General features: G+C 39.7%; 9 protein-coding genes, 1 long non-coding RNA gene and 1 other non-coding gene across 34 annotated transcripts in view; 4 read left to right on the top strand and 7 right to left on the bottom strand.

Annotated features, from left to right (window-relative positions):
- Positions 1-8,879: 8,879 nt before the first annotated feature.
- On the bottom strand, positions 8,880-79,924 carry PARG (poly(ADP-ribose) glycohydrolase). Of its 3 annotated transcripts, XM_074830467.1 has the most exons (19): positions 79,481-79,737; positions 78,274-78,358; positions 76,277-76,343; positions 72,821-73,804; positions 70,265-70,448; positions 68,990-69,112; positions 67,590-67,673; positions 66,429-66,503; positions 49,573-49,665; positions 47,572-47,729; positions 34,960-35,039; positions 32,591-32,651; positions 31,843-31,918; positions 29,388-29,535; positions 23,833-23,911; positions 22,952-23,060; positions 18,610-18,715; positions 13,172-13,300; positions 8,880-12,400 (listed from the first exon to the last, which is right to left on the bottom strand). In XM_074830467.1, the coding sequence occupies exons 4-19, from the start codon at positions 73,759-73,761 to the stop codon at positions 12,234-12,236; spliced, it is 2,613 nt and encodes an 870-aa protein (XP_074686568.1). In that variant the 5' UTR covers positions 73,762-73,804; positions 76,277-76,343; positions 78,274-78,358; positions 79,481-79,737; the 3' UTR covers positions 8,880-12,233. The 3 variants fall into 3 exon arrangements, with proteins under 3 accessions (XP_074686568.1, XP_074686570.1, XP_074686569.1); XM_074830469.1 differs by lacking the exon at positions 78,274-78,358 and having other exon boundaries at positions 79,481-79,924; XM_074830468.1 differs by lacking the exons at positions 76,277-76,343; positions 78,274-78,358 and having other exon boundaries at positions 79,481-79,614.
- Positions 79,925-80,014: 90 nt separating this feature from the next.
- On the top strand, positions 80,015-98,138 carry LOC141925813 (mitochondrial import inner membrane translocase subunit Tim23). The gene is made up of 7 exons (XM_074830477.1): positions 80,015-80,189; positions 80,779-80,837; positions 83,367-83,460; positions 83,680-83,764; positions 86,097-86,155; positions 88,737-88,847; positions 97,474-98,138. Exons 1-7 carry the CDS (start codon positions 80,093-80,095, stop codon positions 97,587-97,589), a joined length of 621 nt encoding a protein of 206 aa, XP_074686578.1. The 5' UTR covers positions 80,015-80,092; the 3' UTR covers positions 97,590-98,138.
- On the top strand, positions 85,297-85,499 carry LOC141926226 (small nucleolar RNA SNORA74). The gene has a single exon (XR_012624072.1). It is a non-coding gene; the product is annotated as a small nucleolar RNA SNORA74 (small nucleolar RNA).
- Positions 98,139-102,036: 3,898 nt separating the features above from the next.
- Positions 102,037-116,020, bottom strand: NCOA4 (nuclear receptor coactivator 4). Of its 6 annotated transcripts, none has more exons than XM_074830472.1 (11): positions 115,937-115,982; positions 111,218-111,452; positions 109,012-109,165; positions 108,430-108,570; positions 108,216-108,304; positions 107,588-107,696; positions 106,915-106,986; positions 106,088-106,234; positions 104,855-105,865; positions 104,401-104,490; positions 102,037-103,835 (listed from the first exon to the last, which is right to left on the bottom strand). In XM_074830472.1, exons 2-11 carry the CDS (start codon positions 111,274-111,276, stop codon positions 103,830-103,832), a joined length of 1,878 nt encoding a protein of 625 aa, XP_074686573.1. In that variant the 5' UTR covers positions 111,277-111,452; positions 115,937-115,982; the 3' UTR covers positions 102,037-103,829. The 6 variants fall into 6 exon arrangements, with proteins under 6 accessions (XP_074686573.1, XP_074686572.1, XP_074686574.1 ...); XM_074830471.1 differs by lacking the exon at positions 115,937-115,982 and adding an exon at positions 111,774-111,992; XM_074830473.1 differs by lacking the exon at positions 115,937-115,982 and adding an exon at positions 111,774-111,992 and having other exon boundaries at positions 106,088-106,231.
- Positions 116,021-129,015: 12,995 nt separating this feature from the next.
- On the bottom strand, positions 129,016-157,991 carry GPRIN2 (G protein regulated inducer of neurite outgrowth 2). 6 transcript variants are annotated; one of them, XM_074830019.1, is made up of 3 exons: positions 157,921-157,991; positions 142,503-142,593; positions 129,016-131,676 (listed from the first exon to the last, which is right to left on the bottom strand). In XM_074830019.1, the coding sequence occupies exon 3, from the start codon at positions 131,658-131,660 to the stop codon at positions 129,864-129,866; it is 1,797 nt and encodes a 598-aa protein (XP_074686120.1). In that variant the 5' UTR covers positions 131,661-131,676; positions 142,503-142,593; positions 157,921-157,991; the 3' UTR covers positions 129,016-129,863. The 6 variants fall into 6 exon arrangements, with proteins under 6 accessions (XP_074686120.1, XP_074686118.1, XP_074686119.1 ...); XM_074830017.1 differs by lacking the exon at positions 157,921-157,991 and adding an exon at positions 148,816-148,988; XM_074830018.1 differs by lacking the exon at positions 157,921-157,991 and adding an exon at positions 148,669-148,713.
- Positions 157,992-164,065: 6,074 nt separating this feature from the next.
- LOC141925810 (synaptotagmin-15-like) lies at positions 164,066-174,406 on the top strand. 3 transcript variants are annotated; one of them, XM_074830465.1, is made up of 8 exons: positions 164,066-164,153; positions 167,391-167,589; positions 168,287-168,429; positions 168,981-169,276; positions 170,090-170,260; positions 170,772-170,892; positions 172,772-172,951; positions 174,235-174,406. In XM_074830465.1, exons 1-8 carry the CDS (start codon positions 164,147-164,149, stop codon positions 174,369-174,371), a joined length of 1,254 nt encoding a protein of 417 aa, XP_074686566.1. In that variant the 5' UTR covers positions 164,066-164,146; the 3' UTR covers positions 174,372-174,406. The 3 variants fall into 3 exon arrangements, with proteins under 3 accessions (XP_074686566.1, XP_074686567.1, XP_074686565.1); XM_074830464.1 differs by lacking the exon at positions 164,066-164,153 and adding an exon at positions 164,808-164,822; XM_074830466.1 differs by lacking the exons at positions 167,391-167,589; positions 168,287-168,429 and having other exon boundaries at positions 164,123-164,153.
- Positions 174,407-178,547: 4,141 nt separating this feature from the next.
- Positions 178,548-221,294, bottom strand: SHLD2 (shieldin complex subunit 2). Of its 10 annotated transcripts, none has more exons than XM_074830456.1 (12): positions 220,849-221,184; positions 219,143-219,236; positions 218,931-219,004; positions 198,360-198,471; positions 194,242-196,742; positions 192,869-192,976; positions 191,845-192,039; positions 189,290-189,424; positions 186,264-186,470; positions 185,132-185,366; positions 180,673-180,788; positions 178,548-180,054 (listed from the first exon to the last, which is right to left on the bottom strand). In XM_074830456.1, the coding sequence occupies exons 5-12, from the start codon at positions 195,761-195,763 to the stop codon at positions 179,882-179,884; spliced, it is 2,691 nt and encodes an 896-aa protein (XP_074686557.1). In that variant the 5' UTR covers positions 195,764-196,742; positions 198,360-198,471; positions 218,931-219,004; positions 219,143-219,236; positions 220,849-221,184; the 3' UTR covers positions 178,548-179,881. The 10 variants fall into 10 exon arrangements, 8 of the variants coding, with proteins under 8 accessions (XP_074686557.1, XP_074686561.1, XP_074686558.1 ...); XM_074830460.1 differs by lacking the exon at positions 219,143-219,236 and adding an exon at positions 199,365-199,491; XR_012623937.1 differs by lacking the exon at positions 219,143-219,236 and adding an exon at positions 183,148-183,247 and having other exon boundaries at positions 180,036-180,054; positions 180,677-180,788; positions 220,849-221,186.
- A 224-nt stretch (positions 221,295-221,518) lies between these two features.
- On the top strand, positions 221,519-252,041 carry GLUD1 (glutamate dehydrogenase 1). Its single transcript, XM_074830454.1, has 13 exons — positions 221,519-222,063; positions 233,935-234,015; positions 234,826-234,881; positions 235,759-235,822; positions 237,459-237,553; positions 242,018-242,197; positions 243,962-244,099; positions 245,166-245,303; positions 245,429-245,509; positions 246,361-246,484; positions 247,666-247,757; positions 250,024-250,086; positions 250,691-252,041. Exons 1-13 carry the CDS (start codon positions 221,631-221,633, stop codon positions 250,808-250,810), a joined length of 1,665 nt encoding a protein of 554 aa, XP_074686555.1. The 5' UTR covers positions 221,519-221,630; the 3' UTR covers positions 250,811-252,041.
- A 2,969-nt stretch (positions 252,042-255,010) lies between these two features.
- LOC141925808 (uncharacterized) lies at positions 255,011-258,449 on the bottom strand. Its single transcript, XR_012623935.1, has 3 exons — positions 258,299-258,449; positions 255,347-255,409; positions 255,011-255,192 (listed from the first exon to the last, which is right to left on the bottom strand). It is a non-coding gene; the product is annotated as an uncharacterized LOC141925808 (long non-coding RNA).
- Positions 258,450-268,602: 10,153 nt separating this feature from the next.
- Positions 268,603-271,784, bottom strand: ADIRF (adipogenesis regulatory factor). Its single transcript, XM_074830016.1, has 3 exons — positions 271,717-271,784; positions 270,015-270,077; positions 268,603-269,171 (listed from the first exon to the last, which is right to left on the bottom strand). Exons 1-3 carry the CDS (start codon positions 271,778-271,780, stop codon positions 269,065-269,067), a joined length of 234 nt encoding a protein of 77 aa, XP_074686117.1. The 5' UTR covers positions 271,781-271,784; the 3' UTR covers positions 268,603-269,064.
- A 7,935-nt stretch (positions 271,785-279,719) lies between these two features.
- The window catches only part of SNCG (synuclein gamma), a 16,522-nt gene continuing 7,883 nt past the window's right edge, over positions 279,720-288,358 (bottom strand). Inside the window, exons 4-5 of the mRNA XM_074830015.1 lie at positions 281,294-281,380; positions 279,720-280,096 (exon numbers count right to left, since the gene is read on the bottom strand). Of these exons, the coding sequence (XP_074686116.1) occupies positions 280,085-280,096; positions 281,294-281,380 (99 nt within the window). The 3' untranslated portion in view covers positions 279,720-280,084. The remainder of the gene's footprint in view (positions 280,097-281,293; positions 281,381-288,358) is intronic.

Genomic DNA, 288,358 nt, shown 5'->3' with positions numbered 1-288,358 from the left:
AAAAGCAACTGTTGCTGTAATTATTTCTCTGATATCTCACTGTATTATTATTACAATCTCAGAGTAAACAAAGAACTACAGCGTATACAAAGCAGTGAGTCAATAAGAGGTAGTTTAGGGCGGAATCCTGACATACAACATTTATTATAGCTGCCAAATAATGAATTTATGTTGAAATTTTCAAGAGCACTAAACAATTTTTGCTAGTATTTTAATGGAAAGTTAGTACATTGGCAGGAGAAACAGCAAGAAGTTTTCCCACTAACTGTGGAAGTAGATCACCACTGGCACTGCAAAAAAACCTGCCAGCATTTGGCATGTTGATCAATGAAGCACTGCCAATTGCCCTTTCCTTAACCAAGAAAGAACTGAAAATATTTTTTCTATTATTTTACCAGTGGATTAGGAGAAAAATGCTAGAAAATTGTTTTCAGTATTTGCAGGTGTTTCGTAAGAGAATCCTAACAAAAATAGAAAAGAAATCTTTTGTAGCTTTTTCAGCTACATCTAAAACACACTGCACTTTTTTAGACTGTCCCTTTTAGGTGAAAATAAAACATCAAGGTACCCTGACTTCATCATACTCAACTAGAAAATTATCCTCATCTCTTATTCTATACCACTGGCTGGGTTTTCTTCAGGAGGATCTATTTTGATTTTTTAATGCTATTTATCCTGATGAGGGAACATGTAATTATCTTCCCACTTCTTTCATTTGTAAGAAATAAATAAGGCAAGACAGTTCTCCATCAGTTAAAACTTCTGGGGTGTCTGAGATTTGTAGCTTTCACTGGGCGTAGGGTTTGCTAATGAAGCTTTTGAAGCCACAGTGGTGGTGTCTGATTGTAATTGCTGAAAGGTGACTCTCGAAGAGGTTTATTTGCACTAATCAACACCATGTTGTGCCTCAAAGCTAAAGTTCCCTTAGATGCACTGTCCCTACCGAGTTATTCTGCAATAACTAAACAGGCTTTTCTGTTTACTTCTCTTCTGGCACCATACCTGTTCTTTACTGAGATCCTTTGAAGCTGCTCTCCAAACCTGTTGTACAGTTAAAACTTCATAATTTATTTCTAACACTTTCCTCTTGCAGCCCCCAACCCCTTCTCCTCTGGTGCCTGAGCCAAAGGGACCTTCTGCAAAAGTGTTAATGTAAAATATCCAAGGGCTCATGGGTGGGCTGTAAATATCAAATCTATTACATGCAGAGTAACAATCATTTCTTATTTTCCTGATGGTGGCCATTTGGCAACATTACATTCACAGTGCTGGACGCAGCTGGACAATATGAGAGAGCAATTCTTGCTCACAGCTGAAACAGCTCTATGCTTCCCTTAATTTTTGTTGCTGGTACTTTACTGTGCAGTTGTTCTCCAGTAAAGTAGAAAATAGTCTGGGCATCTCAGTTACCACAGTGAGCTTCCCGTTCATACTTCACACACACTGTCGATCCGTTGGCAGCCACCATATCACTGAAGAGATTTTCAGAAAAATAATGTTGCTGTTATGGGAAAAATGCAATAGCTCACCCCAAACTTACCCCCAGCATGTTGTTTTGTGCTTGTTTTATCAACTTGGAATAAATTGTTCTAACTTTGCTCTAAAGTCCTTTCAGACTAGATTGCTGTGCTGTTCAGGCTGTCACATTACACAGGTCCTCCTATTTTACAAAGTCTTCACCCATCGATGCTGAGCTCATTCAGCCATTTTAATGCTTATTAACACGAGGCAGTGGTGGTGCTCAGGCCACAGCACCATAACAGTGTCTAGCTCTCTAGTCTTCTCTGCAGGCCCATTACCAATGGATGCCTGGATGGTACTTGTTTCACTAACGTGAAAGTCGTATTGCTACAGCTCCATTTTAAGGCATTTTGAGATGCATGAAATCCTAATCTGATTAATCATAATATCACCTTCAATGTACAGTACACTACATAAAGAATAACATCATTAAGTGAAAGGCAGAACCCACAGGGAGATGAGTTTTGGGTTGTAATGATGCTACGTTTGGATTTTTAGTTCTATTGCTGCGGCAGCCTAAGGCAATTACAGACGTTGCCATAACTGCATAGGCCCATTCCCCTGGATGTACACAGTGCCTGTGGAAGGCTGTCACTTGAAGCCAATTAAAGAAAAAAATTGAAAATTCTGTAAAGGTGTTTGGAAAGTGAGAAATAAATCCTACCTGTCATTTCTCACTCAATCCAGCTAGCAAATCATGATCCTCACTCATTACCACCCTTGCACATTGTAGCAAGCGAAGGATCTAGCTCTGAAGAGCAAGGATTGCACGTCACTTTGGGGACTGTGATTAGCCCAAGTCTTAAGTAAATGAGTTTGAAGCTGACAGTTCACTCAATACTCTAAAGCCACTAAGCGTAGCTGGCACACACTGTCACCGCGGGCGCTCTGCGGGCAATAGAGGCTTAGCGGGAGCGAGCCGGGAGGCTGAATTACGATTCCTCTTGCAGACAGGGTGAACCTTTTGGGCCGAGGCTGAGATCATCGGCTAGACACCACTGAGGAGCTGAGTGGCAGTGAGGCCATCAGACCAGAACAGAGATATAAAGCAAGCACATCAGTAAACAAAAAGGCTTTTGCAGAGAATTAACACCTTCTCAAGCGTGTGACAACACACACAGGGGTTTCACCCACCAGGTCTGGATTTGTGGCACTTCTGTGTTTTACCTCTGTAAAGAAAAGGTGCTGCCTGTGTTTGCTGGACACTGACTGAGCAGGGGACCCGCATGAGTCCCTCACCTCATCCTGGCTCATTTTTTTTCTCAGCCCACTTCAGAGTGTTTCCTCCACCTGGGGATGTTCCAAATACTCATTTTTGGAAATGCTTTAAGATACAAACTACTAAATACAACATTAGGATACTTTGGCCACTAGTTGCTGCTTGCGTTATGTCTCAGACTTAGAGAAATATTAAGGTGTCAGAGAATACCTGGTGTTCTTGTTGTTATCCATACATTCCAGTGCACACCAGTCAAGAAACCATTGGCCAAGTATTGCTAGAGGTCAGAATCGGACGTTGGATTTAACTCCCTTAAATCATAGCTCTGTCAGGTCATCCCTACATGAATTTTCAGAATAGCAAAGTCTTCCCCTGTTCATTTAAGTATATAAATGTGTTATTCTGATCATAGATTAAACATTTTTCATGAGTACTATTTTACACGGATCTGTCAGGAGCTTTTACTGGACTGTAGCAGAAACCAATCTCAAAATAATTTATTAACATTTTGAGGCTATCTGAAGGTCACATCAAGATTTGAGGCAAAAAGAGGGGGATGCTTGTTTAAAGCAAAGAGGAATTTGATTAGCCTTGAAATCTTTCAAACTACTGGGGCCAAAAGCTTTCCTAGCAGGCAAAGGAGGTTCCTGCTGCCAGTCAGGGTAACAAAACCCTTCCAAAGCTGACATGCGGAAAGTGCAGGTTCATCTGAGTGTTTCCAGCTCTCATGCCAATGACCGATAAACAATTTTAGGACTTAAAAAACTTTTTTTTTTTTTTTTTAAAAACTCAGTCAAAAGATTTAAAACCTCAGATGCTGAAGTCAGATGACTTCAGGAGATATTTAGTTGTCATTAAAAACATCTAGTCCTCATGATTGCCCACAATCAAACAGTCAAGTTTTAGATCGGGGGGAAAAAAGCTCCAGATCTGTTGCATTTTAAATTTAATCTGCTGGGTTTGGCTGCTAGCTTTTGTGTACATGGAGCTGGCGGAATGAGGGAGGGGTGGACTCAATCAATCAGTAGGTCTGTTTTTTCATCATGAATTGTCATCACCAACAGTAAAGTCTAAATGCCACTTAGCTGAGATTTACAACGTGGAAGAATTAGAAGCCTCCTCTTCTCAGAGTTACGGTGTGTTCAATCCTTGTACAGAAGACACTGATTTCTTTTTTTTGCCTTTCTCCTCAAAATGCAAAAGTTTTGATTTTCCACAGAACGTAAAATCAAACATCCCTTCATTCCTGACCCACATTTGCCACGGGTCAAGTAATTATGAATGAAAATACCACTTTGTTTATATGAGTTCCATTTATGACAGAGATTAAGTTATGAAATTTGTACTCCTGGCATCTTATTAATGCTTCTCTGCTGTAAAATTCCTCAGGCAACAGGCAAAATAATGACTTAAAACTGCAACAAGATAATTACCTTACAATGCAGGCATTTTGAAGATAGAGTTAGCTCTGGATTTGAAAATACAATTTTTTAGGACCTTATCCTTTATATAAAAGGGTGCAGAACACTTACAATTACTTTAATTTATTTCCATGACATTTTGGTTTAGATCCAATCAATTCCTAGCACATTAAGGAAAATCTTGTCATTATTCAATAACGGGATTTAGCTATTCAAAGCAATTTTCTTAACCTTTAATTTTGAAAAGGTAAGTCTTCAAATTTTAGCAAAATTAACTTCGTGCCAAGGTGAAACACTTTGATCTATACAGTATCTTTATTGCATCTGGTGTGCCAAGATGCTTTGATGAATGAAAGAAATTAGCAAATTCAGCACTTCCCTTCAACTTCCATCTGAAAGCACAGTGTGCAGAGGAGTGATGTCCTTGCTGATATTAAGCCATGGAGGAAGGTTCTTCTGAAGCATCTCTAAAGCAGGTGACATAAAGTACATCTAAATCTTAAGTGGATGCTCTTCAAAATTAATTGATTTGATTTAGCTTCCTCTGCTTTCAAATGGAAGTAAACAAAGCTTCTTTCTGCTTTGTGGTAATCCATACTAACATCATAGTTCAAGACCATGAACTTGCCCAAGTGTCCCTTTGTAGGTAACACCTAATGTGAAAATCGCACAACAGATTAATTCAACAAATGAATTTCCTTTATAAGTGGAGCAGGTCAAACTCCTGCAATGGGAAGAGATCTTTATAGTGCATTTCATCCTTGTCAGCCCTGCAAAGCCAATACAAGCCAGAGGGGACACCCTGCCTTCTCTACACATGGATACCGTTTCTCACTTGCCCAGTTATAGATTACAAAAGGGCACGGCAGCTACTCACGACCATTAACATGGGAACATAGTTACTGAGGAAGATGCACAAGCCCATGGAAATATTTCACTGAAAACCTACTTTCTGGTGTTCCACCTGCACAGAGCAAACCAGCTTGACCTAAGGAGGCAGCCTGGAGAAAATTTTCTGTGAATTTCTTATTCCCAATTCTAAAGTTGCAACATTCTGACTGTATAGGGTGTTTAGGCTTGTAATCCACCCACTAAGCTCCAAAATGAATGTGACTTACCTGGACACAGTCAGAGCTCACATTGCTGTTTTCAGAAAAACATCACCTTTGGTTTTTCCCCCCGCAAGCAAAGCAAGACTACTATTGGCATCCAGTCAGGACAGTCTTTTGCAAATGAAAAACATTAATCAAACAGGCACCTAAGGAAACCCATACAGGTATTTCTTCTTGGACATCAACATACGGGAGATGGCAACACAGCAAATGGGAAAACAGAAACAAAAATTAATTGCCTCCCTAAAGTGTTTTCTGCTCTCTTTGCAAAGACCTACAAACTTGGAAAGTAAAGGCTAATTGAAAAAAAACCCTCCCCTATGATAATGATTGCTGAGAGAACCTAAGCATTATATTTGGAGAGCACGACTATAGCAGATTCCTGTAATAAATCTGAAAATGTTGAAGTTTACCCCTGATTCTGTCTTTGTTTTCCTGGTTTGTTTTTAACAGGTACTACTAGCAATTTCTGAGAATAAACGTAACTGTTCCCCAACAATCAAAATAATTTTCTATCTATTTCTATAAAGGGACTGTAAAAGAAAGGTGAAAACACTGTCTTTGAACAAGGCGACTGCAGCTTTCCCCTTTTGCCTCTTAACACACTCCACCACCCTTAAAAGCAGATGTCAGATGCTGAATAGCCATTACCGAGCACATCCAGCCAGGGTTTAGAAGTTTAATTTCTCACACACTCCAGACAGTGTTCCTAACGTAAATGACAGTTTACACAAAAGCTAGCAAACATTGTACTTCAGGCAAAAGTATCAGTAAAGCCTTAACCTTTAGCTAAGGTCAGACATATTAAAAAAGTGAAAACATAAGGATACATTAAAACAAACAGTTTGTAATTTGTCATAACTGCCTTGCTACAAAAATAACCTTTGGAACTGAAGTTCAACATTTGTGTATAGACAGTGATTAAATGATAGTACATGCAAGTACATCTCACATCCAAACTGGTAGCATCTTGTGTGGCACTACATTCTGTTTCTTGGTAAATTTAAAAATGGATTTTAAAAACAGACCTGCTCCACTGGTTTTTTGATTCCTTCTTATTTAGCGAATGCAGTTTTTATCTGTGCAGAATCTCACTTTGATAATATTAAAAAAATTGCAAAAGGAAGAAGCTATAGTAGGTATAAGAATTCCAAGCAGTTGTAGAAGGCAACTTGTTTAAAGAGAAAAAAAAAAAATCTGTTATTGAACTGGGCCTTCCAAGTGAATATAACTGAGAATAGGGTAGACAAACTGCCTGTGGAAAGTTCTGTACAGGGTAGGAAGGTAGTTATGAGTGCTACGTGAACTCTCCAAGAGGAGATTTATACAAACCAACATTTACCACTTGAGCAGAAAGATGAGTTAGGGCTTTTCAGTAATCTTTACCTGATCATCAGACATGCTTTTACACCCGATGAAGAAATCCCCTTGCTGTATTCCATTGCTCTGAAAACTTGAACATCAAAGTCACCCTCTTAGATACTCAAAAAGGAAAAAGAAATGGGCAACAAATCTCCCATTTTTAATATCACCTGTTAATTTACCATTTAAAAAACCCCATCAAAACACAAAAACCTGTCTTTTCCTTGTTGTGGTTAGGAAGATAAGCTTTGGAGGGGATTTTCGGTGCAATCCGTTTTCCATTTGATCTAGAGAAGAACTGACTGTAAAGACTGAGGTGAATGAGCTGTGGATACCAGCCAGTCAGATTGTAAAGGCAGTGCAATCTCTCTCTACTCTGCACAAGTTCCACCGTCCTCTGGTTGCTAGATTTACATCTGATTGACTACATATTAATGACCCGCACCACCTGTAGGTTGTGACAGCTTCTTTAAGCTTCCGCAATATGTGTATCAACTAGCCAGCAAGCATAGCACAGTGTATGCACATCCTCAAATATTGTTACAGCATTCCACAGTATTAGCAAGAGCACTCGGAACACACCAGCACCCCCTTTAACTGTGTACCAAGTGCCACTTACCAGAACCATGTAATGTAACCCGGGCTGACAGCTCAGTTAAGCAGAAATTGATGGTACTGCTGTAATGGAGTTATCAGTGACAGATACCTCCTACGCAGCTTCCAGGTCACACTCACTTAAGCAATGATAAACGAGCATGAAACACTGTGAGCACAAAACAAGATCATAAATACTCAATTCTTAGTTAAAAAAACCCCAACAACTTCAAGCAGCTGTAACATCTTGCAGTTTCCATGATTTTATGGATGTTCTCACTCTTGTAAAAAATGTACCACAAAATAGTGAAAGGAGAACTGAAAAAGCCCCGCCATCCATCCAGAGCAAATGTTGCATCACCCTACATTGGCTAATACACAAATACATCAGTGAACCTTACAGAGTTTGTAACAGCTTTTGGTATCCCAAGGCCTGACATCCATCTGCCCATCCTTCTGCCATAGAAAGCTGCTGAGGCTGAGAGGATGCAGACTGGAATGTAAATGTCACAAGTTGTCAGATTCAGATGTCTGGGAGTCCTCTATCCAAGTACTGACATAAGTGGGAAACCAATGGTTTGCAATGAAGAAAATGGGAAAAGTCTATGGGGAAGCAGCCCTTGCAATCATGCTTTAACCCTAAGGAGTTATTTCCACAGGCTCCAGTTGCTTTTAAGAATTAATAAAGCATATTCCTGAGGGTGTTTGTTGATTACAGTTAGAACAGTGACAGCTTGGGACAGGAGAGACTGGCAGAGGCTTCGCCACTGCCGCAGCAGCGTGTGAGCATCTTCGCCTGCTTCCCCCGCACCTGGGATTTACAAGGTACAACACAAAGGGCATCAACCCTTTACCCAGTCATCCCGCTACCAGAAGTCTGTCATCCCCAGATTATCCAACACTCTGCTCAATGCCTCTCACAGAGAACGACACCATTTTGGCCATTTACATGAGAAGAATTAAATCCAAAGCCAGGAAGGACAAACCACGCTTGAGGATGAACTGAGGCCTAGCATGCAGCGGCCAGCACAGGGCACCCCTGTTAGCATTAACACTGCCACTTTAATAAGCTTAGCTATATCTAAAACCTTAGAAGCAATCAGAAATTATATTCCATCCTCATTTTCTGTAATACTAAAAATTTGAGTTCCTTACTGGCTTAAAATAACATTTTTGAAACACAGTTCTAAATCTTTTCATTTAGGAGGATGTCAGTCCCACTTCTACAAACCATGCAAACATTTATGCAACGTGTTCATTATTTGTATTTTCTTAGGGTTTTATTTGCTTTTGTTCAGTTGTATTTCCTTCATGAAGTTCAAGGAATAATCACTTACTTGCTTACCAAAAGCAAACTGGGAATTAACATTGAAATGTCTGCACACGGCCACATACACATATGAAATCTCTCACTCTTGCTAACACCCTTCCAGTTTACAGTAGTTACCTTCCTTTTTACATTGCTATGCAGACAGGAGCAACCATTACAATATTGTACAGTAAGAATAAATTACTTCACCATATTTTATGTGTCAAAATACTGGAATTATTAAATTTACTGCTAGAACTCTGTAGTATTGTGCCAAGTACATCCAAATGTGCTTGAATTTGTGTGTCCTGGAAAGTGTAAGACAAAGCACACAATATTGCTTCAGTCAGAATTTTTTAATTGTATTCCTACAAAATCATGTAAACATTAGCATACAGATCCAGAAAAGTCAATATAATATAATGGTGCATAAACTGTAAGTTTAGAGTAATGTCAGGAACACTTCAACAGTTTATAAATTAATATATACAGTAATGGGTACTCATCATTATATAAGAACACCTCAAAACTGAGGAATTTGGGTACAAGAGCTGTAAAACTACAGAAGTGCTCTGACACCAAACTTGACTATGAGGCAACATTGCAATCTACATGACTGCCTGTTGTTGTTTCATATTAAGCATTCAATTTAGCTGCTAAAAAGTATAAAACAAAAGTTTTGGTAGGAAGTTTATTTTTATTTGAAATCATATAGCAAACATCTCTAAAGTAATAAAAACCCCAAAAAAAGGGAATACTCCATAAACAGGTTTCTAGAAGAGTGAAACTGAAGCTTACTAGGCTGCACAAAGAGATCATTGGCATCTCCGTTCCATGCTACTTCAGAGCACCAAAAGGCATGTCTAGCTAAAGAAAACGTTTCGGGTAGTTCATAAACGGACAGTGGCAGGTGGAGGGAAGAAAGAAAGAAAGATGCAGAGCACCTAGTGGGCTGATGCAAAATTCCTGCTTCCACATGCAGCATTCTGGGCAGTTTAGCTCTTTATTGAATTAGGAAGTCATGGGAATGTAACACCGTTGTTAATTTGCTAACTCTGGGCTATCTTGCTTAAAAAAAAAAAACCAACCCCAAAAACTAGGAAAAACATAGTCTTCAGCCTGTCTGTGATCAAAGTAATATTCAAAGTATTCTTACAGCACCGCCCTTTGTGAGATCAGGTACACACAGTAGAATACAGGATATACCACTCTTACTCAGATGACACATTAAACAGAAAATGAGTCATTTTCCTTTTCTCCTGTCCATACAACTGTATTTCATAGTGGCAAAAAAAAAAAAAAAATTATGGTAAACATATCCTAAAGAATGATCTCAAATAAAAGGAATTCTTCCCCATATTAGAAAATTCTTAGATACCAGTGAAGATACAGACTGTGTAAAATGACTAGGATTATCCTAGAAACTTGATACTGCAAAAATTCTTGACCGGACACCCTATAATAGGGTCTTCAGAGGATCTTTCCAGAGTTAAATATATTTTTCTGTTTCTAGAGTTGAAGTACAATTTTATGCCATCTTATTTTCATACATTTTTCACACCTGACCAATCACCTCCCCTCACAATGAAAATTAATATTGCACTAAAAGACATGTTTATTTACAACAAATGAGAGGTCTTACCTAGCCACCTAAAGTTTTTTTGCTATATTTTCTTCCAGTTGTTTAGGAACAACTTCTGTTCACCTTTTCTATAGGAAATCCTGAGTAGTAAGGTGAAGAGGTTTGGCAGATAGCACCGATTTTCTATCACTTGTCTTAATTAATGGAGTACATTTATCATCAGCAACGCATCTAGAAGCGCTATCATAGTTGAACCTAAATGCCCAAGTAAAAGCTTATTATAAAACTGTTATTCCTATTGCCAGAATCTGAGCCAACACTGAAACACCAGAAGCAGGAGAAAAGATTTCTGCTAACTCTGAGGATACAACTTGCAAACACAGAAGTAGTCCTGAAATTCTAGCCCAAATCTTTTCCTTGTAATGGATGGGGGTGAAGAAAACTACAGCTGGTGGGAAGAATAGGAAGAAACCCTTAAACTGCTGTGTCTGTCACCTTCCAAGCAACACGCTTCCAAGCTGCCCCCTTAGCATTAATGCAAAGGTGCAGCACTCTGAAGGTGTTTATAAATGATCCAAGCATTTTTCTATTGCTTCCACCAGAGCAGCTCAAGCAATGAGTGCTTTATTGTAAGCCAGACTGCCAAGAGCTTCTAGCATTTAACTACTATGTTGCATTTCAGGCTTGGAGAGGTTTTATCTGACATTAGCCAAAAGGATTCGTTGGTACTAGAGCCTCGGCTCACTACATTTCCTGCCGTGGTTTTTCACTTGTGTTGTTAAACTGGTAAAAGCAACCTTAACAGACCAAAAAAATCTAAGACAGAGGAGCAACTTGGGCTTAAACTTAAACCGGGTTTAAACTACTAACAGACAAACGTTCCATTGGATTGGCCCTGTATATAGACATGGAAAAGTTTTATTACAGATGTATCTGCAGTTTTGTGTAAACTATTAATGTACTACAGCAACACTGATTTGGTATTCACAGAGATAGTAATAGCACAGTTTTTACGCATCTTTTGCCCTCTCTTCATTGTTATCATTCCCATGCCTAAAAAGACACAGGCACAAACTCCTAACAAGACCTCATGCTCCTATCTGTAACCTGCAGACTTTCCTCCCAGTGGTGATTTCCATTTCCTCACTCATGTTATCCCATGGGGATCTAATACTCACATATATGCATACTGTGATAAAGAAGAACTGATATGACAATATAAACACAACTAGCAGACCTTAACTCAAACGATATTGCCAATAACAGTGAACCTTGGAGAAACTTCAGATATACTAAGATGTCTCAAGACCTTGTTCAATGTTATAACAGATAGCACCAACAATATGGTATTGAAGAGTTTCATGTGAAAATGTTTCCCTCCACTTCTAACTTTGGTCACACTTCTCATTTTCCCCACCCTCCCATAATTCATTTTTTCCTCTACTTCTTCATGCTAACTCTGATTCAATAAAGACAATGCAGTTGTGAAATGCAAGTTGTGAAATTCTCCTCCAGAATCTTTCAATTTTTAGCCATTTATTTAAAAAAAGAGGTTTAAACCAGGACATTTTAAATTAAATGAATGAAAAAGTTGGTAAGAACAATGAAGGTACCATGGCAGTCTTAAGGGGTAATCAAATTATGACAGTTTTCAGTAAGAATGATCAGTACAATGCTTCTCTCTAAAATCACCCCAGGAGTTACATGGCTGCCTGTACTCCAGCACTAAGCTGATATGAGAAGTCTAGGTAAGATCTCTGAAAAATAGGCAAAGGAGTACAGAGAAATCTGAAGTCTTTCAGCAATCTCTTGTCTAAAATACAAATGTATACCAAAAGTCTCCTGCTTAACAAGGTATAATGCAAACCAGATTTACCAAAGAAACATTTTCTGTACACACATGAACAAGGTTTTCATGTATGAAACCATCAAACAAAAAAAAAATTTTGTGTCTCCAAGATGATGTGTGTGGTTTTTTTTTTTGTTTGGGTGTTATACATAACTACCAATGCAGTCAATATATATTAAGTTAAGCCAATCCATACATTATACCCAGCAATTCACACAATATACCAGTGGAAGATGAACAATATTCTGATCAAATACATTTATTTTAATCCTCAAAGCACAACCCTTTTTCTTCATCATCATCATCAGTAGAATCTGCATAGGACTCGATGGTGTTGTATATGAAAGAGTACAGCTTAACATCTGGTCCTGAAGTAGAACAGCTTCTGCATTCTTCATTGTAGTATCTCAGTAACAGCCTATAAATGTCCCCTTAAAAATAAAGAGAAATCATTAAAAAGCAGGTAAGATCATGCCATATGCAGAACGTATGATTGCAAGCAAAGACTAGAAATGCACACTCACACTGATAGTGGCTAGGAACATCTCTTTAAATGAGCAGTGGAAGAGGAGGTAGACAACTGCTTAGGCGAACATGACTGTTTCCAGGTTTGTTCAGAACATAGGGTGGGCTCCCTCGACTTTCTGCTGAGCTTTCTGCACGAGCTATCCGAATGATAGGCTTGCATATGTATTACTTACAAATGTATTGCCAATTACCTAGCTTTGAGCCTCTGTCCCAGAAATGAAAGACATTTAACAATTACAGTGGGGCAATGGAGACACCGCTTTTCTTGTATTGCTACTGCATAACACATCTGACCACATCTTGCAGGATAAAGCCAGAACCACTATAACACAAATCTGTATTAAAAATGTGTAAGCAGATTTTCCTGTTTTAAAGCATTTTGAGATACAGTAAAAACTTCTGCAAGCCTTCTGGTCTACCACATATATCTGTATTTTCCAAGTTCTGGAGCATAGCTCTTAAGTGAATCAGAAAAGTATTCTAGAAGTCTTCTAGCAGATTAACACTGCATAGTGGACCCTGAATCAGAAGAGTTCCCCACTCTGGAAACAGGTACAAATAAACTGAGACCCATCTGTGTTCAGGGCTTGGTGTCAGTAATTCCTATTGGACAATTTCCACTTATAGGCATGGCTAAGTCTCTTTGCTGCATGAAAAGACTTCTTTATGCTCACCAATAGTTTGGCCTTTCTCACAGAGAAAAGTGTGCATGCTGTAAATATCCCGCATCAGCTCCACATCTCCAAAGGTAAAGTAAACAACATCACGTCCAGCCTCAGCAGCTGCCAATATCTGTATTAAGGCTGAAACAACAAAAAAAAGATTACACACATGAATAAAACAATTTGCTGAAGGGAAAAACACAGCCTAAGTTTACAGCAAATAATCATACCACACATCTCCAGGTGAACGCTGCAAAGCAATCTGAACAATAGGTAGGTAAGTATTGCTTCCACTATTAAAACAAAGTAAAGAATACTGGGCACTGCAGCTCAGAGCGTTGAAGTATTCTGCTAGAGTCACTAGTGACAACCACCCTTACTTTCCGATAAACAATGTACTTAAAAATCAAAGGGGTTTTTTTGGTCTGTGTCCACCACCAAGCAGCACGCAGCCATTAATTATCCAGTAAACGTGCGCGACAGCATAAGACAGCAGAGCACCATCTTACATCCTGGTTTAAGCTGCTTGCGTCAAGTCACAAACAGTGGGGTAAAAAGCATCCATTAGCACATCACAATTCCCATCCTACACCATCCTTTAGAAGGAATGGAGCCAACCCTTTCACTAGGTAAGCTCCACAAAGCAGGAGCTGACACAACTTTTAGCTCCCAAGAGATCGATGATTCTGCAGCCTCTTACTGTGCAATTTAAGGTGTCCATCTTACCTATAACAGAAGTAAGCAGCAGGAATTATGATGGCTCATCCTGATCTATAAAAAAACAGTGAGTGGCAATGCCAGGAATGCAATTCAGGTTACTTAACTTCCAGCTATACGTCAAACTTGCTGGACCAAGCTGCATGCCAAGTTCTGTCAATGGCTAATGTTACAAAATAAGACAGACTTTGTTTTTCTATATGGGAAAAAAAAAAGAAAAGAAGAATGTTTCCTATCTTGGAAACAGATTTTTGAAGATTCATTTTGAGACATCATCTGGAGTACTGATCAATGGTCCAACTGAGCCAAGCTAATGACACACTACAACTGGAGAAAGTGGCTCTGCTCCAGCTACATTTTCTTCCCTTCTCACCCACCTCCTGACTTTTCTGCAGCTCTCAGGTGCTCATCAGACACCTCAGCCAATTCCATTCACCAACCTGGCAGAAAAGTTACACAACAGAAGAATAAAAGCTAATTGTTTTCTGCTAGATTAGCAGCTGAATTGGCTGAGTAAAGGGTTTGCTAAGAGCCAGAGCTGATGCAAGGGAGGGCACTGGACCATACAGCCAAGAACAGAGAATAAGAGAAGAAAAACCAGGACCCTTTTAGGTAGCACCAAACTATTACAAGAATGCAGCTGTTTCACCAGGCCAGTACTGTGAGGCTGGAGCATCCCAGATGCATGCAATCAATCACACATTCATTTCAGGTAATGTTAAAACAGTCCAAATAATGGACCTCAGCAACTACTTAATCTATTGCGGCTTGTCTTATTTCAGAGCCTATGGGTGCAGTTCTGATATTAATCCTTTCCTTTTCTACCCAGTAGAGTTAATTAAAATGTGATTAATATTGTCTTTTTAAAGATTAATTTTAAATAAAATAGCGTATGTACTGCATTACCACCTGCTAGCGGCAACTAAATAGAAAGCTGTTCATAGCTCAGCTCATTTTTAAACAGAGACCTAATAAAATACTGCACTCTAATAAAAAAACCCCTCTTGTAAACCCATAGCTAAAATCATAATTTATATGATTCACATGTAAAATTAATCTCAATCTGGGAATGATATTTTAATTAAACTACTAAACCAGCTGTGGATTTGGTAAAGCTTCAGTCGTTCAGCTTTTAAAGGGTCTAATTAACTAGCTTGCATAGGGGAACAGAACCTAATGAATCTTATTATTCATTCCAAACAATGGATGCAGTTACACTTTACAGAAGATATTAAAAATGTCCTACTGTTTATTTTGATTTGCTATAAATCTTATGAAATGAGGGTCAAAATTTCTGTCAAGAATCAGGCTTCCCAGTCTTCTGGGCATTAATGATGCACAATAGCATGTGAAATTTCCATGTTACTGATACAGAAAGGAGCATCACAGAAAGAGCAATAGAGCCCATGGTACAGGGGTCTGGAGGAATTTGGGGTCTCTTGCACCTTACACCCAGCTGATGTGATCCCAACCTAACTTGTGGACTCGCACCTGAAGGAATGGCTGTGCTGACATACCTTCTACCACCCAGTGAGGGTGACAGAAGCATAATGCAAATCCCTCTGGGGACACAACTATCCTCACGGGCCCTACACCTTCAGTCCCCGTTATCCATAGGAAAGGACGTTATCACCAGGGACTCCCCTACTGTGGAACCGTTGCGGCAGCGCAGTCAAACTCCAGTGATGGGTGCGAGGGAAGTAGCACCAGAGACATGACAGGGGCAAGCAGAGTGGAACTCCTCTACTGCAGGCACAGCAACACCACACTGGGCAAAACACCCCATACTATTTGGGTCATTGCCTGTTGTGTAAGTTCAGAACTGCAGTGCTATCAGGTAGTACCTCAATGTTGCACACTTTTACATGAGGCAAGATGCATGCTTTTCTCTCCTTCCACTATTCCTGCAAGGGTCTTTTTAAAGCTGATGGCAGTCTTCCTATTGAACTTTATTTTCTCAGATAAATAAGAACATCAATTCAGATAAAGAGTACTTTTACACAATCATTAGAAGTTAAATTGATGTATTTATGAGATGCCTCATCAGATCATCTCCTTCGCATTTTCAATAAAACAACACTTTTCCAATCTTTAGACAGTTGCACAGAGCCCCTGCAGCTAGTAATTGTTAAATTATCCTCTGGTTTGAGAGGCCAGACAAGGTCTTCCAAATTCTCCCAATTACATACTTTTTTCAGCATTGAAAATTCTTAAGTTTATACTAAAATTTTGTTGAAATATCCCTAAACTTAGATGGAATCTGTCTTGTTTATGTAGGAGGTCTTTAATTTATAAAGCCAGATTATTTTTTCCTCCCTTAAGACAACATCTGTAACCTTGAGTGAACATTTTATACACAATCATATTGCTTTAATTTGTGACTAAAAAAATAATGATAAAATATCATAATGCATTATGTCACTTATCCAGTTATATCCAACTACATCAAATAGTTTGGTGGTTCTGAAGTCTCTGTTACAGATGCAGATACTACTTCTGAAAGGACAAGGGTGCATATTTAAGAACGTTAAATGAAAAAGCAAGTTTTTAAACTATGAAAACAATTTTATCATTGCAATACACTGTCAAGCCTGCGTAGCGAACAAAAGATATTTATTTGGGTTCAGTGAAACCGTGATACTGGTAATCTCTGAGTTTTCTAAAACACGTTCTGAAATGAAGAATTTATGATTTCTTATGAAGTGTAAAAGATTGTCCTCCAGTGTAAGAAATTTGCTTATAATGAACTGAAACCATTGAGAGAATTTTCAGTTCAGAATAACCCTATACAGCATTTTAGAACAAAAGGGAGAAACACCTTTAGCACTTATGACTCTGCAGGGAGTATCTGTGAACTAGAAAAGACTTCATTTGGTTATCACACATCAAAGGCAACTCTATTCTGACAAACACACACATGACAAATTACTGTACTCTTCATAGTCCATAGTTTATGAAAAGAAAGTATGAAGCCATTTTGTTTCTAGTCAGTATCAGCTCAGAGAAAAATGTCACATACTAAACAACTAGCTTCATATGCCATTGTACATCACTGTCATTTAATTCTCTTTAAGTATTGATTTTTACAAAAAGAGTAACTTAAGCGCAAGTTAAGCCAATGTCTGTCTTCGTAAGATATGCCAAAAGAACAGAAGACTTGAGAGTACACACATAGATTTAGATTAATTTCTGTAAAGGCAGCAGTGCTGTAACTTGCTGTTAAGTGTTAATTCCACACTCTTTGGGAAAAAAAGACCCAAGGTTGATCCAGAACCAGAGAAAAAGTTACATAAATGAAAGTTCAAACTAAAATATTAAGTTAAAACAAAACTGAGAGAATGTTCAAATCTTCACATGTTCTTGTTCTGCCCAGAGTTCATACCCAAGTTAAAGCACCACATTTCCTGGCTTATTTTCTTTGCCTACATCAAAGACTTTTCTTATGGGTTACCTCACCAAACGGGCTCACAGCTCCGGTGGTCTTTGTCAGTATGCTTCAGTTTTGAGCTCTGACCAATGGGGAGAGTAAGTGAAGCATGGCAGTAAGCAATCCCTATTCTAGAAGTCACATCCAGTGTTGAACAAATAATGGCTTAGATCAGATGAGCCATATTTTTATCAGAAACCCATACATTAAAGAAAATATACATGGGGTATTACAGTTCAGATCCAAGAGGAGGCCTTATGCAAATCAAAGCATTTATTAAATCTTCTTAACATAATCATAATCAAGTATGATCAGATCCTGCAGTAAATACTACTTCTGATATTGATGATCTGCACTTGGCAGCCCATTTTATCTAATGGAAATCAAAAAAACAACTGTCAGGAAATCAATAACCATTAAGAAAAATGGATGCTCAATGAATAAAACACATTAAGGAAGAAAAACTAATGAAGCTGGTAGCCTGACAATTGTTTGTCTCTATATAAATACCTAAAGCTGTTCCAAAAAACAAATTTTAAATACTCTCCAAATGTTTCAAAACAAAACAAAACTAAATTTTTACTTATAACTATATGAATCAGGATATCAGTTTAAATGTCAGGATCCACCAGTTCTTGATTTGATGGGAAGAAGTCTTAAATGGATGTAGGCATGCGATATTTGCTGCATTATAAATACTCTTAATTTAAGATAAAAGAATATGAGGAAGTGAGTGATGTAGCAGGCAAGTCAGGAAGCCTGAGTGACTGGAAACTTCTCTGGCACACAGCAATATATTAAGAAGCAAAACTAAACATTAAGCATTGCCAGCAAGTGTGTGAAGCCTTGCAAATTACCGGGCACTTTAAACAGCTTTGCAGAGATACAAATTTTAGGTATAATCTAAGAAGACTGCTCCAGAAAGGTCAACTGATTTATATGTCTGAGAACTGCAAACAAGCATGTTCTTTTGTGAACTAATACGGCGTGTCCATGTTTTTGAAGGTTTCAGTGCTACAGGTCCTTTTAAACCTGGTGTTTCACCATACTTACCTCAAACTTCAAACTAGAAAGAGCATATAAAAGCAGTGTATATTTTTATTGTTTAAGGCCACATTACTCAAGGCCTAAAGATCAAAGCTAATGAAGCAGTCCTATGGACAGTTTAACTATTATTCCAATTCTTGGCTAAAATGTATTCATTCAAACAAAACCAAAAAAATGCACTTGAACAAAAACAAATAAGGCCAAGAATCAAAATCTGTTATTTGATTCATTTGGACATTAGTGAATTGCTACAATTTACCTTTTAATCGGGAGTCCCCTCCAAAGGCACCACATCCCCAGTTTCCTGTGGCTATTGCAGAGAGATGTTGAGGTGGAACATTGGGTCGAGAGAAGCCACAGTAGGCCTGCAGGCAGACAAGAGTCAAAGATGAAACTGACAGGCAATCTAGTATGATATTTTCAAACAATAAGATGATAACAACAATCAGTATTGTCTTCTAGCACCACCAAATTCAAACTGCTTCAATACACTATTAGTCTTCCTTTAAATTTAAGCTCAATCACTAAATTTAATGCAAGAAGAATTTTGCCCTATTTGGATCCAAGTTAAAAATTATATACAGGTGCTGACTCCTAGGGATTCTGTCACAGCTACAGGAAACTTTTCAGGATAGCCAGAGCAGAGAATAACTTTAACAGCAGATTGTATCATGTTTGTTGCTTTTTGGCCTATTTAGCATACATGACAGCTGAACTGCTGTGTCCAGTATTACTGAAATTCCTCAAAACCAAAACTGAAAATAAAATACAAAATAGCATCTTAGAATACATGTCTAATGCAATAAATGAGGGTAGGAGGAAAGAGTGTGATATTCACTAAGAAATCTTGAGTAAAGGCAGGTGCTTCCATGTATAGAAGAAAGGGTAAGTCTCTCTGGGATTTTTTTCAACAGTATGAAAATTTATTGAATTGGTACAATTTTCTGGTACACACTGAAGTACTCACAGTTTCACTCCGATCTGATCTAAGCTGCAAATTCAGACTTCTGTTAGTTATAATTTAGCAGGGTACCATGATTCAGACTTTGCATAAGGAGCACTTACACGTTATCAGATGCACGTAGCTTCTTGAGCTCTTCCAAGTCAGAGCTATTAGTGTGCTTAATGTCTAAAGCACATTTTTATGAAACCAGTGGGCCAAGCAAACTAGTACTCTGGCTGTGTGGACAATATTTCTTCCAACTCCATCGTCCCAGTGAGGGAAATGGATTTATGTTGCAACGGGATGCCACTTTAGTTTCAACTTTTACTTAATGGGCATGTATTTCTCAACTCACCAAGACATGGAAACAGAAACTGTCTTGTCAGACACAGTAAGAAAGTCAGTAAACAGTTGGAAGGACTTCAGCAGCAATGAAGAAAAATATTTAAGTAAGTGCTCCCCTACGATTTTTCATAGGAAATAAAGGATAAAGATAAAACTAATCACTTTTTAAGAAAATAGACAATGCACCAAATGTTTTAAATAGGCTTCACCTAGGAATACAGGAATATGAAAGCTTTCTGTGCAGTTTTAAAGCAGTTGCTTAAATATGGGAAGCAGAAGAACTGTTCCTTTTGAACTACATAAATGAATCTGGTTTTAAGTTGTACACAACTTCAAATATCTGGTATCCCATATTATTTAGAAGTTCTGCAATGTTAACAATTGGTTTGTTTTCATATAAAACTGTTACATATAGTTCTCAGTTAACACTGTTTGAAATGAAGTTGTAGCTTTTTTAAAAATCAGTAACTATCAAAATAGGCTTAATGACATTTATGAGTGGGATCACAAGCCCAATTATAAGACGGTTGTTCCTTAGGATTTGGAAAGTGGAACTTGTAACTAGAAAAATTACTGCTAGTGAGAGCCTTTATTAGGCAATCATCTCAAGGGGCTAGCAAGGATGAAACGGTGACATCTCTTACACATATATCTGCAAATCTTAATGCTGAAATCAGATACAATGATTTTTCTTCTTATTCTGAAGAGATGACTTGAGACAACATTAATCTTGTTTTCTGAGTATGGGTTAAACCACAAACAAGGGTCAGCCTCAGGCAGCCACCTTTTGAGAAAACTAACCGAGAGTGAACATCTGCTTCTTTAAGACAAATGGATCTTATAAAGGAGAAATCAGATAGGCTTGTAAGAAAATACAAGTTGTAAGAAGAATCACTTTAAGTTGTTTCAATAATTTCCTAATGTCTAACAAAATAACAGACAAAAGAACCTCTGGGTGCTGAGCTGTGTCTACTAATATATAATACACTTGTATTTCAAAGCCTGTGTGCATATACTGTGCTTACTGAGTCCTGATTTATTAAATCATAATAGAAGTAGTTGCAGCTTATTCCATCAACTTGTTTTCACCCACAGAAAAATCTTAAGGTTAATATTAATGTTAAATCAAATTGAAAAAAACCCACAGTACATTAAAAAAATATTTTATTTCTTAAAATATTATAGAACCTCCAATAAACTTAACTGAATTTTTACTGTAGTAAACAGAGAATAAACTCAGGTTTAAAATTTTCTTTAAATACCAATCAGTACTCAAACAACAACAGCCAAACCGACACACTGTATAAGAGTTGCATGGATCTACTATAATTTATTTAAAAAATCCATACCCAATCAATAATATTGAAAATTGTAGGCAGATCATAAATTCACTAGAGTAGGTAATTTGAATTCTGTACTAAGATATCACTGAAGTTTACACAAAATTTATTTACTGTCTTTTTCAGGGGTAATTTCATTACCAACCATGAAGAAACAAGCTGATGAATGTTACTTCAGTCAAGATGCTAAGGTTTTATGACTAAATTAAATTAGTCCTTCAGCACTGTACATAATTTCTGGGAGGATAAAAAAAAGACTATGAGCTTTCAGGTATATTCCCTTTCCATTTCCAGCTGAGAATTAGAAACACACTGCCTTATGTTAGAATTTATGTAAAATGCGTACTCTATTATTCTATACCCTTCTATACTATAGAAAGCTGGAGACTAACAACAGTAGTATTCTGCCCTTATACTGAACACCCTAGCTAAAGCAGAGGTCCACTGCATTTATAAATGTAGAAGCACACTAAGCAGGCTTTATTGTTAACGAGTTTTGAACCCAAATAAAAGCACATTAATACAGTATAACTGTATAAACATTCTTGTACTCAACTGCCCAGTAAAAATAGCATTGCCATTGCTATAAGAGGCCACAGACCTTTCACCACCTATGCCTTATACTAGCCATGCAAGGCCTTCATTCTGGGTCATTAGCCTTCTTATTGATTTATGAGAATTTGCTACGTGAACTAGAGATTAATACCAGGCATCTCTTGTTAGGAGATAAAATTTATGTGTGGGATAACAGCAAAGGCCTTGAAAACATTGGCACAGGTTGAAAGCTAAGGTCTCAGAACTATAAACAGCTCACTAATGGCAATTACTAGTCATTGAAAAAGTACAACCTCAGGAGCCAGGAAAAGACTGCTTCAGTTTCAAGAAAAGAAGCAGCAGCAAAGCAAGAAGAAAAACAAATAACATGAAAGTCTCAGCCATGCAACATGGTAAAGCACCTTCCATGGCTTGGGAGAGTAACCCCATCTTCCCAAACATTATGCAACACATAGTCCAGGGCAGAGACCAAGGGCTGGGAACCATGTAGAAACTCAAATATTTTATTTAAGAACAAGATCTCAAATTAGGGAGGGCAGGGGAGAGAAGAAAGATGCCCACCACAGTTCCAGCTTCCCTTGTCAAAGAGCTGTTCAGCCTGGCAACTGTGATGACTGTAAAGGACCACAGCGACTGGAGCAGTGCAGTTCTGTATACACACAGCTAACATAGGGTGACCGACTGCTCTGAATACATAGCAATAGTGATTAATAATGTGTAAGAACTATTAGTAGGAAGTGTGCTGTTTCTGAATGTCAGTCTAAACGTGTTGTTTAAAGATTAAAACTGGCCTGATGTATCAGTCTTCTGAACATCCCCATCACTGTAAGCTTTAACTGGCATGTATATACACATGTTCGGTTGCAACAGCCCTTACAACTATTGTGCAAATAAAGATAGGAGACTTATGAATAGCTGGATCTGATCTCAAGAAGACATCAATACATGAAAAAATAAACTCCCAGGTTAACATGGCAATACCCCAAGAGCAAACAAGAAAGGTGGAAGAAAAACAAGTGGCACCGCATTTATGAACTGTCACCATGTTAAAACATGAGGTAACCTCTTCTCCACCTTGACTGCAGGGCTGAGTAGGATTCAGCAGAGCCAATCGTGGGAAGAGAACTTACAATCATAATTTAGAAGCAGGACAGGGAAGAGTTAACAAAATGTATACCCAAATTTCATTTATATTTTTGAAAGTCAAATAAAATACACCTTTGAATAGTGTATCAAAGGATAAGAGTCATCCTATTTGACAAGCTTCTGCTTTAACATTGGACAGCAAAACCCTGAAGTACACCTTTTATAAGAGACACAACTAAGCAAGAACTTCCTTAGCTCAAGATAATAATACAAAAATATTTGAAAAGGTACTATAAACATTAGACTGCAGGCTGTTGTAAGAAGTTACTGGCCTTGTTGAGCTCTCTTCTAATTTTCTCCGGACCAAACTGATCAAGGAAACGTCTGAAGTGAAATGCATCTATAGCAACAATTTCAGTGTAGCGTCGCTGCCATTCATCCCTAAAATTGGAAGGAGGAGAAAAGCAGGTGACATTAGTTGTTTAATACTGGCCATATAATTATGATCCAAACTGAGCAATTCCCTGCAGAGCTTCTCTGTTAGAAGCAGCTAGAAAGGTGAACTCCTAAGAGACAATGGAGCACTTTTTTTCTTTGTGGGTCAGGAATGAAAGGAGTATCAGAAATAAGACAGGTCTCCCTATAAATTCAGAAATACTCTGGCTAGACTTTGGGCATGAATGTGAAACAAATCTAATTACACAGCACTATTTATTAAGTATGTAAAAACATCACAAGGTCAAAGAAAATCACTTTGGCTCTCTGTCTTCCTCCAACATTTAAATGGGAGCACATTGTGTATGTTTCCATACCAGATGAATAATTTTGTGTATACACTATGATAACATTGTTGGAGAAATAAATTCAAGAGCTCAGAGCTTTTTATTCATGATATTAAATTTTGTTTCGCCACACATCATCTGCACTGTGGCACCTGAGGTATCATTGTCAAACTTGCGACATTATAATCCACAGTTCAGTCAGTACCTTAAAAATTTGGATCACATACATATAACTAAAAATGGTGGTTTAAGAACTGACATCTTGACAGGTACCATTTATTAGCATTATTAATATGAGATAACTTGCTTAGCTTGTTGGCTCTACTGAAGAGAGCAGAATCAAACAGTCAAACTCTCTATTAAGGCAAATGCTAGGAAATACTTAAAGCACCAAGTCTTCAAATTTATAACATATTTATGTGCAACTTCACCTTGGGGTCTTGTCTTCGTGGCTTCTAGCCCACCGGTAAGTTTCTGCATAGCCTGTATACTCACTGTACTGCTCAGTACCTGAAAGAAATTATTTTCCATATTACATACAATATGTACATATTTTTTTCACTTGACAAATCTTTCATAGGAATCACTGCTTCTTCAAATGAACACACAGCTCTAGGAAGTAATAGAAAATAAGAGATTCATATCTGCACCAAAAATACAAGATCTTCTTGTAACCAGTAGAAGCTTCTTTTCCACAGATGATGTGTAGCAACTACCATAAAACATTACAAGTCCAGATCTCTGTACGCTTCTATAACAAGAAGGTAGTTTTCAACTTTGCCACTCTCAAGTTTAATAGCTTCTCAATAAACTGCCTGTCATCTTTCAAGTTTTACTGGTCAACAAAAACTGTGAGCCTTCATGCCACCAGTGTTTTGCTTTTCTTGTTTGAGGCTACTACCTGTAAACACAATGATAAAATAGTCATTCCACTATTGAAAATGTGGCAACTCTACTTCATCACAATTTAGTAAACATATGGGCTTACAATTTAGGGAACACAAGAAGAAAAATATAAAGAGATTCAAAGTGTATGTATTGAAATCCATAAAGCCAAAGAAAACGCTGATGGTCACAAAACAAGCAGATTTCCAATACGCTCATGTTACCCAGTTTGCTGCCTTCCAGTCTTGAGGGCAACCTTACAGAAGGATAGGTAGGACCATTAAGCTTCCTAGTCTCATTGCCCAATACACCTCCTTCCCTTGTTATCATTTTGGTTTACATCTATTTATGATGATTTCTGCACTATGGTTCCTGACACAAATTTTCAGATATCACAGCAAATAATGGCACTGAATGGACCGAAAGGGCACTGCTCTCAGCTACGGCAGTCAGTACCAAGAAGTTATTTCTGTAAAAGCTTGAGGACCCACAAAACCATGGTCTGGAACATACTTGGCTACTCTGTGAAAAAGTCAAGCAGGGTATCTTGGCAAGCATTAAGAGCTGTAGAAAGTAGCTCATTAAGACCTCCAGTAATTTTAGCTATTATGCTCTGCTATGCCCACTCCTTTTCAAAGGTTTATCCAAAGACTGAGAGCATTTTAACTGAGGGTAAGGATCACAACCTATCTAAAAGGCTGCCTTTCACCTCATTTCACTGAACTTCAGGACCCTGCTTCAAAACGTTGGGATGCAGAAATCCTTCAAGGAAATGCACCTAAAGTAATGCCACAGCAAAATCACAACTCTTCCCCATTTTGAGCTTGCAACAGCTGAATTTCAAAACTAGGGGACTGAAAAGAATACCTTGTTTGGAAAATTTCAGCTCATACAGGTACAGTTTAGCACAAGTTATAAACAGTAACAGTGAGAAGAGAACTGTTAAGCAACTCCTTAAGTACGAACAGTGACACCGGCCATACCTATATATGTAACAGCAAAATAGGTCTTAGAAAGATGTATAAGCTGACAGCACAAAACATCTGGTTACTAAGAGAAGAGCAATGCCTAATTACTGCACAGATCTGTGATACTCTGAGAATACAAATGTTTCAATGTTTAAATTTAATCTCAAATAAAAACAAATGAAAGGTTGAACATCCAGAAACATACAACTATTCACTTTTAGCCTCATCTGACAAGGGAACTTGAATGCTTGCTTTCAGTTGTCTCAAGCATAGCAAACACAAGCTGTTAAAAACTGTTTAAAATGACGCATATACTTCAAGACGTTTTCCCCATTCACCCAAATTCATTTTAACTGAAAAGACTTATCAGCACTTCTTTAACTCATCTGCCCTATTATCCACTCATTATTTATTTAGATTTGTCTAGACGATTAACCATACTGAGGGCACTCAAATTCCACTCAAGGCTACTTTGAAAAGTTTCTATGCAAAACGAGTGAGATGGTAAAAAGATTCCTCACCAAGAATTCACTTCATGTTACAAAATCATGTTACAAAGTCCCAAAATTGTGATGGCAGAATATGCCTATATATCCAAATATATCCATGCCCTTGTACAAAGGACAATTATGAACAGCTTAAATATTCAGAAGTCAGTCTTCTAATCGAATTGTAGGCTATCAACCTTCAGTAAGACTCTTCCTGACAGAGGTAAAATTCAGTTTTACTGATATGCTTGGAAAGAGTGTTTGAGCAAATATAAGAAAAGACAGACAAGGGAAGTATATGACTTTTCTGAGAGCTCTCTTTAGGGGACAACATAGCAAAACTTCTGACTTGGAAATGGAAGCATTTCCTTTGGTGGAAAGAAAAGACTAGGTTATCAAGATATTGTAACAGGATAAATTAAATGACAGTCAAAGTATTAAGCTGACTTTTTCAAGGTTCATTGTTTTCATCAACTTTTATGGAAGGGCACATCTGATGACCAAAGCACCAGGAAACAAACAAGCAAATACACATACACATAAAAATCAGTAACAGAGAAACTCAAAGAAATCACATGAACTCTAAACTTGTGTCCCAGAAACTCAATGAAAATCAATGGATTTTCATAAGTGAAGCTCTGGAAATTTGTCAAGACAAAAATGGTTATTCAATTGGCTTGTAAACTACCAGGATACAAACTGCTGTTGCTGGGAGAACAGAAGCAGTACAGGATAAAATGGATATGCTAATGTTGCTGGTGAGTCTTTTTAATTCCCATAAAAAAAATAGAGGGGTAGAAAAACCTAACCACAAATACAGCATAATAGCACAGTTCCGTCAGAACTTTAAAAACAAGCTAGAAAAACTAGAAAAGCCTAAAGTCAAAAGAAAGTATATACAAATATCACTCAAAAATACATTCTTTGTGAAACTTATAATAGTTACAGCATCAGACTAACAGTGAAACTGCCAAGTGTTAGTGCTTTTGGGACCTCATCCATCTAGGAGTTGCAATTATTACTAAAAATAAATATATCTCAGACTCCACAGTCTAGCTTTTCATTTGCATATGATCTCTATGGCATTCTAAAGTTCCCAGGGATTGAGAAAAACCCCACCATACTGTCTCTCCAGTATGAGCTAGAAATTATACCTCTGAGGAGGCAGTACCACTAGCACTGAGTGAGAAGGAGCACATGTGAAAAGCACAAGAGTACAGTTTTGTAATCACCAATATAAATGTACATTCACTGCCAAAAGTGAGGGGAAGGCCCTTCTCTCCCTTTCAATCAGTTCTTCTGATCTTTATCTTATGCCACCACTAGACTTCTGGCTCTCCAGACAGTGGCACAATCAGCCTGCTAAATCCAGCTGAAAAACAATTTTTTCCCTCTGAGTAAATTTTCAGCTGAACCAATTATCTGATCTCATTTACTGCATGGGTAATGTGCTTAGGAGTCTCTGAAAATGCATCGCTAAGATGCAGTCAGGACTGGCCGTTGTTCAATCTGTAGATTTAAAGCAAACACGGAACACAGTTTCATCTGCTCTTAATGCTGCCCGAGTACACGTGAACTCAAATAGGAGAAAAAGGAAAATCCAAAGAAATAAACCCTCAATGGAAAACACTGACACTTATTCACAGCTCTACCAGAAATGCAGCTGTGGAATCTTTGGCATTGCCACTGACATTTCTGTAGGTGGATATCTGTGCTGAAGAACTTGACTGTTTGCATGACCGGTTCCATATCCATTACAGCAGTGATCTTAACCAGATACTGTGCAATCACAACAAATTTAATTTCTCTCCAATTTCTCAGACTCTTCTGCAAATTTAAGCTACACAGTTATACCCATTAGGCTGCTGAGTCAAGATGCATCGCAAAGAATGTAATTTATCAAGAGGATCGTGACACGCATTGGAGACTTGGCTAAAAAATGAGGTGGAAGGGCCAGGGATGAAATGAAAATGATGGAATGGCCATTTCCATTAGAAGAGAACACCCTAGCATGAATACTAATTGAAAAACACTATAAAGTACTCAAGAAAACTAAAACAATATTGCTGCAGTGAAAAAACATCCTCACCTTTATTTGTTCATGCCAAATCACTATTTTTTGCAGGGGAATGGAAGGTCTTTCAAAACATTCATTTAGTGTTTTCCCCCAATCAGTTATTACACAGACTGATAGCCATGCTCTGTTCTCACCCTCTCCAGAAGAGCCTCACCCAGAGGACAGTACTTCAATATGTTAATCCTGTTATAATATTGTATCCAAAATACACAACAGAAATCAGCAATGGCCAAGAATTTTCTGACTCATTTTTTAAGAGGTAATCACAAAAACCAAAAATCAAAAAAGTTTTCTTTGAAAAGGCATTAATTTTGGCAGGGTGGAAAAAACAAAATAAAATGCTGTCTTAAAAAGATTATTAAGTATAAGACTGAAAACAAAAGATGCTCTGCCCAGTACAATCAATAGCTCAGGATGGAGTAAGATTTGCAAGCTCTAAGCTCAAATTTCTACTGTGCATGCATGGGAGAAAGAAGTGCTTTGGAAGGACTTTTCCAAGAACTGTGTTTTAATACCTGTACAAATTCCTGATTGTTGAGGCAGCTCAGGTAACTAAACCCAACATTTTTAGTACAGCAGACTGAAAAATATAAAGTGTACACAATCTATTACAATATTTGTCTAGAGGATCTCTCCAATTGATTTTTTTTCTTTATAGCTGTTCTTTAGAGTAAATAAAAAAATATTACACCATCATTTTATTTTTCAGTCATGAAAAATGTTCACTGTGTTCCTGTGTATAGAATTGAGACACACACAACATGACCCAGGCCTCTCCATTTCTTAATAGTGACATTTGGTGTTTTGATGCTAGCTGGTTTGATCCAATGGATAATAAAACATTCCAAGTTCTATGACAGAGGTGGAAACAAAAGGAAAAACACTTTCAGCAAAGCACTGGACGAACAGTGGATCTCCATACACAGCCCCTCAACAACATCCTGGAGAAGCAGTTGGGTTTTGTTGTTGTAATTGGGAACCCATAACTAACTAACAAAGTAACACAAACACATGTTCGTAACTTACAAGATCAAAATCCTTAAGAGACATTCCCAACTTTCTACCCTTTTTAATGCATGCTGATTTTTTCCTCTTCCACTTCCTCCCCTTCCAATAACCAAGACAGTTCCTCTTCTCAGAGTTTTCAGTAATACTGATCACATCAAATGTTACAAATTCCAGAGGAACAAAAAACGCCCTGCTTTAATGTAACAGGAGCATTACCTGCTAACAGCTGGTAATTGTGGCTTTTAATTGTATTGCCCAATAGTATTCTTTAGCTAGGCCTAAAGACATGAAGTTCTCAAACACATTTGTATAGGATAAAAAAAAGTTCTGTCTGCTTGCTGTCACTTTTTTTTTTGCCCTTCACAAAACATCTATTGGAACAGTGGCCCCATGGTCTGAAGAGGTAGGGCGAAGAAGGAAGCTCTTTGTCAAAGAGCATTGCCTTATTTTTTCTTCTTTTTTATCTCTATGGCATTTAAACATACTAAACTTCAACTTGAAATAGATGTAGAACATATAAAACCAGATTAAGATGTGAAACACTTGCTGCAAAGACTAACCTGTGATGATAAGACATTCGTTGTGATCCAAAACTTCAGTGATGAGCCTCGATACAATCAGTTCTGGATTGATTAAAAACCGAATTTCTTCTTGTACTAGTCCTGCCCCAGTCACACCACCTCCAACAAAACGGTTTGCAAAATCAACCTAACAAAAATATATTCAGCAGGATTATGAGATAAGCAAATAGTATAAAACCCTTTCATTTGTCAAGGTAAATAAAGTCCTGTACAAATTTCAATAATTCTGTTGAAATCTGCTGCTATCACTTAAAAATGCAAGCAGCAGGACAACGCCTGATTAACAGCATGCCTTTTTTTTTTCCTTTCTACTTCTTGGAAAACTTAGAACAAGAAAAGTGAAAAATTACACATCAAAGTAAAGTTTTGCATGTCAAGTGCTCTGAATCCAAGTTCTGTTAGTGTTCTTTGAAGAGCACATATTTAAGAATAAAACACATTTCAGTAAATGTGAAGGATGAAAATAGTAAATTACAATATTCTTTTTGCATTTTATGGACATTGAAGATTTATTAAGTTGTTCTTTAATAAGCACTCTGCCTCAGCTTTCCACACTGAAGCACTTCTAGATTAGCATTGCCCCTGTACCAGTTATTCTGTACCTTAAAAGAACCTCTTAATGCATTCTCCTTGAAATGCACTTGAACAAGGCAAGTCATTTTGACCATTTGACCATTTTGACCTCTGTTTCTCCTTGAAACAGAGCTCTGGACTCTATTTTCTGCTGCAATAATACATATTTTGCAAATTACATTTTTATATAGGCAACGGTTTTAGAAGGATTTGGTTTATTCAATAAAGCAATTACCACTTATGCAAATTAACTGCCTATATAAATTATATACATTTATAATTTTAAAAAGTCACCTCATCTTTCAAATGCTATTAGCTTCTTACTTAGCTGATGAGAGCACATTTACATGAGGAGAACAAAAGTTGCTGGAGTGACATGAACATCTTCATAGATTACAAACTGATTCAGGAGTCAGTCAAGTCTAAAACACACCGAGAGCCGGCCACTACAACAGCAAGCATTCCTGAAGTCTGTCCTGGAAATACCAACACACTTCAGTTGTTAAAGATTTGCTGAACTTGACTATGATACAAAAAAGTAACATGAAAACCACCCAAATGTTCAGTGTGCCAGGGCCCCAAACACACTTTAACTGTGCTGAGTAGCCTCACCTTGGGCCTCCATCCTCACCCCAAGCACATGGCCCCCATACACACACATACCCTTGTCCTGGACCTCACCTGAGACACATTGTGTGTGGGCTCATGCCCAGTCCTGTCCTCTGCTGATGCCCACTTGCTGACTGGACATCTAAGATTGACCTTGGTGACCTGACTCATCACCTTGCCTTTTGTCTGATGATCACCAGCCTGTCAGCAGAAACTCTTATTGTCACCATCCCTGCGCTGCTTGTCCCAGCCAGCAAACCTGCCACTGAGGCTTGGGTCACTGTGGACTCCTGCACTGTCTTGCCTTGGCCATCCTGCTCCCTCCTGGAGTGAGCGATCTTTGTCTGAGAGGTATTTTTTTAATAAGACTTGAAATAGCCAGGAGAAAAAAATACCACACCCTCAGCAATACTCATTTGTACAGAGTGCAACAGAAACAGTACATGAAAAGGCACAAATCAATCTTCTCTCACCTCTGAGGTTATAGTATAGTTGAATAGAGACACAGCAGAAAAATGGTTATTATTGAGCCATTGCTGAGTTCTTAACAATTTCAGTACACATTTGAGTGCTCAAGTTTCATAAAGTCATGAGACACTTTGAAGTCTGAGCAAAGAGCATCACAAAAAATAAATTCTCCTAGTCTTCCTCCTCCTCTTCCTTCGCAGCACTTGTTCCTGGCTAAAGAAGCTGTAATTTTTTTTTGTGTAAACAAACTCTAGAAGGCAAACCCCAAAGAACTAATTTGAAAACTCAGATGTGTTCCTTGCTAGAGATATGGACAGGACATCCTTCTTATGAATTTCTTTTGCTGACTGGCTCCCAGACCGAAGCAGTAGTACTGGCAGCAGCAAAAAAGTCTCCCGAACCACTGACCTGGTCACTGTCTGGGGCACAAGAATAATATTTTAAAAATAAACTGAAACCCTTGACAATGCATCAATATCACAGCCTGAAACATTTATCTCGTCAATCTTTGATCCTGGTTTGAACCAAAAGACCTGAAGCTGTCCAAGGCTTGTGATTCTGTCAGCTCTTTCTGCATCAGGTATATGTGCAAGTCTAGATGAACTGGGGAATATTGACAGTACTAAGACCACCCATGGAATTAATTTTGATGTTTCTTTTACAGTTCATAACATCTTGTCATTTAAGTCAATTGAGGAAAACAAATAACTTCGTTTAGCTGGCAGACAATAAAAGTATGACAAAAACATGACATGAAGCTACATTTACTTTCATATGTGCTTACCTGCAGCATACCTTGTCCATTGCTTTCGATGGTGCCTTCATAGGTGACATGCAATCTAGACAGTTTTTTCTGAGATCTATCATTGAAGAAAAATATTGTACAGAAAGGATGATTACAGAATGTCCACACAAAAACAACCATTTTAAAAGAAAACCAATCCAAACCCAAACTTCTTACACACCTTAAACACAAGGTCTTTAAAAAGAACACCCTGATGAATTAAAGAAAATGCATTTGCCTTTCAGAAACAATTTGTAAAGGTTTAATATAGCCAATTGCTCAGTTTCTCCACCTCTTTCACCATAAAACCCCAAATTTGAAACTGAAGTTCCCCGTTTTTCACACAAGTTTGTCCCACATTAACTTGCTAACCAGCAAGAAAGCTGCAACATGTGTTTTCATGCTGGTTATCACCCATACTTCATTACATTTCCTGTCATTTCAGAAATCAAGTCATCTCTCTCTTTTCCCTGCCCCTGACTCAAGCAACAGCACCAAAGATGTGCTACAGTTCTGAAAATTCACTGAAGACTTGCTGGCTTCCCAGGCAAACATACATACTGGAAAGCTCAGAGCACTCAAACTACTTGTGGCAGTTCACCCACTTTCCTCTGTACTTCTCTCCATAACAATCCATACCAAACATTGTTTACTGTAGTACTTTTAGGCCTGAATCAATTGCATATGAATGGGATTGAGTTATCATTGATTTAACACATTTCTTACATTAACAGGATGTTTGACTTACCTTTCCCAGTCTGGAAACTCCTGGAGGCACTGCCTTGTAAACGTCACCAATCCCGTAGGTTCTATAGGCAAATCAACCCCAAAGGAAGATGTATTAACTGCTAGAGCTTTAGCCCTTAGATTATTTTAAGTGGTAAACTTTAAAAATTACAACAAACATAATTCTTGGCAGAAACACAAGAGCTTAACTTTCCTCAAGAGCAGCTTTGAATCTTCCCCTGACAGCCCATGCTCAAATTGAAAACAAGTAACATAAAGACCAAAATATTAACTTCTCTTCTCCCTTTGGAGTTTGAGTATTTTCCTTTTTCCAGATCAAGAAAAAACTATTTCTTAAGCAATTTTCACTTAAACTGTAAACACTACTAGAAAGACTCGATAGTTGAAGTTAAAGTAAAACGTGTTTCCACTTAATAAAAGAGAAATTGTGAACCTTTAGAGGTGACACTCAACCTATGAATGGATGAAGCAGCAGTTCATATTTCCAAGAAAGTCCTACTATGTCAATAAAGATTCAGCGTTAGTGGATTCCAAACCAAGCTGTTTTCAGCTCTGCCAGGATGCTAGAGAAATTCACTGTATTTCAACTGAGAAAAGACTCCTGCCCTCAAGAGAACATGAGAAACCATTGTGCTCATTGCAGGAAGGATGCATTATCATCTTCTCTCCTTATTTTATTCACAAAAGTTCAGTTTTGCAACACAAAGAAAATATCAACTTTTTATTAGGTGATGTCATCTTAAAAACTGCATTTGAGGCTAATTTCTTTGCTCCAGTCCAGTAAGTCTATTGCACTGGCTTGTGAAAAACATTCAGAACAGTATGTAAAGCACAAACATACCCTTCCAAAAGCCTTTTCCACAAGGGACTCTGGTATCAGTGGCAATAACTTTACAAAGTAAGCATTCACCTTTTGAGAACAAAGTCTTGAGCTGATATAGTCTCCACTGTGTTCTTTTACAAGGAATTCAATTGCCATTTACAATAAGAGTTGCAAAATTATTACAGTAATTTATAGAGCTGTTACTCCAGTTTTACTAATTCCTTGGACAAAAAAACAACAAGAAATGTGGTCTTTTAAAGGTATGATAGGAATTTTTAATTCAAGAAAACAGCACTCAAGAATCTCATTAAATATTATTTAAAGTTATAATGTTAAGAAATCTAATACAGGAATTTCATAAAGCATGTTCCCAACAGGTTTCATATGCACAGGTGGTCAGGGACCGGTGCATAAATTTAGAATTTGGTTTGCGTGAAAACATTATTACTCAAGTATAAAAAAATCCACTAGCACACTATATCTCTTCTCAGTCCCACACATAGATCACAATTTACTTTCTACCTCAGAGATTTAGTTCTATTGACATTGCTGAAAGTTTGATAACTGAAACAGGATGTAGCTACATTTAATTTGTGGTGAATTAAAATGAAGAACTGAAGACAGACTGAACCAAGTAAAGGGATTTTTATATTTAATAGCCTAAAGCTGTCTGTCTTAAAACAAACCCTTATGAATGTGAAGCTAATGGTGAAATACTGATGCGTAAAGAAAGTTCTTTAAAAAAGTACTATAAGGATATTGCTGTAGATGTGATTGTATGCTGCTGCAGTAAAATCTGTCTCCTCTAAAATACAATATATAAGCTCTGAAACAGTTCTTTCAGAAACTATTTTTGAGCTTATGCAGATATTCAAACTCATGGTAACTACAGATCTGACTACACACACCAAGGAAAATATCGCACTAACTTCTAAAAGAGTTGGAGATCTCTCATGTCTTGCTATCACTTGTTTTATTTGAATTGGGTGAACTTCACAACAGCTTTGCTTTGGGATAATAGAATGGAAGAACCTGAAACACCATCACGAGTAGGAGAAAATCCCTCAGAACTACAAACATTATAGTCAACAGACTAAATGTGCATACTGAAGGAAATCTGAAGCTTGATTCAGAATCTTTTAAGCTTGTGATTGTACTGTCTACATATGGTGCGAAGTTTCCTCTACATTCTCACTCTGATGCAGTGCAGCAAGTATTTGCATATATTACAAACATTATACATATGTATTATATACACATTTATATACACACACTTTTTATTTATAAAGGGGAGTGAAAATATATCTCTAACATCCCCCATATATATCTCTCAGAAACAAAATAGAATAAGCTCTGTGCAAAAAAAAAATAACTGTATGCATCATCTATAAGAGAAGAAGTGACATTAATATGAATATCAGTGTACTTAGCAAGCTGGCTTTTGTCATACACTTCCATCATAATACTGCATAGCCATTTCTAAATTTAATGGGATTAAATTTTTCATGTATCTGCTTTGTAGCTCAAAAAAAGAATAAAGGATATACTTTTTTCTGTGACTCTTCTAAAATAGCAGAAAAGGGTCTTAAGTTTCTCAGGCTTCCTTGGTGACCGTCCTTCAAACAATCTGAAAAACAAGAAGCAAAAGCAATTAATTAGATTCCAGGGATATAGTGCATAGTAATTAGGCTACTCACTAATTGTGATTTGATTTTTTAACTATTATGCACATATTTCAATTAGCCTTGTATTTAAATAGTCTACCGTAGAAAGAACTCTCTAGCCAGCCCCTCTGTAACGCCTTCAGGAGTAACAAGTTCGTTCACTTGCTAATTTTCTAATGAAGCTGCTAAGTGTATGCCTAACTCATCTGATTTTGTAATATCGAAAAATATAATTTCAATATGAATATCCAGGAAAACTACTAGCTTTATTTGCAACAGACTGGCTTGAATTAAAAGTAAGTGACTGAGGGGTGAAAACATGTATGTTGAGTACTCCAAGATCCAAATGTCTTACCCTACTTTCAGCTCAGTGAGTTGCAGAAAAAAAATTAATGCAACCATACTGCTTTCAAGAGTTGCCCTGCACCAGCAGCATTTCTAAAGAAAAGAACCTACCCCCAACAGAAACTGCTTCATCCACTAGGCTACTACTGGCATTCTAACATTCATTTGTAAAACCCTAAGCATTAAAAAGAAGCATCCTATTTTTAGCCATTAAGTGAATGTATTCTTTTATGGCTAGCTGAAATACTTTTACTGCATCATTTATCTTCCAGCAACTTCAGCACACATTGCTTAATTTCACTTCCAACAAAGTGACAAGGTATTGTTATTGGCAACACATAATGGAATTTATCTGGAAGGAAGAATAGCAGCGACTTCAGAAATAATATCCTTTGAGTAGGAAGTTCACTAAAAGATGCCTGATACAGTGAAAGCCCCCAGGATGTAAGATTCACCCCCAATAAACAGTCTAAATAAAGGAATGACACAACATTATTCATTTGTTATGCACTGGAATGACAACCTGCATTTAAAACCAGAATGCTGTCAGGTGAATTTAGCTTTTAGTTAGTGAAGTGAACTAGATTTTTTTCAGCATTTAAAAATTCTTATGAAGTACACACGCTGAAGAGATCAATTTCACCCAAAGTCTATATTAAGTCACAGAAGCTAATTTTAAAAAGCCTAAAAAGATTTTGTGAAAACTTTTTTATTCTTTGAATAATCAATCACGACTTTAAGGCGGCAAACCCCAGACTTATACAGTCTATGTTAAAATGGGCCTGTATGCAAGTTCTATCGAGGGGCTGTGCTTATACAACTAATAAGGGGCTCATAAAAGAAAGAGCTTCTCTGTGTGTGTGTGCAGGTCTTGCCTAAATGCATAAATTTTTGCTGACCTTTTATCTGGAAGTCTCATTTGGTATGAATCCTTTAAACTGGTTAATTTGTCTATTAGTCCAATCGTGCCTTTACTAGCTTTTTGCCTCTTTACATCAAACTGAAGTCTTGCTTATGTTGCAAACTGTCAGGAGAGAGGAGTTCATGTCATAAAGGTGATACATGATTCGGCATAACTAGCAGGTTGGGCAGGAGAAGTCCAAAACTGGAAAAACTATGCCTGAAGCAAGTCATATCAAGCTAAAAGGCAATGGCAAGGCAGATGAACTTGGTTTCGTCCATTACAACTACTCACCAAAATGCAGTCTCTCTGTCAAGTAGGGAATTTCATCCAAGTATTTTTTTTAAATCTGAAGTGTTCAGCATTGGCCTGTCTTTTCTCTTCTTAAAAGCTGTGATAACTACCTCTTTTCTTTCTCCTCTGGGATCAAAGCTAGAGTAATGCTGATTTGCTTGTGAAAAGATCTCATTTACAGTAAATAAATATTCCCAAAACACCATCTATAATTACAATAATGAGAAGAGATATCTGTATTTCTGTTCTAGCCTTATATGGCTAAATGGATAAAAATGACAGGGCAGCACAAAAGGATTTGAGAAGCTCTGGGTTCTGGCACGGACATCCCTTGCTGTAGAGGGATACTCCATACAGTGGGGACAGAAGAATGCTGTGGTCTTCAAAATTATCTGTATTTTGACCTAGTAGCTATATGTACCCAGTAACTACTTGCATCAGATCTTTTATAGCAGTTAGCCCAAGAGCTTTCATCACCTTTCTCCTCCTCACAGTATTTGTTTTCCTTCGCTATGACGTAACATAAATTGTACTTTCTCTTTGAAAATCCACTATGAAAGATAGAAAAATAAATTTTTAAAATGTATTAAAGAAAAGCAGGCAACAGCAGTCCTGCACAGACATTTTAGGACTGAATTCACCACAAATCATATTTGTCCAAAACAGAACACACTCATAAAAGCATAGCAATTTATAGCAGGTTGAAGAAACCATGTCTTCGATTAATATGTTTGGATTTACTTCCTATTTTCTTTGTCTAGAATTTACCGTTATTAGTGACCTAGCGGCAAACTGAAGATGGCTATCTGCAAACATGCTTTTTATTAGATATATGTTTGTAAAATACAACACACTGGTATATTACTTGCATATTTTCACAGAACCAGACCAAGGAACTTGTCTTCAGCTACTTCAAGTAAAAGTGCTTTACAACATTAGGAATTTGTTTTAATGGCCAACCAGAGCAGTGGAAAAATCCACACAGATTTTAATGGGCTACAAGTTAGCCTTAAACCCTCATAGTATCTATTTGAAGCTACCGATATTCATTTAGTTGAATTACTGCTTCATACATTCTTTTAAGTTTCCACAGAAATTGCACAGTGACATCAATGATTCAAAAGACTTTCATCAAGCTTACTAATGTCAGAAGAAAAGCACAAGAGAGAGATGAACATCTCTCCCCACCCGCCACCCCCCCATACATGCAGGCAGCCAGGCTTTCTTCAGTGCAGCACAAAGTAACCAGTCATCTTTGTGAATGCAAAGTGATATTTACAACAATCAAAAATGGCCCAGTCCTGCTCCATTAATTTAAGTGAGGATATAACATGGCAAAACTATGAATATTTTAATATTGAACCTTATTTCTGAAATGATCAATTAGGCAACATTACGAGAAGTTTTATTTCTGAAGCAAAAACCTCTATTTTGAAGAGCAAAGCTAGATGAGGGCATAAATAAGATATTAAATAAAATTCTTCTTCAAGCTCTGACACAGATCCTACTAAAAAAACCCGCCCAGAAATGTAAGCGGAAACCACATAATCAATTTCCTGACAGAAGAACCCAAGGCCAAAACCCATTAATTCCAATTAAAGAACTCATCCAAATGAAGTGCACTGTAAATCAAACACAAAGCACTGCAAGCCCACTTTCAGTCACAGTAATTGAAATATTACTGGCAACTGCATATGTAAGCTGTTTTGCTTTGTACAAGATGTTCCCACTGCCATGCAGCTAACTTCAATTTAGCAGATACAGGAGCTAAGAAAGCTTGTGGGGCTGATCACCAAACACAGCTGCAAATTTATCTCTCCCTCTCCAGCTTCCAAGCCAGGGTAGCAGCAATGTTAATCAAATGAAGGACCTCTATAGAGATACACTTAAGTATTCTGAGGAATCAAGGTCAGAGATTTAAAAACATAAGAAAGTAGATGTGTGAACCATGTCAAAAAAACAAAGTAGATTGTTTTTGTGGCTACATGAAAACTGTTTCCTAGCAAATATTCAGACATTTAAGTCAATTGTTCTGAAGAGAAATCCTATATATGAGAATAAAATATTAAAAATATGAACCAATATTGGGAAACTGTAAAAAGATTTTTTTTAATTACTCAACTGTCAGTAAACACACAGTGCAATTACAAGACAAGTGTTTATACTATTTCAATAATTATTACAAAAACATGCACATTTGTTTTGCATTAGCGTTTTCATAAAATTTTAGGGTGGAAAAAAAGCCTTTTAAAAGTGTAATCATTATTCTGGTCTTTGCAGTCTCACTGACTGCAAATTCAAAATTGTCTTATTTTCAATCAACATTTCCACTTCAAAGCTGGAGCCAAAAGGTCTAAAGAATCTGCTCTTTAGTCCTTCGAGTGCTAAGGCAAGCAGCAAATCTGCAAGGTACTTCAAAGGGTGCATTTCCAATGACGCAACATCAACATGATTTAATAACATTAAGAGCTACACAAAAGTGACCTTGGCACACATATAGTTTAACTGGGGAAAAGTTGAACCAGCTTAAGTAAACAGTTCTTAAATACACTGTTTCTGATTACGGTATAATTAAAATAGAATAGTTTATTTATAAAATTTAATTTCCAAGGAACTAAATTAATCCCTTGATGTTACTTGAACTGGCTCCAGTAATTTCTACAAGCAGAAGGAACCATTACAATCATGTAGTTTAACTACCCAGTTAAATAATTTCATATTGGTATTTCCATCCCCCAGCCTGTATCTTCCCATCCCCTGGCTGGGTTTACTTTGAATGTTTCTTTACAAAGAGTATAATCATGTCTTTACATTGAAATCAGAACCCATCATGAAGACTCAGAAAGCTAGCCACACTGTAACATTATGCAAAAATTTGCGGTATGGGTCATACTTCAAAGAATACTTCCCATTCATAAATTCATGGCATTTCACATGTGCTATTTGCAAAAGCATGGATACACAATTTCATACTTATGGTCCCCACAATTAACTACGTGTGCTTTTTCTTAACTACCACGGGCACTAAAAAAATACCTTTTTCTTTACTACTATAGTTGAAGACACACTTGTATTGTTTCTTATATTTTAGCATGATCTCACTAAAGATAACATAGCATCTAAGAAAGTGCAAGTTATTTTACTAAAACCTCATTTTTCTCCTACAAATAAAAGTGAAAGAAGGATTTATAATGAAGTAGTATGGGTAGACAAATTTCACCCAGTAACAGGACTGAGCAGGTGAAAGGATGGAAAGTTAAAGCAGAAATAAAAATACTGAAGAGACCCCACCTTCAACCTCAAGAACAGAGCTAATCACTAAACAGAGCTTTAGTCTAATGTATAGGATGACAAAACACCTGGAAAAAAGAATAAACTAAACATCTTGCTTTTTATATCTTGTTGCATTTCAAGCCTAAGCTTATCTGTGTATACATCTCGGGGTGGAAATACTATGCTTATGTATGTTACTGTCAAACTTGTATTACTCTCCATATGATTGAGGGCTACTGTCATTAAAAGGCTGAGCATTCTCAATTACAGAATCACAGAATCATCTAGGTTGGAAAAGACCTTGAAGATCATCTAGTCTAACCATTACAACACAATATTATATTATTATAATATTATATTATAACACAATAGCACTGGATGGCACAATAAACTCATCATTTAGGATTACACTGGTTGCACTAAGGAGCACAGAAGAAGCATCTCTTCTATCTATCTCCTAAAATTTTTTTCCTCCTGGAAAAAAAAGTGGAGTTCCACAAACCAAAGAGAAAAATAACCCTCTCCCTTTAATGAAAACAGTAGCATATTTGTAATGAAGCTTTGATTTGCAATGCCAAGCACAGCTGATCAAAACAACACAATGTTTCAGTAAGCATTCTGTCACAATATAATTTGCCATTTTTATTTAACTGTGCTCAAGTTAACCTCAGCCATAAGGACTACCTATAGACATCAGTGTATCTAATGTCTAAGAAATCTGCATGCATTAATGTGCACAGAGAGAGAGAACCCCATCATGTAAGAGTTGGAATGTGTCTATAATTATGTGCGCTTATCATACGATTGCACAGGACAAAAATATATGAAAGCAATTCAGCTTACCACATAGGAATAACTGGAATGAGATTAATTACCTGTATCCTTTGCCTGAAGTATTTTCTGAGAAAGCTGTTTATGTATTGGGTGGGGTTCCCTCCCATACACAAATATTTATCTGCCTTTTAAACCAGACCACTACATCACTAAAGATTCACTTCAATAAAAAAGATGGAAGATAGTTCCAGCCAGTTACTAGTCAAGGACTTTTCATGAAGAATGGAGCTGCAACAAGTGTTTCCTTGCTACCATTTACCCTCCCCTTATCAAGAGAACAGAGTTACACAACGTTTCATTCCTGCTTATCTATTTTGTGAATAGCAACTATAGACCCACTCTGTTGTCCAGAGCCCCCCATGGGTGTGCAAGACAATCCACTAGGATGCAGGAAGAAAATACTTTTGTACCATTGAAAAAATAAAAAATATTTTTAAAATAGTGCTTATTTCATCTTTATCTCATGCTTTAATTTCTTTTTTGTGCATGTTTTAGCATGTAATATATTAGTACAGTAGCACATGTATGTAATTTATAAGTAAATAAATATGCATATTCTGGGGGTGCACACTCAAACATTTTTTACTGATAGGTATGTGTGATCAAAAAAGTTTGGAGACCACTGCCCTAGACAGCTCTAAATACATTATGTAACTGATGTTTAAGTAAGATGAGGAAACCTTAGCAAATTTAAAACAGGAAATTCTTATATGTAATATAAAAGATAAACCCTTTCTTGAAAGTCCTGAAGCCATTGAAAATATTTTAAGAACTATAAGTAAAGCTATTCAGAATATCAAGACTTCATTTAATGAAATTTGGACTGTATATAAATCAAAAGCAGAATAATCCAGATGAGAAATTCCTCCCAGAGAGACTAAAGGCAGAGAAATTAACCATCTCTCTGACAGCACAACAGGAAGTGCCCGTCCAGATCTTGCACCTCCCAACAGGAAAACATAGCACAACCTTACGCAAGTCAGGTATAACAACCTCAGTTCTGCTTTTCTGGTGCCTAGTGTACGTGTTTTCCACTTTAATAACATGAATTTCATCTTTCTGTGTTAAAACCACCTTCTTTTCTCTGCCCATACAGGAAGTAATTTACGAGTTTTTGAATCTCCTTGCCATCAAGTAGGAGCAAAACAACACATTCAATAATTGAACTTCATAGGCAATTTCTTATTTACTATCAAGTGTCATAGGTATGACTTGTTGTCATCTCAAAGTTATTTAAGAACATCATATTATTCAACACCCTTATGCTTAATTAGAACTTCAATTTTAGATTAAATAGTGGCTTTTTAGATTTGTATAAACAAAAAAACTGAGCAACGTAATTGTGTTGGTAATCTAGATGCAAAAACTCTCTTTCCAACTCAGACTCTCAAATATACTCACATCTCTATTCTCTGTGCTTTTCATTTTGCACTTTTGTTTATTGTGGCAAGTAACTTGGAACATTATAAACCTGTTTTAGGAAGATGTTTTGGTGATTCAGGAGTTACATCGGATTGATACTTGACTTTGATGAAATGATAAGATGCTAACTCCAAGTACTCAACAACCTGAGGATCTAAACCAAAAGACATCCCACAGCATGGTACTACTAAATTCTGGACTAAATTATTGTATTTACTAAGCTAACAAAAAAAATATTCAGATTGAGTACTGTTTTAATCACTCCAGCGAATAATTATGCCAGACTTATTAAGGATAGTGGCCTTTTAAAGTTGTTTATTTAAATGAGTATTTCATCATTTACCACACACACAAATGTTGATTTTAAATTTTTAAAAAAACTGTATTCTACTTGAAGTCTACTTAAAGTACTCCACCCAAGGCTAATTAGAACATATTCCTGAGGCAGGCATATCAGAATCAGTTTTGCAGGATCAGTGTTTGTAAACTCAGAAAACATAGAGCCACTTTTCAAAGAAGCAATGTATATCTCAGTCCAAACCAAGCTCTCTCAAAGTCATGAGATAATTTATTCCCAAGAGAATAGTCATTAGTGGTGCAAAATTGACGTTGTTTATGAAGAGACAATTGCATTACCAGTTAATTAGATTCCAATTCTCCTGCATAAATGTACTATACAGTTTGCCCATTTCCTTTCATATATTATACATTCCATAAAAGATATCTATATCTTAACTAGTGGGTTTTTTCCCCTCATTTCCAATCACTTGAAACTACTTTAAAAATTTGTTTGATGAAGATGAAGAAATTCAGTCCTAGTGGAGTACTGGTGGTTTCAGACCAGAGCATCCACTAATATATGTGCCAAAAGATCCATCAGGCTTATGTAATTAGACATACTACCTTCAGTGACGAATTCAACCTCAATTGCTTTGATGGGAGATATACAGATGTCGAATATCTCCAGTTTAACTACAGAAGTTTTTTGAAAAAGGAAAACATATGAGTTACTGTAACTTGACACAACAGCTAAGAATGGATCTGTGGCAGGTCAAAGACACAGCAAAAGCACAGTGGGTCCTTGACAAACTTGTCTCCTTTACAGTCATCCAGAACACTGACTCAATATTACAGAAGTTTTTTTTCCTTATACTTTGCCTTTACATATAATCAAACTAGGTAGTTTCCTCAATTACCAAATTCTATAGTGTTAAGACACAGGTGTGTGATAACTTGGTCAACAGGCAGGAAGGAAAACCTCCACAGAGGGAAGTCTTGTGTGACAGTGGATGGTATTAATTTCAGCATGTTATAAAAACTAAATGCAAGAAAGCATAGTTCAATCTTATCTTTCATATATTTTGAGAGGAATATATGTTTTATGAAAGTGCTATGTTAAACCACAAAATATTCACAAAGAAGATTAATTATGAACATCACCATAAGAAACTACTTTAAACTGCGCAACCATTGTCATCATTGCAGAGATGATCTTAAGAGTCAATGCAATTCATGCTCTACATTCAACCCACATGCAGCTTCCATGGAAAATTTATCAGTAAGAAGAATTAAATGGCAAATTTAATTATTTCTTTCTTTTGTGATGGGATATTTTTGATAAAGCTGACTAATTATTTCCATCTTATATATTATAAAAGTGTTTTTAAAAAGAAAAATTGAACTCTAAATTTAGCTTGATATTTTGAATGGAAGCAGTATTTTATGTGATTTAGTATGGTCTAATGTTTGGCCGGATGTCATTCTATCTACTAGAATTCATAAATATTAAAGCTCTCAAAGTTAAACTATGAATTCCATTTTATTAACTACATTTAAAATTACTTATGTTATTAATGACTTAATCACAATAGGCCCATCCTTGCCAAGTACAAATGGGAAGAATTCATTATATATCGGTGACTTTCAGTCAGTAGCATGATGAACAATCAAAATAGACAGTCAGTGTCACAACATACCATTAAACTATGTGCATCAGTGTCAAAAGAGGAATGCTCCCTTTTTATCTCCTCTTATCTGGCAAGACTAACAGGCAGGAGAGGAGAGGTAAAGCACATGCCATGTTAATACTAACACACACAACAGCCTCCCTTCCAGTCAGCTGCAGTTAGTAGCACACGCACCAGCATTCAAACAACTTGCCATCATCACGGCAGTAACACTGCCAAGCACTGGTGCACCAGAAAATGCTTAAGAGGGAGAAGAAAACAAACAAACAAACAAAGAAAAAAAGAGTAAATTCTCAGTATCTTGCACTGACTGTCTGTTGTTTTGTCAAACAGATTTGTACCTTGGGGGGAGTAGTGGTGGAAGTCATAATATGCTAGCTAATACCACATAAAAAGCTAAAGTAGGGAGAAGACTGGGAGGGAAGAGGGAACATAACAGCATTTAGATGTAGAAACCATAACTATTTTATAACGTATAAAAAAGTACTAATGTTTAAATCTGCATTAAGTGAATTGATAAATGACTGCTGTGTAAAACTGAAAACACAAGAAACAAACAGCTTATACAGCTGTGTTTCTAACTTAAGGCACAAATTTAATTTTTTCATTCTCAAAGAGCTGAGGGGAGGGGTGGAAGCCTTTTGTATGAACACAGAAAGGGCATGCATAGTGGAATCAAGGAACACCACATTTGCTAAAGAAAAAAAAATCCCTCAAATGCTAGCATCCACTCAGTAATTTTGCTTCCTTAAAGAACCACGGCAGTTTTTTTTTTTTGTACCCAAAGAACAAAGTAATTCATTTACAGCCACGTAGCAGATGAATTATGCTGAGGAAAGAACTAAGTCTGGAAAAAGCTGCAGACCATAATACTGTGGGGAAAAAGGGCTGCTGTATGGAACAATCTGTTATGTCCATCCCTAAGCAGAAAGAGCAGAGCAGCAGCAGCAGCAGCCTCCAAAGCCTTTATATCAAAACATAGTTATAAAGAGGAAAAGTCACAAACATTTTAACTTCAGTCATTGCCTACTGCCTTTTGAATATATCCAGCCTCACAAAAGGCTTTTTTGTAAAAGCTGAAAATACACACTGCAATGGCCCAAACCTTGCTGTCTTTACAAGTCTGAAACAACAGCTGAAAACATGACATTTTATTCTCTGTCCTTGCTACTAGAGCTAACTTTTCAGGATAAGAAAATACAGTATTGACAGGAGGAAAAAGAAACAGGGTATTATCCATCCTCCTCTGCCCTCATTTTAGATTTCAACTAAGTCAGGTTTATATACAGTAGCACAGTAGAAAACCACAAATTCTTGTAGTACACCCACCACCACTCACTCTTCAATCTCCTTTTGCTTTTACCCTGCCAATCCCCTCTCACTGACACATTCCCTCTTTTTCTATCCAGTGCCTGTCACACCTCATTCTACTTAACTAATCTGCTCATTATCAGATGCAAAATACAGGGGGGCAGGCACGAGGGGAATTGTGGTCCAACAAATGGTTAAGTAAAAAAAAGGACTGAAAAAGGAAACTAATTATATAAAAATCATATTAAGAGGCAAACACTGAGGAAGAGCCACTTTTAATCCTCAAGAACCAGAGGACAACCAGCTTCCCTTCTTTTCTGCAGTTTGACAATATTCTTGCACTTACATGAATAAAAATGGCTTTCTACCCTATGTGACTAAAAGTTAAGCATTACCTCATCCATAATGCAAGAGGAAGGCCTAAAGGTTGTTGGCTGTATTACCCTTCTTAAATAACATTGTTGGAATTTACTATGAGCAACGCACTAGGAAGCCAAGTCAGAAAACAAAGGAGGACTGACTGGAATAGGGCAGAAAATCCAGAATAGTTAATACTTTATACTGGTCATTGTCTAAGTCTTTGTCAGGAAAATATGTACCTAATAATTTGCCAATGCTTTTTTATTTAGAAGTAGTTCAAAATATTATGCCCTTAGTTAAGCACTAGTATTATACCATACTATTGTGACTCTACATTGCTGTGCAATGTTCATAGAAGAGAATATGAATTTACTCTTCTGTAGTTGGTAAGAATTTAACTGCTTGATTTATAACATACTTAAGTTGCAACAAAAACTGGTCCCTTAAAGTCCTTTAAAAAACATAAAATTCAGCTAAAAGTACATAGCTGGTGCAGTCAAACTGAACTCTTTCCAGAACTTCACTGTCCTTTCACTGCTCTGAGTATAAAAATTTTAATGCAGGGATGGTACTTTTCATTTATTTGTTCTTATGAACTAATGGTGGAAAAATATGCTGAATTGTATGGCACATTAATGCCCACCCACACTTGCTCTTCCGTAACCCACTGAGCTGTTGGAATAAACATCAAGACAGTGACCCTGGTCTCTCTTCTGAAATACACAGTATAGAGAAACCTGTGCTAGCCCTTAAAGGCAGCTAACACCAAAACCCTTATTAGTACATTGGTGTGCCTGACGACTTATTCTGGAAAGTTCTAGTCTAATATAGCTCTTATGACACACACACCCAAGTGTGCTGGATCACAGGTAACAGTATTTTTAAGTTTCATCTGTTTTCAGAGCATATACACTACATATGATAAGTGTGAGGAATAAGAACAACTCTAGATAGACAATCTATCCAAGTTCCAGCCTAATAAACTTCAGGTTGATCTACACAGACTTGTAGAAGTGCCCAGAAGAAAAAGTCTGATTTCTAACCTACAAGTTCATGTGAACCATAATATTCTGCAGCAGGAAACATCCCCATCCTCTTCCCCCATTTAAAATTTAAATAAGTATATTTAGAAATTAAAAGATGTGAAGAAAAATTTCTAATCAAATCTGCCTGTAAGCTCGCGTTGAGGAAAAAAGAATAAAAGTTTGTTTAGTAATCAGTATTTTTTAATAAATTCTTATTGTAGTCTTGAAACCTTTTTATGCTAACTTGTCACAAAAAGCACAGGTTTATTTTAACATGCAGCTCTACAACTGACTTAAAATGACAATATATCGTATGGATGCTGAAGAATCAAGTCCTATTGATCTGACTAAATCAGATCCACTACCGACACAGAGACAACAGAAACATGGCTGGGGAAACACTGACCTTTAATTTAAATACATATAGAACACCTGAAGCACAACTGAAATACACCATTCACAGATGAATGGCTTATGAAGAGGTAGGGAATTGTATCAGCCTAATGATGCCAGAGAAAAACTGTGTCTATGCATGCATGAAAAAAGAAATATTTGGAATATTAAGCTTATCTTCCTGTGCACAAATTCCCTTCTTACACAGTTGTATAGTTTTCTTGTCACTTAGAGGTAAACAGAAGAGACAGAAAGCAAACTACTGAAATTAGTGACAAACGTGAAACAAACAATGAGTTTCTCCCCTAAATGACAACAATAATATTTTCATTGAAGAGTTATCAACTTCATTTACTTCAGAGTGCCATACCTGTTGAAGTTAATGTCTGGATAACTAGAATACTCAGACTTCATCTTTGCATTGCGACGTGGAAAAGTACAGAAGAAAGCATTGGCTAGAAAACTAGCAATCTGTTCCTGTGACATTGTGATGGAGTGATTCATCTTTTGTTTCAGTAGAGGTATTGGCTACCAACAAAAGAAGTGAGGGGGAGGGAGGGGTAGGAGAGAAGGGAGGGAAGGAGAGAGAAAAATAATTAGCTTACCCATTTTAAAAGAAAAAACAGGAGCACAAAATTACATTTGTTAAATTAGAGCAAGAGTAATTTAGGCCATTGGTGAACCCTTTAATCAGCAGCACCATTAAAGTCAAGAACAGTTTATTCAAGACAATTTGGAAAAAGCTTGCTTGACAAACTGCAGATTTCTAATCAGTAGTAAAAAGAAAGACCAACAAAACACAACTTATCAAACAAAACCATGGGGAAAGGAGAGGGGGGAAAAAAAATAAAATAGATGGGATGTTGCAAATCATGGGCAACCTTAAAAACTGAAGTAAAAACTCACTTGTAATAGCTGTACGGTTAAGAACCCTTAAGGAATGCTTTCAGCTACGACAACCATGCTTTATAATTTACAAAGAAACATGGAAGTCACACCACAGATCATCACTCTGATTTGCTTTGAATTTTTTTCCATCCTATTTGAAGAAATAGCACTGATATCTGAAGAAACTGCATGATTATCCATTCTTTTATAATCAGAATGGACAAAAAGCTCTGCTTCACTTTGGTCTTCAAGTTTTGAGTTTTATTTGACTCTAGGAAGGGTTTCTTTACTATAAAAAGAAACAAAGGGGCAGAAGGAACCAAAAAAACCCCAAAGTGTTATACATCTTCCATTTTATCAGGCTTTAGCCTCCTGATTTGGAATTTTCACTCACCACATTCATGGCATTTTATTTATTTTTTTTTTAATTATATGGTAATAGAGGGGGGAGGTGTGTGTAGAAAAACATCATTCTGACCGCTAAGGAATCCAGTCACAATTATGATAAACCCACTTGACAGGAGAAAGAGAACAGAGTTTTCACCTCTTCTTCCAATATTCTCAACCATCATCATTAGCCTAGCTCCAGGAGAGCTGAGCAGCTACTTTTTAATCCTGTTAGTTGTGAATACAGAAATTACTACTAAATTAGACTGTTGAATACACAGCCCTGTTTACTCCACAAAAACCCCCAAAGTTTTCCTTCATTCTTATAACTGCTACATTCACTGAATCTCATTCTGTCTTCTGGCTATCTAATTAACAATCTATATTATGGTGTCTGAAGTCACATAGCTAGAGAGGGGAAAAAAAAAAGACTGAGAAGCTCTCTCTAGTAAGTTCTACAAACCCATAAAAATAGGATATTTTGGACAGTATGTTATACTGGAACAAATTTAGCTTTATGTCTAACCAAAAACATGAGTCTGACAAAGTTCTTCACAATTTACCTAACAGTACATCATCTTTATAAAAGGCATTACTACATGAACTTGCAAGCCTTGTACTTGACTTTGTGTTCAGAAACTTCACAGCATTCCCAATAACTTCTCCCATCAAGTGACTAGTAAAAAGATTTTAAAGAAACATTCATAGTTTGAAATTATGTATCTACTGTAGGACCCCTGCATCATGTTTTAAGATTATTCACGTATTTTAATTTCTAAGTGCGATTTTCAAACCTGAAAGGTTTCCTGGTCATTTCATTTAAAAAAAGCAAGAAGCAACTCCAGCATATAGAAAGGAAAGTGTTACTGAAGTTCAGGCTAAAAATATGACAGCGAGGTAATATTTTTTTACATTCTATTCTATCATTATAGATGTGCATTGTCCATTCTGCTCCCTAGGCCTCAGCTACATTCAACACAAAAACTGTACTTTTTATTAAGGACATAACATGATCCTGATGTTTTGACCTTTGCCATTAGTTAGTTTGCAGAAAAGTGGTCTGTCACAGAGTGCTTGGCTAACTGTGTTTACTTACCTGGGTGCAGATACTAGGGAGACAGAGCGCCAGCTTGACCATATCAGGAAGAATGGACTGGAACAAATGTTGAGCCTCTGCATCTTCAAGAACCTGTTAAAAGGAAAGATAAAAGAAAAAGTCTTTTTACCTCAGAAATAACGATTGTGTGAAAAGTTTGTGAAAACAGAACCCATCCAAAAGAAATGAGAGAAAAAAAATAAGTCCTATTAGCTTCATGCAAATCTGTAGCATTTTTCACGGTAGTACCTCACGGCATTTTACCTTGCAATATTCCACTAACGGAAATACAGAAACAACTCTCAAAAGTTGCAGCTGAGGAAACACGTCACCAAATGCCCTATAAAGAAACCTTGAATAAGTTATCATTCGACTCTTTCCAAAGCAACGAACCAAATTCTTAACTGAAAAAAATCACTACCTAACCACAAAAGTACTGGAACGATTTACTTAACTTTCACACTCAGGTCATAGTCCAGGACAAGTACCTGTGACGTTCTCCTGTTAGGGCCGTATGAAACCCACGGCTGGGTCAGACCACTAGTCCTCAGCAGCAGCAACAGGAAATGCTATGTAAGAACAGCATGCAAGCCTGGGCACTTTCTGCTGTCCATCTCTACCACATTCCCTCAAGAACTACAGCTGTTGGGTTAAATATGTGAGAGTGCAGCCTGCCTGGTGCCACATGCTGAAGTTGCAATCTTTTCAGTCTCTTCCTGTAAGACAGCTGATCCTATGACTACTTTAGTTGCCCCTCTCTACTTGCTCTAACATTCTTCCTGAGAAGGAGAGACCAGAATTGAAAACACTCAAAAAAAAATGGACACACACCAGTGTTTCACAAAGCTTTACACTCAAGATCAAGTCACACCAAACCCTTCTGTTCCTATTCTCAATTCCCTTCCTGACACTGTCGGGCCCACTGTAGACATGTTTGGCTGCCAAAGCGCATCAGGCCCATGTATTCAGAGAAGGTCCAGGACCCTCTTTAAGTTGCAACTGCCAGTTCTGAGCTCAACATCATGTACCCAGGGCTTAGATGAACCCACCCACACCCCCATTCATGTATCACACACCTATTTTTAAAAGGTGCAAAATGTTCTTTAAGTGGGCAATGCTCATCTAAGAAAAGTTAGGATAGGCACATGAATGGGAGGTTGTGGAAAGCAACATAAAGCAGTGCAGTTGCAATAGGCAAAGCGCACAAAAGCATGCCATATCCTCAAAAGCCTCACATTCTGCCATATGAACAGGCTGAACTAAGATCAAGGAGAGAAAAGCACATTCTCCATCTTCCTGTGCAGTGGTGCAGTTTTTCCCCTGATATAGGGATCCAGGCACCAGATGGGACTACCAATTTCACACAAAAACTATAGCAGACCAAATAGATCAAACAGCATCAAGGTATTACCAACTTCAGTCTCTGCAACTCTTAAAGACTAATTGTGAAATCACAGAAAGTGATCTTTTCAGTCATACAATCAAACCTTTGTAATTCACATTTCAAAGGGAAGTTTCACACAGACTTCAGAATGCAAAAAAGATACTGGCAATTTTCTTGAGAAGAGGAAAATATGGTGCCTACGATTCAAAGCATATTGTTCCCCATAAACGCCAAGCTGAAAATATTGTTCGAAGGCTAACAGCTTCTGTTCTTCCAAGATCATTAAAATAACTATAGAAGTATCTCTGCTCTATTCCCTCCTGTCCCAAGTGATATAAAGGGATAAGAGTTCTGAGATAGTTACAAAACACAAACAAATGCTCAAAGGACAAACAACTTATGGTAGGAAGCGGGGGGAAATAAAACAATCCCAATACCTACAGTTACTTTCCATGCATTATGTATGCTGCTTATGGAGACATACAAACAAGATTTTAATTTAAAGTTTTAAATTGAAACAAGAACTCACAAAGAACAGCAAGCCTAAGAAACATGAAAATCATTCGATATCATAGAGGAAGAATCCATGTAATATTCAAACTATTACTGAAAGTCAACATTTTTTTTTAAGGTTAAGAAATGAACAAGATGCATCTCTCCTGTTGTTGGCTGCATATGCACTAAATATTTACATGGCATAAGTCAGACACTGAAAATTATGACCCAACCTTTAACATCACCTGCTCCAGCAGGAAACTTTGCTCTGCTTTTAGGCACAATGTTTTTAAGTGCCATAAAGTAACCAAATGAGCATTTAAAGACTGGAATTTCAGATCTCAATCCATAAAATGAATATGTAAGTTAAATATATTCAAAAGATGACATTTAACCTCAGATGTCTACCAGGCTGTCAAATTCTGATATTCTCTCCCCTTTGGGTAACACTTCCTCTCTTTCACAGTTGACATATAAATAGTGGCTGCTATGCTTTGCTGACTGCCACAGACTATACAGTATCACTTATCTGGTGACACATTATGGCACTGGACTTTGTCATAGCTGTCAAGACTGCAACCTTTTCTTTATGCTCCTTTGAAAAGAATATAATGATAGTATGAGACAATTTCTTTCCAAAACAGAAGCAGGGCCAGCAACTGCACAGCTCAGTTCTGATACAAAATGCATAACTATGTTCTTAAACTCTGAAATTCTACTTTTCCTTCTCCTTACCTTCCTAATGTTGTACCAGAACATGCTCTCCCCTCTACATTATTCGTATGCATGACTTTTACTAGACCTCCACTGATGAAAATCTCCCAGAATTGTTCTCATTGGACTTCAGACAGATTATTCTTACATGTCAATAACAAATAAGGTGGTGGATTTTTGTGAAGTGTTGCGTGCCATGAAAACCTTACTACATTTTCACAGGTCAATTAAAGAACCCCACAACTTTAAAAAGATTATCAATGTGAGTGCTAAGTTAACAGACCTTGCCAAGAAACTCCTAATTCTGCATTGCTCTCAAATCAAACCACCAAGCAGTCTAAGCATCCCTGTTTGGAATACTCCTCTATTTAGGCAAAGGTCTCCTAAATATTGCAGGGAAGCACATCAATAATTTTCTATCTCAAACATAGTTTGTTTCTTCCTGGAAATGTTGTAAATTCATAAAATAGCTGCTGCAGGGAACAACTGAAGAACTCTGCTGTTCAACTGCAGGTGCTTTTCTAAAAAAACAAACAAAAAACGCCCTCACCTTTCTCCCTAATGAACTTTCTCCCTAGAAATGACTCATTGAGAAACTATTCAGTCCTGTGCTTCCCATTTATACATCTTGAAGCTATAACCCATTATTGAACAGTGGCAGTAAGCCAGAAATATGTATCCTTCCTTGATTTATGTTTCTAAAAAAAATAAGTAACTTCAGTCATGGCCACACCCATGTAACCATTACTTCCCCTTTCTGCCCATGGACTCCTCCTGTACAGGTAACATTCCCATGAGGTTTCTATCACAAAGAACCCCTGGCTGCTTGGCCCTCATCTTCTGTTGACCACTAAACTAGCATGCCATCACAGTTGTAGCTTTGTAGACCAACCACTGCCACTGCATGTTCTCAGCCATGCTCAGTGCAACACAGAGCCTGGTTTTATCTGTGACAGTCTTTTCAGACTTTGAAAGCAGCAAAAGAGAACACTCAATCATGGAAAGTAAAAGGATTCTAGGACATGGAGTGCTGACACCACAGCTACATCTGACAGCCATCCCACGATGCAAATGCCAACCTGGGAGAACCTAGCAACAGCACAGAGAATACCTGGTCACAGAATTGAATGAAGATTTATTTAGAAGGAAACTCTCTTCAGGAAGCAGTGACTTGTACTGATGTAAAATCCAGCATATTTAGAGTCACATTACATATTCTACTTATTTGCTGCTGCTGAAAGAGGGATGTGTCATTCTATCTCCTCAAACACCCACACCCACTGCATTTCACCAGTTCCCATGTTCATCCGGTAATTTCCTGAGATCCTTCAGCTTGCTAATGCTACAGGAAAATAACTTGGGGGGGTGGGGGTTGTCTTCCTCTGCATTAATAAGTCAAACCAGCCTACCAAAAAGTTATGCATTCTTAGATGTTGTGCAGGGTGGGTGGTAGGTGAAATGGATCTAGTCACACCTACTATCAATGGGCTACAAAGGCAGATACCCATTGCAACTCTCCCCACTGAAAAAGCAGTAATATTCTAGTTAGTATGAATAGTATGAAGCTGCTACAAGCACCTCACTTTGATGTAAATCTTCTAGTACAGGAACATCTGTATTGATTAAGTAATGTGCTTTTATCTATGTACAACCTTCTTCAAGGCTACAACTATGCAAAGATTAAAAGAAAGGATTGGATTTCCATTGTTAAAAAATAACATTTGTTTTATAACTTCAAGAATTCAAAAATATGAAACGGTTGTCAACAATTTTTGATAAAGAAAAATACATGAAGTATCATAGCAATTTGGTTTTAAACAATTGATCAGTTTCTCCTTTCCTTATTATGCATACATGTTCCTTACAGCTTCCTTCAGGATTTGAAATAAAAACAAAAGTATATTGTTGACTTTATTCATAGTCCTTCAATCATGCAAAAAATTATTTAGGAATGAAATAAAAGCAGGGGTTATACCCCAAAGGAAAAGTATATGGAATCAGAGTTGCAAAGCATGACTTGCCTTTTGCCAAAGAAACCACTTGGTGATTTCATCCGTATTTGCACTGGAGTGACTGACTAAATGAACATGACTTAGGGCTCCAATTCACAAGATGCAAATGGTTCAGCGAGCCATAGCAGAGGTAAGAGCTCTTGGCCAAACTTACATTGCAATTTTGCAAAATGAACATTTATACTGCAGCAGAGGCCTGACTAAATGCCACCATAAGTAATGGCCTCATGTCACTATAAACCAGTCCTCCAAAACGTAATGAACGAGTATGCCTGACAGTCCTAATAAGAAGGATCTGAGGTAGCATGAGGTGATAGTGATGGTAGAGAGTTTAAATCTAAATCTGACAGCTCATCAAACCAAACAAACTGCACACACAGAACACAAATTCAGACAGCTCTATCTATCACATGGGAAGGTAGTCATCATGCCAACAGGCAACCAGCACACTAAGACAGCAGTGGCTTAATGCTTTCAATTTGTTTGGTTTTATTTCCCCATATTAACTTTTGTGGCAGGACAAGGACCAACTGAACCACATTCTTACGGATGAATGGAAAAACCACAGTGCCTCCTTCAGACTTCGCATCTTATTTCCTAATTCTAATGGATTTTGACCTTCTTTTTTCTTCCCAGTTGCCTCAAACATTTTCTTAGAATTACTTTGTTTCAGTTTGTGTTTGTAAGTGCCCTGTATCATCATTTACTATACTGAAGTGTCTTTCCAGTAACAGCTTTCCTAAGTAATGTAAGGTATCACATGGTTAGAGGTGGTAATAGCCTCCTACCTAATTAAACAAACTATGTAATTTCTATGTACTCTATTCACAGTAAGTTCATTCTCCTCATTTCAAGAATAATTTTTTTCTTTTTCTTTCTTCACTATCTTCAATTTGTCTCAAAAAAAAAAAATCTCTATTTTTACAGGGCACCAAGATCCACATGATGAATACTTCCAAGATGAAAAACTTGGTTGCAAATAGAGTTGTAGCAAATAAGGGCATATATAGACTACCTAGACATAACATCATTATTAAGCCTCCTTCAAGTCTGCGATTCAAAGAAAATAACAGAGAAAGATATGTGAACAAAGCAATACTGTTCACATTCTTGCAAAGAGAATGCTTTGCTCAATGCCACATGCAAGGGATATGCAAGTGGAACAAGACAGTCTAAGACAACTCCGAATGGTCTCCTGAAAAAAACTGATGAGCTTTTGTAATTTTGCAACCTTGGTGAGGGTAACAGGGAAGGCAAAAAAATGAAAAAAGTAAAAAGGTTGGAACAAGGACAATAGGAACTTGTGTTTGAAGGTTTAATTTCTTTCTAAGACTGTTAACAGTCTTGTTCTACCCATAAGCATTTAAAATGTTGCTTTTTTAAATTCAATGCATAGACTGTACCTCCCTTCCAAAGGCTCCCATTTCACTGTCAAATGTGATGTAAGAGTTCAGTTGTGCTTTTGCACTGTTCTACAAGATATTAGTTCTTGTGCACTTTTGGATAACATTAACAATTTTGATTTCCCACTCTTTTTTTTTTTGGAAGTGTTTTCTACAGAAGAACCTCCTAGGCATCCTGAGGCATCTCGCTCACTATTCCCCTCCAGCTAAGACTTCCCTTTGAGATGACACTTATACAAAAACTTGAGCGTACTTCAGCAATCATTTTCTCTTGTTTCCAGAGCACCCTGTACTTATTTACTTGTTCACCCATCTCATACAGAAGTCACACGCTTTTTGTATGTTGTTTGTGTAACACTTGAACATGGTGGAGTGTAGACCCATGACTAGAACTCCTTGGTGACAATAAAACAACCAAGTCACTGTCTATGATACTTAAAGTCTTTTACCTGAAAGTAAACCAACCTCAGACTGTCAACCTGTATTCCCTTTCTTCCCATAATCTTTGTCCTAAGTGCTTTTAAATATTATAGAATCCTAAAAGCACACTCTCAATCTGTTATTTGAAACAGCTGGAAGAAAAAAAAAATATACAAGAAACCCCAAACAAGTTCTTATTGGGTGACTCTGAAAACAATATATTAACTTAATATACCCCCCCAAAAAAACCAACCAAGCCTAAGTCATATTCTCTATAAAGGCTTTTCTTCTGGACAGGGAGTAGATGAATTCTACTTAAACACACTATACCACAACTACCAGTGTATGTGATACCTAGACAGATACACTAGGCTGCAGCCTGCTATCTTGTACGCCTATGTAAAAAAGACTCTGTCATAATGTAAAATATTATACATATTAACAAGACTGAAACCTAGATGCAAAGTGGGGGTTGGGGGGTGGATTTTAATTCCCACTTTAATAGTTCCCACTTTATTAAGTTAATGAACTTGCAAAACTGCAGGAGAGAATAAACTCTCATCTGCCTCCCTCAGTTCCCTTACAAAACTAATTCAGTAGGAAACACACTTAGCTGTCAAATCCATCCCATTTCTTGAGCACTTGTCTGATTAGAAACCAGGGGAAGGACAAAGTAATCTTTGGAGGGAAGAGGGAAAAAAAACGTAACACTGGATTATGCGGAGAAGAATCTTATTTGAGAAGAAGAATGCCTCTGACATTTATCAAAACCACAAACTGACACTTCAAAAGAAAAAAGGAAGACAGCTTACAAGGCAGAGGTTAATTCATTTTTGTTTAATTTTTTTTCCCCCTGAAGGCTCATTCATGTCTTCTGCCAATCCAACCCTGGAATGATCTCTCAGGTGCATCATCCCTAACAATGGCAGCTTTGTTCTCAAAGCTTTTCAACATTCTAAATAAAATCTGAAAGAAATATGTATATTTATATTTCTGCCTCCTCTTAGTGTTTTTAGAAGTCCAGTTTATACTTCTAAGGTACTGGAAATCTGATCTCAACCATTTTCATTACTGAGTGAAACCTCAGTCCTGATTCTCTGCAGGCCACCAACAGACTCTACCTGCACATTCTTGCAGAGCGATTCTATCATGAGTAGAAGCATCACAAACATTCCCAAAGTACTGGCACAGTCCTTGGAAGAAAAGCCAAATGCTGCTTTCTAAATACTTTTGAGTTACTCTTGGGAAGTACAAAGTAGTAGAAAGGACACTGACCTTGTTTCTCCAGCAGGTCTGTAACATGAGGGAAAAAAAGTATCTTTCATCTGACTGACACAAGCCAAGGGTAAAAACAATCCATTCCCAGGTTCATTCAAAACTTTTACCTCTCTAAAATAAAGTTTAATACTGCTATTATTTTAAAACATCTGCTGAAAACTGTAGTGTGGAAGCATCCAAAAGCCAGCAGACACTTAACTACAACTTTTTTCAATCACTTTTGAAACAGATAATGTTGGCACTAAAAGCTTCATAGAACAACATTGCTACTGCCCTTATGAAAGCTGTGTTTTGTTTAACATTACCAAAAAAACCTCAAGGACAGAGGGGGGAAAAAATTGAAGGATCAACTAAAGATAACACAATAACACTGTAGATTTCAACAAACCTGTAGACTATTTTTTGCTTGAGTGTCAGAATTACAGACTCAAAATAACCAGTAACTTTAGAAAAATACCCACTAATTAAATTTGCCAAATAAGACCCTCAGATCATCTCCAGGATACACACTCTGCCACCCCTGCAAACCTGCTCTTTAAAGAATGCATGGCAACTAATAACCAACTCTGCAAGGAAGCAATATAAACAAATTTAGTTTTTCAGATGAAAAAGCACAAGAAAAATTGGGAATATAGTTACAATATGCTTCATTTATGTCTTCATAGTCATCCTAACAATGGCAATGCCTCTTTATCCCTTCCCTACTTCCATGTACACTTTTTCAGAGTGTCTCTCTTGAAAGCTTTGATCATCAGTTTTTTTAATTTTAACTGCTCCAGACATTAAAAAAAAGTCTAAAGGCTCAAAGTAGTTAGGAAAGCCACCACAAACAAAAGGAGCTTCTCTTCTAATCATTTGGGATAGGTGAGTACAGATAAATGATGATTTACACATAATTCAATCGAAGCAAAGAAATCTGTTTCAGCCCCCTGCTCCCAAAACAAAATAAAAAAAGCAACTATCAGAATATAGCTTTTTAAACCAGAACATTTATGTTTACTAGATTTGTCTTTTCCTTTCTTTTTTAAACAGGAGTATTCTCAACGCAGTGAAAAACTATGAAAGAGATCCTCAGAATGTATCTTTACATTGTCTCAAAGCATTAATGATCCATAAGCACTTAATTCACAGTAATTAAAACTCTATACCTGGTGTATATATCCCTTTCCTGCTAGTTCTGAGTCAACAGTCTGATGCAATAGTCATTGCAATGGTGCTTACACAAAACACCACTTAAAAGATACTCAACTGTTTTGTTGAGAAAGTACAGAAAACTAAGAATAAGCCTGTAATTCAGTACTCAGTGCAACTTCTCTACAATGCTTAGCTTCTAATGTTCTGAATGTGTACAAGATGCACATTCCCCCAACCCCAGAAAAGCTCACATTTTGGTCAATATGGGAACAAATTCCTTTCTGCTACTGTGAAAAGAAAACCCTTCATGGCACACTCAAAAGACCTTTTCAGTTTAGATTTTAAAAAGGTAATCTGATGTAATGAAAATTGTTTGAAAACATCTGGACTAAAATGAAATCCAGCAAGGAGCAATGGATAGGCTATTTTCAGCCTTGGGACATATTGTTTCTTGCTTAAAAGCCTACATTTGTAGTGCTGACATCTCTGTACAATGCTCACTTCTGTTAGTACTGTCCACACAATTATAAAAATGGTTTATCAAAAACCCAGTCACCAGAACAATTTGGTACTTTAGAATTCCTTCTATTCCAGTATAACTGATTACAGCAATCATTTTTTAAAGCAGGTCATTCAAACAACAAAACATACAGGAAAGACTGACATGGTTCATATGACCCGCTAGGAGACAAGAGTGGGGTAAAGCCTTATTAGAACATTAAAATCTCCCAAGATATGCATGTACATATTAACAGTAGCAGGTGTTCTTAAACAGCTTGGTCTTTTTCAAATGCATGAAAATTCAGAGCACAACCATAATCCAACTTGACTACACTACAGCCACATCATCTTCAGATGTTGCATTTGTAGGCTTTTTTTAGACGAAAAAATAATGGTAAAAAATTGGAAGTATAATTACCAAAACTGTCCAGATAATTTCCAAAATTTCTTAAGGTTATTAAGTTTAAGGTTATTAAATTAAGGTTATTAAGGTTAAGACCACACACACTTAAAGGATGTGTGGTTTTGTGGCTGTTTGAAATTTTGCAATTGGAGTATTTCATTGACAAGACAGTTCTTAATTTCATTCAAATCAGGCTCAGTGATCTCAAAATGCAACCAGTTCTTCTTAGAGAGGAAGCAGACATACTGCCAATATTTGCAGATACGGTTTTTCTGCTCAGTTCTCAAACATTTATTATGCTTCATCTTCACTCAATTACTTGCACCTGACACTTTCTGCAAGTACCAAGTTCAGGCCAAATGTGCTAGTATACTATGTAGCAACACACATTCCAGAGAGAAACTAGTTTGGAAAAATATGCACTAAGCACATTCAGTGGATATCATCCCAGGTTTTACTAGGTTTACACTACAATTCAGCAATTCAGTAACACACATTGTTGGGTTTTTTCAGTGAAATAAGATTTTTCTTCTATTTAATTGTTCCTAAGTGTAAAGCATTGACTAAGAAACAAGACTCATTGTAATATGCTCCACCAGTCCTCACTATTTTCCTATATTCCGGAATCTGCGCAGAACACCTGCGATAGAACAAAGTGGTATCTTAGAAAGTGTGCACATATCCACATGAATATTGCTAGGCCAACATTTAAATAGTAAGGATTTATGCAAAGGAAAAATAATTTCTAGTACAAGAATTAACTTCAACTTTTCAAGAAAAGGAAATCAGGCTTTTGAAAGAGTAAAACATCTGTAAAATGGATGTGTGGTATTTATGGAAAATAGAAAAAGATGTATTTATAAATGAATTCATTTACATATTTATCTTGTATATTATATATTAGTAAGTTTATGTATTTGCAAGTTACATTTATAGAAAGTTTGGAAAAGGTATTAAGTGAGGTTCCAGAAATTTGCAGGTAGACACTTGCACATAAAAGCTGACAGTAACAAAGCCTCACATCCTAACTGTTCTGGACTTGGAAAGGGATCTAGCATCCAGAAGTATGATTGTCATGCAAGTTTTAATGGAAAGAAGCAGGGAGAAACGGGACTCCTTTTCTAATTTGGTTTCAAAACTAATTACAGTTGTAATTGTAAGACAAACATTTTTAATAGTCCATATTCTATGTCATGTAAAAGCATAACTAAACGATGAAGAAAAATAGCAATATATTCCTTCATCTGGACAGCAGACCTTGTTTTCTTGCTATATAACTTTTCATCAGATTTTAGGATAAGCTGAGATTTGTGCCATTAAAAAAACCCGCTAACAGCCAGTTTTGAGACTAAAACCAGTGAACTCATGCTTGACTGGAAAAGGAGAAAAAGGAGCACAGATAAAGTGGTCTGGTACATTCTTCATTCTCTTTCACGCTGAAGGCTCTTCTCTGCAATTAAGTATAGACAGGGGAAGAGACTGGTCTTTTTAAAGAGCATTATCATATTTCTTTCAACTTCATAGAAAAATCCAAATGTTAAGAGTTATACAGCTTCTTTCATAACAGAAAAAGATTCCTGAACGCTGAATTTGTATGGGAATCAACAGCAAATATGCAGATCTTGGTCATTACATAGATTGACTGGCTTCAAACAGCTGTCCCAAAAGACAAAAAGACCACAAGACATATATATAGAGGCACTTCAAACACACACACGCTTTTTCCTACACTAAAAGCCAAATCTAACAGTTGGAAACTGAGTATTGGAGAATTAGAGAGTGTCTTTACAAAGATACCGATAGCACATCCCCTTTAAGTCTTCTTACTGGCATCAAGTAGGCACCAAGGGTTTAAAGTTCTGCAGAGACTGGAAAAACAAATTTTAAAAGGCATAAGTGCCTTCAAGCGAGGTTCATTTAAAATGTCAATTACCTTTATTATTTTGTCCTCCTAAGAGACTAACGTATAGATCCCCATGTCTTTCTGTCAGCAACATCTCATATTGGTACTATGCCACAACAGGGCCTGCATGACAAGGCCACTTCTGCCCCTCAACTTCAACCCAGCAAAGTCATAAGAATGTAAAAATAGACAAAAGTTCATGAAAGGCCATCAACAAAAGATGCCTAGAAAAGTCTAACAGCAAGAGAAGCAAATAATCAGCAGCACTTCCTCACAACGCTCTTTACTTACAGTAATCAGTTTCAGAAATTTCCAGAGTCCATCACAGTATCTGTGCAGAGGTCAACGGGGTCTTTCTACCAGGAATTTCTCCAAATCCTTTCAAAACCTGATATAAAGTCATAGCACCTTCTACATTCCTGACAAGGAGTTCCACAGCCTTTTACTCAGTATCTACATAAGTAATTACTTTTGACTGGTTTTGAAACCCTCACCTGGTGTCCCTTGACTGTTGTACTAGAAGAATAAACAGTCATTTCCTCTTCACCCTCTCTTACATTCATTTTGGATACCACTGTTACACCCATTCCTCACTTCTCTCAACTAAGATGAAAAGATGAAACAGTCCTAGCTTTCGATGTTCCTCATATGGAAACTATTACACACCTCTACATCATTCCTGACTCCTCATTGTATCTTCTCTGTTTCACAGACACAAACTTTCCAACAAGATGATCAAGCTCAAAGGGGCCAGACAAACATAAAAATAGTTATGGGTACAATGTGAACATCTGCAAGATGCATTGTGATCCATTTTTCAGTTGACTCACAGAAGCTCAGAGACAATCACTGTCTATGCCACACAAATTTTCCTAAACTCCAATCTTTAGTCTATGCTTCTTAAGAGATCAAACTTATGTCTAAAATATTTGCGATTTCCAATACATGAGTAGTCACCAGAGATTACAGTTGGTCTTTTAATGACATGCCCAAGTACTGGATTTAACCCTCTTCAGCACTGAATAGCATACAGGCATTATCTCACAGAGTAACTTTTTGAACACAAGTATTTGGGGAATCCTAAATGCTAACAGTCCTGCATGCATAACATGAGTCTCCTTCTGCTTTGCACATACAAAAAAGCAACAAGAGTAGCTAAAAATCAGATGACTAGATCAGATGCTTTTCTTTTACTGAAGCATATCAGGAAACTCGATAACTTGCAAGTATGAACTGAAAAGCACGTGAGCATTATTCCTTTGTTTTCTGACACTAAAATCATGTAAATGCTATAGTCCTTCTCCAGGTTTCAAAGGAGTTCAGAAGACTGAAATTAAACCATGTGAGCACTAAAAGCATCCATTGTTGTTTCACTGCCTGCAGAGTTCCTTTTTGTCACTTTGTCCATCTTACATATTTTTTCCAGTAGATTTGTTATTAACTTAAGCACTGCTGCTACATCTCACGAGTTTTAGATGGGACCAAGTAAGTCCAATACAGCTCTATTGCAAAGGACAAAAACAAGTTGTGAGGCTGCTCACCAACTGGTTCACCTCAACAGAGGTCAGATATTAATGACGACAGAGGTTCTATATCATGAAGGTTCCTGAAGCTTCACAACATAAATCCTGCTGACTTAAGTTCCTGTATACTATGTAACTGAAACTGAATTTAAAAGAAGGATCACCTTTAAAGAAAGTTATGCACTGCTTATACGATGTCATGTCATTTTCAGATTTAAACACTCTGTTCCTGAAAGAGCACGACAGATGCAAGCAATAAGACCAAGAGCTCATGAAACAACATTAACAAGAATTATGCTTAAGTTCTAAAAGACTTTAAAGCAACACAATAAAAACAAAGCATGTCCAGAACAAGCAGGCCCAATCTAAAGCAGCAGACCATGTGACTGTCTAAAATGATAAAGCCCTACTTTTCCCTTTGTTTAAAGTTGCTGTTGTTGGAGATTATTTTAAGACATAAGCCTTGAATGATCTCACTAGACTTTTTATTTCATGCACTTGGGAAAGAGCAAAAGAATTTGGTCTTGCCTGGAAGTGGAAGGGCTAATCTGCAAGAAAGAAAAATAAAACCTACTACAGTATGTAGCACTGTTCACCAAAAGCACATAATAAATTCTCAGCCTATCATCATTCACACAAATAAAACTCATCTACAACACATTGTAGGTCCCAAGACAGCTCCATCCACAGTGGTTTCCGTATGTTTTCTTTGCTGCTTGTTGTTTACTCTTTCCTGTCTGGTTTCTAGGTAAGTTATAGGAAAACAGATGCAAGGATGAATTCCAAGTGACAAGAATTTTGTGAGTAAGAAGAAAAATGTTAGCACTAATAATTTTCATCCACTAAGTAATAAATTGAATAAATCCTAAGCCTGTTTGCCAATATTAACAAACAGAAGGCAAAACAAATCAATACAACAGAGTGGAAATCCCAGAGAGGACAACAAAACTGTCAGATGTCTGAAGCAAATAAGCTACCAAGAGCTTTACGTGCATTACTGATGGGTTCTATGAACTTTTTACAAGAAACAAAAAACCCCCAAGCTCCCAAATGTACTTCAGTGTACAAATCTGAATTTTACTTCCACACATGAACTGGCATTCAAAAGAACCTTTTGAAAATGGTGCGAGGGCTCCCTCTGCTGACAACGCTTTGGACAAACTGTAAAACTGGTCAGCCCGTACATGTCGGGGTATGACGTTTTGGAAAAAAGTCCTGGTTCACATAAATGGTATTTATTTCCCATTAGTTAAGATAGCCCAAAGTGTTTTAATCTTAAAAGAAATTAAACTTAAGTTCAAGAAACTGGTAATTATTGTTCTAACAAGGAAACTGATTTGAACCTTACAAGTAGGACTTAAAAATATTAATAGATAAGGTGAGTTGTGTCCAGAATCAGAAGCTAAAATAACAAACGGTACTTTATAATTTACCAAGCACGGACCTATTGAAATAGTATCTGAATACAGTGGCCTTAAACGAATCACGAAAATAGACACCACTAGATTTGCAGACCCAGCTCCCTCTAAATCAGAGCACAGAATTCTTGATTAAGAATGTATTGTAAGTCAACAGTGTCCAAGAATAGAAATAGATATTTGAGGATCACAGACTCTGTTTTAATCTCTTCCTTTTAATATATATTTGTGACTATTTCCCTCTCTGTTGAGCTGCTGCCCCTCCCTTTGGGCTGATTACTCAAGCCAGCTTTCCTTTCAACCAACTCTCTCAACTTCTGCTGAGCAAATGTCACCTGAAACAGTTCCCCTGTTCCTTCAAAACCATGAGATAAACCAGTAAATACACAAGCCAATGGTAAGCCCTTAATCATTAACTCCCAAATACAGTAACTTCAAAAGCTACACTTCACTACAGCTAGTGTATTTAGGTAATTTCAACAGAGGATCTCAACTTTTCACTCAATAGCTGCTCGCTTAAGCAGACTGCAAACAGTCTTTGAAGCAGATGCCTTGTTCATTTACAGAACTTGAAAAGTTCACACACATCCCTTAATAACAGAAAAGATTTAAATACCTCTCTACAGGATGTATCCCCTCCACATGTTCTGTTCACTAAATTCAGTATGTTCAATAAACAAAGCCAGGGTAAGATTTTGCTCCTGTAGTCTACAAGGAGCCACTGTCTTACAGTGCTTCACTGTTCCTTATTTAATATACTGCTGCACACTCTTCACCTTGGTCTAAAAATCCATGTTTTGAAACAGCCCTCATCCCTTCATTTGGGAACTTCACAAAGTAATCATCATTCCCAGGTGACAGAAATTGCCTTTTCACTGTCAGTGAAAGTTTGATGCCTGATACATAGTTTATTTCCCTGTTGTTCCTCTCTTCTCTGAAGACAGCTGGTATTACTTACTCTCCCTGGTTGATGATCTCTGAATCTAATCATCCATAGTTTCTGAACTCCCAGGTGCATGATATGAATGTGTCAGGACAAACTCAGTTGCATCTGTAGCAACATGATGCAAATCTGGTACGTTCCTGGGTCAGATTTTTAAATAAATAGTTTGCCTGTACCTTAAAGCATTCTAGTAATTTAAATATGTATTTTTAATAACACAAGATTGAACAGTTGAACAGGCCAAGTTAATTTTGGTTAGTACAGGAGTCAACAGGAGCAAAGAAGCCAAGTGTCCACAGCCTCAACCATCCAGCCATGACATCCTGAAAAACAGAGACACCTCACAGATGAGGCGGGAGCACTAAATGGGCAAGAAGGATGAACACGGTAGCTCTCATGGCTAGCAAATGCCATTGGTGTTTTTACAGATACCTTCTGTCAGTAATAACAATACTGTGTTGCATGCAAAACAAAAGTCATTCTGTCAAACAGTACTTCCCATACACGATGGCAAGAGACCATAAAAACAACAGTTCTTCTGATCACATGAATTAAGCGGACATTTATTTAAACCATACATAACTAACAAAATTAACTTGAAATCACATTTAGTTTCCACTGAACGTTAATACAGCTTAGCTAGCCCCTCCCAAGAAAACAAGCATGTGTTTTAAAAGCACTTCTGAGGTGGTGGAAGAAAAATACAACAACTTCTATTTAATCTTCCTTACTACTCTACATCACATAGCTTCTGAACATCAGTCAGGATGTACATTAATAATAGTTGAACTTGCATTTGCCACCTACTATTCATTTTTCTTTTCCATCCTCTTCCAGGAAAGTAACATGAAGTCATAAAAGCCACCCCAGTCTTTCAAAGTCTCTACAGTTTACATCATCATAGAGCAAAATTTTACTGCTAGACTGACAAAGCACAGTCTATTCAAACACCACTACAATATAGCACTAGAGGTGTTAAAAAAAATGAAAAAAAAGAGCAACACTTTTTAAAACAAGAAACCATTACACTGGAAATATTAATACAATTTATTAATAAATCAGGTTATCATAAAACACAGATAAGGCATTTCTCACCTTACCTTCAGTAACCTTAGTTGTTACTGAAGCACCCAAATTACCTGCTTCAGATTTAAAATTAATCCAGTTTATAAATGTATAATTATCATTTCAAAGTTACTGTCCACACCATGATGATGATTGCAAAACCTTTAGTCTTGAAAAGGAAATTAAGCCTAAAGCATTGAGACATATAGACAAAGTAGTCACTTACGCTTTACTTCCTATTTTAAATCAACTTGGTTTACCTTCTCACAGAAGTCGGTAAGAGCACTGAAGTCCCATTTCTTGGAATAAGCAACGTTGTATCTCAGTATAGCCTCCTAGGGAAAGACCACAACAAAATAAAGCTTTGAGATACTTATTAACAGAAGAAAAATGATTTTATGAAATTTCCCTTTTGAAGGAACAGTACCATCTAGTGGCTAAAACCTGTCACATAGCCTACCAGAATCCATAAAACTGTTATTAACATGTGACTCCATTATACTGATTCCTGTATTTTAGGTTTAGCATTGAATAAGCTTTAGTCTACAGGTTTTTCCTCCTAGCAGAAAACAAGATAAGGCATGCTTGGATCTGCCTACAACATACAATGTAAACATTCCCCACCTCACACTTGATTTCTTTAAAAATACCAAAAAAAGTGTCCCTCAGCAATATAGAAGTTTTACCTATTTACAAAGAATCAGAACCACAAGATTATATAGGTCCTTTACAACAACCACCACCTTTAAAAAAACTCTCAAGAAAAAATACCAAATAAAATAGTATTATCAAGGGAAGTTCCATTAGTTGCTGGGGAAGCACTATTTATTCATCTAAAGTTTATCTGTAGTTTTTGCATCCTCCTCCTTTCCTGCCTTTCAGTTACAATCTAAACTACATTATTCTTCACAAAAAAACCATAACAGCCATTCTAAGCTGCTCCAAATCACAATTCACTAGAAGCCAATGATAACTGTAAGAGTTATCAACAGACCATTAGTCTCCAAAATTTACAGACTTTTATCAGCAGCTTGAATTGCTGCAATTTTAGTGGTGTATACTGGTGTGAACAGTTACTGTTTCAAACTCTCTCACCTGTGCAGTGCCCTACCTCTTGGTTACAGAAAAAGGCTACATGCTACATTCACCACAAACTAGTAGATACTGCTGGACAAAGAGTTTTCTGTAGAGTTGTAGAAGACAAATCCTTTTGATAATATCTAATAAGTTTAACGGTAACACTTAAGATTCACTAATTAAAAGCTTTCATTCATTAGGGAATCCCTTGAACATCAGATTTTTTTAAATTTCTTTTTGTAAGTGATTAAACCAATAGAACTGAGCCAGAATCACTAACAGTACACAGAGAGCCTCAATGTACTTATATGTATACAGACTTGATTTCAAATTGACAAGCTTACCTTCAAATCATGCGAGCAAGTAAACTTGTTAAGTAAGGCAGTCTGGATTAGTTCCCATCGACTTCCGGCAGTTCTATCTCCATTCTTTAAAACAAAAGCCCAAACCAAAGTCAGATTAAGTTATTCAAAACAGAAAGACATATTTACTAATAATTGTCTTCCTTGCCACATTTTTCTAAACTAAAGTTTGCTTTATTTGTGGAGTTATTTAAAAATAAAACACATATTTTGAGTAACTGGAAAGTACTTCTGCAACTTCCAGTCCACTGCATTTTACTTCCTTAAGAGTTCCTTTTTAATTGAAGCACAAAGAGCTCTCTTTCACATACGCAGCACACTTCCTCATGTCATCTCAAGGACAAATAACGTTCAGTGCACTCGTGAAGAAAGTGGATTTTGCAGATAAAACATAACCACAGTTTATAAAATCTGCAACTCAAAAATATAGACTGAACCAACTTTATAAAAACGTAGTATTAAAAACAGTAAGGGCACAGATTATAAAAGCATAATGCTGTGGCTGATTCTTGCACCAACCCAAATTTAAGACATCCTCTGATATTCTTCCTCAACAGAAAACCTTATTGCCCATTGCAAGCAATAATGGTATTTCTTATGAGACTACCACAAGGGCAGAGACAACTCATCTTGCTCAGCTGGCAACAAAGATCTTAACACTTTATCTCTGAAACATCAATTAAATTCATTTTATACTCTATCTGTAAAATTGATAAATGAAAAGACTGAGAGTATTTCCTAGAGGCTATAAAAATCCTCTGTTCCAGACTCAGGTATCAATAATCATTATATTGTCTTCACTACAGGACACACTTGCTTATTTTATTCACCACAGACTAAAGGATTTCAGTGGGTATGTTTAAGTAAGTCTCGAGCAGTGATGAGAAATACGAGATCAACAAACTATGCAGGGCCAACTCTACTCTCTCCGCCATTGTTTTAGAGGTGTATCTGTCTGCTGTTCTGCTCCCTATCAGCAATACCTGACAGAATATTATAATCAGAATGTGGTTACAAATTCATTTCACATCTGTTGGCATCACAAACTGCTTCACAAAAAAAACCCCAAACATAAATACGTATATAAATATGTAGCTTATATGGAGTATAAGTTCTTATACTTCATACTTCTGTACTTACACTTCATGTAAGTACAGAAATATATACACCATCAAATCAATGGCTAGGTAAAATAATTACTAGGAAAAAAAAATGTCTTCTGCTCTGCCCAGAATCCTGCTTTTTGGACCACGTACGTGAATCTGTTTGATTTTCCAATTTCATACACACAGTTTGCTAACTGAACAAATGCAGTAAACTGAACACTCATCTGTATGTAAACAAATGTATTTGATAACACAATTGTAAATACTTTATCTTACCTCATCCTCTACAGGATATAAATTTTGTTCTGAGCAGGGCATTTTAACATGTTTGTTGTCCCACAAATCTTTGTAGTGAGTTGGAAAAGGTTTAGGCACCTCTCCTTCCCTCAGAAGATCTACCTGCAGCACAGGAGGGGGAAAAAAAGCTACTACTTTCAAGTTGAGTCAATGGAAGAAATAAAAAGTACGCCAAAACATAGTTAAAAAAGCTCTTATCTACAGCCACTCTTTTTGGAAAGGGGAAGGCTACAAACCAACCACATGATGGATATTTAGTTAAAAAAATCCACCTGTTACTCTTATGTCATACTTGGTGAAAAGAACACCACCTTATCAGTTGACCTCTTGAAACACACTGAAATAAAGGTAACACATGCAATTATTTTATGTCCAATTATCAGATAAATACTTTATCATTTATAAATTAAAGTATCTACATAGTTTCATCCAAGTATTTTCAATATGTAGTTTCAAATCTAATCATAGTCATGTGCAGAAATAATGTCTTTTAACTTAATACTGAAAAGGATGAGAAATAATTATAGCTATAGCAATATTTCAAGTTTGCTCCACAGAATATCAGAAATGTAAAAATAAATAATGCCATGTTCTTGAAGACTTAATCTGCTATATGGCCTTCTGGCAGCACTGATTCCCTCAGAACTTGCATTTAAACTTTTAAAGTACTTTATTTGCTGCTTATCCACAACCCTACAAGTTTCTGCTCACATATTTCATTTCAACAGTAATTTGACTGCGTATTACTCCAAATGATTAAAGGCAAATATATCAGATTTGATCTAAAATGCAGTGGTAAAATTGCTAGCAGCAACTCTCCATTCTCTCTTTTTCATATCTTGACTATCTTAAGCCTTTTGAATATCTTGAACCCAAACCAGAATCACATTAAAATGAAAATATAACTTGAAAGTGTTGAAGTACAAATTTAACTTGCAGATGTTATTTAAATTCCCACCATTTACAACTTGGACAAGGAAGTACACACACTCCTATGCAAAAGAAAAATACTTGTCCCTAACAAGCCAGAGGCAGTAAAACCATAATTACACTTCTTCTGGATCTTAATATCCTAATTCTGTGCATCAGAAAAGTCAATTTTCAGGAAAATCAGTTGCCCCAGTCTGCTTGCAAGGAATGGCAAAGAAAGATTTCCACAACTGGCTAATACTATAAGACTAACATTTGGTATTTCATGTTATTGAACAATTTGGTAAGAAATTTGATTTCAGGTAATACACTGTATTATCGTACTCTGATGGTTACTGTATGATTGGCTGAGGGTCGCAGATGAGGAAGACGGGCCCCACACACAGGCATTCTTCTCATCTCTTCAATCGGCGTCCCAAACCATTTCTTATTAGTTGGAAGAGGAGGTGGCGTGTATTTAGGAATCTTCCTTCCTGGCCTCTGGGGTTTGAATTCACACCTTTCTTTTCTGTTGTTAAAATAAAATACATTCAAACATTTTATTTCCACTGAAAAATCTGGTAGGCAAATACATACACTTCCATTCCAGAGTCAGTTTATTTGCTAGCCTTTGCCATGGCCCGAGGCCAGCGCTTTATTTGGGGAAGACCCCCACCACCAACCACCTGCTCCTCCCCAACACATGCAAGTACATGGTGTCTACCAAAACACTCTTCTCTACAGGCTTACAAACACCTTCACAGAACTGCAGTATGTTAGCAAGGCAGGGTTCTCCTCTGCAGAGTCATGCTCTTTCCCAATAGGATCTGTTTAGCCAAGGACAGGAGACAGAGGTCTGCATTTGTGAGGATAGCCTCTACAGCCCTTTCTCAACTGTTAGAAAACACACACCTGTGTGTGTACAGATGCCCATATTCCTTCTTCATGCTAAAAAAACCCAACGAACTTCTTAATCACCCTTTCTCACCGGCGTTGTATTTTTCATGCCAGTCATACAACAGTTGCAATGGAAGTAGAAATTTAAGAGTAATCCAAAAAAACCCACTTGCAAATTCAAATACATGCAAGAGCAGAAGAACTAATCCTCTCTAATGATCAAAAGTATTTGTATGGATCTGAGATATTTTGGGGAAGAAAAATCTGAACCTGCTGTACATTTGATGTAACATACCAGATGTTTCTCATGCAAGAGGAAGTTCTCAGAGTAAAATGCAAAACAGGTTAAAAGCTTACACTTTGAGGTACTGTTTAGACCTCTACATTCCCCTTAGCAAACTTACTCCACCCTTGGATAAAGATGTTGTCCAACCTGTTCGCTGTGTCTATGCATACGCCAGTATCTTCAGGTGCAGACCAAGCCTCCAGCCTGGCTGATCACATGCAAATGGTGTAGCCACATTGGCATGACCCTGGGTTGTACCCACTGTGCTCACCCGAGAGCCAAAGAACAATTCTGGCATAGCATTACTGATGACTGAAACCTGCTTGATACACTGCTGCTTCTTTCTCTACAAGATCTACTATCTGCTGTAGTCGCGGTCTAACGAAAACCAGGAAGAAAGCTTTAATATCTTCTAATCGCCCTCTTAAGCACTATAGGCCACACCACTATTCTGCCCAGCACTGAGGTTTATAACCTTCACATAATCTTGTTTAGGCCCCAAAAAGAAAAGAAAATAATCTCTCTACAGCCTCATACTCTACCTTACTAATTACTCTGTAAAGCACTGCTAGGATTCCCATCTATCCACACAGTAAAACTTTTGCACAAGTTTCCCTTCTCAAACATGGATCTATTGTCACACACAATGCTCTAGCACTGACAAATGCAAGCTTCAACCTCTGCTAGTTTGCTACAACAGCAATTCCTTTAGTGAAGAGTACTCCCTAAACCCATCATTTTAAACTTTATGAACGCCTTTTCCATACTTTTTCAGCAAATTCTTCATCCATCCATTTTCCTAAGAACTACCTTTTTTTGTTTTCCAAATTCACCCTCAGCCTACTCATCTCTGGAGATTTCTCAAATGCAAGCTCCCACCACTAGCTAGCCACCTTCTGTCATCCTCTTCATTTCCTTCAGAAGTATGGTTTGTGCTGCTCCTCACATCCAGAAAGGGCTTCCCTGTAAAGATGTGCAAAACTACTTCCTTGCCCTACTTTAAGGGCTTGATTCTACTAAAATAATTGCTTATTACACCAACACACACAGTCCTCTTGTTTCTGCTTACTCCTTCACTGTTTATTTACTTTCTCAGCTCCCACTCAAATCTGAGCTCTTCAGAGCAGAGATTATCCTTTTGTCCCCACAGAATACCAGGCATGCAGAGTCCTGGGTCATGCTCAGGGCTTCTATTTCCATTGCTGTAGTGTGTAATCACCAGTCCTCTCTCCCAAATTAAGAACACAGCCAAAAAGAACTCAAAACCCACTCCCACAGATCTCTACAACTGCTTTCAAAAGTGTAATTTTCCATGTCTATTTCAATCAAAGCATCAGTAGCACTGAGGCTTCAAACTACATCAGTATTTTTGACAGATAATACTAAAAAAACCAAGAAAACATCAGTTTCTTCAAGTATTCTGAATGAAATAATGAATGCTAGAGCTACGCTTCCATAAAACAGTCCTGCAGTACCACTCATTTTCAAACATTAAAAATTCCATGGGCTTAAGTCACGTCTTTGAGAAATAAAATCAACTTCCTACAGTGTCTTTAATTCCCAATTTTAAACGATCTCCAATGACTTATAAAATTACACTGGACAAACATATCCTTTAAAAAAAAAAACACAAGCAGTCCCATCAAAAATAAGTTACTTCAAGCTTACACCAAAGTTGTTTTTGTGTCTTAACATTGAAGAGACAGACAGAACAGTACCTTTTCTCCTCAACTTTAGGTATCCTCATGAAGTGAGAGGTGATTTTGGAGTCTCTCTTCACACCCTGTTTTGCACCTTTGCATTCTGATGATGGAGCAGGAGACATCCCAGGTGACTTTGTATGCAGACTGTCCTCTTTAACAGAATTATCTATTTCCTCAAAGCTTTCACAGCCCTTGGCAGAAAAGTGTGACTTTCTTGACTCCAGTTCAGCATCCCCATATTGAATTCTGAAAGATTTGTTTATGGATTTTGACATACTAATCTCCTCTCGCTCATCAAGAAACGGACTCGTTTCTTCATCAGCCTCTGATCCATGACAGCTATTTTTAGAATTATCTACATCCATCGGTGACTCTGGTTCACTTTCTTTCTCAAAAGCAGGTGAATCCCCTGAACTGCTCTGACATTTGCTCAGTTTCCCAGGACCTCCAAGATCAGATATACAAGCATCACAACCAGCATCTGAGAGTGGACTTTCTGGAACTACATCCCCTTCTTCTTGGTCACCTATTAAACAGACAGAATTGCAACTCTTCAGCTTCTGTGAATTGCATGAAGCTACTTGTCCATCTGTCTCGGTGCCTTTTGAAGAAAGTTTTGTATTTCCCATTTTCAAAGATCGGCCTGATGATAACTTCCTCTGAGTCCAATTGTCACTGCTTTCTTCACAGCCTCTCTGAGCCTGCTTGCTGGTTTTGTGCATCTGATCGATGTTGGCGTTTTTAAAGAGGTCTCCGGGCTGCGTCCCCTTCACAGACTCTGTGTCTAAGACTGAATCTTTGTCCTCAGCCTCCCAGCTATACATGCTGCCTGTCTGAGGCAAATTTACATGCTTTGCACCAACTTCCACAGATGTTTTTGAATAATTTTGCTGACAAATGTTCTCTAGCTTTTTCACATCATGCTCACAAAAGTTCTCTTTTTTAATGGAAGTCATCTTGGGATTTGCTTCAGTATTGTTATTAATTTTGCTGTGTAAGCTGTGAAAGAGAAGTAAGGGAATTTAATGTCTTATCTACAAATGAAATTTCTGTATATATATATTTCTAATTTTTTAAAGGCATGATTATAAACATACAATAGAAACTACAGAATTTTACCCATTATACTCTGTAAGTGAGCCCTACCAGGATCAACAAGTTTTACTGCACTGGGGAATGTAGCTCAGTAACAACCTATTTCCATTTAAAGGCTCCAAAGGATCAGTTGCTTACCTTAGAAATCTATTCCAGTGATTCATTATCCTTATTTTCAAATCTAAACAGTATTAAGCATTATTTTGTTATTTTCTCCAGATGAAAAAAGTTAAAAGTCATGATAAACTCTTCCTTAACTTTCATTATCAGTGGTTTTGCAGCCATTCCCTTAGAGCTACAAATTCATCTCTTAGAGCAGGACACAGTAGTCTCAAAAACATCCTGTTACTTCCTTATTTTTATAAGCAGCCTGTGACTCTTCAAAAAAAAATCATAACAATACAAAAGCATAAAATATATTTAAAACTGATAATAAAAATTAAAAGACATATTAAATCAATTATTTTTAAAGAGAAAAATAACCTAATTTGTCCTGCGCTGTCTTGCACAAAGAACAGAAAGAAATGTGTCCTAATGGTTACACAGGAAAATGAAGCGAGTTTTGTATAAGCAGATTAAACTTTTCAAGAAGACAGTGGAAAGTCATTTCACACTTAGGTACTAATTTTTGTGTCAGTGTATTGATAAAGAAAAATACTTAGATGCCATATAAATACTTAAAAAACCTGACTCATCTGGGTGAATGTATCACTCTGAACAATACCTCCTCCTGAATGTACTGTTACAACATTGTATATAACCAATGCAAACTAAGCACACTGAACTCTGTATGTCTGACCATTGCCCAGTTTCCCACTTACATTAAATAGAAAAAATATGCAATCATCACAAAATCCTAAATTCAGCTACTGAACATCTTAATATATTCCTGAAGGCATTAATTCTCTCCATGAATAATCACAGATCACCTTCTAAAACAGCACTCTGAATAAAGAGATAGCATTCACACTTTTACCACTACAGAACAAAAAGAAAAAAAAAATAAAGGGGCTTGGAGCAACAGATGACAGCTTAGAACTTCACCCATAGGAAGATTATTTGAAAACAAAAAGATTTTAGGGTATTCTATGTTACAGTAATTTAACTCCCCATCTATGCATTTGTTCCTGCACTGAAAATTTTGATGAACAAAAATTAAAGTTATGTTACTGCTGCCATCTCAATAAATGACTGTTTAAAGGTATTGACAACATTTGTTGTCAACTTAAGATGAGAAATCGAATCTAACACAGTGTTCAAATTCAAATAAATTAAAATCATGATGTTAACTGCACTAGAAAGGCACATGAAGTGTTACACAGCTAACCTGCTGCTTAAAACTGACTAGGTTGTAATCTGTCAGCAAGGCTGGAGGGGGCATATAAAAGCAATACTCTAAAGGCAATCTTAAAAAAAATAAATTCATTCCCTCCTTAAGCATCCTCTTAACATCTTTGCTTTACTGAAACCTGTAAGCCTGTAATTGAGCCCTGTGTACTTCTGTATTAATCATTATCACAAGTTTTCCTACCTATTTCAGTTTCTATTTATTAACAAACATCAATGAAAATCAAACCAGCACATTTACAACTGCAATTATAGAAAAATATAATCTGATATTCCTCTGCACCAGATAGTTAAACTCTTAGGAGTTTAATTTTAATATTGCCTTGCAAACATTGCTTCTGACAGACTACATTAGCAGAAAGTATCAAGTTCTACCTGGCACCATTCAGCAGCAAAGCTTTTATACCACCTTTCACAAAGTAACCTGAATGCACATTTGAGCACCTGTAAATTCTGGTGCAAACTAAACCAAGTTCCACATGCTTATACTACAATCACAGTCTAATGACATGAACCAAAACAGACTTGTCTGTAAATTAACCACAGAACTGTGAGTTGAATGCAGGACCATCAGTCAAAAATCTGTAACTGTTATTGCCCTATGTTAAACAAAAATAAAAGCAGAGCTGTTGACTAAGGACATAGTCTGATACTACCACCAACTCGACCTAGTGGTTGGCTGCCACTGGAAGCAGCAGTCCCACTCTGCCTTCCTCTGCTGCAGGTTCCCATCTTTTTCTTTATAGGAGCAGCAGTATTTATTCACCTAAACTGTGAGGCGCTTCAAGAAGCTAAGTCAGCAAAAAAGTTTGGTTTGGGGGGCTTAGAGGGGAGGGGTGGGGGATCAGCTTTTTGTAGTGAAAGTCTGTGAGCTAGTTACACTCAGGAGGATGTGCCATGGTAAGGAAAGCAGCAGAAATGGGGCTGCTGTTTTTTCAGTAGCTAGCTGTTCTGACAACCTGCACTGTGAGTTCCCCACAGGCCCACTCAAAGAACACAACTTTGGAATAGGTATGCTGTACATTTTACCTTTTGGACTCAGTTGTCTTGGGTCCTTTATTCTCCAACCAAGTGGTAATTGTCCGTTGTTTACAAACTGAAAAACCACAGTTCACTACATTATTACATGAAACATGATAAAACTGCAACATGATTGCATATGAATAAGAAAACTTGTACTGGATGAAGATAAAAACACCTCAATTAAGTCCTCATTATCATCTCTACTATAGGGAGCATCCAGACACTAACACTATTAAAACTACATGTGATGCAATATTTAATTTTTATCAGTCAGCAGCTGTAGCTTCTGTAATAATCTTTATAAATGCCAGGCTTCATGTGTGGTGGGTTTTTTTAATCCAACTTTTTTTTTAATATGGTTAAAAACATACAGCGTATCTCTAGATTAAAAAAAGGCAACTTGAACTTTCCAGCTCTCATTATCACCTTTAATTACCACCACTACCAGTGAGCCCTGAAAAGACTTCCACTAAATTTTGGACGAAGAGGCAACATGACATAGCTTAAAACAAACAAGAAACTAACAACTAGACACCTTAGAAGACCCAGCTGAGAACCTTGTTTGTATGTAGCATACTGTGAAACATGAGGCTTAATATAGAGATTGTACACATTAGAAGTGACAAGTGCTGAGAAAAGGACCTTTTTTTCTCCCCTCCATCCATAAACAATTTGCAAAGCCTATCAGTGCTTACTCTCCTAAACAGCAACAAAATGTGAAGGACACAACTTTTTCAGATTTACTACCAAGGACACAGCTCCAGCGAATGGGATCAGTCTTTTATTTCTGTGATGGTGCAGTTCAGACAAGCTTTCAACAGAACAGCAGCACATGAACTAATTACATAGAGACTTGTGGGGGGAATAGGGAGAAAAAAAACTCAAAGCAGTTATTTCACAAGTAGAAAGTAATCTTCATTAGTATAAGAAGGGTTTTTTTAGTTTTCTTGTTATTTAAAAGTAATTCTGAAAATTTGACAACTAGCTTCAGTTCCCTTTCTTTCCATTTACCAAGAGAAGTTATCTACCTGCCACTGGTGACTGTGAAAGGTGTTTACACCCTGCTTTCAACTGGGTAAGTAAAATTTGTAGTTGCCCTACTGTAACAGCAGTTTTGCAGAACTTAAAAACCAGTACAGCAGATCTGGCTATTCTGATTAACACTCACTATGGAAAGACTCAGCATTTCATTGCAAGTGGAGGTTGTGTAACTTGTAGCAGAGGTAGCTTAGGCCATAAGGAGACTTTGTTTCATAAATGCCTTCCCTAACATTCGAGGTCTTGAACACTTTTCCACAGCTGGTTATCAAATACCCTCACCAACAGTACAGAATTTCTAGAATGAAAAAAGTAATCACCAGAAAATGTTTAAATCATTTTAAGTTCCTCTGAAACAGCACAAACAATAGTTCAAAATTGCCACCATGTGATTAGGTCACCAGGGAGTACTGCCAAGCTTTATGTAGATTACAAGCACAAGGATATCTGTGCCATACTCAGCCATTCAATTTTTCAACAAATGCTCAGCTTTACTCCACTAAACAAAAATAACAGCTTGATGGATATTATGAACTAAAAGATTTTTATTTCTAAAGATTCACTAAAACTGAAATCTATTAGTCATTCCGTTTACCAAATTTCACCTTCTTATATTTGAAGTGTTAACTCAAATTGCCTACAGGAAAGGGGAAAGAAACAGGCAGAAAAAAAACCTGAAGAGACATGTTAAAACATGGGATGAATAAACCCCTTCAAAGGCAGATGACTACCTCTTAAGGTATAAGCTTGTGCTGAAGAAAGAATCCTTTATTCATTAGCACAATAAATAAAAATTACAGCAGCAGCAACAGAATGAAATGGCTTTCGTCTGAACATCTGACTAGCCATTTAAACCCTGTAACTAAAATAACACACATCATTTTTCTTTAATACTACTAACATCTCTCTTTGCTACAGATAAGGTGGTAAAAACATGAGGCAACAAAAAGACAACATATGCTTACATTCAGTGTAAACAATAAAACCAGACTGGTTAATTTTTTCCTGAAGTGGTCTCTAAATTTCTGTTCAAGATTCCCCAAATCATTCCTGTAAAACAAACCATTCGTCAGAATCTACCACTGAGGAAAACAACTGAATTTTCAGAAGATTCTCATTTATCTCTCTGTAAGAGCTCGTATATGTTACTTCAAACTATTATCTTCTGGTACCTGACATTTAACTCATCAACCGAAGGCCATCGCAAATCTGGGTTTTTTCCTTCCCTGCATTCCTCTCTATTCCTGAAATCGGTATATTATCGTGCATTAAAATTTGATTTTGACAGCGTTAGCTCCAAATAAAAATAACCTAAGGAAGCCACGTGGGAACTTTTTCCACACAGCTTTGTTACACAGAGGAGCACCCCACGCGGCCCGCAGCCACATGCCCGTGGGGGTTCCTGCGTTACCCTTAGCTCTCCCTGCTGTGATCGCCTGGCACATAAACGTTGTTTTCTCTTGCTGCGGGTATTTGTCCTCTCACGTACGAGCCACACTACCTTCAGCAGCTCACACCTCACTCGGACGGATGCACTATTACTGAAAGTTTGTAAAGAATCAGGCACAAAGCCAGGATAACGATCCTGTACCCAAAGCCCTCTCCATAGGGAAACAACGCGCACTGCCCCACACCACCGGATCGGGGACACGGGACACGCTGGCTCCGGGAAGCCACGTTAGAGACGGTTCAAGCCCAGCACTGAAGGCCAGCTCCGGGGAGGCTACGTGCACCGGCACAAGCGGCCTCTCGCCACTTACCGCCGCCCTCCCTTCAGCGCACCAGGCGAACAGCAACACAGGAGAGGTGCAATAAGCAGCAAAGGGGGACACCGCAAGCCGGCAAAGCCCCCGTCCCGGCCGTCTCCTCCCGCCAGGTCCCAGAGAAGGACGCGGCTCCCGCGGGCCCAGCGGCGCCCGCAGGGGCGGGACGGGGCGGCGGATGCCGCCGAGCAGCGCTGCGGCCCGGCCTGGGCAAGTTCAGCACTGCCCAGGCTCTACAGGCAGAGCCGTCCCATCCCCGGGCACCCCGAAGCCGCCCAAGCCACCAAAGAAGGGGGGCGGGACACGAGGGACGGACCCCCGGCGAGCCCCCTTCCGCGCTCCCCCAGCCCCGGCGCTCGCCCGGTGGCTCCCCCTGCCCCGGGGAGGCGCAGCCCCAGCCGATACAAACCTTTGTTCCCCACGGCGGTGGCGGGGCTGCCGCCGCCGGAGCTGCTGCCCCCGGGCCCCTCCTGGCGGGGACCGAGCGGCGGCGGCTGCTCTCCCTGGAAGACGCCGCCAGGGCTGGCGGTGCTCGGCCGGGCTCTCTTCCGAGGGGGGTCCCGCCCGCAGCCCGCACTCATCCTCGGCGGGCCCGCCTCCGCCCGCCCAGCCCGCCTCAGCCGCGCGGGCCCGCCAGCAGCCGCCGGGACCAGGCGGCAGCCGCCCCCCGGGGACGGCGCGACGATGCGGCGGCGGCGCTGCCGGCGGCTCTGCCCCTCCGCATCCTCCGGCCCGCAGCGCCGGGCTCGTCCCGCCAGCTGCCCCCTCGGCGGGAGGCGCGGAAAGAGCGGCGGGGCCGGGGCCGAGCCGCAGCTATAGCGAAGGGGGCCGGGAGCTACCGCCGCTCGCAGCAAAATGGCTCCCCGCCCGCCTCGCCCTCCTCACCATGGCGACCACGCTCCGCCCCCGCCGGCAGCAGGCGCGCGGGCCGGAAAGCCGTGCGGGCCGGAAAGCCGCGCGGCGCGTTTTACGGCGGCGCGCGGAGGTCGTTGTTGCGGCGGGCGCGGGGCGCGGCGGCGCCATGGAGGGCGGCGGCAACTCCAAGGGCACGGGCCTCGGCGGCCTCTTCGGCGCCGGTGGCGTCGGGTACTCCCACGCCGACCTGGCTGGGGTGCCACGTGAGTACCGGCGCGTGGGGGAGACCGGTGGGGCCTGCGGCGGCGCCCGCCCTCGGCCCGGTTGGCGGCGCTGGGGCGGGGGGGGGGTGTGGGGGGTAGTATCCGCTTCCCGTCAGAGGCGCCGGGCCGGGCCGGGCCGGGCGGCCGATCCCTGCGGTGGCGGCGCCGCTCGCGGAAATCAACATGGCGTGGCCTGGGTGAAGGGCCGGTCCGGCCGAGCGCGGCCCCCGAGGGGCCGGGCCGCCCCGGCGGCGGGACGCCGCGCCACAGCGCTTCCTCCGGCTGCTCCTGCCGGGGGGCTAGAGCGGGGAGGGAGGCGGCGGCCGCTGCAGCCAGACCCTCGGCGGCGGCCGCCTCCTGCGGCAGGCGCTGGTTAGGGAGACGTCGCGTCCGTCCCATCCGTGCTGCGCCTGTAGCGCTCCCTGAAAATAGGGGGTTGTCGGTCGCTGTCGTATTTTAATCAGTTGTGCGGCAGAATTTTCACTGCTTCCACACACTAGGTCTGCCCCCTTTAACTTACTGGATGTGAAATTGTTACAAGGGAAATTGGTGTTAAAGTGTTCTTGGTTTTTTTTTTTGTTTGTTTCAGTAACTGGAATGAGCCCTTTGTCCCCGTATTTAAACTTGGACCCCAGGTACCTAGTACAGGTGAGAAATCAGCTTGTTTTTCTTGTGTTGAACTTGATTCCATTGTTCGTACAGACATGTGTGAAGACCTCAAAAATCCTGCAGTGCTGTGCAGTGTGTACAGAAGTCTTAAACTGATGAACAGTTGAAAGGAACGATTTTTTCAGTATTGCTCCTAACAAAAGCTTGCAGTGCCATGGCATCTAGGAGGAGAAAACTAGTTTTAGTATAGAGAATAGGTAAAACTGTTGTGTCAATATAAGGCTGCTGCTATTGAAAAGAGGTTTCTCTCCCTACTCTGAGGCGTACAGCCCCAACACACCCTTGCACAGGTTCTGGCATTTGTCACACCCTCCACGGAGGCCCTTCAATCGGTAAGAGCAGCCAGGAACTCTCCACTCCTTTGATGGATTTGCTTTCTGTACTGAGTTTGATCGGTTTACAGAGGTGTTCAGCCAAACCCCAGACCCGATACAGGCTTTGTCATCATATGTGCTGTCATCACAGCAGCAGCAAATTTCACACCACTTTCCTCATGTCATTTCTCAGCTGAAGGGAGACCATCATGAAGTAGAGCTTTCTGTTTTATTCTACAGAACAATGTACCTATGGTACTTATAGAGCTTAATATTAGTTAACATAACATGATGGCCTGTAGGCCACAATAAGGAAAATAAAATAATTTAAAATCCTGTAATGTTTTCCTTTCTCAGCAATATTAACTATAGCTGAAAAGGTTTAAGTTAATCCAATAAGGATGCATGTCAATGATTTTATTTAGTTAATATTTTCTATATATTTATATATATATATTATTATCTGAGAACATTAGACTTTGTAGAAGCAGCACTGAAGGTCAACAGTTGTATCTGCTAATTTGCATGCCTTTTGTTTCATGGTACATGGGGTCACTACTATTTTTGTAAGTGGAAACCTCTGAATGCAGTTCTGGGGGCTGGTTTTTATATTTCTCTTTTGCTAGGAGCTGTTGTAGTCAAGATTACAACATGACATTCCCATAATGGTAGAAAACAGGGGATACACCTTTGAAGTGGATTCACTAGCATGGTCAAAAAAACGCTAAGGGATCATTTAGACCGCTTCCAAAAATACCCTCAAAAGTTCTCTTATTTAGCTAGTATGGGATATCTGGGAACATAGAATCGTAGAACGGTTTGTGTTGGAAGGCACCTTAAAGACCATCTAGTCCCAACCCCCTGTCATGGGCAGGGACACCTTCCACTAGCCCAGGTTGCTCAAAGCCCCGTCCAACCTGGCCTTGAACACTGCCAGGGAGGGGGCAGCCACAGCTTCTCTGGGCAACCTGTGCCAGTGTCTCACCACACTCACAGTAAAGAATTTCTTCCTTATATCTAATCTAAATCTACCCTCTTTCAGTTGAAAACCATTACCCCCATCCTATCCCTACACCCCCATGATAAAGAGTCCCTCCCCAGCTTTCCTGTAGCCCCATTTAAGTATTGGAACTAGTGTATGCACTGAATTTCTCCAAATATGTAGCTACAGGGAAGATAGAAACCATATTATACATTCTGTTTATTGATAAAGCATTCACAATTTTAGAAGTTGTATATTTTCTATGTATTGCCATTCACATTTAGTGCCAAGTATGGACTAAGAAAACCCCTTAGAATGCAATTACTTGAGCCTGCAGTTGTTGCGGTCGTATATCAGTTAAATAGAGGGTCAGTAATACTGTGACTGGAAAACACAGAAACATAAAGAGAGATCTTACCGGTTTAGCACCTTATCAGCATGTGTGCATCTTTTCAGCATCTCATACTGAAAAGTGCTTTGGCGCCCACCTTATCCCTGCACATATGCTAGTTACCAGCCCATTTCTGTAACTTTTTAGACCAGTCTGATTTATGAGAACACAAGCGTGTCACTGTGGGAGAAAGATGCACAAGAAAAATATCAGCCTCATTATTTCATGCCTGACCATTGCTAGTTTTGAGAGGATTCCTGGCTTTTTTTGTGTCTTCAAAATAGGTCACTTAGTGCAAGAAAATACTTCTTTAGATACAAAGGCAGTTTTTCTTTAGCGTCAGGGTAATGGGAAACCTTAATGCATTACTGCATCAGTACAGGTTGCTCAGTGAGGAGGTGGTGCTGCATAATCAGAAAACAGGAAGGATTTTTTAGAGGACAGAAACTGTTGTATTGCCTGCTGCAAGATGTAATAAATAATTAAGCAAATAGTCATTTAAAAAAAAAAACCACCAACAACCCACACAATATGAGTTCCTTGGCTGCCTGATGTAATTTATGAAAAGTTAGGACAGCTAGGGAAAAAAAAAGCTTTCAGTCAGTTTATCTTTCCAAAGTCTTTTTTCATTCTTCTTAAAGTATACACATAGTATATTCCATCTCTGTGCTAGTATAGACAACAGTTTTCCAGAAACACTGGTTGTATCTGTCTTTTCATTGTATAGATTAAAGGAAAAAAATTAATATGGCCTACATTTTGAAGCAGGTACACTTGGAAAATACAAAAGCATATGTTTGATTTGGTTTGTTTTTCTGCAGGATACAGATGAGTTTATCTTGCCCACAGGAGCCAACAAAACTAGAGGCAGATTTGAGCTGGCTTTTTTTACCATTGGAGGATGTTGTATGACAGGTAGGTGGTTGTGTTTTTCACTTTTCACAGCTCTCCAGGTGATACCTATGTACTGCAGTAATTGTTGAGATTGTAAATGTCTTGCTCTGCAGTCTCTTCTTACATAAACAGCTATTTGACTTCAATCTATACGCTGAAGTCTATTCTCAGTATTTGCTTCTAATATTGTTCTTTTCATTCCTCTTCTTAAAAAGTAGTAACTGATATTATGCTAACTAGGGGCAGCATTTGGTGCTCTGAATGGTTTGCGACTTGGCTTGAAGGAGACACAGAATATGGCGTGGTCAAAACCTAGAAATGTACAGTAAGTGTTTAATCTCAAAAAAGTACACCTTAGTAACAAGAGTTGTTTCTTCCATCTTATACAAGGTTAGATATGAATATACTGCAAAAATAAATGTGTCTTTAGTGGGGACAAATGAGAGTCAGTGTTTGTCTTCATCAAGTTATGAAATATTTTGATTTAGAATGATGTTCAGTTCAAGCTTTTTGCTTTTCATATAGGGACAATTGGTATGTCCTCTGACCTCACCTTAAATATTTGAGATTAAATTACTACTTTGATATTTACTAGAAATCTACTTTGCAGTCAAAACAGTGGGTTTTATATGTTGAAATATTCCCAGGAGCAGCACAGTTTGCTTTGAGCTATTTTTTGCAGTCACTTATCTGAGAGTGAGTTCTCCTTTCCCAAACTTTTCAAAACCTGAAAGAGAGTAAAATGCAGAAGTGGGGCCTGCCTGGATTTGCATTGGGGATGACATTGGTGTGTTCTGCTGAGCAAGTGTTGCATGGTGGAGGTTGTTCTAGATTACGGCGTCGATGAACACCCATGGCATTCCCAGGTTTTCACCTTACCTGATTGTTTGAAAGAATGCAGTAAGGATAGGAACACATTTTTCTCTGGCAGTACGCTTCTCCTTCTAGAATTATTTGAAGTTTTCTTATAGTTATATCTAAATTGAAGTGCCTGTGAAGGAGACATGGTAAACTAGAAGAGTGGAATAACTGGAGGAAGCCATTTTCACTCCCCTGATACTTCGGAAAAAGGGAATTTTAGAGGAGGAATTTAATATTTCCTAGTACAGTTTGTACTGGCTCTGCTCCTTTTTAAATTCTGTTTCTGTATTCTTCATCCCCTTTTTTAGTATCTCTAGAGTTAGAACCAAAATATTCCCCCCTATAATTATGACTCTTCAAAAATGTTCTAGATGAACAGAATTGTATTTATGTATTCAGAATGAGCTGAGTCAGACAAACCCATATTTTTAAGTGCAGACTTTGATGGGTCAAGCCCAGCAGGTGGCAGGCAGTGCACATGCTGCCCTTAGTCCTTGCCCTTCAAGGGAAAAGGCCTGTTGAAGGTCACTCCCTTGAAACAGTATATTTAGTTCCATGTTTTCCTAATCAGATACAGTGAAGACACTTGCCTAGCCTAGATAGATTTCCTTCAAATTTATCCTTAATGTACACATACATTTATTTTTATTATTAATTTGAATTTTGCTGTTAATCCCCTGTCATCAAATCTCAGTATGTCATAATTATTAAAATTATGAATTTTCTCATTAATTCAGAATCGATGTAATATTAACAAAATGGGGGGGGGGGGGTGTAATTAGGGGAGATTGTCAATATCCTAGCCTCTTGCATTTTTTCTCTTGTTTCAAAATGAAGTTTTCCATTATTGTTCAGTTCATTACCTAACCATATTCAGTAATGGCCTGTGTCTCCTCCTAATGAAAATTGTAAAAAGGGAAAAATAGTGGAAAATGAACTCAAATCAGAAGGAACATAATGTGTGACACTTTCATTGCTTTAAATGCTAAACTAAATTCCAGTGGTAGTCAACTGTCCAGAGCAGTACTGCGCCTGTGATAGTGTTACACTGCTGGGAGATAAAGATCAGTCATTTCTTCTGGCTGCTGTTGTCACCGTTCTGGAGGCAGCTGATGCCAAAAAGAAATGGCATTGTGCTTCCCTGAGAGCGCGCTAAAGATTTGCTTTCCCTCTTTAGTGCTAGTCCGGAAGCATACATTCAGAAATACTCAGGGTACTTTACCTTTTGTTGAGTACGAAGTTGGACAAATGGAAGTGCAAAAGATTACCTCTTTTCTTCCGGACTTGCTTTAGTTCAGACTTGGTTTTAATACCCACACCATTTGTTCAGGCATCACCATGCTCCCTGCCACATGGCCCCTGTATTGCTTGCACCGTCTAGAAGAGCACTCTAGTTTTCTTGGAGGCCTTTTACCCACTTAAGTCAGCATAGGTGTATCAGTCATTCTCAGTAGCTGTTGTGTAGTCACCACGCAAGGAACATTTATCAGCTAGGGTCAGAAAGTCATTTGAAGGGAAGAGATTGGATTCTTGCTAAGTGGCAAGTTTGACTTCAAAAGAGGAAAATATTTTCTTAAGACTTGACAGGACTAATTTTGCCTTCAATATTGCCTGCGTTACTATTCGTAGTATGTGTAGTAATAGAGGAGATGATGTATTGCCAAGCTGTGTGCTTTTCCTTACTGTTTTGAAGGGGTTTTGATTCCCTATTGCAGTTTTATTAATCAAACGTACAGTGTAAACACATTACACCTACTGTCATAAACACTTTTTATACCCTTTTAACTCCTTTATAGAATTCTAAATATGGTGACAAGGCAAGGAGCATTATGGGCTAACACTCTGGGATCTCTGGGTAAGTGAACTTGTTATTTTGTAGGGAAAACAATTTAAAGATGTAACTGTTTGATGGGAAAGTGTTTTCTCTGAATTTTGGAAAAACTGCAGGTTTTTTTCTTTGGGACATGAAGGCATTTCAGTAGACACTGAAAAGGAAATTAAAGGCTAAAAAAGGATTTGAAGCATAAGTAGCCAAAAGCCTGTAATTAAAACCCCAAATTTTTAGTATATTACAAACAAGAACTCTAGCTATGGAATAACAGGAATAACTGAAAATTATAGATAATGCTTACTTAATAAATTCCGGTTAATTCACAACTTAAGGCAAAAATTCTAATTGAATACTTCTGAAATAACTTTAATAACCTAAGAAGAGACTCAGTGGTCATGTGAGCAACTGCCTGATGTCTTTTCCAGTTAAAGAGTCAACAAAATGCTTATCTCTAGAAGAAATGTGATAGTGACTACAAAGATTTACCCTTTTATGATGGTAGCTTAGCTAGCAAAATCACATATGATACCACCCACTTTAAATCTAAACGTTGCTCATAACTAATATGGGTTAGAAAAAAGAGAAAAGAAAATGTTCAAAAGCCTGATGTATGAGAAAAACTTCTGTGGACTGAGGTTTGGGTGGGGAGGGGGCCCAGGAAATAAAATCACATCGGTTGCCTCGGAAAAACAACTTCAGATGATTTAATAAAAGTCAGTGAAATAACTAATGCCCTAGAAAATAAAAGCACTTTGGCTTCTCCCCTCCCCCAATCTTAAAAGACCTAAGGGTGTTCAGTTACTTTGAAAGGAGAAATCCAAAACCCATGAAATTATTTTGAAGAAGATTAATGATGGAACTCATTGCCCAACAAAGTGGTAATAGAAGAGAAATTAGCAATATTTAAAAGAGAGATTACACCATGTTATAAACCAGTCTGCATATATTTGAATTTTGAAAAATGCATCAAACTATAGGCTGTTGCATTTATTACATTTTGTTTCAGTCTTATTTCTAAAGAGTAGATTAGCCTGTCATTTAACTCAGACATCAGCTTTTGAGGTATAATATAGAGGTCATGGTTAGAGATGGGATTCTGAACTACAGTGAGAATGGCACTTTTCATAAGAGGTGCATATTGCCTGGTGAGTTTTGTGGTGGAATTTTTTTTTTCCTTTCCTTATTTTCTATTCCAAATCTAATCAAAACATGCCTGAAAACTGAGATGCTGGCACACTGCAGTTCAAGGTTCCAGGTTAAGTGACACATTAACAGGTTTTTTCAGCTGTGTTTGAAGAAAGATTACTCAGGAAAATGTTTGTGCATTCCAGTAACAAATTGTAATTTTTCTTATAAAATACAACCTCCCAAGTCACAGTGTTAGGCAGAACTTGATATTTTTGGATTTGGCATAGCTCTGCCTTGTCCTAGCTAACAGAGAAGTTCCTTTCAAGGAGCTGAAGTATTTTTGCATCTTCTTTCACTTGTGCAGCATTTCTGTACCTCAAACGTTCCTTTTGTCACTACTGACAATTTTTGTCATTCTGTTCCTGGACAGAGGTAGCAACATCTGTGTTAAACTATTTTTAAAAATGTCATGGAATTCAGCTTTTCCTTCCCCTCATTGCTAATACTACATGCTACTAAGACAAGGTAAAATACCATTGCCTATGCTGAATGGAGAAAGATGCTACTGTTCAACTCATCAACATTAATATGGTTGCTTACGAAGGATTTGCATGCTTTTTAGCAGAAGTAAAGATTTCAAATTCTTGGAGGACAAGGGATGAATTAAAGTGGCATGGTGTCTTTATCACTCTAAAATGATGACATACTCTACTGTTCTTTGTCGGCATGAAATGTGATTATATCAGGAGGGTTGAGGATGCGGGTGCCTTCTCCCTTCATCAAAATGCGTAGATTATATATGCATCCTTGATAAAAGCCTGTGCATTTCTCTTTCTAATCTTTTCCAGGACAGTCCCCAAAGTTCTCCCAAAGCAAAAGGTCCTCTGGAGACAAAGTTTTCACATGCAGGCAGAGGTGAAGCAGCTGTAGATGTCAAATCCCAAGCAATCTGATAGTCATTTATAAGGGAAATGTAGCCCATTGTACTTCAGCCCTTGATGACATGATCTCAGTGCTGCATTTAACTTGCATTTTGTCTCGGTCACACGTGGGCAACAATTTTCTCTGCTACCTAGAAAGTGTTGTTGAGTTTAGTTTCATGCCATCCACAGAAGACAGTATAAAGCTTGCCAGTGCAAAGCTAAGCCCTCAAAAATTTTTTAAACAAATTTGAACTAGCAAAATGGGCTTAACAGTGCTTCATATGATGTATTTATCAGGTCTTGAGGCAATACTAGATGCTGCTTTATAACCAAACTACAGCTAGAGAAAGAAAAATTATGTGTAAAACAGAAATAGGTCTGGAAAAAAACACCAAAGATGGGGTTTTGCAGACGATTCTTCCCCTTTAAATAAACAGAAAATCTGTGCTTCAGGAGTATAGTCTAAATAGTTACACCGAGCCTGGATTCTAAGTCTTGTGTCTCAGAGAATGGGAGTTTTAACTTGAATTTTTTAATATTTTTTTCTTTCCCAGCTCTACTTTACAGTGCATTCGGAGTCATCATTGAAAAAACACGAGGTGCAGAAGATGACCTGAACACCATAGCTGCTGGAACATTGACAGGAATGCTATACAAAAGCACTGGTAGAGCAAAATGTTTCTAATTTTCCTTTTCTTTTGCTTTCTCGTAGTTATTAGGATTGTCATTACTTTCACTAAATACTGTCCTGCTCTGAAAATTGGCTCTGTAAAAATGGTACACTAGGAACTAAGACCTGTTAGTTCAATATCCCCTAACACACACATTGTTTTTCACACAGCTGAGACTACATAATGAAAACTTGCACTTAAAAAAAATTCCAGCTGAATTAAATTGGATTCTTTTCAACTTGCCTGGGACTAACAGTAATCATGAGAGCCAAGTTATGTCTGTTATATATACACACTGAATAAATACTCAAATGTTTACTCAGATTTATAGTGAGATTGTATAAAATACATACCCAGCTCATTTTTAGCCATGTTTTTCAGGTATAGCAGGAATAAAACCACTAGTTTCTCAAGTCTATGAGTAGATGCAGGCAAATGGGAACTACCTTCCAAAGTGAAGGGGGACAGGGGAGGAATACACAGAACACAGCTTCACTGCATCAAGATGAAACTTCTTACAAGTGATGCATGTAACGGTACCTGGAGCTACAAAAAGCTACACATGTAGAGAAACTGATAGATTTATGAAGTTATTACTTAGCTGTTTGTGAAACTTGTCTTGTGGTAGGACTCTAGTCTTTGCATAGTGGTCAAAACCAACAATGTTATTTGAGAACAGCATGGATTTAAGGTTAGTTTGCTGATGCATACCGAGTTGTTTGCAGAAGAGAGGGTCTGAGCTTCATCAGCAAAACGCCTGTTAACACATATTCCAAGCTCAACATTTGGAGGGATCATCTTTTTTAGACTGACGTTACCACAGGAAAAAAGTATAAGTTTTAAGTACCTTGATAAAGGTTTGTCTATGATTCAGCTGTATTTTACTAAGGAGATACTTCTAGAATTATCCTATGTACTTTTGTGTCTCTAACTGAGCCTCAGTGTCTTAGAAGTGTTCCTGAATGCCAGCTTTATATATGGGGCAAAACAGTTTGAGAAATCATACTTTCCTGTTGGCCTAAACTAATTGAAACCAAAAATAATTGGCTTGAGCAGCCTTCATAAATACTAGCTTGTGCACTTAACCTTGCAAGAGCACATAGCTCTCTTGTAATCATTTACTTACTTGGGATTTCATGAGTGATATGAGAGATTACCGACAACAGCTGGATAGGGTAGCAGTGTAGAAATCTAACATTTTCTGTAGGAAGTTGCTAAGGAGAACTACCATCTTATACTCCAGAAGAAGCTTCCCCCTTGCTTTTCAGAAGTACAGAGCTGGCATTATGTGTAATCCTTTTTTGGCACAGTGCAACCATGGATAACTACTCCAGTCACATGCACAGTCATCTGACAGTACAAAAATGTTTCTTACCAGAGCACAGTGAGACTTCTGTTTTGTAACATAAGATCTACTGACCTGATAGTAGCACTGATAAGGGTAAATGTAGTCAGTAAGTCTGTATTCATTACAGTATTATATTTCAAGTATGTGTCATGCATATGAACTGTAGTGCACAGAAACTCAAAAGAAATATATTTTTCACCATATGCAGGAAATTAGAGACTCACAGCAGACCTTAAAGGTCAAGGATTAGTTCTGGAAGTTAAAAAGATGATACTTGCATCTGTTTGAAGAATTTCATTCCAATCTTATTTTCCTTTTTTTCTTTCATGCTCTGTCCCTCTTGCTGCTTCTCCCGTGCTTCCTTTTCTGTCACCTTGTACTAGAATGCCCTTCATAATTCTGTGTGGTAAAGCTTCCCTCTCAGTTATGCCTTTACCCAGCATCAATATAGATTTACCTAAAAAATTCGTGAATATTTAAACCATATGCAAATGTTGAGTTCACATCTGTGACATATATCAAGATGGCAATCATTTCCTGTGTTACACAGAATACCATGTTGGCATTAAAAAAGGAACATTTGAAAGCCATCTGGGACGTTTCTGTTATAAACCCCGTATTTTAGTGTCGGCTGAAAGCTCCCACAAACATGCCATTTCAAATCAAGGCTGTTCTGTAATCTACAAAGGGTGAATACAGAGTTGGAGGCAGTGCTGTTCAATTACACAGTTTTCCCACTTCCATCATTCCCATTTTGTAAAGAGATCAGGAACTTATTTAAGAAGAAACTGTATGAAGTACGGCAGGTTTTTTTATTGTGACTTTCTGGTCGATGTTTAAATGTAGTACTGATGGAAAAAAATCACATCAGCAACCTGCTGCACTGAAAAATACTTGTGTACACTACAAAGCCTAGATTGAATTTCTGAGACAAATTATTAAGCCTTTGCTGAGGGGGTTGAGTGGACAGGAAAAAAAATAGTGGGGAAACTTGAAGACTGAGATTTGTCGCCCCAAACTGGTCCCAGTTTTCACAGTTCGTCCTTGTAGAAATGTTAATGATTACCAAAATGCCAGCAGTCGATCAAAAAAGGCTTTGCAAAATGAGCAAGTTCTAAAGCCATTAGATTGTGAGCATTTTTGTGCAAGGCTACTTAACACACAACTTGTGTGTGAGAAGGTAAGGGAGCATTAAAAAGTCCACAGGTGAGGACTCTGGAAGTTCAGCCCCCCTGTGTTCACTGGAAGTGGCATTAAGGCACTGACAGTTCCACAATGCAAGCAACTAAAGCGCTTAAGCCCCCAAGACTTCTGATGGTCCTCCTTGAAGTGAGTCAGATACTGTTAATTTGCCATTATAAATCAAGTGTTTGCTGGAATCCATCTCAGCATACTGTATGGCTTAGGTTAACAGAGCTTGAGTTGAGTTTGAAAGTAAAACTGATTTGAGGAGCTTTGAAACAGTATAATAGTTGATCCCTTTGACCAAAGTGATCTCTAGCTTTCACATTTATTTGAAATGAAATTTAATACCAAGATTACTTACTAGATTTTAGCCCAAATGCAGCAATGTGAGTATGGTGTTAACTTGTTACACTAGACTTGCAACTTTAACAACTCACAACTTAAACTGAATGTTCTGGATAGAAGTTGAACAAGTGAAGGAAAACCATATGTAGTAGAAATGTTGTTGCAACTTTGTCAATCCTGTTTGAGTTTTGCTAAAAAGGAGCCTGATATCCTAAGTCGGCAAGGATGGCTTTTGCATTTAATAAGATATTATTCAATTTCAAGCAAAGGCAGAAATTAAGATCTGTTATGCCAAGTTTTTTCTGATAAATGTTACAAAGCACAAATACTAACATACCTTAAAACAAATATTTAGCCCTCTTGCATGAATTTTTCACCTCTTTTCTAAATCAAAACATCTTTATTTTGTTTTCTCATAATTGTCTCAGTCTCCGAAAGGAGCAAAAATCAGAAAGATGATTGTCACTGTGCACTGTGCCGCTGTTATTCCCTCCCACCATGAAAATGCACGTGGTTCCAGCCATATCACAAAGGTACAGCTAGCTGAGGATCTTACACTCCTTAAGCACACAGGGTTGATCACTCAGGAAAAAGATACTGAGCTAGGTGGGACTTCGGTCTGAGCCAGTGTGACAGCCATTAATTTCTCATTGAAATTCCTGACAGAGACTTCCGTAAGCAAGAAGGTTAAATAACCTTTACCCCTTATCTAAGGGTTATACAGGTTGGAGATGTTCTTTTTCTTAGACAATTTTTTTTCCCCTCTTGAGGTTAGGGAAAACAGGAAGAAAAACAAAGTAATGCTTTGGACAAACTAAATTATTTTATAGTACTTCTGTACAGTAGGAACCCAGTACTAGATAGAGCATCTCATGCCTTTTGCACAGTAGATGTTACATAATTTGGTGTAAAACAGTGTGCATCTGAAAAGAAAGGAATTGCACACTAGCAATAGCTGAAGGGAGTAGTTGTCATTTTAAGACCTCAGAACACAACTTTGAAAAGTCAATACATTATGAATTAATTAAGAAGGGCTAAATGTTTTATTGCTAGCAGTAAAGTCTGTCCAGAGCTAAAGATCAGTTTTGTGACATTCAGTGGGTAGGAGTTCAGGGCAGTTGTGTTAGCTAACTACTTGAGATATAAAAGCCTCTTCGCTTTGGGCTTAATTTGTGTTTTTCTTTGGGCCAGGCAGGGTTTTTTTTCTTGTTTCTGTTTGGTGGGGAGGAGGAGAGAGGAGCTTTTTGCAGATTGATGCAGATATGGCCCTGGGATATCTTAATTTTCTTCATTATTTGAAGAAAAGCAAGTAAAGGATTTGCTTCTGAACTTTGAAGTTCAGAGCTGTCAGGCTTTTTAGAAATTAAGAACCTATGTTAAAACCTGCATTTAATGTAACAGGTCTATAGGACTATTAATCAAATGGTGTTTACTGAAAAGATTTTGTTTCAGGGCCGAAATAAGAAAGAGATAAGGGCAAACTACAAGCAGGCACTACAGGTAATAGCTTGTTGAGACTTTCTTTGTTACTTGAGGGTTAATATGGAAGAATAGGCATAGCCACTGACAGCAGTGGTGCTGCCTTCTGCCCAGCTCTGCTAAGCAGGAACAGTGAGCTAAGTTCTCAGTGCTGCAGGGATTTGCAGGGTTCTTGCTGCCATTTACAACAGCTGAAGTAGTCTCCTGTCAGTCAGGTGCTGCTGCTTTCACTCAGTGAGAAAACAGGGAATTCTAATAATGTTTGCAAAGTTAAACAGCTCTGATATTTATAAACTTTTAAATTAAATTGTAAATTCCTACTGTTTTTCTAATTTAACCTTCACACCACAGTAACTACAGGAAATTTTCCCTGTTTCAAGCTTTGTTGTTTCTGTATTTTAACTACAATACTGTTTTAGCTGCAGCAGTTATGAAAGTGGAACATGATTTTCTGGAATGTATCTTGTTTCCAAAAAGAAGTTTATCAGTTTTCTCATTCTCACAATTTCTGTACCCACAGACTGTGCCCACACTTAAAAGATTTCATAAAATGACCCCCATGGAGCAGCATGAGGAAGCCATTTGAATTTTCTGTTGACATAGGACCACCCACAGATGTTCAAACAAATGTCTGCCTGATGGTTCAGGGGGTCTGGTCAGCTACCACTGTGCTTGAATTTTGAGCAAAACTGAGGTTGCCTTGTACATTTGAAAAGTCAAGCCCTCTAAACCATTTAAAAATATTTTTGTTCCTGGAAGCCCCAAAGGAAGAGAAACTGTGCATTCAGAGTATCTGAGAGAGAGATTAGAAGATGCAAAATTAGTTACAACTTAACTATGATGCTTCTTTTACAACTTAACTATTACACTTCGTTTGGCATAAATAAGTGGGTTTGGGTTTTCAGTTAAGGTATTTCTGATGGTTGCTGTGGATGTTTCTTGCTTTAAACATCCCAGGATAGTGGAGTAACATTCTGAAAATAGAGACAGTGAGGTCCTAAATGGAAAATTTTGCCCTCATGTTATGCAGTATAGCTAATGGTTTTACCTACTATACAAGACAAATTCAGTGTTAGGAGTGGATCATGCCATGAAAGAATGCAAAGCTGTGCTATTAGAATGCTGTGTGTCATTGCACAGTGTACTCTGAAATCTGTTTTAAATGCATAGGAGAGGGACAGTACTCTGTGGTGAAAGGGTGCAGCAGCTAAAGCCAAATGGAGAACTAAATTCTCGTTTAGAGAGCATCAGATACATCTTTGGAAACCCATAGCAGCTTCTCAACTATTGCGCAAGTTGCCCGATCTCAAAATACCAGCTTTCATGTCTGTCGGCTTGGACTCTAAGTTATCTTACTCAGTCATGCAAGATTAGAGGCTCATGACCATGTTTCTAGCAGGGTTTGTCAAGGCAGACTTGGTATCAGAGGCTCACAGAGAGTGATGGCAAAGGAGGGGTGGGAACGTGTTCTATCATGCAAACACAGCTGGGATGGGAATGGAGAATTTTATGGTTTTTTTAACAAGGTAATCTTCTCAGAGGGCTTAATATTTCCTGCCCAGCAACCAGGCTGCATTCTACAGTGCATTACTATTTGATGTCTGCCACAGACCTGGAGGTGTTTACTCAAATGCAAATCTAACCAGTTAGGGAAAGGAAAGTTTTTTTCTCTCCCTTTTTTTTTGTCATTACTGTGGATAGTTCAGAAACTAGGTGCGACTGCTACAAAACAAGTTACTGGTAAAATTTTGTAGCAGACCTATAGAGAACCTGGTAAGAAACATTTCTTACATGTATTCTTCTTGGATTTTTTCTAACTCACTCAGTAATGCAGCTGTAGCAACTGCAAAAGTTTAGTTCCTGTTTGTGAAACAGACTTCCACTGAAACATCTTCTCCAGCAAAGTCCCTAAGTTGTCTGCAAGACCTACAGATTGCTTTAGGCCCAGTGGTTGACACTTTGTAAGTGGATTCAGAGCTGCCACCGTCACTTGGCTGACCTCAGCACATGAAAATATTAGCGCTTTTTTGTATTAGGATCAGTATGTCAGAGCAGCACTGTGTCCAAGGCTGCATGGATGCTAGAAAGTAGCTCAGCTATCCAAATTAAAGAAGATACTTTTCTTGTACAACCTTAACTTCCCAGAATCTGGAACCAGGCTTGATCAGCCTTCAATCTACCTTTCTTCCATAGGAAGAATAGTATTTTAAGGGAAAAGGAGAGTAATTGAGCCTGGGGGCTGAGGGAAGAGTCTACAGGAATAGTCATAGCTCTGTACTGCATTGCACTCTGTGAGAATGTTCCGCATTTCATGCATTTCCCTGTACACCAGAATGGTTAGGAGCCCTCTTTGGAGATTTCTTCTGGGAGCAATTGCTTCCTAATATAAACAGCAGAAAATCAAGCTCTCTAATGTTTCATTCATTTTTCCCAAAAGTCATGAGGGGTTAGTATTTTTACAGATTATCTCAAATATTTGTTTCACAGAAAGTGTCCTTTAAATTTCACCTGTGGCTTTTTGCCAGAAGCTGCTTGCACATGGTTAGTTCTGTGTACCCAGCTGCAACCCCTTCACGTGAAAAGCTTTTTGTGCAACAAAATTCAGGATGAATTATCAAAAATAGAAGTCTACATTCACATTCCTTAAATCCTGATTTAGGCACATAGGTGCATAATCAGTACAGCTTAGAGCTGTTGAGTTCTCAACAGTGAACTCAGGCTTATATCCCAGAAAACCCTTGAATCCTCACAACTGGTCTGGCAATGAAATTTCTAGAAACTATGGCTAGACATGACCTCTAGTACCAAGTCCAACTTCTGCTATCACTTCTGCAGTTTCTTGTTTTCATTACGTGCCTGGGCAATGTGAGTGGGTTCAACAGCTAAAATGAAATCCATTTGATCTTGCAGCATGGGTAAGGCAGTCTCAGTCTAGCTGACACCAACAGCTTTTGCCCCAGTAAAGCCTAAATGCAATTGTGTGAGACAACTTTATGACACCCAATGGGGAAAAAAAAAATAAAAAAAAAAATCACTGATTACTGAGATGCATTTCTTTTCAAGTTTGAGGAACCTGAATTCCAGTGTCAAGTTTTAGCAATAAAGTGGGCAGGTTTTATCTGGCTGTAAGCAGAAACTGGCCTTGTTCTATATACTGTACACATTATCTAACTTGCTTTGGCTGGGATTGATAAACATTGCAGAATCAAACTCCGTGAGTCTTTCTAGTGTGGAGGGTCATACTCTCAGGTGTTCCTGGGCATTTATAGCACATTCCCCAGCTTCACTAAGGCACTTTGTACTACTGAGGAATAGAAGCAGCCTGCTTTTTAGTAAAAGCAACAGAAGGCTCTATTTCTGCCCCTGTACATCGCAACCCTCATGGGTGGAATGGAGTTGTGATGTCATCTGACTCTTAGCTCCAGCCAGGTGTGCTGGCTGCTGATATTAGCCAGACCTGCCTTGTATTTTTACCTTCACAACTTGCAGAAGCTTCAAGTCTTGAGTGGGCAGTTTAAAAAATATATATAATTTTTTAATCACCTGTGTGTCTCAGTTTTTGCCATTGCAAGATGATAATATTGAAGATTAATAATAGTAAGAATACAGAAAGCTGTTCAATGTATGTCCTGGTAAATTCTTTCTAGTTGATCCCTTTCATCTATTTGTTTTTCAAAGGGCTTTAAAATTCCCAAGACATAAAGGCAGTGTGCCATTTGCATGATGGCCCTCATGAATCTCTGGTGCCCAAGGTCATGTCCATATCAGCTGCTGTTGTGTCCACCTATTTCCCTCCTGCCCTTTCTCCTTCCTTCCAAACCTAGTTACCACAACTGACAAGCATGATTATTATTCCTCTTCTGAAATCCTAAATGGAGGAGAACTTGGAGCAGGAAGAGATCATCTCTTTCTGTAAACACCTGCATTGAGGACAGGTGCAGTAGATAAAGTAGGACTTCAGAAAACCTGTCTTTGCTTTGAGTATTCTGTAGTGGTTCACTCAGGCAGTAGTGCTGACATAGTTTGAGGGGGAGTCATACCAGCAGAATTAGTGTCAGGATCAGGAATGACCTCTCTTGAGCCTGACAGTAGGTTTGAGTAGGTAGAATTAGCACAGGTACCCTTTCTGAAAAGCTACTCAAAAAAGAAAAACTGTGTTTCATTGAGATTCCTCTGGATTTGAAAAGCTTATTGGAAGTTGCTGTAGCTGACCATATCTTCAGATGCAACTTTAATGGGTTTTAATCTGTTTCTTTTTTGCAGGTGGTATGCGTGGGATAGCACGAGGTGGTATTGCAGGTCTGACGCTTACTGGCCTCTACGCTCTCTATAACAACTGGGAGCACATGAAGGGCTCCATAGCCCGGCAGTCCCTCTGAGCAGGGCAGCCAGCGCTGGACGGAGGACACGCTTGCATAGTCACCAAGCAAAGCAGTTGTGAGATCTGTCTGGTGCCCCTTCCTATTTTATTTACAATTAGTGTGAAACCGAAGGAAGCTATGCTGGGAGGAACCTCTTGACACCGTGTAGCTGGACTGGCCCTTTCCTTCCCACCAGCCAGTTGCTGGAGAGGCAGCAATATTTGTTGGACCTGCAAGTGAGCAGAGTGGCCACCGAGATAGCATCTCCCTGACACGCTCACCAGCTAGCCCTGGGCCAGAGCTACGAGGCATGCTCAAGTTCCACAGCTGTACCTGCGGCACTACCAGGTTTGTTCGGTTGCGTGTACTACAAGGGTAGCGCCGCATAATAAAGTCTGTGTCCATAGAGCTCTTCACTGCAGCCTGTCAGCCTGCATCGCCCCGCCAGCCAGCGCCCGCGCAGCGGGAGCCTTAAGTAGCAATGGCACAGGGCAAGGCTTGTTATCCTGACAGCACGGGGTAAGCTGTAAAAAGGGACATCATCATTAATAAAAAGGGTGGTACTTACATAGTAGTCTTTCTGTGCTTTGCTGTTCCTACTGCTGATAAGACAAAAATGTGCTGCACCAGGGACTTATTTACAGTTTTGTTTTGAAGAACCACTGTGATAAAATTCTGCAGGAGTTAGTGGGTGGGGGGAAGTGAACTAACAGGCTGATTGTCTCCTGATGCGAGGTGATGGTGAGGCATACCAGGGCTTGACTCCACTCCCTTATTTGCTCTAATAAATAAGGAACTGGTTGTTTCTGGAGGAGGTACAATTGCTGTTGCAGAACAGCTGCCACTGGATTATCAAAACACTTGGGTGCTCCAGGATCTTGGAACTTTTTTAGCCAACAGTTAGAAACCAAACAATCTAAATAATCCTCTCATTACCTATTACAGGAGTTTTAATCAGTGACAAGCTTTCTCCCACAAGTAACATTTATAAGTTATTGGCAGAATGAAGAGATGTGATGAACCTACACCATCTCCAGTGTTAAAATTAAACCATGTACCATCTATTATTTGCAGATAAATTAAACAGGAAGTTGCGGATTAGTTCAGTAATTGTATAACAGCTCATTCCTTTTGTTTTTAAATAGTCTGTGAACAATTATGCAGGTCTGAGACAGTGCAAAGGCAGGTAAGGGAAAAGCAAGAAACTTCTCAGTAGATAACTTAATACAAAACAAGAGTTTGCTTTACTTGAATTCTTCCTACTGAAACAGCTCTTGATAACTATGTTGCACTCAAGAAAATAGAAACAGAAAAACAGTAAAAGGAAGGTCATAGCTCTTACCTTCCTCTAAGAAGAAATTCAGCTTTGTTCAAAGAGAAGTATCTTTAAGAGGAGGTTACCTCTGAGACTAGCTTTTTATAGAGCATGAGCACTAGCTAATGAGCCTTCACAGTTGAACTCAATTAGCTTTGCTTGGATACTAAGTCAAAGTAGATGCTTTATGCCAGCACTTAACTAGATGTAGCATAAAGGTTTTAGCAGGCTGCCTGTTACTGTTGTGGTGTCAGAGCCAGACCTTGTAGCATGCATTTTTTTGAGGGCCATGCCACCAAAGAAACTGTCCGACTCACAGGCTGCAGAAAGGTGACAGAGGCACCAGTTGCTGCCAGGTGCTCAGTGCTGTTGGGTGGGACATCAGGAAAATGTGTGCAGTTTCTTCCTGAGCTGCTTGTTCTCTCCACATTGGCATAGGTGAGTTCCTCCCTGCCCATGTTTCTTTGTCACTGTTAATAGGACTTCACTGCTGCACGCTTGGCAATGCTGGATGAAGGATTAATAGCAAATTAGGGGCTGATGGTGGTGGAGGGTTGATTTTGAAGCGTCAGGAACTTTACAATGTGTCTTTTAGTTTTGCTAGAGACTTCTTCAGGACTGAAATACTACCCAGGAGGTCTCTGCCCCTAATTGAAGTGGGAAAGCTGTGAAGCATAAAAGTCTTTCTTCCTTTAGGTGCACTGGAGATAATGTAGGCACAAACTTTTTTAAGTTCAAAGTTGCCACAACCTCAAGGCTAGGCTGATTCTTGAGACAACTCAGCATGTTATCTGGTCTGCAATAACCTCAAATTGCCTGGAATTGCTTACCTCAGGGGCAGAGCTGAGTGCATTTTTGTGAAATGGCTGTGTTTCTACGGCTATTAAAAGCTTTGGTTCATAACCTGTTTGTATATGTGTGATTCATAGCTTCATATATGAGTGATCCATAGCTTGAGCTATGAAATACAACCAGCAGGGAGGCAGCAGGGAGGGAGGTGAATCGTAAATATGGAATACAGAGAAGATCTTTCTGATGTTCTATGTCAAGACTTACTGTGTTTGCAATTTAATGGTGAACAATCAGTATAAAGTTGCTAGTTAAAGCTATGACCAGAAGTGTATCTTTCAGTAGGAATAAAAAAGAAGAAAAATCAAGTTGCAAAACAGGGTTTGGCAAGCAAGTTATAGTCCTCCCATGCAGCATTACATAAATGTGAGCACGGGATACCTCAGCGATCTTGAAGAGCAGTGTTTTATCCTCTTGCATATGGCATCTGGTTTTGCTGATAGATCTGTGACAGCTTTCCACGCTGTGGCAGCAATGAGGGAGTCTGAGATAACAGGTGTAACTAAATCTTGTAAAGCTGCTCTTGTGTAGTCTTTGGGACAGAGAAAGGCAATTTCACCATTCCCTGTCAGCAGGTGACTTCTCTTACGGTTGGAGTTATTTCTTGAAAAATCACTAGTCATATGGTAGGAATCTCCAGCTTCCTCAATGCAGCAGAAGCTGCTTTTGAAAACAGGAGGGAAATGGATGCTAGGGCAGAGAAAAATGATCCAGTGTTCATAGCTTGTTTCCTCTGACCTAACCTGGGACTGAAAAAGGTGGGGGGAAAAGTCTTATTTTGTGCTTTAACAGGTTACCCCTGTGCTTAGTAAATTCTAGATAGGAAAGGGGTGTGTTTTAGACAGAGCTTTGTATAATCTGTGAGTATTGGCCTGTGCTGGTGGATGCCAGGCACCGCAGGGACACCAAAGGGTGCTGCAGCTTCTTCTGGTACTTTCACAGCATCAGTACGGCCTCGTGTTCCATGGGTGCCTCTTGCCCCTCTGTCAGCCCCCTCTCCCTGTCCTGTGGGCGCCGCTGCCAGCCTGACACCACAGCAGGTTGGAGGCCGAGGAGCCCCAGGAGCGCTGGGAGCAGCCCGGCTCCAGGCCGGCACTTGCGAGGGCAGGCCCCTGCTGCCAGCCCTGCAGCCCTGACTCACCTTTGCAAAGGCTCGTCCAAGTGAGGACACGGCAGTTGCTCTTGGCTCCCCAAGCCTGCACTGCTGCCAGGAGCCTGCTGCCCGCAGCAGCTCTTGGGGCAGGGATGCAGCTGGCCCTCACTGGGCATGCTCTCACCCCTGGCATTAGCCACAAAACCCCACGCTGCCACTGATACGTGATGTGACCACAGAGCATTTCAGTTACTTTGCACAGAAGCAAGGAGGATTCATGTGTTACAGAAACCCAGCTGAAGGAGAAGTGGGAGGTAACTGCTCCAGCTCCACGGGGAGGGAAAGAAGAATTCAGCATTTTGGAGAGGACCCCGTTCCTTGGTACAATCCGGTAAACTTCAGATTGCACAAAAGATCTCCAACTGTTATCCAGAGAAGCCAGGAATAGCACGCTCTGCTCCTGCTACTCTGTCTTCCTTGTCTTTAAAAGACCTGAGGTATTTTTTACCCTGTCTTTGAAAGTTAAACATTGAGGTACATGGTCAGGAGTGTTGTGCACATGGCAGCTCCCAACAAAGAACCTCTAGTCTACTTAGAAAAACTGCACGTATGCACACCCACACATGAAATTTGAGGTAGCGTGGCTGAAAGGGGGCCAGGCCCAGCTGCACACTGGCTCATGAGAATGGTACAGTGCAGCCTGGAGTTTAAAGATACAGAAAATCCTCAAAGGAGAAACAAAACATGCAGGGAAGGGAATGCTCAAAAACCAGGAGAGTAGAAGAGTCCAAGAGGAACTAACTCACAGTTGCACAGCCAGACCAGAGATGTTCAACAGCCACAGGACTGAAGGCTACCAGAATCCATAAATCCTCCTTAAGCATTCAACAGCGGTAAGAAACAAACATAATTTTGTCTAAATCTGTATTTCTTACAGCAGCTGAGTAAAGGCCGGGTGATTTAGACACAGCAGCCGTGTGTCGAGGGGCTGACGTTGCAGGGCAGTGATGGGCAGGAGTTCCCCGTTAGGAGTTGTTCCCTGGTTTCCAGTGGTGGCAGCGGGGCTCCGCAGGGAGCGGTGGGACAGAACTAGAACGTGTCACTCCAGCCTGGGGACGGGAGCGCAGCGGCGTCCAACCAGGAGTTAACGAGGCAACGTGCTGCAGCGGTTTTTGTTACCCATCTTGCAAAGGAGACGCACCACACCCTTTGGTTGCAATTAATTTTTAATGGAAAAGACTAATCGATGTTTTACATAAATATCAATTAGTGATAACAAGTCAGTTGAGTAAGTAAAGGAATACATACCCCCAAGTTTTAAAGGTTCATAAGGAACTGACAAAGCACACAATGACAACTACAAGGAATTTTAAGAGGTGGGCTGCACGTCAATCACCTTCAGTAAGTTCAACTGCTAATCAAACTAGGCTATCACTGGAGATAGTCACAGCACAGTGTACCCATGCAGCAACAAGGACAGGTTCAAAGGGGAAAGTGAACTTCAAAAACATCTTTCTGCTTCCAGCAGAAAGCCCCAACTATGAAAGTACAAAAGCCTCAAGTGGTTCACTGACATGAAGCCCTTTCAGGGCTGGTTTCAGATGTGCAGTGTCCCCCTCTCAGACTAAAAACTCATTTTTAAACAAATGCACAGGTTCTGTCAGACGGGAATGTGTTCACACTGCAGAATGATACCAAGGTTGGATCTCACTAACAATTTCTCTTCTACAGGGTCATGAAGAACTGAACTCACTTTTATTCCCAGGCAGGGTGCAGGGATGGGGAGAAGGGGAGGCTGGCTGGTTTTATAGTCATTAGAAGCAATTTAAGTGAGTAGAAGCTGCACCAGAAACTATGTAACTTCACAGTTTTTCATGCACGTTGCCAGACATGATCCACATCTTCATCTAACATCTCCGTGCTCCTTCCTACAGGCTCAAAATGCTAAATACCTAAGGAGGTGACGCTCCTATTATGTCCACAGCTATCAGGATCAGAGGTACCTGACCTCACTTTCATATGCAGAACACAGAAATCCACAGCTTCAATATCTTTAAAATGGGTCAGTGGGAGCCACCCAGTTTGCCAAGTTAGTGTTTCCCAATTTCAATCTGATTAGAAGGCATCAAATTCCCCAAATATTACCTTTAAATATTATGTGGCTAAGATGCCTACTTTCCAGTGGTTTAGTCAAGAAAAGTTCATCATGAATTTTCTAAAAGTAGCAGAAACATACACATGTCATCGTACAGCTTTTTCAGTGAAATTCAAATAGTTTTTAAAAGCTGGGGACATGGTAGGATCTGATCTACTGATGCATGAAAAATTAGCACCCTACCCTGTTCTCTGAATGGCTCAAAGATTGCAAGAAAGTTTTCATTCAAAACTAAATTACCAAGTCTCCCATCTCGTGTCAGGTCCCATAAATTCATGTCTTCTTCAAAAACCGGACTACGCCTTCTCAGCCGGGAGACGCACCGATACAAGGTGCAAATGAAACCTTTAAAGTTAGCAACTGCTCAATAAAAGAAATTGCTTCCAGATACAGCCTAAGTTATCTTGCAATCCCAGTAAGCTGGTACCCAACTCATGCCGAAGTTGTAGCAGCTGGAAGGAACGGCAACGCTTCTAAAGTCACTGCCAAAGGCGGACATTTCACAGCACCAGAGATTTTGCTTTACACTTGCACTGGCTTCAACATACTTCAAGTGACAACCCATTAAAGAAGATTCACGTAATCCCATAACAGATACGAATTTACTAACACCCCTATAGTATCAGATTGCTTATGCTCAGTGGGCTTACATTTCAGAATTAATCATAACAAAAAGGCATCTTCTGCACCATAACTCTGTTATATGAGTAATCTTTCTTTTTGTAATAATTTTAGAAGAAAAAGCAGACGGCCAAACACAAACACAAGAATTCAGCTGGCTGCAGTCACTCAGCATGATGTGCGATTGATCAGCAGGAAGGGGACGATTTCAATGCTTCCAGTTCTTCACATCTAAACAAGTTTAACATTGGGTTATTCTCTTCAAGAAACAGAAAGCAACACTTTTGGAAAAAAACATGTGTAAGACACCCGGGGGAGGGGGGTGTGTGGAAATCATACTAAAACACTTCCTAGAACTGAGTATCTTGCCTTTCGGGGTTTGAAGTACACCTGCTAAGAAGGAGTTTTTTGATGAATTTCTAAAACAATGATAAAGAGTTATCTTGGCAGAGAGGAGAAACATGACATCAGCTGTAAATACACTACCAAGATAAGAAAGAAGCTGCCACGAAATTTAGACGTTAATTACACATACTAGTTACATTAGAAGGTACCAACATTTTACCAAGTGTCAATCACCTGAAGATCTATCTACTCAAAAACATTAAGTAATTCTCTCCCTGGCTTGTGATCAAGAGGAGGAATAATGAAAAAACAGAATGGTCCAAGCTGTTAAAAAGATATACGGGGAGAAAATCATAATGCTGTTCAACACTATGTATCGAGAACTTTGAAGACATCAGTTAGCTGCCATCGTCTGTATTCTGTACCCCCGAGTACATTCTGTGCATCCTACCTGTAAAGGAGTCCGATACAGCCATTTCTCTTTATCTCCATTGAGTTTCATACAGGCAAAAAGGTCACAAACTGTAGGAAGGCCAAAGTCCTGAAAGAGAAGTCACATTAGTAACTGATCTCCAAAGATAAATACATTCTGATGCATCTTCAAATTCTGTAAAGTGTTCACAAAAAAAATAAAACTGACTTCTGAGTCTTCCAGATTAATACTTTCTTCATTTAGTAAGCCTAGCTATGCTTCAAAATTAACTTGTTAACTGGCCTCATCTACTTAAGTAACTAAGTAATAATCACTGAAAACATTAAAAGAGCTAAGAAACCTTGAAACTGTCAGTATTATCCAGAAGAGCTACAAATTTGGAAGAGAAGGCAGGCATTAAATTTGGTAAAACAATAAACCCGGCACATTGGCTTAAGACACAGCAGAAACAAAAACTTATGAACATGCTCACTTGTGCTTTCTTGCGTAGAAGCCATTTATCTTCTGGTGGAGATGGGTTCACATTTTCTAGGTTGTTTGAAGTCAACACCCAACTGTTTACATTCAAGGGGAGGTGGAATGGAGCCAAGAGGTCTAGGAAAGGACTCTTGAAACTATTATCTGCTTTTTCCCTACTCGCCTTTTCTTCTGCACTTTCTGCTTTGTGCTCAGACTTGGCTAGCCAGCTCGTCAGAGGCCTTTCGAGCAATACTTTCAAGGGTTCTGCGATCTCTGCTGAATAATCCGCTTTCTCTGCACTAACGGGTTCCCCTGTGAGCTGCTGTGTGGGGTTAAGCCAGGTATTGGCTGCAGACTTGGTCTTCTCGTGCTCAGGGTTTGGTACATCTTTCTGGCTGACTGGAACTCCATTTTTATCCTTCCCTTCTTTCTTCAGAAGCCATTTACACAAAGCCTCTTTTCCACAGTTTTCATCACACACGCATTCTGAAAAGCTGGCACACAGCTCATTAGCTTTGCACACATCTTCCACTTTAAATGGGGCCTGGGGATGCTGAAGAAGCCAGGCATTTACAGCAGACGTAGTGGGTGACTTCTTTCCATCAAGATGCTCATTCAGGCACTTCAGATTTCCCAGGTTCTCAATTTCCACACTTTTGATCTGGCTACCACGACAACTGGTACATGTTTCAGCTTTGAGGAGCCAATCATTGAAATTAAATTCTTCCCTAAAAGGTTTAAATTCATACTTCCATTTCTCGTCTGAAGCAGTACTTCCATTTTCTGTGTCAGGAGTAAGCAGCCAGTCAGAAAGGTCCATCTCTTCTTGTCCAAGGGATTCCAATTCCTCCACCTTTTCGATAGTGGAAAAGGACGAGTTGAAACTAGAGGTGGAGTCCTTGCGGCCAGAGGAGTCTGTCTTCCCAGCAACATCACGCTGTTGATTCTGCAGGAGCCAGTTTTCCAAATCTTTCAGATTTCCCCAGGCTTGCTCAAAGTAACAGACTTTGGAAGAATTTAAATCCTAGTAAAGACACATTGAAATGCATCTATTAACACTAAAAGACAATGTTCAGTAACTGTTAGCACAGTTACAGCTTGGAGCATTCTGATAGTAAGTGCAAAAGTATTAGCTGAACACGAGGCAAAGAGAATTACAGAAGGTTTCATTCCCACCCTATTCCGCCTGCAATCAGATAGTGTTTTCCCCTTTATTAAAAACTCGGTTACCGCGTAACAGGCTTACCTGGCTGGGCTCTGACACATATTTTTGCATAATCCATTCTTCAAGATTGGTGCTGGGAATATATGGAGCCTGGCAAACACCCACAGGCCTGCTTCCAAGTAACCAGTCAGCAAGCGAGGCACTCACTGTCCCACACAATGTTTTCTGCTGAGAAAGAATGTTCTTGGTTACGAGAAAGTCTAATCGCTGAGGTAATCTACGGTGAACATCAAAACAGGCATTCAACATGCATCAGTATTTCTGAACCAGAAGAAAAACCAGTCCCTTCTAATTAAGAAAAAAGTAAATCTTGAGTTGCCTGTATGACTTCAAGCCATTGCACTGACAGACTGTTTTGTGATCCCAGATTCCTCAGAGAGCAAATAACAAGAAAGAGAAGCAACAGCTTCTACAACGCACAGTTCTGATATGTGTAACCCAGCCATAACCCGCCTTCTGACCACAATTCCTGTTACTAATTTTTCACCCTCCCCTTCACTGATATTGTTTCTGTGCAGACCCCAACATAAGATTTCCCATGAATTTTTGCATTAAAAGGAATCAGATAGTTCCGAGTCCTGGCTTGACAACATCAAGGAGTATTCAATTAAAAAATTCTGTCTGACAGTCACACTCCAAATCCACTTTCATACTACGTTCTTGCACATCTACTCCTGAAGCAGCCAGAACATCAGATCACTAATGCTCACCACAGCGACTGTTACTGGCTACTCAAACGTCTTAATAAACAAACAGAAGTCATTACTCAAGCAAGCTAACACACTGTGCTTGAGTTCTTCCTTTCCTTAATACAATTAAACGTTCACAGATACAAGTCTTAATCTTACCTGCTCACAGTTCATTAGGGCACAATTCTGCCCTGGGAACCAGGGAGAAGTACTCTCTCTCTCTGAGGTTTGCTGTAAGGAAAGAAAAGTTAATTTAAATCTCAATTTTCTCCAGTTTCCAAGATGAATTCTACAATAAACCAGAAGTAAAGCACAGTTCCAACTGGTCAGTTCTTTGTGGCTAACCATTTTCTCAAAATTTAAAGAGAATGGAGAAAGATTTACTACAAAGATACTACCTTCAGTCCACTTCCTCTAAGGGAATTATCTCCAATAATACAGGAAATACTCTGCTTACATAAGAATCCCAAAACATTTATATCACAGAAAGCCATCTATGTGGTATAACTATTAAGACCTAAAGAAAACCATAATGTTAATTTTCAGTTGCTGGAATAGAGTAAGAACACAATCATCATTCCCTCAGTCTCTGCCAAGATATATTAAAATAACATGTATATAACTAGATCTAAGTTCAGTCAAAATCAGAACTACATGAAATAGTTAATAAACCACTGTGTATATATTATACAGCTAAACCTATATGACTCGTACGAAAGATCCATTCAAGCTGTAACTAAAAGTAGAAATATTACTTGGAATATATCACACTACTGCCTCAGAAAACACATTTTTTTCAAGTATTCCAACCCAGGAAAGTCTCAGTGCTTACCATTGTTTTAATTGAACCAAAGGAGGTAATAGCCTGGCGAAGGTAAGATGCGTCAGCCTCAAAATTCAGGATGGAAGACTCCTCTGGTTTAAGAGTTAGACTTTCCAGTCTGAAAAAGTAAGACAACAGTTACAGAAAGAAAAGGAGAAAAAAAAAAAAAAAAAAAAAAGACACTCTTCTTTATCTGTCATGTTTTGGGAATCAGTCCATTATTTCATAAAAAGGCTTCCAAGCTGACTTGGCACTAATTAGGTAACAAAAAGATTTTTAATACTTGCATAAAAATAAAGAGATGCTTATCCACAAACCGAGGACAGAATAAATAGCCAGCAAAACACAAGTTTCTCCTTCTTACTTCATTTGCCATCAACAACTAATATTTGAAATAATCTGCACAAATGAGTACCTCCCCTGCTTGTCACAGTCCTGGTTTTTACAATCTAAGCTAAAAAAGATGAGAGGAATCATATCTCAGGCTGCTTTAAAGATCTTATTTCTAGGAACCATCAAAGACATAGAAATAGTGAGTTAGATCTATTGTTAGTTCTGCTAGAATCAAAAATCAGATTAAATTGATAAATCAAAATAAATACCAATTGTGTTAACTTGCATCATAAAATATATTTACCTCTCCAGGCAAACTGAAATCTGGTTTGCTAGTTCGTTACTATAGGAGCGTTCCAGCTGATGAATAAGGCAATTGAATTGTCCCAAATACTGCACAGGAGACAAAACACATGTTAGTGTTTCGGCTTCTAATTTGAAAATTGAGAAAATTTAAGGACAAAAAGGACAAAGTTTACTTAAAAATGCCAGTGCAATGATTTACAACCAAATCTTACCCAGTAGAGCTGCTGTGCCTGCTGCTGCAACGCCTCCTCTTTCAGCTGCTGAATGAGATCTACCTGCTCAAACAGCCAAACCTCACGACTGCGCAGGCATTCCAGGTGGCGGCTGATGTGGCTGTGAATCTTGGCTTTCACCTGCAAGGTAACATGTACCATTTCTAGAACATCTGTCAAACAGTATGAACAAGCAGATGCTGCGCAGATTACAAAATGGTATTTGTCACAGATAGGTGGTATTTTTGGAGCAATTTATTTCTCAAACACTAACCACAGTCACCCACATCACTCAAGTTAGTAAAAGTTCCAGGGCTACTTTTAAAGAAGTATCAAGGAACAGTGTCATTTGTGATACCTCTCTAGTCTGATGTTTCAACCAACACCTGTAGAAAGTCTGTGAGCCTAAGATTGCAGGAATAGCTCTATCAAGAGCATGACCAAATTACACAGCAAGATGCGTGCAAGTCTCTAGGAAAATGTCAGACCATCATCATAATAGAAAGTACTCTGGAATAATAAAAACTGTCATTAAAGTCATGCTAGCTATTAAAACATTTTTTAAAAAGAATTTAAAATTACCTCCCGCCAGTTCTCTTTAATCTGTTGTTCAGCTTTGACAATTCCAGATATAGCTGTTTCCAAGTCCTTCTTTGCTTGAAGGCACTTTGCCAGAGGCTCACTGCTGCAGGAATTTCTACTTCTATCTTGTGGTGGACTCATTCTTGAAGTGTTCCTAAAATACAATGAAAACAAATTTCTTACTAGTTTCTATTCGTCTTTAACTGGAGAGGAAGGGCATCATATGAAGAACCATCTGCTCTACTTCACTATAAAAGAACAAAAAAGACGCCTAAGACACTACACTGATGCAAGTTTTCTAAACACGGATAAAGCTTTCTCCAGGAGCAACAACTGTCTCTCAAAAGCCTCAGCCCACGGAATTTGCCCAATCACAGAAAAACCAACAGATATTTGACAACAGCTTCAACCACAGGAACTTAGGCAATCCTCCCCTGCCACTCACCTTCCCCTGGCTTTTACATCTAGCCAGCAAACTCCAGCAGCTGAGGGCTGATTTAAGCAAGGTTCAGCAGCTCTGCCGGAGCTGGCTGAGAACGGAGCTGGCTGAGAACGGCCCAGCAAGGGGCAGGAAATGTTTCAGCAGTCACCCTTTTTTTTCAGCTGCAGGCAAATGAACTGGCTCCCAGAAAGGAGAAAATTCTAATACAGTTTGATCAACTGAAAAAACAAGTGTTGATATACAGATCACTTTTTCTGAGCTGCAAAGGCTGAAACTTAGAGCAGCTGCCCATTATTTTTGCCATGGTCACAACCACAGAAACTTACTCAGCTTCAGCATATCCTCAAATAAAAGGGGCTCAGATACAAAATTGCAAGAGAGGGAAAAAAGCTAAATGTGGATTTTTAGTAAAAATGGGAAGCATCAATACAAGCATTTTTTCCTAAGCAGTGGGTATTTTGTTACCAAGGAGTTTCAATTCTCCTGTTAGTTTCATGGGATTCCTGAAGCACTCACTGAAGATTCATAGTAAACATTCTATTTAAAACAAGTCTTCAGCAGTGACAGCTATGGAAATTCCCAGTAGAATTAATTAAAGTATACACATGTGCCAATCTAAATATTTCATAGATTTTACCACTCCTCTGGAGGGAACTGAAAAGAGTATTTTGAATATGACAAGACGACCACAGAACTTGTGTTACTGAGCAGCTATTTAGTCTGCCATTTCCCAGCCCCATGACCACATAAACTGCAACCAAAAAATCCTTCTACAGCCAAGACCCACCAGATACAGGTAAGTTGTGTATTTCAGAGAGCAGAGGGCTAGGAGGGGTTCGCAAGTGGAAGCTGACAGAAAAAGCAAGGTTCGCTGTGAGGCAGCGGCAGAGGCTGCATCTCCCTTGGCGCCGTCCACACCTCGGCTTCCCACCTCCCCGGTGTCCACACCTCGGCTTCCCACCTCCCCGGTGCCCCCAGCCATGAAACGCAGAGCGGGCACAGAAGCCACCCCAAGCCCCTGCACGCAACTCAATCCCATCCTCGCCATAACTCCCATCTTCTAGAAAGCGCAGAGCATAACAGAGTGAACTTGAATCCATTTTTTTAAGCTTATGTTAATCCTACACCAAATCAGACAAGTCCAAAATACATCATTCTCCATTCTGTGCTATGAATGCCAGTTCGTCCTTGTATTTGCTCACACTCATTGACAGGTTCAGTTCTGTAAGGCTTCATGATATTCACCTTGCTAGTGATGTTCAATAAACGGTAAGCTCCTTAGATTTTATCTTGCTGTCAACTCTCTCATGTACAAGCTACAGGAAAATGTAAGTGGCAGCCCTAGCTCTCAGATGCAATCTAAAAGTATTAATGCAAAGGCAGAGATATACCCAGCCAAGAAAACAAGCATGTCAGATATATTAAAAGCTGTCATATATGCAAGAGTAAACAAAAAAAATTCATATTGTTCTTTATTATTTCATTCATCATGCTCTTACATAACAACCGAGTCAAAGTCTGAAAGGCTAAATATAATTGCCATGTCTGCTCGCATGGTAGATAAACGTACTTAAAAGATTTTTGTGAAAATTACATTAAGCTGTGTATCCACAAATGCCAAGTCCAAAACATGCTGCATTACCATTTATGTGGTTTCTGAATTCATGCCGCTAGGGAATTGGGCTCAATGCCTGAAGTAATGCTACTTCTTCACACTTTTCATTAGCAACTTCATACTGGCACAATCAAATTTAAGAAACTTACACAAGCTCCTCTAATGAGCTCTGAAAATACTTGTGTTTGTTGCTTTTCCGGTTTTCCATGTGATTGCAAGAGTCTCTCTCCAAAATGTGCACAGAGAATGAATGCTGCTTTCTTTCCTCCAGCCAGGCAGCTCTCGCAAAATGGCTGTTCTTATGCTTTCAAAAATTAGCCAATAAAACTAACATTACAGTGGAGGATGAGAGTCAAGCCGTCCTTCCTTTCAATTTCCACAACCCTGTAACAAAAACAAGTGTGGGTGGGTAACCACCTATTTCCTTGCTTCCTAATTACCACCAAACAGCACTGGGAATGTAAGACATTTTCAGGTCCCATGCTCAGAAATACCAGAAATCATATACTTAGGGTCAACGGCAACAAAATACAATTACTTCTGCGACAGGATAAGTGGTTGCAATAAAGAGCCACCGTGTTCGCCAATGCCCACGGCACCGCACCGTTTCCATCGCCGCTCGGCGGCAGCCCCCAGGGTGTGCTGCGGCTCGGGACACACACACACACACACACACACACCCCCCTCAGCTGAACTCGCACTTACTTTCCGAGCGAAGGAAGCAATTCACCACTGTGCTGCTTACACAGCCGGTTCCATTTCCAACCTTCCCTCCCGCAGCAGCACCGACTCCGAGCCGCCTTTCGGCAGTCACGTTTCCAGCCCCGCCGCACACCCGCTCGCCGGCGCGGCCGCGATGCGCTGCGGCCTGGAGCCGGGCTGGGCTGGGGAGAGCGGGCGGGGTGCGCAGCCCTGCCCCCGGCACCCCCCGGCACCCCCGGGCCTTATCGCGGCGGCCAGCCCGCGCCCCGCCCCGCCCGGCGGCCACGGCGCCCGGCCGCGCCCGCACGTCGGCAGCGCCGGAGCCGGCCCGGGGGCGCGGGAGGGCCGGGCCAAGGCACGTCCCCCCTCCCCCTGCCCGGCGGGGGGCGGCCGGGCTCCCCTCCCCGCTCCTCTCCTCGGGAACGCCGCGGGCCTCCGAGCACCCCACCGGCAGTTTAAGCCGCAAACCCACAAGGTTTTGCAAGAAAACCGCCGTTTCTTGCAACTTCTGCGGTGTGGCAACGCGCCTCTTTCACACAATAAACGCGACAAAGCGCACCCGAGCGCTGCAGCATCCAGCACTGCAGCGACAAGGGCTGGAAGGTGAAACCTCCGTCCCCCCAGAATCATCGAGGTTGGAAAGGACCTTGAAGGTCACCTAGTTCAACCATTAACCTAACACTGACAGTTCCCAACTACACCAGATCCCTCAGCGCTATGTCAACCCGACTCTTAAACACCTCCAGGGATGGGGACTCCACCACCTCCCTGGGCAGCCCATTCCAACGCCTAACAACCCGTTCTGGAAAGAAATGCTTCCTAATATCCAGTCTAAACCTTCCCTGGTGCAACTTGAGGCCATTACCTCTTGTCCTATCGCTCATTACTTGGTTAAAGAGACTCGTCCCCAGTTCTCTGCAACCTCCTTTCAGGCAGTTGTAGAGGGCGATGAGGTCTCCCCTCAGCCTCCTCTTCTCCAGACTAAACACCCCCAGTTCCCTCAGCCGCTCCTCGTACGACATGTGCTCCAGACCCTTCACCAGCTTCGTTGCCCTTCTCTGGACACGCTCGAGTCATTCAATGTCCTTTTTGTAGTGAGGGGCGAGGTGCGGCCTCACCAGTGCCGAGTACAGGGGTAAGATCCCTTCCCTGTCCCTGCTGGCCACGCTATTGCTGATACAAGCCAGGATGCCATTGGCCTTCTTGGCCACCTGGGCACACTGCTGGCTCCTGTTCAGCCGGCTGTCAGTCAACACCCCCAGGTCCCTCTCTGACTGGCAGCTCTCCAGCCACTCCTCCCCAAGCCTGTAGCGCTGCTGGGGGTTGTTGTGACCCAAGTGCAGCACCCGGCATTTGGCCTTATTGAAGCTCCTACAGTTGGCCTTAGCCCATCGCTCCAGCCTGTCCAGATCTCTCTGCAGAGCCTCCCTACCCTCAAGCAGATCAAACCCGGCACGCCCGGGCCGGGCAGTTCCAGAAATCCTTCCGATAGCGAACCCTGCGGGTGGCGTTAACTCCCAGAGGGACCGAACTGACCCACACACGCAATTCTCATCACATCTGCTCTCGCTCCCACAATTTCAGAGGCAGATGAGGAAAGCACATGTATGCGCCCACACGTGCCCGGTACAAGTGCTACAGCTGTGCAACCAGAACTGCCTAAACATGGCAGCAAGAGAACGTCATCGCTCCTAACTGCAAAATAACTACCAGTCTTTATTTACACCACCTCTACTAACACCCAGAAGCCTCACTGGGGAGTTGTCACTGCAGAAACCCTGCAGCCAGAACTCCTGGTCACAGTATTACTTCTAGTGCCCCAGACAACCTCCAGTCTTCAAACGGGCTGCCCGCCTCCACCCCCGAGGTGTTACTTCCCATACTCATCTTATTTTGCTTTTATTTGTAGATCAGAAACTGCTGGACAAAAATTTTATATTTTTTTTTTTTAGATTTTAATTAAAATCTAAATCCACAGCTGGTGTCTGGGGAGCAGAGGAGGAGGTGACAACCCTTCCTTGCCACACAACTGGCTACGAGGCCAGCAGAAAACTGGTTTTACCAGCTTTTCCCTTTCAGCACAGCCATCCCCGCTGCCCTTGGGAAGATCATTGTTTTCCATTTCAAAAGGGTGTTGAATAACCTCAAAAAGATAGCTATGCCCAGCCTTTGGTGGGGAAAAGCTTCTGAGAGGAACAAAACCTCGCATCAAACATACTCTATGTATAAATGTGGAACGATTTCCTGCAGTTGACAGGACAAGGCTGTTCCAAAGGTCTCTCCAACCTGTGGTTTTAAACCAGCTGGCTTGTTTGAACTGAATTCCTTCTTCATTTCCATTTTTCCCCACCCACCAAAAAAACAGTAGTTCCTCTTAAGGAACTGTTCCAAATGAGCTACGTGGGAGTTGTGGTCAGGGAGTGAAGTACTGTAAGTACACGAGCTGAACCTCAGAAATTCCCACTCACATCCAAACATAACAAGCGTTTCATACAGTACAGCATGGACATCACTGGGGAGATTATTTTATTCCAAATTATGTACGTACCACTGTAAGTATGGTTGCTTCTAAGTAACAAGCCACATGCAGAAAAAATTACCTCTAACAGTTCTAGGTAAGAGAGAATGTGAAATTAACATCTCAAGGAATTATAATTTTAGAAGTTTCATTTTATAAAGTCCTGGCATTTTTCACCTAGTTGCACTGTACTAGAGCTGTATCACAGACCTCGACACATGCAACTGCCTTTTTGGCCTCTTTTAGCCCTGGAAGAGCCGGGTCAGCGCACAAAGCACACGTGAAGATGTCTCAGTACAAGAGCTGGGTTCTGAAGAGCCGCAAGTCACCAGCGCAGCTGAGACAAGAAGGCTTTATTTCACCAATCGTGAATATCACTTTATTTCACCAATCATGAATATAATTTTTAAGTACAGTACAGCAGGCACATAAGTAAAATCACGAAATATCTGAACACGAAGGCCTGAAATCACTATGCCATAATTACATACAATACCAAAGTAGATACCCCAGAGTGGAAAAGACACACTGTTATCTTAACACAGATTTTACATCACAACACAACTATCTTTCAGACTCTTGCATTTAAAACCCTTTGGAAAACAACTGACAAATCCCTTGCTCTGCTTGAAGCATATGGCCCCAAAGATAGCATTGCCATACGTCTTGTATATCCATCGACACCTTGCATGTTTGCAGAGTTATGAACGGTATTTTTTACATGACTGTCAGCTTTTTTCCCCTCCCGTGACTACATACCCCAGCGGAAAACAATCCTGTTCCTCTGTCAGCTTTTCCCTTTAATCCCAGCCACAAATACTGAGTTTAAAGCTGCAAGAATGCCCGACAAAATCCCTGAAAGCTCTGGCTCAAACCACTTAGGAGTCAGTTAGCTAGCAACACACGTTTCCCAAACTTTCAGTGAACACGGCGCAGGACAACCCCTGATCGTTTCTAACCCGAATTGTTATTGCTTATACGACCTTTGGAAAGCGCAGCTGTTAACAAAAGATTTTGACATTTCACTTAAGGAGTGAGATGACTTTAGGATCGCCAACAGCTTAACTTCTCACGCGCACAAAATGACAGCGAGATCAGTAACAAAACCCCATGTCTTCGTATTGGATCAATGTCAGTCCTCCGCCGCACAATTCTCATTTCCCGACTGCGCCGCCCGGCCGTGCGCGACCCGAGCGGGGACGCCTGAGCGGCTTTCACCCGCCTGCCGCCGGGGTGCCGCAGAGGGCCGCCGGGGTGCCGCAGAGGGCCGCCGGGAGGGCCGCCCCGCAGCACACCTCGCCTCCCAGGGCAGCGGCTCTGCCCGGGCCCAGCAGCGCTCCGCCGGCTTTGCGCGCCCGCCCGCACCGCCTGCGCGGAAACCCGGGGGCGCAGCCACGGCCTCCTCAACGCCAGGGACGCGCCTGGCCCGCAGGGCGGCGGCGCCGGGACTCCTGAGAGAAAACCCCCACACAAATTAAGGACACCCCCTCCCCCCGCCGCAAGGCAACGCGTGGCCGTCCCCGCTGCGCCAACCGCCGCCAGCCCGGCCCGCGAGGCACCCCGACACCAGCCCTGCCACCGGCCCCCGCCTCCCCGCGCCCCCCCCGCGGCCGCAGCGCCCGGCGGCCCCCGGTGAGGCAGCGCTTACCGGCCCCCGGCGCAGCGCTCTCCCTCAGCCCCGCGCCACCGCAGCTACCCGGCGATCCACGGCCGCTCTCGCGAGAGCGCCGCCCCCGCGCCCCCGCCCCCTGGCGGCCTGGCGGAGCGGCTCGGGGCCGGGCGGCGGGCGGCGGCGCCGTGGCGGGGCGGGGGCTGGGCCGAGGGACGGCGGCGGGCTCGGCAGGCGGTGAAACCCGGCAGCACGGCAGCAGAGCGGGGGAGAGAAGCGGGCGGGCGGGCGGGCGGGATGCCGTTCCACAAACCAACCGAAAACCGTGAATCACGACGAGCCCAGCACAGCAGATCCCCGCCGGCGGCGGCTGTCGTCCGCGGTCGCCAGGAGGGCGGCTGCTCCACGCCTCGTGGCCTCGACGCCTCCGTCGAGGTCCCGCGCCGACCTCAGGGCCCGCCGTGGCGGCGGCGCGCAGCCTCCAGCCAGGGCAGGAAGGCGGCGGTAGAGGTGAAGACGCTGGGCTTGCCGCCGGCCCGGCAGCCGGCCGGCCCGAAGCTGGCCACCCCGTGGGCCTCCCAGCGCCGCCGTGGCCCGCGGCAGGCCAGCGGCCCACCCGAGTCACCCTGCCGGAGACAGGCGTCGGCAGCCCTGCCGCACCGGGACCTCTCCCCCAGGACGAGGCCTTGCGGCTCATGATCTCTGCTAACCCCCCGCATCCTCCCCTCTCCCGTTTTCCCTGTGGTGGTGGGGAGCTGCTGGGCAGCCGGGGTACCTGGCATGCGGCCGGAGGGCTGCCGGGCTCCCTCAGCCCCGCACAGATCATGGACGGCCGAACTGCGCTGCCCCACGACGTCTCCAGGCGGCACGTGTTGAAGTCCACCACCGCCAGCCTGGCCTGCTTCAAAACGTCAGACAACACCGGGTCGCCCTCCCCGCCTGTGCAAAACAAAGCGGAGGAGAACATGTCAGGGGAAGTGGCAAGACACCAGTCTTTTTCATGCCCACCAGAAAATTCCCAATGTGCATTGCTTGACTTGGCTTCACACTGTACTTTTTTTTTGGTTTTGTCTTTCCCCAAGTGTGAAGCACATCAGAACACCTCCTAACACCTGCCATCACCGTTTTCAGCTGGGAAAAGGACCCAGTTACTATTCTGAAGGGTAGGGAGAGCAGGTCGCACTGCTGTCGCCCATGCTTTTAGCTATTCAAGGCAAGGAGATCTCAGCCTTTCTGGGACCACCCAACCAGCACCTCCAACAATGCATGTTTGTGAAGTGCTGCCTTTTATAGATGTTTGCACAGTACTCAAAACATACATTAACAGAGAAAAGGGGCTTCAAATGGAAACCTAAGTAGCTGTGCGGCTCTGCATAGATGTGGTAGCTGAGTCACCATTTCCTACACACAGGAGCTCCTCTGGGCACGGACCAAGGAGCCGTTCTTTTGAACAGGATCTTACTTGTGGTTAGGGCTCATGGCAGCAGCCAGAGTACAAATAATTCGGTGCTGACATAAGAGAAAGTAGAAGTCAGCCACCTAATGCCAGATGTGCTGTTACCCTAGGAACCTGCATTTCAGGTATTTGGCTTCCTCATCTAAACACGCAGGAGGCACAGGATGCGTCATATAATCCCTCTCTGAGCATTTGGATTTAAGAGAAAAAATAATGCCAACACTGTCTGACCTTGAGAACCAGCAGCGCTCATATACCTGTTGTGTCCCCCCATCCAGTTACCCAGCAGGACTGTCCTGGGTGAAGAGAGGAGCCTCTCCTGGGCAGGCAGGCATAGTGGACAAAGCGGTTTGCTGTTACGTCTTCCACAGGCTCGACCAAGGCAATATCATAGTCCAGATGGTTTGAGTGGTTTTGGTGGAACCACTCATGCTGGTAGATCAGCTTCACGTGGTACACTCTCTGTGTGGATTCACTGTGGCTAAGGTTATGCTTTCCTACGAGGATTCGCCAGTTGGATACATCTTCCATCTCACCCCTAAAGGAATTTCAGAGTAAGGAACCATATGCATATTTTTAATGGGCTCTTTCCTCCCACTGCTGATGACAGTACATGCCACTCTTCCCTCTGCCATACCCTTAGCCGGATGTGACTTTTTACCCAAACCTACATAGTGGATGAAAAAATTAAATTTAAAGTGATATTAGCCTAAGCAAAGGACAAGTTACTAGTATGCTAAAATAGGGGCAAAAGATTGCATAGAGATGCTATTTTATGGAAAAATAAACAAGAAGATCTCCTTATATTCGAACGGTAGCAAAGATGAAGACTTACTGAAGTGCTAAGGCTTGGACAATAGGCCCAAGCCAGAGCTGACCTATAGATGAATCCTGTATATTTTATAACTGATAACCATTGTGCTAGTAGGTATTGTGCTAAGTTATAACAAACCACCTATTCTGATGTAAAAGGTGGAAGTGTTGAAGCCTGAGCAACAGGCCCTGAACAGAAACTGTTAACTCAGTAATCATTAATGAAATATGCATGGAGGATGTAGCTATCTTGAATGTATCTTTCCCTTCCTTTGTATGTGAATAGAATAACAGTCATGGAGACAGGTGTCTGTCCTCAAGGCCTGATGTGAGACCTTGCGCATAATCCGATCAGATAAGCAGAGAAACTCCCTTAGCGTCTTCCTTGAGCCCTGGCCAGGCTCTGGGGGGAACCTAATGTGAGATTTAAACCAGGTATTTCCACTTAAAACAAAGGTGCCAGCTATTCTGGCTTGCTGATTTTTGAGTATATAAGGCTGGACCCGCTCACAGCGACTTTGGAAGCCTCACCTACAGATGGACACACCGCGTAGGATTTCCCACTTGCGGGGACAGGCTCTCCAAATCCTCGCTGTAACTGGGGCTGCCCAGCGCCTGCGGGTCTGGATGATGGTAAAGTATCCAAGTGGTGATGGATCTTTCTTAATCACTATTCTCTCTCTCAGGTAGTAATGATTTGATGCATTACCCTGTATTTTCCTATTTAAGTGCACTCTTCTGTCTTTTCTTACTGTATGTTTTCTGTATTATTCTGTTATATTATTTAGTTATTTCTAGTAAAATACACCTGCTCTTTTCACTCTGGTTGGTGTCTGAGTTTAATTGATATCCCTGATCAGCAAAACACTTACGTACTGTGTCATTCCTGGATAAAACTGTGTATCAGTATTGACAGTAAGTCTCCCACCAGAGTATGAAGAGAAGCATTTTGGATGCATAAAAGGGATCTACATACACATCAAAAATAGTTAATGAGGATAAATGCATGCAACTTTCCCTTGGGAAGTGTATGACACCACATGATGCATTCCTGTACCCAAAATTCAGTACTATTTCCTGCCAAATGGGAATCATGCATGCAGTCCTGCAGTATCAAGCCCATCCTTCCTGACAAGCCACTGCTTGGCTTTGCCTTGATTTGGCAAAAGTGCACTCTTTGTACACTCAAAGACGTTCTTCCTTGCTTGGCTGCAGTGTGAGAATAAAGGGCAGGGTGGGATTCATCCCTCCTCACACCATTGAAACAGGAGCCTCAATATAGAAGTGGAAGCTTTTCCTGCAGTTCTTAGGTATTGGCCTGCCAAACTGTACTACTCTGCACCACCCAAAACACAAAGAACTTGAGGAATGTTCTCTGCTGCACTGATTTTATAGGAAATTTAATGGGGTTTATGCACATGTTCTTAAAGAATGTTTCCGATTCCTGTTTAGACCATTCCTCTTTCAATAACTGCAATAATTTAGTTGGAGAGAACCAGTAGTGTTAACTTCTAAGTTTACTACCCCATAATATCATTTCTCTGTTCCGCAACTCTGCCACACCGTTAATCTGCACAACGCTGCCTTTTAAAAGGGAAATAAAGTGCAGCACACTGATAGCTGTGCAGCAAGTCTGCCAAGGCAGACTAACAATCTGACAGCGGCTTCTCTCAGGGACAGCAGTGGTCCCAAAGCAGACCATGAAATTATAGAAGAGTCGTCATTGTAGGCATCAGGGAAATTCCTGCAGCCCCCAGGAGAATCGCCAGTTGCTTCAAGCTCTGCCACTGGAAGCAGGCTGGTTTCGCTTTGTCCCTGCCAGCCCGGGTGCATGGCGCTCCCTCCCGCATATCCTTTCTGACGTCTGTCCTTGGTCCCCTTCCAGGCAGGCCATGATCTGGCACTCCCCTCAGCTGTGCCTCTCAGCCTGTCCGTCCCCAGCCTTCCCCCAGAGCTCGTCCTGCCCGTGGCCGGGGGCCAACCTCGCAGCCACCAACCCGCCCAAGGAGCCGAGCAGGGCAGCAGTCAGTTGTGCTTAAGTCCAAGGCTTTACTTCCCTGCAGAGGATTTTCAAAGCTCTCTTCGCTGTGTTTATTCACCTTGAATTTTGGTTTTTGTGTTGAGCTACCTCAGTGCCAGAGATAAATATTTTTGAACTCCCACACAAACAGTTTCATAGACAGACTGTAAACAGATGTTTTAATAACCTTTTCCTGCACCCCGCACTCGGCCTTTTTCCTTCCTCTAGTTCAAGGATTTCTCATTTCTGCAAACTTTTTTTAACTACTGTCTATTTCTCTATCCCAAATACAGCCTATCCCACTTCACATGAAGCAGAAGTACAGACTACACTTATCTCCACACACATCTTTCATTTAAAGAGATTCCCAGAAAGTTTTTCCGTATCTTCTCCAGGAAGTCTAACCAAAGGCAGAACTTACTTCTGGAAGCAATGGGCTGCAGTGAGAACCCAGCGTTTGTGAATAAGGGTCCCACCGCAGACGTGAACAAATCTCTTACTTGTTGTGGTCCAAACCTATCAATGCAAAAAATAACAACAGAAGTTTTAACCAAATAAGTGTCATCACTGAGTAGATGGACAGAGAAAAGGAACAGATTAACCTGTGATAACAGAAAGTATTTACCTTGTGAAACAGGGGTTATTAGCAACTGTAGAGGAAAATAACTTTATTTATGTACTATTCATCACGTATGCAACGACGGTACCAGGACTCCATACCCTATGCACACCCAATGTGCTTTACCCAAGCACCCAAACATTCAGATGCTTGCCAGCACAGCATCTTTTGTGTGACAGATGCCTAGACAAGTAGGCTTTCCTAAGGGTCTCACACATTCTCTAAAACAAAACCATATATATGGCCATTTTAATCCTCACCCATTTTTTTTTCTGCTTTGTTTTGTTATTAATTTTTCCCTCCTGAGACCCTCCAGAGCTTCAGCTGGTAGATGCATCTCGAACACTTCACAGACACATATCCTTTTGCAGAAACAGGAGATCCTTTGGTGGCCAGAAATTAAATGTCTTCCCCCCACCAAGGGGAAAGCACACTCGGTTCAGTTATGGTGGATAGGTACTACAACTCATACATGCTTTACAAACGAGAAGAATGTCCATGTATGTTTTGTGGGTTACAATAGGCTTGACCACATCTTCAGTGACAGCAGGAATGGCTCAATAGCTACACAAAAATGTACCGAAACAAAGTGTTATTTGTCAGTAAGTGTTACTGACTTCATCGGCAACCTCTTCCAATACAGTGATGTTCATGTCACTGAAAAATTGTCACAAAGGCTGTGCATACCTGTAATGAGACTTGCCAAGGCCAGGAGTGTGGCTTTGCTTCAGTGCCTGATATAATTCTCCCTGCGGTGTTTGGCTGAAAATACCCTCTGCCGCAGTTTGCTGGCCAGTCTATGACACACAGAGAAATACATTCAGTAAGCGAAGTCACATCCCAACCAACAGTGGTTCATTGATCCTAGACTCAGTGGCTCCTACAATTTGAAATACTGAGGAAAGAGATAAATGTTAAACATAAATCCGTAGTCATGTTCCACATACACCACACAGTCATTTTTTGAATAATTGCCTGTCACACTTGGGATGTTAAAAATGCTGTAAATGTTAAGAAATCAGAACATCAATGGAAAAGTTTCCCATGCAAGTATAGAGCTCACTGTTACAATTTCAGAGACCTCTGGTTTCCTAAAGAGCTGGGTTTTGTGGTTAAAGTCCCCATGTCTCTGTGCAAGCCCACAAGCCTCTGACTGGCTTCTGGAACAGGGCAGCCGCTTTGCGTTTGGCTGCTTGGAGGATAGCTCAGACACAGGCTAATGGAGAGAGCAGTTAGTGTTCAATAACTGCACGAAACTGAGTTTGAGTCTGTTTCAAGACATTATCTCTGAAAAACTATTTACTCCCAGGGACACACTTTGCATTTTAATCAGAAAACAACCAACCAACCAAAAAGCACTTGATCCTGCACAATGTATTTCTCTAGGTGGTTCATTACCTCCTGCTTGTTACAGCAGGGTTGAGGAAATGTGCTTAAACTAGGCGAGGTTATTATTAATCATCTTCGGCAAAAGACAGTTGACTTCCGCGATGCTAGAAAGGTGGGAAAGTGATACAGGAAAGAGCTGGTGTCTGGCACAGGGTAAAAACCTCCAAATTTAATATCCTCAATAGAGAGAAGTACTATATTTTGTATAAAGGCATATAATACCCAGATATTCCATTTTTCTGTGAGAGAAATAACAGAACACTTAAAGAAGAACGTAACAAGGAGAAAATATGCAGGGAAGGTGCAGACCTGGTGACCCAAGTGGGGTGCTGGCCACAAACACCTGCATTCCAGCACAAGGGAAGGGCCTCCAGGGGCGTGAAAGCAGAGGAGAGGCATGTCCCCGCTTTCTGCAGCCCCAGGCAAGGTCTTGGGGTCAGGCACGGCACCAGAGGCCTCACACTAGGACGGAGGGAGGCATGTAAACAGCATATAATTTCAAACAATTTTAACTAACCTAAAAGCGTTTTTACAAAGCTTCAACCTACTTCAGAAAACTTGTTCTATCACAAACATAGATTCAGCCTGTAGTGAAACAGCTGTGTGATTTTGGTCACTAACCATTGTGAACTTCCCCCCCGGCCCCACATATATATATATATACACACACACACATATTACAGTCAAAATTGGAATAAGAAAGGACTCTCAGTGCAGGCTTAAAGCACAAGGGTTGTTTTATCTGACAACTGTGCTGTTATGGCTCTAGGGATTGCTGTCATTTAAGTGGAGAAGTGGGTTGTTGAACAGCTGGCATCCCACAACCAAAACAGGTCTCTTCTGCTTTCTCAGAAACACTTGTCTCATCTTTTTCCAACATCCTTTTTAAGAAAGCAGCTACAGCAGCATGGCACTAAATTAACCCGTAATTCTACTGTTCAAGTGAGGTTGATGCTGAAAAAAACATGACATTTAGCAGACACAGATCACTATGAAAACAAGGAAGAAATTATAACATAACCCATCACAGCATGAATTCAAATTAACATGCAGGCTTTCCTAAAATTGGAATCTCTGAGGCAATGGCATTTGTAGGGTTTTCCAGACAATGTGAATGCAAGACAGCATTTAACTTACCTACATGCAGGAATTTCTGCTCAGTCCCAGTCAGGGGTGAAGCAGTTTGCACTACAGCCAGCGCCAGAGGCAGGGTAAGCAAATTATCTAGAACCATTGCAAAAAGCAGTCAGAGCGGGTGAAAGGACTGACTTTCTATGCGTGTGTCATTACTGAGGGTGCTGTGTCTGTGGCAGGGGAAGGACCAGAAACACCAACTCCTGCCGTTGCTGTCAGGGCAGTACAGTGCAGACCAGAGCACGCCACCCAAGCCTGGATAATTCTGCGCACTTCATGCACTGTGAAGAGCTGCCCGTCAGCAGTTGGTGTGCTGAAAAACACAAACAAAAGGGTGTTTCAGTAAGATTCACTGCTCAGGGAGCTGTGACTCCATCTCTGCTTTACAGTAAAAATTGTAGGAGGTGAGCAGGGACTGGAAAATGCAGGGGAGGAAGAGCGGGTCTGTATGGGCAGGCTGTGTGCTGGCCACTGAGTGCCAGGTGGAGCTAGAAAATGTAATCCTGCCAGAGGGACTTCACGAGAGCAGAGCTCTTGACCCAAATTCATTACATTACACTACCTCTAACACCATGGGGGACAAAAATCTCTCCTTCATTACCCCGCTGAGCCACCTTTGACACTGCTGTTGCTGGAGTTGTCTTTTCTGCCCACAGCCGAGCAGGAGGTGGCTGGAATGGGATGGAAGTCTGCAACGTCATTTCCTTCCTTGTGTTCTCCCCCTTGGTTTTCTAAGCTTCCTTCACATGTCATCTAAGTGGCTGATAATAAGATAGATGACATCTGTTTAGGTCACATATTAGATAGGATTAATGCTTCTAAAGACTTACAAGCTAGAGCTTAGTACTCTGCTATCTGAACACATTGGCCCTTGTACGTGTGATGGCTGTCAGCTCAAGACCCAGCACTTGCACAGCTGGAGAAAGATGGAAGCTGGACTTCCAAGTGGCCATGGCAAAGGATATGCACCATTCCCTTCACTGATGCAGACCAGCAGTAAATGCCACAAGCGACCATACGCTTAGTCTTGTGAAGGAACTCCCAGAGGAAGAAATGACTCCGCAGCATGGGTTTTGCCGGGGGCAGGGGTGCTGCCCCACAGAAAATGGGTATACTCATTCGAGCTTGCAGAGGTGAAAAAGGAGCACATCCGTTTTTATACTGGGCAGAATTTTTGGCTGCAAGTTTCTTTTTGAGTGAGAAAAGGAACAAAATTCTCACTAACCCACAGGTCACCCACAAAGCTTCCCCTTTATAAATGATACAGCTCTGTAGAGCTACCCCCTGTAGAAGGGCAGGGTAGAGCGATGCCCCAACTATAGCATCAGCAGAAAGCAGCATCAGCACGGCTTCCTCCCTCAGCAGGCACGCAGCACTGGCAGACACAAGCAGCCCAGGGCTCTATGCACAGGCTCACAGGTATTAGATTCTCCTTATTTGCAGAGGGTTAGCTGGACCTTGTGACCTGTATAAATAACAAGGCTTTGGAAAAAAGCTCAATAGACACGTTGTATTCTTCATTTCAGATCCATAGTTCTGAATGGAGGGAAAAGAAATAAAACTTAGAAATCAAAACTCATTTCACTCTTAGAGTCCTGAAGTCCCCTGAAAGGGAAAGACACAAGTGACTGATGCAGCAAGTTCCACCAAGTTATTTAACTGGTACTGTGGGAGTTGATTAGAACGATTTATTTCCAACTCCTAAACCCACATGCTGCCTCTTTCTCTTTCGCCAATTAACAGTATTACTTAGCACTAATAGACTGCTTTCATTTTCAAGGGGCTTAAGACGACAAATTAATCACCTCAACATGTCGGAAAGGAACAGATGGTAATGAAGTATTAACATTGCAATTTCACAGTTGGAAAAGCTCCTGAGAGCGGGGGCTACAGCAGTGTCTGGAGGGCACCTGGCCCTGCTCCCTGTTTGGAGCTGGGGTTCCTGGGTCTTGTCTCTGCTCCAGGATTCTGCTTTATCCCAAACTCACCACATGTTACTTTTCCTAAGTAAAGCCACACAGCTTTTCTTATTTCATCTTTAACAGGGAGTAACATCCTTCCAGAAGGCCTCTTACCTCAGCACGTCTCCAGACAGGTTGTTACTGCTTTGGATTTAAAAGACTAAATGTCTATCCGATAATGCAATTAGTCCAGCTTGCCACTATTTCTTACTGGCTATAAGCAGAGAAGTGATGAGGAAGAAATACATTCCCCTCTCTTTACAGTGGAGATGCTTTTTTGTCCCTGAAACACCTTTGGTTACAGTTGGGTACAGAGCAGCTGACTGCGTTTCCCTCCCCACTTGCTCCTGTCTCAGAGGACCACGGGCACGGAGCAGTGTCGGTCTGTGGGGCCTTTTGGCTCCACTGTACAACACACAATCTCTTAAGCTACATCTGGGAGGAAGATAAGCTTACTCTAGAGCAGGGGCTCCTACAGCAAAACTTGTGTATGAAGGGTGAGATCTGTGGCCATCCCTAGCAGAACCAGCTCAGGATCCAGGTTGTAGCAACTCAAAGGTCTTTTCCAGCAGCATGAAGCTGAAGGCAAGTGGTCTGCAAACACTGCAGACTGAACTAGGGTGAGAGAGAGCCCACAGCACTCCTGTCACGGGGCTGTCAGCTTTGGAGAGCCCCTCAGCTGCACACCCCCGTCCCTACTGCTGTCTCCTCACCACCCTGGGAGCACCAGGAATCGCTGGGAAGTTTGCTATGGAGGCACCCATGTTACTGGGCCCGGAGTGCATTTGGTTAGGTGGCACTCCCACCTGATCCCCTGCCATTAAGCAACATGTCACAAACACAACTCTAGGGAGCCGTTTCTCAGAACAAAATGACATTTTCAGAAGACCCAACAGCTAAATACAATGATTTTAAAACTCATATGACATTGACTAAGCAACTTTTTAGTTTTTTTTTTTAAAAGAATTTACTTACTATGGAAAATTTTTATTTAAAACATTGAGAGAATATCCTCTATTTCAGTATTTAACCCCACAGTCAAAGATTATCTCAAATTACAACTGTGAAATGATAATGAAGTCAGTTAGCATCAAATGTCTGACAGGTTTTGGCCTCTCCTCCAGGAATGGTAACAGTTAATATGGTGATACATCTCCTTTGTTACTAGAGCAAGATAAATTCAGAGTGAAATGAATCATTGTAACTCTTTCAGAGCTATTTCATCAGCATACTAATATTAGTGTCAATTCCCTTCAATCTGTGCTGAACCACTTACCTAAGTATCTCAGTCCATTGTCAATCCCATAGCTATCAAGTATCATACACAGTTCAGTCCTTCTAGAGACATCAGTTAGTGTCTAAACATGACATAACATATCCAAAACACTGCATATTTTAAGGGAAAGAAGGAGCACTGAGGCAAAAGGGTTAAGCTCCCAGTGTGCCAGTGCAGCCCTCAGGGAGGATTTGTGTGAAAGGCAACCCCAATTTGATCAGCTGTAAATGATACTTGAGCATTCAGGCTGGGGACCAGAGAAAACACCATGCAGTTCTCAAATGGGCTCAAGGAAATAATGCACCCCGATTTCACCCTAGCTTGGCAAACATCTGTGTTCAGCATTGACCCGCTCAGTTATAAATCTAGTGTAAGTTTTCCTTCTACTTTATTTATATTTAAAAGTGGAATGTAATGTATTTGGATTTTCCCAAGTTAGAAAACATTAAACACTTGAGATAGAGTAACACTTGAACAGAGCACTAATATGAAGAATACTTAATATGCAACCTGACTGCATTTAAATTTAAAAAAAAAAAAGAACCCACACATTAAGTGAATCCAAATTCCCCCCCCCCTTTTTTTTTTTGAGGCGTCCATCATACAAGTGAAACAACTTATTTTATCCATGTAGCTACTATTTAGATGATATTTGGTTGGTTTTTTTCCCAGATCTCCATTAATATACTTTGTATTTTAAGCCTTTCTGAAAGCATAGGAAATCCTCAAACACAAATAGTATTTTTGTTACCAGCAGTGACTCTAATTAGTATCCTAAAGATTCACAATGCCTGTGATGAGCAAGCACCTGTTTTTCTTGATTAGCAAATCATTGGTGTCCTCTTCCCTTGCTTGTCATTTATTTTTCTCATCCTGGAACAATAATCAGTGTTTAGTAGTGTAATAGCAAATGTGTACCAATGCATAAACCATAGGTAATTCACACCAGAGCTGCAGGAAATCTTTGTTCCAGCTTTTATGCTATACAGCAGTCAAAGAACTCAAGGGACTTTGCCATATTGTTCCAGTTCCTTCTGCAAACTATCTCTTTCTGACCAGTTTGATACTTGTCCTATTTTATCATCTTTCTAGAGTTGGGGGCTTTATTTTGGAGGGGTGCTTGGGATGGTGGGGGTAGGAAGGAGAATCAAGATTATTCCACATGTCAAATAGCTTAAAAGTATGGATTATGGTGGTCACGGGAGCAAGGTACACTTGCTGTTTTAAAGCTTTAGTTTAACTGTTCAAATCTTTAATTCTAGTGCATACCCAAGGACAAGCTAACAGACAACACAAGGTTTTAGGCCATTATAAGTGCTTAAAATTCTCAAAATGTAGTATTTGAAGAGAGGAAGAAATCAAAGTTTGGTACGGCTTATGATACTCCGGGCCATAAAATAAGCCTGTAGAGAAACTGTTTGGCTAAATGTTAAATAACAGCAGCAGTTACTTTTTTTAATTACTCATTACTTCTTTACTTCTAGTAAAGCTTTAATAAAAGGAAGTTTAATATATAGGATCATTATCGAAACTTGAATGCTCACAGCTATAGAGGCATCCCAAGTAAGGCGTCATATTCCAGTGCTTTCAGACTTGGTTTGTATAAAACTCATTTTGAGTTCAGACTTTACTGAGGCCAAAGTCCCAGGGCCTGAATGAAGCCTCCTGAACTCAAAGCAAGTTTCACAGGCAGGAGCCAGCTCTGTTTAATTCCACTTTGTCCAGGAATGAAAATTTGTTCTTGAACTACTCTATGTTATTAAATTAATGCATCACAGCACATTCCAGCTAGCAGATTCTATATTTAAGGATTTCTTAGATGAAATTTTAAAGTTGCCCTAAGCACCAGGGGCTCAAGTTCATATACAAATGTCAGGTGAACATTATGTAGGCAGCCTGGAACAAAAAACAAACCAAGACAACAAAAGCACAACCACACACATTTAAAGAAAGAATTGATAATTCCACAGCAGTAAGTTATCTGACACTGCAACTTCTCCTTTGAGACAGAAATGAATGTTCCTCCTTTCTCTTAATCAAAAAAATATTGTACATTCCTAGTTTCCCGAAGAATCTTAGACATTGACCAAAGGTTACATATGACACTGGAAATAATAGTGTCAGCTTCCTTGATGAACCTTTCACTTCAAATAGGCCCTGCACTATGGCTGCATTACAGTATCATAAAAGGTTTCTCACTGGGAAGTTGTTTGCAAAGCTGTTTTAGGGAGAAAAGAAATATTTAAGCTGCCCATATGACCAAGGCACTTGGAACAAATAATCTTAAAGCTGTTACTTAGCTGAAGACACAAAGTCTCACTTTCAGCAGATGCTTGAGGTCAGACCAGAGAGGGAACACAAGGCAAAAAAAGGTTACATGCAAACTATCACCTGTGGTTTATGCAACAACAAAATAACTGCTATTGAGGATAGATGCACATAAATAGAAGTCACTGGAAATTACTTTTAATATAAAGCAAAACAAAACTGCTTATGATTTGTAGGGTATGATAGTGTGACAGACTAATCTGAACAGCTTTTGTTCATGTCTCTAAAACAAGCATTCAATAAGTAATTCACATTACATGAGTCATCTTTGGTAATACTGTACATTTGTGTCAATCACTTGGTAAACATCAGTTCGGAATATTTAGAGTTAATTCATCATAGCTACAAACTAATTTGAAAGTTGCAGGAGCATCCTCCAACTGTACATCAGCTTGCAAAGGGAAGAGCTCAGACTAGCAAGACCGAAATTACTTCACAGAGTTATGTATCAGAAGTTACAATTCTTTGTCATGTAGCATTACACTAGTTTGTCATTTTGTCTACAGTTAAAGTGGGCTTATAGCCAGCATTATTATAAATTAACAGCAAACTAGCTCCCAAAACAATTTAAGGGAGTAGGATTGAAAGCTAAGAACTTTGATTAAAGCATCATTTTCTAACCCTAAATTATTAAAATACAGAAAAAAGTAATTATTTTAAAAAGACAGATCATTTAGAAAAGAAGTCTTATTCCTTACAATATGATATAAAACTAACATAGAAGAATAAAACAGTGCTACATTAAATAGAGTCAAGATCATTTAGATGGCATGATGCAGGTGCAAAGTTACGTTCTCTATTATATGGCCCAACCACGGATTTTTCCTTGCTTTGATGTGTATTTGAAGGGCACTGAACTTTTCCCACTTCAGGTTAAGTGGATTGTCCACACATACTGTGTTAGCACTTAAGAGTCAGCATGTATATACAATTAAAAGCAGCGCAGCTGTCCTACATCCTACAGCTGCGCTCACTCCACTGCAGTGCTGGAACAAGCACAACAGCTGGGATATCTCAGGGAATGCATCATTGTTCTGAGTGGCCTTTTTTTCCCCATTTTATCAGAAGATGGCTCCTCATTACTTTTCCTAGCCATGTGAGAAGGCTCTGTCTGGAATTGTTCTATTTGAATCTCGAGATGTTTTTGAATGGCTAACCCAAGGACTTCTGGATCCACAGATGCCCCATATACTTCCCACGTCATTCCTTCATCATCCCATCTCACTTCACGTACTGGAGATTTTGAGGCCTCCAGGTCTTGCTCCAGGTTCACTTCTGGGAACACATGTGAGTGACCTTCTGCTGCAGCTGCTGGGCTTGTTGCCACAGATTTGCATTCCATGGTTGGAAGAGTTTGTACCTCAGCATCTCTACGCTCCAGAGCTGGTTTCAGTCCTTTGGTTAAATCATTCATAGAGGTCATAGTCCACATATCCTTAGTTGTCATTACCATGTCTGCACCTTGCTGGCTTCTAAAGGCAACACAGGCAGTCTTTGTTTCTGGAGGAGCTCCCTCCTGCTGAGCACAGTGTTGAGGATATTCTCCAGGAATGCTACAGCACTTCAGGACTTTCTTGGCATCCAGACCTGATTCACTTACCGAAGACACCAGCTTAGGATATGTCAGAATGTCTGAAGTAGAAAAGGAATTAAAATAGCCAGGTGCTGCCTGCTCTTTTCCCGACTCACTAACTGAGCACACCAACTGTGGAACAAGTTGTATAGATGGTATGGGTAAAGAATGGCAATAGGCAGGGATGGTGGCATCTACCTTCACACAGGGGTTCTGCCTTATATTACAGGGCCCTGCAGAATGGTTATGAACTGACATCACCATGGGGGAGTATGCAGAGCTTGGAATATTACCATAAATCAGACCACCATGAATAATCCCAGTAGCTTGATTGAATATTGTCCTGTTTGAGAAACCACTTCCAGGCAGGTGGGGGCCTAGAACGGCAGTGTGAAATGTTCCAGGATCTGTGTAAACAGTAGTGTTACGTGGAATACCACTGCTGTCAAAGCTATTTGTGGGTACTTTTTGCTCTCTAGGTAGAACTGGAAGATGAGTCACAAGGTTTTGATAGTGAGATGTATTTTCATTTGTTTCTGATCCACATCTCTGTGTTTGGAAAGACATCCTAGCCACTGGCGGACAATGCCTGCAGCTAGAAGAGCTTAGGCTGGACTGAGTAGCACTTGTTTCGATGTAAGTGACATAAGTCTGCTGTTTGCAACTGCAAGTTAGGTCTGAGTGGCTTCTCCGAAGTGAAGTTCCTGATTCTTCCATTTTACACATGCTTTGCTGGTGGACCACACAGGCCGAAGAAACATTCTCAACAGTGCTGCTCTTTACACACATCTTAGTGTCCCCCAATTCCCAGGATGCTGGGGACTGTTCAGCAATAAGAAAATGGTTTGTAGTCTTAGTTCTGCTCTGTGAATTGTCATTGGCTGACTGGTCACTTATGGTTTGGACCACTGATCCAAGTGCCATCACCCCAGGCTGTGAGAAGGACCCTCCAGGACTCGGCACACTCCTTGCATCACTCTTGTTTCCCAGGGTATGGCAGATGGTGCTACTATGGCTTTTCTTCAGCTCCTGTTTGTTGCTTTGCCTTTCCTCTAAACTTGATTGCCCAGTACAGGCCAGACTTGAGGAGCTCTTCGACAGGGGGTGACTGTTGACATTCAAGAGACTGTGACAAGTAGAACTTATTGAGTCCTGGTAGGAATGAGTGTGGAACTGGTGGCTGTCAGCTGACATGGCAAACAAGAGCGATCTGCAAGAAATGGTGGAGAAGAAAAAGAAGCAATTTAAAAAGGAAATATACGCACTGGAAACTACGATCTCTATTGACCTTCTGCCTAGGCTTGTTGCTTTTCACAGTTCATAAATACTTTTTAAAAAGCACTGTACTGTAGTCTCTGTGTACTCAGACTGGCAAGTTTTAATTTTTAGTTTCCACAAAGGGTTTTTCCCTGGATTAGATTTGGGCTTTATTGAAATTCTGGTTTTTTTCCATTTCATAAAACACAACAGGAAGAAAATTCTTCTTGATTTCTACCTTTTAACAATAACAATCTCAACATTTCCAAGTATCATCTCCCCTGAATTTACTGGAGCCATTTTGAGACATCCTGAGGTGTCATATAACTTAAGCAAAGACAGAAGCATTTTTAAACAAGATGGCTTTCTGCCACAGCGTTCATTAAGCCAACGATGTTAACTGTATTGTCAAAACAAAACACTGTTCAGTTTTTAGTTTCTTGACATTGTCAGTTCAGAAGTTACCCAATCACTGCAGGGGCTTTGAAACATTAGCAAACCCTCAACAAACTCTTCTTTTTCCCCCTATCCTTCCTAACAAGCTTCTTTGGATTTCATTTCACAAGATCACTATTTTAATCAACTGTTTTCCCAGAGTCCACACAAGTGTACAGTAGATGTGGACAAAATTGTTTTGAACACCTCTGGCAGAGGAAACATGACATGAAACGAGCTCTGCCAGGCTTGTGTAGAGTCAGTGCCAGTGTTCCCAGAACAAATAATGCCGGGCAGCTGGGCAGCAAGATACCCAGCTGCCCCCTGACAGGATCAGTGGGCTTTCTATCTTGCACTTCCCACTGGCACAATAAGAGGTGGCAACAAAGAGGGGTTCAGTGAAAGGCTGGAGGTGAAACTTCCCTAGGAACCACTGAGCTGTATGGAAAGTCTGCATCTCAGCACAGTCTGTTAAGGGTACATGCTTCAGTGCATGGTTTGGGCTTCTTGTGCCACTCACCTTTCGGAATCCACCAGTTCACACTGTCTGTGGAAGGTACATACTTACTGCACCAGCAGCAGGGTAAAAACAAAACGAGAAGATCTTTAACCAAAGTATTGTGGTTCTTCTGTCCTTTCTTTAGTGCAATCACTTGCTTCTGATGTTATAAAACACTTGTTTCTACTGGTTAGTATAGTATCCTATATGGTGTTAACATTTATGTTAGAACGACCACATCTAACAGAAGTTGTAACTGAAGATTTTGTACCTAACCAGATTTAGTGATCCATTTTTGTTGATTGAATCAGATCTTCCACTGATTGACTATGCACATTCCCTTGGCGTCACAGAGGTCTTGCAACATCTGTATAACTAAATTACTTTAATATGCTCATATATCTATCTACACACATACATATGAATATATCTCTCTCCTAAAAGAACCCATTCTGTTGAACAGAAAAATCTAGAGCATCTATTCATTGCTTCCAGGACAAATACTACTGGATATTTTGTTGTGCAGAAGTATAATGGAAGCCACAAGTTCTTGTTTTAGAGAACTTTCCCTCAGGTGCACTCTATACACTCTGCCTCCTACTCCTAAATAAAAATGAACGTGTGGAACAAGAAAGATATGTACATGTGGTGGAAAAATGCACGCTGTAACAGGGAAGTTCGCTCATGACACCAAGAGACCGATGGCTGTAAGGGCTCACATTCAGACCTCTCAGTGAGAAGCTTTTAATATGTGATCCTTTTAATATGATATTTATGGGCTCAAAGAGCCATCTACCAACATAACTGATAAAGAGCACGCCTTTTGCTCCACCCCCAAACCAACAGCTCTACTGCTGCTCCAGACAGCTATCAGTGCTTACGCTTCTAATTCCATTTTCGTTGTCACTTTGGCAAGCTTCAGGTTCAATTTTCCCATCACCTGAAATCCACTTGCTTTAGCCACTTTCCATAATGAATTAAATTGTGCAAGACAACATTAAAAAGTAACAATATTTGCAATCACTTCTTTGAGAAGCTTCTCACTGTGGGCTGTGTAGGGACTTGCAATTGGCAGCACTATCCTCTAGCATAAGGGTTCGCTCAAATTTGGTAGGCAGTTTCCCCTCCTTCATATGTGCTTGTCCAGTTTGAAGTCAAACTCATTACAGGCTCCACCTGCACCAAGCCTGCTCTGTATGCTACGCAGCCTCTCTGGCCTGTGGGACTCCACAGATACAGATTTCAGATTCCTGGGTTAGAGGCACTGTTGAGTGCAGCTGCAGTCAAAAGCAATCACTTCTTGCCAGGCTGGCTATCAATGTATTTCTGCATGTTTTTCAAAAACCCTCACAAAATCTCACTCAACACTTAGAAGAGAAGCAAGAACCAGGAAAGTGAGTTTTAAACCACTTCAATCAACTCTTCCAGCATGTTATCTATCCTGCAGCCATTTCCACATATGGATATAGTTTGCCACATAGAGTTCGAAGGAGTCAATAGGATTAAACACCAGAGCACAGCTGTCTGCAAGGTGAAGACCTTACAATTAATCTCTTTAAAAGATAACACCTGCAAAGGCTCTCACACACACTGAGATGAAACATTTACTAATGGAAATCCTCAGTCACAATTATGGAATCTCAGGTGGAAAGAAGCTTGAAACATACCCTGTTACAGATGATATACGGATGTGAAAACTTTGAAGAGCTTTCTCACAAAGTTACAAGGTTCAGATATGTGTATATGCACAGATACCAAGACCTCTATTTGCTTTATGTAGCATTGCTGCAGAAACCTCTGTAACTGGAAGAAGGGATGCAAGCTGAGATTGATTCATCACCTTAATGTGAAGAAACACATTCATATGAACAAAACAGTCTAGATATATTGACATCACTGAAAACAACACCCACTGTGATGTTTACAATGAAACCTTAGAAGACAACTCTGAAGAAATTTATTTTTGCCCCACCCACATAGACTCCAACTGCAGCTGAAATAAAGACCAAACATTGGTCAATGCTACATATATTACACATATACAAATACATATACATTATAACCAGCAACTATCAACAGCATTTGAGCATCTTTGATCAGATAGACCAGTGTTCCATGCTAGCACAATTGTAACAATTATCCTATGACTTTTGGACCTTAAAAACAATGGGAATAATTACCAGTTAAGTAAAACAGCATATCACCTTTAGGACATAGCTAAGGATGGGGGAAAAAAGGGTAAAAAAGAAAACAAAGCCCCATTCAAACAAGATGAATCAGCTTCCTTTAGAATAATGTGCTTTTCTGTTGTATTGAAATCCAAAGTTACATTTTCTCAGAGAGCCTGAACACTTCCCCATTTATAGGCCACCTATTGCTTTCCCTCTCCATTTCACGCTCCTTTTCCCCACTGCGGAAAGACCTATGAGCTCCTACACAACCAGCACATTTTGCCCAGCTGGCAGAGGCAGGGCCCTGAGCCAGACTAGCGCACGTGAGCTCTGCGTGGAGGGTGATGGTTGGAGAACAAATCAATGTCTGGCAGACCCGGCCTTTCCTCACCTCTGCTGCAGCCAAATATTAGCACAGCATTGCACAGTAGCCTAACTGAGCATGCAGGTGTGTCACAAACTACATCAGCTTGCTGATCTTGATTTTCTTTTTTTTTTCTTTTTTTTTAAACCGGCTTAGCTCTCACTACATCAAGTCATCAATTCAGCCACACCAATAACTAATGTCAGCACAGGGAAGAAACAGTAGAAACAGTAGACCACTCCCCTCTTCAGAAGCACTAATCTACTAGTGGCGTAAACCTAGAGCAAACCTGCACATGCAGTGTCTTTCTACCTAAGACTTTGGAAACGGCATGTAATTCCGTACCCATCTTCCCAAATTCTGTATTTCACATGTGCAATGCTGGCGCTGATTCCCCAGGGTACACAAGATTTTTACGTGTACATATACATCCCTACAGAAAAGACACAACACTGTATGTACACACACTAGAGGTGCTGTATGTCCTACCTGAGTTCATGCAGGCTGCATCCAGCTGGTGACTTCTGAGAAGGGGCAGGAAGCAGAAATGTCTCGATGGTTATACCAACACATATACCAGGGAGGGGCTGGGGGCAGGTACCAAGAATGATGTGACAAACTTTTTAAAAAAAAACCAAAAAAAAGCCCGCAACCCTAAAACATGGAGCCTCTCTAATTCCACAGTCATGCAATGCCATTGTATTTTGTGAATCAGTTAATCAGGAATGGATTACCGACATGAAACATGGACATAAACACAGCTGACTTGGTGGGTACTTAGCGATCTGAAACAACTTTTCTGTGCACATGGGGTGAAGAAGACTGCTTTGCTTAACTTTGCTTTTTAAAAATCAAATACATAATTTATGGGAAAGTAATTTTATTTAAAAATACCTATTGTAGATTCTGAGTTGATCTGAGATATTTTCTTTTGGAAATTCAAAGGAAATCTGCACCTGAATACACAAACAAGACAGCATGAACTTTGAGGCAGATACCCTGCTATGAATATATAGAAAATTGTTAGACAAGCAGAGAAAGGATTAGGATAGAAATGGAATTAACATCCACTATTTTTGGCTTAGCTTCAGATAGCTTATGAGGGGATCTAGGCTGCTTTCATTAATTCCACTAAACTACTTTAAAGCAACAAATGTGTATTTTGCTATGACTTATGATTAAAGTTGTGACCTATTTAATGCACTAATAAATTTAGTCTTAGAATATTAAATATCATGTATGTTATCAGTTGAAAGACATTCACTGGTAAATTAGCTATAATTTCAAAATTCCTCAGTATTTTTGTATTCCATGCATGTACTTTTAATTACAACTTTGACAACAAACACAAGTGGATATGAAGTGGAATAATTCCTTACAATCATGTCAATATATAGACCAAGCTTTCATGTAACATAATAATACCACATGATATTTCAGTATGATCGTATTTAGCTCCTGCATTATGTATTTACTTTCTTCCCTCCATTGGCAGGCTTCAAAAGAGAGATATGATAAACAAGACATCCAGAAAACAGATACAGTTTTCATAATGAGTATAATAATGTGGGATATTAACATCAGACAATGTGTTAATAACAAAAGAAATCCAGCCATGCTTGCCTTTCCTCCAACAAGCAGAGAAAGAAACTACAAAATGCCATAAAAGTAACACAGCTGCTGGATCCTTTATCCCAGGAAAGGATATTTTGAGCACTGTTTCAAGAAAAAATCTGCACCACAACTTAGCAAGTTACACAACACTGACTATGCTCTTTCATAAGTACTCTGTTACTACAGTAACTAAACATATTGGGATGCAGTGTGAATTGCCTAACACATTAAACAATATAAGTTAGTTGCAGAATTTGGGAAGAGACAAAGAAAACTTCCATTTAAAATTTAATACTATTTACTAGCAAAATAAATGCAATGCCAGAGACTTCTCTAAGTTATCCACAGTTTATTTTTGCTTTATACAACTGTGATGGTCAAACCACAAATCAGCAACACTTGTAATAGTGACTGCAGGCTGTTTCACCCTTCACTCTGCTGATGATAAAATAAAAAAAAGTTGGGGTTTTTTTCATGTATTTCATTTTAGGCTTTCAAAACCAGCGTCTGACTGCAAAATGACGAAAATCAGAGCCAGTTTCAGAGGTGAGAGCATTAATATGTAAGTGTGGAATCTGGAAGAGTTTGGTGCTTTGATCCAGTTTTTGGATAACTGTTAATGTCGCGTACTGACCAGGACCCTCCATGGTGAGCACTAGGACTTTTAGAGAAGACATACAGAGTCAGGGTGTTGCAGGGTTTCTGCCCAGAATTCGCTCCTTCAGGTGCATTATTCTGGCCCCGCTGTGCGTCAGCAGTTGGTAATCTGTACAATAATCAGCTCCATAAGACAAATACAGAATTTCTGCAATAGCACCAAACTCCAAGAAAAACACATGTATGTTTTATACAAGGAGAACAGTGTGATTTAATTAACTTACAAGATTTACTTGAATAGAAGGCTGCTATATGTAGGTTCTTAACACTATTTAATCTTATTACAAACACTATGGGTATAAATTTGAAAAGGCAAGAAAAGTTCATGGTTAAAATGACAGAACTTTAATTACAATCTAAGGGGCAGCTGTTACTTAGCCATAAATACTACTGACACTTGCCTGGGACACAAGACAGCACATGCAGAAATACCTTAATTTCTGCCTGAACAGCCAAGTTACCTTGGGTACCAGAAGCAGTGCAGCATATACACACTGTGTTCTCTTCAGGACTGGTATTTTAAGCAATGTGTCTTCCTTATTGGTAACTACAACCGAACTTCTAAGATAGATGCTTACCATGGTAAAATGACATAAAAAGGAACATCACCTAATATGACATTAATTTATTTTAGAGCTGTACTCATTTTAGAGAGGCTCATACCACCAAAATTTAAAAAAAAAAAAAAAAGTCTGGTCATGTCTAAAAATTTGTCCCTGCTTGCCCACATTGAGAATTACTGGTAACTTGCACAAGATAAGATCTGTTTTGCACTTACACAAAGACTGACATACTAGTATTATGAGACCTGAGGGCTTCTCCCTAACTGCACTCCCCTGAAAGAAATAGTCCATTAACAGTAATCACTAACATCTACTGTTGGGTGGGGGGAGTCAAACCACTTGAAAGGCATTGGCAAAACAGGATTAGCCACGGTAAAAAGATTAGAGATTCAAGTGTCTGGGATTAGGGTTTTTCTGGTGTTCTTAATCGTTATTTTATTTTGGTGAGGTATAAAGGAAAGGAAGAAATAGAGGAGTTACAGCAGGGGAAAAGGTATCATGCACCCATCAGGGAATTTCAAGGAATTTCTCTAAATACTGTAAATACAGTTGTATCAATGCAACTAGGTTAATATAGAAACAGGTTGAGACCCCAATTACTTAACCTTTAACCTTTAATCCATCATCTTCCTTTAGGCTTTCCATTTTGGAACAGCATTATAAATTAACCATGTCTTGTTCAGTTCAATCTGCTAATGCTCTCTTGCAAATATTTTGGGTCATCTTATATTTCCAATTGTCAGACAGAGCTACAGGATAGATGGATCTGGCCATCTACAAATACCATCAGATGCACACAGAGACAAGTGCATACTGTGTATGCAAATGAATGGGGTTATTTTTCACTTCTGCACCACTAGAAGCACCGGTGACAGTGGTGCATGTCACCAGAACCATTATTCACTTGTAGGAAGAGGAAGAGGAGTACATTAGACAGGCTAGGAAACACGAGAGCAGAAGGGTTATGACACTCAGTGTGCAGCATAGCAAAAGCATACATCGTGTGTGTTTTACCTACATATAAACTGAGTAGTCACAGTTTTTCTTTCATTTGTTAATCATCACTTTGTCTATCAGACTTTTCTAAAAGACTTTGTCTTTTGCCCATCTGAAGCTGAGCACACTGGATAGGCATCTCTCTGCATTGATGGGCAACAAGATGAAAAGGAAAGAGTCCCCTTTTTACTGAGTAGTAATGAACCTCAGCTATCTCTTCACTGAGGACCCAAGCAGAGACCTCTTTGTCCAAACACTGAAGTTATCATGGGTAGCCTTGTCACTACTGACCTCACCAGGGGATAATAAAATAGTTGTCACATCAGAAAGTGAATAGATTCAAACATTTGCTGATACGTTCACCTCAAGGCAGAATGACAAGGCCATTATGTCCACAGTTATCCCAACAGCATAAGAAAAGTCATGCAAGAGGATGAGCACTTGCTTTTAAGAAATAGCAGGGACAGCCCACAGCCCTGGTAGAGTCTGAGCCAGGAAGGAAGAGCTGGGAACTCTAAATTCTAAAATTAAAAAGACTAAAATGAGAGTGCCATGAGAGAAGAGCCTGACAAGTATGAACCAATATTTTAATGACAACTTTAATTGAATTCCCAGGAAGGAGAATTCACACAGGGCTGTAAATAAACTATTGGGAAATGAGAGGGGTGCACTCTTATCACAAGGGAGGCATGTGTTGGGATGTAGTCCTGACACCACCACATGATGCACTGGGCAACTACGCATCCTCTTTGCCACCTTTCTTTATTTAATCATCTGTCCCAGAAGTGACTTCGAAGATCTCTTAGGATTTTGATCTTTTTTTAGAAGAAATTTATAACAGTACTCCCACAACCTCCATGTGCACATAGACCGACCTCAGTGTACAAGTCTACAATCACAGAATCACAGAATGGTTTTAGTTGGAAGGGACCTTAAAGACCATCTAGTCCCAACCCCCTGCCATGGGCAGGGACACCTTCCACTAGACCAGGTTGCTCAAAGCCCCGTCCAACCTGGCCTTGAACACTGCCAGGGAGGGGGCAGCCACAGCTTCTCTGGGCAACCTGTGCCAGTGTCTCACCACCCTCACAGTGAGGAACTTCTGCCTTATATCTAATCTAAATCTACCCTCTTTCAGTTTAAAACCATTACCCCCATCCTATCCCTACACTCCCTGATAAAGAGTCCCTCCCCACCTTTCCTGTAGGCCCCTTTTATATATATGTATACCTGACAGAGATAAAATATGAGATCTTGTACAGTCATACTTGATGTTCACTGTTAGTATTTGACAGCTCACTTCTTTAAAGCTCATCTGTTCAGTCAGGAGAATTAAAATTTTTTTATTACAAATGAAAAATGCTGATATGGTCATGTAATCAGCTGTTTTCAGCAGCTAGGTCTTTAACAAAAAATCTATCCCATCAAATATTATGACAGCAGGCAACACTGACCTAGAATCATGCTTACAGTGAACAGTGTGTGCCTACAGAAGTGGTACATTAATATAATTGCCTTTCTGGTTTAAGCAGAACAGAACTATGCAAAGAAACTGTTAATTCAGCTGCCAGGTTTGTGCTGTTAAGAATTGCTGGCTACCGATATCCACTGGCAGTACAAAAGTCCTGTGAGAAAAACATTTCACAGTTTCTTCAGGAATTAATCTTTAATGCACAAAATTTGCAGTGACATACCTACACTTGGATTTATTTCAGAGAGACAGCACTAGTGAACCTTCTCCTCTTCACAGCAGAGGATCAAATCCTATTCCCTCACATGTACCAATGTGGAGGGGACAGGGTCAGTCTGGTATTGAATGACTCATCCTCCTCAAAGCTCCTTTTTTGGGTCCACTCTTCAGTCCTGAACAGACTACCCCCAAAGCAAACCCACTAATCTGGAACTCTGCAAGAACACATGGCTATAGCTTGCACAGCAAGCCTCTACACATCAGAGGCCCAAGCCTGCAAACTATGTGAATCACAGTTGCTTGTGAAAGCATCACGAACTTAAAAATCATACAGAAAACCAAAAGCCCACTTACAACCTGCTTCCAATCTTACAGCAAGGGAGTACAGCTGCATATTATTAATGCAATTTTCCCAGGAGGCCAGCAGTTTGCACATCCAACAAACTCCAACTAATCTGGCTAAGTGATTAAAATATCTACTTATAAATTCATGTGTTTTAGTAGAAAATATTCAAATCATCATATTTGCTCTTTGCTTGAAAGCTTAATAGCAACAGTTAGAGGGAAGATATGAACTCAGCTTGGCTTAGCCTCCCTGCCCTATGGATATCCTAGCTTTAACTTTAGGATTCAGCACTGTAGTTAGTTACTTTTGAATACAAGGGCAATGAGATATTCCACCCTGACAAGTGAAGGTGCACCTGACACCTAAAGCTCTGTCACACAATCTGTGGGAGCCAATGGACAGTTGGTGTGTATGTGCTCTGTGCTGACTGGAAGGAGGTGGCCGAAGGTGCAGAGCTGAGCCTCTGTCTAACACGCCCAGCCTCCCAGAAAACATCACCCACTTGGGCTCAGTGTTATGCTGACAGAGATCAAAGCTTTATAACTAGATAAGTGTCAGACAAAGCAAGCTCAAATCGGCCTTAAAAAATACTGCCTAGATACAGCCACAAGTACAGCAGCTTTTCATGTTCATATATCATCCTTAATAGAAGGATGCCAATTCCTATAGTGGCATCAAAGAGGAATGATGGTGACACAAACAAAAGTAACAGTAATCTGAAGCCCTCCAAACATCTCTGTTAGGATAAAGGAAGACAATATTTACAGACTGAAAGATGCCCCAGCAAAACAATCAAAGATGGTTCATTCTTCTACATGTAATAGTTAAATGTCCTTCCTGCCTAAAAAACCCTGGCAACTTATCTAGCAAGATCTAGTAATTTACCCTCATTTCTTATTCCCTTACTTTCCCCCTGTGATTGAACACTACAAAAAAAAATCCATTTAATTCTTTATTTAAATGACAGTGTTTATGAACTGTACACAAAACATTGGAGAAAAGAAAAATTCAAAAAGGTAATCATCTACCTCCAGAAGCTGCCCTCAGCAGTGGTAGGGAAAAGACTGACTTCTAGATTGTAGACTGACAGAAAACTGACTTCTAGATTATAAAAAACAATTGCTCAATAATTAGAAAGAGGAAACAATTGCCTTCTAATTCTGTCTCTGCTCACTAACATACTGTATGACCTCGAGCAAGTCATTCACTTTGTGACTCAGTTTATTCATCTGTGACTCGGGGATTAGATGCAGAAGCCCCTGATGTAGGTAGTTAAAGGCTTAATTCATGATTGCAAGGCACTCTGAAATCCCAGAATAAAAGATATTAAATATAAGACATTGAGAAGAATGTATTCTGGCCCTTCTTTTGTAATATTTGGTTTGAAAGAAATAGAGCGTCTCTACATGAAATTCTTGTTGGACTTGCAGAAAACTCATCTTACCGGTAAAGTTCAGACACTATTCATATCTCAGAAGCATCTGTTTAAAGCATCCCCTCCTCCAGCATCCCAGCATCAAGTGAGGATGAGTAACCTTAAGGATTTCAAATACATAAACCCATTATTAATAGAATTTCTCAAATTAGGTGTCATATATATATATAATGTATATATACTATGCATGCTAATAATGTGCATACTGTATATGCATGGTATATTAAGTAGCAATGATTTATTATAAGTAGATTCATTATACCTTTATAAGCAGAACTGTCACAACTGCAGACCATGTTGTCCTGCAGTGTTGCATTCACTCACAAGTTTTATTTACTATGATGAACTTTTAATGAAAATCTCACTGTCAGAGAGATTCTGTAACAAACATAAGTCCTTGGTTCACACTGCAAGCTGTCTTTTATATATCTTCATTTATATCTTTAAGCTGAAAAACAACTTGCACTCTCTATCCAGAGGGATAAGTGGTGCTACACACAAATAGTCAAGTGAGTATTGAAAAGGACTAAAAAGCCAACTATCTAACTGTGTTTCATAGTGTTGCTAAAAGTTCCCAATGTCCAACTGCAGTATAAGCTAGTTTTGAAACTGTATAAACAAAGAACATAGGAAGAACTAGGAAGAATAAGTTTCCTTTCCAAACTTGATATTTCGTTATAAATAACAGTTATTATGTCAAAGTGCGGTGTCTCTTTCTCTCAAAAGCAACTGTCCCAGTTACTCTGTGGTCTAATCTGACCTATGTGGGAAACTATTTTCTATAGTTTTCAGAAAACATCTGAAAGTGATGAAAGGGAGCATCGCTCTACTCTGTCAGGACTGAGAGAAGAAAAACATTAGAGGTTGGCTAGAGGAGAGCCCATGCTCACAAGATGCTATTCAAAGCTCGTTTGACACCAGAGACCTTAATGAGAGAAAAACCAAGACACAGTGAAGCAGCAGACTAAAGCTTGCAAATGTTTAGTCAAATCTGAGTGCATGAACTTCCTCAAGAACTTATGTTCACACCCTGCTGTATGTAAACAAGAAAGTTTCCCCTCCTCTTGGTTAATCTCAACCATAAAATGATCTGCAAGTCTCTACTTCCATATTAACATTTAATAATGTCAGAAACACAAATTATTGAGATATAAATTTGGAACAACTCAAGAGCTGCAAGACAATGAAGGTTCCTGTCATCTCTAGCGTAGAGGAAGATCCCACCTGTATAACATGGGCAGCTAGAGGATAACTCTTTAAGCATCTGCTCTTAACTGCTAGCAACAAGATACTAATAATAAAGAATTAAATTTCTGTTACAGGAATTCTTGGCTTTTCAAACATTGGTTTGACCATAGTCAAGACCCAAGTGGACAAAACCCTAAGAAATCTGATCTGACCTCATAGCTGTCTCTGCTTTGAGCAGGAGGTTGGAATAGATGAGTTCCCAAGGTCCCTTCCAAACTGAATGATTCAATTATTTTTTTAATTGTTTTTACAATTTTGTGCTTTTATCTGTCATTACCAATGAGAAGTTTCCCTATAGCTTCTCATCCTGACCCTCAAAAGAAGCTGGAATGTGCAACCATTTTGCAATATTAAACCATTTGTTTAACTGATTATTGGAACCTGTACCTTTTACTGAAACAAGATAAACCAGGAATGACTTTTGAAAGGAACCACAAAAGTGATCCCTGTATTCTACAGGCAAGATAATACATACAAAGGAGGCAGTAGAACTGCAAAAATTTCTTTCCAATATTAACAACTTTCTTGTTACTAAATCAACAAAAGCACTCCACCCCTTCCACAGTTCAGAGGCCATAGAGAACCAAATAAAACTGCTGAAACAAGATGTATCTTTTTCCTTGACATTTCAAAACTCACTTATCCACCCTGTTCAGACATAAACACAAAATGTTCCTATCAGATTCTTTGCAGAAAGCAATAAAATAATTTGAAAAGTCTAAAAAAATTCCAGTTTAGAAGAGTTAGGGTGGCTTTGTGCATTCATCATCTCTCTAGTTTCCATGTCAGGTTTGCTTAGTTTGAGCTGAAAAGGAAGCTGGATCTTTCAATTCATCTCAGATGAACCGGGTTCTGTCAGTCTTATGCACTGTTGACTAGAGTAAAGCAAATGGAGATAGTACAACTGCTCAATCCCATTAACATTCATTTGCACACTCAGGTGTGCCCTTGATAAAGCTTAGTTAGAAAATACTCTGCAGATAGAGAAATACTCCTGCTCCTTTCTCTGTTTTGTATTAAATCCACACTGCACAAGAGTTAAGCCATAATTTTGGACTACATACTACTTTAAAGATGCACACAGGGACAGGCCAGTTTTAAGGTGATCTTTCTTATGATGCTTTTTTGGTGCAGAATGACACTTGGATATAACTCACGTGCTTAATGCTCACACTCAACACCACACTAGCAAAGACCTGGCTGATGTCAACTTCATTTAGTTAGCCTGTCCCTATTCCCACGCTCTGAGTATATACACCTAAGCAGCCCCGAAGTGATTTTTTGTGATTTCTGTTGCTAAAGATCATTTCTCTCAGTGGAACTTTATTCAGAAGAACTTTAACAGCTTTTGTAAAGGAAAGAGACCACCTTCCTCCCCACCATCCACTAGGAATCAGAGGATACTCCTAAAGGACAGTTCTTAAGATACATATGAACTATCAGCTGCATACCTTTAGATTAATTCAATAGTTATAATGCATCCGTAAGAAATATAGCATCAAATGATCTTAACCAGAGAATGGCTCATTTAGAGCCATCTTAACCAGAGAATGGCTCTCTCAGTTCACTGCCTTCTCATTCTATCCCTTGTGCAGATATTCTTGACCACTGTACTCCAACATTTATTTTCATTTTCCCCCTCTTTTTCTTTTACAGAAAAGATCTCACTCTTGCCACTGAAACACCCACGATCCTCCCCCCAAGTCAAAAAAAGACTATTAAGAGTTTGGATGATTCAGATCTTCCAGAATTTTAATAGCCCAAAGAGAAGAGTTTTCAGATATGATACTGTATATGCATACAGCTTTACAGTTTACACAAGTTAAAAAACTCTTCCTATGGTACAATGAAACTGCAAGAATTAATCAAAAGGCCAGTGCCCACAAACCTTCTGGTACTGCTCACGGTCAGAGGAAATGGGAAAAAAAGAAGTGCAAGGCTGACAAGGAAAGTAAAGTGTAACTTATAGGTTGGATCAGTGGGCCAACGTTAATGGGATGAGCTTCAACAAGGCCAAGTGCCAGGTCCTGCACTTGGGCCACAACAACCTCATGCATCGCTACAGGCTTGGGGAAGTGTGGCTGGAGAGCTGTGTGGAAGAAAAGGATCTGGGGGTTCTAACTGACAAGCAGCTGAACATGTGCCCAGGTGGCCAAGAAAGCCAACGGCATCCTGGCTTGTATTAGAAATAGTGTGACCAGCAGAAGTAGGGAGGTGATAGTCCCCCTGTACTCTGCCCTGGTGAGGCCACACCTTGAGTATTGTGTCCAGTTTTGGGCACCTCAATACAAGAGAGATATCGAGGTGCTGGAGCGAGTGCAGAGGAGGGCAACGAAGCTGGTGAAGGGCCTGGAGAACAAATCCTATGAGGAGCGATTGAAGGAGCTGGGGCTGTTCAGTTTGAGGAGGAGAAGGCTGAGGGGAGACCTCATCACTCTGTACAACTACCTGAAAGGACACTGTAGAGAGGTTGGTGCTGGTCTCTTCTCACAGGTGATTAGTGACAGAACAAGGGGGAACAGCTTTAAATTCCAACAGGGGAGGTTTAGACTGGACATTAGGAAAGAATTTTTCACAGAAAGAGTGGTCAGACAGTGGAATAGGCTGCCCAGGGAGGTGGTGGAGTCACCATCCCTGGATGTGTTTAAGGGTCGTTTAGATGAGATGTTGGGGGATATGGTGTAGGGGAGAACTTTGTAGAGTAGGGCTGATGGTTGGACTCAATGATCCAGAGGGTCTTTTCCAACCTGAATGATTCTATGAGTCTATGATCATTTGCAGCCTATGATTCTTGCTATACTGTTGTCTTAGGCCAGAATGGTTTAGGACTACAAGCAATGAAATATCACATACATCTGCCAAAGATACAAACTTTTGTTTCTTTTAGGAAGTAAGAGAGTTGCCTAATGACTTGAGGGTCACTTGCAACAGTAAAACTATGGCATATGATAATAAAAATAAGATTTTTATTTTTTCTGATTCATTGAAAAAAATACTTATAGAACACAGAAAATCAATAAATACCATTAACAGCTCTCTGTCTAGTTCATCAGCCTCTGAAAGTATCTTTCCTAGGCTGCATTCTCCTGCAAATTGTATAACACCTTGCAATATCCAAATACAGGGGACCAGTCAAGTACACTCCATCCTCATTTTAAAACATTAACTATAGGGGAAAGGAATGGAGAATTCAGCCTCTTTAATCTCCAGAAGAGTAGCTGAAGAAGGAAGAGGATTTTGCTGCTGACCTGCACAGAACAAACCAGTCTGCAGACAGATGTAACATTACCTCACTGGTACAAAAAATACCTCTGCTCAGCTGGAGTGTTTTAAAGCTACCTCCAATTTACACTTTGTCATTGACCTTAACAGAAAGAAAATTAAACTTCAGAAGTATAATGATCGTCAATAATAATTTCTGTCTGTTCCATCCTCCCCCATATACTCTTACTTTTCAAGTGTATTTTGAATATGTATAGTTTTACCATGGAAGGAAAAATGTGGATTTGGTATGGTTATCTAATGGGGAATTATCACTTTTGGTATTATAAACCAGCTGAGACATCACAAGGCTATACGCAGTTTACTGCTCTTGTTATTTACGCAGCCCTAGATAATTGTCAGATAAACTAAACTGTAATTGCAGCTCTCTCTAGAGTACAGTTAAGATAAAATGTCTGGATGGTAAAAATCAACAAAACCCTATAATCAGAGAAAAGTGTTTTACAGAGTAACTGAGCCACCACATGAAAACATGAAGCCCTCATCTAATCCACCCTCATAAATGAAACCTTCCCCAAACTTAATTCTTTTACACAAAGACTCCATGCAGGGGTCTTTGAACTCAGATCTTACTGCAATCTAGGTCCTGCAAACATTCAGTCATATGCTTAACCTTAAACATGTAAACAACTATTTGCAAGCTTTAATCAGTGTCTTAGTGCAAGGAAATCACCAGTATTTTTGTATCAGATGATTACTTTGAAGCATGAATCACTGGAAAAGAGGTAGATTTTGGTCTTTATATGGTCCACTTTATTCATGCACAAGATCAACATCTTACAAAATATATTTATCCAGTGGTTATCTTTCCAGGCACCTTTCATCCTTAGAGTTCTCTAAACAGAAATTACTGCTTGCTCTCCCCCTCCCTTTTAAACCTCTTCACCTAAAATCCAAAATCGCATCAGCACAAATTCTTACTTTTTATCATAGGAGGTTATAAACTACAACATGTGCACAAAACACTATTCTACTATGGTTTCTGATTTACAACATTTACTCCAATGACAGTAAAAAGCCAAACCAAATCAAATCTTTGACTTTGTAAAAGACATGTTTCAGTTTAACAGAAAATTTTATCAGTCATTCTAAATAGTGATTGATCATTTATCTAAGAAAGAAGAGTGTAAAACAAAGCTGGTATGCAGAAGGTGTTGAAATATTCCTCAGTTTTTCTGTAGTGTTGGATATTAACTTCCTAAGAATTTAAAAAACATGTGGTAAACATAGTGGAAAATAAGGGAAGCCATTCTCTGGCAGATTGGTACTAAAAGGTAACAATTTAAAGCAATACAATTTACTCTTTTTTTTTAGTATCAAAAGCCCAACATACACATAAAAGATAATCAGAAAGCATCTTCGTGAACTTGCAGATGTGCAGAGGAATAAGATGAACGGGATTATGGAGGGTTTTCTCCCCCAAAGAAACAGTGACAAGTCTATTCTAGAAACACTTGCTAAAGGACAAATACATAAACATCTCTGTGAAAGACACCAGCACAAAAAACCCACCTCCTGCAGAACTACATTAAATTAAATTAAAGCTCAGAGCCGTAGTTCCCATCATTTTAGTAGAAGAGAAAACTACAATTTTCAAGGCTTTTCAGTCCAGCTATCAACGCTCTGCTGCCAACAAAGCACTTACAGAAGCCTGGGTCTGTCTCTGTGCAGCTCCTCTCCCTTCCCTTCATCTGCTTTGTTACTCTCAAAGACCTGCTGGCAAAACGGAGCGGACTCGGTGTCCTTACAGAAGACGAGAGAACGGGCAATACATGACTTCGGTGGTCCTTACCTTCCCCCTACTCAGAGACTGCACATCCAGCTTCACTGTCCAAGTTACTTAGAGACTATTTAAAATTGATGCTCAGAAATCTGAGGATAATGAAAGCCAAAAGAGTTCAGATTTCCTTTAGAAACTGGGCTCCTTGCTCCGCCTGATGCTGTTGACACTAAGGTGAGCATATGATAAGGGGAAGGAGGAGGGATTGTTAGAGAGCATCAAAGGCAGGAGACTGGGAGATGGGGTTTCCTATGCCCAGATGTGACGCCCCTTCCTGCCTCCCCCCTTGGCTGGAGAGGAAATAAAATGGAGCCTAGGAGGGAGGGAGAGAGATAATCCTGCGGCTTCATCTGATTAGAGAAACTGGGCCTGTGCAGAGCCGGCAATGCCGCCAGGGAAGCACAGGGAGGGGAGGCAAAGAGGGGCAGGAAGAGGAGGAGCAGAGGGGGAGGAATAGATGTGATAGGGAAAAAAGAAAAATTATAAAAGATATACTAAGTAACTGACACCTGGGCCAAGCCAGCCTGGCTGAGTCCATTTTCTGCCCTCATGTAAATGTGAAGTCACCAGTAGGAAACACCCATTGCTTCGGGTAATTCCGAACGATCAAAAAAAAACAAACAAAAAACCCCCAAAACACAGAATGCATCAGTTGTATAGGCATGGACTAGGAGCAAGAACATCCCCATAGATTGAAAAGAGTGAGACTGTGCTGAGTAGGAAGAAATGGAAAAAGCAGTATGCTACAGATAGTTATCTAGTTTGTCATGGACAGGACACAATTTAGGACAAATTTTCTACAGCAAGTCATTTTTCGGAACCCGCTTCCACTTACTAAAACAAATCTTAGTTGAACCAAAGTGACTTTGAAAAAGTATGTATCAGCACACGCATCGGGGTGCTCTCAGCTGTGGCCTCGGCTGCCCTCCCACCAGTCCCACGCCCCGGCAGCTACACTCCCCGCCACGCCTGCCCTCCCTCCCATGCCTGGCGCAGGCACTTCTGGGCTCACGGCTGCCCACCTGCACCACTGTGCCACCACTCTGCCATCACGCCCCACGGGGGATCCCCAACTTGCTGGAGGCTGTGGCCAGTCTGGCCCTCACTGCACACAGGTGTGAAGGCAGCACCACGCCCTCGCACTTGGCCTGACATGGGGACTCACCCAAGAGGCACTGGCAAGGTCCCAGGGTGCTGCTGTTGAGCATGGGCTGTCCCATCCCTGCCTGGCAGGGAAGCCCTGCCTCAAGGACACAGGCATCCATGTCCCTCCAAGTTGCCAGGTGTGACCCACGGTGCACTGGGGAACATCAAGGACAGATGTGGCCAGTAGAGTCTTGCCCCCATCCATGGTGGCCTGTTTCTGTAAAGAATCTCCTCTTTCACTCGCTTTTATCAGCTGCTACACTCTGTCCTTTCCCAAGCACCACTCCTTGTCTCTGCATTGTGAGCCACTTTTATTTCTTTCTGGCCTATTCCTCTCCATTTAAAGCTTCTCTCAAGGCAGGCTGGTTGGATCTCTGATGGGGCAAGGAGAAGGAAATAACGCAAGTCCTCTTTCTTTCTGTTCAGGAAAGCGCTAATACCTTTCCTGTAAAACACTTACAGCTCATTCTCACTTTATTCCTAAATATTCACGCAGTACCCCCGCATTAGACTAGCTCAGCTGGGAGAGGGGGACCAAGACCCCCCTCCCGATGCTTTTAGGAACACAAGATTGCTCCCTGAGTCTTCAAAATGGGCTGCAAAACCCATCATTTTCTATGTGCTTCCAGGCTTTGTGCCTAAGACACACCCCCCCACACACTCACAGAGCAATTACTCCCTCAGGCTACAGGTCAGGAAGCATTTCAGGGGTTAACAGCCATGCACGGGTCAGCAGCAGCTTTCCGGCTGCTTTATTTTACTTGCTATGTTTATTACAGCGATGGGGCAGAGTAGGCACTTGAAGTCAGCTGTTTGTGCTGACCTTCTGCATCCTTCCTGAAGGGCCGGAAACAGAAGTTCCCTGGAGCCGTCCCTTCCAGAGCATTCTCAGCATTTCTGGCTGCCCAGGATCAGGCCCAGGCAACTGTCCCCCCAGCGGCATAGGACTGCAGGGAGAGGACAAGTCCACTTTGCTTCCTTTCTTATTCCAGCAAAAGACCTCTGGCTGACATGAGGAGACACACGCCTGACGCTCGTAGCTATTCCAGCATCGTTCCATGGGTGCCAGCGGTCAGCTGTGGAACAACTCAGTGTATGAACCTTCCAGTCAAATGCATCTTCCAAACTTGTCCCAAGTTGCCCAAATGATGTCCCAAGAACATATAAAGGATACAATGTGTGGGTAATACTGCATTTCTCTTTTTCTTTTAACTCTCTACAGGAGGACGTTGCACAGCTCTCTTGTCCTGGATTTGCTATGTCCAGCTAGGTTGACTATTTTCACTAAAAGCATCAAAATGTGCTTACTGAAAGATACTGGTCACCAACCTTTACCTCAACAGGTTAAACATCTGGGCATCCATAACGATGCAACTGGCATGCAACTTTTTCATTTTACACTTAATGAGAGAGGGTGTAAAGATGTTTCAAATTCAGATTTGGAGAATTTATTCTGTATCTTTCTTTAATGTATTTGACAGTTAAAGGAAACTGAGAAGTCAATAGCCTACAGATACATTAGGCTAAATCCAGACAATGTTGATGAGTTTCTTTTGGGATGAAGGGAAACACTGTTTTTCAATGGGATTTTTGCAGAACAGTTCTGCCACTGTTGCTCAGCCTGACTAGCATTCATGTTTCCTGAGAACTCCACCCAGGGTTTAAACATGTGAGATGTGTTTAATTTGATTAAAGTCCTATGCCCAGCCATGGAAAAGAGCTTTCAAACTTACTATTTATTGATTTGGGTGCCTGAAGATCAGAAGAAAGCAAGCCATCAGCCCCATGACTTTGAGTCACCTCATGTGAGGAAAGGCAGTTAGCTCTGCTTGCCTGCTGAAGGAGGGCACCACTGGGCAGATCTGTCAGACCTGCAACCCAGTTTTTGTCACCCCAGACTCCATCCAGGCAGTCAGGGCTTCCAAATTCAAGAGAGAAGAAGCCCAATCCTAGCCCAGAAGCCCTCTGTCCAACTTAAAATTCACTAACCACACTTTGGCCAGCTACCCCTCTTCAGAAGAGGGTATGGGGTGGGAAAACCATCCGGGTCTCTTGGTTCCTTCATATGAGACCTAAAAACTTGTACTGAGGTCCTCCTCTCACCCCTTCCCATTTATAACCCTACAGCCTTTTCTTGCACTGCCTGGGCTGCTGCCATCCGTAGTACCTTTTTCATGCCAGATGGGATAACTTGGACCTGCCCAGACTGTGGTTGCTGAACTCCTCCACCAGCCTTGAACACCCCGAGCTCTGCTGCTGGCAGAGCTGCTCTCTGAGGAGGCAGGTTCAAGTAAGTGCCCACAGTAGGGGAGTGCCCTGCTGGAAGTGCCTTTCTGAGCTGACTCAAAAAATGCTGCTTGCAATTTGCTCGTATCTCTGTCTGGGGGCTCTATATGCAAACCCTGGAAGGCTGGTATTTGCTGTCTGTTGATTCAAAGCCACTTAAGCCAGTGAAACTGCACCTGCAACCAGGCAGATATTAGCTTAATGCATTTCTGGAATATGTTCTAGTCTACAACAATAATGTAGCCCTCCAGGAACAATATGCTGTCTTGTGGGTAACACTGCTCATTTGCCTGAATGTCATCTGCCACAGTCAATTTGGATCAGGTCTTGCATATCTCCATTGTAAAGTATTTTTGAGTGTTTCTGAAGATTAACAGCACTTTAGTGCAGCCTGAGAGAGCCTTCAAGATAATAACTAATGCACCATAGTCAAACTTAACTTTTACTATGCCTATAACCAGTCAGAAGCTCTGCACTCTTCATACTGTTAGCCCCTTATTGAATTTGGCATTCTGTATACAGTGGCAGGTTTTCAGTTTTTGCTTATGCTCAGATACCCAAAATAATTACAGTCAGTCCGGTATAGGAGCTAGCATAGCAGGTATATTCACACATACTGGAGGCAAGTGAAATGCATTTGAGACTGAAAACATAAAACTGACCATCACCTTCTACTTGACATAAGAAGCACAATTATTTCTGACATAGAATTTTGCAAAGAAAGCAATTCTGTCAGATAAGCAATATCACAAAAATTTCAAACTAAAATTTTTAGATAAACATGCAACAGCTGTAATTCAAAGATAATTTACAGATAGAATCCATCTGATCACATGTTAATGTTCTACTTAAGAAAGCAATGCCATTTATATATAAATGCTTAACTTATTAAAAGTATCTGCAACATTAGACCATCTTCTCATGAGGAGTTATTTAAGAAAATGAGCTCTTCTTGAATTCTCAGACTTCCCAGTGCTGACTGACTAAGAACTAGAAAGTATTGTTTAGGTATCTATGTCCAAATAATCCCCAGAATCATGAGCTACCTCTATTGTAATTTCCCCAAAGTGTAAACCAGTCTGTTATTTCTGCATTCCTTCCCCTTCTCCTACCACCCCTGGCACTCATTGGCCTCCGCCATGCAAACCTAACACTGCAGGGTTAGGTGAGCACTGGCACTAAGGCAGAGTGTGAATACATGCCGGGGTGTGGGGGTATGTGTGTGTGTGTGTGTGCTTGTGTGTAAAACCACACCAACTTGGACTGCTGTAGAACAATCTGCTTGGGCTAGTGTGCATGAATACTTTCACCCTGCATAAGGCAACACGTGGCATTAATAACTTGAAGATCCACTGAGAATTAGGGAAAAAGCAAGAATGAACATGGCAATCTTTTCTAGTGATTAGTCAATATGGGACAGGAGAGTGAGGTCCAGTCTGTATTCTAAGGGTAGTTTATTCATTTAATCCAATGAACGTTCTGTGTTACAAAAACTGAGACTGAACCCTTCCCCTAGAGATACTTATTGCCTGAGTTGCACTACAAGGCATATGATAGCTTAACAAAAAGCCACTGTTAAAATGCAGTAACAGACTTACTCATTAAGGACTCCGCTATTATATATTGAAGATAGATAGATCAATAGAAAAAAGCCATTTTTATATAGCTAATTAAGGATGTGCCAGGTTGAGGGGCACTGTATATCTATTTTTAGAAAAGAACAGTTGTCAGTCACATTTAGAGTGTTTCTGTCTAGCGAGCAGCATGATGACTTCTGCTTCTTCTGCCTGAGAGAAGATAACTGCTGGTTAGACAGCCCAGTCGTAGCATGGTCTATGAATAAGCCTCTATTCTGCAATTTTATTTTTCTGTGGACAGGAAGATGATTTGTGTGGGTTTATCTCATCTGTTGGTTTCATAAAGGCATTATGAAATCTACCAGGTCATCTAAATTCATCTTGCTTGGGAATAATGCTGTAACACTACTGACATGACTTTTTTCAAGGAGCAACATAGATGTAGTACTCTTTTTTTGCAGGATTAATCTTTTTGAAAGCTGTCAGGATTTTTAGTACTCTAAAAACTAGTGGTTTTGAGCCACGTCATCTCCTTTCTTTTTCAGATTTAAGAGCAGCTTTCTCAACAAAGCAGACCTGTTCTTTTGCCTTTATTTTGCCTTGGCAGTTTGCAAGACAGCCTGCTGATATAAGCAATCCTATATATTCCAAAGATTTAGCAAATCTCTACACACCACTATTTTTTTGTTTGGTTATCAAATGAATAGAACAACAGCTGATTATGAAGAATGCAAATAAGACCCCTCTCTTAAGCATGTTTTGTCATAAACCAAATATTTTGTGACACGAAACCTTAAATCAAGGGACTATCACATGGGTACCCTGCTCTCACTTCTCCTTTTTCCAGATCGCACTTCCTCCCAGGCACAACCACCAGAACATCTCTCCTGTTCTCTACAGTTGCTTAATATCTAGTAGCAAAAAGCAATAAATCATTGTACAAAAAATAACCTTTCAAACCAGTTTTGGGGTAGCTTTAAGCTGCCTTTCAAGCAATAATGTCTTTGGCCTTTTTGAGAATTTAATCACATGTTTGGCTTTACTCTGCATTTCATTGCTAGTCTTCCATCTGTTCCATTACTCTCAACTGGAAAGGAGGCAAGCCAGCACCACATAAGCCAGCAGAGCTCCCAGGACCTGCTCCCAGAAAAAAAAAAAGTACAAAACATGACACTTTGAGAAGTCACCAATAATTCTGTCCTACGTGACCTGTCCACCAAGACACTCTTGCAAATCTGGATCTGAACTCTTTTCAAAACCACATTCATGTATATACTAAACCTCTATAGTTTACTTTTGCCAACGGTTGATTCAAAAAAATGATTTTGTCTTTGGACAACAAATAGAAACAAAAGTATCAGAGTCTTTTCTAGATCTTAGCTGGTGCCCAGGGCTGAGTGCTATGAACGAAGCCTGCTGTAGAGACAGTTAGCTCTATTTAATGGGAGCCAAGCACCTAAATAAAGACTTGAACTTTGATGCTTCAATTCCCAGATGTAAAATGAGGAAATGGTATCAGCCAGAAGCTGGGGAAAGTACCAAGGAAAAAACTGTACAAGAGGAAAGTACTGCAGACTGGGAGCATAATTTCTGACCCTGATGCACTTTGAAAAAGCAGAGCTCTGCAGCTCCAAGAAAGGCTTTGTTTTCCCATATGACCTGGAATATTCCCAAACAATTTAGAACACAGTCATCATAATGCAGTTGTCTGTTGGCCACATGGTTTATTGTTTGACTAGTCCTAATCCAGCCTCTAGTTCTAATCCAGCCTCCCTTTCCCTGGACAATATGCTTGGGCAGCATACCCATCCTCATTTTTGCCCCATGCAGCAGGAGCCTTCCTATACTGATCTCCCTGACTTCTCTCAGATGAGCTGAGAGGCTCGTCCAGGATATGCTAGGGAAAGAGTATGATGGAAGGAAGAGATGGAGGACAGAGGCTTCAGGAAAGCTGGGGAAATTTGAAGAGGATTTGGATCTAGTCCCTGTGGCTGCCTATATCAGACCACCCTCGTAAGAGACACAACCCTTGATTAAATGAAACAGAGGCAAAATTGTTATGCAACCAATATACCAGGGTGACATTCCAAATTAGACACAAGCTGAGAGCAACAGCACTGTATATTAAATAAGGCTTGTACAAATAACACCTATAAAGTAGTACACACAGATTTCAGAGCAGCCCCACAGCAAGGGAATAATGCTATTTCAAGTGTATCTAGTGCCAGAGGCAGTCCAGCGAGATGGACTGTAAGCTCCAGGCTAGCTCTGCCTGCAATAATCTGCAGGGTTGACTCTGTGACAGATTGAAATGCAGTAACAGTGTTTATGCAACTAAATCTTGTTCTAATCTATTAGTTTATGTAACCTTTGCTCATGGACATACTGACTTGTAGGTCTCAGGAATCTAAAGAAAATCTCCTTTTTTAACTCTCTCCCATCCTTCAACCCCTGGTTGCCAAATAAACAAATAGACTGTCAGAAATCTCGTTCATTATCTTTGAGGAAAAATTACATTGGTAGGGGAAAAAAAAAGGTATCAACATCCTAAAATCCTAAAAAACAGTGTGCTTTTTGATATATACAACCAAAGTCATATAATAAGCTGGCTAATGGTAGGCAGGTGTCCTTCAGGTTAGCAGTTCCAACCAAAGAATGTACCATTTGAGCCCCAGGCTGGGAGAGGGCCAGAAATCGTTTCCTTAGCTCCTAGGGAAAAAATACTGCTTTCTAGCTTTGAGACATTACCTTTCTGAGTAAAGTAAGGCAACAATATCTGCAGGAATGACACTGATTCTTCCTAGCTTGAGAGAATTACTTTCATCCTTCTCATATTTCTTTCATTTCCTAGAACATTTTCACATATATTTTAAGTGAGGAGCTAACAACAGGAACAGTGTGCAGCATTCTTGCTGCAGCAGTCATAATTCTAGTGATTACTACATGAAGCGTGCTACAGGATGCCCACATCAGCTTATTTGGGCCCTTCCCAGCTAGGATCTAACCTAGATTTATGAAACGATTTGAGTTAAGATGAACCCTTTTTGTTTTTTGGGGGGTTGAGGGTTTTTTTTGATTTTTTTTTTTTCCTGCCAATTGAATACTTCACATAGGTGCTGCAATGTTGTCCATGTAACAATTGTAATCTACACTATACCCAATTTAATTTCTAATGCTTTGTATTGAGGATTCATGCACAGGCCAAAGCCAATTGATATTGTTTGGAATTAAATGTACTTGGAGCCAAATCCCATTGCATTAGGTGTATTTAGGAGAAGTAATTATGTATTTTTGATGCATACTAGACACTATCAGTACTAGACAAATATTCTGTAAATGGATCAGGTACTCATTATTTGTTGCAAAAGCAGTACAAAAACAGGCACCATGCCTTTTTCTACTAAATTCCTTTACATATTAAGATGGTCTCTAGTGGATTCTGTGACCATACTGAACCATTTATTCTGGCAGAGCGAGAAGCTGAGTCCCGATAACGCCAGCCCCGTTTCAGCTCTGCCCTGTGCGGCGGTTTGCACAGGGAGGGCAGCAGAGAGAGCCCAAGGATGGCGCCTGCCCTGCCGCCTCCCGGCCACTTTGCAAAGAGAGAGGGATCACTTAGGCAGATGAAATAAGGGCTTAATTATAAGAAAAGTTTATTCTTTTTTCCCTACACTCAAGATTTTAAAAATTTTTTCTTACATCCTTCACCCTCAAGATCTCACTACAGTCTTGCCCACGCTTTTGGGCAGCTTTTATTTTTAAACACAAAAATGTATGGGATGACATCTGTAAATCTGTGTTACTACACATGGAGCCGTTTTAGGTGCATGTGCCTGCACCTGTTAAAACAAACAGATCTTCAGCTTTCAGTATCTCATTCCAGTTGTATACGCTCCCAAAAACAAACATCAAATTTTGCTCTCAGTTAAAAGTTTGCATCCCATAAGGCTGTATCAATTAGGGCTATACTACACATGGTAGAATTGCTATGCCATATATATGATTTTGTGTTTTCCTGAGCTTCACCCAAACCTTAAGATGCATTCCTGCCTGCAGGTTCATCTGCCTGCTCAGCAATCCCTCCCCATTTGTCTTAGAGTACTCATACCTTATTTACATTAGATCTGGCCTAAATCCATTATCTGTTCCAGAGGGAGTGAGAGTTAGGAAATATTGCCTGAAATAAAATATTTTTTGCATTAGAACAACATTTGTTGTTGCTACATCGCTACAGCTGTGTAAACAGTTCATTTTGCACGTGTACATAAGTAATCTTGCAAGGCCTTGTCAAAGTTACAAAGTTTAGATTACTACTACCAAGGCTAGGTGGTGTACCAAACCAGATCAACAAGCCAGATATTGCCCCAAAGAGCTTTAATGCCATGCAAGCCAGAGCTTTGCAAGTAATTTTCTCTGCAAAAATCTCTACAGGCCTTGTGCACCTCATCTGTGAACTCGGAGCTTATTAATAAAAGTAATTTTAAGGGAACATTTTGTACTCTTTTTTTTTTAAACAGCAACAGCTGCTAACTTAATGCAATTTACATTAGCAAAAAAAACCCACACCCCTGAGAACATGTTCCAGTAAAAGCAGAGTTGGTATTTCTGAAACTCCTATTGTAAAACATAAGAAGGAAAAGTCAATTGAAAGGAATTAAAGTTCACATTTTCTGCATCCTGTTTCAGACAGAAAAAAAAAAAGTCACATGTAAAAGAACTTTTTTCTTTGCTCTATTGATTCACACCAAAGCCAAGTTTGGACAGGAGGTGGTGCTATAGATTGCTTAAATTTTGTTATTAGGCAACACCAACAGTTAAAGCATACTAGAAGGAAAAGGCAACATTCTGACTTCTGTAGAAGTGCTGATATGCAGACTTTACCTATGCATACTTTCATATCAGTAGGTATACTATAACACTGCTGAAAGAAGAAGGCCCTAAAGAGAAAGCAAGTGCATTGTGTGTTCATGTCTGTTGGGGACTTCAAATGCCTAGCAAAAGATGAATATCAAAGCATGGAAAAAATCTGTCTTCCACAGCATGCTCTGTGCAAGCTGTAGCAGTTTTTCATGTGCCCAAGGCACCACTGACCAGTTCTGTGTCAGAAGGAAACTGATGGGACAGATACACTCCGGTGGAAGCTTTGCGCAGGTCCAGAAAGCATTGCGCCTGCCTCTCTGAAGAATAGCAAGGTTAGCTGCAGTGTCAGGGGTTTTACTGGGCTAAGAGGAAAACCCAAAGCAGGAAGCCAAATCCTGTAAACCAGGTTAATGCTCTTTCCCTCACTGCCCCTTTTCTTCTTTTGCTGTGTTTCTCCCTAGGCCCTTCTAGAGGCACCAAACATAGCAGCTTTTGAAGATTTTTTCCTGTTGTCTGAGTTGGCCCTGTCTCTATCCCCTATTTCACACCTGTAATTTTACTGGGAGATCTGTTCTGGGCTGTAGCCTGAGACACTCTGAGTCAGAGTGCTTAAAGGCACTCACTGTCAATAGCAAAGCTGAGGGAAAACAATTCTGGCAGATTCGTTCCCATCTTTTCTCTTGAAAGGAAAATAAAAAATGAATCTCAGAATGTCTGCAATGGATATTTTATGACAGAGTAGATCTTTCATGTTTTCTTTTCTGAAACAGTCACAGAATCACAGAATCATCGAGGTGGGAAAAGACCTTGAAGATCATCTAGTCCAACTATTAACCTAACACTGACAGTTCCCAACTACACCAGATCCCTCAGCGCTATGTCAACCCGACTCTTAAACACCTCCACAGGGATGGGGACTCCACCACCTCCCTGGGCAGCCCATTCCAACGCCTAACAACCCATTCGGGAAAGAAATGCTTCCTAATATCCAGTCTAAACCTTCCCTGGTGCAGCTTGAGGCCATTACCTCTTGTCCTATTGCTTGTCACTTGGTTCAAGAGACTCATCCCCAGCTCTCTGCAACCTCCTTTCAGGCAGTTGTAGAGGGCCATGAGGTCTCCCCTCAGCCTCCTCTTCTCCAGACTAAACAACCCCAGTTCCCTCAGCCGCTCCTCGTACGACATGTGCTCCAGACCCTTCACCAGCTTCGTTGCCCTTCTCTGGACACGCTCGAGTCATTCAATGTCCTTTCTGTAGTGAGGGGCCCAAAACTGAACACAGTCATCGAGGTGCGGCCTCACCAGTGCCGAGTACAGGGGTAAGATCCCTTCCCTGTCCCTGCTGGCCACGCTATTGCTGATACAAGCCAGGATGCCATTGGCCTTCTTGGCCACCTGGGCACACTGCTGGCTCCTGTTCAGCCGGCTGTCAATCAACACCCCCAGGTCCCTCTCTGACTGGCAGCTCTCCAGCCACTCCTCCCCAAGCCTGTAGCGCTGCTGGGGGTTGTTGTGGCCCAAGTGCAGCACCCGGCATTTGGCCTTATTGAATTATCAATTATCCATAGCCTGCTAAAGCTAAGAACTAGATGTTAGTCCAATGCCAACAGTAGATTGTGGGATAAATTCTTATCTCAGTCACACAAGTGTGCATCTGGAGGAACTCCAGTTATTAAACAATCTATAAAATAAGGAAAACAGTAACTATTATTTGAAAAAGCTTTTGTGATGGTTAATTACCAGTAATTAATGCCTGGTGCAGAAATCAGGAGCCTGGGAATTAAAGGCACTATAGAAATTATTTCTGCCATTCATAATTATACTTCTTGATGTAATATATTTGTTGTAGTTAGGGTGCCCATCAATGCTCCCTGCAGACCCTAATCTATTATGTCCCTGATTGATTTGCCAACCTCAATAAAATTAGTCACATTTTAATTGGAAAAAATGTCTACCTCTTTCTAGAGGCCATTCTAGCTGAAGGTACCACCAATGTGAAAGTCAAAACTCACAGATAAAAGGAAACTGATGTTAAGGCAAAAGAACTCGAATAGATTTCACTTAAAATGCCTGAATTTAAAGATCATTCTAGGGCTGCCAAATGGGACTAAAATTTAAAAAAAAAAAAAAAAAAGATAATTAAAAAAAATACTTTCATTGAAAAGGATCTGTTGTAACTTTAAGATTATTAATAAATTACAGTAGGGATTAGACTTTAGAGGGAAACTGTCAACTGAATTATGCTAGAATTACTTAGAGGGATCTATGGATGCTTGTGATTCTACAGCTATATCTTCTTTAAGTATTTTTCTATCCTCTGTCATGGGGTGTTCCTACAGACAGCATTAAGTAATTACATGCAGTCAGCTTGACTGTAAACAGAAGTTCACAAAGATATCCAATTTAAAAAATACATACATTTCAAATTCGTCCACTCTAGTGGAAATTATAAGAATATCATGTGATAAATTACTCAAACATATTAGTTAAGTTGGTGTCTCACAAGCAACATGACAACACTGTTTTTAAATTAACACATTCTATTTTTCAGAGGGTTTAAGAGCAGAATTATAGCAGATTTTCAGGCTTACCTTTTCTACATATCTCTTCCAGTGACCACATCTGCCTTTTCAGCATCAGTTTCAGCTTTACCAAAGGAAGAAGAAAGCTTCCACCTAAGCAGTCATAAAAACGGTATCATCATTTCAGCATTCAAGACAAGACTAACTAACTACCACCAAAGCAAGGAAATTGCCTGTAAGCAAAGTGGTGTCAGACATACACAGTAAAAACTACAGTATTTGGTATCTCCCCAGATGATGAGCTATGCCATTTCATGAGAATGTATATCTTCAAAAACATGACAGGAATGTGCCACCAGAGTTGGAAAAACAGAGCACGAAGGAACACTTACTGAAGAAATATGTATTACCATTTGGGGGCCTGACTGCTTACTTTTGTTGCTAATACTACAAAAATCATTAAATAGTGGGGAGAATGCAGCATCACGGACCCTGTATTCTAAACTAGGATGTCTTAGTGATTATCCTGATATATAGTAAATATAATTTTGTAGTTACAAATGGAATTTTTATGTGGGCTTTTAAAGGCCAAGGTTCTACTGTAAGGAGCAAGACCTGGATATGTACACTGAAAATGTGTAAGTTATGTTACAAAAAAATGCACCAGAAACTTAGAATTTATGGTACAATATCTAGGTCCACAAAGCATTAAACTCTCAGCTTGCTCTCAGCTGTTCCAGAGATAAACTTTCTCTGAATGAAGAAAATGATTTTTCAAATCCAGCAGGTGAGAAACACAACTGAATAAATATTCACAGCATCAACTGAGAAGCAGAGAGTGTGAATCAATCCTGGTCAAGGCTGGAACATGCAGAATACGTATTTGTTAAGGTCATACTATATACTTGAAATTAACAGACTTTTTAAAATGCCCAAACTTAGGCAGACAGTCTCTTAGGACATTTCCAGAATTCTCTCTGATACAACAGTGAAGTTACAGTATGTGAATGTGGGCAGATCAGCATTATGTTATATTTGAACTTAGAGATGCACTTTTAAAACAGTAAAGGAAATCATACCAGCTTCTGGCTGGAAGCAATCAGGACCATAATCAGACACACAGTGTGCGCAGAGAAATGTTCTTCATCTGTTGCTCCGGGGCTCTCCTATACCTACATGCTGGAAGCAGACACATTCAGACATGTAGCAAGCGGTATTTGCATGTTTGATTTATATGAATTAATTTTAGTTCCTTCAAGTGTGGTAATGTGTAGGATGAAACAGGGAACCTGTAAAGAAATAGGGGTAGAAAGAAGGCTAGTAATCAGAGATAAATGAGGATATAATTGTGTTCCTCATGTCATGTATTTATTTTGATTTCCAAGTGGTGCAAGAACTCAGCACAAAAAGACTAGAGATCAAGAAGTATGTGGTGCAGCACAGAATCAAAATTGAAGCTCCCTGCTTAATAACCTTGCCATTAATTCCTTCCACAGGAACTTGTAGGGCGTGAGATCTCCTCCTCCGAGCTCAGCCCATCCCATCCACCAACCGACTGAAACAAGAGCTGAATCAGCAGAGGGTTATCGCTTCCCAGACCTACACACTTCACACCGCTCTACACAAGCAGCACAGCTTGCACGGCAGACAGTGCGTCTGGCCGGGATCATGGTAACTGTTCAGTAGCGTCCTGTAAAGCGGTCAGATGTTTAAAGCAACTTCACCATTCCTCACACAGACATAAAAGTAATAGAAAGCAGACAGCTGTTGGTCTTACCACACAAAGCAAAACTTTCAGGTGTCTCAAACCTGCTTACAGATATTATCTGAACAACTGCAAAATGGCTGAGCAAAAAATCTATACTTCAATATTACTACTAATTCAATCTAGAAATAAGAATAGCAAAAGCATTGACTGCAATATTTATGTAATAGCTATGTTAAAAGCGCAAAACTGAAATATGTGGAGCTTTTTAGCGTAAAAATTATCTAAATACTTTCTTATGGAGGACTCAAAAATTAATAGAAAAAGCTGAACCACAGTACATCTACAACTGGACATTTTAAATGCGATTAAAAGAATTCTAAGATTCTACAGAAGCCATTAGAATCCTACTGGTTTAATTCCTATGCCTCTCTTTAGCTTTTTGATTAAACAGCACTATGCAAATGCATGCAATAGTTGTGAACAGAACAAGCATGGATAGTACAAACAGTTCTTATAGATTCTTGTCATATCGGCTGAGAAAGAAGCAAGCATTAGCAGACAAGTAGTAAAGGTGAATAATTTTGTTTCTGAGCTATGCACGAGTAATTTTGTTGGTTAAGATCAGTTTGGTTATATTTATTATACACACAAGAGATTAGAGATCATTATATTCATAAAAACAAACAGGAAAAGCTTAATTGCAGTCGTCCAAGTGGACTGTGTTCCTTTGTGCTTACACGTTTTCTTAAAAGTTTGAAATAAGTGCATGCTATTTTCTTGCCCACCCGAACGTTCAGAATTAAGCTACTAACATCAAAGTCTTTTTCTGAGCACAATTGTAGTTTTCGAAGCAATCTCGGGGAGCCCGTGTCGCACGGGTTTAGGGCTGTCGGAAGATGTTATGTAGCACAACGGGTACTTCTCCGCGCCTTTCCACAGCTCCCTGCCCGGCCAGGGCCGCCCAACAGCTACTGACAGCCGGTGGCGGCTGTGCCTGGACCCCCCACTCCGGGGCTGCCCGGGCGCGGAGAGCCGAGCCGAGCCGAGCCGAGCCGAGCTCAGCCCAGCCCGGCCCGGCCTCTCGGCCCCAGAGGTGTCCCTGCTCCCGCTCGCGTTTCCCGCCTCTGCCCTGTGAGGCGGCGGGGCGGGGCGGGGCTGCCGGCCCTGACACAGCGGGGGGCGGCGGCTGGCACCGCCCCGGCGGGAGATGGCACCGCGGCCGTGAGTGCAGCAGCCCGAGCACCCATGCCCGGTAAGTGCCGGTGGGGAGGGACCCGTGGCCGCTAGCCCGCCAGCCTTTGCCCTCCTGGGAAGGCGCGGCCCCCCCCGCCGCCGCGCTAGCACCTGGGGAGGGTTTGGGTGAGGAATCGGCTCAAACCTGCCTCTGAGCTGGCGGGGCTGTAAACCCACCCGCCCTCCTCCTGGGGCGGCGAAGGAAAGCGCAGCCCGTCAGCGGCGGGTCTGCTCGGCCCCTCCGATCTGTACTGGGGGCGGGCTGGTGTCAGAGGGCGGCTGGGCTCTGAGGGCCAAGAGTTTACCCCCCCCACCACCCCCAGGGACTGGGGTTGTACTGTACATGTGCTTATACTGTAAATGCTAATAAATCTGAGTTCTGATATAGGGATTAAAGCTTTTGCTGGAGAAGGGGCTGGTCATAACTCCAAAAGGCTTACTGCAAAGTTTAAGAAAAGCTTATTAAAAGCATGTATCATCAGACACTCAGCAAAAAGGGATCCAATCCCAAAGGAGACATGATGACCATCAGCATTTCTCTGTGCTAGGATAAACCTGGCACCTATTAGCAGTGGACAGTCCCCCAGCACAGGTCACTTGGAGATAAAGTGGTCGAGCAGATCTCTTCTATCTCCAGCTGTCATGACCCAGTGCCACAACAGAATACATCAATTTCTTATGATGACAGGTAGTTATTTAAAAAGATACATATTTTCTTTTGTACACAATGGATTCAACTTATGTCAGTGGTTGATTTTGTGACCAGTGCTACATTGTGCCCTAAGCTACTGGTTCTGTTGCTGATCTAATCACATAAAATGGACTAAAAGTAAGCCAAATTTGTCTTACCCTCATTAAACCGTTAGTTAGCTTTACTAATAGGGGTAAAACTTTACCTTATATCTACCACTGTATTAAAATAAAAAAACAGAATTTGAGCCAATGACAGTGGATAGGTCATAAATACTTAATATCATTCTGCAGTGAACAAATTCAGTACATTAAACTCATTAACGAGGAGATTGGAAACTCATTCTCTTACTACAAAATCAGTGTGCAGCTGCTGTACTATAAGTTACATTTCAGCACACCTCAGCTTAGTGTCCTTAATGGTAAATGGTGACAAGCTGGTTATGGGGGAACACAGGGCTGCTGCTGAAAGCATTAAAAACTTGGGAATGGAGAGGACAAGTTAGAGTCCTGCTGAGCTTGCCTGAAGTGTTAACCTTTAAAATACTTACGTCAGGCAGTAAAACCACCAGCCATATAAACATTTGTATTGTTGATAGTACACCTGTATGAAGCGAACCATTAATTTCTATTATGTTCACGGGCATCGAACTAAAGCATTTTTCTGCATCTGGCCTTATCTTCAAATAAAATGGCAATCTGACCGAAGACATACTCAAGCATGCCCTACAAAACCAAGAGGAACAAACACACAGAATTTCCATGCTCAGGACTGCATTTGTTACGCATTTTCTCATACTGTGCATTCATATGAAAGAAAACTAAGCTACCAGTGTAGCACAACCAGACTTGTCTCTGTGTTAATATTAACGCAACTATACAAAATAGGTACTGTTTCCTGTTCCTCAGAATAAGTCTTGTAAATCCTGAAACCTCTTCAGCCCAACTACCAGTTGCAAGGACAGCCAAGTGCCTGTTGCTGTTGTATAACCACAAGCAGGGTGGTTGCGCCATGATACTGGGACACATGAGTGATTATATGACTCATGGGGAAGCAGCCAGCCAATTCCTGCAGAAAGCTAAGGCAACACACCTGGAGGGGAGCTGCAAAATAAGTTGGCTGCTCTGACTGTACCAAATGCATGAAAATAAGACAGGATCAGATAAAGGCCTTTGAGGCACTATGGCCAGGTTAATTTTATAGCACAAGGTCTTTACGTAAGCATTCTGTAGCTGAAGGACATTTCAGATCACTTATTGCAATACAGCAACAGTGAAAAAGATCAGCAGTGCATGTATTTGCAACTCACTTCCTATACTCTTTATAGCTCTAATCAATAAACTGTATGAAGTTAGTTTTGAATTCTTATTCAAAACTACTACTAGTGTTGACTGATTATTTTGTGCTTGTATTGTCTTTATGTACTTGTATCATCATATAGAGGTGGCTAACTGCAAGGTATCTACCAAGTACAGACAGATAAAAAGGAAAAAGGAATAAAGCATAATCACAGTTATCTCCACCTACAAACAGAGAAGAGGAAAATGTCAGTACCAGTTGTGAGAGAATGCCAGGTCATTTTGTTGCTTCAATTTCAGGGTAGACCTTGCAAACTGTGGAAGATAATGCCACAGTTTGGGCTCATTTTCAGACAGAGGGTATTCTGGTAGGATCAGTTCTCAGTTGAGACCTAGTCACATCTTGATGCACTAGTTTAGTGGTATTCCAAGACAGGTTGGGTATAAGGTACAGTGGTCTTTCTAGCCTTTTACTCTAGCACACTCAACAAACCTGAGAAAACAGTGAACTGAGTCCATTATCAATTTTCTATCTTTGGTCTAGTGAGAAATCCTCACAACAGAATTCCTCATGTTCATATTAAAGACATTTATTAATGTTTTATTATTGTGGAAAAAAAACAAAACCCAAATTACACAAGACTTGGTTTTATCTGAAGTAATCAAGATTCAGGAAACAGTGTTTAATGGATACTTAAGTTTGACTTTACAGATCAGGAAACACATGCATCCTTAGAAAGAAAACAACCCAGAGCTTTGCTTTGTTCCTTGTGCCAGGATCTAGTCTCAGTTCAACATAGATGAATAGTTGGAAGAACAAATCAAACCAAAATAATGGTACCTTTTGTATTAGGTGCTCCCAGGTTTTCTTTCTCTTTTGTTATGAAAGCTCTAGCACTTCTAGTGTGCAGAAAGCTCTGGCACTTCTGCAATGCTAAGGTAAATGCTTATGCCAATGTAAAACAAGAGCCCAAACAACTCTTTGGGTTTTGGGGTTTTGTTCCTGTCTATAGTCTCTTACGTTGCAGTCATTGCCAGCATATCTGAACACTCTCTAACCTCTCACTACCAATGTCATACAACTTCAGGTGTTGCATCATGCTATAAGCAAAGACAAAAGCGTGCATGTGAGAAGAATGTTTAATTAAAAAATATTTTTGGAGTGTAAATCAAATAAATTTGTCAGCTTTAATATTCCTGTCTACCCCCAAAACATACATAACTTCGATCCTCCTATGATGCTTTATGTGCTTCTATGTTTGAACAGAACAAGCAGTTGCTGTTGCTGTAGGTATAATAGGAGGGATACTTTTATTTGTTCTCATTGGAATAACTGCATACCTGCTCTGGAAGAAATTTTGTTGCCTCCTTTCTTATGAAAAGCTCACCAGTTCTGTCAAAACGACCAATGCAAATGCAGTTTTTCAGGATCAGTCAACTTCTGAAATTCAACTAAAAAGCACAAGGTATATGTTTCTGTTTTGTTTTTAAAGCATACAGTATTGGTAATTTATTTCAGCTTGTAAAATCTCACAAGGGGGTGATCTAAATAAATGCATGTACAGAAATAAATGAGACCCCTAAATTATACTAAAACATCAGTCATGTTCTCTTTTGTTCCTTTAGGAAAATAACACTTTCTTTATAAATGCAATGATTATTTCTGATTTATGTAAAAGAGATATAAAAGAGATAATACATTCAAGTGTAATTGGTGAATGGATAGCTTTATCTGTTACCTAGACAAATTTGGTCTATATTCCACAGTCATTCCTGGTGGTGTCATATGAAGCATCTGAGAACCAAACAATAGGGCTTCAGTTCCACAAAGAAGATTCTCTTAGGAAGTTAGTTACTGCAGGGCTTGGGAGCTCAAGAACAAGCAGCTGCAATTAATTCTTCCTTTCCTTTGAAAGATCAGTTCTAAAGGGAAGAAGTGAGGAATCTGTCTGAAGAATTAAGATCTGATGTCCCTTGCTGGACCTTTAGGCATTATACAAATAAAATCAATTGCAAAACAATGGGTATTTATATTTTCTACCTATGCATCTCCATAGAATTTTTACAAAATTGTGAGATAAAAAAAGTAAACTTATTACTGTTACCAAGTTTGGTTCCCATATTTAATCCAGAAGTGTCAGTAGCTGTTGCTGTCTTGAGCAGATCCAGAAGCATTCCATTTATCATTCCACCAACACTGCACGGGCGAGATTGGATTAACCTGACGAAGGAAGGACACGTTCAGGAAGGCAGTGACCCCTACGTGATTCCTCAGTCTGGGCCACGGTCATCATTTCATTCTTTGGGTAGGGCACTGCAAAAACGGGACTCTTTAAAAGAGTACCCTTAAAAAGGGTAACTTTATTATTATGAAATATGTTTATTGGGGGCATACTGGACATAGCATTACACAGTACAAGCCCTAAACACTCTCTATGTATTTTATATATATATAGGAATTAGGCCAGAATGTAGCCATTCTGGTCCTACTGCTGTGGGACCTAGCACATATGGCAAACAAAGCAATCTCGGCTTCTGTGTTTTGTAAAGGCACGGTGTGACTGTAACCCAGAAAATGTCTGAGTGTTGTCCCCAGAAACAGCAGAGTGACCAGTTGCAGATTACAAGAAGTACCTAGAACTATCAAGGTACAGTCACAGGAATAAAAGAAATAAAAGTGGTGCAGCCTACAACTACGCCAAGTTTGAGGGAAAAGGAATTAAAATACCATGTTTATGCAAAAATGGATTGTTAGGAAAGAGGTTAATGTGATTTCCCCTAATACAGCAGTGGTTATAAAAATGTCTGCTACTGTCTTAAGACTAATCTGAGCATGCTTCTCTTTTATTTCATGAAGCTGGAGCTTATGTTGTAGGGACCATTAACCAAGAGCTGTACAGGTTTCCTGAAGATATTAGTGAGACGGATTTTCCTGAAGGCAACATTGGCCGCCTCTGGTTCTCCATAGAATATGAGCAAGAATCAGAAAGGCTCCTTGTCTCCTTGATCAAAGCCAGAAAGCTGCAGCCTCCTGATGATTCCTGTAGTCCATTTGTGAAAATCTACTTGCTGCCTGATGAAAGAAGCTACTTGCAGTCCAAAACAAAACGCAAAACCCTTAACCCACAGTTTGATGAAAACTTTGTTTTTCAGGTACTTTTCCTTCTGATGAAGCAGATTTTTGTTTGCAAATATTGACTTGTCAAACTACAGTATGTGTTTTGTGAAAAACAATTTTCTACAAACTTCTGCCAAGATACAAGTAGTTTCCACTTATTACTGGGGCCTCTGCAGATCCCAGGCTACTGAAGTCTGTGGCTCCAGAACTGATCTTACTTGTGGTCTGCACCAAAGCTGAGGATTCCAAAGCTTGCCCTGGGAATGATGAAAACTCTAGTTTGAACTATGGCTGAATAGTTCATCCCAGCAGCTCTGGAAGTCCAGAAGCAACCAACACTGAACTAATTCTTTCATAGCTTTTAGTCTCTTTGCTGTGGAAGTAAGCTAGAAGCTAGAACTCGTGAGATGCCTGGTATGCTGTTTGTATAGTGCTGTAAAGCTAGGAGCTTGGCTTCCTATGCCAAGAGACTTTCAGCAGGTGTCATAATACAAAAGCTTTAAAACCAAAAAAGTTCATGTTTCAGACAACTGAAAAACGAATGTTTACAGGTTTCTAAACATTTGTGTCTGGAAGTAAATGCATAATATAACACTAGATCTGTATGAGTTGAGAAACCGCCAGCTAACTTCATTTTTCAAATGAACTCATTCTGTTTTAGCTTGGATCTTTAGACTTCTGCATAGCTAAAACCTTAGGCAAATTCAGAAAGTGGACTGCAAATAATCAAAGGAAATTCCCACCTACCTTTAACACACTTTGAAAAAGTCTTCCTTTGAAGTCATGCTAGAGTAGGAAAGTATAAGTTGTTTTATAATTATTAATATATTCTTCCTTTTCCTATACAGGTTTCCAGTAAAATGTTGCTCCAAAGGACTCTGAAGTTTTTGGTCTATCATGTTGATAAACAGAAGAAGCATCATCTCCTAGGCCAAGTTATCTTCCCACTAAAAAATGAAACATTAACTGATGACAACAAACTAGTCATATGGAGAGATCTGGAGAAAGAAAACTTGGAGGTAAGTGACATCAGGCTGCTTGGCACTGTGGAACTTCCGCCATCTTACAAGTGCTGGAGGGGCACAACTGATGTAGAAGTATGTTGTATCAAATGCTAAAGTATTTGATAAACATTTGGAATCAAAATTCCCATGTTACCAACCTGCAGATCCATAGCTGTTGGATAGGGATTATCCAACTGCTCAGAAAGTCACAAGTTAGAAGACAGTTACATAAGAAAGCACCTTTTGTTATTTGCCTCTGTTTTGAATTAGTAAGAGAGCAGAAAAAAGCAGAAGAGGCAAGGAAATAGGCATCACCTGGAAGAAATAGTAATTCAAAGGTTCAGGAAGGCTGATTAATTGGTTCTATCAAATGTCACAACATCATAAAGCAAGCCATTCCAATTCACTCAGATGCCTTAGTGTGGCAGAAACCACTAGTATGAAGTAAAACTTCCTCCCCGCCCCTTTTGCCTGTGTGAAGAGAGTTTTTCAGATATGTTTGACAAGTGTTCCCCTGCTTCCAAAGCCTCCTTCAGAGTATGGCGATATCCAGTTCTCCCTCAGCTACAATGACTACCTGGGCCGTCTCACTGTGGTGGTTCTGAGGGCAAGGGGATTGAAGCTCCAGGAGGAGAGCCATGCTGTCAGTAAGTGCGATTTCCTCCCTGCTATCAGCTCCAGAATTCCTGTTTTAATTTGCTCCTTCCTCATCTGACCACCCAGGCTTGTGCTGAGTGACTCTGAAAAGAGCACATAAACATCTGGGTGATTTAATTTGGAAACGAGCCATACTTTGTTACTGGGGTAATTAGATTTTGATAGCTCAGTTCTGCTATGTTTTGGTTTTGTTTCATAACAAATGGTTTGTCTTATGTCATCAGTAGCATTTTTTTTGTCCTGCTTTAATACAGTGAGCAACATCCCTCTGCTGCAGTCCAATCCAGAGAAGGTAGCATTTCAGGGGATACTGATATTAACAGAGTTGCCTCAAAGCAAAAGCCCAGAGGTGACAGCTGCAGGACAACTGCTTTCTTTGCCGCAGCAGCACACTGCTCACTCCTATTGAGCTTGTTGTCCACCAGGACCCCAGGGCCCTTTGCACAGAGCTGCTCCCCAGCCAGGTAGATCCCAGCCTGTGCTGCACTCCTGGATTATGTTTTCCCAGGTGCAAGACCTTGTTGAACTAAACATTAATCTGCCATGTTATTTTAGTGCTGGTATACTTGAGGTTATCATAATAAGCAAGAGTCATGGGCACACTCTGGAAGGAAGACCTGCTGCCAAAAGGCAATTCTCCAGAATGCATTACTAAGAAAAAAAAAAAAAGGGGAAATTAAATAAATTGGGTCTTATTTCCTTTGATAATGCCCTTCAAGTATGATTTAGGTTCTACAGATTCTCTGGTAAATCCTGAAGAAACTGGAATAAAAAGTCTTCCCTAAGAAAGTAATGATAAGTCAGTCTTTGTGCAAGTAGTTTACATAGTAACTCTTTCCATATATAGCACTCAGGTAGCAGCTCTGTTATAAAAAGAAGTCTGTTCTGGTAATTCTGCACCCTCTGGAACTGTAATGAGAGCCTGCTGGATCTGTGGAAATAACAAGAAGACATTAGGAGTCTGTCAATGCTGTCTCAGTCCTGACATTTCTAATTATTTTTGCTATACAGATGAACCTTAATGAACTGAACACCAGGGAGTAATAAACACAGTAGCAGCATGGCATCTATTAGTGCTCCACTGGAAAAGAAAAAAAATCTTCAACCATCAATTAAGATGAAATTTCTACATGCTTGTCACTAAATTTTGTAAAGGGTAGGGAAGAATGGAAAATTTCAGGCTGCTTTGGATCTCATCATCAAAGATCTACTCAATAAGACCATAACACAATACAGGTTCCTTCCAGGAAGCAAAGCAACATTTTTTTGTCGTTCTTGTTCCCACACTCACACACATTTTTTGTAGTATTTTCTAGAAGAAAGAGCAGAGATCATTGAGCTTTTCCTCAAATTTTCTACAGAATCTCTTACCACAGGGCTGGAAGTCATGAGTAAAAGCTTTTGTTTAAGGATTCTTTGAGTAGAATCCATTCCCCTGAAACGTATCCAATCCAAGTGCAGGCTGTAGCTCTACAACATGGCTCCTCCCTCACAGCCTCCCCTGTCTTGGATCAAACAATGATGTGATCAAATATATGAAATTAACTACTGACCCAACAAACCAAGCCTTCAAAAAAGTCTCCATCAGATGAAGGGAAGGTACAGAACATAAGATCAGGGATGCAGGGTAAGAATATGACTGCTCCTTTTAACAGCTCTTAAATTGGAAGGTGTACTGCAAAACTGCACCTTAAGTACTTTGTGTACTCCCTGCTTAATGTTATGCATTGCCATGCTGCTGTGTATGTTTCATGAATCATTCAAGATCTAATTTTATACTTACTATTGACTCCTGAAAGCAAGAAATTCCTTAAGCCTTCTCCCAGCTGCCTCTGATGTATTTTCTTCTTGAATTTCTTTTTCTCCAAGGTGTGTACGTCAAAGTCTCACTAATGAACCATAATAAATTCATCAAAAGTAAAAAGACAGCAGCTGTTCTGGGATCTCCCAATCCAGTGTATAACGAAACCTTCAGTTTCAAGGCAGATCAGACAGAGCTGGATACAGCAAGCCTGAGTCTATCTGTGCTCCAGAGCATCAAGGGAGAAAGTAAGCTATATTAATTACAGTTAAGATGTCAGAAATCTCTTGCATATTGCAGAGGTATTTAAACCTGAGAGGAACTAATTCCTTTTCAGCAATAATCATAAAAGCATATAAAAGGTTTGGGGTATTTCCCAGGCTGTTTCTCTAAAAAGTAGAACAACTTATTTGCAGTAAGTGTATGTCTGTCTGTCAGAAGCTACAGATAAAATTAATGGAATATGAATAACTAGTCTAATCACAGTACTTTTGTTCTGTTCTGGTATCCCAAGAAAACAGGCTTATGCAATTATGTTCTGTGACCACTTGTGTGTATAATCCCCAACCTCCAAAATTTTGAAGCCATTCACTGTTTCTAACCAAATTTGAAAGAGGAATGGGAATTTTAATTATCACAGCAGTTCAAGCAGTGAGAGAGAGAGAGATTACAAACATCCCCATTCCCTGGCAGAAAACCTGATGCTTGAGGTCATCTCTTACTAATTGTCAGAGAATCCATTAAGCATTTCTGCTTACAGAAGCAAATCAGAATTAAATGATTTCCACTGCTCACAAGAAAACCATCTTCCCTGCATTGCAAACATGATCTCAATAATGAAACATTAAAACACTCATTTGGATTCATACACTCCTAAAAAGATTCCTTCAAGTGAGATTTTGGGCAGGTGCTTTGGCTTTGAGGATTGACAAAAACTAGGATCAGTACTCGAGTCTTCCACCATTTTCACTTGCGGACAGCCAAACACTTTACAAGCATTCTCAAGTTCACCTAAGGCAGGTTTGAATTATTCTCCCCATCCACAGCTGAAAAGTTCAGGCATGAAGAAACCATCTGCTCCTTGACAGAGGGTGGTCAGTGGCAACCCACATATTGCAACTCCCAGCTCTCTCAGTAACTAAATCTATTCTTTCCCAAGCTAGAGCATCATATAAATCCTACTAAGGCTGCTGAAGTGTGCCTACTAGGGCACACTTCCACAGTACACTTGAGGTAGAGGGGCTGGGCAGATACTGATCTGTGTGCCTTAAAACTGATTCTATAGAGTGTAGGCAATAGGGTAGGCCTGAACTGACTAAATACTCACTGCAGTACCTTTTAATGCTGAATCTTAGCATGTAGAAGCTATAGAACTTTAAATCTAGAGTGAATTCCTTGATGAAAATTTTGATTTAAAAATAACTTTCAGAACATGTATTTAAGAAATACAAGTTAATATTCTAATTTAGGTGAGGATTTCAGAGAAGCACTCACAGGTGCTAATCACTAACTGCTTTCTTTTTTTCCCCAGAAACACATCTGCTAGGACGTGTAGTAGTTGGGCCTTTCATGTACACCCGTGGCAAAGAGCTAGAACACTGGAATGAAATGATCAGCAAGCCCAAGGAGTTGGTTAAACGATGGCATGCTCTCTGCCACAGCACGTAAACAGCACAAATAAAAAAACCCCTTAAAATGGAAAAGCTCTCGCTATCTTTCATAATCTAATGATAAAGGGTACAAAATCTGTGACTATACTCCTAAGTAGACAAGAATAAAATAAGTAACTTCCTTCCTTGCCCCAACACAAAGAGAAAACTTGGTCCCTGGTAGGCTGGAACTCTATCTGTCGTCTCTTCAAAATATATTTCCAATTTAATATGCAGCGTAAACAAAACAGGAAGACAAACATGATCTCTCAGTATTAGTTATTTTGACTAGTAAATTCAAATTCGTGGTTATGAGTTCTGGGCACAAATGATCATCCATTGTGGACAGAACCCAAAATGACCTAAGAATTCAGTGATACCAGGCTTAACTACCCACTGCATTGCATCAGCACGGACAGAGTACCTTCACCAAAAGGGGTGGAAGCCCAGTAAGCATGCCAAAATAGACAAAACCCAAAAGATGTTGACTGACTACTAAATTTACAATTTATTTAAAATAGCAGCATTGTATTTAAAACCTCTTCTGAATATGATTGGTGAAAAGCACTGAGTATTTATTGGTAAAAAACCTAGAAGCACCTGTTCTCAGCACAGTGTATTTCTTGCAGTAATTCAGTTAGATCTTTTCAGCTGACCTCAACGTACAACACTTCATGTTGACACTAAGGGAGACGAATAATAGAGGTCCTGAAGTCACAGATCATTGAAGGCTTGCAGGAGTACTGGAGTACTCTGAGAAAGTAATGGAAGGGACCTGTCCTGTCCTTATATATTTCTCCCTAAACACGTCTCTCTTGGAGGTGGAACACTGATTACAAGAACCTTGGGTTTTACCTAGTATGACCATTGTTACATTGAAAATCCAATTAGCTTAAACCCCCAGGACATACATCTGGTTTAGTGGTAGAGTTTTCTTTGTTAATTACTGTTCTATAAAATTATTCAGAGCAATTATTTTTAATCAGAATAGGACATTCTTCTCTTCTTGATTGTTCACTGGGGACCTGAACTCTGTATCTTTCACACCATACAGTCATAAACCAGACACACAGACTATTGCTGCAAAACATTTTGTACAATTATGTTCCAAGAGGACCATAATCTCCGCAGCTGAAGAAGCCAACTTCCTTTCGAAGAGGATACAATATAAATTAATTCAATATATTAAAAAAATAAGGCTTCTCTGGGGAGATGAGAACACTTTCCATTTTGATAATGTTGTTATTATCTAAAGGAAATACTATGAATGAGAATATATCTGAGAGAAATTGTAAGATAACAGACTCCACCTGGTCCCCCATTTGAAATGTTACATGGCACCCTCTGTCTTGCTAACTGCACCACTGGATATAAGATGAGCCTAGACTCATTACATTTACTGAATTCTACAAAATGTTCAACCCTCATTATATCTCTGCTAAGTGAGTAATGCCAGCACCCCCAACCCCAGAGGGCTGTTTTCAAATTTTACTCCTACAAAACCACTGAAAACCAATCTAATAGGCAACGTGTTTAATCTAGGAAGGAAAACTATATATAAACTCTATGATAGCTATATTCTTACAATAAAGCAATTTTACCAAATACATTATGTCCCTCTTTATGATTTTAATCATACCAATAAACATTAAAGATCTTAAAAGTAAACTGTTAAGAATGTTTCAGACAGTTACTAGCTTGTGCAGGAAGAGGCATGTAACATACAGTGTCTATTAACATAAATACCCCTAAAGTGGGAAGTCAGTCAGCTGACTTGATGTACAGTATGGTTCAATAAAACAATACATTGTACTAATGTGGTCTCTTTTATTTGCGCTTCTTATACGTTAAAGCACCAATACTTCCAGTTTGTGTGTTCAGTAATTCCAGCTAAAATCATGAAGAAACATATTTAAACGCACTTAGCAATGCTCAACTTCGCTCAAAGTCATCCAAGTGAAATAAATGAGAAAGATCCTTTTTGACTCTTCCTAAACAAGAGAGTTATTCCAGTAAAGTAAGAAACATTATTAAATAAGGAGTTATAATACAGTGTTATCAATCATCAGAGCAATTTTTTTAGCTACTGCCTTTTACAAATCATCCATCTGGTCTCGTGCTTAAGACTTCTACCAAGATGAAGAAGGACTAGCGATTACAAGACCTCTCAAGTGCCTAACAGTGCTTCTTTTCCTCTAAAAATTTTTAAAAATTACCAAGATGCACAGCACAGAAAACCCCCATCCAAGAAATATACAAGAAATAGATACAAGATCATACAAAGTGTGACACCTTCCTCAATATTTCCCATTACTATTGACAAATACAGGAATTTCTAAAACTCTGCAATAAATCTAGTAAGTAACTTAACAAAAGTACAAGCCATCAAATGACAGTGAGCAGCAAGTTACCACCATTTTAGAACAAACATGAATAATGGTTACATTTTTGTTCTAGAGAACAGGATCTGGGAGAAGCCCTACCACTACTCAAGCAGAGTATTTATTTATATTTCCTTGTGGATCACACTCTACCTTAATTTCTCTCCCAATTAAAATGACACCTATACTAGTCTTCTAAGAAGCCTAATGATCACTGCCATCTGCACTACTCTATCCTTCCTCTAAGTGAGGAAATGACAGACCAGATGGATTTATTTGATAATTGCTTCCTCCTAATACAACAGTACATTCTAAAAGCAGCAGCTTGATGAAACTGAAAAGGAGCAAGATGCATTACAGGTGACAAAGAATCAGAAAGCTCCTTCAGAAGAAATGTCTACACCAGATGGAGGCACAGGAAGTGAAATGGCTTCCTGTTCGAAAGGCAGGGAGAAAGGTCTAAAGTAGTAAACACAAGGCAGCAGGACCTAGAAATTTTACACAGAATTACTAAAGTGGATATAGCAACCAAAGAAACTATAGACTTACGGTAAATTTATTACAGGTAACATTGAACTATGGCATCATGTTTATAGCTTGGATTTCAAGAAGAAACACTGTTCAACAAGAATCAGAGTGGTGATCTGAAAAATCATGAGAAGAGAATGAGGCAGTCAGGACCAAGTCAGCTGAAGAGACCGAATCACAGTACGTAGAACTTGGTGGTTAGCCACACACAGATCGCCAGTCCAGACGGCATGACTCCTGCCCAAGTTATCGAACCATCCTAATGAGGCCACACATTGACAGGATTTCACTAATGTAATTGATGTCTGGTTTTCAAGAGTCTTGCTAAAAGTCAGAATGCTCGTGGAATGTTTTCACTTATACAGGATCAGCACTGGTGTCAATACCTCATTTAAATCCAAACACTGAAATTGCTCTTCCCTTCAACATAGTTTTCCCTGGAATTAAGGATTTCACATTCTAGAACCAAACACTACTGAGTAAAGCACAGTTAGAATAAGGTATAAAAGGCACAGATGCTTAAGACTTTTCCCAAGGTGATGGGTTAGGACAATGTCAGCCTGTTTTTGCCAAGTCACATGAAAATAAAAAGTGCTTTTATAGTGAGTGAAATTCAGTCATTGCAAGTCTCTTGAATACTCCTTTTACAAAGCTGTGATTACCTTTAGCACAATTCATTAACAATAGCAAAATGAAGTTTTCATTCTTGATCATCAGATGAGGACACTACAATTAGTCTCTTCTGTGAGTGGTTTCTCCCTTGCCCTATGCTCAACTTTGTGGAAATTATCATTCCTCTACGGAAACTCCGCAGTGTTTCCTTTGTATAAGGGGCTACCTGGTTTCTTCTGGAGATTTTGTCCTGCCCTTTGCGCCTGATTTGCACACCAGTGGTGCCAGCGGTGAGCAGTTTTTGGTGTTACTGCGCTGTCTGTCTAATACTACTCTCAGCTATCTTGGCACAGCAGGAAATTGATTTTGCTCACGTAAGACCAGCATTTCTATGCTCATTGACAAAACTGACTGTCTCAGAGATAGACAAAAATACTGGGGAATTATTTTATCACAAGAGGGCTAGGGCTTAAACCAAAAGACTAAGGTTGCTATAAGAAGCAGAGCTACACAAACTTGTTTGATCAACAGAATCTGACCAGACTGATCAGTCCACAAGCAGTTAAATACAGAAATAAGATAAGTGACAGTGTGAAACTTCAGCTGAGAACTTATTTCTTCAAAGTCATCCAATAATCCTTAGGATTCTCTCTTGCTGCCGGACTGATCAGAAATATTACTACCTTCTGTTTATTGGTACACAGAAAACACATGGCTTACACATAGCTCTAATCAACATCATTAAAAACCCAACAGTCTCAAACTGGTTTCATAAGATACAACAGAATCCAAACTAGCACCAAGAAACATGGCTATTCAATTGTAAGTAGCCACTTCCAAGAAACAGCATGTGAAAGCTATTCAGTCATATTACTTGCATTATAATACATTTGACAACTTGATTTATCAAATTCAGTTTTGAGAACCACTCTGTGTTTGAAGTCTGAGGATAGCTGAAACAGTATATGCAGAAACTGATTTTGAAAATGAGAACAGCGCAGGTAAAGATCTGCAAGGATCTACCCAGACACCAGGTATGATTCATACCATACAGTTTTTACCAGCCTCTCTAAGAGGCACAATTTACATCAGAGAAAAATACTGATCTATGTATTTAATTGCTTTCGCAGAGTGATAGATATGAGATTGTTACATTATGAAGTTACGTGCAGTCATCATTTACTCAGTCTGTTACTGATAAAAATCACTATCAGAATACACTACAGCTTTAACAAGAATTAAATTAATTTCTAAATCTGATCAAGTTGGGAGAAAGTTTTGCAGACCAGTGCTAAACTGATTAAACTGGCTTAAAGTGATTAAGTTTATTTGCCAGCTTATGCTAGATAAAGACTACAACAATAAATACTAAAACAATTAAATCATTTAAAGGGTCCATGAAAGAATGCACCAGTTTAAACTGTTTAAAACCACTTAATTAAATTTGTGCAATAATTTCTAGATTAGATTCAGTGAGACAGTTCTGTTTTACAAGAAAAAACAATGGCAGCAAAATTGCTGATGGTAAATGGCAGAAATTCTGCTGTCAGAAGAAAAGCAACCACAATAGCAAAGCAAGCAAAGACATAACCAAGTTACAGATAATGTATAGGATAAGACAAATCAAAATCTTATAACTAAAATAATATTACTGAATTGTGGCTGTCTTCCTCTAATCTGCCATATCTGAGAAAAATTCAGTCTCTCACCACTAGTGAACTTTTCTGGGGAGAAAAGGAAAACAAATACCTAATAGGAGTTTATTAAGATAAAAATATATGTATAAAAATACACTTTATGACAATTTATCAGTATTACAGCAGCATATATACTATTAGCAGATATTTCATAACAGTCCTTTTGGGGTTTTTTTGTATAATTTAAAACCAAAGTCCTTTTCTTGTACTTTTAAAGAGATTTGCTTCCTTGAGCTAATTCCTTTTTCTTCTGTTAGCCATCTGTATGTTTCTACGGTCCTTGTTACTCAGTTATTGCAGGGGTCAATGCTTCAAAGATCAGGATGAAAATTTAGCAGATGGAAATCCTTTTGCAAAGGATAGCTGTTTTCATCTAGCACAAAATGGCTCCGAATTTCCAACAAGTAAGATGCTTCCGTATCTGCTAGCAGCGAATGACACAGATCTGCTACTATTGTGCTGTAGGTTATATCTGAAGAGGGCACTGCAAAAGACAGAACAATCCAATTTATTCTTTATTTTCACAATAGCACTTAACATTCAAGTTCCACCTCCATGAAAGCTACAACAATTTACTGGAAGTGTAGCTCAACATCTGAATAGAAAACTAGATTTTGTTTTTAATAATTTTTTAAAAATAATGTGCTATGACTATTTCTCATTAAACTGTAACACCCGTGAATCATGTAAAACACTTCTCAAGAAGTCAAACAGGATGTATCAAGGGAACCTGTCTGAAACACTGCTTATTTACATCATGAAAGCATGTCAGTTATTTCTAAAAACTGCTAAGAGATTCTATTCTGCATATAAAGAATCCATTTAGTTACTGAATTCTTGGTTATATAACATGTAAGAAATGTCCATATCTCATGTCTTGTTGCTGTCTCAACTCTCTCAACTCTGAAGTTCTGAGTTTGTCAGACAGCAACTGAAGTGTTCTCCTTGAGGTTGTTTTTTTTGTAAGTCTCATACAATATGAGTAATTATCATATTTCCGGAACAATCTCACCCCAATTCTAAACTGTCAATAATTACAAATTTTACTTGCATTGGGAACTTTGCTGCCTGTTTCTATCACAAGTAATTCATGAAACAGTACCTACTAATCTGTTCAGCCAGTCTGCAGGAATATTGAGGAAGATTTTTTCTATCAACTCAGACACCACATGAACATAAATTTCATATCCTCCATCTTCTACTGTCATCAAAGCAGGTCTAGATCAGAAAACAAAAGACTCTGGAAAGTTAGCTGCTATGTTTTTTTGACTGAAGCAAAATTTCTGACTGAAAGCAATAAAATGTAGTGTCACCCGCCAACATAACACCAAGAATTAGAAAAACTAGAAAACCTCTATGCATTCATCTCTGTCAAATCTGCAGAGTTGGAATGAGTTTGAGATATATATATATGGAATTTACTACTCAATCTTAAAATAACTTCTAAAGCTATCAAGTAAGCCTTACTTTCAGACAACTGCAGAAAATAATGCTTTAGCAACTGCTGGAAGACAATGAAAGCTGCACTGTTATGAAATTAGTGTTATGTCATTTATGACTTTGAACTTTATATATTTAAAGTATAAATGTGAATATGGGAGTATATGTACCTACAAATATATGAGGTGTACATAAAGATTTGACATGCAAAGTAGGGAGACAAGCTTAGGTGTATCACTTGGACTTGTATCATCTGTACCAACATCACCTAATATTGTCTGTCTTAATATACCACTTCATAGCCACTACATAATACCAAGATAGTATCTCCTGTACTATGACAAATACCCAACATATGCTCTTTGACTGCCCTGAGACTATTTACAATTTGACCTGCGACACCTGCACCATCACAATCCTCACATCTTTCTCTTCTGATCAAAGCAGGATACAATGCTCATACCCTGACCATCCCACGGAAGAAACTAAAATAGTAAACAACAGGACATATAACAATAATGTAAATCCTGGTTATAGCAATACTGGAACAGGACCAAAACAGTACATGTTAAATAAAGTAATAAAATAAGGCACAATCATCTTCAGTGCAGAACTTTTCAATGGGAGATGCTCCCAACAGGATAAAATGTGCTCCCTGCAGAGACGGCAGAAATGAAAGAAGGGCACTCACTTCAAGAGACGAGCAGAGCTGCACTGCCAAATAGGACAGTCAGCCAGTACTTCAGTACATTGACAATTAGAAAGTGTTATTAATAGATTAATTTAGTTAGCATGATGCAGAACATACCTAACAGCACTAATTTGAATGCCTGTGAGGCACAGAAGCAAATGACTGCAAATATGTCACTTTCCCAGTAGGTAAATCATTTGACTTCCCATGTTAATCTAAAAGCTACTGCTAAATTTCATAATCTTAGGTGAAGTGATCAAAAGAGATAAGAGAACTCCATGTCTGATTATCTGTGGGATTATTTCAAATCTGTTGGTTTAGACAGAAACCAAGGCCCAGACTATCTGTAGTCATTAAAGACTGTCGGCTCACTTCATGAGAGAAAGCTTAACAGTACACTTGTATGCTCAGCTTCCCACATAATTATGGGCAATTGCTATTTTGTTGCTGAAAAAAATGTATTTTGGTTTAGATAATTTATGATGAAGTACATAATTATTATGACTTCCAGAAATACTAAATTAACATTTTGGAAACAGTATAATTAACTTAAATGTGTTTGCAAAGAAACATACTAAGAGATGCTGCAAAATTTAAAGCTTTCGAAACCATAGGCAAATGTGGTCTACACATGTAACTCGCAAACCAAGTGATGCATTAGGAAAGATTAATTTTGTTTCAGTCCTGGTTATTATGTACTGACTACCTGTTTCTCAATTCATACTCTGTTCTCAAGGTCATTTAAGTCTTCTTTCAGATAATCTGATTTACTTCAACAAGAGTGAACTGTCACAGTGCGAAAAAGTCAACAGAGCCATCAAAACTGAACCTAGTACTGTTAATTTTATTTCAATGGTATCACCAGAAAATGCAATTTTGTGATTAACTTTATTCCTTAAATACCACTGGTTTTAGTATGGTGAATTTAAATCATTGTAAAACAGAAACATATTTAAGGATATAACTAAATTTCACTAAAGTTATATGTAGTTCTACTAAAATACTCCTTAGAGGCTGCTGAGTAAATATAGTCTTTAGTACCTGTATACAAAGCTGGTGAAGCACGCCAGTGAGATGGGCTTTTCCACTAGTACAGAAAGGTTAGATTTAAGCCCTGCTGAGCATAAGTACTTAGGAATCTCCTAGCTCATTACTGCTACTGTTAAATTGTTCATCTTTTTAAATAACAAACACTCATTGGTATAGACTGAAAAGGTAATTATCTGAAGGGAATGTTACTATCATACCAAATTTCAGGGAAAAGATGTTTGGAAACTGAAAGTTTGGGCAAAAACAGATATAAGAAACAAGGACCTATCCGTGCTATCTGAAATCTAGGAGGTGAGCTCTGAAATACAAAATATTTTTCCTTGTCTTAGTTTTCATGATTTCTTCTAGCTTAATATTCATATTGTCCCAGCTCAAAAAGAATGTGGAAATACTTACACACATTATATGACAGCACTTATGTAAAGTCTAAGTTTCTAGGATCTTCTGCTTCATTATTACTGCTACTGTTAAAGCATTCAGTGTTCTGCGTATCTAACTTAGAAAAAAAAGAAAGCTATAAGCGTATACACATGCATCCATCTAAAGCTTGTCCCTTCAGCATCTGAAGGAAAACATGAGCTTCATTACAATCACAGCAGATTAATAAAACAGGCTCCTACATTTCAAAGGAAAAAGGTGACGGGGGATGATTTCACTGACCTAAAGTATTGAAACCCAAGATTTTAGGGCTACTTAAGTCTCTTAAATACCAAGATCCTGTCATTGTATCTATTTTCCTATCATAGTGTCTATTTCATATCTTAACATTAACATTCTTAAAATAAAAAAATTTGTTAGTTACTACATTCCCTGAATCACAAAGAAGCGAATCAAATTACAAACTAATCCTATGTTGTAAGAAGTCTGCAGTGTTTAGTATTATTACATTTACTTATACTAAGTAGAAAACAATATGCAGATTTTACTCCCAAGGAGATGCTGGTAGCTATCGCATTGCTAGAAATAGAGCATAGTGAATTTACTACTTCCTTATATTGAGGGATTAAAACCAATCTGTGATAAGGGAACACGAATTGGCAAACTACAGAACAAATGTAATTTTCTGCTAGTTGTGCATACAGTTTTATAAACAAGACTATCACTAACCACTGACATATCAAGCTGTTGAGTAGCACAATAATGTTAGGACAGCATACTTAGTTAACAAGTTAATTTCATTTTAACAAGATATTTCTTTAGCAAGATTTTTTTCCTGTTAAGGAGTAAATGTACTAAGTTACCCTACAATACAGAACTTGGAAACACTACCAAGGAGATGCATTCTTACTAAACTAACCAGAGCAAAATTTCAGTGCAAAGATGACAGACTTTTCTTTGAAAAAGTTTAAGTTCCACATCAAGATGTGTTCACATGCTGAGAATACAAACATTGAAAATCTTTATCATTTTTCTATCACTTTTTGTGAAAGAGTAAGTTGAGGCCTTTCAGGACCACACGAGAGTTCATAATCTAATGAAAGTGAGGGGGAACCTTTTCAGTTAAGAAAAAACTTTGCACTTAGTCCTCTCTCATAGGAAAATAAATAGCATATAAACTTAAAGATGCAAGACTGTTTTGGATAGAAGAAAAAGACGTTCACTAACTTATTTGGTTAATGGTACTTAAAGCCAAGTGAGAAACTACTGAGTATGCAATGATTCATGAAACTCACTATGAAACAGTTCAGGAATAATTTTAGAAAGAGTTTTGATAGAAAATTTACATATTCTAGAATTCTATTATGTCTATGACTGTCTCAATTAGCCTTCTCCACCTACACATCTTTCAAGTCTCTATGATACTTATATTTCAAAAGCCCAAGATAAATTTAAGAATTGAACAATTAGTTAATAATGTTGTTCCTACATCAGCTGGATCTGTTTATAGTTTATTTTGTCTAAATAAATGTGCGTGTACAACTTGTCTCACAGTGCCATCTGCTGATAACTTAGTATCTCTACTCACTATGAGAATGTTTACTGAAAACATTTGTTAATATTATTTCTACAAGGCTAAAAATGATTAATCAGTTTAAAAATATGGTTGTGCATTCACACGATCTCAAACTTAGGCTGAAACAAGATGCCCAAGGAGTTTTCTGTTGGTCCTCATGCTTCTACTCCATTTTAGTTTAGTGACATGGTACTGAGTAAACCTTGTTACTGTATGATGTAGTATTCAAAGAAATTAAAAAGTTAGATTTAAACAATGGAAATATAATACAGCAATTCAAGAACACTCCTTGAAAATTCATTAGAAAAATAGGAATTGCTACCCACACCTTAAATATAGCATTTTAAGAATGGGGGGACTTAAAATGGAGAAAGTTGTAGTTTACTTATCTTATAGTACACATTATTTTAGCTTTATTTAGTTTACCTGTAGAATGTTTTTACTTTGTTGTATGGCAAACATCTAATACACTGCTTGTAGATCATGTTCTCATCTGCCTGTAGCTCCAAACCACATTTAGCACAACCTGAATATGTAATCATAGGCAGAGAAGCCAAAACATACTCCAGTGAAGTGTCAGCACAGAAGCTGAGTTGCTTGTACTGACCAGTTGAAATGGTAAACTTCAGTTCTAAGATACGGGCTTTCACTTGCATCACTCCTACAAAAACAACAATTTCAATCAAAATGGCATGCACTTTTATTTATAACTGAAAACAAAAGCAAGAGTTACAGCTGATTCAAAACCAAAATAATTATCAATAAAACTCTGATTTTTTTCTTTTCCTTTAGCAGGACATGCTCATATCTTTAGAGATCATTTATGCATTGAAAAATCACTGTGCTTAAATATTATTTAAAAACGTATAGAAGTACTACATTTTCAGGTACTATTGTGGTAGATGCCACTATAGAAGAGCCTGAATAAGAGATCAAGAGATTAGAATTGTGCAAATAATTTCCAACTGCTTTTCTTACACACTAATTCAGAGACACTGAAAAGCACAGCTTTAACAACTTACTTTCCACTATTTAGACATAAACTAGAGTTAAAAGCTGCAATACCAACTTTATTTAGTTACTTCTTAATGTTTAACACCAACCGTAGCAATCTTCTACATTTATCTGGGAGGGGGTGACTGTGTAAAATGTATTCTTTGTCCTTTTGTAACAAGTTCTCAATAGTAGTAGTTATTTTACTCTTGCTTTAGAGAATTCCAGTTTTGGAGAAATACTATTCGACAAACTTTCAGTGATTAATCACATCATTACTAGAGGGGTTGGTGTGGAAAACAAAAGGCAGCATTTCTCCCTGTGTTCCAAAGCCAGCTTTGTATGGCACCGCATACCACACCTCTCTCACCTCTGGGCTCACTGAATGAAGGCTGCATTCACAGCTTGGTTGGGTACTGAGCAGCAGCCTCCAGAATAAATTCAGACTCCCAGAACTGTGCTAGCTTAAAAACACACCAACATTTTATTTGATCAACAGAGCATCTATTTTGCTTAGTTATGCTCTGCACAACAGATATTACAGAGCTATGGATAACAACTTTACCTGAGCATTTTTCCTCCAGATGTGCTGAGAGCTTTGTCATCTGCATAAGGGATGTTTTGCTTTTCTGAAACTTTTCTCTAAATTCAATTGCCCTTTTGTCATCATCAAACAAGCACTCATAGGATGACCATGGAGTTGTGTGCAGTTCAAAGTCACCTGAGACAGAACTATGTTGGACCAGAAGGTATTTAAAGTCCCATATGTGATCTATAGAACAAAAAAGCAAACAGAAGAGTTTACTTTCTATATCTTGGTTAATTTATAGAAAGCCAGAGTCACTTACAAGATTGAGAAACAATCAGCAAGACATTCCCATATGGTGGGCTCTGGCAACTTTATTTCAAGCGTGATGACATGTAGGGTTTTTCCTTTCCCTATAAACTTTGCATGAGCCCTCCTATAACAGAATGAGACTTTTATTTCATTTGTACTGAATTCAGCTTTCAAGACAACTCAAATTTTGGAAAAAGAAAACAGTTCTGAAATTTCTTGTCAGCCCTAATAAGGAAAAGTTGGCAACATCTAGAAGAAAAACATCTTCATGTTATTAATCAACTTCCATCTTTAATACATCCCTGTTTTTCAGTCTTTTACCTCCATAATGCTCTGATTTAAAAAATATTTATTTTCTTTCTTCCAATTGACTCTGTAATAAAAAAAAACCCACTTTAAAATGGAGATTACAGAAGAGTAATATATTTTGTTTTGTCCTTCACTTTGTTATAAGAGTCTAGTATTCACCTACTAATCAAATCTGAAAACCATTTAGGCTATTTTTTGCCATGTTTGCTCAAGCTGAAAGTTGCAGCAAAAATAATCGGTTTTGGAAATAAGGTTAGAAAAATACAGGGTTTTTTAAAAATGTATTCAAGTGTCTGTATAAGCATTTTATTAGCATGTTTTAGCACTTTCATATTTTTGATTAGTCTGATTTTTGGTGGTAACTTGTTAAAATTGCAAGCTCCCGAAAAATTTGCTGTCAGACACAGTGTTTTACAGTAAAATACTCAAAAAAACCTTCTCCTCTGAGCATCAGTCTAGTTTCATGCACCTCATATCTGACCAGAGATCTTGCAGCCCTCCAGAACTGAGTATGCTCCAGTCCAAAGCAAGATTCAGGCAGTAACACTACAGCAACAGTGAGAGAAAATCTAAACAGGAGGAAACAAACAGGCCCTTGACAAGAGGACATATATATGGAAGTAGAGGACATAGTCTAACTAGGGTACAAGATTTGGTTGATAGCTGAATTTAACCTATTATTCAGATCTTTGACATTCCCCTGCTGATTAGAAAATTGATCACAAAACATGAGTAAACTATAAGTAACTAAGTTTACAGAAATGTATTTAATGAAATAAATCTTTCTTTTTTTGGTAATCTAAACCAGATGAGCGTAAAGCATGAATTAAATGTCTGATGACTGTATACTGGAAGATTAGACTGATTTTTAGCAAGAGATGAAAAATAAATTTAACTTCTACTGGCAACAATTTTTAGATGCTCTAGAACTGTATAGTCTTACAACTTTATTTTAAGTATGTAGACAGCTTAAATTACAAGTCTCCATACCCTCCTCTACAAGACTATGGGGTTTCTAATCTGCTAGTACAACCAGTAAACACACAGTTGTGCTATGGCTCCTAGCAAGGATGGAAATCGTGCTCTTTCTCTAACCCACTCATACTATTTAGCTGTTGTGCTGTATATGCTTTAGTATCATGTGCATTTATCTTTTTGGCTATATTACTGGGATCAAATGTTCATGGTTTGTCTGTGATTAAGTATTTGAACAGTTGAGAAACCACTCATATCTTGAACTTCAGATAATCCTTTAATCATTAAAGTGCCAACTGCTAGATGCACAGAACACTAGCTGGAGAATAAGACAGAAGCTCTACATCAAATATAAACAGTACTACAGAGATCTCCATCTTACACTTTTCTTCTTTAAGCATTGGAGAATGATATATTATTGTGTACTAGAAATTATCTTTGGTATCTTTTTTGCAGCTACAAAAAATTTAAAATTCTATATTTTGAAAAGTGTAATACTCTAGCATACTAAATACTAAGATTTCTAAGCATCTAATGAACAGTATATACTTGCTCACCCTGAAGTATGCAGAAAAATAAGAGCCATGGAGGTATGTAATAAAGTTAATTGGTTAATGCTTAAATTGGACTGTCTTCTTCAAGTAGTTTAGAGGTAGGTCTTGCAGTTAAATGATTTCTAGGAGTGGAGATTACTTATAAATTGAAGTGGAACTGGCAGAATTCAGTGTCTACATTTAATAGGTAAAGATTCACTACGAGGTTGTTTAACCTTTCTGGGTTTTATTTTGCCCTATACAAAAACTGGCTTTTTAGACAGACATATTCAGTGCTTCAATTAACACAGCATTTACTTCCTAAGTGTATCTGTTGATCAGAAATACAAACTCTTAAGTTATTAATTTAATGAAAACCTGGTTTCACCTATTTTAACAGAACAAAGCCAGGAATAAAACAAAATTCAGTAGTAGTCACTGCTAAAACATAGTCTATGTAATTCTTGCAAAAGATGTTTTTAAGTCAGTGACAGCTAGACTTGATAGCAAGACCATTAGGATATAAAGCCTGACAGTGTAGTAAGGTCGAAAGCAGAGACTGAAAACCAGAAGTATCAAAACCCAGCAATTCATGCTAAACTAGACAATGATAAGACTCAGCAAAACTGCTAACATAGTTAACACTCAAGTTTTTGTTTATATTTACATAACTAGGAACCAGTACATATTGTATCTAGATTCCAGTTTCTAAATACTCATGCTTTCTCAGTCTTCTGAAGTGAGTGGATTCAAATTCTGTTGCTAATGGCACTGCTTCTAAACAGGAGACATGTTAAAATTGGTATCAAATGTGTTGCCCTTCCAATGGGAATACTTAAAGGTTGAATGGAAAAATGTCACCGGCTGAGCATTTTAAAGATATTAATAGCATCACAAAAATCCTTTTACAGCTACCTATAGGTACAAGGACTTTACCTTTTTTCCTTTGAAGTTGAGGACACCAGGCAGCCCCTGCTCCCCACAGCACCATCCTATAGTGTTGATATCTGTTCTGTTCTACTGTTAGAACAATTTTTCTTTGGTTGCCACCTCTGTAGCTATACACAGATTCTGAAAAAGTTTGAAATTATATGACTTCTATAGTAAAAAGCATATAAACACACAAACCCCACATGCCTCAATATTAAGATGAAATCATGCTGCTATCTATTTTATGGTACAATTATAAGCAAACCGAGAATACACCTACAATTTCTTCAGGACAGAACTAAAGTAATCTGATTTTATCAGCAACATGAATCTACTCTGGAGGAATGCATAACATATTAATTTACCTTTATCCACCTAAATACTCAGCAACTGGCCACCTCCCTTCGAAACAGCAGGTATCTGAGCATCTTTCAGCTCCCACTCATCCTGACTGGTATAAGTGGAAAGAAATTGTACTCAATCTCTCAGCAACAGACTATCATAATTGGAAGTTGAAGTCCTGTAACTTCTGTGGAATATACTGAAATAAACATTTCTCTAGAAGTTTTAACATAAAATAAAGCTATAGTCATGTACAAGCACACTAGAAGGATTAGTAACAGTACATACAAATTGAAATGATTAAGATCTCTAAAGCACTGTTACCTAGGATACTGCCTGTAAGTTTCAGTTTCATGCTAAAACTAAAACATTTTTCATAAATAATTTTTGAATGAGAACTCTTGCTTTAAATATCTAACAGTTCTGAGATTTACATACAATAATAAATTATGAAGATTTCTATCTTCAAAATTCTCCATTTGTAATGAATACACATGATATTGACAGCATGGTTAAAAATCTGAATCTTACTAATACAAGATGATAGTGCAATATGATCAAATTTATGAGAAAAGCTTGAAGTCAAGCACTGAGAAACAGTGGTACTGTAAAGAAAAGATAATCGGAACAGTTACGCAGGTAAAAGAGAGAAAGACTCTTTTTCCAGGTGGGAACAGTGGTCTAACTGCCCAAAGTGTGTTAATAAACATGACAAGATACTGCATGAAATACTGAGAATGCCCCAGGATAATTTGGTTTTGTTCATTTCAAAAGGTGGAGAAGATGCTAGGAAGCAGCTGTAAGACCTGACTATGAAGAAATGGAAACAAATAATCAATTTTAACATGGAAAATTGCTTCAGCAAAAGGAATCCTGAAATAACTGCATTCACTATTAGAAGAAAAGGAATCTGTGACAGAAGAACAAACTTCTTTTTTGAAGAATAAAATCAACTGAAGAATAAAATCAAAAAATCAGTACACGCACTGTTGACCATGATCCTTCGGGGAGAGGGTCTTTACAATAAAAATATACAGGAAACCCAGATTTCAAAACCAAATTATATTAATAAGGTAGTTCTCTGTTGGGCCTACATAGAAGAAATAGGAGTATCACAGTAAGACATTTTAATAGCTTCATACTGTGCATTTCCCAGTGTTAAAAATCAAAAAGAACTTTTAGAAAAAGGCACACAAGTAAGATTATAAAGCAATGTTGCACCTGTTTAAGAAACCAGGAATGCTTAGCTTTAAAAATCTATTCTATGTAGGAAAAAATAGAAAGAAATAAACAAGAAATGTTCCAAATAAAACATTAGAAGAGAGCAACACAGTTGCATTATAAAGTAAGAAAGGCAAGCAAATTCTAAAACATTAGATTAAAATATTCAATAAATTATTTCATTCTGAAAAACACATGATTTATAGTGCAGTCAAATTCTCCTTTAATGACAGGATGCTTACACGGAAGGTAGTTGGCAGGTGAATTCTCAATTAGTAAAGCTTGACTGTCTCACATGACATTTTCATAAAACAGCCCCTTTTCTCAAGCAGTGGTCCACAGCAAGAATGCATCTCTTGGATTTCAAGAGCCCTTAAAGACATATTTATGTTCCTCCACCATAACTTCAGTACCTCCCTCTTTTCAGCACTCCTGCTATACACACTTACCTTCCCTGAAAAGGATTTTGAGATAGCTAAAATATTCCTGCTGCCATTCCGCCTCCCAACACTATACTTCATACCTGCATCTTTCTTCAATCCACCATCTTATTGAAGATCAGGTACCATGCTACTTGGAGCTGTGGAGATGCTCAAGCTCTCTCACTGACAAGTCAATACATTAGTAACTGCAGTCTGTGGTGAGTGCTCGTTCCTGAGTGAAAACACACCAATCCCCCAGTGAGTAGGAACACTGATTATCAGTGCCCACCGCCTGCATGCTTCTCCCACAGACGTGTATGTTATCCATCAGCACTAATGAGCAGCAACTTCCTTTCAGCGGCTGACTACAGTCATCATTTCTGTCCCATCTCTAATCCCATTTCTCTAACTGCTACGCTCCCTATGCATGGATCACTACAAAGGTTTTACATGTGACTCCTATAACAAACACTGGTGTATGGAATGGGAAGGAACCAGAATTGCCTTGCAAAATTACTATTTAAGTTTTACCTATTGTTGAAGTTTTGGAAATCGAAGTCCAGTGCACGAACTTACCTGTTAATATGGCAATGTTGATAATTTTCAAGATTGAGTGAACCAATATATTTGGCTGGAGCTGGTCTAGCTGCATATACTGAATACTATCCAGTCTCTGAACTTGTCTTCGTGGAATGTCTTCAAAGTGTGGAAGTTCTGATGATATGTATGACAATAAGCCATGGAGAACACCACCATCCACTATAGGATAAACTTGTATGAAAAAAAACAAAGTTAAAGGGACACTCTTTTCTTTTTAACCTTAGGAGTATAAAATTTATTGGATGGTCAATATTTACACTGACAAAACCAAAATCATTTCACAATAATTCTAAGAGAAGAAATTCTTGAGATGCGTAACACTTGAAGCAAAATTAAACTTTACTTCATCTGCCTCCTCTCAATAACATCTCAAAGTTAAACTAAGTACAACATTTTAAATTACACCAAAAATACGAAAGAAATCTTGTATCATAGCTTGGCTAGAAGAACAGACTTTCTTGACCTCAGAACCTGCCTTAAACAGCTGGCAATAATGAACATCAGGAAGACAGTAAGAACAATGTAAGTTCTTGGTGATATGTCCCCCTAGTCTCCAACCCTCCGCGGTTCAGGTATTTTTAAGGACTTTGTGCTTAATAGCCTGCAATGAATTACCTTCCCTCAATGGATCTACTTATTCTTTAAGCCTCCTAAGGTTTTTGCAAAAACTTTAATCCCCATGAAATCTCAGACATCTTATGGTTGAGTCCTGGGATAACTGCTCTTTCTTAAACTAAGCACAAAGAATTCAGGTCTTCAGAGTTCAGAGTTTTGAGGGTAACCACCCAACTTTACCATAAACTCCACATGACTATCTGATACCATCATGTCCACATCTTGTCCACAGGTGTTCCTGTCATACTTACCTATAGCATTTTGTACCTCTCAGTTGCTCGTATTTCCGTTTTATCCTCTCTATGAGGCATTGTCAACAAAATTGAGTATTTTAAATAGCTACTTTACTGTGATTTTTGTGGAAATGTATGCACTATGATCTTACATTCTTCTGGATTGAGAGCTGAGCAGTTCCCCAGATTCAGTAACTGACTGGTAAATGTAGATTGCAGCATCATTTCTCCACACCAGAGATTCTCATACATTATTATATCTGCAATAAAAAAAAAAAAAAACAAACCACCTTATCAATGATATTGAAGTGTATCATACTTTTCTTGCCTATAGAACCATCACACATACAGGTGTGAAAGACCGTTTGAAAGAGATCACTTGGAAACAAAGTGATTTTTTTAATCTATCAACACCATTTAAAATGAGTTAAGCAAATTTTCTCAGTAGTTTGATGTAATTCCTCATTTCATATAAAATATTTAATAGCCTCATAGCAAGTACTGTATAAGTGAAGTGGATGGCTCTGTTGGGTAAATGATTACTGTGCAACATTTCAGAATGAGTAGTAAAGTACTAGGCTTACCCAGAAACACTTCTGATGTATTTTGAGTTAATAATGTCTAAGCAGAAAAGGTCCAATTTATCTTCAATCTAAAATATCTACCTTTGCACCCACCTAAGAGCATTTAAAGAAACCTTAACAAAGAAATAGACGTCTTAAACTGTAGAAATATTCAAACAATTCTATATTGTGTAATTTTTTGCCTATTGCAAAACCTAAATGGCCAGATAACTATCAAGTTCTGGTCAACTCCAGCCCTAAATTAGGTGCAATATTGTTTTTATAGTACTGCATTCTCTTACATGAGATGTGTTTCCTGGGAGAGCATTTTGCTCCTGTTAGGTAATAAAGAGTACAAAGGATTTATCAAGAGGAATCTTCCTTATTAGCTGACGTGTTATGAAAAAGGTGAACTGCAAACACCATTTTATATTTCTGCAGTCTCTGTCAGTTACTAATTCACAACATGATCCATCTCAAGACGCTAGTGCTAAGCTATAAAGTCCTTCACAGGAAGAAAAGTATTTCTCATCCTGAGACTGAACATACCACAATTTTCTGGTCCAGCTGCTGGTTCAACAGCAGAGAATTACAAAAAAGTCCATAAATTAAATAACTAGCACATCTGGTTTGTAGTAGCACTCATACCATTCAGGAGCAATTATTTTAAAAGACTGACAGGTTACAGAATATACATAACGACCTATGGCACTGCTGTAGTGTCAATGCACTGCTATGTCTCAGACCAAAGGCTATACATAAGAGATGGGCAAAATTCTATGGGACAGTTGATGTTCCATTGGCGGGATGACAGAGTTCAAAGTGATGTTGAGCCATGTAAGTGATGTAAGGAAGACACTTAAAAATGTTTAGCTGTAGTTCCAAATTACTGGTTACATACTGTTCCACCGTAAACAGGCATTTTAAAGATCCACATTTTAAAAAAGCAAATAAATTCTCACCTGTAAGCAGTACAATATCCCCAGGAAACACAGTGAGTGACCAAAATGCAGCACCACGCCACAGCACCACCTTTCTCTCAATTTCTGACTGGTCAATAACTACAATTGTTGCTACAGGAACTTTACATGAAGATCTTGGTCTAGTCTTCACCTGTATTTCTTTGATATGACAAGGATGTACAATTGTGACCAAAACATTGTACTTTTGATTTTTGCAGCAGCAATTCTTAAGTGGTGATAGTTTCTTTTGAAGTTTCTTGAACTCTGTCATCCTCTCTTGATCCACTCTCATCCCAGGACCAGCTGGAGAAGAATTCAGTTTAGCTTTCTTTGAATTCAGCTGTCTTTTAAACGTCGAGTGAAAAATATGAAAGGAATCTTCACATTTGTGGGCTCTTTTAGAAGAGCTCTTATGAGAACTGTCTATTTGGGAGCACAATATTCCTGAGCTCAGTGGTTCGATAAGGATTTCATTTACAAATTGCTCAACAGGAACATTAAGTTCTTGAGATGTCTCTGTATTTGCCTGAGCACTTCCTTCTTGTTTTGTAGCTTCAAAGCAAACGTTTTCCCCATCACCCTCAGAACTGAAAAGTTCAAGGGAACTTGTATACTCTTCCTTGCATGCATTTTCAGCCACATTAAGACATGTTCCAACATCAGAATCAAATTGGAAGCGATCATACTGCCTTTCTTCAGGTTTTTTGCCTGCTTCTGTTTCCAGTAGCTTTGTGATTCTTTTCTGCATCTCATTCCGATCCTGTGCAAGAACAGCCATCTGACTTGAAGTCACTATACTACGAAATTCAGTATCTGTTGACACTGCAAAGTCTGAACAATCACTTGGTTCTCCTTTTGGTTTTGACTCTTGATTTTGGGGGAAAAATGTATCCGGATATTGACTTAGATGTTCATGGCGATCACTTCCACGATCTGATTGATCACCTTGTCCCACAGACCTTAGATGTATGCTAATCTGTTTAGTACTGGCAACCAAATCAGAAATGTCAGAGCTATTCACTTCTAAATGACTGGCTTTTCTTTCAGTGAGGTTTGAACAACAGCCATGTGATTGTTTGTCTTGTCTAGCCAACTCTGCAAATTTTTGTGGAAGGTGTTGATCTGCAGCCTGATTTACATTTGCATGTGAGCATCTATCTTTAGATATTTGACAATCAGAATAAATTAAACTTTCAGTCTTTTTAGGTATGCTGGTACAAGTTACTGCCACAGGTACAAGAGATGTCAGATACTCTTTTGCTACCATTAATCTCCTCTTTTCAGACTGCTGAGAGCTGTCATCATTTGTAGGAACTGCTGTGACTATAGAGCTTTCTGCCTGAAACACTAAGTGGTCAGCACCCTTGATTTTCTCAGAAAAAACACTATGTGTATCATACAAACAGTACAGTTCTCTCCATTTTTCAGCAGCAGGTGCTGCACTACTTCGCTCTGACGCATGCAGCAGGCTTGGAATACTGGGTGCTCCCACAAAAATATGAATTTGAGGTCTTTTAGACATTTTTGATTGCTGTGTAAGTTTGAATTTAAACAAAGTGATTTATGCAATAAGCACAAGACAGAATATTAGTAAATGCAAAAAAACATATTTGGCCTTTTCTTAACAATTTAAAAATACCTAAAATTCAAAGGAGTATTTCATGTTTAACTGGTAAAAACACAACCTTACTACTTAAAGACTATAAAATCAAATGTACAAAATTAAAAATGGAAGTTACTTATTGTGTCACACTTGCATAGAAAAATAAATTTACAGTAGGGCTTAATTTCTGATTCTGATACTTGGAAACACATAGCAGATGCAGAATTATAGTGAAGTTCAATTTAAGTTTAATTATTGAGCAGACATCTTCATTTATTATTTATAATTAAACAGCCAAATGTGACTTCACTATTCAGTACTTTATTTTAATTCATGTGAAATAAATGCCTGTGAGAAACTTTCACAGCATGGTTAGGAGATAATTTCATCTCCCCGAAAATTACAATTTCAACTAAATAATTAAAAATAATAGAGCTATTCAAAATTAGTTTAAAAGTTTGCTAGAAATACAATATTTTACATGCTATTTTAGCATTAAAATACTGTATTAAGTGATTATTTTATGAAATGGAAGGTTTCAAAATATTACTGATAAATTACAATTATTTAATAAGCACTAAGAGATCAGTGAAACTTGAGCAGATGATTTAGAATTTGCTTTAATTCATTTATATAGTATCATACTACCCAAGAAGTTACTAGCTTTTCTAACTAATTAAAAATAAACCCACTTTACACAGCACAAAAGACCCTTTATTTTTTTTAATTTCTGCTATACCATAATTTTAAAATACTCAGCTACACCTACAAGTGTTCATTGAAATGCAGACACCTAGCTACATGTTTTAGGAGTGTTGTTAATAGAAGTTGCTGCAGTAGACAATTCTGTGGGGGTAGGAAACAGGACACCAGAAATGAAATTTGAGAGATAATCCAGCTGCAAACAGAAGAAAAAAAGCATTGAAACAAATACAACATTGAGAAAAGACTTAAATTTTTCATTTAGCACTTACTAAATTAACAACTATTTTCCTAACAACCCACTAGGGGTCGATAAATCTGCACATTCATAAAGCTCATAGTAACATGGAAAAACTATAAACATCCTGGAACACTGATCTCTGGTATATTATAGGTGTAACTGGAAAAACAATATACAACCACTAAAATTAGATTTATCATGTCATAATACAAATAAGCTACAAAACACAGTAACTGGCATCACTCAGTTTTATGCTTATTGCAAAACAAATAATACTTAAAAGATTGGAGTACCCAAGATTCTGCAGTTGTACATTTAAATTTAGGCTCATAAGAATGCAACTTTTAAAGGACAGTTCCCATACTTGTGAAAGTTTTAAGTTATATAATGAAAAAATGGTAATATGCAAATAACCAAAAAGACAGAATTTAGAGTTCAACACTAAAATAATGGATGAAGTAAGAAGGGAAAGACAGCAAAGTGATGGTGAGGTTGAATCCCTAAAGTGATGTTAGTAAGTTTTGTAGATAAAAGGCTGCCCAATACATGATGTAAAACCAACTTCAGTAACAAATCCTCTATGACAAACAGAAAATGTTACCCCTACTTTAAATGAACTTCAGAAGTGTTACCTAACTGATGAGATAAAATAATTTCTTCCATTTCAAAATGTGTAAGTGTACTGGTAGCTTTTTTCATTTGTTATTACCGTGGTTACAGCCATTACAGATAGGTGGCTTTCTTAATTAGGTACTCTACAGTATAACAATATAAATGTCTCTTAAGGAGGTTCAAGTGAATAAAAGGTTCAAATGAATTACAAAGAGGCTGAACAGCAGAATCCTGACACAAGTCCATGCCATTTCTCGAGAACCTGCATACCATGCAGAGATTAATGAAACAGTCATTTCCAAACTGGGCTTTGGTACAGCGAGCACCTCTTTCACTTCAATCTTCACCTTCTGCTACAAGGGCTGAATACTGACCCGTCACAGGTATAAGATACCATCTTATTCCAGTCTTACTGCCTTGTTGCAAAAACTCTCAAGCATTTCTGCATGTTTCAGGAAGGCAGAAATCTTAAACTAAGTGAACTAAAATATGTGCAGGACAAAATAATTTGCTTATCTGCTTCCTATACCTTCAGAGTAAGCTTATAACAGAATTCTTCTAAGTTTTCTTATAAGGAAAAAATGAGATTCAACTACATGGCAAAAGAGCCCATTAAATACTTCAGTTCTTGATGAGTTGAGGACACTGGAGGGGCATTTAGTTGCTAAATAGATGAGATCATTAGAACAGTATGTTTAGAAGCCAACTTACAACATGGAGTTGCAAGACCTGTCAGAGATTTTGTATTCATAGAAAAGTTGGTGCTTAAGATGCCATAGTGTAAAGTACTCAAAATTAAAATTAAAAAACGGTCAAGTGTCTTAGACTACTTCATGTGAATATAATGTAGGGCTTTGCATACTGTACTAGAGCAAAATTTCTGGTTTTAAGCTATAAAGTGCAAAAACAGTAACAAAGTAAAGCTTTTAGGTAACAATATATTTCATAGGCTAAACATACCTTTCCAATACTTGAACTTCAGTATAAAAAGTAAGTTTAAGATCCTAGAAATGCAGCTGTATTTCATTCTACTTCCAGAGATATCCTGTATCATATTTCAGACATATTCTTCCTATAATCAGGGTTGAACAATTAATTAATCAGTTAACACTTGAAGGTAAAATATCACTGAAGAATCATATTCAAGCATGCAGTTTTTTGTTTGTAATTCTGTCTACTTCCCATATTAAAACCACGGAAACCAGCTTTGTTTTTAATTCCCAAGCACTAGTATATTACTTTAATGAAAATATTTACCAACCTATGGAAAACAACAAAATGTAAATCTAAATGCAATCCAATAGCCCCATACTTTCTTCTCTCTCTCTATATATATATATACACACACACACACAAACTCTTTATGCAGAGTCTCAATTAGACAAAGCTGTTATTTTGGCATACTTGTGGTCTTCCCAAAAATCTATTTACTATTTTTATCCTTGAGATTCAACTGGATGAATTCCTCTTATATTAAGATATCCTTGTGGCAAAACAAGAGTTTTAGTTTTAGATTTAAATAAGGGAAAAATAAAAGAAATAGGAAAATAAAGATTATAGCAGAATTATGTTTAATGATTTCCATTTATGTATTAATTAGTTTTGTATTTTGCTTTAAGTATTTTGCTTGCACTACAATATTAAGTAGTATGTGTGTGAGGATTAGAATATAGCAAAAAAGTAGTTATATAAATCTCTGGTTAAGAAAATATGGGTACACCACAGCAAGAAACGATTAATGAAAGAACAGACTATTAAAAATAAAGGAAAAAAAATAACTGGAAGGTTTATGGTTAGGAACAGGGAAGGTTGCATTACAGAGTCTCAATGTAAGCCACTCTCAGATCAGAAACGCATAGACCACATCCCACTACTCATATCTATGAAGAAGCTACCTACCTACTTGGATATGTATTGAGGTACTATAAAGAGGAAAGAAAGAGACAACTACTGTGCCCCTTGCACCTTTCTTTCCTTGAGGATTTCATTTTGTGGACATGGAAGATCTTGGCACAGTCTCATGGTATACTCTAAAAAGCTAATTCCTCTTGCAACTGCAGTATTTTGGACTCAGGTTACGGCAGGCACGACACTGCCAAATATAATTGAGAAATTTCTGCATTTTCTTCCAGAATAACTTATCTTTGTACATCTACATTTATAACTACACATTAAGATCTATGACTAATAATAAGGAGTACTTTGGATATACTGTTTTCTAGGTAAATACCTGCGTATCTGCTTTTATAAGCATACCTTATACCTAGGTAGCATTGACACGAAAAAAAGGTATTAATAATAAATGATGACTAACTTAATACAGTAATAAAAGCCCACTAGTGACAAAAATGTGTGAGCTACTAATCACAAACTGAATACTGCCAAGATCTACTATTGTATACATATAGGGAAAACTGATGTCATTAAGCAACTGAATTTCCTTGAAATAGATTAAATTCAATTTACAATAGGATGATGACTATACCAACTTCTAGTACAAAAATTTTACTAAAGGTGTGAGGCTCTATACAAACGTGTTCTGAATAAATATCTGGTATATAAGAACACATCCGAACAGTATTGCATATTAAACATGTGAGATCAGATTAATGGCAATAATTAAGATGCCAACAATACTTTAATAGGGAAATACTTCTCAAACCAAAAAGAACTTCTATACCTTGGTAAACTTCCAGTACTATAGTATTTTATCAGTCTCTCATTTTAACTGTCACTTCTCTTTTGGTTTTTGTCATGTTTCAAGATCAGTAAAAGTTAAACATGAAATCGGAAAGTTTTCCTTAACTTTCCAGTACCATAACTTCTATAAACTTAGGATTTTCTTTCCTTATTCATATTTTGCAGTGCAAGTATATTACATCAAAGCAATTGACTCTAGATGTTTTTTAAAGAAATTTTGCAACTAAAATATCATTTATATTTTCAAAACCTAAATTTTTGTTTTTCTTAAGATATTTAGAGCTTAGGAATGGTAAATGACCTCTGCCTACTTCCTGGTTCACCTAATGAGTCCACTGTTGAATGACCTGTTTTGGCAATTTCTGAGTGACTTTTTAGGTCAAAGATACAAAACTCCAATCATCAGTACTTATAATCATTTATGTCTGTAAATCAGAAAAAAAAAGTTTGGTTAGATTCTCTGTATGCAAAATCGTTTAAAAAAATTTGCGATGCTTCTTTAGAACAGTATTATTAGTTATTTAATCAGTTTTGTTAGTGAGGATCTGTGCCTTGTTGTAAAGAAAAAGTCTGAAAGAACAACTCACTACGTATCTTAAAAAAATGAGCAAAAACCCCTATCAATCATGTTAGCTAAATGCCACTGTCACAAAACAAATCCATTTTTATCCTGTAGTTAAATTATCTGTGAGTAGACAGGGGGTTAACTACACCAAAGATAACAGGAGCTAAAGCTCATAAAGATATAACTGAAACCTGAATGCACATACCCATTATACCTGTTAATTATTACACCATTTCTTAATTTGCGGAAGGGTGCTCTATTCATAATAGCCAATGAAAGCCTAACTTTTTATCACTGGAATGGTCAGAGTCTGATTGACGGGTCAATGATCTATTAAAAAACAGTAACTACATCAGCAAGTTTTACATTTGCAAGACACTGCAACTAAAGTTTAATATACCTATTACAAGAAATACATTATAGTACATAGTACATTTCCCCCAACCTAAGCAGTAAGACAGGAATTCTAAATTTAAAAGTTTTTAAAATGAACAACTATGTCATTAACAGTTTGTTAATCTCTAGTGATTTGCTACACATAGAACAAAATTAAAAATAGCTTTAAAAATCTTCTTCCAATTGTTAAATATTCTAGGGATGTTACGTGATGCTACATACATGCCCTTAAATTACCCTTAAAATACCTTAGAAGTATTAATTACTTTTATTCCATATTTCACTATTCATCAATAGTATTCACTCACCATGATAATCACTTAAGCACCAAGTAATTTAATGAAGGTAACACAGCTTCAGCTTCCTATCACTCCTGAATATTAATGGTAGTCAGATGCCTAAATCCCTGGTTTTGAAACTATATTTGGATGTAACTTTTATCAAGTCTTTACTTAAGCCCTACATACTTAAACTGCATTAATTCCACCTCTGGGTAACAGTTTATGTCTGTTACACTTATGTCTGTTACACACTAGTTTCAAGCTACAAATAAAAGTACAGAAGTAACAGACAGCAATGCATCAGAAGGCAAAGGATTAGAGCGATATAATGCAAAAGTTTAACTTTTCCCCTCTGGAATTCTCATATGCCCCCACAACACTTAATTTTTTGGGGGTAAAATCAGTATTTTCTTTTAACCTGCAGCTTTGATTTGGTACAGCTTGATGAACATCCTAACCTCTTAGTAGTTAATAACTTGATTCCTACAATACACAAAAGCAATTATATTGTCTTTGACCTGGTGAAAAGCTGGCCCTGTAAGTCACAAATTATACATAAAGTAGGATATTCTTTAAATTCTAAATTTTGACTTCTACTGTGAGCTTTTCCCTCCCTCATTTGCACGCTTGATTTCACACTCCTATCTGTAGTATCAACAAAGTTAAAAGGACTGAATTCACTGACCTTATAACAAAAGAAACTGAGTTATTAATGGCTGTTTTCAGAGTATCTACCTTAAGTTCAGTTCAAGCTGTAGGGTTGTTTGGTTGAGGTTTTTTTACAAAAGTTCATTCCATATGATGGTAGAGCAGAAAATCTACTAAAACACTTGCCAATCAAAGGAAAAATAGAAATAAACCGCTGGATGCAGAATTCTGATTACACCATAAGAAACTCTTCTGGCACTTTTACCATGCTGCTCAAATCTTCCTCCAAAATTCAACTTTGTCTTTTTAAAAGCCAGGTAGTGTAGCTGTACAATAACCTTGAAAAACTAAAGAAACAGCAAACAGTGTAGTAACAGTTTCATACACTTAGAATCTGAAAAAACTCTGGGATGTAGTGATGAACACATTACATGTTTGCTTGCAACTTGTGCAAGAAAAGAGAAGGGTGATCTTTATGCCAAAAGGTCATGCTGCCACTGCAAGTGAATCAATATACCAGCAACAGCACCTATCCACCAAATCAATAAGAAGCTTGGTCCAAATATATATATGTATTAAGAGGAACCTAATAGAAAATAAAAACTGCCATAAGAAATCAAGCTAAGCAACTCATAGCTAAAGCAATTTTATACTCTACATAAGAGTGAGGGATGAATCGTATGGGCTTAAAAGAAGATTATACCTGTAAGTGAATGGCAGCTCAAGGAGATTTAAGTGGATTGCTTTAGACTAGGCTAGTGGGACCTAATAAGAAGTCGAGAGAACACACATATGGGGGAAAGTACATTACATATGGGCAACTGGGGAAACAGATAGGATAGGTAAGCACAGGTCTTATTTTTCTCATCCTTTGTTTGGTGATGGTAACAATCACCAAATACCTTTTATCTAAATTTTAAATACAAGGTTTCAGGCAAAGACTGTAGTTCTATCTGTAACTGACCCATTTAATCAAATGTAATTTTACTCCAACATTGTTATTTGGCTCACATAATAAAGTAATGTTTCTGGAACACTGTGCAAAGGCAGCTGTCGGCCAGACACAGCAGTATAGCAAGAATTCTGCTGGTCAATATTTAAATTTATGAAAAACACAAGCTTCCATTTGCCTACAGCAGTACCTATAATAATTAGTACAAAGTTACCTCTAAATGTTCTCTGAATATAGATTATTACTGACCATAAAGTAATTTCTTTTAGTACTTATTATTTATACTAAATAGCAGCAATACAAATCCATTCAGTATTTGATTCTTGTCACTGGCTATTACCAGAGGACCACAAATACCATTTGGCCTCAAGACAGGTACACTTGGTTTACAAATACATAAAGGCTGTGCTCAGCAATATACAGCCGTGAAACAACAGGTATCCAAACTTTTTTCCTTACCTGCATCACATTCAGTAACAAAATGGTTTTTGGAATATGAAACACCTATGTTTTAGGCATTGCAACAGAAACCTTCCTAAATACTTCTGGCAGTGTAACCAGGGAGATTGGTAATTTAAATCAAAATGTTTTGAGAAGTTCCATACAGTCTGACACATTTCAAAAGTTAAACCAAAATACTGAATAAAAAGTTAGAAACACTAAGTTGTTCTTCATAACTATTACTGAACTAATAAAATAAATAAGGCAGGCAATCAAATGGCATTGCTAATATTTAATGTGTACCTAGTTGCCTGCAGGATCATGGCCTATGGTTTCTAAAGTTGTGCTCTAAAAGGAAAATATTTTCCTTGATCTGAAATAAGAACATTTCTTCCATAAATACAAGCTTGGATCATATGGAGGCATCTACCCAACAGTTGCATCAGCCATTTTACTTTAAAAGGATTATTTTTGGAATCAAATGATGCAAAAATCTGAACACCGATAATACATTTTCAATTCAGCCACTGACATGGTCTTCACTGTGTTTGAAAATTGGAGTAAAGGTAGTAGGCTTTTGTGATTAACTTGATAATTCTTTCCTCACTGCCTCTGTGCCTTGCGAGATCTCCTTTTAAGTAAATGCTATTTATTGATTTTTGTTTTGCAATACATAAACCCACATAATTAAGGAGATATGAACATACAGTGGCTGTTACAAACAAAAGAAGTTAAAAGTTCTGAAGAACAGTGACCTTTTGTGTAGGAAAGATAAAGGTAAAAGGTCAAAGATACAAAAATGTGCTGTGCATGTTTTGTTGAAGAACACTAATTCCCCAAACCCTTATTTTTGAGAACTACTTAAACAATTAAACTGCTATACCTTCTGTCAAGAAAGATATTCTTTCAGATATTTCAGCATATACAAAACATCACAATATTAAAATGACATCATCATGTCTTTCTCTTAGGAAAAATGGTTAAGTCTGCAGATAATTATCCACAGGTATCATTACTAGTGAAAATCCATTTTGACTTAAATCTTCTGATAAACTGAGGTTGATAAAACAATACAGGACCTAAGATAAAAGTGAGGCAACTGATCAAAGAAACATGATCATAATAGCCCTATTTCCATCAGATTAACTGCCTGTAGATTTGATTTATTAGGTTCAGAAGATAAAACCCAAGATATCAGACTAGCATCAGCTTTTACTTTATTCTTGTGAAAGTCTTTTCTGTTTTCTTAAGCTGAATGTTTTTGACCAGTCAGGAAAATAGAACTTTTTCTAAACTGAGCAACAATTCACCAGGCTTTGATTTAATGGATTTCTGTAAAATCTATTTTCAGAACAGCAAATACCTTTCAGCTTGACTTAGTAATACAAATGCCAGAACATCACTATGACATTGTGCAACAGGCATTATAACATTAATCAAGTACATCTTCCTGCACAAATCCAGTGTATTTCTCAAAAAAAAAAAAAAAAATTCTTATTGAGGCTCAAATCACGTGAGGTGGTATTTCACATTATGAAAGTTACTGGAATCCATCTTTCACAACAGTTACATACAACTCTGGGATTAACTGGTTATAGCACACAGATAGTCATAATCAAAGGCTGCTCCTCTCTCAATTGCAGTTGCTTTAGTGGCTTAGGAAAGAGAATTTTCTCCCCCATATTGTATGTAGCTTCCACACTATGGCAGAAAAAACATTGTTTAAAATACAAAGCCATCACTATTTATTCAGCTTTTCAAAAGTGTCACTCAAAAATATGAACAAAAAAATGGATGCTCACTGCACATTCATAGACAAAAATGGGATATCATCAATGTTTTGGACAACAGCTGTAGGTAAGACTGTGCTGTGCTTGTGCTTTTGTACTGTGGGAGAGAGGATATTGAAAGGGTATCATTCATAAGTCTGCTTAGGTGGGATAAACCAGTAGTCTACTAGTGTTAGTAAAATGCCTTTTACTCTCCACCACAAGTGGATATGTTAGCAACAGACTTTAACAAAAGCCACACTTTCTCTTGCATTTAAGGCAAGTGGTATATTTTTTCATTTGTCAGCATCACTAAACAATTCAAGTTAGACATCTGTTAAGTAAAAAAAACCAGCCACCCAAAGAAGTCACACTAGGAACACACAAGTCATCACTAGATCAAGACGTATTCCAAGGCTGTGCAAAATTAGAAACTACACAAGCAGCTCCAGAAGCAGCCAGATGGCATACAAGCCCACCAGACCTCTTTATAAGACCAATACCTCAATCAGTTCAATCAATACCTCCTCACTGTGCACAATCTCTCCAAAAGAGCAAATATTTAACCTTCCTGTAAACAGAAACAACAGCAAGTATTTTTTGACAGGCCTGAACCTACAGCACCAGACCTCTTCTATTCTTTCCCCACCCTGAGCCACATTCTGCCCATTTTATCTGTTTCTGTAGTATGCAACTACATCCCTCATGTCGTATCATTAGTGCATTTTTGTGCGGTTCAAAGTAACTGGCTGACAGCCTAAATAGCTGATTTCCCTGATGCCTTCATACCACAGGAAGACAAAAGCTGGCTTCACACAAAATAAATCTGAAGTCTCAAAAGGAAAGTTCATAGCACATGCTTCTGATGTGAGCATTGTATTTTAAATAAAACCCTTGACAAATGTTAACTACATGGCAGTACTGACTTTTATATCCAAATGTCTAGTATTTCTGTTCTTGAAAATGCAAAGAAATTTCCAGGTTATTTTAGGATCTTCCTATTGCACAAGCTACACACACATCCCAAGAATATACTCTGGCCTCAACAACTGAAAAAAACACGCTCTTCTGTCTGGAAGTTGAGAGGTGTAAGTCTTTTTCAGAGATAAAGCTCCCTTAAGGAAATATAACCTTCAGACTTGGGCCAAGCTGGCTCCCTACAATAGTGAACAGCACTACAAAGATCACACAGATGGTTCACTGCACACGCTTGCTCCTTATTGTGGCTACAGAAACAACATACCTACCAACTTCTCTATAGAAGCGTATGAATGTCAGTCAGGCAAATGCTCTTTCACAGGTATTGTGGCTAAGGTGTAAAGTTGTTAATTTACTAGAAGCCGGAAGAAAAATCAAGATAAAAATTTCAGAGTATTGTAAGTCAGTGAAAACTACAGCAAAACTTCTGGAAACAGAAAGTTTTAAGTCCTTTAGCATTTACCTAGCAAAAAATTAAGATGTGATACATAACGGAAATTAGCATTACCTTTTTAATATATAAGCCTTTACATTTCAGTGGTTTAGATAGATGTTAGTTTAGCAAACAGGTTAAGCTTTAACAGAGAACAGGTGACACTGAGTAACTATCAACACAGCTGACTGAGCCAAAGGTGCCTTTTAGATGCAAATTTCCATATTTCAAAGAAGCAACTTTTCTCTCAGACTTTGAGGCAGCAATGCACTTAGACTAGTTATTCAAAATAATTGGATTGGTTATACTTCAAAACAATTGTAGCTCACAATTTCTATCCTACTATGCCCATAAAAGTTAAATGAAATCATCACAATTGAACAAAATCTGTGAATAAAATCCTCGAAACATTGATTTATATGTCCTGTACATGTATCTACTCTTTCTTGTGGTAATTTAGCTGTCTGGAAACACCTCAAGCAAAATCAAAAAACTCAAGGTATGGTTTTACAAACCTTGGGTCTCCCTCTACTGTTGTTAGTTACAGTGCATAGTACTAGTGCATAGCAACATAACCACTGATAAAAACCTTCTTGTAGCTATGTTCTCTCAGAAAGATACATTGTTTTCTTCACTGTTTTTGTGTTAAAGGCAATACCTCAATTATTTTCTGTACCATGCTATAGGACTACTGCTGTGCACCTTCACTCAGTTGCATTTAATGTAATAAATTTTACAAATTATTTTATTACTTGTAGTACTATATAGTCCTCATTTTTGAGGTCTAGTACACTAAGGGGTTGAGACCAGCCCTATATGCCTGACTCACAGCTCATCTGAAAAATCTTCAACATCATTTATTTCCCCCTCACCTTTTTAACCTAACTCTTCCATCACAGGCTTTGGGAAAAAGTCCAGCCAAGTATACGCAGACTTAACATGTTCACACACACCAGCAACCCACTTAGACGAAAGCACCTTTCTTCAGACAGAAGCTGGTACTCTAGATGATTAATCTTACCACCAAACTATGTTGACAAAACCAACGCCACAAAAACGTGAAGGAACCATGAAATTTTAAGTTGGGTAACTTTCAAACCTCCTGAAATATGAAGAGTTAAGGATGGAAACTAAAGAGGTTTATCTATTTATCCATTTGTCTTCATGCAGAAGCTGCTCCAAGCTGAAGTAAAACTATAAATTGCCTCCAAGCATAATTCAATATAATGAGGAAAGACTAGATTTAACAAATGCTCACCTTGTAGTTTACTTCATACTTCGTGTACTGGAACTGTAATCCTGTTCACAAATACATTTTTTTCTGTCTGTCAAATGTTGCAAGTTCTACACTTGGTCTTTACTAGGACAGAAACAATATGACTGATAGCGTGCACAAGGCCAATGTGGCTACTAGTGTACCACATAATTTTTATCCACACAACCATGTGAGCTGCTATACAAAACTAAAATCACAGTAGTCTTCAGAAAAATATTTTAAAAACACTAGTAGGAAGTGGCAGTGTCAATGTTAGAAATTTATCTTTAAGAAGAGTTCTATTTAATGCCCCAATACACAAATCACTTGGTACTAACGTAGCTCTGAACTGCCTTTTGAAACCTGTTCTTATCCTTTGTCAACTGACATACTTTTACAGAAAGACAGTTACGAGTATATATGACTCATGTGGTACTTGAGCTTCATGTGCACACAGGTGAATTTTCCCTTCTGTAAAGACCTGAAAGAGTAAAATTAGATGTAAAATAAATTATGATTACTGCAGGGAGGTGAAGAAATACAAGGAACTTGCTATCCATTCCATATCAAACTATTCTACATATTTAGATAATGATTTGACTAACTCCAGATTTTACTTGTGTTAGGAAGCACACGGAATATAAATAATTAGCTATTGTAGTATTGAGCACATAACAGATAAAGAGTAAATACACATTGGTTTCGTCCTTCCCATAAATTTCACATTAAGACCTGTTTAGATGAGCTTACTTTAAAAGATTTAAAAACTAGCAGATAAAGCAGAAAATCAAAAAACTATTACATTAAACATATGACCTATTATCTTTCCCCAGAGATTAGTAATCTTTACAACTGACCAGAGAGAAAGGAATTCAAAAAGCAGTACAGTTTGTTCTCTCTTAGCTAATGTTCCAAGTTACCTTACATTTCATTGCAAGAACTATACTGATGTTTACACTATATATAAAGCTTTATCTTGCAGTTAAAACTAATATACCATCCAAATTAATGGCAGTTTAGGAGCCATTCATAACAGCAAACATTAAATGAAATATGGCAACATTTCATGTTAACCATTATGAAACACTGGATCAAAAGAAAAATCTGAGATAAATAAAAATACATAAAACTAAACCACTAAGCTATGATGTTTGTCAGCACAAATATAAAAAGCAACAAATGGAGATTTAGTTTATGGTATGGAAATCAGATTTAAAAATTATCAAAAGCATCTTCCCCAAAATAAAGACAGTATTCATTCATTAAATACAAGGTATTCAGTGACAAGTGAGAACCAAAATATTAACACATTAATTGAAAGCTTTCTCAACAGGAACTTGTATGATGTAAATTACAATATATGATACAATATATTTTGAACTGCAGCTGCCAACAGAAAAACCATGCAGAAAACTGAATAGTCAGATCACAGTGAGAAAAAATTCCTAAGTGACAGGGTATGGATGGAAAGCTTTAATCTACACAAAATGAGCAAGTACAAGTACTTGATTTGATGAAGATGGGAAGAAAAACATCCAATGCAGCGTCCATTTAAATTGTATTCCATGTTAAAAAACGCAAATATAGAAGACGAAAGAGGTAACATCATAATGTGTAAAAGAATTAAGAACTACACAATATGATTACACAGCACATTATGATGTCACTTAATGCTCCCTTCTCAGTTTGGCAAAGAAATAAGTTTTACTCTACCAGCTCTCAAGGACGTTAAAATTCTAATCCCAAATGGGAACCAGCTGTCAAGTCCCTTTACCTATGACTATTCCTTCAACTTGGGAAACCCAGTGTTTAGAATACAAGTACTTACATTTTAAACCCAGGTCATTTTAAGTCTGAAGCCCTGATCCTGAAAGCTACTCTATGCAGATACCATTCTCCAAGTGTGTCTCTGAAATGACACACTGTTTGGTGGGCATCTCAGATTTTTCACTGGGCATGTAAAAATAGAGAAGGAGGCTGTCTATCAGTAGTATCCTCCACTGATGAGCAATGCAAAGCCACTTGTACTGTACTGCTGTATAGAATTGTGGTGTTATGCAAAATTTTTCCCTTCCCAGCGCCCAGCTTCTTAAAACCGTAAACGTCAAAGTGAAAGACCATAAAAAATGTCTTGATACAAACTTATCTTTCAAAAAAGAAAAGCTCATTCTTGCAGACAACATTAGTATTTAGAAAGGGATGGGAAAATCTTACATGAGACTTTGAAAGAATAGGTTTTGACCTATTCAACTGCTCATCTTGTACGAATCAAAATACAGTTAAGCAGGGACTGAAGCTGTTCCCATTTAAAAGTTATCTAGGGTTTTCCACATAACATTACACTTCCAGTCTAGTTTCAGGCTTCATGATAGAAATTTGCCACCATGCTTCATACTAATAACAGTACTCATGATAATTCAAGAGTAGTCTAATCCCATTATCCTAAGAAGAAAATACTGACTTCTCAGGTCAAGAACTAGATGTTAAGAGCAGTACTATTTGAAGAAACCTTGTCAGTGATCTTTAGGATTAGCAGTGCTTTACAAGCATTGATGCAATAGGGGTTTGATCTTGACTGATTATTCTACTGTAGGAATGAAAGTCTCATGCCTGAGAAGTCAGAGCTCTGTCCACTGAGGTTACATTGCTGTACACACGAAGACTGGGGAATAGCTAAACTGTCTGTATCCCCAACAGGTCAATTAGAATTAGCAGTCCATGCAGTTAAAGATCTGAGAGTCACCTTGGTCCATCTCAACCATTTTACATTCTCTTATGATCTAGGATGGGAAAACAAAATAGAAAAAACCCAGCAAGTACAGACAAAGCTCAAGGAATTACACTGCTTTAAAAAAGTTGATCTGACATTCTCAGCAAAAAGGCACAATCATATCTAAACTGGCACATGCCCAAAGAACTCATGCTAATTCCAGTATCCATTTCCTTTGTTTGTTGAGTAATTTCACCTTACTTGGCATTTTAGAAAGTTTTATAACCAAATATAGTCACACGTCAAGTTATATTAATCTGTCATCATCAAATTTGCTGGATGAAGACTGGCTGAATGACTGTTTTTTTCAGACACATTAAGCACATAGTGTGGAAATAACTGAAATAAAATCTACTGGAAAAACACGTATGTACTGTATTTGATGATCACTTGTTTTATCCAAACTGACACACGGAGGCAGCTACAGATAGTGTCTTGTTATTCCAAGAGAATGTCTGCTTATTTCTCTAACACTAATTTCTATGGATTCTTTTAATCCAACAGAACCTGTAAAATCCTACGTAATTTATATTTTTCATTATCTTCAACATAAAGTGAATGAACTGTAGTTCCATTAGAGTTCACTGTTTCTGTTCCCCACAAGGGAGAAAACTTTGTAAATTTAATATGCTCTGATAAAGGATGAACATTCAAGACAAGGACTATTTTACTTATCACTTAGAAGACAATCTAAGACTTCCCTGCATTTCTTCTGAAAACCTAAGTTTGACAGGAAAGAAAAAACTGTATCAGTTTATTAGAAAAGCAAATTCCATGAGTTTCTCATTGAGAATAAATACTGACCATGCTCTGTAATACTGACCTATGTTCATTCAGATATGAGGACCATACAAGTTCACATAACCAGCTCAGTTCCAAATGATACTTAATGTATTTGTCCTCCCCATACCTTTAAGAAGTAGGAAATAAATTATCATCTGTGTTTTTGGTTTTTTTTTTTATGGAAACTGAGGCTAGGAAAGATTAAGTAATTTACTTTGGCTCATGCAGTAAGCTGAAACAAGTGGAGAATTCTGTGTGAATCTTTCATACTCATACTTTAAACATTGCACTATCGTTCCCCAATGCATAATCCTCTGCCTTTTTGATAAGTCACAAAACTATCCTTTTTATCTCAACTTTTCAGCTTACCTATTGAGATTTTTAACATTCATTATCTCTGGTTATCCCATTTCTACATCTGTGATTTTCTCTCCTCCTGCAGTATAAAGTTTATTGTCCTCCTCAGGCAAATGCTTTTCTTCCTTACTTGAGGTCTCAGGTGCTGACTTACACCAGCATAAACTAATCAAATGCCAGCATAAAATAATCTAATGATGCAAAGTTCGTATTAACACAGGGCACCTGGTGTTACTTTTTATTAGTTCTTGAAACTCATACACTATCTGAAAGAGGTTTTCTTTTACCTTATGTGTTGTGCAGAACCTACCCACACAACTAAGCCTTAATTTGCAAAATGTTAAGAATTAATTTAAGTCTTCAGGCAGTGCGCTATATTCTGATGTGACGTTAATACTCACACACTCTGGGAGAAAAAAAAGGTGATGAGATTACAATGTTTTGCCAAATAAGATAACTTTCTTCTTTTAGTTAACAGGCCCATTAATTTCTTTGACTTAAAATAACCTTCACTGAATTAGCCATGTAATAAACAAGAATAAATTAAACCTAAAACTAAGTAACACTAATGGACTTGCAGTACAAGTATGGGTTCACTGGTAGGTGAGGCGTAAAGTATACAGGGAAACAGAACAGTGAAGGAGACTGGCTTTTTCCTTCCTTCTCCTCTGTTACCTTCATGAGGTATTTGTCACATCAGGAAGAAGCTCAATGTCTGCTTATATAGCTCAATGTTAAATTTATTTATGTAACTGCCACAGTGTTAATGCAGACTCTAAGCCTGAGATGAACATATAACATATACTCTGTCCAAGAAAGTTGATCTCTAATGATAACTGAACAATCTAAAAGCATACATTATTTAGACTGCCAGCTAGTTTTCCTTTACTAAATTAAAGACAAACACCAGCTTATCTGAAAAACTGATAAGACAAAACAAAAGAAATCAAGATAAGCTTTTACAAATTCCATGACGATTTTAACTCATTGAGTCAGATGACAGCAATATAATACTTCTATCACAGAATCATCGAGGTGGGAAAAGACCTTGAAGATCATCTAGTCCAACCATTAACCTAACACTGACAGTTCCCAACTACACCAGATCCCTCAGCGCTATGTCAACCCGACTCTTAAACACCTCCAGGGATGGGGACTCCACCACCTCCCTGGGCAGCCCATTCCAACGCCTAACAACCCCTTCTGGAAAGAAATGCTTCCTAATATCCAGTCTAAACCTTCCCTGGCACAACTTGAGGCCATTACCTCTTGTCCTATCACTTGTCACTTGGTTCAAGAGACTCACCCCCATCTCTCTGCAACCTCCTTTCAGGCAGTTGTAGAGGGCGATGAGGTCTCCCCTCAGCCTCCTCTTCTCCAGACTAAACAACCCCAGTTCCCTCAGCCGCTCCTCGTACGACGTGCTCCAGACCCTTCACCAGCTTCATTGCCCTTCTCTGGACACGCTCAAGTCATTCAATGTCCTTTTTGTAGTGAGGGGCCCAAAACTGAACACAGTCATCGAGGTGCGGCCTCACCAGTGCCGAGTACAGCGGTAAGATCCCTTCCCTGTCCCTGCTGGCCACGCTGTTTCTGATACAATCCAAAATCAGAAAAACTGCTACCAATGTGTGCAGAGGCTCTACCTCACAAGTATTTCAAAAGCAGCTTACCTTCAACCTACTGATTTTCAAAAGAAAAAACAGAAGAGAAAAAGTAGAACAGATAAATTAGGCATTACCTTGCCAGCATTGACAAGATTAGACAATAAATAATAATCAAGAAAAACTTAAACAGCACAAAATCTTCAGCTTGTTAATTAAAAGAAATGTTTATCTAAATCAGATTCTATGGCAGTGCTGAGGGTTTAAGGCAGCAATTGCTAACTATTCTCATGACAACTGCCAATATCCCTTGGATGCTCCTCACATCTCTGGGCACCACTAGGCCCACCCCACCCTTGCTCCTTAAGGTGTCCACTGCTCCCACACCATCTCTGAGTAACAATGACAGCAACAATGCCTCCAGAGGTATTCCAGGATATATAGATTTTGTCTGTGCAGGTTTTGTCACAATTCCATGAACTGGCACTTGGGTCTGGTACTGCATGGCTATACATTTAACATTATTGCCCCACGGGCACCTGAACACCGTATATAACGTGATCTTAATAAACTACAGCATTTCCACAGAAGGACATTATGAATAAACCAGGACATTATGAATAAACCAAGCCATTTAACTGGAACACAGACCAAAGGGATGGGAAAAAAAAAAAACTAACTTTTTTAAAATACCATGTTTTCAAAAATTGTTCAAGTGTGCTCAAGATGGGACAATTTAATTCATACAGAAGTATTTCTTATTCTGACCTAATTTCACATTCTGAGATTCCCTCTGGGATGAGCTATATAGCAGTGACTTTTTGCACTGGATCTCTGCATCCAGTGGGCACCATGAACAGTCCTGAGGTCTGTGAAAGACGACTAAGATATCACATACACACTTTTAGCATCCAGCCCTGCCCCCCCCGCCCCCCCGCCCCCGGAAATCCACAATGTGTTGAAAAATACCAGTGAATGTACTCTTGGACTTTTCTGATGAACAACACCAATTTCAATTGCACCAAACTTGAGAAGCAATTCTTAATTCCTTTGGATCTGGGCTTCATCCACCAACATCTTTCACGAAGGATTAAGTATTCAAACATATTTTAAAAATAGAGGTTTCCATAAACAGTCTTCCAAAGTGAAAGAGGATACAGTTGATTTTGTTAACAGAAATGCAAACAAAAGCACTACAGGAGATTAGTGTTCTCTAGTTAAGAGCTTTATGTTTGTTATTTAAACAATATGCACTCTGTTTACATCAACAACTTCTGATTGTCAACTGAGCATTAAAGCAAGAAAAAACTGGTTTGCAGTCTTTGACGCTGTGATTCCAGGCTGTTAAGATCTCAGGTATAATTTTCAGTCAGACAGCCAAGACCACCAAGAGATGCAAAAAACATCAATTTCAATTGTAACTATTACTTTCAAAAAAATTCTTAGTTCACTCCTGGGAAACCATTCTTTCTGCTATCTGTTGTTTGCTGTTGACTAAAATAGAACGCAATTCTCTAAAAAATAGTATAATTTCCAGGAAATAAACTGACTGAAGTACTTTCTTTCCCTCCTAACCCTATTTAAGGGAACAAAGCTTGCATGCTCACAGTGTATCTGTGGAGGTTTTATGCCTGTATACCTGTCAGCTTTCCAATAACTAGCTTTTTACATCAGCTAATTTCAAACACATTTAACAGTTAGATGGGAATCTCAAATATATTGGGTTTGGTAACTGCATTGTCCCCTCTTTTGTCTTTTAAACGAGGTATGAGTTAAAACCAAGCAAAAGCTAAACATTATTCCACAAATACACAAAACAGCTGCTTTAACAGATTCTCACTGTTAGAAGAACTGAGAAAAGACAAACCTTCACATTGACCTGCAAAAGCTTCTAGCACTTCATTAAGGGCCATGTTGACTGAAAGGTTGCTGAAATCAGATTAATTTGTTACCGACTTCAGTAAGCTTCAGATCAGATCTGCAGGCTCCAGAGAAAGTTACTTTTTGTCCTACCCATTGAAAACCAGAAGTGGCATTATAGGAAATAAGTGTTATAAAAAGTGCATTTTATATTTCTCAGTTATATTATCTGGCAATGCCTATTAGTAATATATTGACAGTAACAGTACCAAAACACAGCACAGAAAATTTCTGCAAATCTACAGAACATTATCTCCTGTATACATGAGGTGCTTTTTATATCTCTTCTGTCACAGAGCTGAAGTAAACAGTTGGCAACCTCAGTCATCATGCACAGCAACAATATAAACAGAGACAGAGAGTCTTTAAAGCTGATAAACATATGCACCACCACTTCTCAAGGCAATCAAAACTGCATTTACTGATGAGGTAGTTATCAGATTTTATTCAATATTTTCTGACTTCTGCAGCAGAATTAACATTTTAAAAGCTCAGGAAACTGCCCTATAACACTTGCTCTGAAATGTTGGTAGGTTAGTCCACTCACTGAGGGTTTTTCAAGTACCTTTCACCGAGAGAATTAGGAACCCCTGTCAAATTTACATCCTCAAAAACAGCCTAAAAATTCTATTGCCAGAACTGTAAAATAAGAACAGTATGTTGTTGCAGAAAGTCTGGAAAAGTAAAAAAAATAAAAAAAATCTTATGATTGCTTAAATAATAAATTTAATCATTATTTTGCTCAGCTACTTATTTTTGTAGCAGCGCCTCAAGTATAAAAACCAAGACTCTCACTTTAGACTAGTATTTCACAAAGAAAGTCCCTACAAGGCTAAACCTACCAACTTCCTACTTTACTTGTACACTTCTGTGTTTCACTCCCTACTTTTACAGGGCCACAGACAGGCAAAAAAGTCACTATTTATATATGAACAAGATGTTAGCAGCTTATACTTGAATTTAGCAATCATTAAAATACTTAAATTTAATGCAAATTAGTCAGATCACAGGTACCTAAACATCTAACTAATAACACAAAGTATTGGAAGCTTTAGAATCTTTTATCTCAACAGGAAACAATCCAGAGACCTCTTCTCCAATTCTGTGGCACTACAGAAAGCGCATCTCTGATTTGCAGCATGCACAAACCTGACTTCTGCAGCCTGCCTGGAAAACCACCAGATTCAGGTACTTTTGTGTCAAGACAAAGTAAGCAAATAAAGAAAACCTGCCAGTCTGCTCTCCAGCTTTGGTACAGCTGAACACAGCTGAAGCTATTTATACAGGAAAGAAAAAATATCTGAGAGACCTCAGTTAAAGGATTCATAGGTCTTTACCAGAATTTTAAATTCAGCTGCCTCCCCCTTAGTCTCCAAACCAAAAGATCTAAGTATTGATACCTTATGCTGCCAGTGAAATGCCTGTCAGTTTTAGTTTCTAATTGGTTGCAAAGAGAGAACTGAAACAAAGATTTCTAGTCAAGTGTTCATTTTGTAAAAGTGCTTATATAGAGAGGTCACAAATTAATCTTCTGGGATTTGCCTAATTCATGTGTTGCCTGTAATAGCATCTTACAGAGCCAGCCCTCTAGGAACACTGTACAGCTAGACAACTGTGCCACACTTCTCATTTCATCCCTGTTATACCATGTACTGGCTTGGCATAAAAAGGGAAGAATATAACCAAAAAAATGTGGCACTTAGATTCAGATCTAAGTGATAAACAGAGTATAACAACTTATTCATAAATTTGGAATTAAAATTAGGCTCTCATTACATTAATCATTCCTTAGATTCTTTAAACTGTAGTGTATTTATGTTATAAAAATATACATATTTAAAAGACCACGTGCTTTTATCAGCATTTCCCCGCATTGGTCTGAAGACCGAATGCTGGTACAACATTTTCCTGCAGACACAAACAACCATCTCTTCTCTACTTTCACATCCTATGCCAAAAATAATTATACACGAAGTTTCACTTTACAGCATTGCGAAGGTGGAAAATACAATCCATAAAACTTGAGAATATCTCAAGCTAAAGACCTACAAAAGAATTAGATTGCTATTCAATAGTATTTTAACATACTTTGCCACAATATGCAGGCAGCTCCAATGCAGCAGGATTACTGTGAAGTCCTACAACAGCTTGCTGCCTACCTGCATACCCTCTATTTAACAAAGACAGGCACAGGATTTTAGTGTTCCTGACAGGTTCATACCCTCCCATTCTCCCAGTAACTATTATTCCATCATCCACAGATCTATTAACTCTGGTGCTGAACTGTTTTTCTTCAGCAACAGTTTGGGATAAGACAGTAACTCCAAATCTCACCTATTCAGTTACACCACCAAGGTCTACATGAAGCAATACAGCGTAACACTTATGTCCAAGAAAAATAAGCATTTTTTTTGCAACTTCTGGTGAAATAAGGAAGGGAAACAGTTGCTCATACAGGCAATTCAAAGGGGAACAAGAACTTGCTTCAACTTGTTTAATGTTCTAAATTATTCCACTGGGCTAGAACCTCAGTTTTACAACTTGCCATGTTATTTCTGGAATCACCAGAAAAAGTCTTTGTATGTGTTACCAATATTTGGACTTTATCTCAAGCAGTTCTTTAAGCAAAGGCTAAGAATGACCAAATGCTTCATGTGATATGGCCAACAGCTTAAAATGAAGCTTGCTGAAGTAACTGTAATTCCATTTGCAGAGTATTTCAAAATCCACTTCTGTTCCCAGAAGAGTGTTTGTTTGCCACAGAAAGGAATTAGTTCTCTGTCCACTGTACGGATCAACTTTCCTCCTGAACATGTTGTCTAATGGATGTTCAGACTCTGAAGTCTCTGAACTGGAGGCAATCCCAGGGTATCCTGGATTTGGAGGGGCTTAGCCAGACGAGGGGCAGCCCTGTGAGGACCCCTAATTTCCAGCTTCTCTGCTCTCACTCACCTACTTCGGTAAGCTGGTAAGGAGACTGGGATGCAAACTGGGGATAGCTATCCAAGCTTCTGAAATAACCCTGTACCAGTACATCCTGGGAACATTTTAACCCAACTAACAAACTTTGATAGAGAACACTAAGCTGAACCATTTTAATAAAAATATATTTTCCATTTATGACCTCACTATTAATGATGTTAGGCAGAGGAAAAAGATTATCCTAGCCACCTACATATTCTCAAATAGATAATATACTTCAAATAATATCACGGATTAAAGCAGAAAGTACTGGATTCCCGTCTCAGATCACTTTTTTCAGTAAAACTTTAAAGTTTGACACATAATAAATTTGACTCCAATTGCTATGAAATTGGTAATTTACACTTTAAAACTGTGCATTGCCTCAGGAAAGCACAACACTCTTTATTATTGTTCATATATATAGTAAAAGTGAACTGTTAAAATTACAAAGATGTTTTAGGTGTAGCTTAGGAAATTATATCAACTTGTTTGTCTCCTTGACCTCCTTCACAGAGTTTAAATAAAAACTTATACCTATCATGTATACTCAGCTGAATATGACCTTGTTGCACAGTCCATGAACCACACAGTTCCTACCACACCAGTATTAAGCTTTCTCTATGTATGTCTCTCTTCAGATACAGGCCTAAGACCAACATTCAACATGAAACTAACAAAGTTAGTGAAACTTCTGGTTGTGAAACCAAAAAGTTACCTTTGAATCCATCCAAGAGATTTTTTTTTTCGCTCATGCTACTCAAATGTGAATCTTCTGTGGCACCCCATATGCTATACAAGAAAAAGAAGATACAGTTAATCTTTTATTATTGCAGTTACCAATTTCATACCTGCTAGAACTCATTCTAAAGCATCTGAATTTTCATTTCCTCTCACAAATACATTTTGCTTCAACTGCTCACCACTTACCATATAAGAATACTAGAATGGGGTATATAACTCCTATTCTTACTCTTTTTGAATACCCTCAGGCAGCATAGTTACTCTTGTCTCCAGAAGGCATCTGAAGCAAACAATAATATGGTAGAGACCTGCTGAGATTGTTAAAGAGGCTGTAAACTGTACACATGATTTCATTCATGAAAACGTGCAAACAACAATCCCTAGGTATATTCTCTTTTACAATATTTAAAGACTAAGAAATTTAACATACTGATCTAGTTATTCTTAGCATTCAACACACAGCTTATTGAAATCCCATCTTGTTTAGAAAAGGGGTTGCTATGGTGCTGCATTACTCCAGATACAATTGTGTGACTGAACCCATGGAGAGATCCACTTTGTTTTCACACTGTCATGTCCCACACTCAGCCTCATACACGTTCACAGATGCGTACTACAAACATAGCCTGATACTTCAAGCAGCTGATAACTGAGTAAAGCTTATAAATCTGTTGAAGGCAGGATAAGAGTTAAGCATATTAACCTTATTTTGATCTAAGTCTACACACTTGAGCAAACTGGTTAGTCATATTTTTCATTTAACCTTTGTGTCTGTCAAGTTGTAGTCTAATCTACAGAACAAGGTGAAAATAATTAGCTGATAAGGACTAATTGCCATAATACCTTTCACTGCCTTCTTTCCTACACATTTACAAAAGTTAAAAACTCATAGTCAAGCTTTAGCTCATAAGAACCTGCAGATGACAGAAATCAAATAGCTCAAAGCTGATACATCCACCGAGAACACTGCAATTCTGTGAACTGAAAATGAACCCCAGAATGAAAGTTCTCTGTGAACCACCTACACGATGGACAAGTTTGTTCCTGAAGCCCTGTGGGAACATCCAAATAACAAATTGCCCCAAGAACACGCTCCTTTCTTGCTTTTGTTTCCATATCATGCACTACCAAGGATCTTTGTTCTCTAGACTACAGTTATAAACCATCCTCGTTACAGGAAAGAGGCAACCTCATTAGCAGTCCTTATGACTTCTTAGGAATCTTAGGATAGAGAAACAACATCAAATCAAGAAAATTTGAGTATGTTGCCTGAAAATTTCATGTGCGTTAAGAGTCTGTGGCTAAGCTTCTGCTGACAGACACAGACAGAATTTAAATTACTTCCCCACAAGCCTTGCAGCACAGCCCTTGGATGACCACAATGGTTAGGGAGATTCCCATGGTGATAAAGCAACTTCCTGGTTATTCCTGCCCTGGGGGCATTCGTCTCCCACACCCCTGAACAGAAAAATACACTTGTATTTTCCAATTAGCAGCCCAATCCCACAGAAACTTTCTTCTAAAATGAACTTGGTAAACATGCTGCAACACACTATCTCCCAAGTTCTGAAAACAGATCTCGCACAGTTTAAAGCAATATTCTTACAGATGTACTCAAAAGTCTGAGCTACATAAAACCCAACCCCCTTTAATGGGCCAAGACCCAGTAAAAGGCAACATGCCACCCACATAACACCTGAGTAGACAAAGCAGCCATGTTAGCAGCTTGACTTTAAGCCTCTGCCCCCTCGTGACAGGGCAGTCACTTGACTTGTGGTTAAGCTTGTGGATAAGCTGGCTCTTCCAGTCTGTCGCCCCTCAAAGGGGGTCTTCACACAAACTGTGCTTTCCCTGAAAAAGCCTGTCGCCGCACAGCGCGGCAGTACCCTTACTTGCGTTTGTACTCGCGCTAAGAGAAGGCACGTTTTTCCCCAGCTGAAGGGCAGCGCCGAGCAGGGCAGGGCCGCTGCCGGGGGCAGGGCAGGGCAGGGCACGGGGCGTTGGAAGCCGGCCAGGGGCTCACACTTGGGCTTCCGCCAAGGCTCCTTGCCCCGGGTTCTTCACCGGTAAGGGCAGCGGCGCGGAGCACAAGCCGACGAGCCCCTCGGCAGGCCCCTTCCCTCCGCCCGGCAGCGGCCCTTAGCGGTCCCTGGGCGGGAGAGGCGGCCCACAACCGGGCGCGCCGCAGGCGAACGCGCAGGGCTCCGCAAGAGGAAAGGGAAGCGACGCGGCGGCAAGGGGCGGAGCCGCCCGCTCCACCCGCCCACTGCCGACCTACCGAAGGCCGCAGGGGAACGACCGGGAGCGACCGGAATCTCCAGCGCCCGCGCGAGGCCGCCAGCGCGCGGAGCGCAGCACCCGCGGGCAGCGGCTCCGCCGGGCGGGGCGGGGCGGGGCGGGGCCGTCGCAGGCCGCGCCCCCTTCCCCTGCGCGGGCCCGGCGGGGCGGGGCGGGGCGGCAGGGCCGCGGGGCGCAGGCGCAGTCGGGAGGCGCGGCGTGTCCCCGCTGCCCCCCCCGCGCCCCTCGGCCCCCGCCCCCTCCCCCACCCCAGGCCGTTTAAAGGCGGCGGCGGCGGCGCCCGCCCCTGTGGGGGAGCAGTTCCGCGCCGGGATCCGGCGCCGCTAGCCCGCTTCTCGCCTCTGCGCGCCTAGCGGAAGCGCCGGCGACTGCCACCATGTACCGCTACTTGGGGGAACTGCTGGCGTCCCGCCTGGCCGCCGGCTCGGTGCTGGCGGGCGCGGAGCCGGGCGGATCGGCAGCGGCAGCCGGAGGGGCAGCGGCAGCGGCGGCGTGGGGCGGGGGCCGGTGCCCGCGGCGGCACTACTGCGAGGCGGCGAAGAAGGAGGACGACCCCAACTTCTTCAAGATGGTGGAGGGGTTCTTTGACCGCGGCGCCAACATCGTGGAGGACAAGCTGGTGGAGGGGCTGCGCACCCGCGAGAGCATGGAGGAACGGCGCCACCGCGTCCGCGGCATCCTCCGCATCATCAAGCCCTGCAACCATGTGCTCAGCGTCTCCTTCCCCATTAAGCGCGACAACGGCGAGTGGGAGGTGATCGAGGGCTACCGGGCGCAGCACAGCCAGCACCGGACCCCCTGCAAGGGAGGTGAGGCCCCCCGTCCCCCGCGCGGTGCCCGGGCCCACCGAGGGCCGTGCGGCCCTGTCCCTGCTCTGCTCCCGCTTGGCTCCCCGCTGCCCGCCCGGCCAGCGACCGCTAACAGCCCTCCCGGCGAGGAGGGGCAGCGGCCTCCTTGTCACCGGCGGTATCTGGTGTCGGAAGGGAAGGCAGGGGTAGAGCGGCTCCTGCGCAGCCCTTTGGCCCTCCGCTGCTGCCCGGCGCCCCCAGGAATGACCTCCCGGTTAGCCTAGGCGCGGGGTCTGGCCACTCCCGGTTAGCCTAGGCGCGGGGTCTGGTCACTCCCGGTTAGCCTACAAGTGTGGGGTCTGGCGGCGCGGCCTTCGCCGCCGGCACCGGGCAAGGCACAGGGTGCGAGGGCAGTGATTACTCGGCGTGACTCAAACCTCGGTAGTGTGTGTTGGAAAACATGTGGAAACTCCGCGCTTGAAGTGCCTGCTTTCGAGCCAGGAGCTGGAGAAGCTGTCCCTTAACACACTGTCCGCTGTGTCTGCAAAACCCGAGTGCTCACCCAGAAGACATCGGTAGAGAAAAATAACAAGTTTTCCTAGTTATCGGCTGGACACACAGGAAGAGCCAAAAGTGATTTTTCTAGGGAAAGCTGACTTGGCACAAGTGAGGCCAACAGCATGCCTGTGCAAAGGGACCGGGAGGGTGAATCCTGCTGGAGCTGAGCAGAGCTGAGCTCGCATGGGATCAGCTCTGGTCTCAGAGGAATCAGACTCCCTTTTAGTCTGGGATAGATGGCATTTCCTTGAAAAACAAACACAGATGTCCATAACTTATTCAGGAGCTCTGATCTTTCTGGACAGTTCAGTATTGGAGACCATTTCAGCACTGTGTCTCAAACCAGAGCTTCTATAGTCTGTAAATGTGTTTCATTTTCTTCAGTGTAAACCAGTTTTTATGGTAAATAATGATGGGTGCTGAAAGCAAAGTTTTCTCTGCGGTTTCTTATCAATGAAGACCTCTCTCTTTGAGAATAGAGTAGGAAGGGTGTTCTTAGGTAAATGTGTTCTTGATAATCAGTTTGACTGGTGTGCATATATGACATGGGACTTTTCTCTTGGCAGCACAGTCTGTGCTGTTAATGTGGTTCCTGACTTTCTAAAATCAAATACATAGTGAGTGTCTTGTGACATGCTTAATTCTTACCCAAAAGAGGCTAACTCAACTTCCTGGTGATTGCTTGGAGCAAGAGCTACCTGCATCAGACTCGGTTGTAGCTGAAGTTGGGTGTCCCTGAAGCTTACTCTGTGTGGAGCTACTGTTTCTCTGCCATTGCTATAATTTCTTTTAAAACACTGATGATTATTACACTGTTATTTGGTCACTGTTTAGATTGTTACTTTTTGGTGCTGCTTACAAAAAATCCTTTTCTGTACAGCCTGTGTTACTCCTAAGATCCTGGCTTGCATAACAAGATGCAGATACAGTGGCAAATGAAGTAATAAGATAGTATTTAATATATGATAACCTCTAATATTTCACATTAGTATTGCTCAGAACTGAAGGAATTAATGTTTTCACAACAAAAATTATAAGATACTCTGTATGTCAACAAAAAACACCAGTTGGGTGATTGGGTACCTTCTGTCCTGATACCTACATCTCTAAATCTTAAACAGAATTTCTCAATTTTTCAGTAGCATTTGTTATGCCTATCTGCACTGACACTGGAGCAAACACTGGAGCATTTGTGGCAAGCTGCAATTGTAAATTTCAAGGCGGTTGAAAATGACAGCCAAAGTAGGAAGTCTGAATAGTTTGTCCTTTTCTTCCTGTGCTGCTCCCCACCCCCCTCCATGGGTTTAGGGAAGGGTTTGCAAATGATATTTCCTTTCCACTCTTTTTCAGTGTAGTGATCATAAATGGATTTCACTTTCTAACGCTCTCTAGGAATTCGCTCACTATCATATGACAGATCTGGTTTTGCAGTAAATCTAAATGGGATGTGTAATAAGTGTAGATCCACTGCTTGAAACCTTCTATGAAGAAAAAGGTGGGAGGAAGTAGAGCATTTCTACTCAAACTGCAAAGAAAAGGGTTGGTGAAGATATTTCTGCATTTATGGTATGTCTGAACCACTCGGAATGCACACACAACTTGAGAGCTTTTGTCTGAAAGTGATTTTTAAACTAGAATCCTAGTAGATTCCACAGGGGGAAAAAAAAAAAAAAAGGCAAAGCCTGGTGAAATACTACTCAAACTCTGTAATAGTATGAAATGGGAAAACTTGCTGAAGTGAGTGTCCCACACACAGGAACCCAGAGTTCAATGCAAGTTAATTCACACTGGCAAGAAACAGCAAGGGACATAAGGCCACCTTTTAAAAGAAGGGGTGAATTGGCATCTGGAAGGCTTGCAGAGCAGTAGGAGGAACAAAGCTTCCAGATCTCTTCCAATGCAGAATTGTGAACTTTAAATTTGCACTTACTGAAAAGTAAAGTTAGATAAAATAAGGTTCCCTTTTTTTAAGGATGCGTATTCCGTACTAATAAAGAGATAGCGTTTAGTTACTGCTAGGTAATCCCTACTAGCAAGTAGGGATGCCTTGCCATCTCTGTCATTCTTTTAAGGAGCATTGTACTTTAAATGCTCATCTCTTGTATTTCTTGAGGTTTACATAAGCTGAAGGATAAAAGATGCTGTTTAGAGAATGTTAAATACTATTCTGTATGCAGATTAGACAAATGATAAAAATGCACTTCAAGATTCAAGTATGGAATGCAGGAAAACAAATGTTTTTAGGTCTTTTAAGGGCTGTCTTCCTTTAATTTTGTTCCTCGTTTCTTTTCGTGCATCCATACCAAAATAATTCATTAGTGAACGTATGTTACTTCTGTATACCTTCTTGTTTATAAGGTAATTTACAAATTTAACCATGAACTAATGAAGATTTTGTATTGTAAATCAAGTTAAAAAATCTTGATTTAAATGCTCTAAACCTGGACACATCTGGGTTACTTGAGGAAACAGAGACTAAATAAACATTTGAATTATCTGCACTTTAGCAGCTTCTGTTTCTACTATATGTTTGTAACTTAACATTATAGCAGTTAGACTATGTTCCTTCTGTCACAGACGTCACCTTCAATTTTTTTGCCTGCTCATTCTCTTCTAGGGCGATACCTCAACCCCTGCTTAGTAGTCCAGCCCAAATCTGGAAAGTGCCAAACTTCTTAATGTGAGGTTGATCTTTTTGAAGCCGGTTTAAAACACGTGTGTATGCAGATGATACCTGCTGGCAGAAGTGTATCAGTTCCTTGAGTGGTAGGCCTTCTGTACCACCTCCTCTGCTGGTGTCTCTGTTGCATGCAGGTAGAAATAACGCAGCAGAGTGAATGCCAGAAGAGGCCTGCTTTGAAAATAAGGCTCCTGAGTGGATGGATGACTGTGACCTGGTACAGAAGTGGAATGGAATGGCAGACCACATGGATTGGGCTGGATGAGGGCAAATTCAAGATCAGTCTTACATTTTTTTGCATAGGCGAACTTCTACACCTTGGTGGGAAACTTAACTGTCATATTTCTATTTGAGAAGTACGATGCTCTTAATACCCTAGTTCTGACAATCTAAAGCATAGTTATTAAAAATAGGAAGTTATTTCATGGCTTATCCTACTCTCCTTTCTTCCCCCAAAACAGGTGTAAAAACACAAATCAACTTGATTGTGTTGGACACAGTTGTCACTACATGGTAGTGCAGGTGATTCTTCATTGGGTCAAGAGAAGTGCTTTTCAGGAAAACTGGCACTAGGTACTGAAACATGCTTTCTTTTCAGTTTATAACTTGTGGGGTTTTTCCACCTCATTGAAAGAACCCAGAAATAACATTTCTTACTGCACCTTGTGGCGCTTACATATTTAATTGTTGTAGAAATTAATCCTTAATTCTACTTCAGGAGTTGCAAACCTTTGCAACTTGAGAAAGTGGTGATTCCTTTTGTTTTGGTGTGCTTCTCTTCTGTGCTTTAGGAATCTTTACAAGAACGGTCATGAATATACCCATTTATGTGGTAGGCCTTGCAGCACGCCCAGCATGCAAGTCCAGGTTGTAAAGACTCTGTTTTCTGCAATGTAACTGTTTGCTGGAAAGGAAAATTTAGTTAGATGTCTCCTCATCCCATTGAGAACATGGAGATAAGCTTTCTTGTGTTGGAACTCAAGTTGCTTACGATCTAAACTTAGTATTTATGCGACTGGACTGATGCTGCGTGGCAGCTGAAGTAATGCTGTGGGTCAGATCATTCTTTCCTTTGCTTATGCGGTGACTTGCGTGCTAGTGGCCAGCACTAAGAGGAAACCACAGCTGCTCTTGTTCACTGCACTGACAGCTGCCTAAAGAACTAAACCAAACCAAATAGGGTACAGGAAATGAGATGGCTGAATACAGATGACTTTGCTGAAAAGTACTTGGGCAGTTCCTACTTAAAATAATGAATCTTTGTAAATAATTTTATCAGATTCCATGAAAGGTGTAAAACTGGTTAAGCTGCTTTTTCATGTGGTTGCTGATGGCTGTTTTCAGTAATAGGTCAGTTTCAGAAAATAGTATAAGCTTATTGAGTTCCTACCTGCGTAGTACTATGGAAATGATTCCATGTTTGTTAGGCAGCATTTACTGCAGGGATAAAGCTATTAAGTGGTTTTAAAACTTTTTAAAGCCTTTTCATGTTAACCGACTGTCCAGTGGGTCCATTATGAATGAAACCAAATGAATCAGAGCTGGGAAACAGCCTAACCTTTTGTTTATGCTCACCCAAATTGCCTTAACCAAGTCTCAACTGCTTTCATAGTTCAGAAAGACTAAAACCATCTCTAGCTCCAGAGCAGATTTAGTCTAACTTTCAGTTAATAAGAATTTTGAAAAACTTTGTCATATATTACTTCAAAGTTCACTATCTGTATATAAAGACAGATGATTCTTTATTTGCTCAGTTGACTTGGAGGTGAATGATTCTGATTTGCTGTGTGGTGCTCCCTTGGCTGGTTAGTGGAAGGAGCTATTCTACATTACAAAACTTTCCTATCTTCTAGTTTTGGCTGCTTTTCTTCTGCCTGTCAGGATTTATCCTTCTCACTGGACTTACAAGTTCATGTTAATGAGTTTCTTACTGCATAGGGTGACATTTATTCATGCTACACTTGCCACAGTTTTCTAATTGCAGAGGTCTAAGGGTGATGCTAATCTCAGTGCCCAGTCATCAGACAGCCTCTGTTGTACACATTATCTTGTCTAAACCAGTACATACATATTATATATATCTCATGATGATAACCTTACTTGCAAAAGAAAAAGCTTTAACTGCAGGAGTTGGACCAGTACCACCCCATGTACTGTCTTGGTTCTTGTGACATTTTTTAATCTCCTTTGTAAGTGGGGGCAGTAAGAAGTAGTTCTGTAAGGTATCTTCACTTCAGCAGAGGTCTCTTTATCCTGGGGTTGTGTTGGTGGCTTTGCTTTTTTAAGTCATTCATGGATGAAAGTTCTGATGCTGTGTCTTTGGCCTAGGGGTCTTCAAGGGGAAGATATGGAAATGTACCCTAGGGACCATGCAACAGATGGAACTATAACATAGACCATCTGTAACCTGAAATAAACTGTGGAAACTGATCTAACTTAAAAGGAATATCAGAGTTACACAGAAAAAAGTAGTTAGCTGAACTGTGTTAACAGTTTCAGTGTTGTAGCTAAAGTTTATATGAGTACCTTATTTTCATAGGTTTCTGTCCTTGTAGCTTACTTTACAATTGTACAACAGTGGATATATATTTAAATTGCAAACTGAAAAAAAAAAAAAAAAGGACACGGAATGGATGTCCTGTGCTTTTGCTGTCCTTTAATAAACTAGTTGCAATTCTCAGCTGTATCAGTTCTGTGTTTTTACCTCTGATACTCTTGTAGGAGGCTATGCCTTGTTCTTCTGGCTATGAATCTTTTCAGTCTCAGCTTTTTCATATAATCAGCTCATACTGTTTGTGCAGTAGCCACCTTTGTCCTTGATCTTAAATAGTTGTTTTCCCTTGCTACTGTTGGCTCCTTGTCTATTTATAGAGAGATCATACCTCTCTCAGCATTGGGCTTTCTGGATAAACACATGTTGGAGGGGGTGAGGAGGGGAATCTCTTGTGTGATAGTCTCCCTCCTGTTCTCTGGGTCATCTTGGCATGTATTCTTTGTTGCATGAATTGTAACACCTCCATCTTGTTAGGAAATAAACTCTTAGGAAGAGCATGGAATTTGCCTTCTTCATGTCAGCACTGTGGTAGCTTATTGTTTTGTGGCTCCTATGGCATTTGGACTAGCCAGGGCCAACTCGTGTGTTATTTCCGCCCTCTGCACACACCCATGCACATGGTATTAATGTCTACATGGAAGTAGGGTTACTGCATCTCTCTCTATCAGTCCTTGTTAGTACAGCATTGAGTGCAGTTTAATGAGCAACCTAATCCTGTAAGTAGAGTTGAGGTAGCTCTATAGGTGACACTCTACTTCATAGTCATATTCTGAGTGCATAGATTCAGGTAATATATGCTTGCCTGGTGGTATACTAAATTTCCTATATTCGCATTTAAAACACAAGGTCTTACTAATGCACCATGCATTATTTTTTTGGTAGAGAATATTTTTGGATTTTTTCTGCATAGAATGAAATAAACATATATGTGTATAAGTACAGCTTATTAGAAGTATACAAGAAGTGGGATACTGAAGTATTCTGTCTGGTTGATTACCTTATGGTCACTGAATAGATACTTGTGGTTAAATCAGAATGGTGGGATGTGTCCATAGGGCAGTCTCTTTCCTGCCCCAGGTTATAGCTGGCTAATGCTGTGTGGGAAGAGATAAATATTTTTATCTCCTCTCTTGGCAGTTAGTGAATTGAATTTAGGCATGAGTAGTTCTTGCTGCTGATTGGTGTATGATGTTGTTGTTTTCCAGCACTGAATTACTCATCTTGCTTTGTTAGGTTTGTCTGGAATTTCTTCATCTTCAATAATTATGTATTTGTCATTGTGCTGTTTACCACACTTTGCAAAAAGTTAAATAAGACTAAGCAGTTCCTTCCAGGGACAGCTGGATTTTTCTTCTGGATTTAGAAAAATGTACTTGTTCTGAAAGAGCCTAAGGATTGCTTGGAAGATCTGTTCCTACTGTGTTAGGTGTCGATGATTACATAGAGTTTGATAGTAGTATAATCAGTCTCACTTCTTTACTTCCTAAACTTCGTCTAAATGAAAATGTTATACATAATCCAGAGTTAAAACATTAAGGAACTAAGGCACTGCAATAAATGCTGAAGCTGATTTATGGATTTTGTTTGGGGATTTTGCTGAATAGTTTGAACAAGGTGAGCGTCTTTACAGAAGCTCCTTTAGACTCTGGATGTAATGTCAGCTTTTGGACAGAGTCAGTCAAGCTGTTAACCCGCAGGGCCACTGCAGAATCCAGTGTTGCTAACTGGGAGATTAATATGGCTGTAGTCAGTCCTAAAAACTTTCAAAGGAAATCATGAAATCTGTTTTGCTGAGTGCTGTATGTATAGTATAGGATAGCTGCTGCCCTGGAACGCTTATTCTGATGAGCAAGCATTTTGCAAATATTGGTGAGCAGTATAAATGCACCATCTTAACAAGAATTTTCATCTGTAAGAACCCAAATTAATTTCAAAGTTCAAAAGATGATCACAACTAGAAGAAAACACTGACGTCAAAGCAGGACAAAAGCCTTGGTTAGATATTAATAATTCAGACTGAGATGCAAATCTCTTCCAGGTTCTGGGGAACTTGCAAGACTTGCTAAGATTTGCAAGATATTTAGTGCAGGAGGAGTAGTTTACCAGCTGGTTTGCTCTGAACCATGATGGCATCTGTTTAGTTTTGAGACTTGTCTTTGAATATGTCATGCTGATTAGTAGCGAGGACGTATGTAGATACTACCATTTAAGATCACTGCACTAGAAGATCAGGAAATAATTACGCTAACTTCCCTAAATGTAGAAAGACAGGAATCATCCTTCAAAAGTTGGTGATTCTGTACACGTGTTCTAAGGAACCATAATAAACACACTGAACATTATGGAACATACTGAAATCAGTACAATGTAAAATCTAGTAGGATGCATTACCAGTTTTCTTTGAAATCAAGATCTTTGTTACACGCCTTAGTAAGTGCCTTACTACAAACCTGCTGATTAAAATGGTAACTGACTGCTATTATTACAAAATCCAAAATACAGTCTTACTGATAATTACTACTTTGACATTTATTTAAAAAATACTGTGTTTCAAGTGCTTTGCTACCTCCATTTGGAAAAGTGAAAATTAATCCATAGCATCTATCTAACAAGCTAAGCTTAAATCATGAGAAAATTTTACTTTGGCCAAAACAATTATTGAGCTCAGTACAAGAGCTAAGGGTGAAGTATAGTATCTTCAAAATACAGATCATAAAAAAGATATTTTAAAAGCATAGACATTGCGGTGTGATGATAAAGCCTTGTCTTTATTATTGACCAGTCATGAAACAGAATTAAAATTAAAACATTTCCTCATCTAAAAGGTCTTGTGCATAGAAAAACAAAGTCTCTCTTAGCATACTGTTTAACTTATTGGGGTGTGGCAAGGGAAGAGAATTCTCAACTAGAACAAGAATTTGTATGTTTTCCAGTGATAAGTATTTTCCATGGCAGTGAGTCATACTGTAACTTGAGGCTTTCTTCAGGCTATTTTTTGTGACTAATTTGCTGTAAAAGTCACAAGTTTCCAGAGACTTATTGTGTGGGACTTGTCAGCATTTAAAAAAAAAATAGAATCTTGTTGCGTAGCAGTGACTTTCATTTGCTTATGTATTAAGAATCTTTAAAAAAACAACCCAGTGTTTATCTGTGTATATGGTCCATTTTTAGACTCAGGCTATTGAATGCATAGTAACACTGCCAAAAGAGCCATGCAAATGCAAGGCAATACTCTCCTCCTGCCAAATTAGGAAGCTGTCAAACTAAATTTCACTGATGTCCAAATAGAATAGAAATCAAGTCTTTTTGTGCATCCGCTTGCAGATGGAATGTACAGCATTCTCAGATGCCTGCTCCTCATCAGTCCTAACAGCTTAGCACAGATAACTTCCCTGTCAAGAGGTGGGCCTCCTGTAGAGTAATTACAATTCCTGGAAAATGGTAACTGGCCAAATTGTGAAAAGGAATGAAACATGAATGCATCTTAAATGTTATCCACTCATGCCAAAGGAGGGAAAAATCCTCACACCTCCCAGGGAACCTGGAATCCACACTGAACTTTGCCTGACACAGTAATGAAAGTTTTCAGCAGATAAACTGCAACAAAGTGGCTAGTGAAGTCAGCACAACTCTGAGAATTGACTAGTCTCCCACTTATGAAGGTAAAGCCAGCAGACAGGCCATTTCAATTAAAGCTGTTTAAAAGGCTGGAATAGAAGCTAAATGTTGCTCAAAAATATGAACGTATCCAGAAAAAGACAGTTTCAGCCTTAAGTCTAAAAGTTTTCCCTGTTCTGGTATATGTACATGGGTGACAAATAAGCACCTCAGCTGAAAGCCTTTCAGTACTTTGTTAGTCTTGGGGCCTTTTCTCTATTTCCCTTGGTATCAAAGTTTAATGTTTATTACACTAAAGTTTATAGTAACCCTTGACTGTGATACAAGGAAACTGGAGTTGTTTTGTATGTGTTTAAGTCTTCTAGTTAAACTGCTGTGTCCGCCTTTTCAGATCCTATCTTCCACATGATGTGCACAAGAGGCTGCCCTCTCCTTTTGTATTGTGCTTCCCTGTTAAAACTGTACAAAACAGCTAGCCCTACCTGTTTAGTCCCCCTGCTGCTTTCTGTATATCGATAAACAACTTCTTATGTGCCTGCAGGAGTATAGTTATAGCAAAACTGCTTTGTGTATGCAACTTGAAATTTGAATAAATATATGGTTGAATAAATACACAGTGCTCTAGTTCAGCTGGGGGTGGAGGGGCAGAGTTCATTTCTGCCCAGCATAGATTGTGGCTTCAGACTTGGCTGGCTTGAGCAATGCTCAGATGACACCTTTCCCCAGAGTGCCTGCTCAACCAAGAGGGAATGGTGTCCCCAGGTAGGACAGTTAGTGCTGTAGGTGGTGTTCTTGCTCAGGGCTTGACAGAAGGATAACCACCCACTCTTCTGGAGGGTCGGAGTAAGACGTGTTTGAAAAAACTATGTATGTTGTAACTTGGACTGGTCTGTTGGGCTCTGACAGATTCCACTTAAATTTCTAATATTACTTCCTGTGAGAAGGTTCTTGAAAGCCCAGATGTTAACACCCTTACAGCTACTTAAGTCAGAAACTAGTTTGCTTTTGGAGACCACCCTTCCCCCATATACACACCAATTGAAATTCTGTTCTGCAGAGGCATGGTACTTTCTTTCATTGATTGAACTCACATAAGAAAGCAGCACTTGGCCCTCAGCTTTATTTCAGCGGTGCTCAGTTCCTTTGAAACTGGGATTGTTTCCAGAGCATTCAGGAATGGCTTTCATAGCAGCACAGTGCTTTAGTTTGGCTAATGTATGCTGGCCGTTTTTTACTCCTGAGGACCTGAATATGGTCCTCTCCTTACATAATAGGAAATTTGTGGTGCCTTGTCCTAGCATCTAAAGGACACTCTGTGCCTGCTACAAACCACCATGCAACTTGGCACAAACTACAACCAAGGATTTGGGGAGTAGAGGTGGGGATAATAAATTCCTCATGGCTCTGTTACATGCTTAGTAATGTAGGAGATGCTTGGATAGAAGCTAACATATAGCTATAGGGGTTTTTGTGCTTTGGGCACTGTGTTGATCTTAAACATCGTGTTTAGGTTTCTGCGGTTCTATGTGCCCTGTCAGTTTGGATTATCTACTCTGCAGCTACCTCCAGGATACATGAATTTTAACTTTGAGTTCAATCAATTAATTGGACAGCTAGAGCCCATTTTTTTTAGAAGACTGGTAAGAGTCAGGCAGGTGACAGATCTCCCTACCTTTGTGTAATCATTTTCCACTCAGTTTTAAACTGCCTTGAAGGCTGGGAAGATTCATTTTGCATCCAAGCCGCTAGCTCTGGACCATGTGTCAGCACACACTTGCAGTTCTGCTGAATGACTCAGAGCAGGGAATGCAGGTGTGGGCTGGCTTCCACAGGGTGTGGGATGGATGGCCTGGTCACAAAAGCTTGCTGGGTTAGAGTTATTCCATCAGAATGTTTTGAACACATTTGATTTAGCTGAGTGGCTTGCTGCTTTCTGTTATGTGGCTGTGTATAGCAGTCAGAGCCCTGAAGCTATGTATGGTTTTGTTGGACCACAGCCAAAGTATTGCAAGGCTTATAACTTACCAGGAGCTTGCATTACTCTAGCAAGAAGGTCTTGATTATAACCTGTACTGCTAAGTTATGTCATGAACAGAGTTCATCTTGTCTATACAATGAATGAAGTCCAAAGCTAAAGATCTTATGGAATGCTGATGAGCTTTATCAGCCTCTTGAAAATTCTACTCCTAGTTACCTATCAGCTTGGTTCATCTTCCTCCCAAGAAATGCTCACTTTTGTTCCAAGGTTGAGTGGTGCTGTTAAACTACTTAATAGAGAATTACTGAAGTACTGAATTTCTGCTAAGTAAAAGATACCTATTTAAGTAGCAGTATGGGGAATTGTTCCTTAAGTCTTAAAGCAAATAAGTTGATAAATTATCTGCTTGCATGTTATAGATGGCTGGTGTAGAATTAACCTCTCTGATTTATAAATACCTATGAAGTTGTTCAGTGAATTCCTTTTTTCTCATGTATTTTGCAGGTATTCGTTATAGTTTGGATGTTAGTGTGGATGAAGTGAAAGCCTTAGCATCTCTAATGACATACAAATGTGCTGTGGTTGGTAAGTGATAATTTTTCAAGCAAGGACACAATCTTTAATTTTGATCAGTACTGATGTAATTTACAGAAAAAACATATAAAGGATTAAATTAAGTTTTAGACACTAATCTCTGACTAAAATCTCTAGCAAGATGGGAAAAATATAGTGACCAAAATAATATGTATTTCCTCTGCTGTTACTGTAGATACTTGAATAAAGTTGCATTTTCATTTGAAAAGTCCAAATTCTGCTAGCTACCCCCTTCTGTAAAAGTACTGCATCTTGAACTCAAATCAAAGTATGACAAACTTGGATTAGGAGGGGTCTAATTCTAGGAGGAACAGATGGAGGCTTCAGGCAGGGGAGCTGTGGAGAGAGAAGGATAAAATTCCTTTATGAGTTATAAAGAAGTATAATTCATACATGGCTGCTAAATTGTAGGGGAGTTTGGAGAGATTCTGTACATTGTACGTAAGAAAAGAAAGTAATTTCTTAATGTATATGGGGACACTTCAGTTAGGATTTCCAAAGTAAAATTTTGGAGGTAAACTGTAAATCTTACTGTTTCTACAAGTGCCAAGATCTTGAAGCACAGAAAATTTAAATCATGAACTTTTGAGTTTCAAAGACTGTTTTCAAGCTGCCCTTGAAAGATTTCCTTTTTTTAATAGGAGTACCTAGATCAGATTATAGCTTATGCATGTGAAGTCCTAAATGTGGCTAAACCAAATTCACTGCTAAAATCAAAGATATAATTGCTCACACATATTACTCATGTGTTCTGCCTTTGTTGTTGAAAAAGTAAAACTATTTTCCTTTGCATTCTTGTAGATGTGCCATTTGGTGGGGCAAAGGCTGGTGTCAAGATCAATCCCAAGAACTACACAGTAAGCTTAATCATAGATAAAAATTTGGTTATCTGCAGTACTGAAGCCAGCCAGTTAAAAAAGCTTGTCTAAGGGCATTATTGACCACGTAAAACTTCCTGCCGCTTCTGCCTCTGTAACGGCTGAGTTTAGCTTGTGCATGCAATAGGCAGGAAAACAATTTTTAAAAGGTCTGTGTTTCAGAGGTGGAATACTTCAATTATTTAAGTTACTACTTTTTTTCTTAAAGTCAGGAAACTACAAATAATTTGGAACCTGAATTTTTAAGTTGATACTGTTAATAAAGGCTTAAATTACTCTTAGAAAAAAGTTAATGTTTTTGTTTATTTTGACAAATAGTTTTATGCTCCATTAAACTTTTCTATGCAGTGTTCCAATGTGAATAATAACTAACTTGGCTTATAAAAGGTTTACTGCAGGCTTGCCTTCTTGCCCTAATTAAAATAACTCGTACAGAAAAAAATACTAGAATATGTAGCAGATACTCTAAGCTTGAAACTCCTGTAAGGGTTTGTGTGAAGTTGTTCAACTGTGTAGATTACACAGCTGGCAGGCCAGCTATTGCTGTTGCTGGTTATAAATCTCTCACATATGATACCAGATTTGTTTGCTGGAAATCTCTGCTGCAAACACAGGTGGTTCTTCCTGTGCTGCTGTCCTGACATGCCGTGGATCAGAACATACGGAAAGAAAGCTGAATGGTTCCTTGTGCTGCTTGAGTACCACGGGTCTGTTAGGGAGCGGCATATAAATTATATAAATATATGTATCATCCTTTTTTCTAAAATAAAAGGGCATCTGTTTATGCTTGGGCATAAGTTCTAGCAAATATTCATAAACACTAATGATTTCTTGTGATATTGCATTTCCTCTATAGGACAATGAATTGGAAAAGATCACAAGAAGATTTACCATGGAGCTGGCAAAAAAGGGCTTTATTGGTATGTTGTGCAATTTTACTATTAAGATGATTTATTGTGCACTGACAGCATCCACTAGATAGTGTCCTTAAATAACCATATTTTTGATAGCTGTAAATAATATGGGTATAGGACTTTCAGCAAAGAGCCCCAGACAATTGAGTCATTGCATCTGAGTGCATTTCAAAGGAAACTGTGTCTTAACTTTTTTCTGGTGTCTGTTCTGCTGTGAAAAGCCACAAAAGCTGAGCTCACAGAATCCAAAATGCATCACGTTTCTCTTAGAGGTAGATTATAAAATTGTGACCAAGCTTGTTGCAATTTTAGCCTCTAATATCAAACTCTTCACTGTTACTGTTTCCTGTAGCCTCAGTTGAGGCTTTTGGCAGATATGTGAGGAAACAGAGGAAGGAAATAGAAGGTGCGCCCCAGAGAAAGTTGATGGCTTTGCCCCTGGCAACCACAGGCTGCAAGAGAAGCGTAGGCAAGAAGCATAGGTGCTTGTTGTAACAGAACCTCAGCTTCTGTGATGTTAGTAGGTGTTTCATTCAGACTCTCGACCCTGCGTTGTTCTGATAGCAACTCCAGACAGCAAGCTATCTGGAAGCCTTCTCTGGAGAAAGCTGAATGTTACTAGCTTGGCTTGTAAGTAGATGGAGCATCTTTCCCTGGAGGAGTTCTTATTCAAATGAATAATAAGCCATGTAACTAGTTAAAGGTCTGTCATGTATTCCTGTTGTCTAACTGCTCCTGGGAATGCATATCTATTTATCTGCATTTTCTTACTCTTCAGCCAGGGTGTTTGTCATCTAAATTAAGCTCTGTAGACACACATATGGATTGACATGTGACTGGGGTAATACTATACACTATGCCAGCTATAGTGGTTGTTAGTTCAGTGACAATTAAAAGGGTTTGATTAAATTTGTCTTCCTTTTTAGCTTTATGGTTACTGCTATGCAGCTTTCACAAACCTTTTAAAAATACTTAGAAAAAAAATTGGTAGAGGCAGAGTTGTGTTTAAAATCTTGCTGAGCAAGTTCCTCTAATCTTAAATAGGTTGGGAAAATGCTATTTTTAGTCATCTAGAAAAAACAGACAGAATTTGTTTTTATTACAACAGATGTGTGAAAGCTCTTTCAAAGGTTTATTTCATCAAGAAAGGTGTAATGTCTCTTGAAGTGAGCAGTAGAATCAAATGCATGTGCTACAGTGCAATGACTAGCAACAGCCTATCTTCAGTTCTTAAGCTCACCCAGGAACAAAAAAGAAATTCTAATGCAGAAAAACCAACTAACCTCATGGTATATGGAAATCATACCTAAATAGTGCCCTTCATAGTGTTACAGCAATGATCATCCCAAAAAAAAGTTTTTGATGCATTATCTTACTCTGACCTTTTACTGACAAGCCGATCTTCATTTTACTGAATGGCTTGTGTGAAAGGTTGGAGGTTTTGATGGTATTGTACAAATGCATGATACGGCATCTAAAATGGAATTGAATCCAGAAGAATCTGTTGCTTGCATAATAAACTGAGGATTAAACAGGAAAACAGTTCTTCTTTGCCAAGGCCTGCACAGTTCCCAAGGAAATAATGATTGAAGATAAGTATTTGTGCTTGAGCCTTAAAAGCTGTTTTCACTGTTGCCAACAGGACCTGGTGTTGATGTGCCTGCTCCTGATATGAGCACAGGGGAGAGGGAGATGTCCTGGATTGCTGACACCTATGCCAGTACTATAGGACACTACGTAAGTTCTGAACAGAGGCTGTGAAGTAGAAAAGCTTTCTTGGTCTTTGCAGAAATCCTTTTATCTAGAAATATATTACCGTGCTACTTAATTGTATAATTTTATTTAATTATGTGGGTCTAAATATATTCTTGCAAACTGTGACAACTTAATTGGTGTGAGGTTTTTAGGGTACAGTTAAAGAAAAATAGCTTTAATGTTTTTATAATACGCTTAAGTTTGTCTGAAACTCTGATTGCAACTTCAGCAGAAGGAAAAGGCACTGTTTTTGAAGGTCTTGTACTTAGTCTAAACTTGGTTCCTATTTCTACCATTTCCCTCTGTTTTTCATTAGTACTCTAATTACTAATTTGAATTTGTTAAAACAGTTCATAATAGTTGGTGTAGTCTTAATGTACTGTAATCTTTCAGACTACTGAATTTACGAGTTATTATATGAATGTTTGTGGTTTTGTGCATTCAAGAGACCATGTTTGCACTATTGGTGTAACCTGTGACAGTATTAAAGTTCTCTGTGGTCCCCTGAAAGTAACAAGTAATCAGTGTAGACTTTAGCAAATTCTCCAAAATGTAAAGGAAAAGGAAAATGATACAATTAATTGCCCAGAAGACAATTAAAAAAAAGTTTTTAAAAATTAGTTTTTAATTATAGCCTTTAATTTGGCCTTTGTCCTCATGTTGCTGGGATTATTTGTACCTGTTTTGACTGTACCAAAAGCATGACTGTTGACAAAAGACTTTTGTTGTAGACTTTTGACAGGTTGGACAAAAGAAAAATTATTATGGACAACTTATTTCTAAAGGCTCTACTGTCTATGCTGCCCAAACTTTCTATCTTCTCTTTCAGATGTTGTTTCTGTTACTCCAGCAGGTCATACTTTGCTAAGGAGTCTTGCCATAGCTTCGTATTAGTGTGTTAATACACTAAGCTATTGCATGTTTACCTATCCCAGCTCCTTTTGAATTGAAAAGACTCTTTCTTTACACTTTCTGCAGTCCCTTCCAACAGTTCCTGAGAAATGCAGCAGGGTGTATGTCCCCAGTAATAAGGCATTAGAGCCACCCAACACGTATTTCTCTGGCTTGTCTGTTCAAGATGTGCCTGGCCTTCCTGAGTCAGTCTCTTGGCAGAGTATTTGCCTTGTGCTGTCTGATGCCTTTAACAATAGGAGGATAGGGTGGCACAGGTTATTCTAGGTCTGAAATACAGTCTAAGGTATCTTATGGGCTGAAAAAAAGGAATGCTTGAGGAATAGGCTGTGCTACACTGATTAGTTGGGTTAAATCACTTTTACACAGAGCTGTCTGTTAGATAGGGATATCACTATAAAACGTTACTTGCTTTTTGTTATTCACATATGGAAGTGTAAATATTTAAAACTTTAGACATGATAAAAAGCCAAACTTGTTGAAGTCTTTTCAACATGCAGAGTGGCAACTTTCTCCCTCAGTCATAACTTAAATTCCAACATTCAAGAAAACTATTGCCTCAAAACATTTTAACTTACTGCACTAAAATGCATATTTCACTGTGATACAACAGCATTATTATATTACAACTGTCGCAGAAGGCTCACAGCACATGACCCACTTTAAGATTTGCTGTATTTGTTAATAGCTGACATACAGTTTTATACAGAAGCTTCAGGTTTTTTAATAGGTGGAAAACTAAACACTGATACAGGAGAAGATTTTTAAATGGCTGAATTCTTATTCTTTCCACTTTGTCATCTGAACTTGTATAGTCCTACACATACACATGCTTCAATGACAAAAGAAAACAAATCAACAACTACTGAGGATAAAAATACAATTTGAATTATGCTACAGCAGCTTATTTTATTTCCAGACTCTCTACATGGCAGTATCTTATTCTTGAAGAATAAAAAAAAACCTGAGAGGATTTAGGTACATTTTTCTGAAAAGCTAATTAAAAAATTGAAATAGGAAAAAATTAAATCAGTTTACTTAATTTTGTTAAGTTGCTTGTTTTTACATGGAAGAGAGTATGGCAGCCATAGTGGAACTTATGAGCTGTTGGGGAATGACCAGATATAGAGAAGGAAGGTGAGACCTCTGAGAAGGCTGTAAAAAGTGGAATAATCAAAACCAGTTTGTAGAGGAAGATGTTTCAGATGACTATCTGGCTGAGACACCAAGAACAAAAATAAAGGTGATTAAGGAATACCAAATATATAAAGGTGACCATGGGGAAGGAGGGAAGGGAACTAAGAGCAGAAAATTACCATGGAGCGAAGGTGAAACTAACCATAATTCAGAAAACAGATGGAAGCTATGCGAAGGACTATGTTCAGTTGAGTGGAAAGATAACTTGTCGGTGGGAGGGATCTGTCTGAGAAAGCCACAGACCTGATGAGTCAGTGTGGTTGCACACAGATGTGTTCAGGTAGCTTGAAGTGGAAAGGAAAAGTCAAGTAATAGATATAAACAGGTAGGAGAAGTCTGCTCAAAACCTAACCTACAGAACCAGGAAGCTGAAGAGACAGGGAGAATATTATTGCAGTATGGAAGGGGGTTAAGAAATGAGCAAAAGTTCAGTGTCTGAACTTAGGCAATTAAGTTCATAGACTATTAATATGACTATAGAAGTCTTTAATGCTAGCTGTAAGCCATTTTACAAGCTTCTCATTAAAACCTGTGGTCTTTCATTTTGGCCCAAAATGTATTAAAAATTTTTTTGATTGACTTAAAACCAAAGGTTTTAGGACTTTGATATCAACTGTGGTTTGTATATGTGACTTTAAAGAAGACCTAGACCTGCCCTCCCCTCATGGTCTGTTTTCTTGCCAAACCATGCAAGTCTTTAATAACTACCATGTTAACTGTTCCAGAAAATCCATCTTAAGTTGCTGGATCACTGAATTATATATGGCTGAAGTTTTTGATTAAATTCATCCTTTCCACTCTTAGGTACTTCCTGACATGTCCAACTGACTTTTGGGACATGTGAAGGAACTTCAATAAATACATTCTTGCATATGGTGGGAGGCTGTATTTCTTCAAGTATTTATAAAATGTACTTCCTCCTTTGAGAATCTATGAAAGCTAAAATGTAGTTTCAATCTGAAACAGAAAGAAAACCTAAAAATACATCAAAATGCCAGGCCAAGTTGTTCCTAGCAAAACACCACCACAGATCTTGTTTATGGTTGATATGCCACCAGAGGGAGCATGCAGCTTAGAGAGCAATGCAGCTATATTTTGGGAAACTAAATTAGAAATTTTATAGCAAGCCCAGCATTGCTTTTATTGTTTTTAAAGAGGGGTTATCTTTGGCTTTATATGTCAACTCACCATCATTTTCAAACAATAAGTAGTTTTTGTTTCCATTATGGCTCTAGTCATCTCCTGCCATTCTGCATCCACTTACTTTTGTCTGTTCCTTTCCTTCCTCTCACTGAGCATCTTGCACTCACACCACAGGCATGCAAATACATTTGGCACAAGTGATGGAGCCTCCCAGTAAAATGCAGCTGGTGGAATAGAAACCCATCCGGCTGCTGGCAGACTCATTTGAGTGGATTCCCTTTCATCCCTACTCTCTCACTGGTGCTGGAGGCCAAGCCACTGTGTGACTGTGCTCCCAGGGTGTGGGAACATGGGAACCAGTAGTGACAGAAGAGGGAGGCCCAAACAGTGTCTAGTTTGGAAGAAGTTTTTTCAAGTTACTATTTCACTTTGAAAAAATAACTCTGGTTTTAAATAGTCTATTTTATCTTGGCTAGTTGTCTAGCATGTGGAAAATTTAATTTTATTGTCACTAAATTAAGGTTAGAGGTTTGATTGCATATATTGCTTTTCTGAATAAAAGTAGTAAATACTTATCTAACTTTTCCCATATAACCTTTGTACAGTAGATTTTCCTCTGAGATCAAACATCCCTGTATTCTGACAACAGAAGGGTATTAGGCCTGTATTGTTGTTTCAAAATAACTGATTTTGGTATAAAGGAACACTAAACACTATTTAAAGATGATTAAAAACCAGTCTAAGGATATGTCTGAGCCCTTTAAAAGATGAAAATGTCAAAAATAACAATGGAAATTATGGCTGTAATAGGAACTACTTTTGAGACATGCATCCTTCAGAGCTTTTTGATTTGTCAGTCTGCTTGTGGCTAACAGTGCAACATAGATGTCACCATAATTAACTAACCACCGACTGAAGTTAACGTATGCAGTTAAACACAACAAAAAATTACAGAGCATATCCAATATTGCATTATGCAACTTCCCTGACAACTACTAGAGTACTTCTGAGAAGGTGTTCACATAAAGTGAGGAAAGAAATCTTTACAAACTAAATGTATATAGTCTATATCATGTTCTGACTCTTCCAATTCCTGTTTTCCTTCATATCTAAAGTGTACAAAACTTTACAAAACTTTGTTCCAGCTGTTCTTTGACTAATTCCGGGGCTCACAAGTCCTTCACTGTTTTACAGGATATTAATGCACATGCATGTGTAACTGGTAAACCCATCAGCCAGGGTGGGATCCATGGACGTATATCTGCAACTGGTCGTGGTCTCTTCCACGGAATTGAAAATTTCATCAATGAGGCATCATATATGAGTATATTAGGAATGACGCCTGGATTTGGGGATAAAACATTTGCTGTTCAGGTAACTTTTTTCCTTCAACTGTGGAGAAAAGGTAGTAAACAAACTTCCAGTAGAGCTGCTTTTAAAAAAGGGCTGTAGCAATAAATCCTGTTAGGGTTTTACGCCTTCCAAGTTAACCTTTACTCTCAAACTTTAGAAACACTTCTCAAACAACATCAGCGCCCTTTATTTTGGACTGTTTTTTAAAAACTGAACTTTCGATTGCACTCTACAGGCACAAAGCCAAATCTCCAGTCTCTGTAAACATAGGCTAGAAATAAAGTGGAATACTATTACCAGAGTTCTTTAAACTAAGGCATTGCATACTTTTCAATGAGCTGCGTCACTGTTTCTGCCTACACAAAATTTGTTGCACTGTTTTGTAATAAAACTTTAGGGAGAGAAGGAATTGGGGGTTATGTTCTTGTTCCACTATGGAACAAGCAGTTGGAAAAGTAGAAACCAAGTCCTTATCCTAAATTTGTAGGGTTGAACATATGTTTTTGGTGTTCATAAGACTTCAGTATTTATGTAATTAAATTTTGAAGTGGTTGGGTATTCAGTAATATGCATATACATTCTTGAAATTTCAAAGAAATAACTTGTTCTGTTCAACTTTGAACAGTATGTTAAATGGAGGATTTGAGGGATTGCTTTGTTTTGTTGTTTTCAGTACCAATGCACTGGTGGTTAGAAATAGCAGAGTAATTGTAACCTCCAAGTTGTCCTCTAGTTAACCAGTGGGCTGAAACAAATATCTTGGCCCTGCACAGACCCAGCAGCTAACTCGTCTCCCTGCACTTGGCATTTTCATGGCTGACAGAGGGTTAACCAGCAAGTACTTAAGCATAACTCAGACTGAAAATGTATCCATAAGAATAGCTGAAGATTTTTCTAGGAAAACAAGGATACAGCATTGCAAAGAGACCTAATGCATGACAAAGTGTTGTATCAAAGTTTGCTTCTAATATGTAAACAAAAATCCTAAATATAATTAGAGCTATGCTATACAGGAATTTAATATTCAGCTTTTTTTCCAGCTTAGAAACTTAATACAAGCTTTTGGCATGGATCACGCGACCTTTTGGTCTGCCATGTGGTTTCCTTCCAGAATGTTGAATAATGGCCTGAAATTAGGTTTTCTACACCTGTAAGGATGTAAAACATGCTAATGAAATGCAAGAGTATCTAATTTGGAATTTAGGCAATCTGTTTTGTACAGGACCACTTCAGAAATGTGTTAGAAATTACATAGCTGCATACTAATTTGTGTGATTTAATGTGAAGAATTAATGATATTCTTGTTTAATGCTTTCCATTGTGGGATGGTTTTACACTTGTAAGCCTTCCTTACCCAAATTAAATGAGAATATTTCTTAGCCTGCAAATGTTAGTCAAACCTTTGAATAGTCATACAGAAATCCATTAATCCCTCTAAGACAGTGTCAGTTATAAAATAGATACACATAATGTTCCTCTGTTGATAAACGTCATAGTTTTGACACTTTCATAGTAGCATTAATGCTTCCCTTCTATATTTCCAGTATAAAAAAATTAGCACAACTGTACATTGCTGGCTGCAATGCATAATTTCTACAATAGTATTCAGACTAAAATAGAATGCATGTAAATTTCTTCCATCTTTCCTGTACACATCATCTAATGCCAAAATATGCCAATAGATGAAGAACTATTTAAAACTATTCAAAGCTATATCAGCCTTAGCAGTAATCATCCTTTTAGCTGAAGTGTTAACTACTTTTCCCTTTCTCTTTCCACCTTCAGGGATTCGGTAATGTGGGCTTGCATTCTATGAGATACTTGCATCGCTTTGGAGCAAAATGTGTTGCTGTTGGAGAGTTTAATGGTTCTATCTGGAATCCTGATGGGATTGACCCAAAGGAACTAGAAGATTACAAATTGGTATGAAACTTAGCTGAGCAGAAAGTTTCATTTTTGTCAGCTTTGCAAGTACGTAGGATGACTGTAGACTGGTGTTAATTTGTGGTGCTGCAGTTAGCACTTAAAAAATTACTTAGGAATGTTGATTCTTCTGGCTTTCTCCTTATTCTGATGATGCGTGAATGCAGGTGGTACTTTTGACCTGACTCTCAGAAAAATGGCGAGGGCTTGAATGTGTGCAGTTTAATCTGGTTTCAGAATTGGAGTTTATGATTATTTTGCCTTTCTTATGACTAAACTAGGAAGGATGTCTCACGCAGCCAGGGCAAGGAGGTTCCTGAAGGATTTCTGACTGAGAATCACAAGCATATGGACATTTAAGACTTCAAAGTGGACTTTTGCTGCTTCTTACCTATTGGATGTTTCTGAAAAAATGAAAGCCTGTCTGACAGTGTGACTTCAATATATAGTTTATAATGAGAATGGGATATGTCTTTTTATTTCAGTTTCCAAGTGAAGCAGACTTGAGGGGACAGTTCACTGGCACTAAAATGTGATCTTCTGCTTAGAGTCTCTAAGGGGCTTATTTGCTGTGTATCTTTTACACAGGGAGTATTTGAATGTCTTTCACCCCCTTTCTCAAAAGAAAGAAAAGATTCTGTCACTAAACAAAGGCTATGGTTGTAGTACTGAAATTTAAAATGGTACTTTCAAATCCTTTGTGAGGCAACGTATCCTGTGTTTAGCAGACCAGTGGGTCATTTCAGTTGTTTGAAAACTATTGCATTTGCCATGTATTTTAAGAGTTGAGAGGGACTGTTGTTTTTTTTTTCACTCCAGAGACCAAACGGTTACCATTGCCTTTGGCCAGAGAGCAGTTATGCCTCAGTCATGGGAACTCTGACTATTATCTAAGCTTTGTAGCTTGCTTTTTATGCCTATTCTAAGTAAATGTAGGAATTATGTTATGTGCTGTCTTTCTAGTACTGTTGCTTCTCCCCCCCCCTTTTTTTTCTAAGTTAGAAAGAAAGGAAGTCATATAAATATACGCACACTAAAAAGACCCTGGTTTGTTTTCTTTGAACAGCAACATGGGACAATCATGGGCTTCCCGAAAGCACAGACACTGGAGGGCAGTATTCTGGAAACAGACTGTGATATTCTCATCCCTGCTGCCAGTGAGAAACAATTGACTAAGGCCAATGCTCACAAGGTTAAAGCAAAAGTAAGTTGGAGAGTTCAAATGTAAATGAAAAATAGAGAAGGCCTGTTTAAATACTAGTGTTCCATAATTAGCATGGATGAAAACAAACGTATACCTCTGAGTTACTCTGCTGTGATTCCTTTCAGATTATTGCTGAAGGTGCCAATGGGCCTACAACTCCTGAAGCTGACAAAATCTTCTTGGAGCGGAATATCATGGTTATCCCTGTAAGGTTCTGTTATGACCTTTGATTTTCATTACAAGGGTAATATTTCTGTGAATTGTAGCAAGACTTTATTTACTGAAGGTTTCTATGAATAGCCTTCGTTCTCTTAGAATGGTTTTTAACAACTAATGTCTAGGAAGTGGGTGTCAATGTTGCTTATGATTGGTAGTAATTACTTAAAGATCTCACTGCAACTGTAAATGGCCAGAGATAGCTATTACCTGAATGCTACAATCCACAATTAGTTCTTAAATCTGTAGTTTTGCATTTCAGAGGATTAGCTGACATTTGCTCAGCTAAATAGTCTGCTAAGCAAGGGAAGAAGGTAGAGTAAATAGCCAATTTGTTTGTAAACAGCGTGTCTCTGGGTGATACTCTGACAGAACTGTGTATTGTAGTTTGCATAGAATAAATTTTACCTCTAGTGATAATTTGAAAGAATAAGATCTATCCAGGTATAATGATAATCTTTTCCCAGAGAAAGGGTGTCCTGATCAAGTGGTATTGTTAGAAAGAGTGTCTGATCTTCAGCCTTTACTCACTGAGGTGGCCTAAGAATGCCCTAATTTTCTTGATTAAAACCTTGTGCTAAAATAAAAGAAAGTAGTCAGTCAAGCACACCTGAACTTCACATGTTCTAAATTCAAGTCCTCTTTTAAATCAGTAGAAGTAATATCCCTGGACTGCAGAAGAGGGTAAGTGTTGTCATGTAAGAGTAACAACTAGATTGTCTTCTGTACTGCAGTTTAAACTAGTACTTTGTGCATAATACTTCTGCTTGCTTTTGCTTAATACTATAGAGCTGTCTTTGTCACATGGTCACAATTAAAGACATTTACTATTTCTGTGCAGGATCTTTACCTGAATGCTGGTGGTGTAACAGTATCCTATTTTGAATGGCTGAAAAACTTGAACCATGTCAGTTATGGCCGCTTGACGTTTAAATATGAAAGGGATTCAAACTACCACTTGCTCAGTAAGTGCTCAGTTCCACTTTTGCTCACTAATTAATAGATTGGACTAGCAAACACGGAAGGTGGGATAAATGAATACAGAACTATTTTAAGTTCACTGTAATTTCCCACAAGTCTATTATTGCTGCATACTGAAGAGTAGGAAAGATTTGATAGGTTAACTGGCTCACAACTCCAATGACTTAAGTTAGATGCATACTTTTTTCAGTTATCTTTTAAGTGATGTTTTCCTCAGTTCTGTGAAAATACCGAACTCAAACCACTTATGTGAAATATTTATTACTTGTTAACAAACATCTTTCAGCTGTACGCTTTGTATTTGAGAAATATTCAAAGTACAAGTGAGTAACACTGTTCTGCACATGCAACAACAAAGGATTTCTATAAAGGGCAATAATATAATTGGTACAGGTGCTGTAAAAATCTGCTTGAGGCCTACAGCTCTACTTAGGGTCATTCTGTGCTTCACAGTTTCTGGGCAAGAATACAGATTACATGGAGAGAGGAAGTTTAATAGAGAAGAACTGCAGGATATTGCTCCATTTTAAACAATATTCTGTAGAAAATGGGAAAATCTTGGGACAATGGACTTGACAAAACATACATCTGAACATTTTTTTAATATAATCTTTTCTCATAAATGATACCTTTCAAGGTGTTTCTAAAGTGGTTGAGGGTTATGGCAATTCTAATTTAAATCCCTTTCTTAACTTCAGGATTGTGTCATCTGAAGTACTCTGTGATGTTGTTTGGGAAACTGTACTAAATTTCAATAATTAAGATGAAATTAATATAAACTCAAAATACCAAAGCACTTCTCATGTCCTAGTGAAAAAACTAAAATTCCACATGGGCTTTTATCTTAGCAAGTAGATCATATGCAAAGTGCAATAGGAGATACAAGGTTAGTGGAGTGGGATCAGTAAATCCACAGTTACTTGCCATATGACTGTACTATAGCAATAGTACTACTAATATTAGAGACATTCACCTGTAAAAACAGAAAAATCAACATCTTTCTGTTTTCTTAGAAAGCAAAAATAAGATGAATCCCTTTGCGCCCAGTCCCTATAGTCTGCATTTCGTGCCATTGAATGCCTAAAGTCCTGGGGTCAGTCCCTTTGTTAGGGAGCATGTTCCTTTCCTTGTCAGTTACCTTGCCTCTGCTTTTTTTCCTTTCTAGTGTCTGTCCAGGAAAGCTTGGAAAGAAAGTTTGGGAAACATGGGGGAACTATTCCAGTTGTGCCTACAGCAGAATTTCAAGATAGGATATCGGTAAGTAGTTGCTGCTGGTTTTTTTTACTGGTATGGTAGCTGTATTCTGATATTGTAACTGCAATCTAAATTTTACCGTTGTAGCTATCATGGAGGTTTTTGCCCCAAGCAAGGTATTAGTACATAGTTAGCCTGATGGCCAGACAAATCAAGGAAATGATCTGAACTGCTTAGGAATACTGGAAGTAAGCTAATTTTTCTTTCCTTTAATTGAGCCCATGCAAAATACCCCCAATATTGTTAAAAAGCTACAGTTTTAATACAGATGCATTTTGTATTTGTAAATAGTGTTAAATTGGATGTTGCTGTTCATATACTGGAGTTTTTCAGATCAACAGACTATGTTCCATTGTTTAGACAAACCATGTGAGGTGTTTTTTTCACTGGAGAGGCTGCAGGGAATGATTCTTTTTGCAGGCCAGTAAGGAAAACAAAAACCTCTTTTTTTTTTTCTCGATGCTTTTGTTTCCTATGAAATACCTGATGATCTCTGCTGTCTAACCTGATGAATACATAGATTCCATGATTTCTTTGAATCCTAGCTATCAAAGTCTATGGAGCTTTTATAATGGGAAATACTGCCTCAAACATTACCAGAACTTGTTTTGGAAATCTTCTTGATATAGTTTGCCTAGATTTCCAAATAACTTTCAACAAGATCCCACATCAGAGTTTAATATGCTGTTTCTGTAACGCCAGGATAATACGAATTAATGGGCAAAGAAATGTCAGGTAAAATTCGTTGTTATCTAATGTGTAGCAATACATGGTGGAGAAATTTTAATATAAAATGATGGGTTGTAAGCTCATCCATTTGCATTCAAATGGAAGATCTGGAGGTAATGACAAAATATAAGCTTAGAAATCCATAGCAATCAAAAAGCAAATCCAGCATTAGAAACTGTTTTGAAGGGAGAACAGTAAGTCTGACTAATGATGCCACAATATAAATCCAACCTGTGTCTGCCTTCTGAATACTGCATGCACGTTAGGTCTCTGTCTCTTCAAACATTGTAGATGTGGAAAAAGTTCAGAGCAAGATCACAAGAATAATCAAAAATATAGAAGCTTCTCATACGTGGACCAATGAGCTAACCTAGGTCCTATTGATCTGAACTAGTCCTGGGGTGGAGACAGTAATCTATAGAATGAGTCGATGGGAGGTGGCTAGGTAAGGATAGGTTGTTCACTGGAAGGAATGGTGGAAGAGGACGAGATGCATTCAAACAAAACCAGCAGAATGAGGTGCAGAATGAAGAATGGGGGATGGTTCCTAAGATAGCAGATGGTTAAGACGTGCAATACTCTGCCCAGGGATGTACAGAAGCTAAAAGTGTTGGTCCGTTTGTTTTTTAAACACAAGTTCAGGAAGAGATGGGACAAATGATTAGGGGAAAAACTCCAGTGAGTTGTGAAAGACATTAAACCCTGCTTTGTCAGGAAAAAATCAGAAGTGCATGAACTTGGACCACTGTCAGATGATAGAAATAGACTTTAGCCTGATCTAGTGTGATGCTATTGTTTTCATAACTGTTAGGTTACATGAATAGCATGGTAGATAGGTTCTGTGGCTTAAAGCGATTGCTGTGATTTCTTAAACACAAGCCATAGAAACTGGCCTAGTAATTTCTACATTCAGCCCAAATTGGTATTTGAGGGAAAGCATGTATTTTGTGAAGCCAGTTCTCAAATTATTAGTAAATTACAGCAATCAGGATGATGGAACATTGAATCTGATATTCAGTCATCCTAATTCAGGCTACCTTCAATTATGTATTGTTCTGTGTATTTAAATTTTAATGGGAACAAAGTTATTCTGGAATTGCTCAGGCCTAATACAATATTGAGTGTATGAACTGGAGATCCATGCCCTTCCTAAAACCTGGCTGTCTCCAAAACAATTGCAAGAATCTTCTATAGGTTATTGACTCTTGGGAGCTTTTTTGTTTAACATTTACTGTATATTCTGAAGGCTGAAAACAGTAGCTACAGCAATAAAAAAATGCTAGCATCACGTATCTAGAAGCTAAACATATAAAAGGCTTCAGTGCTTACATCTGAGGTTTTAAAATTGAATTGACCATAATTAGCTCTTCAAGCAACACAGTGAAGGCAATTTAGATTCTTACACCAGTCATTAGAAGAAAATGAGCGAGCAAGCTTCAGTAATTATGGGAATCCAACATGTCATTGTCCCTAATACACAACGACTAGTACCTTTTTTGTGTTTTGGATTAAACCCTGATTTTATTCCCTGTTGTTACAGGGTGCGTCTGAGAAAGACATTGTCCACTCTGGGTTGGCTTACACAATGGAGCGTTCTGCCCGGGTAAATATTGCATTAGTAAATACACATATAGAAAAAAGTACTTACTTTAACAGTTTTTGAATGTGTTGTACAGAATTTCTTTGCAATTAAAGGACTAGATAACCATTTCGTGATAATGGAAGTAGCTGTGAGTATGAGGTGTTACTGCTCTGTGCCAGGATGACTGACTTCAGCTGAGTATAGTAAACATTAGAGACTAATACATGAAATCCGGAAATATTTTCTATTAGAACTGTAGTAATTAGAAACTTTTTAGTTGTTCTCCTGTACCTGGCTAATCTGGGACACAGACCTAAGAGTGCTTTACCATCAGCAGTTTTAGATTAATCCCTCTATGCCGTGTTTTTAATTAGTGGGGCAAAGACTACTTGAAACATCTTGTCTCTCTCTGTATCTGATCTAAGACCTGAAAAGGGACAATGCAGTAATCTTCCCTTTCAGATCTCAGTTGTAAGGGGAATCAAGAAATTTTAGAACTGATCCACAAAGGATCAGAGCTGTGATACCAGTCTAGTGGCTCCTTAACTTGGACACTCCAAGCAAAATCTAGTTTAGTTCCTATGGAGAAACTTGCAGAAATCACATATAACCCTTTCTGTTTCAGCAAATCATGCGTACTGCCATGAAGTACAACCTGGGTCTGGACCTGAGAACAGCTGCCTATGTCAATGCAATTGAGAAAGTCTTCAAAGTGTACAATGAGGCTGGCCTGACATTTACATAAATAGGCCGTTACCGCTCCTTATTGTATCCCATCCCTCTTGCTGTTATTGTACCCTCTTCTTGAGAAAGCTTATCACAAGTTTACATGTAACCACAAAATTTTCTTTTCTTCTGACATTATAGTGGATTCTATTCTCAATTAGTTTCAGTCCAAACTAGTCTTTTTTTACAGTAAAAATCCATGGATTAGGAAATTGTATACAAGTATGTATCTGAAGATAACAGTTCATCTGCACTTGTGGGGGCCATTCTGGGTATTTCGCCTACAAAACAAAATGGTACATTTTATGTATGAAAGAGTGGTCTTGCCACCTGAGCCACTTCTCAGACTTCAGATCAGATACTGTACTAGATGAGCACTTCGCTCATTATTACTTCATGCACTTTTGTTTAATGGTGTAATTTTGGCTTTGGCACTTTCAGTAAGGCCTTGTATGATCAATGCTGTGGCATTGTCAAAGGAGGAATGGGCCTCCAGCAGGGATTAACTTTGATAGGAGTTTAATTTTTATTTGTAGTAAAGCTTCAGGCCTGATTGTCTTTAGGCAATTTTTTTTTCCTTTGTGCTGCTGTTGTAAGACTGCCTTCTATTGCTTCTTCAAGCTAGCTTGACTATCACCATGAAGTATGTAGAGGTGACAGACTAATATTTTTATAAGCTGAAACTATTGAGCAACTCTAGTTATGTTTTTAATCAAGTATCTACATAACTATTCTGACTATAGGTTGTTTCCTTTTTATTAAAAAAGGGATAGTCTGAATTTGGTAAGCAATCATACTTAGGTTTTTTGAATTCTTTTTCAGTCTTTTCCTTTCAGAGGCCTTCTGAAAAATTAGATACTGCCTCAGTGAACAACTAAAGTGAAACTGAACCCAGAAATCATTGGCCAAACCTCAGAGGAGCTAGAATGCTGCTATAAACTTAATCCACTGTCTTAACACGTACAGCCTTTTTTTTTGTCATCAGGAGGTCTTGAAAGTTTTGAACATATTACAGTACAACAAAATGGACCTCAATTGGATCAAGCACAGTTTTTAAAGTGTAAGGCTTTTGTCCCGTGGAGTCCCCTTGAAGTGCCAGATGTTATTTATGTAATGAATATGAATGTTTTTTTTAAAAGAGAACTAGTCCCTCCCAGAAACTCATGCTTTTTTTCTAACTACTTTGTAACTGCATGACATAACCTGGAGAGAAGAGCAGTTATTAAAAAAAGTTGACCTTTCCAAACCTACTATGCTGGTGTATTACTGTTTTCTGTTTCATGCAATAGCTTTCCATAGTTACAATCAATCTGTGAATCTTCACAGCACACCTGTTTATTCATTACATGCCTACTCATAAGATACTGTCTCTGTGTTATTCTTAAGGGCTCACTAATACAGATTCTCTTGAACTTGCCTGCCAGCAAGAATTTTGAAGGTGGATATGTATTTGGTAAATCATTTCAGACCTTTACTGTGTTGTCTTATTTGTGTGAAGAACTATTCTAGTAGTTAGCATGGAGCAATAAACCTGTGTGATGCATTTAATTAGTGGCTTCACCATATATGCTGATATCTAGAGTTATAAAAGTACTACAGATCACCTAAGTACAGTGTATATATATATACTTGCATTTATTTTTTAAAAAATGAGAACTATGACCAAGGTGTGGATCTCTAAACACAAGATCTGTATCTTGGATCATATTTTTCAGTCCAGTTTTTATGTAAACAATGATTAGATAGAAAGTAAAATGAAACTAAGATTTTAACAATTCTGACAAATTGTAACCTACTTCCACCAAAACTTGGAGGCTAAAAACTCACAAATAAATAGTTGTAGTATTGAGAAGAGAAAGAATCTTAAAAGCCATGTTTCATTATCTGACAGCAAAGTTGTTGAAAGCAAAGTGCAGTAGCAGTGAAAAGACTTGGCTAATTTACTTTTGTTGTCCCTCCCTTCCCTCCTCATTTCCTCTCCAACTAGTAAAGCACCTTTAGTTTGGCTGTGCAAACTTGTAAAATGGGACCCTTTCAGTGTTGGAGCATATGGAAAGCTGGTCTAGATAGCTAACGAATATCTTCCTATTTCCTACCCACTTTGAAGGAAAAAGAGGCGAAAAGCTGACAGTGCCTGAATTCCTCTATTCATTAGCATCTTATGTTCTTGTACACCCATATATTAACACTTCTTTTCCCAGGACATCTTGAAAGAAAGCAGACCTACCACCTGACATTTTACCAAACCCAGAGATGAACCCTTAAGGTTGACTGTATTTCTCCTCATCCAACTTGATTGCAATGGTTACTGACATCATCTTAATGGAGCCAGTGTTGGAGACCCATAAGACATGAATCTGAGCATATCCAAGGGCTGGCATGAACTTGAAATGGGTACTTTCAAAGAGCTGAGATTCTTGAAGAGACTGATGCTTGCAGTCTGATTTAAGATTATAGCATGTCAGCTGATTTGCCCTTTGCTTGCAGCTAAACACAAGAACCAAACTGCATCAGTGAATCCAGACTTTTTGTAATAGCCTGCTCTGAAATGCTCTTGTATATTAAGGCTACACTGGTGCTGAGCACTGTTGAGCTCAGTCCTAAGGGGATCAGACAGTTAAGAAATTGCACATTCCATATCACATTTTCAAGCACCTACCTACCTCAAGACCTGGCAACAGTGACAGTGAGACAGAAGTAGTAAAATTTCACCCAGTTATTGTGAGTTAACATGGTTTTGGAGGCTTGGGTGCAAAGCTTCTCCAGCCTTTCTCTAGCCACAGTTGAAGAAAGCAATTGCTCTCTGGGGTGTACATTACAAACACTGGGGATTTTTCACTATAGCTGTAACTTCAATTAGGTGTCAGACCAAACTTCTTAGGGAATGCTTCCCTCCTTACATATACATACCCCCCCACACAAGTTTTGTCTTCCAGCTAACAACATTTTTACTGCTTGTATCACTTAGAGGCCACAAGCCATTCATCAGGAAACTGGCTAGGATGTTCAGCAGGAAGCCAGTCAGTACCTGAAGTTAGATTTGAACACAGATTTGAAACTGCTCTGTACCTACTACCTAGAGGTACATCCTTACCATAGTAGGTGTTTGTAATCTCTTATGCAACATTAAGTGATTATGTAGATAGTTTGTGTTGAATAGCATCTCAGTAAGTACTCTGAAGTTCCACATGAATTTCATAAAGATGATTAGAGTGTTCAGGGTTACATGCTGCCTGCAACATACTAAATGCAAAATATCTCTATTATACAGAAGAGCAAGTAGAACAATCATTTTTTCATGCCAGTAAAGAACTCAGCACTATGCCTGTTTTCATTGATGGCAACTATAACCATCAGGAGGAAGTGTTGGAGCAATGGTAATTCTTGATGTGATTTCAAGATGCCAAGTAAGTGAACTCTATATTACTCTGTTAGTAATTGGTGAGACTGTAGTTTCACATTCTAAGATCTCATTCTAAGTTTATGTGCACACTGGGTGTTTCTCTTGTTATTTGTTTTTTTTCTTGTTCTGTTGATTTTGTTTGGGTTTTTTTTCAATAGCCTAGACTTGCTCAGTTCTCATTCTTTCAGCTCCTGCTTGATTACTGTCCCTCTGTCTGTTTGACAGAGGTCCTACAAATGTGGTAAATGACTCTATTGCCATACTGTGTGCTGTGTTACTCATCAATACTTCCCTGTGCAGAGCTGTTCAAGTTGTACCAATGATCCAGCTCAGGCAATGTTAAAGAGTTCACGGCAAGCTAAGTGCGCTGCTGGCAGTAACACATCATTCTGCTGTTCTCATTAGTTTGAGTATCACTGTGCTGTTGTACAGTGGTTGCATATACTTTAAACACACTTAAGTCTTCATCAGCACAGTAGATAATTGTAATTTTACAGATAAGACCAGAAGTACAAGCACACAGGTGTTCAGCTTGTCTTGAAATGGCTGTGGGCTGCTCAGCTTGAGACTCACACACAATCACGACTTTCCCATTTTGTCAGAGTGTGAGACCAGCTCTCAAGTCCTAGACTGTACACTGTGCCCACTTTGAGCCATCCCTTACCTCATAAAAAACAGTCAGTGTTTGTTTGCATTAATGGCACAGCACAGCTCTAGCTGTCTGCTCTGTGAAGTAATCCAGTCTTTCTAGACCAGTGGTTGTAAATTTTTTTAATATCTAACCAAAAGATTCCTAAGGAATACATGAAAGCCAGGTAGAGGATAATTGTTTTCTTTATTTAAGAGTACATGTAGTAGAAACTTGTTTACAAAAATTTCAGTGGTGATACATTTTTATCTTCATTGTCCAAAGCTTTTGCCCCATGAAGTTGCTTGGTTCGCTACATTTTTTACAGCTTTTTCACTGGTTTCAGCAACTTTGTAGACTTCATCAAGAGCTTTTAAAACAGAAAAACAAAGGTAACTGTAGCATTAGTGTAATACCTTCCCCTTTCACACCAGGTGTGGGAGAAGGAGCAAGGCAGGGTTGGGGGACCTATCTGGAATTTCACTGACATGACAGTGTTGAAATAAACAGAAATATTACCATACCTTTCTGACCAGCATCCTTAGCTTGTTCCACTGCTTGCTGCACAGTCTGGCCCACTGTGTTTGCTGGATTTAGGAGAAAAAGAAGTGTCAATTAAGCAGTCTTTACCCTTCCCCTAAATTCAGTAATCACATTTTGGAAAGGTTCCCTAAATGTTTCAGTGCTAGAAAATAAACAGTTATTCTATAAGGATGGGCACCCTGATCTAGTGGGAGAGATGCTGTTAGGAGTCTGGCTGTAGTTCCCCACATTATCCATGTGCCTTGGTACAAATGAAGATTATGGATATTACAATGTGTCATCTAACGGTGTTAGGAAACAAACCCTAGTAAGAGCTTCAGGTACAACAAAACCTTCCTTTTACTGTGCCTGGGTAGGATCTGCTGAGAGCAGGCTTCGGCAGTTTGGTTGGTAAAGATTCTCTCACCAACTGCATAAAGCTTGATGCTTGCTGTCTGAAGCAGCATGCTGTAAGAGGAGCACATCAAAACTTAGTGACAGAGAAAATTTTATTCTACAAGACACCGGACTAGTTTTAAAGGCATGAAAATGTTCAATAAAGGAAACTTAGAGACATGAAGAATAGGAGAAGGTATTGCCTTAAATTGGAGAAACTGCAGCTAAGAAAATAGTAATAAAGATTTGGATGATCAGCCTCCAACAGCTATGATCAAGGAAACCTTGCTCACAAGAATCAGATAAAAGTTTGGGTCAAGTAGCCTTCAGTTGAACCTGTATTTGTTTTATTCCCCCTAGCTCCAAATACTACCTTCTAAAAAGCATTGATGTGTTCTGCACAGCAGACACTGAAGGGGGGGCTGACTATGCAAGCCAGATTCATGGACATTACATGAGGCAGAAGTGCTGGTCCCAGGACGGACATTTAAGTGGACTGGGAGTGTCTAAAACTTCAAAGGTTTCCAGGCTTGGATTGAATGGCTCTTCAACAGCAGTTGTTTCATTAAGCGTCTCATAAAATCTGTTTCACTTGTGAAATAGTGGCCTATTTCACCTTGGGTTTGTAGGACACTTTCTACAGCTTAAAAGGTGTGCTAATTGTTGTTATGCATCATCTTTTGCTGCAGTTTCTTAACATGAGTGATGTTCACTGCTCGTAAGGTGCAGCTGAGGAAAATGCTTCCTGTAGCCATCTTGGGTCACAGGTGAGTTCATGGCTCCTTTCAGGAACCATAGGGTAGATGCTAATTTTAGATACTTGCAAAGCCCTGTTGTGCCACTATGCACTTAGTAATGGCTCATGGGACTGTGCATTCAGGGCACATGCAGACACAGCAGTAGTAGTTCAATGCCAAGGTAATTAATAGTTGCAGAACCACCAGCTGGACAGTCTTGGTTTAGTTTAAAAACTGGCATAAAGTTCCATTCTATTTCCATTTAAATGGGGATTTAGAGGGTATCTCTCTAATACTTCCAGGAGTTGGTGTGGTACTGACAGTAACATGACACAAGTTCAGCATCACATGCTGTGTATTTACTGCCCATCATCAAGGTACATGCTGATGGCACAGAAGTAAGTGGCCAAAGTCAGGCCAGTGCCTGGGACTGTTTTTCCAGGATCCAACTCCAGCTGGAAGAGCTATGCTGCAGCTCAGGACTTGCTGGGAAGATATGTGCAGGGTTCAGGCAAAGGGCTTACACTGCTGGTATCTGAAGAACTGGCACAGCTTCAAGTGCTTGGGTCAGAAGGGGAATGACTGCTGCTACTAATTAAAAACTTTGCTCTTAGAGTTTGTTGACTCCTAAACACTCAGTTCAATCAGCTGAACATTAAGATTATTACTCAGCTCCTTCAAGATCACAAATACCACTTCTAAAACACCCATATCAGTCTTCCAGCACAGTAGATGTTTCCCCAATGTTAAAAAAGTTGGGAACATCAAAAAACCTCCACAAAATATGCATTTCTAGGGCTTGCCGTACAGCAAAAGCAGAAAGAAATCTTATTTGAAAACAAAATTTGATGGTTACCCCTGACTTGCCCACATCCTAGTGTTTCTCTTTTATGCTTCAGCATGAAAATAGTTGATTTAAGCATGAACCCAAATTCTTTGGAAAAGGGTGCAGTGGGTGTGGGATCACGCATCTTTCATCTTCCTAGCAAACTGAACCAGGGATAGATGGTAAATAAGTAGCTTGCTTCACTGGACACATAACCTGCAAGTAGTATTTCTACTGTATTTGAACTCGCAGACAAAAATATCTGGTTCCGAGAGCTTACCTAAATGTCATCTAAAGAAACATGAAACAGTCCCACTGCTCTCATATTATACTAAGCACAAACATTTTGGGAATTGCACCAATGCGGATCTCTGTGTTAAAGCTTTACTAACAATGGCTCATCTAAGTGTTATGTTATTTAAGTTCAGGGCCAATTCAGCATGCCTCTCTGCAGGAGTAAACACAACTCAGGTGCCCTGAGCCACTGCAACTGCACTTGTGCTTTCGGGGGGGGGGGAGCAGCTGCAATACCAGCAGGGCTGGAGCACTGACAGCAGAGCAGAGCTGGCTTAACTACACACGTGTGCAGCACCAAGCAGATCAAAGACCTCTGAGCTTCAGGAAATTATCCACCACACTACTACAAAACTCCTATTTATCATGGCTGTTCATGTTGGTAAACAAAGCCTTAAATAAAAAGCCTTGCCTCCCCTCTCAGCTTTCTGCCGTCCTCTCTTCAGTACATCATCATGACATCCACACAGTAAAAGCCAGTGTGAGAAATTGTGGGAAACCAGTAGTTAATATCAATCCTTCATTTACTATAGTGTTAGAGGGTTTGGCAATTACAGGACATACTGACCCACACCCCTGAGGACAGCATCTATAGAATTCATGCCCAAGAGACAGGTTTGCTCCCAGCTGCAGGGGTAGGAGCAGGGCACATTTTTAACACCAAAAACACAGGAGGAGGAAAAGCAGCAATTTGTATTTACCTGCCACCTGTGCAGCGCTTTCAGCTTGTTGTGTGGCTTCCTCAGCAAGCTTCTTCCCCATCCCGAACATGGCTGCACTCGCTCCTCTCTCACCGCAGAAGATGGGTGAGTGAATCCCTAAATTCGGTTCTGTTACAGTGTTTGGCAAAGTGCAGCCTTTTTATAGACAAAGCAGGACTCCTCCCAGTAGTTACAGGGCAAATGCAAACTGGAACAGGGAAAAGCCATGAGCTCTTGTTGGGTGATTAATATACAAGGCATAAAAGGGTGAAGAGACATTAGTGTTTATTATGTTTTCCTCCCCAGAGAGAGGGTGTGGATTAATCAGCAGAAGTTTTCCATAGCCCAGGAATGAAACCTTTGTTTTTCCCTATTGAGGAGTTGGTAAACAGCGTGCGTGCCACAGCTGTCCCGACCAAAGGCTCCCGAGCCTGTGCCGCAGGGGGAGATACAGGCAGGCACAGCCTGTTGTGAACCAGGCAGAAAAACATTGCATGGCAAAACACTCAGCTGAAGAATTGCTTAAATCAACTTTGGCATTTCAAAGCCTTACATAGAAAAGTATCCAGTTTCAGATGATGCTTGCCCACATTTTTTTTCGCCCTAGTGGGACTTAAAACTCATAGTTATAAAAAGAAATGGGAGGAGCTAACCCTGCTTTTTAAAGTATCTGATGAAATCTTTATTGTGTTAGACGAAGCTAATAATTTGGTGGTGTGTCATAATTAATATTTTAACCCCTTGTTTCCAATGCCTGGCTCAGGAGAGTGAAGAGCAGAGTTTTGTGTCCTTCCCCTCTATCCCCACAGCAAACACTCACAGGATGAAGTGCAGCCTCCAGAACCTTGAGCATCAGGCAAGGGCCAGCAGGATGCAGCCCTGCAGCCTTTGCCTGCCCTCACCAGGGGCCAGGTAGCACTGAGCTGCAACACCAGGGTCACACCACCTGCTCTGAGTGACAGAACGCTGAAGCTGCCACCTAGTTCCCCAAGCCAGAGCCAGCCCACATGTGGCATGGCAGGACAGCAGGAGGCAGACTGCCATGCACACAGTCCCCATGCCATCCAAGGTCCTCTCACAGGACACCTACATGCCATCCAGCCAGCCAGGAGCTGCTCTCTCCCCAAACAAGTAGGCTTACTTTTTTTCTGGGATCACCTGCTTTCTAGCAGAGCTACTATTGCACCCTTTCACGCAGTGGACAGGAGCTTTCACTTGATCAAATGATTGTTGCTGAAAAGGGGGGAAAAAGTGTAACCTACCTCAGAACAAGGGGCTTATTCAAACTGATCTGCCACAGCAGGCTCTAAGAATGCCTCTCTTGAGCCCTGGCATATCACTTCATGAACAACAGTTCCTCTACAATGTCCCTTCCAGCATTACAGCAGAAGTTCTGTTTTCTTCCAAGCATTGCAGTTTCTTACTGATCACAAATTCCTACTTTATGTCAATTAAATATGATATGGAGGGTTTTCTGGGGGAGAGGAGGGGCTTCTCTGCCTCATTTTATTTTCTGACAGCAGGGTAAGGATTACTCACCATATCTGAAAGCAAATTCTACCAGAGCATGCTCACAAAAGACAGAAGGAGAAACAATTTTGGTTTTAGATAAATGTTTTCCTTGACATCAAGTCAAGGGGTATTGACAAAGTTCAGAAGTGACCCATAATGCAGAAAAAAACCCAAAATATTTCAGATAACTCGGAGCAGCATTTGACCCATGGAAATTCATTGCACAGCAGCCAAGTGGTAAAATGTACCCATTGTTCCCTGTCACATCCTTAATTACCATGGCTGGCCTTGCTTGCAGGAAACACCAATTTCCTAGTCCTGCTCTGCTGCTGCTGCCCGAGTTACTGACAGGGAGAGATGTGCAAAGACAGCAAGACTCAGAGTCAGCAACAGGCTTGTGCATTTGGCAAGGTGACTGTTTACAGTGTCATGAAACATTAGATACACCCCTCTTCATCCTATCCTAATTGCAAAGTGAAATACAGTTCCTTCTCTCCCATGGTCCAGCACTGCAAACACAACTCTTTTTTTAAAAAGCTGTATCATCACTAGCTCATGAACAACTTCCACAAGAGTAGATTGGTACAGCACCAGCACTGATGGTTTGACTTCCCAATGAACATGAGTGTAGAAATAAAGTTACAGAACGATCCTAATTATATTACAACAACACACTGCAGGCACATATTGAATTGTAACATCAGAGAGACTACGTGCCATTGCAACAGTCCCTACAAACAGGTGAAGGTGATGTTTGCCTCACAGGGGTAAAAACATACAGCAGTGTTAAAAGACCACAGTTTTGCAGTGTTAAAAGACCACAGTTTTGCAGTGTTAAAAGACCACAGTTTTGCAGTGTTAAAAGACCACAGTTTTGCAGTGTTAAAAGACCACAGTTTTGCAGTGTTAAAAGACCACAGTTTTGCAGTGTTAAAAGACCACAGTTTTGCAGTGTTAAAAGACCACAGTTTTGCAGTGTTAAAAGACCACAGTTTTGCAGTGTTAAAAGACCACAGTTTTGCAGTGTTAAAAGACCACAGTTTTGCAGTGTTAAAAGACCACAGTTTTGCAGTGTTAAAAGACCACAGTTTTGCAGTGTTAAAAGACCACAGTTTTGCAGTGTTAAAAGACCACAGTTTTGCAGTGTTAAAAGACCACAGTTTTGCAGTGTTAAAAGACCACAGTTTTGCAGTGTTAAAAGACCACAGTTTTGCAGTGTTAAAAGACCACAGTTTTGCAGTGTTAAAAGACCACAGTTTTGCAGTGTTAAAAGACCACAGTTTTGCAGTGTTAAAAGACCACAGTTTTGCAGTGTTAAAAGACCACAGTTTTGCAGTGTTAAAAGACCACAGTTTTGCAGTGTTAAAAGACCACAGTTTTGCAGTGTTAAAAGACCACAGTTTTGCAGTGTTAAAAGACCACAGTTTTGCAGTGTTAAAAGACCACAGTTTTGCAGTGTTAAAAGACCACAGTTTTGCAGTGTTAAAAGACCACAGTTTTGCAGTGTTAAAAGACCACAGTTTTGCAGTGTTAAAAGACCACAGTTTTGCAGTGTTAAAAGACCACAGTTTTGCAGTGTTAAAAGACCACAGTTTTGCAGTGTTAAAAGACCACAGTTTTGCAGTGTTAAAAGACCACAGTTTTGCAGTGTTAAAAGACCACAGTTTTGCAGTGTTAAAAGACCACAGTTTTGCAGTGTTAAAAGACCACAGTTTTGCAGTGTTAAAAGACCACAGTTTTGCAGTGTTAAAAGACCACAGTTTTCCAGTGTTAAAAGACCACAGTTTTCCAGTGTTAAAAGACCACAGTTTTCCAGTGTTAAAAGACCACAGTTTTCCAGTGTTAAAAGACCACAGTTTTCCAGTGTTAAAAGACCACAGTTTTCCAGTGTTAAAAGACCACAGTTTTCCAGTGTTAAAAGACCACAGTTTTCCAGTGTTAAAAGACCACAGTTTTCCAGTGTTAAAAGACCACAGTTTTCCAGTGTTAAAAGACCACAGTTTTCCAGTGTTAAAAGACCACAGTTTTCCAGTGTTAAAAGACCACAGTTTTCCAGTGTTAAAAGACCACAGTTTTCCAGTGTTAAAAGACCACAGTTTTCCAGTGTTAAAAGACCACAGTTTTCCAGTGTTAAAAGACCACAGTTTTCCAGTGTTAAAAGACCACAGTTTTCCAGTGTTAAAAGACCACAGTTTTCCAGTGTTAAAAGACCACAGTTTTCCAGTGTTAAAAGACCACAGTTTTCCAGTGTTAAAAGACCACAGTTTTCCAGTGTTAAAAGACCACAGTTTTCCAGTGTTAAAAGACCACAGTTTTCCAGTGTTAAAAGACCACAGTTTTCCAGTGTTAAAAGACCACAGTTTTCCAGTGTTAAAAGACCACAGTTTTCCAGTGTTAAAAGACCACAGTTTTCCAGTGTTAAAAGACCACAGTTTTCCAGTGTTAAAAGACCACAGTTTTCCAGTGTTAAAAGACCACAGTTTTCCAGTGTTAAAAGACCACAGTTTTCCAGTGTTAAAAGACCACAGTTTTCCAGTGTTAAAAGACCACAGTTTTCCAGTGTTAAAAGACCACAGTTTTCCAGTGTTAAAAGACCACAGTTTTCCAGTGTTAAAAGACCACAGTTTTCCAGTGTTAAAAGACCACAGTTTTCCAGTGTTAAAAGACCACAGTTTTCCAGTGTTAAAAGACCACAGTTTTCCAGTGTTAAAAGACCACAGTTTTCCAGTGTTAAAAGACCACAGTTTTCCAGTGTTAAAAGACCACAGTTTTCCAGTGTTAAAAGACCACAGTTTTCCAGTGTTAAAAGACCACAGTTTTCCAGTGTTAAAAGACCACAGTTTTCCAGTGTTAAAAGACCACAGTTTTCCAGTGTTAAAAGACCACAGTTTTCCAGTGTTAAAAGACCACAGTTTTCCAGTGTTAAAAGACCACAGTTTTCCAGTGTTAAAAGACCACAGTTTTCCAGTGTTAAAAGACCACAGTTTTCCAGTGTTAAAAGACCACAGTTTTCCAGTGTTAAAAGACCACAGTTTTCCAGTGTTAAAAGACCACAGTTTTCCAGTGTTAAAAGACCACAGTTTTCCAGTGTTAAAAGACCACAGTTTTCCAGTGTTAAAAGACCACAGTTTTCCAGTGTTAAAAGACCACAGTTTTCCAGTGTTAAAAGACCACAGTTTTCCAGTGTTAAAAGACCACAGTTTTCCAGTGTTAAAAGACCACAGTTTTCCAGTGTTAAAAGACCACAGTTTTCCAGTGTTAAAAGACCACAGTTTTCCAGTGTTAAAAGACCACAGTTTTCCAGTGTTAAAAGACCACAGTTTTCCAGTGTTAAAAGACCACAGTTTTCCAGTGTTAAAAGACCACAGTTTTCCAGTGTTAAAAGACCACAGTTTTCCAGTGTTAAAAGACCACAGTTTTCCAGTGTTAAAAGACCACAGTTTTCCAGTGTTAAAAGACCACAGTTTTCCAGTGTTAAAAGACCACAGTTTTCCAGTGTTAAAAGACCACAGTTTTCCAGTGTTAAAAGACCACAGTTTTCCAGTGTTAAAAGACCACAGTTTTCCAGTGTTAAAAGACCACAGTTTTCCAGTGTTAAAAGACCACAGGCAGGCACTAGGATTTTCATCACATATGCATTTAAGCTGACATTAGATTGCACTCAGTGCCATAGCTTTTGCCATCCTTCTTGCAGCAGCACACCTCTCAGTAACTGCATTTCCTAACTTCACGTAAGCACAGGCAGTGCAGGTGCGTAGCACTGCATCTTTCTGTGACACCAACTGCCCCTCTGTGCTGCCGCTGCTATGACTTCTCCTCGCCTCAGCTCCCTCAGCCACCCCCAGCACAGTGACACATCCCCATGGACTTTCCTTGTTAGTGCACTAGGTTAATGAGAGCAGGGCCTCAGCTCCCACCGCCTCCTCAGGGCTCACCTCCGTGCACCCGACATGCCCCTGCACCTTGCTCCCCGCCACGCCTGGCCGATTCTGCAGCCAAGGCCCAGGGCTGCATAATGCAAGAATGCCAGGGCAGCTTGCTGAAAACACAGATTAAAGCTGCCAAGGCACAAGCACGTACACTTCCTAAACTCAGCCACCAGCCAGCACAGGCAAACACATGGAGCTTGAGAGCAGAGACAAAAACCTGATGTCCTTTACCACAAGCACAGGCTGCGAGACACTCCTGCCCCAGCCTGGCTGAACACCAGCGCCCACCGGGAGCCATCACAGCCTCTCCAGGGGGTCACATTCCACCACCACACAGCACCCGGGAGATCAGAAATCACAACACTGGAGGAAAAGCCACAGCAACCACACCATCGACACAGTGTGCCACCAATAGCCCTCCTCCCTCAAAGCTCACAGGCCCCACTCCTACCTGCTCACCACGTCTGCAGCCAGGAACTCCCTTAGGTCCCCTCCCACAGCCCCTTTATGACCTCCCTGGCCCCTGACCGGGCACAGCTGGGCAGCCCCAGCACAGGTGCAGGAAGGTTTCAGGGAAGAGCCCCTCCGCCCCAGCCCTGCCTGCAGCAGGGCTCTTATTGGCCAGACCTTGGGGGGTTTCAGGTGAAGAGGCAATCTGTGCAATTGGTAGGAGATTAATTTAAAATGTGAAAGGAAGGTCATCTTTGTCCTGTGGGCAGCAAATCCCAGTGAGCCCACTGCTGCCATGGACTCTGGGAGCAGACAGTGCTGGCAGCTCAACAAAAGAGCTGGACAACACCATGGACAATAGATCTGTTCATAACCAGAAACTCCCGGGAGGAGCTGGGATATATCCTCCAACATTGTTAATTCAGGAGTCGTGGTTGCTTGGGAGTATGAAGGAAACATTGAAGAGGGTGGCCTGGCTTCTTCAGGCTCCCTAAGTCAACCTGTCCTGTTGCTGCTGCTGCTCTTTGGGAAGGAGAGAGGCTGAGGGGTGTCATGTGACATTTTTTCGGGTCATGAAGAAATGGCATAACACAGGCAAAACATGCATCCTTCACAGCAGCTTCACCCCTAGTGTGTATTGGTGGCATACAAAGAACAGCATCCAACTCAGCAACAGCTTATTCATCTTTAGGTTTCTTGATTTTTATGTATAGGAAGGTGAGTTTCTTTTCACAGTTGTGCTGCCCCACCTTATGGCAACCAGTTTCTCTACAGTAGCCTCACAAATTAGCCAGCTGTTCCTGCACTTGCACTCCACGAGCCCCAGCATCACCTTGTCTGTGGCTCCCTCCTGGCACCTGCCAGCCTCCTGTAGCAGCCACCCATGTCCTGCCTGTGTCCTGTCCATGTCCCATCCATGTCCTGTCGCTCAGCCCCAGGTCCCCCAGCTGCGGCTGTGCCAGCAGAGCCCACTGCAGCAGCCCCCAGCCCCATGGGGGCTGCCCCTGGAGGGCCAAGGGTGGCCTGTGGGCTCTGGGTTGGGGAGACAGCAGCATGTGCCCCAGGGGAAGTGAGAACCCGATTAACTGCTAAAAGGGTGATTTGCAAAAGAAGGAAAGAGCCAGAGGGTTAATACTAAAGGACAAAGGAGATCATGTGTCATAAATGCTGCCCAAGTTAGGTACGGGAAAGGAAATGAAATGGCAGCTAAAGCAACAAGGTGTGAGAGCAGGACACAGGGGAAACTGAGACAGGCTGAGCTGGTGATGGCAGACCCTGGGGGGGCTGCTCGTGCCAAGGCCAAAAGAAGAGCAGCAAGAAGGTCTTTACCAAGGGCTCGGTTGCTGTTTACCACAGCATGCCTTTCTGCACAAGCAGCAGCTCAGCCTGCTGTGTGCCACAGTTGTGCTCTCTGCTGTCTACCTTTACATAGGCTCTGCTCTCCCAGCTTTCAAAATTAACCAGTAGGACTAGAAATGCTCATGGGTGCCTGCGCTAGGTCTGGGAGCTGTAAAGAAAGGAAAAAAAAAAACCCAAACCAGAACTTACTAAATAGGAACAAGGAGCTAAGCATAAAAAGGGTTTCTTTGCATGAAATTCCTGGTAATTTCCTATCTGAAGGCAAAAGAGAAACTAAACAACATCAGTTGTGTGTGTGCATGTGTACCACCATGGTACTAGCAGTAGCTGAGGTGCTCACACAAAGCAGGAGAAGCATCTATTAAGGCAAGGCTTATAAGCAAAGTGAAAACAGCTCATGCAAATCTCTTTGAGACTGTTGGCCCCGGTGATGTGGGGGATGCAGAGCCCAGCCTGGCCCAGAGCCCATCAGTGCTGCACGGGGACATGGGCTGGGCTCGGTTGGGGCTGGAAACTGAACAGGAACCTGGTAAAGGGCACCAGAGTGCAGGAGACCTGGCAGAGATTTACAAAAAAAAAAAAAATCACCTTTGTATTTTGCCACATGATGAGAAACTACAGCTGCAAAGACAGGTTTCAGAAAGCCTGGATTCTCAATAACCCATAGACCATTAATCAAAGCATTCACCTGAGATGAGGATTCATGTTTTCTTGGGCAAAGGAAGGAGCTGAAGGTGGATTTCAAGCAGTCTGGTAAAACCCGTACTCCCTGAGTCAGGTGGTGATTGCACTGGGCAGCCTGGCCAGGCTGGGACATGAATCCCCTTGCTCAGCATTTCACTGCTCAGGCAGCTGCGGGCACACCCAAGAAGCAAATTTTAGGAAATTTGAGAACTCAGGTGTTGGATAACTTCACGTGTCTCTAGGGCTGATGGCCCATGAGCTGGTAGGAGCATTAAGGATGTCCATTTTGCTTTTACACAACATCTTTAGATGGGATGGGAAGGCCCAGTCCTGGGTTGGGGCAGGGCTCCCTGTGCAATGCATGAGGGAGGGACAGCCCCAAGTGCTCTAAGGCCAAAGAGCACTGTGAGTAAGGCAGTGACCTTATTTGTGGAGCAAAGCACTGAAGTTCAGACCTAGAACCAGTTGCCAGCAAGTGACTCAGACTCACGAGTGCCTGTGGCACAGCCTCTGCCCTCAGGACAAAAGATGTGAAATACTCTGACCAGGCTCCAGGCTCTGAAGCAGCAAGGGTTCTGTGTCACATCCCTGTGCCAGGGACTGGGCATGGGGAACTGCCTCCTGGTGCTCCACGGCCAGATGGAGAAAGGCGCTTCTCCTCTCTTGACTCAGTGGCCGACCTCCAGCAGTCCCTCCCTCCAGCCAGGCAGTCCCATCCCTACCCTGCCAGTGCTGCTGCCAACACTGGGCCAGAGCAGTGAGCAGCGACAACCGGTGTAGTTACACTGAAGATGTCACCTGCAATTGGAAGAAGGGAACATAAAAACTGCACACCAGGAGTCAGGACTGTGTTCTCCATGCACAAAGCAGCAGGAATAGAACCAGCCATGTAAGGGGATAACAGGTTTTACTGGCAAAAAACCAACAGTTGTTCGTTTTTATTTTCTTTCTTGGTAATATGAACTAAGAAATAGTTTGCATAAAAAAAAAGAGGTGTGATGGAGACTGGTGTATGGACCCCTATCACCCCACAGATGCAGCACTGGTGTCTGAAACACCAACCCTAAAGGACTCATTCTCTGAAGATTTTACCACCAGGGAGGTAACCATGGAAAGCACTAAATAATTGAGTACTATTGAGGGTTGCCCAGTAACTGAGGGTGCAATAGTCTAACATTTTTTCTGTGAGCTTGTACTTGGGTAAATATTTAGGCTTTTAAAGCTTTAAATAACAGTGAACATTGCATTGGGACACTGTGCAAAGCCCTGGAATATGTTTACTCACAGATGGTCTATTACTTATAGGATCCTCTAAAGGCTTTTCAGTCCATGCAGTCCTTGTGCAGCTCGTAGTGGTCTTTGGGTTCAGCGGGGAGTCTGTCTCTCCTGGGACTGCATTCCCAAAGATCAGCTTCCAAAAACCCCTGGTGAACCACAGCCCTTGGTCAACAGGTGTGAGACAATGGTATCTCAAGCTGGCCTGGATGGCCCTATTACAGTAAATCCAGATGCTTTTGGTTATTCTTTGGTTTTCTTTCGTAAGGCCCCGATTACCTTTTTACTGAAATTGGATTGGTAAGGCTTCAAACCAGGAGGAAAAAATAAAAAAAAGAGACAAAAGAAAGGAAATATTCCCTGGCAATGAGAAACATCCAGAGACCAAGAGCACTTACTGTTAACAAGTGGGTATTAGTGCCTTCTGTTGACAGAGGCAGCACTAAGCGGGCACCCTGTCTGGCTACAGCAGCCTCTGACTGCCCAGCAAGCAGCAATCTAAAACAAATATTTCCAACTCTGAGGCAAGAAGATTGTCGCTTGCCTCTCTCGCACTGGCTCCATCCCTGAGCACCACCACCTCTGTGAGCGGGTACCCGCTGTGCAGCATGTCTGAGCTGCCCCGAAGAGCCAGCGCGGACCCTGCAGCTCAGGCGTGAGTAAGGAGGTGAGCCCAGCACCCCATGCTGCTGTCCCTCACATCAGGGCTACCCGTCATTCTTAGCGGTAGTGCTGCAAGTGGGCATTGGGATAAAGTGTCTGAATTTTGTCCCCAGGAGATTTAACAGGAGATGTGTTGTGGACAATGGTAACAAGAAATTTAGACAGGCAACAGACACGTAAGAGAAAGGACGGGGAGTGGACACCACAACTCCCATTCACTCGCAGAGACCACAGGGCTCCTCTGCAGTATGGCGCTGTTCGTTTCTGTATGTCTGTCTGCCAAACTGCAAAATGGTTCAGTACTCACCTCCCTTACAGAATGATCACTGACCTCACTGGGTTTTGAATCAAAGAGCAAAAGAGATTTACAAGACATTGCGTGATCCTTCACCGAAAGCACCAGTAAAATAATGAGAGTACACAACAAGGTGATATATTTCTAGGTGGTGGGAATCTTACAATACCTTTTATTTATTTTAATCTGAGAATACAGCAGATGGGAACAAACAAACAATTGACAAGAAATATAACCTTAGTTTAACTTTTGATTACTGGAAGGACACTCAGTTTCATCATACTGGTGTCCTGGAGTGTGAACAGTTTCACTGGTTTTGTAAACACACTCAGCAAATGTGGCAATAATCATTGTGCTGTTGTAAGAGTAGGGCAATAGCATTGCCGAAGCCTTATAAGCCGTATTGAAGATTGTGAGCAGTTGTGCTAAAAGATGTATTTTTCCTGTGTGAAGGATGAGGGGGCCCTTCTGCCTTAAAATTTTACATTTGAAGAGAAAGAAATTATTCAACTATCGCTTTCATTTTTCTACACAAAGGAGTAGGGAATTGCAGACCAAAGAGAGCTTTTTACATGCAATACTGTTTGCTTAAATTAGCATCATTTCTTAAATCCACATTTTTTCCCAAAGCCAGACATTGCTTCTGCAGCTTGTCCGGTTGCTTTTTCTACCCCATCTTGTGCCATCTTGGAAGCCTTGTCAATAGCTGCAAGAGAAGGAAAAAGATGAGCAGAAAGCTGGAAAAATGCAACATGGTTTAATATTTATGATGGATGGGAGAGGTGTGAAAATTATTAGACTATAGAAATATAGGGATATATCATTAAGAAAGATTTTGGCAATTCTTCTGCCTTCCCATCTAACATCAACAAGTGCCCAAGCCCACCCTTCTCATCACATCCATGGAGCTGTAGAGGGTGTCTGCTCTAAGGAGATATTGCCAATGCATTTTGGTTTTCATGAAATATTTTAGGCCCCTAAGTTGCTAGTTCTCCCCTTATTCTTAGAAAAGTATTAAAATTAGGTGAGTATGGAGCTTAGTTTTTAGCTTAACTTGTTCCAAATCCCCAGAAGCAAGACGCTAACACTTTCCTGACAGCACCTTTCCAGCTGCGGTATCATTAATGTTTGACCCCAGCTGCTGCCTCAGCAGGTGCTGAGAGCCAGTGTAGGGCTGGGCATGGACAGACCCCTGCCCTCCAAGCTGGGGGGAGAAAGATGTATCACAAGGTTATTTAATCCTCAAGAAAGAAAAGCAAAGTTTGGTCCACGCTGTTCTCACAAGTTTTCTAAAAAGGAAGCCAAAATCTGAATGCTGTGCGTGGCCAGGGGAGTGTCAGCTATTGTCTGCCAGTAAATGGCTGGAGCTACCAAGCAACAGATCCTGAAATCATTTCCCGTGAGATTTATAAAAGGCCAAAAACTGTCATTGAAACCACAGACTTTCAAGCTGAGAACACTCGTGGGATGGAGGGGAATGAGCGCTGCCCGCTGCTGGCTTGTGTTGAGCTGCTCCATTGCTTCTTGATTTGAACATCATTGCTCCTACCTTTCTGGCTTGCATCTGTAATCTGGTTGACTGCATCCTGAGTAACCTGTCCCAATGTGTTTTCTGTAATTAAGGACAAAAAAAAAATCATTTCCAGCTGTTCATATTTATGCTTATAGGAATTCCCTATGTCAATTGGCTTTTCTGCATGTTCGCAGAAGGTTATGGCCCTGGCAAGAGATAAGGCTGGAACAGAGCAGGCTGAGGCTGTGTGCTTCACTCGTGGGCACCCTGGGAACTATGTGTGTTGCCAGAGCAGCTTGCTATGAGATTAACGTTCACCTAGCACCTATGGTCAGCTGAGCAAATTGATGACAGATAAGATAAAATAAAAAGGAGATAAAGAAGCAAAGATTAGCAGTGAGTTGAAATGATGACATTTATCTGAAAGTTGCTTATTTTACACTACACTTGATTTTATTGATTTTTGAGCTTGTTCTGCTTGGAGAAGCTTGGCCGTTTAGCATGCATTTTCTGTGCGGGCTGTTTGGGAGTGGTGCCTGTTCCAAAATGGAAGCAAACTCATTAAACAGAGCAGGACAGGAAAAGGGTGACTTTGCAAACAAGATATAAATAGAAGAAGAAGAGGAGTGGAAGCTACAAACATAACAGATCAACTCTAGAATATAAAGCATTAAAGAAGTGAGATGCCACATAATTGTAAGATGTCTAATAGTTTATGAAAGAGTGACAGCCATCCTATCACTTTTGCTAGAAGTGACTCCTCAAAGGCATGAATGTATTCAGGATGCAGCAAGGACTATTTTGTTTTTCAGAAAGGCATGCAGTCATGTTTCAGGGTCTACTACACTTTTGTTCCCAGGTGTGGGGAAACTTTCTGTAACCCTGACGAAAGCAGTGAAGTTAATCCCATATTTCAGCTATACAACAAAGTGTTTGCAGGATCAGAATCCAGGACTGTATCCGATACAAATTATACCCTGCTAGGAATGAGCTGCACACAAACACTGTAAGGAGTATACTATACAATGCTTGAATAAGCTATACAGATATTACAATTTTTCATTTAAAGGAAAAGCTATTATACTTTGCATTGAAAAGTTGGTTTCCAATGCACAGCGCTAATAATAATACAGTGCTTGGCCCTACAACATGAGCATAGCTATGACAGAAATGTGTGCACAGTTCTTTTAAACCCTGCAAAGTCTGGTGATCGCTGCTGGAGAAGAATACAACTTGTACTACTTATTACAAACAGTCCATTGCAATCAATATAGTTATTACCAGAAGGCATTGATAGTCAGGCCAATTAGCAAACATTAATGAAAGGTTAACTCCAACTTCTTAAAAAGCAAGCAAATTAAAAACCACTGCAGAGCACAAGAAAATACCACCCTGAGCAACGTAAATGCTAAATACAACAGGTTATTACTACTAAAAAGGCTCCACTGCTCTAAAAACTCTAAGTTTAAAGACCTGTTTGGGGGGTGATAAAGGTGAGACAATGCTCAGCAGCCACCAATGGAGCTGTGGGTGGGAGTTGAGCAGAGAGCTGTGCCCAGCCTGGGGCCTTCTCCAGGTGATGGCTAGACCTTGGCCCCCAGGAACTGAAGAAGAAAAGGGGAGGCTGTGTCCTGCTTGCACTGGTGAAGTTAATAGTGTAACTTCAGATTGTGGTTTCTGTGAGCGAAAATAGCAGCAAAGCCCCCCCCAATATATAACAATATTTAATCTTTCTTACCAGCACCTTTTGCTGCACCTTCAGCCTGTTCCTTCAGTCCCTGGAAGCTTTTACCCGACATCATGACTTCTGACACCTGTTAACACTCCTCTGCTTCAATAAAATTAAACACCTGGAGGTGTATAGCACACTATGTGAGGGGTGTCCAGGCCTGTCCTGGTTTTATACCTGTGCCAGGAGACCTGCTGATGCTTTTGGGGGTGATTGGTACAATGGGTGGAGTTTGAATGTGAGGAATGAGAGCTGAAAATGCACACAGAAAAGCTATTTATTTACCCTCCCCAATGAGAGGGTGTGCCTGGGTAGAGATTTCTGCTTCATCGCACTGTCTTTGTTTAGAAGTTTAGTTTTGGTTTTTTTTTTTTTTAAATCAAAACCACAAAAAAACCTGTTCCACCATCACAGACAGAGAAAAACCACTGAGCTGAACTTTATAAAGAGTTCTGGAAAACTACTGAAGTAGCACTGCTTGGACATGGCCAGCTTTCATCCCCACTGGGCTGGCCTCTTTCTCCTTCCTTTAAACCCTCAGCTGAACCTCCTGAGAACAGAAACTAGCCCAAACTTCTTTCAGTTTTTAGCAGTTTTATTCACAATCCCCTTTTCTTGTCAGCTACTCTTAGATGGTGAAAGTTGTCATTTATGTGTATTTTTATAAGAAACCACAAATCTAGTCATCTTTCTAGTTGCCTGTTCAAGCTGGACTGCAAGAACCCATCATCACTGAAGGCCTTGCCTGGGTTAGGGAGGTAACCAGTGCCAGCGCTAGCAGTTCTCAGGGGAAGGGAGAAAAAGAAGCCAAATAAACGAAAACACCTTTTCCTAGTGTGACTTTGTAGTACAGATTTTGTTAGCACAGAAATAATGCTAAAAATCTTTTCCTTACGTAGCATCACTACATAAATTAAAGTTTCAGACTTTAATCTCTGGCATTTCACAGGTTTCCACTAGCCTTTTGAATTTTTGTTTTCTACCACCAATCCCCAGTGCAAAGAAACTTTGTACAAATAAACTATTGGCAGAGTCAGGGGCCAAAGGTCTCGCTGGCTTTGTGGGGCTTGGATTCCTCATCGCCATTTCCCAGCATACAAAGCACCTTGGTTCAAATGTTCACACTCATACCCATATTCATCTTCCTGAGGAAAGCCTTTTTGTTGAGAAATGGGCACAAGAACAAGATGCCGTGGATAAACTAGGGTGGGAAGTGACAGTGCTCATAAGTTCAGTACTTCATTAGTACCCAAGTGAGGAAGAGTTGAAGAAAACAAGGTTAAAGGCATTCCTCGGCTGGTTCTATTCAGCCTGTCATTTCAGAGACCTCTTTTAAACTTTTGCACCACTGGCACCACTGATTTATTATTTCAAACAGCAATTCTCTTTTTCCCTCAACAGGTCAATTAGCATTTTATTTATAAATTCACATCAGCTCTCTTTTTCAATTCCTTGCTGATTTATTTTTTGGGATGCTTTTCTTAATTGGATTTGCAAAATCTCAGATAAAAGACACCCAATATTTTGGGGATCTGGCATTTTTTGGACAAAACCACCAACATAGACCTATTTATCTTTCTTGCCCAAACTTGAAAACCTAGCAACAACAAACCCATAACAAACAAGCAGATTTCAGCTGTTCTCAGCTTCCTTAGCCAGATTGCTGCTGCCTTGATTAACTTTGTGCGGAGTGTTAGTGAGAGCAAGGAAGAGGCTCTCCAGCACACACCAGGCGGCTTGTCTTGGCTTGAGAGAGGACATGTCCAGGCTCCAACAGCAAATACCTTCCAGCTGCCCTCCCAGCTCTTCTCTACTACTGGATTTTCAGCTCAAGGGCCCCACTGACACTGGCTGGGGTAGTCTGCCTGCGAGGGAGAACAGGGTTTTGGAGAACATTTAGAATTGATGCACACTTACACCAAGCATTAAATATGCACCACATTATAGCAATATTTTAGAGACTCCTTAACCATTCAGGTAAATGTTGCTCTCTAATTCTGCCCTGACACCTACCTAGATTACCCAAGCTCCAACTGTTATTCTTGCAAGTGGAAATCTTTGTTCAGCACTTTAGACTCAATATGGGTGTCTGATCTGTGACACTGCTTGTTTTACCTCCTGCTCAAAACATTAAGTAGCATGAATTCATGAGTTAAACCTACACCACTGTCAGCATAGCAGCATCTAATGTAATCTTACCCTTAGCATTAATATCATTATCTGGATTCCAAGCAAAAAAAACCCAAAGAAAGCAAATTACACTTGCTTGGCAAACTGACATGGTGTGATCCCAAAGGAAAAGAGACCTTTGATATAGTATGTATTTGTCCCACATGATGGGACAAATGGTCTGTGCATCAGGTGGCTTGCAGAGTTACAAAACCACATCAGAAAATTAATGGAATGTATTGCATCATCTTTATTCACTTTGTCAGTTAACATTACTTTTTTAAAGCTAACTTGAAGCATTTTGAACTGATGTTAGATATAGGTTAGAGTGCTCAGATATAAAAAGGATGATTGACCCAAGCAAATATAAGGATTTGAATTTCATCTGCTTAGAAATTTACAGCAATTTATCCCTGAGTTTTCACTTTGTTCTGTTATGAATACTAAAACTACTAATGTAGATTGGATCTATTCGTGGCTTTTTTAAAAACCTATTTCGCAAAAGAATTTAACTTTCTCTTGACCTCTAAGGAGAACAATATCACAAGAGAAACTGTTGAAAGCTTTTCCTGAGACAGACTGTTTAAGGAATAGTAAAAGTAAAATAGTAATTTATTTTTAATTATAAATCAATGAACTAAGAAAACTAACCATATGGCTTTAAATTAATTTCTGTCCTGGTCCAAGCTATAGGTTATCTGATTTACATTTCACTGCATACACCCCCTGATACCAGGTGCAACTGTGCACACAGGTATTTGTGATGGGCTTCCCTGCGCCTCTTACAAATGTCATGGGAAGTGTTTGAGCTCATGATGAGCTCGATGGCAGGGCACCAGCCTTTCCTGTGACTTCAGCTGGAGTTCAACACACTTGTGGCTGCCCTGGGACACCTGTGGCTACATTTTCAAGTCAGCTTTCAAATGTGCAGTCTCTGAAATGCTGTGTCTTCGGATTGCTAGGAGTTAAGCTATCCTGAACATCTGGGTGAAAAATGAGCTTTTGCAAGAACTGTTCCTCCTCATGAATCCCAGTCTTTGCTTTGACTCTTTTGTATGTGTTTTGATAGTCTGTCACTCTTGTCAGAGAAGATCTAACCATCACGTGATGGACCTGGCTGGCAAGTATTGTGGGACTGTTCATTTCACCATTGTCAGTTCTCAACCATGTTGTCTCATGACAAGAAAAGATAGGGGTGGGGCAGGATATTATAAAGTATTTTGAAAGCTAATGAAGCTCTCCTGATGTCTCCACAGTATTGACCCAAAGCTCTAGCCTCTAAGTACATCTACAGTTTCTACTCCTGTTCCTCCCATGCATTACCTCTTTCCAAATGGGTTTCCTGGTCTTTGATTGTGTGTCCTAAGGTCAACTCAAACCGCTTACAGGTGGAAAGTTAGTTTGGACTTTTGCTCCCTTCAGCTCTTGGTATCTGCTGAGACTGTGGACAGAAATCCTGGTTAACGCAGCTGGGGTAGGTACACTATGGTGTGCGGGCACAGCCACGTGCCAAGGTGCCCCTGAAATTTCAGGCTATTCCAAAAGTTACTCCACCTGGCAATGCCAGAGCGTGTCACTGACACTGCTTGGTCAGAACCAAGATGTGGAAAGTGTCACGATCCCCAGCAGTGCTGTCTGCTCACCTCTGGTGGGCAGCTTGTCTCACTGACATGCTTCTCCCATGCCTGGTTCCTCAGGCTTTTCCTCCATATTCTGCTCCTTCTCGGTCTGTTGCCTTTGACGAGCAGTAGGTTATTTCTGTTCAGTGGGAAAAAAACCCCAAAACTGATTCCTTAATTGCTAGGAGGGCTCCATGAGCCACGGCTCGCTCTGGAGCTAGTTTACAACCCTAAACATGCAGTCTAAATGGCCGTGAGTCAAATCTAAGGCACTGCAGGGAAATCAGAAATTGTCCTGGTTTCCCTTCCTTTCACACCTCTTCCATGGCATCTTTGAGCACCATCTCATGTATCAGTAACAGGAACCCTTCTGTTTTTATTACCTGATGAGGACGAGAGGTAACCGATCAGAGCTAGAACTCATGTTTTACACATGAAAATGGGAAAACAGGGTTAATTTGATGAGATCAAAATAAGGCCAGTATATGTGGATTTCTTTACCTTCTGGTCTCTGAATCTTCAGGCAACGCCTAGGTGAAGTGTCCAGTTTCTGCTATCTTCTGGAACACTGAAGATTAAAACCATGCTTAAATACTGGGATTTTTGTGGAGTCTCATGATATCCTGCAGCTTGAGTATTAGGGGAAAAAATTGCCTGGTCTTCAAATTATAAGAGTTAAAAAGATGAGAAAAGTTTGCCTGTCACTTTAAGAACTGGCACAGGGCTAAGGAAACAAGTAACTGGTCCTATCCCAGGAGTGGCTAGGAAAGCCAGGATGTGAGCTGGGATGTAAGCTGAGGGTGAGGACTACAGGAGGGCTGTGGATCTGTTTCAAGACACATTGAGAGGAAGGAGCGCTGTGGCTCTACCCTTCTGGTGCTCAGCCGTGCTGCCCATCCCACCTGGGGCTCAGCGGGAGAGGAAAGGCGGGGAAGCAGAGCTACTGAGCTCGCTTCCTTCCCACACAGGAATCCACGCATAAAAGCAGTGCCAAAGCTTGACAGGGAAACTGTGCTGCTAATGGAGCTGGGTGAAGTTGCACATGCAGGGTTTTGTCTGACATTCTAAGTTTTAACCTGAGTTTTTTTCTGATATGCTATCAACAGTATGGAGTATCTTCATAGGGGGTTTCAATGCATGGATGAAACAAAATAACTAAGTTATGTTTCAATATAGAAAAAAAGTCTCAAAGCGGGGAGAATATGTGGTTATATATGTTTTATGGAGAAAGGTATTAAAAAAACCACCCTTCAGTTTTTAACCAAGTACTCTGAGTTCAGCTTTAGGACATGCATTATGTAGACACAAAAATAGAACTTTTGGATGATGTGGTATTTTAGGAAGTGCGTTACTACCTGATTTACATTTAAATTAGTGGAATGCATGTTGGGATATTCTGGAGAGAGACACTGCTTTCTCTTCTGCATCCCAGACAAACATCTTTGAGAAACCAGGCCCTGCATGCCCTTTAGCCCTTGGCTAAAGTATAATTGTGGGAGGGAGCTCTCAAAGGCTACAAACTGTACCAAAACAAATCACTTCTAATAAAGCTTAACTGCAGTTTTATATAGTAAGTAAGTTTTGCTATTACAAGGGGGAAGAAACCCGCCATTTTTCAGCATTTTGGTGGTCACTTGTACGGTAAAGTTGAGGCAACGCTTGGCAGCTGCTGTTCTTGGCTTGTTGGATACCATGGAGGTCTGAGCGCGAGCACCTGGAGTCATGTCATCGGGGACAGACCATGGCCCTGCCGCACCAGGCACCGAGTGCTGTCTCGTCACAAGGGGATTAAATTAACAGCTCATACGAGAGTGGTATTACACACACGAGGTCCACTTAAATAATTCACAGGGTGAGATGTGTAAAAGAAACTCTTGATCACCCAGACCATGACATGTCAGAAAAAAATTATTTTGCTAGTGTTTGCCTCCACCAGCTTTTACCTGGGGCAGGGGAATTCCTGGCATTTCCCTTGAGAAAGCACCTTCTGCCGTGGGATATTTTCTGATGGATCTTCTCCATCCTTCCATTTTTCAGTTTCCTTTTATCACCTCTCGTTACTCTTGTCTGAATACTCATTAAAAGTACAGACTTCTTTTACATGCAGTGAACCAGAGAGACATACGACAAGGTTGAATTGAATAATTAATAATCTTCTGGCTCTGTTGTGACAGACCCTTCTACTTCAGAAGAAACAAGTGTTCACCTTTCTTACCTCTGACTAAGGTGTCTCAGACTGGCATCTCTGCTCTCCCTGGCTGGGTGGCAGCCAGTCTGGTGAAGTGAGGGGAGGAAGCAGGCTCACTGAGCCATGGCATGGACACAGCACTACCCTGTTCCCACTCACTGACGCAGGATGCTCACGTGGGAGGAAACCACATGTCCCGATCTCTGTCTTTCGGGCTTGTGTTTGCCTTGTGCAAGATGCATTGAGCTGTGACTGCAACGGGACTAGACCAGACCTAGGCAGGGGCTATGACAGAACCCTTGTCCAGCCCAGTCATGAAACAGTGCTCAGTGATGTGAGAAGCAGGCAAGCACAGAGGCAGATCTTTAGAAAACATTCAGACACTTTCGGTGCCCATAGTCAAGCAGTGTTTAGGCTCACAGTTCTAGATATAGGTGTGTAAATACCAGTTAAATCCTTTCCTTCCCACAGCAAAGAAGATGTCGTAGCACAGCATATCGATGTGGAGTACTGCAAGCCTCTCTCCTAAGCAGCTACGCAGCTCAGTACCACAGAGCAGTGTGTCTGCACTCTGAGCTCAGCAACTGTAATTCTCTCCTGGTTTAAGTCCTTTTGAACCAGGGGCGAAGCCTGCTCAAGAAATGGGCATTTAGGGAGCGTTTTACTCCTTGCTTTGAGTTACAGCCTGGCCTAGCTGATATCTGCTCCTGCCTCTCGCACGTACTGTAGCTAGTGAGGCACTCACCTCCTCTTTCCCCCTGGCTGGCAGAACTTTTCTTTTTTTTGTATCCCCATAAAGCAAAGCTTTGGAGCAGAGGGGTTTTTCCCTGCCTCTCTCTAGTGAACACTAAGAATAGGCTCCAGCCTCCTGCTGCTGGGCATGCGTATCGCGTACCTTTATGCCCCCTTACCTTGGTCTCAATTTTAGTTATTCTGTTTAATTGGCAAGTTCTGCAGATGTTTTGCAGGACATCAGAAAAGAGTATGCACATATTGGATATCACTTCCTTTGAAGGACCTTGTTATCTCTGCTAGGGCTCTTTTTTTCCCTTTCCTTGCTGAGATCAAGCATCCATTCTGGATGGAAATCCTGTGGTCTCTGCAAAGCAAAGCTTTATGTGTATTGTTAATGCATGAGAGAGGCTGATCCCACACTTGCTAGATCCTTGCATGCTACAGCAAGGCTCTCCTGTAATACCTTCCGCAGTCATCACCATTACGCACCTTAATGAAGATTAGTGGTCTGACTGAAACAGCCTAAATCTCTACAGTTTACACTGGCTTCTTGTGGATTCATGGGTGCTCTGCCTGTAGGTGAAAAGACTTCAATTTTAGATCCATACTTACTGACGTGCTTTAAATTCACCGTTATTTACAGCAGTGAGCTTGTAGCCACATTTTCCCATTCTCTATGCTTGTGAACATGGAAGGTCTCTACTGCTCTCATGCAGCAACTTATCTGCAGACTGACCAGCTGCTGTAACCGATACTAGCCCTGATGTTTGTGCTGCACCAGTAATTCTCCTTTGGCACCTGTCACTGGACTCATGCATTTCAGAGCAATCTTCCCTGCCCCTGCCAGCAGTAACGCAGTTCTGATCTAACAAGTCAGTGCCCATCAAGTTTCTTTAATTACCTCCTAGCCATTCGTTACACCCAGATGTCAGGATACAGTTTTCAAGCTCTGGTATAAGCAGCATAAACAGCAAAGAATAAATGTTAACTGAGCTCAGCGTGACTTTCACATTCCTTCAAAAAGCTTCCTTTTTTCCAATTTCCCCCACACACTGTCGCTGAAACATGGGGGAGTATTTAAAAAATGAAATCTCTATTTTTCAGGCCTGAGAGGCAGAAAACCAGCCTACCTACACTATTGACTTCAGAAATACAATTTTTCATTATTCCCCATTTTTTACATCATGAACTAAGGCTCTTACAGTCCTGAGATCCTTGTATTTTAGTACCACACCTTTACAGGAAGAGTTCATCTGTTTGGAAGGATCAACAGTGCAAATAAAACTGACAAAACAAAAAACTTGTTCAAACACTTTTTTATTAGTTAAAAAAAATATTTCTGCCATACCTAGAGATCCCAAGTGCAAGTGCAGATAGACAAGAGACATGAATCTGTGAGTCTGACCAAAACACGCAAAGCGAGCGGGTCAGGAGGTGGGGAGGGAGACACGCACCCCAGTACATGCCTACACTTTACTAACAATCAGAGGAGTCTGGCTTACACATATGGTATGATTGGTTTATGAGGCAAACGAAAGACTACAGAGCTGAGTGTAGTTAGTCTATGGAGCGCAGGATTTTCCTGTTGTAGTGTCAGCTAGTATTTCCATGTATGCTCTTGGAATGCTCTCTTTTGAGTTAGAAGTCCCTAAGTTGATTAGTTGCCTTAATTTTCACCCTGTGAGAGAAGACAGACAGGAAAACAGTTAAATGTTTCCAGTGGAAAACATATACAAATAAAATTAGGAGAAAAATCAATGCTGGTGGTTACCACATAAAACCCCATAAACAGGTACAAAACAATAAGGACCGTATGTGGTGCAGAAAATAAATGAATTATCCATTCCTTCTGGGAACCAGACACAGTCCTGCTGTAACTCAGACCTCCAAGGAAAACAAGAGTGTGATTTCCCACGTGGCTGAAGTTGAGCTAACGTGGGGCTGGGCTGCCACCAGCCACAGTGTTCTGCTTTCTGCTGCTGGGTCTGCCTCGCACCCCACCACACAGCTTGGCATTAGCACCTGTGCAGCCATGAAGTCAGTTGCATTAGCAGGGCTCATTTTTGGGACTTGCACCAGGGGGGGCGATGGCTGGTGAAGGGTGGTGGGTGCAAGCTGCGACTTTTGGGAGCTTCAGGTACCATGAAAACGTCTGAGCATCAGAGAAGCTGAAAACTGGGGAGTTTGGGTGCATGAAGTACTGTGGGGCTTGTAGAGTGGGCAGGCAAAGGCCTTAGGATTGAAATCGTAAAGGAAATACCACGTGACAAGCGTTTGTTCCTTTAAAGCATCCATGATGGACAATAAGAGACTGTCCTCCCCTGTTCAAGAGGTGAAACTGGCCCAGAGACTGGCATTTGATCCAGGGCTTCAAAAAGACATTTTTGAATGTAGAATAGCTCAAAAATTAAAAGAACTAATTTAAATATAGAAAAATATATTTAAAAAATCTAACTTGTTATCTAAAAATCTATAGAAAAATTTAACTTGTTATCTAAAGCTCTTCTGAAGCATGGCTGCAACAGGCAAAAAGCTATTCCATGTGATGATAAAACCATAGGAAAGTGTTAACTATTACATGTGCATTTACAGCCCCAAATCAGCTCGGATCAGGCAGCAGTTTACAATCTGTCACTCATGGCAAATTCTTGGTCCCAAAAAAGGAAGTGGCAAAAGCGAGAACCGATGAGCTCAGGTTTTTGTCAAATAATTCACGAAAGTGGAAATACTGATGCGCTCCATGTGCAGCAGATTGATAACCACAGAAAGCAAAGGGGAGAGTGTCCTGGGGAAAACCAGTAGCCCAGAAAATGCCCACATGCAGTCTTGAGAGCCCAGGGGCCATGGGGAAGTCAGGGCCGTGGCATCAGCTTACCTCTCCGCCGCCGCCTGTGCTTGCTGCCGGGGCCCCCTCTCCTGCCGCCCCTGGCTGCTCGGGCGGCTGCGGCACAGCCAGGTCCTCCTGCCAAGTCACAAGCGAGATATTGTCCTTATTGCCACGTGCAGAGTCATTGCCCTAATCTTAGACAGACTATTTGAGCAGACTGCACGAAATGGGTTTGAACATTACGCACGCCAATACACTACTTGGTTTCATAGATGGCAAATATTGCTCGAAATCCATTTTTTGTGCAACTTATCAGAACAGATGTCTATGAAAAAGCAACTCAATTTCTTACAGCCTGGTTTAGGATCTTTTTCATAAAGAAAATCAGGTTTTTTCTGAAGTTTTCTTTCCTGTCACCGAGACCAGAGTTTTCACTCCTTCAGTGTGAATAAACTTCGGAGGAACAAATAAATTTACCTAGTGTAAGACAGATTATGCCTAGCCTTTCCCCACATTATCTTACTTACCCTAAACACTCATTGCATAGACTAATTTCAGATATAGCAGTATTGTGGTGGCGTTAATGTCATGCCTCAGATAAAATGTCATTACCAAACGATAAGCTTTTCTTTGTGTTTGAAGTCCAAGCCTTTTCCTAAGCACCTTGGGCTCTTTTAGCCACTTGCTCACATCTTTCAGCTTCCTATTCAGAGTCAAAGATAACAGATTTTAGGCACGATTTGGCCACATGGGTAGACAAAAATCCTGACCATACTGGATGAGCACGAGGGATGTACAGAAAGCAGAAATGCACTTCTTCAGTCAGTAAGAGCAGGGGAAAGCAGAAATAGCAGGATCTGTATAGTCCAGCCCCAAATCACCAGGGAACTCTGTTAAAATTACAAAGCTTCGCTGTTCCCTTTGACACACATACCCAGCAGTATCCCTGAATTTTTACTCTCTTTTCCCACATGAAGTCAGGGCCACCATAGAAGGAACCTGAGACACATATATTACATAAAAGTACACAGAAGGGAGATATATAATTTGAATTTCAATATTTTGGAAACACAAGGCCGCCGCTTTCACTGGTGCCACTGTTGATGTAATGCGAATCAAATGTCCCTATGAAACCTACTGTAAGCAGAACTTTATGCTCCATGTGTTTTGGAGGACTCCACTCTTCATTTTCGTGTGTGTCCTTATTTTCCTGTCCAGTCACAACTATTCTTATCAGTAGGAGAACACGCCTGCTGCTTTTGGGATTGAATTAGGGAAGAAGAGGTGATGTGAAATAAAAAGGAAAAAATAGACATCTTTCACAGAGTTACATAGACATAAGGTAGATCCCATGAAAATTTAAACTGGAACTTGGACTTCAGATCCATTTTTGGCAGTAGGGGGAGTCTGGAGATGGAAGCACTGAAACCTGGTTGTCCTGCCATAGGGTTCTTGCTCTCCATGCAAGCTACCATAAGAGATCGATCCACCAAAGAAAGAAAGTGGCCAAAATACGAGCTCCAACCCAGTACCGATGTCTGTCACAGCTCCAGGTATTCCCTTCACCTCCCTGCTGAGAGTCAATTATTTTGTTTATAGAGAGCACCATGCACTGGGGGTGTTCCCATATGAAAAGCACAGTGTGGGTTTTTTTCCCCCTTAATTTGCATAGTATTGTTGGCTAAAGTGATTCTTGCTAGTATCAGCCTGATATGTGTTAAGTAAGCCCAGATAACCTAATGACATCAAATTGAGCACACCATGGAGACCAGTTTCTGGTCTCCAGTTCCTGGCGCAGCCTGGACCTGAGGCTGCTTGGGAGAGGCCACCGCTCTGATGGAGCCACTTAGCCACAGCCTTTCCAAAACAAGTGAACTCTCCTGCTGTCAGCAAACAGAGCTCACTACTCCGAATTTATGGGGTCTGATATGGCCTCAGGATCCAGTTTGGAGCTTTAAAACAGTTTACATGCATATAGAGCCATATAAAAAGGACACCTTATAACTCAACAGTGCACATTAAGTCAAAGTGGATAAATAGTCTTAAATTTTATTTTGAAGCTTTACAAACAGAGTTTTTTGACTGTTAGGTGGAAAGAAAAGAAACCTGCAATGCAAGCCAATGACAATAGCTGCAGCAGCAGGTACTATGTAGGTTTTTTGCAGGCAGGGTTACCAGCTGCTGTGTGAAACCATGAAGGTGAATCAAAGGTGACTGCCTAAGGTGCTGAGCTGAGTTGTGAAAACTGGGGGACAGCTTGTAAGAACACAAGGACAAATGCAGTGCACCCCACCTTCCTACAGGGCATGACCACCAGGAGCTCAGCTATGGTAGATGTGGAAACAGTCATGGAAAAGGGGACCCCTTCCTCAGGACCATCCTCATGACACCACATCCAAGAGTGATGGGTGGGCTGAAGAATCCCTGTTCAGCTATTGTGCTGCTTATTATAGCCTTTAAATTGTGCTCTCTGCCAAGACTCTGCTCCAGGATAAAAGTGACTCATCCATCTATTTTTAGAAAGGGAAGCAACCATGTTTCTGGAGAGTGTTTCTAAACTGTGATGGAGGAACCAGCACAATTGCAGGATGAAGAAGTGTCAAGCCATGTTAGGGACATCGCCTCACAGCCTTTTTCTCACGCGCTTCCCACCCTGCCCATAACATTGAGCATGAGATGAGGAAGGGCTGCATTCTTCAGCTGGGCGTTAGCTGGCTGGGGATTTTGGTGACTAGTCAGGAAAACAATCTACAGAGGACAACCGTGTGATGTAAGGGTCTTCACTTTGGACAAAGGCCCAGAACTTCCTGGGTACCAACCCCAGCTGTAACACTGACTCCCAGTGTGATGCTGGGCAAGAAAACAAGGGTGAAAATTCACCTTCTCTGGAAGACAGCAAGAACTTTGCCAGTCCTTTCAGTGTTCATCTCATTAAAAGGGATAAAATGTTCTAAGGGAAAGGCATGTTGCAACCATGAAGTAATTAGTAATGCTCCTCCTGCTCTGAAGTGACAGGGAGATTTTTTTTTCTCCTTCAGAAATTACATATGGTCTTAGAAAACGTATTTAAATCAAAACAAAAACTAATTTAGTTTGCTATGGTCTGTTTTCTTTCTTTTTTTTTTTTGGTTTGGGGGGGGGGGGTAGTTGTTGAATCTTTTTGGCTAGAGAAGAGAGAAAAATGAAGTAGTTTAACATAATAGTTAAGTGAAACACAAGACCTTAGAATTCGTTACAGGAATACTATACAAGTTTTAAAATATTTTTATATATATAAATATATTTGTATATAGAATATATACACTATAGTAGATGTATATATATAAAATACAATATTTCACTGTTTATGAAACAGTTACATATTCAGATATCACTAGTGAAAAACTCAACAAATTAGGACCTGCCATTTATAAAATTATTCCTGTGCAATGTTAAGAGGTCTTCAATAGAGCATACTACAGGCTTCTGGGTTCAGATATTTTAATACATTTTTTAAAACAAATTTTAGAAGTCCACAGATTTTGAAGAAAGATTTAATTACAATTTGATTCTTCAGATTTCTCTGTCTCACAGGTTCTATGAAATTCCCCTTTTCAGCTCAGTGACTGCATTGGCTGAGTCCATACATGAAATGGAATTTATATTGTTATCCATATTATGTTATGGACCAGTGGGTTTTTTCGCCATCCCCAAAAATTCTGAGATAAACAACCTTATCAGGATTATCTTCCTTATCTAACAGAGAAAGCATGCAGAGTCTAAATGTTGGATGCTGAAATATTACTCATCAAAAACTCCACAAATTCAATGGCAAGCAAGATTTCTGGTTTTAGTATTATTATTATTTTAAGGCTGTAAACCCAGAGAGGTTCACTGACGACCTAATCTGCTGCAAACTTAACAGCCCTCAATGGGACATCAATTGCATAAGGCAAAATGTTCAGCCTCCTGTAGCGCTCTTGACCTTGGGTGTTGGAGGAAAAGCAATGTTACTTGGCAGTATCCCCAAACCACTCCCTTGTCAACCCTCAGGCAACCTGACAGGTCCTATGGACGGGCTGTCCTGGATGGGTTTCAGGCTGAATGTGCTCAGAGTGATGCTCACAGCTCTGACTAAGAGGTCAACCCATGATTAAAGTGAGTGGATCCACTGACAGGACAGACAGATGGGTGCGTAGGATTCCTGTCTTACCCTACAAATCCAGGTGGAATCTAGGGGTAGCTTTGCTTTCATCCAGCTCACAGACAGACTCTCTTAGAGTTTCCTGGTGCTGTGTATACAAATAACACATATTTACATTATTATCCTACAGGATTACTGGGGCACAGACTTCAGCCATGGAGCACACAGAGTCTTGTAGACTTTACGGTTTCACCAGTGCCACTAACTCAGCTATTCTGCGTGTGAAAAATATGTGCCTGGGTGCATTAACGAGACTGAGAGGGAAGCACAGAAGTGTCTGCACGCAGAGTACCCCACTCCACACTGCTTTTGCAGTGTCCCCTGCTCCATGTGATGCTGAAGGATACCACTGGGATGCATCACTGCATCAATGAAGTAAAATGAAGCCTGAATACAAAGGGGAAGAGTTTCAACTATTTATTCTACTTAATTGTAAGGTAGTTAGGCTGTTGATTTCCCTGCTCCTCCTGCTTAGCAGCTCTGCACTCGGTTGCCTCTCAGATGCCCTTGGTTGCTCTCTCCTAGTGGCACTCGCCCTGCCCAAACTAACTTAAACAGGGAGGTCACTCATTGGTTTCTGCTTCTAATTCCTTTGGTGCGACTGTCTTGGCGTCGTTGGCATTGCAGGGTTTAAGTGAACAGAATTAAGGCCATGAACATCAACTGTTCGTATTCAGAATGTGCAGTTGTTATGAAAGCTGTAAGCTGTGGAACTGGTGCAGTACACGTGCGCTAGATCAAGCGCAGACAGAGATGATGTGATCCAATGAATGCGCCCAGTGGTTGCACATAACTGACAACTGCTCAAATAATTAATGGAGTGAAATAAAAAAAAAGATCAAACTCGATTCAAAATGACAAGAGCCATGAACTGACAACCAAAATGTATAAAAACTGACAGGGCAAATAGATCTAAAGGGAAAATCTAGGTGGAGGGTGTAGGGAAGCATCAGGTACTGGGGAAATACTTCCAGTCCCCGAGGGACATTTTGTGAGTGTGTGTGCGCTTGTTCCCAACCACGTGGTGTCTGCAATGCAGCAAGCTTTGTGCTGTGTCATGCAGATGAAGAATTAATCCTCTTCTAAAACAGGGATATTTAGTGGGTGGTTATCTCACTGAAATCCCTTAATGTCTACCCCAGGGACAGACAGACAAAGCACATTACTGATGGGTCTGATTCCTTTGCATATCAGAAAAAATGTGGAGGGTTTATAGTCTTTTAACGTACATATTTTTTAGTTAATACCTAAAAACTCCTCCAAATCAGTCAATACTTTCTTGCACTCTGTTGGCAATGACCAGGTCTGTACCAAAGCCCTACTAGGCAATGCCAACGCTACTCGAGGTTGCTCTCATCTGGTGCTTGGCACCCCTCCACAGGCATAGAGCTATTTCAGCCCTGTTTCATTCTGCGTGGCTCCAAGTGCTCCCACCGAGGACAGAAAGGAGCAGCAGGCTGCCAGCAGCCCCACGTGTGTTCACATTTCAGTGCCTGCCATGTTCTGCGAAGGGCTGAATTCTTCCTCATGGCCAAAGTCACATCTGATACACCCACAGAGCTCAACCACCCTGTGGCTGTCACCCTGAGCAAAACTTAATCCAGAATCCTTAGAGTTCCCCACTCCTTGCTAGCATGTACCCACTACTGATCCCAGCTGTCAAATGCATAGACTAAATGTCAACAAGCTCTCTGTAATTGATCTTAATACTGAGAACGCTGAGCTGGGGACATGCCTCCTAGGCCACTCTGCTCCCCAGATTCGAGTCACCCCATAGCACTGCTCAGTGCCACACATTCACACAGACCCCCTGGGGCTTTGAACAAGCCCTCTATAAAGTCATCAGGGAACAACACTGGAAATAGTTGGAAACAGATATAAGATGTTAAAAACTATTCTTTGCAATTAGAAAGAAGGCAGCACAAACAAATCTCAGGACTGGATGTAACAGAGCTCTCAAACTTCAGGGGCTGAAACGCTTGTGTATAATTCCAGTATTGCAAGATTATAACAGAAGGCATTTATTTTTTAAACATCTAGCTGCTATACCTTATCACTCTTCTTAGTGTATCTCCCCTGGGTCACTCACATGCATTACAGTGCCTGGTGTGGCTCTTGGCAGCCTCTGGCTGTATTTCCATTAGCAAATTGTGTAGCACAATAGGAACAGATCTGGAGAGCAAACAGCTGGTGCTGAGGGCCAAGCACAAACCCTCCACTCCTTTCAGGGCCGTCCCTCCAGAGCAGCTCTGGCTCCATGGAAATTCACCATTAGCAGTTGGGATGCACTCGCTGTGCATATAGAGCTCAATCTTCTGTGTCATCACTATCCAAAAGCTAGCTAGCAGATGCAACTGAAGTATGGTGAGTGATGGTGACTACAAGATTTACACTCCTAGTCTAAGATGAACTAAACCAGTAGATGATCCCTTTCTTTCACAGAAACAAAAATTTTTCCTGAATTTCTTTCTCCTGTGACCTCTTTTGCCTTGTTTTTCTCCTCCCGTTTCCATTCTGCTGGCCACCTCTGTTATTTGGCATGACACCATGATACTGTATCCAAAGCAGCTTCCTGTCTCCCTCATTTAGTCTGCCCTTTGCCATGTGACACATCCCACTTTTTTATTTCTTGATCAATCCCCATTTTAACTCTAAGCAGGCAGACATCAGTGGAGGATGCCAGAATGACAGTTCAGATGCTTAATTCTTTAACCCTCTGGAAAACTCACAGCTTTTGTATATTGCCTGCAGTCTGCATAACACAGAACCATTACTAGCATGAAGGAATTGCTAATTTTCTAAGGGACTACCCACACAAGGATGGAAACAGGTAACGTGGACTGGTTTGAGCTCTGAAATTAACACCTGTAAGTTGTAGCTTGTCAGTCTTTAAAGGGGGGGCTCTCACTTAGGATGAAAGGGGAAGAGGA

Source organism: Strix aluco, chromosome 7 (genome assembly GCF_031877795.1).
Source record: "Strix aluco isolate bStrAlu1 chromosome 7, bStrAlu1.hap1, whole genome shotgun sequence".
NCBI lineage: Eukaryota > Metazoa > Chordata > Aves > Strigiformes > Strigidae > Strix > Strix aluco.
This window is presented reverse-complemented; position numbering and strand designations above follow the sequence as displayed.

Excerpts from the sequence above, each read along its gene's own strand:
- PARG (XM_074830469.1), bottom strand. The coding sequence starts at position 79,652 with ATGAGTGCGGGCTGCGGGCGGGACCCCCCTCGGAAGAGAGCCCGGCCG. Across the intron at positions 49,666-66,428 it reads TTACCGACTTCTGTGAGAAG|GTTCTTGAAGATGCAGAGGC; the intron begins GTAAACCAAGTT and ends TCCTTTTAACAG. Across the intron at positions 23,912-29,387 it reads CGAATGTCTTATCATCACAG|GTACTGAGCAGTACAGTGAG; the intron begins GTTAGTCTTTGC and ends AATTTCTTTCAG.
- ADIRF (XM_074830016.1), bottom strand. The coding sequence starts at position 271,780 with ATGATGTCGGGTAAAAGCTTCCAGGGACTGAAGGAACAGGCTGAAGGT. Across the intron at positions 270,078-271,716 it reads AGGTGCAGCAAAAGGTGCTG|AAAACACATTGGGACAGGTT; the intron begins GTAAGAAAGATT and ends CCTTAATTACAG. Across the intron at positions 269,172-270,014 it reads TACAGATGCAAGCCAGAAAG|CTATTGACAAGGCTTCCAAG; the intron begins GTAGGAGCAATG and ends CTTCTCTTGCAG.
- NCOA4 (XM_074830472.1), bottom strand. The coding sequence starts at position 111,276 with ATGGAAAACCGGAAAAGCAACAAACACAAGTATTTTCAGAGCTCATTA. Across the intron at positions 106,235-106,914 it reads CCCTAATGAACTGTGAGCAG|CAGAAAACATTGTGTGGGAC; the intron begins GTAAGATTAAGA and ends ATTCTTTCTCAG. Across the intron at positions 104,491-104,854 it reads TTCTACGCAAGAAAGCACAA|GACTTTGGCCTTCCTACAGT; the intron begins GTGAGCATGTTC and ends CTTCTCTTTCAG.
- LOC141925810 (XM_074830464.1), top strand. Across the intron at positions 169,277-170,089 it reads ATGAAAACTTTGTTTTTCAG|GTTTCCAGTAAAATGTTGCT; the intron begins GTACTTTTCCTT and ends TTTCCTATACAG. Across the intron at positions 172,952-174,234 it reads CCAGAGCATCAAGGGAGAAA|AAACACATCTGCTAGGACGT; the intron begins GTAAGCTATATT and ends TTTTTTCCCCAG.
- LOC141925813 (XM_074830477.1), top strand. The coding sequence starts at position 80,093 with ATGGAGGGCGGCGGCAACTCCAAGGGCACGGGCCTCGGCGGCCTCTTC. Across the intron at positions 80,838-83,366 it reads ACCCCAGGTACCTAGTACAG|GATACAGATGAGTTTATCTT; the intron begins GTGAGAAATCAG and ends GTTTTTCTGCAG. Across the intron at positions 83,765-86,096 it reads TCAAAACCTAGAAATGTACA|AATTCTAAATATGGTGACAA; the intron begins GTAAGTGTTTAA and ends ACTCCTTTATAG.
- SHLD2 (XM_074830457.1), bottom strand. The coding sequence starts at position 195,763 with ATGTCTAAAAGACCTCAAATTCATATTTTTGTGGGAGCACCCAGTATT. Across the intron at positions 192,977-194,241 it reads GGATATTGTACTGCTTACAG|ATATAATAATGTATGAGAAT; the intron begins GTGAGAATTTAT and ends TTTTTATTGCAG. Across the intron at positions 186,471-189,289 it reads TCAACTTCAAAGGAAAAAAG|ATCACATATGGGACTTTAAA; the intron begins GTAAAGTCCTTG and ends TTTGTTCTATAG.
- GLUD1 (XM_074830454.1), top strand. The coding sequence starts at position 221,631 with ATGTACCGCTACTTGGGGGAACTGCTGGCGTCCCGCCTGGCCGCCGGC. Across the intron at positions 242,198-243,961 it reads ATAAAACATTTGCTGTTCAG|GGATTCGGTAATGTGGGCTT; the intron begins GTAACTTTTTTC and ends TTCCACCTTCAG. Across the intron at positions 247,758-250,023 it reads AATTTCAAGATAGGATATCG|GGTGCGTCTGAGAAAGACAT; the intron begins GTAAGTAGTTGC and ends CTGTTGTTACAG.
- GPRIN2 (XM_074830019.1), bottom strand. The coding sequence starts at position 131,660 with ATGTCAGCTGACAGCCACCAGTTCCACACTCATTCCTACCAGGACTCA.